The sequence below is a fragment of the Nuphar pumila genome, chromosome 2 (assembly GCF_984573655.1).
Source record: "Nuphar pumila chromosome 2, dmNupPumi1.hap1.1, whole genome shotgun sequence".
Lineage (NCBI taxonomy): Eukaryota > Viridiplantae > Streptophyta > Magnoliopsida > Nymphaeales > Nymphaeaceae > Nuphar > Nuphar pumila.
Genome location: NC_143250.1, coordinates 93,565,721 through 93,854,078, shown reverse-complemented (window position 1 = coordinate 93,854,078; position 288,358 = coordinate 93,565,721). Strand labels below are relative to the sequence as shown.

The window sequence follows — 288,358 nt, the reverse complement described above, 5'->3', positions numbered from 1 at the left end:
AGTACACTTTTTGATAGAAAACATTCCTTAATGGAGGGTGGAGGAGGAATGTTTCCTACCAAGAAAAAAATAATTTTTACACTCCCCACCACCCATCTCACTACTGTCACCACCACCCATCTCACCTCCAACAACATTTTTTCACATTTTTTCATTATTTTTCTCATGCTACACAAACAAGCGAAACCCTTTTTTTGGAAAACTTCTTATAGGCAAAACTTTCTTTTTGAGAGTTTTTCTTGCCTCCAAACGTGCTCTTTAAGTGTGTTGCTGCACCAGATCACCCACCATATGCTATTGGGCCCCATAACTGACAGGTTGTTCCCTAAAGATGGTGGGTGATAAGGTGCAATAGCACAAAAAGTGTGCAATGACATTGCACCTGATCCTCTAGGTGAGTTCGACATGGACGCTTACATATAGTGATGCATAACCAGTCGAATTGGCTCAGCTCGGTAAAGCTCAGTTCATGCTCGACTCATCTCATAAATGAGTCAAGCTTGAACTAAGCTTTGTGGCTTGGCCGAGCAAATAAGCCGAGCTTGATCGGCCTACCAAGCTCGATAAGGCTTGGTAGGCTCGATAAAGCTCGACTCATATTATATATATATATATATATTAAAAAATATTGCCCCTGCCTCAACCCCCCCCAGCTCAAGCCCCTTCCATCTCTCTCTCTCTCTCTCTCTCTCTCTCTCTCTCTCTCTCTCTCTCTCTCTCTCTCTCTCTCTCTCGCCCATCTTCCGTGGGTGGGGATTATCGCTCAAGCCATCTTTATGTCTCAGAGAGTAGATGCAGAAGTAGAAGAAGAAGATGTCATTGAAGGGGCTGAGCAGATAGTAGTGCGCATATCTGGCAAAGCTGGGAGAGCATGCAAAGTGCTACGAGAATATGGTGTTCATGGACAGCCTAGTAAAGTCTCTGGGGCTCGACAGTGAGCCCACAATGGAGGAGTGTAGCTTGTTGTTGATGGCATACAAGAACATGATCAGGGCATCATGGCGGATCGTGTTTTCGACCGAGCAGAAGGATGACCACAAGAATGAGGAGCAGGCTACCCCAGTCAGGAGCTATTGGGCCAAGGTGGAGTCAAAGTTGTCGGAGGTGTGCACCAACATCCTCAAGCTTCTTGATTGCCACCTTATACCCTTTGCCGCTTTCAGCGAGTCCAAGGTCTTCTTCCTCAAGATGAAGGGTGATTACTACGGATACCTCTTCAAATTCAAGGTTGGCAATGATCACAAATAGGCTGCCCAAGACACCATGCTTGCCTACAAAGCTGCTCGGGATATTGATATGGCAGGACCTTGCCCCCACTCATCCTATAAGGTTGGGGTTGGCCCTGAACTTCGCTATGTTCTACCCCTTTTGTTAAAAATTGAGCTCAGACGTTGTGCTCAAAAGTGTGAAACACTAAGTGACCTGGGCTTGGCTCGGGCTCAGCCTGGTTAAGGCTCAGCTCAGCTCGGTTCAAGCTCGAGCTGAGGGCGAGCTTGTACATCAGTTCATTTGGGCAACCCGAGCTTAAACATGTAAAGCTTGGCCGGTGTGCATCCCTACTTACACAGGACTCCAAGCGATTGTGACCCCACACAGATGCAACATATACATAAGATGGCAATGCGCCTATTTTTTATTGATACAGATCTCAGTTCTCTAAAACCATGTTTGATGGTGCATCTTGCACGTTGCATGGAGCATATCCATGAAACGGTGTTTCACCATTCCACCCCCTCACCATGTTACACTGAGAACAGAGACGAGAAACATTAAAAAAAAACATCACCCTATTTCTCCCCCTCTACACATCTCCCCATCCACTCCCTTCTCAGCGAGCCTCCCCCCCGACCCTTCTGGCATCCTTTGCCAGCCTCCCCCCATGCTATGAGCCTTCCTCAACACTGTGAACCTCCCTCTAGCGACCTTCGTAGGTCTCTCTCTCTTTTTGAGTATCATCTCCCTCTCTCTCTATGAAAATATCCTCCCTTTATGCATGTTTGAAACTTATATGGATTAACCCACTACTTAAACAATAAAATTTCTATATCACCCCTTGAGACAAGAAAGTCAAAACCCAGGACTCTTACAAAAATTAATAGAAGAGCATGAACAAAAAATAGGCCAATTATCAAATTGTTAGTTCTTAATAGAGCACTTTAAACACTAGACGGTGTGTCACAGGCCTACTTCTTCAATAGGCCACTGTGGCGCGATGATCCTTCCTTACTGTTGCAAACCTTCCAGTCACTCACTTGCAGTTGCAAAAACTTTGATAACTGAAAGTGCAAGAATGTGAAAGAATAGAGAGGGAGAGAAATCACAATCACTCGGAAGCAACCACAATGACAGTGAACAAAAGAAAGCTCTTCACATTTACATTCATTTACATTTTTGCCCCGAAGGCTCATTACAGTTCAGATCTACGGGCTAACTCTTCAGGGTATTCATCAACCTGAACCAAAGTACATGGGTGACTAAACACTTTACATCAAGACTCAACCAAAGAAAAACAGACTCTAGACACAACTATGCAAAGTAGGTCGCAGGGGAACAAACTCCCCCATTCAAGTCATGTGCGACCCTCGATGCCATCTGCTTTGTGGTAAGCCCTAACTTCGACCGGATAGCGGCTCTTTATTCGAAATGCTGGCTCCCACGTTGGCTCTGTTGTCTCCTCCCATTGCATTAGATACTTCTTTGCTTCACCAAAGTGATTGACCTTATGACAAAGGATCTTGTTGAGACGCTTCTCAGCCCATTGTGCTGTCAAAGCCCTCTGCAAAATAGAAACGCGTTATAGCACACTATGTTCTGGATCTCTCTCATCCGCATGGAATGGTTTCAGGTTGCACACGTAGAACACTGGGTGCACCTTGAAGTTTGGGGGTAGGTCCAGCTTGTACGCTAGGTTGCCCACTTTCTTGGTGATGATGAATGGTCTCTCGTACTTCCTAATTAGTCTGTGGTGCCGTCCACGGAAGATGCTTATATGATCCAAGTAGAGTTTCACCAACACTTAGTCCCCAACATGGAACCCAACAGGACGACAGTGCTTGTCCACCCACTTCTTTATCTTCGTGGTCGCTTTGTTAAAAAATGCATTCAGCAGCTCAGTCTGCTCGTACCAATCTTGAACAACTGATAGGCAAAGGATGGCCTTCCCTTCTCCTACGCGGCTAGAGTGTATGGGGTCAGCGGCTGCTATCTCGTGGCTATCTCAAACTGGTTGTGGCCTGAAGACTCACTATTCTGAAGATTATAGCAGAATTGAGCCACATCTAGGAGCTTTACCTAGTTGTTTTGATTGGCGCTAACAAAGTGCTTGAGGTATTACTCCAATAGTCCGTTGATGTGCTCCGTCTGCCCATCGGTCTGTGGGTAAAAATGTGTTAAAAATAACAGAGCAGAGCAGAGTAGCCAAAATACTTTGCGACAGAATTTTCCCGTGAAGTGAGCATCGCAATCACTCACAATGCTTCTTGATACACCATATAGTGTGTCATTTTTTTTCCTTCTTTGTTTAGAAAACGTAAAGCACAATATTCAGTTCCAGGCCATTGAACAGGCTTGTGTGATTCCTCATTCACGCAGGATAGTTTAATACAAAGATAACATACGGTTCAATGAGTTAGATCACGCATAAATTTTTCTGTGCCATACCTTCAAGTCAGTTCAAGCATAACATCCCTTGTGCTGGATAGTTGATCCAGTATCACATGTGAACCAGAATCGGATACAGTGTTCTACATAAATTCTTTTTTGACTGTTAGCGCTATTTTTTATCAGGCGTGAAGTTGACCAAACGCTATCAGTTACGGCTCCGCTCAGGTAACGTGAAGGCTTCCCTACCGCGGCATAAAGACGTGTCCCTCTTTAGTCACGATGAGGCCATCTCGTAGCCAGAATCGTCAAGTCTTTCCTGCTTGCGCCAGAGAGACAAGGTGTTGCATTATTATGTCTTGTTGCATAACTTCACGGATGAGGTCCAGTAATGCACCCTCCAAGCAAACATTAGAAGGCTCCACCCTCACAGCCACCAGTTCTACCTTGCGACTTAGCGCATCAGCAACAACGTTGGTCTTCTCCTTCTTATACTCCAAAGCGAATTCAAACTCAGCTAGAAATATATGCCATCGAGCTTGCTTCGGTGTAAGCTTCTTCTGTGTCTGAAAATATCTCATGGCGGCATTATTCGTCTTGGCGACAAACTAGGCACCCAAAAGATAGTGCCGCCAGGTCCTGAGGTAGTGCATTATGGTTGTCATTTCATGCTCGTGCACTATGTAGCGCTTCTCTGCATCCTTTAGCTTCTAGCTCTAATTGGCAATTGGATGGCCCTCCTGCATAATAACTCCATCTATGGCGAAGTCTGAGGCGTCTGTGTGAACTTCAAAGGGTCTAGGGTGGTCCGTCATCCGTAGCACTGGTTCCCTCACCAGGGCCTTCTTCAAGCCGTCGAAGGCATCTTGGCAGGCTCCTATCCAACGCTATACTAAATTTTTCTTTAGTAAATCCATGAGAGGTGCAACAATACGAGAGTAGCCTTCGATGAATCATCGATAATAGTTGGTCAAGCCAAAGAATGATCACAACTCTAGTACTTTAGTCAATGAACTTCATTCTCAGATGACTATTATCTTCTACTCATCCATGCGCAACAAACCACACCCTACGACATAGCCACATAATCTGATCTCCTCTTAGCTAAAGAGACACTTCTCTTGCTTGACATAGAGGCCATTTTCCTGTAACACCTGAAACACTATTCACAAGTGCCCGACATGTTCCTCCATGCTGCTTCTGTAAATCATGATATCGTCAAGATAAACTATCATGAACTTGTTTAAGTAAGGGTAGAAGATCTTGTTCATCAACGTCATGAATGTAGCCGGAGCATTAGTCAACCTGAATGGCATCACTAGGAATTCATAGTCATCATAGCGAGTGATATAGTTGGGCTCATCATTGTCAACAATCCTCACTTGCCAGTAACTCAATCACAAATCTAACTTTGAAAAGACATGGGCATTGCCTAGCTAGTCAAATAAGTCTGCTATCAGTGACAACAATACTTATTTTTTATTGTGACCTTGTCCAACACACGGTAGTCCACACATAACCATTTGGAGCCATCATGCTTCACCTGAAAGAGTACTAGGGTGCCAATGGGTGCTTTAAAAGGACAAATAATGTCTGCCCCCAACATCTCATTCATCTGCCTGCGCAACTCCTTCAATTCAGCCAGCCTCATGCAATAAGGGACCATGGCAGAGGGATTTGCTCCAGGGGTCAACTCTAACTTGTTGTCAACCTCGCGTCTTGATGGTAGATGCTTTGGCAGTACCGGGGGCATCACTCCTTGAAACTTAGCCAATAGTGGGGTAAGCATTGGTGACACTGTTGCTTCCACCTTTCTTTCTTTGGTGTGCACGGTGACTAAGAATGTCTGATCTTCACGCTTGATACCCTTTTTTAATTGCATAGCAGATAGCATTGAAGACTTACCTCCAAGAGGAAGGCACTCCATCGTATGTGAAAAGTTTAGCCTCATGATTATCAACCAGTTGAACTTTGGTAGTATAATCACATTTTGAATGTGAAGAAACTTCATGCCCAAAATCATTATGAAGTCCTCTAGGAACACCACTGAGAAGTTGGCTTTGTCGGCCCAACTCCCAACCATATCACTTGCTTCACCAAGGATTGGCTTGGCCTCAGAGTTCATCGTCTTGATGGTCCTCTACTTTGGCCTAGGCTTCAAGCCCAACCGCTCTGCCTCTTCCCGAGAGACGAAGTTATGCGTGGCCCCGAAGTCTACTATTGTTGTAGTAGACTTTTCATTCGCAATGACTTACAGATACATGAGCTCTTTACTAATCGGCATGGTTTTGGTTGCTCAACTTCTAACTACATTGATTATTTGCATGACTCCCATCCTTAATTGCACGACCTTGGCATTACTACTCTCCGTGTGCATTGCATTGGCCTGCTTGTCGTCCTTCACGAGGTGCTTTGGACATTGCCTGACAATATGTATCTTGTCATAGAACCGACAAGTCACAACTGATTATTTATTGTTGTGTTTTCTATAATTCTGCTTCTTGTCAGAATAGTGATGGGTCGATGACTCACCTTTATTGTTGTGTCGATCCTGCTTTTTGCCTCCGTGGTTTGGCTTCTTTTCAACCTTAGTCAATGTAGTGAAGAACTTGTGATGTATATCTACTAGTCGCTCGGTTAGCATATACACATTTTTCAAAGTCTGGGGATTTTTTTTTTTGGACTGTGCCCAAGGTTGTAATTCCGCAATAAATCAGTTGAGTTTGTCTTCATCTGACATATTGGGTATGTCTAGAATGAGCTTCTGGAATGTTCTGATGTAGTCTTACAAGGCTTCATTGTGCTTGAGTTCGGCAATTGTCTTTTCTTTGGTGCTTCGCACGTTATAATAGTACGCTACGATGTCTTGCTCATAAATCACGGCTTGTCAGCGCATCTCTTGACATAGACTCCTGAGTCTCTTCCCTAGCTCAAGAACGAGTTTTGATACCACTTGTCACAAGCCTACTTCTTTAATAGGCCAGCATGGCGCGACGGTCCATCCTTACCGCCATAAGCCTTTCGATCGCTCACTTACAACTGCAAGAAAGCAAGAGAAATCACAATCACTTGAAAGCAATCACAACGAGGGTAAACAAAAGAAAGCTCTTCGCATTTACATTCATTCATATTTTTGCCCGAAGGATCATTACAGTTCAGATATACGGGCTAACCCTTCAGGGTATTCATCAACCTGAACCAAAGTACATGTGTGGCCCGGAAAAAGTTACAAGTCAATCCATACTTTACATTAAGATTTAACCAAAGCAAAAAAACCTCTAGACACAACTGAACAAAGTAGGTAGCAAGGAAACACGGCGTACCTTTCAAGATTATTTTGCATGTAGAACGAATACAATTACAGGAAACTTTCAACTTGTAAATAACTAAACAAATGAAAATTCATTATTTCAACCAAAGCCCTAAAGGAATGCGTTCATTGGACCACCTTCTTCCTGTGAATTCTCTCTCTCTCTCTCCTTAAGCGAATGGCACAGTTGTTTTAGGCAACCAAATGTCCCCTTGAATAAAATTGGACACTGTGAAGCTGCTGGCATCTTCGGCAGTCATCACATGGAATCCAGGCCACTTAACCCTCCTGCTGGTGCCTGCACTCGGACCACGGTTACCATACTCGCCGTAGTATAACGTGCTCAATGCAAAGTTACCGGACCAAGGGTACCAGCCAGCAGGGTCAATCAAACTACCAAGATAGGATTTCATGACCACTGTTCTTGAGTATTGTCTCCATGGCCTCCCAAGGAATGTCCTAACATTGTCTGTCCTGGATAATTCAGGAGTGGCCAAGATGTTGCAGTTTATGATGGAGGTGCCGGTGTTCTGGTTCGGGTCTGTTCGGCCTTGAGCTGTGAGGGTATTGGTCTTACTCGAGGGCACCCGGGCGAAGATGTTGCAGTTCTGGAGGACGACCGCCGCGTTGCCGAATATGAAGTCGACGGTGCCGTAGATGTAGCACTCACGGTAAAACTGGCGGAGGGAGTGGGTGTAGAGGGTGTCTTGGTACCCTTCGAAGCTGCACCGGTAGAACGTGGAGAGGTCGGCGCCGCTCCTCAGCGCGACCGCTTGGCTCTTGGTTGGTCCTGCCGTGTTGCGCACCGTGACGCCGATCATCACGAAGCCTTCCCCAACTACAGCTGCACAGTGGCAAGAGAGAGGCATTATTAATTAAGATCATCTCTAGAATCAATGTCACAAAGGCAGATACGAACGGCCACTCTAAGAGCTCGAGACACGAGTTCACAATTTTTTTCAAAAATAGGACACGAGGACACCTAACTGATTAAAAATATTTTTTGATACTTTATCGTAAAATATGTTTGTTATTGAAAATATTATTCGGAATTATTAAAATATTGAAGGAGCTAGCCTACTTGAACCAACTCGAGCTTAATCGAGCTCTATGGAGTTGATCAGGCTTGACTCTTTTACCCAAATAAACATAGGCCGCTACTTGAGATCAGCTCCTTTACATAAACAAGCTTGGCCCTCTGCTCCGGCTTGTCTCATCTATGCACATGGACGAGCTTGAACGAGCCCAATTTAGCTCAGCTGAGAGAGAGAGAGAGAGAGAGAGAGAGAGAGAGAGAGAGAGAGAGAGAGAGAGATGATTTGAAACTGCTCTTTCATTATATAAAAAAAATGAACCAAATGGTACTTGAATATTGCATGGACTGAAATATTTCTTGTCAGGTATAAGAAGATCTGCAAGGACTTTTCAAGCAGAAGTGATGCATTGCATGAGTCTCTACATAAATGTATGAAAATGCCAAACTCACCAAGAGTTGCAGAGTTAAAGGTAGTCGACCCATCTCCCACGCTGCGCTTGCCAGTAATAACAGTGCTGCGTATCCCATCCCCAATCAACATTATATACTTCTTGTTCTTGTCTATGGACACATTCTCCTGATACACACCGCCCTTCACGCGTATCACAAAGTAACCCCCCAGACGGTCGAGGTTGGAAGGAGCCGCGTTAATGGCGTCGCTGATCCTTCTGTATTTTCCGCTACCGTCCTGCGCAACCACCACTGTTCCCACCGTTTGGAGGGCCATCCTTCTCCCGGACCTAACCCGGAAGATATCCTTGTTAACCCAGTTAGGCACACCATCCTTCCCCACCCGAAGGTCGTCGAGCAATTGCCGACCCGGATTAGCCTGCTTCTTCTTCTTGCTCTTAGGAGCCCATGAGTGGGTGAACATGGCTAAGGACACACTATAGAGCTTAGTCCCATTGACTAATGGGGCATAGAGCTTGTGACCCCTTTGCCAAAATGAGGCTTGAGTGAGCCCATCGTAGCACGTCTGGTGGTTCGTGACTATGGCACTCAGTAACGCCTGGACCTTGTCGCCTTGGTCGTCGGGCAGGTTGGTGGTGTCGTTGGAGTTGAGGGTTGTGAAGGAGGAGAGCAAGAAGTCGGTGGTGAGTTGGGAGAGGAGAAGGCAGTCGTTGAGTGCACCTGCTGCCTGTGGGGGTAAGGTCACATTTTCCCTTATGGTTCGGTCTACGAGCGAGGAAAACCTCTCCGACTGAGCCAGGGACTTCCTGACCAAGTAGCGGCCGTAGCCGTAGAGGTTGGAGCGCGTCTGAGGAGGAATGAGGGCCTTGCAGAAGGAAGGGTTCCTGGTGAAGTTGCAGGCTCGGTCTGGGGTCACTGGGGTGGTGTCGTTCTGTGAGAGAGAAGAGGAGATGAAGGTAAGGAAGAAGGAGATGAGGGTGATGAGGATCGTAGAGCGAATCATCTTCGTGGTTGAAGGGGTGGATCTCAATCTCTTGGAGTACGTTACCTTAGGTCATGCAGGTATTTATAGTGATAAAGTCGTCTCTATGTATTGTTAACGTTATTTCTGTTGTTTCAGACGCAACTACTCAGAAGAGAGAGTTGACTACGCAATATATATATATATAAACAGCCTCGCATGATTATGAGTAAGCCCTGTCACATTTACGGGTGCATACGTAAACGGCAAGGTCTGATGTGAGCATGTAATGCATGTGTATTTTCTCTCTCTCTCAAGCAATGAGAGTAGACTTCTTCAGCTCTTTTTTGGTACTTTGATTAGGAAGAAGATGACGGAGCACTCGAATCGGATGACGATGATAATCATTGATGACAGCTCTCAGCAATGAGGAATATAAACGGATCTGATTTGTGTTAAGTATCCAAATCCGGTTGGTTGGGCTTTTCTTATTATTTATAACTGGAAGAAACCGCACCTGGCATGAAGACCTGGTTGTGCTGGCTCAGCCTGTCATACCTAGGGTCATCGTGCCCACAGCGTAAAACTCTGAACCTAGGACCCCTGCCCTAGGGACCTATGCTACACTTTAGCTTGCACAGAGGGGCGACGCCCATGGGAATCAAACCTTGGTTGCCTGTCAAGCCTGCCCTACACCCTTTGGGGCTATTCTGTGATTTGTTTCAAATTATGTAGTTTTGCATCCAAATCTAAATCTAGTTAAGAAATTAAGGATGTCAATGGATTGGATTTTATGTAATACCCGACAGAATCTGACTCCATTTAGTCAGATTTGGTAAGCCAAGCCATATCTGATTATAATCAGATGTGGATACGGTTTTAATTTTTTGTGACCAAATCCGACAGATATCTGGATTTGCCAGATACCCAAATCCAATTACACGTAAACAATGGGATTTTGTCTGAGCTTTTCACCATCCCAGTCCAAATCTGAATCCATTTATCAATTTATAGGATAGCCGATTAGTCAGATCTAGTATTGGCCACATCTGACCCAAATCTGAACCATTTACATCCCTATACGAACCTGAGCTGAACCCGAAGTGTAATCTGGCTCAGTTACATGTAAAATATATTCAATTTGCTAATTGGATCTAGATTTGGTATTATGGCTCCAAATCCAAATCCTATTTGGTTAAAGCAGCTTATCTCGGATCCAGTAATGCCTAGATCAGAATCCAGTCCGGCACATTTTATGCCCCTATATATGTTCATTGTGATTGGATACTTATCTTTGTTCCTATAAATCAATTGAGCTTTGAACGTGGTGTTCTGACATGAATCAGATTCATGAATTCCAGATTCAAGCCCAATGAGGTACACCCGTATAGAATAATCATAAATCTCCTTCTCCGATCAGCGAGAAAAAGTCTTATTCAAAAATTTGGTTTTCTCTTGGAAATCTCAGAAAATATCTTGGTACACAACAATATATATATATATATATATATATATAGAGAGAGAGAGAGAGAGAGAGAGAGAACTAGAATAAACATATCAATTATAGAAAATAACAGAACAATTTTCATAAGTTAATATTGCACTAAATATGTGACATCTTTCATAATAGATGTTTTTTAAAATTACCATGTTTTTATTGCAAAACATTTATTGAAAATATAACTTTAAATTTGGTATATTTTCGGGATACGGCCAATATATGTTACTTTGCCATACACCTTACACAGTTTGAGCCAGGTTGAACCCTCCCATGATTGCCGGCCATAAACAAGGGGTGTCCCCCTGATTTAGACCAGCAAAGCTACGGTGTCCACACATGCAGCTACCATGTGCAGCCCATGGTCCATGCTGTCTTCTACGAACACCGCTGTACATTTGGCTTCTTTTATTTTCCCTTGCATTTAGGGCATATATATTGCTACTTTGGTTCCTTACTTTGGAGGTGACGTTGATAATCATTGATGACAGCTTATATATATATATATAGAGAGAGAGAGAGAGAGAGAGAGATAGGTATGTTTGATAGTTCGTTCTGTGGGTCGCACAAGACAAAATAGACGTTAAGAACATGTTTTTTAACAAACATTGGACGCGGCGGATGGGGGTTCTGTTCGTCCGCCGCATCCATTAACCCCTTGTTATTTTCATTCCACCCTCCCCCTTTTACAAAAGTAACAAGGACGAAGGGAACAAAGTTTTCTCGATGGGCGTGCCTCTCTCGCCCAACACACTCTCTCACTGTGACTCGCTGGACGAGATTTCCTCCTCTTTACTCTGAGCGATGACGATGGCGTTGCTTAACCCTAACACTGCGTGTGGTGGTCCAGCGACGGAGGTAGCGTGAAGAAGACGACTGGCAATGGCTTACGACATGATGGAGGCCTCCTCTCCTTGCCCACCGCCCTCTCCGACTCTCCCTGGAAACCCTTCATTATTGGTGAAAAAAAAAACTAGCTCTCCCCTCTCTTTATCTCTTTCTCTATGTGTTTCTTGTTCGTCGCCTCCTGGTCGTCCGACGGTGAGGATTTGGGATCTCTGGTGGATACATCTATTTGCATCACGAAATCGTGTGTGAGTGTGTGGGCTCATGTTGTTGTCTCCCCTCTCTCATCTCATCCCTCATATGGAAAATTCTTTCTCTCTCTCTCTCCTCCTATATATGTGACAGGGCTTCCACGGTGGTAAGAATGAGAATTCTCCTTTGGAATTGCTGCAATCTTCTCGAAATCTCTATCGTTTCTTGCTGTTTTCCAAAATACCGGTGTTGTTTTTGTGAGATTTGGCGATCTCGCTTTTCTCCACAAAAGAGGTATGGTGTATGTAGTCTTCTTGAACTAGGGTTACTCTATGCAGGATCTGCTTGGATCTAAGATACTATCTGTAGATTTTTCGCTTTCTGACGTTCGAATATGTGAATTGTGATGAATGGAGTTGAATCTCATGAACTGTGGAGTCTTTTTGGCGGTTTGTGGCTTGATTTGGGCAGATCTAGTTGAGGAGTTTTCTCTTTGAGTGTGGATTCATAAGTATTTGTGCTCAGTTTTATATTCACTATAAATGAAGATTTGGATGGCCATTTTTTCCCATATATGATTGAGTTTCAGTGTTTGTAATAAAAATATTTGCTTTTCATGTTAATTGGTGCTAGATATTTCTGGATCTTGGTGTGAATTTAGGTATGGTCATGTTTGTGCAGTTCTTAGCATATGATCCGTATGGGTTTTGATGGATTTAAAGTTTGGTTCTTGTGTTTCGTTGCTGATGATGTTAACACTTTGTCAATAAATTGATGGACATAGTCATTTTTTTTCCTTTTTAGTGGGCAATCTTGTTTGATTTGTAGTTTTAGTTGGCAGTCCTTTCTTTATGAAAAATCTTCGTGTTTCTCTAAACCATTATATCTAGTGGCATTTTCAAATTTTAATAGAAAATCTCATTGAATAATCATGCACTTTTCTCTCTTTGTCTCTCTCGTATAGAAAAGAAATTCAAACACTTGGAATCAAGGAAAATTTTATAATTTCAAGGAATATTGTTTGTCGTTCTCACATTTTTCTAAGATCTTACATCACACTTGTTTTTTTAGTTTGATTCATATTATGCTAGTGTTTATGGTGAAAAGTTTTCAACTTTATGATAATCTTTTCTTTTCTTTTTTCTCCTTTTGATTGTTTTTTATGGTCATATTTTCCTTTTTTTTCAGTAGGGGAGGCGACCCCTACATGGTTTTTTTTTTCTGGCAGAGGGTCGCCCCGTGCCTCATTTTTTTATTTGGGCAGGGGGTCGCCCCCATGCCTCTTTTTTTTCCGGCAGGGGGGCGACCCCTGCCTCGTTTGTTTTTTCTGGCAAGGGTCGCCCCCATGCCTCATTTTTTTATTCGGGCTGGGGGTCGCCCCCTGTCATTTTTTTATTCGGGCAGGGGGTCGCCCCCCTGCTTTTCCGACAAGGGGACGACCTTGCCTCATTTTTTTTTCGGCAGGGAGTGACTTTATTTTAACACAGTGTCTCTTGCAGATTTCTTAATGGAACCTGCTTGTGCTCTGTCACCCGTATTAAGTAAGTGACAAAAACAATGCAAATCAGGTAAATAGCCGTAGTGAGTAAGTGATGCAAGCGTATCACATGTTATTTAATTTATTGGATGCAACATTTTACTGTTCACACACTCACTTAGTTATTAATATCTAGGACTGCTTTGTTGAGTTTGGAGATCATGTTGAGCATGATTTTAATGTACGAGAATAGAAGTGTTTCATGCTAGGCATGGTAGTAGTTAGCGAGATATTGAACTGTGTTTGCTGTAGGTACATGTTTGACATTTTTTTTATATGAATGATTTCCATGTATTGCAATGTTTGATGTGATTGTATTCATGCTTGCATGTAGTTACTTTCAATTTAATTATGACTTTTATGTGAAATTGTATAATAAAAGTATGCTTCAAATTAATGTATTGTGTTATGAATAGTTTGCACATGAAAATATTAAGTTATTAATGCATGCATCATAATTCTTGTGATTGTATGACATCATATATTGCATGATAAATTTAATATTTTTTTCATCATAGCATTCTGATGGTTCTCTTTTAACTGGTTATGATACATTTTGTAACCTCATACGACAAAATGACTGCAAACTGTGAATGGATGTACCGTAGAATAGTTGACAATGAGTTATCGCATGAATATATGGATGGTGTTGAAAGTTTTATTGAATTTGAAATGGCAAGTGTCAGTACAGTGGATCCCACAGGTCGGATTAAGTGTTCCTGCAAGATTTGTAAGAATAATCGATTTATAGAACCTCATGGCGTTAAACACCACCTATACAGGAAGGGTTTTGTGAGTGATTATCAGAATTGGATGTTTCATGGAGAAGAAATTAGAAACAATTTTGATGCACGGGTGAATGTGGTGCACGATAATCCATATATGGATTTGATATTTGATGCCGCAGGAACAGAACTCGGTTCTGCTATGGGCCCTAGTGATGTAAGAACTGCAGTAGATGAAGAATCACCAAACGATGAAGAATCATCAAATTTGAAATATATATTTTTGACAGATGCATGTTTGACCTCAAAAAAAAGGTTTGTAATAAAGTAAGAGTAGAAGGCTCTATTTGTGAGGCGTACACTTTAGAAGAGATTTCAAAATTTTCATCTATGTACTTTGAAGTTCACATTCCAACACATTACACATGCCTACTTTGTAACGATGATGGAGAACAAGTAACTGTAGCTGACAAACTGTCAATATTTTAACCACTTGGACATGCATTTGGTAGTTGTTGATCAAGACTCTTGATAGATCGAGAGCAAGATGCAACACACATCTATATTCTTTTTAATTGCTCAGCGATCGAGTAAGTATATGTAGACACAACACAATTCTAAATCTTTTTAGGTGCTATACATGCATACATGGTTCGGTAATATAAGTATTTGTGGTTTGCAGACGATTTGATATAGAGTTGCAAAAAGAAGTTTCACATCTCACTGATGCAGAAGTACAAAAAGAACGTGAAACTAAGTTTGTGGAGTGGTTGAAAGAGTTGGTAAGGACGTTCACATAAATTATGTACTTGTAAACAACACTAAGTTACTTAATTGGTCGTGATCACAATCATTGTTTATGTTTGTGTGTAGGTCCGCCATGGTGATGTTAAAGATCAAGGAATATGTGATTTACAAAATGGTCCAACCAAAGTTGTGCAATGTTACAACGATATATCGTAAATAGTTATCGATTCCATACAAAAGACTACGGTATAAACAATTCAATGATGAATAGTGGCGTGTGTGTCAAGAGTAGCAGCTACAGTGAAAATGAACATGATTACTATGGTGTTATAGAGGAAATAATGGTGTTGACTTACTTAGGCATAAATATTAGGGTAACTTTATTCAAGTGTCATTGGTTTGATCCAACTACAACAAGAGTCGACAAAGCCTCAGGCATTGTGGAGTCCGACTATGTGAAACACTCAAAATTCTGTATTACATGCTTGAACAGATTACATAAAAAAAAAGAATGATAAGATCCTACCAAAAGAGATAAAAAGAACAAAAGGAATCTCAGTAAGAAGGGTTCAACAGTGCATGCAAACATAAAGGAACCCCTTCCCTATTAACCGGAATCCGAAAACAAAAGTCCTTTCATAATAAAAATCCGAAACCACGCCCTATTCATAACACAAAATTTGAAACCCCCCTTAACCCAAAACCAAAACCCTTTTTCTTTTTCTTTTTTATTCTTGGCAGTCAGAATCCCAAAATCGAGCGATTTGGGGTTTCCGACAACCCTCGCAATACTCCCCTACTGAACAGTAATCTGAAAAAAAACAAACAAACAAACCAAGACCTCCCTCCCCCCGTTATTTTTTTTTTCAATTTGGGGTTTCCTTCACAACAACCAAAATCCCCAAATCGATTGATTTGGGGTTTTTGGACAACCCACACCATAGGCTCAACCCATGACGTACCCAACAAGGAGAATACAGAAAATTCCAACCTCTTTTGACGCTTTTCCAGTGAAAGGAGACTGTTATCGCAAGAGGAGGGTCAACCAACGTCGATTGCTTCGCTGCTGAGCTCGGGTCGAGAAGGAGAGGAGAGGAGAGTGGGTGGAAGAGACTCGGGGACCCCCCTTTTGTAGGAGGGTGCCCAAAAAGGGAGGAGTCTCCTCCGGGCGGCTGTGCACGCACACACCCTTCCTGCATCGCTATCGACTCCTGCTAGGGTTCTGAAAGAACCCTAGCGGGTTTTATCGGGCAACCCTCTTATCAGGCTTCCCTTTGTTTTATTTTATTTTGATACATAACACGAGGCGCGACCCGAGTCTGAGACCCGTGAACCTGCCACAGTCTGGATCAGCGGATCCCTTGTGGTTCCTGGATCCGAAACACGAATCCCAGACCCAATTTAGAAAAAAAATACCTATTATTTTTAGATAAATTTAAGCAATTAAATAGAAAAATCGAGGTTATTACAGGCTTCACTCATAAAGAGCTTATTTGAACGTCTGCAATAGGCTTGGCAAGCCAAATATGAATAATAGGTGTCGAGCTTGGCTTCATATAGGTTTGTTAATAACGTAATAGCAATAAATATATTTTAGGGTACATCAAATAATGGAGTGTGCAACATGATTGAAGTATTTGGTTTCCAAGTGGTAGATTTAGAGAGAAAATCTGATTGCTTCCAGCTCTGAAAACTGTATTTTTTGTATAAATAATATATTTTTTCAGTAAAAAAACCAGCTTGATCTTGGATTGTTTAGCTTGGGCTCATTATGAGCTCAAACTCGGTTCAGCTTGGTTTGCCATAAAAATGCCAAGTTTGAATGCTTCAAGCCTGGAAGTTCATTTTAGAAACGAGCGGGGAAAGCACAGAATAATGGCAAGTTCTTAAATATGCATTGTATCATACATTCAAACAAATGATTGTCCAAACTCTCATTTTCCATGAATTCATAAACTAGAAGCCTTTGGTCATCCTTTATGCTATTCCCTATAAGGTTCACGATATTCGGATGGTAGAGCTTGCTCATATAGACAATCTCCTGTTGCCATTCAGAAAAACAGAAGCAAACAACATCTATTAGAGCAAGCAATAGAGAAATAGCATAGTCAAATTGTTTACATTGAATGTGGTATCAAAACAAACGTCTTCGAAACATCTAGTCTTGACTTTGCAACTTGGGCGAGATGCTCTGCTTCTCTTGCAGAAAATTTTTTAGCATAGGCAGTGAAGTTGGAGGTAAAGAGTTAGAGTATGTTGGCCCAACCCAGCACTCTGAACTTGGTGAAGAAGGGAAAAACTCAGTGTCACTGAGTGCAAGAGAAAGATTGACATTGTTATGCCTGCTTTTAAATTCAATTGTAATTAGACTACTGGACATTATGTTGTTCGCTATTCCATTCCTAGATGTTCCATCTCTTCCACGGGTTAGAGTACAGGTGTATGGTGCTTCTGTCTCACCATATCTGGCATGTTCTGCACCAAAAGTTCCATTACTGAAAGCAAATGGAGAAGGAAGTATGCATGTTGCATACTCAGAACTTCGAAAATTTATTAGATTTTGGTTCCTAGGCTCATGTTGACTGGCATATCTGAACCAAAAGAACAAGGGTCTTCATTAAAAAGGGAAAAGTATCAAGCTCCTTAAAAAATCCACAAAGATGCGAAGTTGAGCGAATGAATATACAAACTATAACATCTAAATTTTATATCATGATGTTCTCAAAGCAAATATATCACCGCAAGAAAAATGCCAATTAGCGACGAATTTTTTTCGGCGACACTTTGCGACGAATGTAGCGACGAAAACTTATTCGTCGCTAAGATTTGTAATATTGACGGATGTAGCGATGGAAAAACTTCCGTCGCTAAGTAGCGACGGATTAGCGACGACCCATTTTTGTCGCAACACATGCGACGATTAGCGACAGATAGTTTTTCGTTGCTACTTAGCGACGATGTTAGCGACGAAAATATTCCGTCACTAAGGGGTTATATAAATTTACGATAGAGTTGCGACAGACTTAAGACATCGCCAAATCTGTCGCTAATTTTCATGTAAATCCCTAATCAGAGCCCCTTTTCCTCTTTCCTGTTTTGTCTCTCATGCTCGGCCGACGCAACCCTCCATCGCTCGACGCTATCCTCCGTCGCCCGGCGCACTACCCGGCCTGTCGGCCGCCGCCCATCGCCCCCCGTTCCGCCCGGCCCGTCTACCCCCATTCTGCTGCCCGACGCACTACCCGGCACAACGGCCACCGCCCATCGCTCCCCGGTCTGCCGCCTGGCGCCCCCCGGTCCGCCGTCCGTCGTCCCCCGCCCACCGCAGGTAAATCCCAGTTTTTTTTTTATCTGAGGCAGGGGGCGCCTGCCCTGCGTTTTATTTTTTCTGGCAGGGGGTCAACCCCCTTGCCTAGTTTGTTTTTTCGGCTGGGGGGGCGACCCCCTGCCGCGTTTCATTTTTTCAGGCAGGGGGTCGACCCCCTTCCTCGTTTGTTTTTTCCGGCAGGGCGGGCGACCCCCTGCAACGTTTTGTTTTTTCCGACAGGGGGTCGACCCCCTGCCTCATTGTTTTATTCGGGCAAGGGGTCGCCCTCCTGCAACTCATTTTTTTCCCACCAAACTGTACTTGTATTTCTGAATGTTATGAGCCAATCTGATTCATGTGACTTTTAACTTGTCTGTTGAACAAGAAGTAAAATTTTATACAAAAACACCACACCACTATTTTGGAGAACTCAAAGGGAGTCTCGTACTCTTTAAGGAAAAAACTTATCAACTTGATATATATTCTTCATCAATATTCAATTAAACCCGAGTCACCCACCTTTCTAGGTTGATTCTACATCTTTAGATGAGACCGTTGACTGATTGTTTAAAATGAACCTTGTAGAGATGCTCCTTTTTCATTGTTATGTAATGATTGAAGACTGATGGTTAAAATCTACATCCACGGTAGATGAAAACCTCATAGACATGCTTATTTTCATCTCTAGGTGATGTTGTGGACTATTATTTGGATATATGCACTTAGAAAAAAAAACTATATACAGTCACAACATGATTAGATTAGTGGCTGGTTTGCAACAATAGTTTAATGTATTTCCTGGTTGGGAGCTCTTTGCCATATTCCACTTGTATTCAAGAGATCCATGTGAGATTCTGTGAAATTTGAGATCCATGGTGTCAGCATATAGCAACCCTCATGTTCCCATGGTCTGTGCATAGGTGTGTGTAGTGTATTTCACTTTCATTCTGAATATGTAGTTAGTACTTGTGTAATCAGCCTGTGCGAGAACATAGGTGTGGGTAGGGTATTTGCTTTCATCCTGAATATCCAATATGTCCTGTCAAACGCGAAATCAGTCTACATATGGTTAATTCATATTTAGTGTTCATGCTATGTTATACTGAACCTCAGGCATAGATGCCTGCATTTTATTACTTTCAGTTATGTGACTACGTGCTGATTTTCCATCTTGATGTAGAATGGAAATGGTCATTTTTATTCACCGTCTTACTTGATATCAAGAGGTGGAATGTATTCCATGAAATGTGCTTTATTCTTACTCATGGTTGTAAAATTTCAATCAGTTTTGAATCTGCATATGTCCATGTTGCTTAATACTAAAAGGTCTGTGACGAACATAATTGCAAAAAAAAAATGCTATGGTACCCTAGCATAGCATGTTAGCCATTGTATCCCCTCCAGCGAGTGGGTGGTTTGGGAAATCTTGCCAAATGGGCAACATGAGTTGGGTACCTGATGCGGGTACTTGGGTTGATGAGCTTGCACTCAATGTCAATAACACCAGTGAGAAACTTAAATTTAAATTTTATGAACCTGACTGATTTAAAGGTACCGGGGCATCCATGCTTGAATGGTTTAAAGGTACCGGAGCACTCTGAGTGGGTCTGTGTAATCAAATAGAACAAAATTGGTTTGTATACCCATGTAAGATCATAAAGGGTAGGATCTACTACTATGATAGTAAATTTTGGGGAAATGTCTCTATACATCGAGAAATTTAATTAAATGAAAAGATCAACCCACTCAATTTTTGAGCTTACCTTGGAGAGGGTAGGTGGTACAAAACTCCGGGGATATATGTTTATTGCTTTGAGCAACAATGGCTCGTTGGTCCTCAGTCTTCGGAGTTGGGAGACCTGAACTACCAATGTGTCCTAGGTAGTAGCTTTTTGTTCTTCTGCAGAAGTTAGGGATGCATCCTGTTTTAGTTTTTGGCCTTTGAAAGGTTCTCTCAGTCACTGACCGCTCTTTTAAGATTTACAGTTTCAGTTAGAATATTTGGGTTAATAAAACACCAATGAATAATAAACCCCCGAATATTCTCTTATGTTATGGTTTCCTTGGCCCGCATATACCCGCAGGATAATTAAAGATAAACATTTGAATTAGATCATCTTAGGTATCACATATGAGTAGATACTGACAGATTTATAATTGTACACAAACAATTACTTTTGACATGTGGGCATTTACTTTTAGCATGCAATGGAATATATAGTTATGAGATGTTTAAATTCTGCTAATGTTGTTACCTGTTAATTAGTATTCATAAACCGTTGTTGTCATAGTGTATATTCTTTATTTGTTCTTGTATATACTGAAAATCACACACGGCACTCACATCACATACTTGACATATGAATATTGGTGAATCAGTTTCTGATCCATATTTTCATTCGGGTTGTTTGGATTTTTTGTTTTGTATTGTGGTTGACTACAATACAAATTTGCGATGGATTAGCTAGAAAAAACTAGCCGTCACTAAAATTTGAATTAGCAACGGACAAATTCTGTCATAAAATTCGTTGCGAATTAGCGATGGATTCTCAATGAAAAAATTTTGTCTCAAGTTTTGTCACAACTTTGCGATGGATGAGAGGTAAAAAAAATTCGTCGCAAAGTTGGTCACTAATTAGCGATGAATTTTGTGACAAAATTTGTCCGTCACTAATTTTGTCGCTAAGTTTCAATTTAAACAAGGTCATCTTGGGCGCAAATTGTTTTCTCTTATTACTCCAAATCGGCTTCCCCGTCCGAACGTCGGCCTCCTCTCCCACGACCACAACTCCATGAGCACCAGGAGCACGTCCTTCTGCTGCTTTATCTCCTCGAGAGACCCCTTTAGCGCGTCGTAGATGCCCACCCTCTTCCACCCGTCGTCGAAGTGTTGCTTCAGGTGGTCGAACCACGATAAGCACGAGAAGAGAGGGCATCTCGTGAATCTGCAAATGCACCCCATACACAGAAGAGGGCATCTTGGTGGATCAAATCTCTCTCTCTCTCAATCTCTCAAATTCTATTAGGGTTTTATTTTCTCCATTTTCTTCTTTGAATTTGCCTTTGTTATTGTTTGATTAATCTAGTGTCTTTGATGTTGCAGAGGAATCTCATCAGTCCACTCCCACAAAAATAAGAAGAGGTTGAATGGATCGACAACCTCTTCATTCCGCATTTTGACCTTCATTGCTCCTTACCGTATTCCTCTTCAAAGAAAAGAAAGAGAACGAAAGGTGTTAATGGCGTGCTGGTGCAGAGGATGAGCAGGGAAACTTGTCAAGCTCACCCGATTCATTGGTAGGCATTGTGTCAAAGAAGAAGAAGAGAACAAAGAGTGGTAGTGAGAATGTCAACTATAGCCCGGTTTCACTAAGAATTAACATGAGTGCCACTGAGAAGAGTGGGGAGAAAAGCACAAAGAAAGTGAGATTTTCTATGAAGAATAAGTTGGTTTGGAAGCCACACAGTCCCTTGCCTATGCAAAGCTTGTGGTTGCCTCCATGAGTGACGCCGAGAGGCAGTGCCCTTAAGAAAGGGATACCTCCTAGACCAATTCGTGTAATAAAGGAGTCTCCCAAGTCTAAGAAAATGAAGTAGAGGATGAGTTCAGTCAAGAAGAGTAGGAAAGTGCCAAAGAGTGTTTCATCGACCGCCAAACGAATATGGAAATTATAGAGAAACTTCCATGATAATTGTTCTAAGTGATATAGCAGTTGAGAATTCTTTTTCGCCAAATGTATCTTGCTCCTGTTGAGGGTTTAGATGTTTAACTATTTTTTTCCTTCTTTTCCTTTATTTGCATTGCATGTGGTATGGGAATGGCTGATGTTGTTTCTATTGTTATTGTAGACTTGAAATGATGCTTGTGATGCAGATGAATTCCTTGTTGATTATTCTTTTAACATGTGCAATCATTTGGATTTCCCTTAATATTATCAATTTATAGTTTGTAGTTTTTGCTTTTAATTCACAGTATTATTCGTTGAGCCATTGGCTTCTGCTATTGAGTTCTATTTTTTTCTGATTTGGCGGGAGAACTCCCTATTATCATATGAAGTTGTGCCCCAATATTTTAGCTCATTATAGTTATGAAAAATCTGTTCTCAATTTTTTTCTTTAGATATGTTGTGCAATCTATTTAGGCTTTTGTTTCTGTTCTTTGATTGCAAAATCAAAGAAGCTTGGTTCAAGGAATTCAGACGTTTCTGAATCAAATATTAGTTGCAGTTTTATCAATGGAGCTTCAGAACATAGTTTAAAGAGCTACTTGTTAGGGTCCATTGCAACATCATGATATTTCTTGTTTATGTTCATTGTGCAGAAACTCTTTGGCAACAGAAGCTGCCATTTGGTATAAACATTACTATCTGATGTTTATGGGTGGTTGGTCTCATTCAAAATTTTGAAGCTGGTCACTGTACTAGTGGTTTGAAGAAAACAAATCTAGAGTTTTCAAAAATCAAAATTTTGAACAATGGCAGAAGTACCACAAAATATGACAGCCAAAGTTTTGTGTTGTTTTCCCTGTCGTGTTTATGTATACTATCTCCATGTGGCCCGTAGTCTTCAGACTATGGTGTCCCTTTTGCAAATTTGTCAAGAACGACTATCTCATTCAGAAGTGAAGAATCAGTATCTCAATTACAATTCAAACACAGGTTATGCAAGCGTTATGTAGCAAGTTTTGCTTAGTTCCATTAGTCTCTGGTTTAAGGAGACTTTCTGCTTGAAGACCATCCTTTTCAGAGCATAAGTACTTTTATGCATTATCTTGAACAAATCTAAACTTGATGACAATGTTAAAAGATAACAATGTTAAAAGATAATACTTAGTACTTTGTTTTATGTATTTGGAGTTTGGACATAAGTTTTTTTTCTTGTCAAATATATCAGATGATTAGATTCATGATTTGTCTGTTTATATTTTAAAAAATGGTAAGAGTTTTGGGTTTCTAATATGATATGTTCAAGCTCTCAACTATTGATTGCCTTATACCATACTTCTGCAAGAAGTCCTAGCTCCACCATACAAAAATGGTAAGAGTTTATTTGAACTTTGTGATACAAAAGGGATAAATTTCAAGGGATGACCCTCTTGCTTCGCTTGGTCACAGGTAGACCATTCTTTGTTGAAGGAAACACAATTACATGTTTTGAAATCCCTTTCTCATTTACTACTGGTTATATAGATGAATTTTAGAGTTGGAACTCTTGAGATTCCCTAGCACTGGTCCTTTGAGAACCACTGCAAGGTTGTCAGGGTGAGTTTTCTGGATCAACCATGCCTGATGATGAAACAGAGAAATCAAGCAAACATAGCCTATATCTTGCCATTAGTGTATACGCCTCAGCTTAAGGCGCACCTTGCCTCGAGGTGTGTGCCTCAAGGCATATGAGGCGCACACCTCAGGGCTCTTTTTTAAAATTTTTTTTTTTAAATTTTGTGATGGATTAGCGATGGATAATATTCTGTCGATAATTTCATCGCTATTTTAGCGACGGAATATAAACCATCGCAAACCCAAATCAATGCTTATTTAGCGATGGACTCGCGACGAATCATGTCTGTCACTAATCCATTGCAAATTAGCGACGAAAGTAGCGACATATCAGTTCTATCGCTAATTAGTGACCAAGATTATGCGACGGACATTATCCGTCGCTAAATCTGTTTAGCGATGAATTAGCAATGGATAGCATCCGTCGCTAATCTATGTTTTTCTTGTAGTGATACCTGCAAGAAAAATTATAGTATTTTCTACTTAGACTGATGTAGTCTAATTCTTATAAATTTATCATTTTTCAGGTGAAAAGTAGAGTTTATGAGCAGCTGCGGGATGAGGCTTTGATCGAGATTTTGGATTTACTGTTCTCGGGATAGTTTGAGTTCATTTTTATGTCATTAAGACTCTGATGTTATTATTCATTGATAGTGAAATGCAATAAACGTTTTGGCTTGCTCTCCACTGTAATGTTCTGGAATGCTTAACCTCATAGTATTAGTTGTTTTCGCTGTTGTAAAAAAAATATTCTCAAATTTTGAGTTCAAATTTTGGAGGCGTTACAGTGCCACAAGTGAATCGCCTCATCGTCAGCCATAATACCTTTTATAGCACATACTAGTAACAATAATGTGCAACCTCCACAAATAGTATTGTCCTATGTGAGTGCCTTGTTCAAGTAATTCTTGATTTACAAGCTCCACTAATGCTAGAGCATTGTCAGCCATTCTTGCCAACCATAAACATTTCAGAAACCTTAGCCAGATGACTCGCTTCCTTTACCTAAATGCTATCTGAAGGCCCAAGAGTAAGCACTCAACTATTCAGTTCAAGCGCCAAGTCTGTGAGCAGCACCTGGTGATGAAAATGATTTGAGTAATGCTTTTAGTTATTCAAAATTTTCTCCTTGACAGAGGTGCCAAGATCAAACTTACCATTTGTCTGTTTTGTTCTTTTTGTTCATTTTGTCCAACCCTAAACAAATGATCAAACATACCCTAAGGGGATGGTCATACCCTTTTTCGGTTAAGTCTGGTTAGGACCCTCTAAAAATTATATTTTCAAGTATTTTTTACTCTATTTGAACCGATATATGTGTTTATCATTACTTATTTAGTATGAAACAAACTTTTTTTCGAATTGATTTGATGTAAAAATATAAATATTTTATTATCAAATTTTAGTTTTTTTTACTTCTTTAAAATATAAATATGAGAATAAAAAATCTTAGTCTGTTAAGTAAACAATATTGACAAACACATTTAACCGTTCAGATCAGGCAAAAAATACTTGATAGTACAATTTTTTGAAGGTCCTAATGGGACCTAACAGAACAAAGGGCCCGAGAGATATGGTCAACATCGTGACTGCATAAAAATTCTGAGGATAAGACCCTTCTCCTTACGGCCTATTCTGAGTTTCGGCTTATGAAAGAGGATATGATGCCCGCAAGATTTGAACTTCAGTCCTCCTCCGAGCCTTGATCTAACCCCACTGCGCCAACCCTATGGAAGATCCGCATTTAGAGCGTAGTGTTGTTTACATGTGCTATGTTCTCGATCGTAAGAAATTGTTCATCCCGAAACTCAATTAGATGGCAAGTGCAACATGGGATATAAACGGTTCTGATTGAGGTCAGAGGGTCACCTAATACTCGGGAACCTAATGTGGGTTCTGTTAGGTCCAGACCCCACCCTAAACTGGGTGAGGCTTTTTCCATGTTTACTTCAAAAATGTGCTTGGTTAACTGAACTAACTCGCTAAGGGCACGTTTAGAAGAGAGAAAAACTCTCATAGGAAAAAAAAGTTTTGCCTATGTGAGTTTTTTATATGAAAAGTTTTTTAAAAGAAAGTTGTTTGCTTGTTTGTGTAGTATGAGAAAAACAGAGTTGAAAAATGTGAAAAAATGAGAGAGGGGAGGAGGAGGATGGTAGATGGTGGGCGGTGGTGGTGGTGGTGAGATGCGGTGAGATGGGTGTTGTGGAGTGTAAAAATAAACTTTTTCTTGGTAGGAAACATTCCAGGCCCAACCGACGTGTCTCTCCAAATTGGGTTTTGGCTTTATAGAACTGAAGGGGCTAGCGGCACCATTAGCCTGGGTAAGCGGTAAGGCTGACCAACCTACCAGGCCCAACCGACCTTGACTACTGCCAGGTGCAGTGTTTAGGTTGCAGATCAGATAGGACCTGATTTTTAAGCCCCTTGAATTACTAGAGACCCCTACAAATTCTATGTTTTGGTCTGAAGGCTGAGCAACCAATTTGGTCAAGTGGGCTTAATGGGGTCAGTTTTTTTTTACTAAATGACTAATGGGCCTAATGTGCTACTCGGGTCTCCCAAGTGGCAGAGGTCTTGGAGGGAAGGTGCTGACCGCTTCATCCTAAGTTCGGCTCTCACGGGCTGTGCTGGTGCCTTTAACCGGTGAGCTCTCTAAGGGCTTGGGTGTTGATAACATGTGAGTCTTACCTGGCAAGGGAGCTGGCCCATTAAGTGACCTTATTTTCAGAGGGTTTTTCGTCATCAAAAATAAAATAAAATAATGGACCTAATAGGGTCATTTTTTTCACTTTACCACATTAAAATGAAATCTCTGCACCGACTAGTAGACAAAGAAATACAATAATTTTAATTACCAATCTTCAACTTGAAATTTCTTAGTAAGAGAGACAATCTCTTACCACCGAGGTGGTATCCCATGTGGTAAGCGGGGTCCTGTGCCAAGCTAAAGGCCCAGGTTTGAAACCCTCTGTCATGGGGCTTAAGAGATATCTGGTAGGGGTCTGCCTAGCAGGCAGGTTATAGGAACATGTAGCTACAGTGCACTGTATGGCTCCCCGGTACACCCTATTGAGCGTCATGCGGCGTTCAGTGGGGACCCCGGAAAACGCATTGTAGCTACAGTGCGTGTTCCGGGGGTGCACACTCAACACCCTCTCGTCTGCCTAACCCCAGCTTGCCTGTCAAAAAAAAGAAATAAAGAGAGACAATCTCTTGTTTTCTTGTTTTGCATTAAAGTATAAGCTTAAATCTCGAAAAAATAACAGCAACTATTTTCCATTGTATGCCAATGCAAGTAGGACATAATTAACTGTCACTGGTCGCTTGCAAAAGAAGTAAATGCTAAAGTCAAACCCCATCTTCTCTCTAAATGAAAAAATTCCAGGAGACTTCCTTCTTCTCCCAACTGAAGTTGAATTGCATGCTCAAACAATTGGCTTGAAGCCAATAAGAAAGTACAATGTTCAAATAAGTACAAGTAGTCTGGTTTAGAAAATATCATAGAAGAACTAGTCGACAATAAAATACTAGCTGTTGGGGTTAAACTAGAAAGAAAAAGGAACATAGCTTTATTTTGTTTGACATTGTTATGCTCCATTGGTGCTCTTCCTGCTAGTTGGTAATTAAACAAAGTGACTATGACTAATCTCACTGACTTAGAAGAATGTGCTTTTATTGATCATCCCAACCTCCAATTTGTAATCAACCTTTCTTCTCACTCAATGCAGCCCCATTGAGAAGGGCACAGATGTGGCTGGCAACCACACATCCCCTTGCACAAAGTTGACCACAGTGAAGTTGGTGGTATCATTCAGAGTCATAATATGGTACCCAGGCCACTGAACCCTCTTGCTAGTGTCTGCACCGGGGCCACTATTGTCATACTCCCCGTAATACAGTGTGCTCAGAGCAAAATCACCTGACCAAACAGACCAGCCAGCAGGATTGATCAAGCTATCAATGAAGGAACGCATGTATACTGTTCTTGAGTAATCCTTCCATGGCCTACCAAGGTAAGACTGGACCCGATTGTTAGCGGCGAGGTCAGGGGTGGCCAAGATGTTGCTGTTTATTATAGAGGTGCCTGTGTTCTGATTCGGGTCTGTCCTGCCTTGAGCTGTGAGCATGTTGGCCTGGCCGCTTCTTGGTAGCCTAGCATAGATGTTGCAGTATTGGAAAACCACGGCTGCGTTGCCGAAGATGAAGTCGACGGTCCCGTAGATATCGCATTCTCTGTAGAACTGGCGCAGGGAGTGAGTGTAGAGTGTGTCTTGGTACCCGTCAAAGCTACACTGATAGAATGTGGAGAGGTCCGCACCGTTCCTTACTGCAACTGCTTGGCCCTTTGCAGGCCCAGCTGTGTTCCGAACTGTTATCCCAATTGCCACAAAGCCTTGTCCAACTACAACTGCACAACAAACAAGCAAATTAATTGTATCACTTCATCATAAAATGAATTGATCAGATTAGTACGTGAAAAGCTCATTTCTGTATTGTTCACATACCCTTCCCTACAATAACATGGTCTGGTATGTGATAACTAGGTTCAAATCCTGTTCTTTCAACCTTGGACGCAAGCCACCCAGACATCCGCATCAGGGACACCAGAGTTGGACACCAAGCTGGGGGCCATATAGTTGCTTGCGTTTCGCAAACGCAGGACAATCCAGTACCATGGAGGACCGCTTTGTACCCTAGTGGGTTTTGCCCCGCATTTCAAACACCCCTTAGCTCTTTATGAGTAAATAATCGGTATCATTTTAAAGTGTGCTCGGATGTATCCATGGCCTAGGACTTCTTGGAATGTGACAGAATTGTTACACTTTTTGTGACTTCAGGGTGTGTTTTGATTGCACGACTGCAGTGTCCACCATCCGTGCAATGCGTTGGGTCCGCACACTCACGCAAACATGGGACACACGGATGGGCACCACACCGTATCCCATGCATCCCTTTGGGACACGTTTTGTTGTCAGGGGGAGTTCCACATTCTCTCCTGGAACACACAGATGGACTGGACACATTTTGTCCAAGGCTGTCCACAGACAGGATAGAACATGGTGTCCTTGTCCATGGCTATCCGTGAATCAAACACCCCCACTCAAACACCTAGACAAAAGTGTGCTTGGACGCAAAGAGGTCAAGGACCTCTTGGGAAAGGTAGGAAATCTTACACATTCTCGGCCTTGAACGTCACTGGTGTGTTTGAACAGAGAGCAGATCAGGTCATATGTAACCGATTCTTGATATATTCAGTCCCCACCGCACATCATCTGATGGAGGATATATATGTATGGGCCTCACTCTCACAGTCAATTCCCAAGTGACGTTCAAATTAACATCCGCTCTTCGGACTATATTGGTGGGTCAAAAATCCATATTCTAGTACTTTTTATATTCAAAATGTTCATTTTTAGTGGGAGAAAAATCACAACGACGGATGTTGCATTAAATTTCTGATAAAAATATGCAAGTTTTTTTATTAGATTTCTATCTTAAGCATTTCTTGGTAAATTGGTGGTGATGTTATTCAGTAAGGGGCAAGGGTAGATTAGTTTTTTTCATGATTTTATGTGGTTTTACTTATATATTACACTAAATTTTGATGTTTAAGACATTCAAGTTTTTTTTTACTAGCCCAACTTTTGAGGACAAGGATGATTCCTGTTTCGCACTTGCGCATGTGTATGTGTGTGTTTATGCATGTAAAATAGAAGCTGATGGTGTAATCTCGGTTGTGTAAACCGTAGTTACCGGAAGCGCCCCTATAGAGGGGAAGCTGAACTGAGTTTATGCTTCGTTTGGATGCTAAAGATTGCTCCCTTGGGCAGATTCTCACTCCAAAAGCCCAGCTTATCAGGCCTAGGAAGGGCCTTGCCCTCTTCCCCATCTATTTCCCGAGCAATCCACATAGCAGCCATTTCCGGCCAGCAACTGGCCGGAAAATAGCTGCAACTCACGTTCTAGTGGTACTATGCCGGCCATTCGCAGGTCGAAAATGGCTGGAAATTTGTTTTTTAGAAGAAAAAAAAACCATATTTGGTCATTTCCAAGCCGATGGGAAAATGGCCAGGCGTTTATTTTATTTTTTAGTTTTATTTAACATCTCGCCGAAGGAGAGCATAAACTAAATGTAGCAGAATGTTTATTTTGCTGTTTTGTTGGTCCCGAAATGCGGTATTAGCAACTTGTCAAGAGAGAATTTGAATTGGTTACACAATATGAGGTTGGTAAACAAAAGGATCGGTCTTTTTAGAAAGGTACCAAGATCTATTTTTGTTAAGTAACGGATTCTAGTCAAGAAAGAATTTTAATTTCATTAGTAACGATGATTCCAAATATCACACATTGATCAATCAAACACTATAAATTCAAAGACTACAAGAAAATCGATTTTTTTGGATCTTCCTGACCTCCCTCAATTCACTTGGATGCTTATCTCTCAAGGGACGACGTTTTAATTAGCATGTGTTTGGAGCTCTCGGATATCATACGATGGGGGAACCCATTGAGATGGGGATATCGGGTCATTTTCAATACCACCAAAAATCAGTGATATTGAACCCTCTGCGCATGTGTCCACCGTGACGATCTTGCTAACAGTCAACGGGAAAAACCATTCACACTGTCGCCGTTAACTAGGACACGTGTGGGGTCATCATTCGATATCATGATTTTTCGTGATAACGTTGACCACAAAGTATCACCATAATTGGGAGTGGATAGAGTGATACTTTTTTCCTTTGACTGTTAACAAATCCTTCTCCTCCCTGTTCGGTGGTGTTGACGTATGTCATCAATTTTCAATATAACAATCTCTTGGAGATATTGTACCTGATCTGATTGCATCACTCATTCATGCGAGACTTGTATATAATATATAGAGCTTACTAAGAGTAGCAGAGTTGAAGGTGGTCCAGCCATCCCCCACGCTATGGTTTCCTGTGATGACGGTCTGGTTGATGCCGTCCCCCAGCATCAGTATGTTCTTCTTCTTCTTGTCTATCGAAACATACTCCTGGTAGACGCCGGCAGTCACGTAGATTAAGAAGTACCCATCGTTGGGGCTGGTGTTGTTCGGTGCAGAGGCGACAGCTTCGCCGATGGTGGCGAAGTCGCCGCTACCGTCCTGGTTGACGATCACCACGTCGTTCATGAGCACGGCGTCCCCCTCCAGCACCTTCCTCCGGCTCGACCCGAAGAGGTCCTGGTTCACCCAGTAGGGCATACCCTCCGGGCCTGCTCCAAGCTTGTCGAAGAGTTGCCGGCTCACCGGTTCGGTAGCATTGTCGGTCTTGTTTTGGGGGAACCAGGAGTGGGCGAACATGGCGAGGGAGACGCTATAAAGCTTGGTACCGTTGACGAGCGGGGTGTAAAGGATATTGTTGCGGCGCAAGAACTGGGCTTGTCTGAGCCCGTCGAAGCACGTCTGTTGGTTTGTGATTATGGCACTCAAAAGGGTATGGACTTTGTCTCCCTGGACGTCGGTGAGGTTGGTGGTGCCGTTAGAGTTGAGGGTGGTGAGGGACGAGAACAAGAAGTCGTTGTTGAGTTGGGAGAGGAACAAGCAGTCGTTGAGTGCACCCATGGCTTCCGGGGGCAGGGTGGCGTTGTCCCTTATGGTTTGGTCCATGAGGGAGGAGAAGGTAGCGGACTGAGCCAGGGACCTCTTGACGAGATATCGACCGTAGCCATAGAGGTTGGACTTGCCCTGGCGGGGGAGGACAGACTTGCAGAAGTCGGGATTAGTGGTGACATTGCAGGCCTTGGCTGGGGTGACGGGTTGGGTGGCGTTCAGAGAGAGGGTGGTGGGGATGAGGAGGAGGAAGAGGAGGGTGAAGGGGAGAGAGATGGTGGTGAGGACGGGGAGGAGCATGGTAAACCGACTGTCTCTCCCTCTGTATATGAGTGTGTGAGAGAGAGGGAGGTAAGGGAGTCGTTTATATACAAATCTGATGCACGTGAGTTTTGATGCTTTTTATGAGAGATAGGTTTTTATATATCTTCGAGGTATATCTCACTCATTAAAAGTCAATGGAAAAAGGCAATTCTTTGCGTAAGCCCCAAAGGTTGCCACTAGACGGGTGGTCAGGGTTCCATTCCCATAAGTGTAAAAAACCTATTTGCATTAACTAGAGCAAGAGATAAAAGTCAAGAAATAAGTCATTGCCATGTGACTCCCGGTGCCCCAAAAGTTTACACCGTCGGGAAAGTGATTGTAAGTATGGCAGGCTTAGTCAGGCGCGACTAGGTCTCTATCTTGAGGGTGGCTTCTCCGTCCATGAAAAAAAAAAAAAAAGGTTATTCTTTGTGTACGTTTTGAAACACTATTGATTAGTCCGGTGTTTAGGGAAGCCAACTTGACCTAAGTAGTTTTCTTTCAAAAAGTTTTGAACTGCGATTAAATAAAAGTGAGAAGGAAGAATCTAACTATTTTTACAACAAGAATGGAAAGTTGAGAATAAATATCAGTTTTTACACGAGATGACATGCATATTAAAGCCAGCAAAGTTTTCATGCCATCTTCTCCTAAAAATGGGGATGGATCAAAAATGTCTAAAAGCATCATGTTGGACTCAATATGACGCTTGAAAATAGTAAATTTATTATATGTGTGAAAATTTGAAACATGTGAAGCACAAATACGTGAACTTGACCAGTTCCAATGCTTTTGCAATTCTGACTTGGAAATGTGTTTGGCATGATTCATTTGCTAGGAATTGACACTTTAAAAGCTTAAATTACTAAATAAATTTGTAAACCTTTGAATTCTATGCTCTTAAAAAACATACACGTCATAATCAGACAATTTGAAAGCTAGGTCCTATAAAACAAAGTATGTAACACTCGCTTTTTCAGAGAAAAAAAAAGGGGTTTTAGATTCAGGTTGGATCCGGGTACATTAGCCCCCTCCATCCTATTTAAAACCCCTCGAGGGGGGTTTTCTTATACAAAAAATACAGCCCCCTCCATAACTCTGAGTCCCCCCAACATTTTTCCCCCTCTCTCCCTCTGACCTCCCGTCACTCTCCCTTCTACAGACACCCCTCGCCTAACTCCTTCTCTCTTCCCTTCTCCCCCTCGACACCCCTACCACTGACCTCCCTTTCTCTCGTCAGAAAACTCTTGACTGCTAGTCAGGATTCCTCCTTCTCTCTCCCTTGACTCGCCGGCAACCCCTCGTCGAAGATGCATGCCCTGAAGGTACTCTCTCTCTCTCTCTCTCTCTCTCTCTCTCTCTCTCTCTCTCTCTCTCTCTCTCTCTCTCTCCACATGGCCACCTGCATCGCCGAACCTCCCCTGCCGCTTGTCGGCCACCACCTCCCTTGCAGCCTACTGGCCACCCGTAGGCCACCACCTCCCTTGCAGCCTACTGGCCACCTGTAGGCCACCACCATCACCCCTGTTTGTCGGCCACCTCCCCCGGAGCTGAGCCCCCTGCAGTCGAAGTCCCCCTCTCTCAGTAGGGTTTCTTCTCCGGCCATCGGGTTTGTCTAAACACCATGTTCGACCACCACTACCCGTTGGACCACCGCCCTAATCCTCACCTCCTGTTGGCTCGTTCTAGCTGGCTGCCATTGTAGCCGGCCCCTTTCCCCCTTGTTTATGGCTGGTGGAAGAGCACCACCCGCTGGCAGCAGAACCCCCCCTTTGTCGATTGGGGTTCCCTGTCAGCATGTCGCCACCCTTTGGTGTTGGCTGTTAAATGGATCATAAGAAGGTAGCTGAAAAAATCTGCATCTTCTTTGATAGGCTATTCCCTTAAATACACAAATTACATCTTTGGTAATTTACAACAGTTACAATTTGAATAACATAAAACCTAAAGATAGGATGTCTTTCCAAATCCATGGCTCTTGCATATCCTCAGTATCTGTAACCGCACAGGATCAATCTTTATCTTCCAGCTTGTCAACACTCCCCCTCAAACAGGTGTATTGAGGTCAAATACACCTAGTTTGCAGATGGGATTAGTAAACTGCTCTTTCCCTAATGCTTTGGTGAACATATCTGCTATTTGATTTTGAGAAGAGATATGTTTAGTTTGAATTACTCTTTCTTGAATCTTTTCACGCACAAGATGACAATCTATGTCAATGTGTTTTGTTCTTTCGTGATAGACTGGATTTGTTGCAATTTGTATTGCAGCTTGGTTGTCACAGAACAGTGTCACAGGTCTGAAAATGTCTATACAAAGATCTTTGAGAAGTTTTCTTAACCATATAACTTCATAAACTGCATTTGCCATAGCTCGATATTTGGCTTCTGCTGAAGATCTTGAGACTATAGTCTGCTTTTTCATTTTCCATGAAATAGGAGAATTTTCAAGAAAAACACAATATATGGATATTGATCTTCGTGAATCTGGGCATCCAACCCAATCAGAGTCACAAAACATTTTCATCTTAAGACAGCTATTACTGCTTAATAAGATGCCTTGACCAGGTTTACCTTTTAAATAATGCACCACTCTTAGAGCTGCATTCATGTGAGGTATTCATGGTTCATGCATAAATCTGCTCAAGACATGTACTGCAAAGAGAATATCCGGTCTGGATATTGTCAAATATATTAATTTTCCTACCGATCGACGATACTTAGATGGATTCAAAATGAGCTCCCTCTGTGTGTTTGATAGAGATAGATTTTGTTTCATTGGAAATTCTACCGGTTTAGCCCCCAACAGGCCCATTTCGTTAAGAATCTCAACGGAAAATTTTCTTTGAGATATAAAAATTTCTTTTCTAGATCTTGATATCTCAAGACCTAGAAAATATTTCAAGGGGCCAAGATCCTTCATATGAAACTGGCAATTCAAATGTTGCTTAAGTGCAAGAATCATATTGTTGTCATTACCTGCTAAAATCAAGTCATCAACATATACGAGCACCACAGTGAGCTTGTTATTCTGAGATTTAGTAAACAAAGAGTGATTTGCTTGAGATTGAGTGAATCTAAACACCTTTAGGGCTTGCGAGAATTTTTCAAACCAATTCCTAGGTGCTTGCTTGAGTCCATATAAGGACTTATGTAATTTGCACACAAGATTCTCCCACTTTCGAGCAAACCCTTGCGGAAGAGTCATATATATATATATATATATATATCCTCATGTAAGTCCCCATGAAGAAATGCATTATGAACATCCATTTGGTGCAATGACCAGCCTTGGACTGCCGCAACTGCAAGAAGACAACGAACAGTAACCAGTTTTGCAACAGGAGCAAAGGTCTTGTGATAATCAAGTCCCTCATGTTGGGTGTAGCCTTTAGCTACAAGACGAGCTTTGTAATGTTCAACTGATCCATTCGAGTGATACTTGACTTTGTACACCCATTTACAACCGATAGGCTTAACACCTGCATGCAATGTAGTGGCAGTCCAAGTGTGATTATCCTCCAGAGCCTATATCTCAAACTCCATGGCCTGTCACCAATTCAAGTCCTTGATGGCTTCATGGAAAAATTGAGGCTCATAGATAGTGGAAATAGCCCGAGAGAAATTTTGGTAGGCAGAGGAGAAGTTAGCAAAAGACACAAAGTGAGAGATCGGATAACGAGTGCTATGAGGAAGCCTTACCGTAGACGTCGATGATGAAGTAGGTGAGCATTGAGCAGTGGAGCAATAAAATTCCCGCAGTCTGATAGAAGGTATTCGTGCTCGAGTAGAGCGTCGAGGTCCAAGCTCCGAATTGGGTTCGGTAATGGGAGATGAAGCGATGGTATGTTCAAGGACCAATTCTGGTGGGGAGGGTGGATCACTGGTGGATGCAGGAAAATAAGGTGATGGTTCAGGTGAACGGTTGGAAGGTGAATCTAGTTCATCAATGGTCAGAGGCAACACAGTTGAAGAGGGTTCCTCTACCGAGGACAAAAAAGGGAAACTTTTCTATTCAAAAACGACATCTCTACTAGTAAATGCTTTTTTAGTTTGAAGATAAAAAACAAGATAGCCTTTTTGACCAAAAGGATAACCTAAAAAAACACATTGTGTTGCCTTGGGATGAAATTTTGACTTAGGGTTTAAGTTTGTGGCATAACATAGGCAACCAAAAACTCGAAGATAAGAAAAGGTGGGTTTTTTATTATACAACTTTTCATAAGGTGTAAGCCCATGTAAGCGAGGAGTGGGAGTTCGGTTGATTAGATATACGGCTATTTCAACACATTCGCCTCAAAATTTTAATGGCAAATGAGCTTGAAAACGAAGAGCTCAGAAACTTGAAGAAGATGTTGATGCTTTCGCTCAACTACGCCATTTTGTTGAGGGGTGTCTGTACAGCTGTGTTGATGTAAAATGCCAAGTTAGGACAGGAAGGTTATCATATCATGGGAAAAAAATTCACCTTCATTATCTGAGCGAACAAATTTAACATGAGCACCAAATTGATTATAAACCATATATACGAACAAAATCTTGTAAAAGATATTTGGTTTCATGTTTGTGTCGCATTAAATAAACTCAAGTACATCTAGTGTAATCATCTACAATACTTAAAAAATATTGTGCCCCACTTAGAGAAGATTGAGGATATGGTCCCCAAATATCATAATGAATGAGTTTAAACGATGAAAGTGTAACAATAGCACTAGATGGAAAAGGTAACCAAGTTTGCTTAGAGCTTTGGCAGATTTCACACAAACAAGAATGAGTCATATTAATAGAATTATCATACTTAAAAAAAGACTATTCCTAGAGGAAGCCGGATGACCAAGTCATCAATGCCAGATATTGAACGTAGATGATGATTGTGAGGAGGTTGCATGCACAAGGCTTGGTTGATCAAAAAAATATAGACCAACTCTTTGCTCACCCATTCCAATCGTCGTCATCCTGGTTAGATCCTGCATAACACACTGATTAGAGGAGAAGATAACAGAACAGTTTGAATCATGGGTGAGTCTGCTGACCGATAGAAGATTACATTCAAAGGATGGCACAAAATAAACGTTTTGTAATGTAATCTTAGGTGAGATAGCACATGTGCCGATATGAGTGGCACAAAATAAACATTTTGTAATGCAAATGAACCATTAGAAAGACGAACTTGATTTGCAAAATCAAAGAATGAAGCATTATCTAACATATCAATGGATGACACCATATGATCACTAGCACCGGTGGCAATGATCCATGATTTATTAGGAGGAGATTGGAAAGAAAGACTCATACCAGACAGGTGGATGGAATTTATGGATGGCTTTTCATTGACTAGTGCCAAGAGTTTATGATACTCCTCCATTGTCAAAGTTGGAGCTATGCTTGAGGAATCACACTTGAGGATGTCACTAGAGTGCTCCTTAGATGCATGAGACATAGCGGTTGTGGGTCTTTGCTTTAGTGACTTATAACCTTGAGGAAATCTATGGAGGAAATAACACTTTTCTTTCATATGTCTTGTTTTGTGACAGTGTGAACAAACCATCTTTTGACGAAAGTTTGGCTTTCCTCGTCCTGATCGTCGATCAAACTTTGGAGTGTCTCCTTCTTGGACCATAAAGGCAGATCATCCCAAAGTAGGTGGAAATGTGCGGGCTTCCCTTTGTTTTTCTTCCTATAATACTAAAGAATATACCTTTGCAAGGGAGGGTAGCGGTTCCATTAATAGAATATGTCCTCGGACTGCTCCATATGAATCATTCAGTCCATTAAGGAACTGAATTACTTTTTCCTGTTGTTGATGCTCAATCATTGTCTTTATGCCTCCACAAGAGCAAGTAGGCGGCGGAAGGTAAGAGGAGAGCTCGTCCCAATAGCTTTTCAGTTTTGTGAAATAAGATGCAACCAAAAAACTATCTTGCATCAACCTGCAAATTGCACTTCGAATCTGATAGATTCGAGGTGCGCAACTCTGAGAAAAATGTTCTTTCAAATCATACCACACTTCTTGAGCATTCGATGCATATATGACACTCTCAATCAGTTCCTTGGATAAGGAGTTGATGATCCCTGAAAGGATCATATGATTGCATCTGACCCATGATCCATAATTTGGAGAGTTTGCTTCGGGTTGTAGGATTGAGTCGTCTACAAACCCGAGCTTGTTTTTGGCACTTAATGCCATTACCGTGGATCAACTCCATGTGACATAGTTATCTCCAACTAATGGTTGGGACACCAGCACAGTGTCTGGGTTATCTGAATGATGAAGAAAGTACGAGCTTCCTCCTTCTGGAGATGCGGAAGACTGGGTTTTTTGAGCAGCAACTTCTTCATTGTTGCTCATACTGTTTGATCCCATATGCAATATGATTTTCTTTAGCACTTGAGATGATGAGAACCAGTACTCAACATCCTTCTTTTACCATGAAGCTCTGATACCATGTTAAATAGATTGTAAGAAAGTAGCGGAAAAAACCGGCATCTTCTTTGATAGGCTATTCCCTTAAATACACAAATTACATCTTTGGTAATTTACAACAGTTACAATTTGAATAATAGAAAACATAAAGATAGGATAAGTCTTTCCAAATCCATGGCTCTTGCATATCCTCATTATCTGTAACCGCACAGGATCAATCTTTATCTTCCAGCCTGTCAACATTGGCCACCCTTTGTTGGCCAGAGGCCCCCTTGTCAAGAGCCTCCTCTATTTGTTGGGCATGACCACCCCCTACCGTTGGGTTACTATTCACCAGAAACCCCTTGTTGTTGAGGTTTCCTAACGCGGGTCACCACCTCTGCCTACAGGAAACCCCTTTCAGTTGAGGTACCCAGCCAGCCACTTCACTACTAGCCGACTGCCTACTAGATTGACCTCTGACACCGATAGCATATTGTTGCTATTGTCATCCTGTTGCCACTGTCGCAACCTCCTTAGGATATGTGCTTATTGCCTTAAGAAGTACACCACTTCTGTTTACAGGCTTGTTACCTTATAATTTGTGCTACACTAGCCTCACAGTCGCAATCAAGTGTGGGCCGAGCTTGTAGTGACTTCAGAAAAATCTTCAAAGCAAAGGACACAACTAAAGAGTACGACAAAATATTTTTAGCGTACCCTATCGGTGCAACTGACACGACATATGCAGTAAAGCATAAGCCTTTAAAAACCTATACTCAGAACTGTCAACGACTTTAATGGATGACAAATTTTAAAACTTGTGAATTATATATATATATATATATATAAACGCATTTAATTCAAAGACGTAGTTTTGCAATCCTTATTCTCTTTTTTTTATGTTATTTACTTTGTCGTCGCATGCACAAGCTTCTGCTTATGCATTTATTTATCTCGATATATGGTTTCACATATCGATCATTGCTTTATGATATTTACTTTGCCACCACGCTTTTATGTACACAGGCTTCTACTTATGCATTCATTTAGCTCGATATATGGTTTCAAATATCTATGGCCAAGATTTACTCTAAAGGACAAATAATACTAAATATCAAAAACCCAAATGAAAGCGCAAAAGAAAAATGGTCAAGATTTATTTTCTTTATATATATACTTTTTTTTAAAAATCAAAAATAAAAACCGAAAAATAAAAAGGGAGAGAAAAGAATGGACTTACACTTCAGATCTCACGTTATATATGTATTTTTCTTGTTGTGATTATGTTTTTGTTGCAGCACAACTGGAAACCGAGTTAACGAAGGGAGAGATCGATGTTGGAAGAAGGAGATCGGTCGGTTGTAGGAGGAGAGGTTCTCGATCGCCAATCGTGGTGGTAGATGGTGGTTTGTACCAAATTTGAGTTTACAAGCTTCCAACCATGTCTATCTTTAACAAATACGAAAAACAAATAAAGAAAAAGAAAGAGAGGATAGTGAAAAATAGGATGGTATAGAGAAACAAAATAGCATAAAGAAGAAAAGAGAAAGGAGGGAGAGACAAGAAGGCAGAAAGGGAAAAGGAAGATCTGGTAAAAGTGGCATGAAACTATAGGTGTAAGATATTTTTCTCAGTGCTGGACATTCCCCATATATAGAAAAAATATTTTGCAAAATTCTAAATCAAGGCCTTTTTAGAACTATTTATAATTTAGTACCTAAAACTTTCTAAAATTACTAAAAACCACTTGTGTCATTTCAAAGATGGGTTTTTCGATATTTATTCAAGTGTAGACCTTAAACTTTGGATCTGGAGGACGTGTGGACTAGATTTGATATCTATTTGGTATGATTTGGATCAGATCTAGATCCAGTTCGCATCGGTACAGATCTGATTTCTCAAAAAATGCTCTAATTTTCTCGTTTTAGCTTTGATTCTGATGAAATTTGAATCGTAGCTCCTCCACACCTAAAATAACACAAAAAAGGGTGTTTAACCTATAAAAGTTCATATAAATGCATGACCTTATGATAATATGATATGCATTTCATGCATTATAAATCCACATTCCTTTTTCACAGTGTTCATTGACATGAAACCACAAGTCTGCCTTGTATGCGAACAGGTACACTGAGCTTCGGTCTTGTGGCAAGGGATAAGCACCCTGACTTTGGAATTAGTGATGCCCTTCAACTTGACATTTCACGAGCTAGCCCCTTACCATATGCACAGAACCCTCTTAGACATGCAATGATATAGGATGAGAAACAAGTCCTCTCACCAGCTCCTTGCCGTTTGTACTGTTGTTTTTTCTTCTTAGGATTGTTCCATTTTTTTCCTCTAAATGCGACAATATCACTACTTCTAGGGATGCACAATGACCCGAGTTAGCTTGGGCTTGACCCATTTAAGGTCAACTCAAAATTGTAAGAAAAAATAAATGAGTTGAGCTTGAATAAGGATTAAGGCTAAGTACAGGTAAATGAACCGAGCTTGAGCAGGCAATCCAGCTCAGATAAGCTCGGTAAGATTGATTGAGCTCAATTCATATAATTATATAAAAAATAGGTTATATATATATATATATATATAATCTAGCTCGGTAAGCTGGATTAAGCTCGATTCATTTAGTTATAAAAAAAATAAAGAGGTCTTACCTTTGTGGATAAGTCATTTGTCATCTTTGAGAGTGTCATGGGTTCAAATCCTACCATTTTTCTCTCTTTCAAAAAGCATTTTACACAAATTTCAAACATTTTAAAAATTGTTTTGAATTAAAGGTATTCAGCTCGAGCCGATCCGAGTAGTGCTCGAGCTTAACTCGATCCAATCTAGAGCAAAGGTTGTTCAAGCTTAGCTCAAGCTTGAGCCAAGCTTGAACAACCAGGTTTTCTACTTAAGTCAAGCCGTTCCAAGCTAGCCCAAGCTCAGCCTAAGATCAGCTCATGTGTATCCCTAACTACTTCAGCACAACTTGCTATTGCTAGCAAACGAGATGAGCAACTCAGCTCGGCTAATGAGAAGCATGGCCACTCAGAAATTATGCTCAGCAAGATGAGCTATAAGCTAGCTCATTCAGGTAAATGAGACAAGCACAAACATGACAAACTTGGCTCGCATAGGATCGTTTTACATATTATATACTTATATATTATGTGTTTTATATATTTATTATTATCAAGCTCAAAAAATACTTAAAATAATTTTAAAAAAATGAGTCAGCTCATGATTGGCTCACCAAGCTCAACTTGTAACAAGCACGGATTCGTGTCAGCTCATGACTAGCTAACCAACCAAGCTCAAGCTGGGGTGTACCCTTAACGAGCCGAGCCCGAACAACCCAAGCTCGACTCGTTTACCAGCCCCATGTTGAGATAACGATAAGAAAGGCCATGTTTATCCTTTTGTTATCTTCAACTCTTCAACAACAACGTCTTCATTCAATGTATGTCTATACATTAGGAATGATCATTAATAACGCATCCTTAAAATCTGGAAATCTGTTTTTTAGTATTATTTCTTTCCATGTAATTTTGAATCCCACGCAATATGGGATCTATTTATACCTTCTGTATCTCATTGTATCTCATGAAGATATACGAGTGAAAAGTTTCTCTCTCTCTTTGTGAGTTCCTTCTTTCTGCTGATATGTTCTCTCATGGTATCAAAGCTAGAGGGTTTCGTCTATTCACGTTGTTAAATCTGATCAACTTCGTCATCATCTGGTTCATGTGTTGATTATCTTGGCTCAGCTATTTATTATCGTCAGTTATCTTGTTCTGTTGATCAACAGCAGACTGATCAGATTAATCAGTCTGCCTTTCCCATAAGCCCTTATCAAAGATAGTCATAGTTGTTGCCGAGTGTCTGATCTCTTGGTTTGGCTAGTAATACGTCTGCTCGTGGTTCTCATATATTATGGCCTGCTTCATCCTGATCAGATGTTCTCCCTCTGCTGTAGATTGCCATCTTGAGATACGATGTTATTGATCTCTCGTTCCTGCCCTAATCCAATGGTGGTATCTCTGCAGCTTTTGTGTCGTCAGCATTAATTCAATTGCCAACTGTGGTTCTTAAGATACAGATTTAGATAAGTATTTAGTTGACTCCTTTGGTTATTTTTTAATGGCTGAATCAGTTTTGACCTCTTTGAGTTCTTCGGATGAAGGCCCAAGTCCTTTTTTTTGCACCATTTTGGCAATCACAACTTTTGGGTGGTGACAATTATGCCACTTGGAGTTGGGCCATGATTATGGCCCTTATTGCTAAGAATAAAATCACATTTATTGATGGATAAGTCCGAAAACCCGTCATTGGGTTATTGGATTATCCAAAGTGAGTAAGATGTAACAACATGATCTTGTCATGGTTGTTAAATTCAATCTCTTGAGACTTAGCCAAAAGTGTCATTTATGCTACAATTGCTCATGAAGTATGGTCGGACTTGCATGAGCATTTTTTGCAAAGTGTTGCTCCTCAGATGTATCAAATCCAATGTGTCATTATCTGAATTCGTCAAGATACTATGTTTGTAGCTTCATACTTTTCTAAGCTTAAAGCTTTTTGGGATGAATTGTCATCATATAACCCTTTAGTCACATGCACTTGTGGTGCGGCCAAACTATTGAAGGAGCAACAAGAGCGCAAGAGGATTTTTCAATTTCTCATGGGCCTTAATGACTCATATGTTATGGTAAGGGGTCAGATCCTCCTTAATGATCCTCTGTCATCGGTTGAGAAGATATATGGTCTTGTAATTTAGGATGAACGAAGCAGAGAAGCCTGAGCCATACCAACGATGACTCCTAATAGATCAACTTTGTGTTTAAATTCAATTCATGATAATCAGCCAGACTCATCAGTGAATGTGGTTCGATTTGTTGCAAATAACCTAAATAAGTGCTTCAGGCGTGAACACCCTTCATGTTCTTATTGTGGCATAGTTGGACACACTAAAGAAAATTGTTTTAAACTTCACGGATACCCACCAGGACACCAGTTGCATAAAGGAGGATCAAGCAGTTCTACTCCATCGACCAATGCAACTTTATCTCAAAGAAGTGAGGCAAAACGAAGAGTAGATGAGTCTGTTGCGCTCACCTAGAGTGAGTACAACCAGCTTATGTCATTCATCAAAGACAAATCTTCAGCAGCCAACTTTGTAGGTTTGTCTTGTCATTGCCTTCTCATGCATCCTAAATCATTGACTCATGAGCTAGTGATCACATAGTTTTTTCATCTAATTTTTTTGAAAAATTTGAAAAATCTAGCATCCATGTCAAACTTCTAAATGGGTCATTCGTGTGTGCATCACATCAAGGTTTGGTATAAATTTTAGATAATATCTCCTTAAAAAATGCCTTATGTATTGCGCCATTTAAATTCAATCTCATATTTGTTAGTCAGTTGACTAAGTTCTTAAATTACTCAGTTATATTCTTTCCTAACTTCTACATTATTCAGGACCTTGCATCAAAGATGAAAATTAAAGCAGGTAAAGAAAAAGATGGATTGTACATGCTAGATGTCTCACAACCCATTGTTGCATCCCTAACTTTTCCTGTGGACCGTTCTAGTATATGGCACCAACGTCTTGGTCACCTTTCATCAAATTGTACAAAACTTTTTGTAAAGTATTGACTCTCAAATCATTGTTGAAAATTTATGTCATTGTGATGTGTGTCATTGATCTAAACAAACTAGGTTTTTGTTTGGTTCTAGTGAAATTTTTACTTCCAGTATTTTTTATTTAGTTCATGTTGATATTTGGGGACCTTATTCTCAAAGTTCCTTAAGCGAAGCCCATTACTTTCTCACTTTGGTAGATGAGTTTTCTCTGTGTGTTTGGGTTTATCTGATGCGACACAAAAGTGAAGTGAAATACCTTATTCAATTTTTTTGTCATATGGTCAAAAATCAGTTTCAACGACAAGTCAAGTCTATTAGATCTGACGATAGATCTGAATTTTTCTCTCATGAAGTATAAAGTTTTTTTAAAAATAATGGAGTGCATCATCAACAACACAGTTGTGTGTACACACCCCAAAAAAATGGTGTAGTTGAGCAAAAACTTTGACATATGTTGGAAGTGGCACGATCTCTAATGTTTCAAGTTAATCTACCTTTCAAATTTTGAGGAGATTGCCTGCTTGATAAATAGAACTCTTACTCTTCGACTTGAAGGAAAAACACCATATGAGATTCTATTCAATTAAAAACCAATATATGAACACCTTAAAGTTTTTGGATGTCTGTGTTATGCTACTAACACGGATCAAAGTAAATCTAAATTTGATCCAAGAGCTAAAAGATGCATTTTTATTGGTTATCTATTCGGGCAAACAACATATAAAGTTTATGATTTAAAAACTCATAGATGTTTTACAAGTCGTGATATCATTTTTCTTGAATCTATATTTTCTTGTCATGCAATAAATGATGGTGATAATGATATGGTGTTGCCAATCCCTTCAACCATGTATGATTCTTATTTTGAAGTTGAACCTATCCATCATGCAACCTCATCACCTACCCCTCTTGGAAAAAACATTGAGCCTTCTCTTCCTGAACCATCAATTATTGAAAATGATCTTATAAGATCTAGTCGAGAAAAAATGACCTTACGTTATGTTGAGAGATTTTTATTGTACATTCACTCAATCTGAACCCGCTCCACTCATCTCTTTCAGCAAGGGATCAAAAGGTACATAATTTTTGTTGGTTAATTGTGTCTCTTTCAATAAATTCTCTCCATCACATCAAAAATTCTTGTTAGCCATCTCTTCTATAGATGAACCTCAATCATTCCATCAGACTGTTCATGACACTTGATGATGTGATGCCATGAGTACGAAAATACAAGCTCTAGAGAAGAACAACACCTGGTCTATCACTCCTATTCCAGATGGAGTAAAACTTGTGGGATGTAAATTGATCTATAAAGTGAAATATAGATCTGATGGGTTTGTCAAGCAATACAAGGCCAGAATAGTAGCCAAAGGTTACTCTCAACAGGAGGGATTAGACTATTATGAAACTTTTAATCTAGTTGCCAAGTTGGTTTCAGTTAGATGTCGTCTTGTCATTGTTGTTGTGAAAAACTAGACCCTCCATCAAATAGATGTCCATAATGTTTTCTTTCATAGAGATTTGGATGAAGAAGTTTACATGGAAATACCTCTTGGGATTGGCACACAATGGAAGAATATGGTATACAATCTCAACAAGTTTCTCTATGATCTCAAACAGGCTCCCAAAAATTGGTTTTCAAAATTTTTGACCACATTGATTCAATATGATTTTATCCAATCTAAGGCAGACTACTCTTTATTCAAATAATTTAAGAATAATACGTTTATGGCCATTTTAGTATATATGGATAATCTGCTGATTGCTGAAAATGATGAAGCTACCATTGATGAGCTAAATGATTATTTGAGTAAGAATTTTCATATGAAAGACTTGGTTCCACTAAAATATTTTTTGGGTATAGAGGTCTCTAGATCCAAAACTAGGATATGTCTAACCCAAAGAGAGTATGCTCTGGACATTCTAAATGAAACAGGATTGTTAGGGGCCAAGCTAGCAGATCTTCCAATGAATCAGAAGTTGTCCTTGAATTCTTCTTATGGAGAGGAGCTTCAAGATTTGTCCTCATATCGTAGGTTAGTTGGCCGTCTAATATACTCAACCATTACTCGTTCGGATATCATGTATGCAATTCATATCTTTAGCAGATTTATGCAGTCACCAAGGAAACCTCATCTAGAAGATGCCCTACGAGTGATACGTTACTTGAAGAAAATCCTTGGTCAAGGTATTGTCCTTTTAGCTACATTTGAACTTCTTATTAATGTATATTGTGACTTAGACTGATCAAGGTGTTTGGAGTCTCGAAAGTCAATCACTAGTTATTGCATATTTTTTAGGTAAAAGTTCAATATCATGGAAGACTAAGAAGCAAAACACGATTTCAAGATCATCTACCGAAGCAGAATGGCGTGCTATGGCAAATGCAACTTGTGAGTTAACGTAGTTCAAATATCTTTTTAACGATCTTCATGTGAAAGTAAACTATTTAGCGAACCTAATATGTGATAATCAAGCAGCAATGTATATTGCAGCAAATTCGGTATTTCATGGAAGAACCAAACATATTGACATTGATTGTCACTTGGTCTGAGAAAAGCTCACAAATGGAATGATTAGAATTGTGTATGTTCAGTCAAAAGATCAAGTTGTAGATCTCTTCACAAAGGAATTAGGAAAAGAATAATTCACAGTGTTGGTAAGCAAGCTGGGAGTGTTGGATCTCCACTCTCTAGTTTGAGATGGAGTGTCAGATAACAATAAGAAAGAAGGTCGTGTTTATCCTTTTGTTATCTTCAACTCTTCAACCGCAACGTCTCCATTCAATGTATGTTTGTATATTAGGAAGGATCGTTAATAACACATCCTTAAAATCAAAAAATCAGTTTTTTAGTATTATTTCTTTCCTTGTAATCATGAATCCCACGCAATATGGGATCTATTTATACATGTATCTCATGAAGATATACGAGTAAAAAGTTTTTCTCTTTGTGTGAGTTTCTTCTTTATGCTGCTCTGTTCTCTCACCTGACAACTTGCAACTTGGAATTTGGCTTTTGGATTTTATCCCCTATAAAGGTCAAGGTAACACTAAATTATAGGGGAAGCATATCCAACTTGGCACACCCCCAAGTCTGCACCCGAATTGCTTGAGAGTCTAGACAGGGTGACGTACCCTTGCGGAACTTGCTAACTTCTGTCCTTAATTCATAGAATGTTGAGAAACTAGCTGCAACCCTTCTACATAATGAATTAATAAATGAGCCAACTTGGGGTTTGCAAAACCTTTTTCCAAAGCCATGACACAGAAACATCACAGTGTGACCAGCTTGAGCCTTGGTGAGTCTAGATTATGTGTGGCGTGCATATAACTGCATACACAAATCTGTAGGAACCGATTGTTTCATGTATTTTTCATATAAAATCGCTGAGATGGAATCTCCTTCGCTCCTTTTCCCATCATGAGTGAGAAAAACATCCAAGTTCCATGGTAGAAGAGTGTCATGCTGGTGCAAGCACGCTTTAGTTTTTTCCACCACCTTTCTCTTTTTATGTGAAATCCCCCTCGTACTTCCTCCCATTTATATAAAACTACATTCACGGGAAGGATATGCTTGTAAGAGTTTTTAAAAATCCATGTCTTTTCCCATGAAAGACCTTTTTCCTTCCATGAGAATGAAACAAACAAACTTCAAAGCAGGTTATATGTCCCCCCCCCCCCCGAACAGGGCAGTTAGCTACATCTCATGTTCGGGGGTCCCAAAGAGCACCACGTATGTAAGCATGTGCGTCTTGTATCCCCATGTTTGTCAACATTAATTAGCGTTGGAGTTTGATGTGATTGCAAAGACTTAAGTACCCTCTCCTCCATTGGTGTAAAAAAAATGATGATTCTTGAAAAGGAGTGGTTGTAAAGACTTAAGTGCCCCGAAGATGATTATTTAAGACCCAGTCTCTGCACTGCAGGATTATCCGAGAAAGAAATTTCCCCTGGAGAAGGCCATGAACATCAACCCTCTAACTCTCTCTCTCCCTTCTATTTCTGCTTCTGTGCACATCCATTAGAAGATCATACATTGCTCCATCAAGCACCGACTGACCTGCACATTGACTGTTATGGAGCCTGATTCAGAGTTTTTACCCTTACAGGAGGAGGGTTTGGGGGCTCATCCCAGCGTGGGTAGCATCATTCAACTAAATGAGTTGTAGATCTTGATTCAGAGTTTTTACCCTTACAGGAGAGGGGTCTGGGGGCTCCTCCCAGCGTGGGTAGCATCATTCAACTTGAAGAGTTGTGGAGTCTGATTTAGAGTTTTTACCCTTACAGAAAGGGGGGTCTGAGAGCTCCTCCCAGTGTGGGTAGCATCATTCAACTTGAAGAGTTATGGAGTCTGATTTGGAGTTTTTACCCTTAAAGAAGGGGGGTCTGAGGGCTCCTCCCAGCGTGTTCATGGAGTTTGATTCAGAGTTTTTACCCTTACAGAGTTTTTACCCTTCTATTTCTGTTTCTGTGCACATCTATCAGAAGATCCTACATTGCTCCATCAAGCACCGACTGACCTGCACATTGACTGTTGTGGGTCCTTACTGATGTGCTGCCTCTAAATTTATTCAACTCTGAGTCCTTACTGCACTTAAAGTTGAGTCGTATTTTTTGTTGTTCAGTGGGTGGTGAGGCCCTCCTCTACTCTCTCAAGACTCTTAGCTTGGGCAATCTTTCTTTTGATGATTATGGTTGTAATGTATCGTTGTAGTTAAAATGGGGAATGAAATGATAATAGAAAATGCTGAAAATTTACAGAAATAAACTAGACTCAATAACGAAGACACCACTTTTTACGGATTTATAATATGACCTCCGATTAGGGAGATATGGCCCTAACAAGTTGGTCTTAATTCGGGTAGCGATTTGCTTACTGAATAACACTACAAATCGCTATAGCGATTTGCGGAAGACACTACAAATCGCTATAGCGATTTGCGGAAGACACTACAAATCGCTATAGCGATTTGCGGAAGACACTACAAATCGCTATAGCGATTTGTGGAAGACACTACAAATTGCTATAGCGATTTACGGAAGACACTACAAATCGCTATAGCGATTTGGGATTTGTAGTGTCTTCCGTAAATCGTTATAGCGATTTGTAGTGTCTTCCGCAAATCACTATAGCGTTTCGTTGGAGACCCGAAAATACTACAAATTATTGTAGGAAAGCCCGATAATACTACAAATCATTGTTGGAAGGCCTCAAAAAAAATTTGGGATCCGCACCGGGGGGGAGCCCCCGGACCCCCCTCCTGTAAGGGCAAAAACTCTAAATCAGACACATAAGTAGAGAGAGAAGGGAGAGAGAGTGAGAGGGTTGGTGTTCATGGCCTTCTCCATGAGGAACTCTTTACCTCCATTGATTTCTTCTCTAGAGAGAGCGAGGGTTTTACAGTGTTTTACGAAGAATGAAGAAGAAGAAGATGGCGATGGAGCAATGTAGGATCGTCTGTTGGATGTGCACAAAAGTAGAGAGAGAGTGAGAGGGTTGGTGTTCATGGCCTTCTCCATGAGGAACTCTTTGTCTCCCTTGATTTCTTCTCTAGAGAGAGAGAGGGTTTTAAGTGTTTTACGAAGAAGGAAGAAGAAGAAGATGGCGATGGAGCAATGTAGGATCGTCTGTTGGATGTGCACAGAAGTAGAGAGAGAAAGAAGAGAGAGTGAGAGGGTTGATGTTCATGGCCTTCTCCAGGAAGAACTCTTTGCCTCCCTTGATTTCTTCTCTAGAGAGAGAGAGAGAGAGGGTTTTACAGTGTTTTACGGAGAAAGAAGAAGAAGACTTTGAAGAGTCAACATCATCCTCGACTTTCTGCATAAAGGACATGTTTGTCCTTTTTTTGAACAGAGAAAGAAGAAGACTTTGAAGAGTCAACATCATCCTCGACTTTCTGGATGGAGGACATGTTTGTCCTTTTTTTGAACTGTTTGTTTTTTCTTTTTTGAATGAAGGGCATTTTTGTTATTTTCTCATACCATCACTTTATGAGAAGAATAGCAAGAAAGGGTACTTAAGTCTTTGCAACAACACCAGAGTCCGATGCAAAGTTATGTCAACATACACGGGAATACGAGCCCCATGTGCTTGTATACGTGGTGCTCATTCAAAGCCCCGAACACAGATGTGGGATTCAGTGAATCATCGGGGGCGAACATACACCACCCTCTCAACAACTTAGGGTAAGAAAAAAAAACAAAAGGTTTTGTTGGATCGATTGCATATATAATTGACGGTAGCAAATATATTTAAGAAAAAATTAACTGATTGAGCATTTTTTGCCTCATTTTTTAGACAAAGCTTGGCCTAATTAGGCCTATCCTACCTGTCTTTTCCTTTCTAAAATGTAGCGAACCCTTGTGTCTTGGTTCAACTTGGTTGGGCCCTGCCCAGACCAGCCTGTTGACCCGTTAGGTTTGATCTTTTCCAGCACATTACATCAATGCGCCAATCCACCTATTCAGAAAAACTTGGGAACTAAAGGTTAATGAATTCATATTCTCATCTGAGTAATTGGGAATTTGAAATAAGAAAATATATGTTCAAAGCAAATTATGAAAACAAAGTTTCAGACTCATTCAAACATGGGAATCCACGTATGTGAGAAAAGAAAATTTTATTCTCCATAATTCCACTATATCCATTAGTTTCATTAATTAGCACCAGGAGATATCTAAAGTTCAGACACGAACATACCAAACTTGAAAACTTACCATCTTATTGATTTTATGAATAGGCAAAGCATATTCCACAAATATCTTGAGAAACACTTCAAACTTGGAGACTTACAATCTTATGGATTTTATAAATCGGTGAAGCATATTACTCGAATATCTTGCCAAGCAGCACTACTACTAAAGCTATGTTTGGAAAACTTGAATTGGAAGTTGTATAGTGATTTTCGCCATGCTCTCATACTCTCTTGCTATGTGGGAGCAGTGGCATTGCTTAAACAATGCGTTGGGACTGGTGTTAGCAGGCCCAAAACCACATTTCAACACCATGAGAGGATGTTTTTGGCAACTCCATCTCTCAACATCATTCATTGGCAAAATAATATTTGGGATACATTGGCAAAATAATATTTGGGAAACACACAAAAACTGTGTTTTCATCCCATTTCAGGGCTCCCAAATATATAGCCCATGTCAATTTCTTTTCATAGGTGGTTATTCAAACTTTCCATCTTTTTATTACCAATTGTTTGTACTATTTCATTCTACCAGAGCTCTACTCATCTGGTAGGGGCGACTTGTGAATGTCACCAAGTTGATAGGACATTATTTATTCGAAACATGTGAGAGGCATTCCTTGCCGCAAGGTTCAATCGGGGGATATTCCTTGGTGGGTAGAGGAGATCAACCTCAGGTTTTACGTGGCATTAAACGCCTTCACCAATCGAGCCCAAGTCACAGGACCATTGTAGAACTTGACCACCACTCTCTGCCTGTTCCTTCAGTCGGTACATTTCAAAATTGACCTAGCAGTCCTTTAAAACTTCGAGCACTCAAACGGCAGGCAACCACACACCTGCAAAAAGTTGGCCACTGTAAGGTTGGTGACGTTGGAGGAGTGTAGAGCTTATTTCCTACCTAGATATAAAATCCTAATTTTCTTCTTAAAAAGAAGTGAAGGGAAGGACATTTTTTTGTTTTTTGCTTGCTAAAATATCTTATCGCTGGTTATGAATCTCGTTCGGACCTTTTTGGACATCGATAACATGCGTGAGCCATTGAGAAGCGGTCAGGTTGCTCCACCTTGCTAAACGAGACCTGTGTGCTATTGTTCATGTGTCGTTGTAGCGGAATCAGTCATCCAGTGTGCGACGCCAGAGTTGTTGCCTCTTGTCTTGCTTGAACGAATTGACAGTTTGAGTTTTCAACCTCTTTCCAACTCAAGTGCTTGTTGTTTTGTTTGGGTTGCACGACTGCGTTATGGATTGATTAGTTAGGGCTGAACCAATTCATAAATGTTGCTTATTGATTAGTTAATGAATTTGGTTTGGGTTTATGTGAATGAAATTTGATTTATAATGTATTGTTTAGGACAGGTTCGTAAGTGGACTGTTTGTCTATCTTTTATCGATTCCCATGTGCTGATGATTAATTGAATGTTATTTTTACGAAATCTGAATTCCAATCGATAGAAGGTATTGTTAGGACATGGATTATAACGTTTCATGAATTTTTTATGTTGAATCTTTTGAGATAAAATTCTGTTTTCGTGTGGTGGAGAGACACTCACCAAGTGTTTGGTAAAACTCTGCAACCAACTTGTGTGGAGCTTTTGAATCAGATTTTGTTGTAGCATCTATAGATTAATTTAATAACATATTTGCATGCGTTTGTTGGTTATTTTATAATTGTTTGAGTGCCCAAACAAGGTTTCCCAAATCAGCCTTGGTTGTGTACAAAGGGCTAGTTTAGGCATAGTTTAGTGCATGTACATTAGTCATGTTCATTTGCGTATAGAAACGCTTTCATAAACCTGTCTCCTCGTAAGCACTATTAGTTTGATATCAGCTCGGCTTGTCGATTCTTCTAACTCGGCAAGGTCTGACAAAATGTGATGCCTAGTGAGAGGTAGGGGTGGCAAAATCTGACACGACCCGCCAACCCGCTTCTTAGCCGGGTTCGGGTTTGACTTAAACGGGTTTGTGTCGTAAACGGGTCGACCGGCCTAACCCGTTTATTAAACGGGTCAGGTTTGCGTTAGGGGTATGCCAACCCAGCTGACCCGTTTAATAAACGGGTTAGGCGGGCGGGTCAACCCGTTTACCCGAACCCGACCTGCCAACCCGTTTACCAGTTTAAGTATTGCATTTCTGTAAAACAATATCCATTAAAAATTAGGACAACTTTGCATCTAGACGGTTCGATTTCCAAATCTGATGGTCTGTACCTACTACTACCTTTGTCTTGCTCAAGCAGTGAGTAGCAGTAGCGTCGATTGCAATAAAAAAGGAGCTGTCAGTGCATGTCTCCCTGTGCTGGTATGTTGCAGGTTTAAAAGCCCAGTGGTGCGATTGAATAATAACTGTGGGTCTAAAAAAGGAGACAGAAGCACTCTGATCGGCATGCCAAATCAACCTTCATTCTTAAAAGAAGGGGGATTGATGGTCTGGATCACATCTTGATCGTTGGTTTGCTATCCGGACGACGTCAATCTCATTCCACATTACTGACATGACGTAGTGTTGTTCTTCGATTAGCGGCTGATACTGATTATCTATCTGGATTCTTCGACAACCAACGGTCACGATTGCACTATGCCCCCATAATATTGGACCTGCTGTTGGTAATTTGATTTCCTATAAAATAATATGCATTTTTTTTTCTTCAGTGCGCTTCATTCAGGCATCAATAGTGAATCTGAACCCGACCTGCCAACCCGCCCGCTAACCCGCCAACCCGTTTACCCGACCCTACCCGTTTATTAAATGGGTTAACCGTGTTGTGTCGGGTTACCCGTTTAATAAATGGGTCGGGTTCGTGTTTGCCACAGCTGACCCGTTTAATAAACGGGTCAGGTTCGTGTTGAGGTATGTTGACTCGCCAACCCGACCCAATTGCCACCCCTAGTGAGAGGTGTGGGTGTAATCTGCACAGGGAACACAAAGAAAGTGATATGCGTGCCATACGTGTGCAACATTGTGAGCTTCATAAATACATGGATCCTCTCGCACATCGATTGGTAACCTTGGAGGCATGCCAACTTGCCAAGAGTTGGTAGAAAACTCTCCATGAGAGCTCTTCTAGTAGGCCAACCACTACAAGAAAAATGTGTATTAGCGACGAACGTTGTCCGCCGCTAATCTATCGCTAATCCATCGCCAAACATCCTTAGCGAAGGATTAGCGGCGGACAGCGTCCGTCGCATAATCCTAGTCGCTAAATTGCATCGAATTTTATCTCTCGTCAATTCGTCACTGATTCGCGACAGCGTATATCCGTCGTTACTCCATCGCTAATTAGCGATGGCATAATCATGGCTGATATCCAGACATAATTCGTCGCTAACTTTTGGTCGGTAAGTTAGCGACAGATTAACGTCCATTGCAAACAATCGCCTGATTGAAATTGGCGACGAGTTAGCGACGGATAGTTCCGTCGCTAATATTAAAAAAAATAAAATAAAATTTAAATATGAAACTCGAGAAAAAATTCTCGTTATACAATTCATATAACCTGCTTATAAAAAATAAAATATACACAAAAATTTCACACAGGTGAAACAAAATTAACACAAATTCTAAGTTAAACAACCAAATAGAATCTCTACCAAGTTATAATTAGTTACGAATATGTCAAACAAATTAAATACATGAATCTAATCATCATCAAGATTCGGGGCATCATCCTCTTCATTTTCTCGATCTACCCCTCCCTCCATACCTCCATCATCTCCTCTACATTGATCATCTCAAGCATCCTACAAGAGAACCAAAATATTAGTAATTATAAATAAAATATAAACAAAATGCTCATATGTGTTCTAAAGCAATAAAAAAACTTCATATGTGATTCTATCATGCTCATATGTGTTCTAAGGCAGTAAAAAAACTTTATACATGATTCTATCATGCTCATATGTGTTATAAAGCAATAAAAAAACTTCAAATGTGTTCTAAGGCAGTAAAAAAACTTTATACATGATTCTATCATGCTCATATGTGTTCTAAGGCAATAAAAAAATTATACATGATTCTATCATGCTCGTATGTGTTATAAAGCAGCAAAAAAACTTTATATGTGATTCTATCATGCTCATATGTGTTCTAAGGCAGTAAAAAAACTTTATATGTAATTCTATAATGCTCATATGTGTTCTAAGGCCGTAAAAAAACTTTATATGTGATTCTATCATGCTCATATGTGTTATAAAGCAGTAAAAAAACTTTATATGTGATTTTATCATGCTCATATGTGTTCTAAGGCACTAAAAAAATAGTATACATGATTCTATCATGCTCATATGTGTTCTAAAGCAGTAAAAAAACTTTATATGTGATTCTATCATGCTCATATGTGTTCTAAAGCAGTAAAAAAACTTTATACGTGATTCTATCATGCTCATATGTGTTATAAAGTAGTAAAAAAACTTTATACGTGATTCTATCATGCTCATATGTGTTATAAAGCAGTAAAAAAACTTTATACGAGATTCTATCATGCCCATATGTGTTATAAAGCAGTAAAAAAACTTTATACGTGATTCTATCATGCTCATATGTGTTATAAAGCAGTAAAAAAACTTTATACATGATTCTATCATGCTCATATGTGTTCTAAGGCAGTAAAAAAACTTTATATGTGATTTTATCATGCTCATATGTGTTATAAAGCAGTAAAAAAACTTTATACGTGATTCTATCATGCTCATATGTGTTATAAAGTAGTAAAAAAACCTTATACGTGATTCTATCATGCTCATATGTGTTCTAAGACAATAAAAAAACTTCATACCAGATTCTATCATACTCATATGTGTTCTAAAGCAGTAAAAAAACTTTATACATGATTTTATCATGCTCATATGTGTTATAAAGAAGTAAAAAAACTTTATATGTGATTTTATCATGCTCATATGTGTTCTAAGGCAGTAAAAAAACTGTATATATGATTCTATCATGCTTATATATGTTATAAAGCAGTAAAAAAACTTTATACCTGACGGGCACCGGAGCTCATGTTGAATGCAGATGAAGTTTCTCTGTCCTGAAAAAAGTTGCATAACTCATTACGGACAATGTTGGGAATGACTTCATTTAAAAAGTACTACATTTTGTCCTCAAGACGCTGACAGACATCATCCCAAGACATAGCAGGGGCAATCGGACGTTGGGAGTTGATGCTAGCAGGAGAACTCTGAGAGCCATGGCTGCAGGAGGCAACAACTGGTGTGGTGTTTATGATACTCTCAAACCCGAACACACGACCCTTTTTGGGTTCACCGGTTGCAGTCACCCATGTTGTAGGATCAAAAGGCGGTTGTTGAGTGGAGTCATCGCCATATCGCTATATCATTTGTTGCTCGTATGACTCCTACAATGTAATGATTAGAATGTGAATTAAGAATTAAGAATTAAGAATTATAATGTTTATAATAATGTAATTCATAGTAACTTGTCTATTACAATGTTTATTAATACAATAAATACATATTCTTGTCGCTCTCGCCTTCTCTGATACAAACTCTCTGGTGGTCTTACGTCTATGTGTTTCAATAAACACATCTTTGTAAGGCACAAGGCCGCCTTTTTCTGCTTCCTATGAGGTTAAATGATAAAAAATAATTAAAAGTATGCAACAATACTTATAAATTTGACAACATATATATTGATGAGTTACCATTTTCTTTTGGTGGCTACCAAAAGTCTTAGATTCACCTGTGTGTAGATGGGCATCGGGCATCTTCGCTCGGTTTTGTGTAGCCTTTGCTGAGCGATTTCGAAATGCATTGCTCGCTCACTTGTCGCACATGCTCTCCCAGTAATCTCTCCTGACAGTAGAAGGCCCATGACCTTTCCACTGCAGTGGATCATCTATCTCACCAGCTATTTTTTTTGTTGCAGTCTTTATATTGTGCAGCATATCGGCAAATCTATTGGCAGTCACCTTCTGTCATACTACCATCATGTCTTTCTCCTCCTTCGTAGTCGCAAAGCGATCGAAAGCCTACAAATAATTTAAGAAAGTTAGCACACATGAGTATAACAAAAAATTAAATATGAATAACAGTAGTTATGATAAATGATTGCATACGATGAATGAAGACATTAAACTGTCCAGCACCTCCCTCGGGTACTCTTTCCATTGCACGGCTGATCCTGGAAGATGTTGCAGTAGTGACTTTCTAATATCTCGTATTACTTCTTGCTGCTCGAACCTCGCACTACACATGAATTGATACACATTAACAATCGACTGTCAATTAAATACTTACGGCCGACTGCATATAAGATAAGTATTGGACAAGTGACAATTAAATACTTACGGTCACCTATCGATATCCACTATTTGAATGAGTCATCGTGTGTCACACTGAGAAGACCCTGCATCCGAAGTTGTGTCGTGATCTGTATGAGTAGTTGGTATAGGTGAGTCATGTGTAGGCGAAATATCACCTACAGAACAATGAGTTAGAAATTCACACAATACACATTTAAACTAATCAAGTATACAATTATTTAAATGATATACCTATCGAAGCATTGCGTGAAGACGAAGGCTGAGACTGCCTCTCAATAAACTGAGATCCTATAAAGACGATTAACAACAATGTTTATATCAACATATAAGCAAAAACATAATAAATGTCTATATTTAAATATAACTCAAAAACATTTACCTAATGATATCCCACAACTTCCACTTGGTCCTCGACCACTATGACCTCCACGAACCATATTCTAACAAATAAAAAAGTTATAATTGCACATCAAACATTGCAAACTATTATAATTGCAGTGCTAGAAGGAAAAAAAAACATTTCTACCAAACAAATTGAAAATTTTAACTGACATGCCAATAACTCATGTGTGCATTAAAAAGAGAAAAAAAAACAAGTCTTAGTGTTAAAAAGGATTTGGAAATTGGAGTTGCTGGAAGATTTTGGGTTTTGGTGGGTACCCAAGCAACCCAAGCACGAACATGTGCAAAAAGACACTAAAGGTGATCTTGGGTCTCACTTTCTTGTCAAAGAAGCAAAAAAAAAATCAACATTTTATTGTATATATATATACGTGTAATAGAAACTTTTGCCACATTGTTTCCTCATCTTGTACTATGTAGCTATATATTTTACACAATGCACATGATGCATGAGCTTATAGTAGACATCTTGTGGATGCACACGTGGTCCTCACACCGGCTAACACATACACACATACGTGCGGAGAAACACAAAAAAACACACATGTATATGATGTGTTATACCACTAAAATATTTATGGATCTGGATGCATATGAAGGCAATGTATGTTGCATGTTTCACACAGCTATATATTATATTTTATAATGATGTGTACATTATAGAACGCATATGACAATTGTACGATGAATCATGGATTCACATGTGTGGAAATATATATATGGTTAGGCTCAAAGTTTTCGTTGCCTTTCAAAAAACACAGTTTTAAGTGTTTTATGATAGATTGAATCGTTAGACGTGTTTATCATTGTTTATTCAATAAAAAAACATGATTTTGATTAAGCATCTTGATGCTCAGACATGTATTTTAAAGTGGCAAAAAATGAATGGTTGCTATTGTACAAAATTTTGATGATAAAATATTCATATTACAGTAAATGTCCTCTGGATCATGAAACCTACGAATGGTGATGTAATTTTTTTTTTAAAGAACTAAAAAAAGGAAAGAAAAGATGGTAATTTCCATATAGGTGCCAGAAGCCCCATCCCATTTTCCATAATACTGCAGTCCCCTTCCTTTTCCCTCTCAGCCCCTCCCATTTTTCCCCTTCCGTACCATCGAAAAACCCACTAGCGGTAACAACCCTACCGTCTGACGAAATGAAAGAAAAAGATGAAGAGGAAGAAAACAGACGAAGGGGGTTCTTTACCTAAGGGGTCGTCAGACGCTGGTGCCGGAAAGCTCAGAGGAAGCTGAGGGTTTTACCTCAGGGGTTGCGACGGCGGTGGTGACGGACGACGGAAAGCGGGAGAGGGGCGGTCGCCGGTAGTCGGAGAGAAGGATGGGGCGGTCAACGGAGAGCGAGAAGGGGGCAGTCTTCGGTAGCCGGAGAGAGGGAGGCGTCGGTTGCCGGAGAGAGGACAGAAAGCGATGCGGGTGAGAGAGAGAGAGAGAGAGAGAGAGAGCGACGCGGGTGAGTAAAAAAAATTTGATTTCGTGCCCTAGGTCGTTTAAAATCGACATTTAACGACAGATGGGCGACGAAAATATTTTGTCGCTACTCTGTCGTTAAGTAGCGAGTGTTTTACATCGGTATTTAGCGACAGAATATTTTCGTCGCAATATCTGTCGCTAAGTAGCGACGAAAAACTTTTTGTCGCTATATCCGTCGCTAAGGTTGACTAGTTTTGCGACAAAACACTTCTGTCGCAAATCCGTTGCTAAGTAGCGACGGATTCGGCGACAGAAAGTTTTTCGTCGCTAATTTCGTAAATATTTCACATGTTAGCGACTGATGGCTCTCGCTAATCCGTCGCCACTTTGCGATTCGTTGCTAATTAGCATTTTTCTTGTAGTGAACCCTTGTGGCTAAGATCTTTATTCGTGCATCGCCTGCACAACCTACTTTGTCTGTCTCACCTCATTGACCTGCCCACGAGACTAGCCAGGGTAAGGTCCTAGTTCATCCCTACACCCTGACTTTGAATGTGGGTTATAGCAATTTCATGAAATACTATGCTTATGGCAAAATGGGAAACTGGGAATTTGAAAGCCAATCCAATGCCTTATTCGTAGAAGAGGTTCACGAGAAACCCTTGCGTAAAATTGAGGGTGAACCTATCTATATCGAGAAACTTGCCCAGATGCACTGTATCAGTTTTCCTTGGGTTAAAAGGCTTCGTCCTCGGAGCATGCGCCTTGTCAGTTACCTTAGTGCCTGAAAATAAGTTTAACATATAGTGCATCAGGTGTATAATCTGAAAAAAGGAGACTCAACCTGTAAGCATAGTCATTAACAATTACAAGAAGAACAAATAACGAGTATCTTGCATTTCTTGAGATAATATCTCTTTTGACAAAATAATCCAAATAAAATGATCAAGTTTGAAGATTGCCTAACTCCACCTTATTATACTTTCATAAAAATTTGAATTTACATGTTCTCACATTACAAGAGAATTTGTATGGTCCTAGATTGACTTATGTACTGATCCTGTCATTGGAACAAGTGCTATTTCAATTGAATGTAAGGGGTTAGTTCCATACAAAATTTCAAAAGAACTATTGCCTTCCTGACTAAGGATAACTCCTATACTCACATCCGACGCATCACAATATGATTCAAATACAAAATCCAAACTAGGCAAAGCTAAAATATAAGTTGAACATAATTTAGATGTCATCAACTCAAATAATTTATTTGTCAAAAATATAGATTTATCAGGATTAGCATCAAATTATTTTCTCTCAAAACAGATTGCAAATGAGACAAATTATTAGATACATTTTTGGATCCAGGTCAGGATGGACCCTTGGGCAGATTTGGATCCAACTAATGGTCTTCTAGCCGTTGGACCCAAATCACGCCCCATTAGACTCTGGGTGGTGATTTAGAAACCTAAGGGAGAGGCACATTGTCTCTCCTCCCCCATTTGCTGCTTTAAAAGAAGAAGACATGAAGAAGGGAAAAACATTTTTTTGTTTGCTGAAATCTTCCCCATTGCTGAACGTGAGTCCTGTTCAGACCTCTTTGGACATTGGCAACGTGCGTGCGCCATTGAGAAGCGGTCGGGCTGCTCCACCTTGCTAGACAAGACCTGTGTGTTGTTGGTCATGTGCTGTTGGAGCAAAATCAGTCAGCCAGTGTGTGACACCGGAGCCGTTGCCCCCTTTCCCATCGACCAGATCTCCTATCTTTCTTGAACCGATTGACGGTTTGAGTTTTCACCCTCTCTGCAACCCAAGTGCTTGTTGTTTTGTTTGGGTTGTGTGACTGCGTTATGGATTAATTAGTTAGGGTTGAACCAATTCATAAATATTGCTTAGTGATTAGTTAATGAATCTGGCTTTTGCATTTATGTGAATGAAATCTGATTTATAAGGTATAGTTTAGGCTAAGTTTGCAAGTGGATTGTTTGTGCAGCTTTTATTGATTCCCTTGTGTTCATGATTGATTGATGTTGTTTTTATAGAATTTGAATTTCAATCGATAGAAGGTATTGCTAGGACAGGTATTACAATGTTCCATGAATTTTCAGATTAATTTATTAACATATTTTCATGTGTTTGATGGTTATTTTGGAATCGTTAGGGTGCCCAAACTGGGTTACCAAATCAGCCTTGGTTGTGTGTGAAGCGCTAGTATAGGCGTAGTTTAGTTCATTTGTGTGTAGAATAGCTTCCATACACCTGTGTCTCCTCGTAGGCGTTGTCAAATTGAGAGCTCAATCATGACTTGATTTTAGTAATTATTTCATTTGTCATTTCCAAAGAGAGATGCCTGGTTCATCTTAAAATTGGTGTGGATCGATCCAATATTTTGACCCATAACCCATTCATCTACACTAACATTTTTTTCTCTTAAATTAACAAAGAATCAGATTTTTATTATTGCAAAAGAACACATTTTCTTTTAAAGAAAAAGGCAAGATTTATTATTGTAAGAACACAACTGTCACATGGTGGCGAAGACATCCTTAAATGATCACAAGCATCCACTAATAATTCATTCGAACACTCAGGTTCAAGGAACCTTGGACGGATCCAAGCAGGGGTGGATCAGGGGGGCGAGGAGGGGCTTGAGCCCCTCCTCAAGTTTTGAAAATTAATTTTCATTATTTTATTATAAAAATTTATATTGCTCCCCTTTATATTTTAGTTTTATATTTTATTTTATTATAAAAAATTGTTGCCCCCCTTTAAGCAAAATATAAAAATTTATATTGCCCTTGTATATTTTAATTTTATATTTTATTTTATTATACAAAATTGTTGCCCCCTTTTAAGCAAATATAAAAATTTATATTGCCTCTTTTATATTTTAGTTTTATATTTTATTTTATTATAAAAAAAAATTGCCCCCTTTTAAGCAAAATCCTGGATCCCCCACTGGATCCAAGGTTCCCTTGATGTCATTTATTGTCAAGATGAACGAGACCCAGGATTGGAACAAACCCTAACAATCCATTTTGAAACCATAGATGCTGTTCGTTCATAGAAAATGGAGGGCCTAGAAAAAAAATAAAGAACCCATCTATCTAGGTGGTTGGTTGTGAGGGGTCTCTTGGGTGCCGTCCATCCTACCATTGCAATAGATTCTGGACAATTCTGAACCTGATCCGCACTCTTCTTACACACAAGTAGAAGAGCAGCTTCCTTCTTGCCAATGTCCTAACTCACAAAGACAAAGCTATTTCAAAAGCAGAAAAAAAATCTGAGGTGGGCTTTGATCTAAAAGAGTGTTCCAAAAATAGAGAGCACTATTCCCACATATCCTACGCCCATCCCAATCGTCGATCCAACAGCTGGCATTAATCTGCATATTCACCCACAATGTAGACTAATCCCAACCGTACGTCTAAATACAAGACTTGGATACCTAGGATCGATATAGGAGGACCCTACAGCATCATATGTCGTAGGACAGGATCTTTTTTCTAAAATTAGCCACGAAAACACATCCACATGATCCTTACCAAACTCCCACGCCTAAGGCCCAACCGCTCTAAACTTCTTTCCTCACATATATGAATGGCTCCCCTACAGCCTAGGCCTTCTCCTCACTCTCCGTACCACAACCACTTAACCTCCTCCTCGTTTTGGCTATATCTAGCATTGTTCCATCATTATAAGTACGGTTCCCAGCCCCTCTCAAAGAGATCACCAAAGAAACAGAGGGAGAGAGAAGGAAACCAGCTCTTCTACCTCCCTCCATACCATCCACCCTTCCTCTCTCTCTCTCTCTTTCTCTCCCTCCCTTTCTTTCTTCCACTCTCAAGACCCTATCTCTTCTTGATACCTGAAAAAGAAAAAAAATAGAAACCACAAAAGGAAAAAAAAATGTCAGGGTATGACAGTATTTCTGGTGGGAATGGCCAGAAGAAGAAACGGATTGCCATCATATCCGTGGCCTCAGTTCTTCTGCTGGCCATGGTTGTAGCGGTGGCCGTGGGCGCGTCGAGAAACTCGAATTCCGGTGGCTCTGGAGATGGCAAATCTTCTGGCGAGGTTAGTGCCTCCTCCAAGGCCATCACTGCTATATGTCAACCCACAGACTACAAGGACGCATGCATCTCAAGCCTCTCTTCTGCAGCCAACACCAGTGACCCCAAAGACCTTGTGAAGCTCTCATTCAAGGTTGTCGTCGATCACATTAAAGATGCTTTCAGCAAATCTGCATTGCTGCAGGAGGCAGCAAAGGAGCCCAGAACAAAGGCAGCACTTGACAATTGTGGGGAGCTCATGCAGTATGCCATTGCTGACCTCAACAACTCCATTGAACATGTGGGTTCCATTAACTTAGCTGAGGTTGATGACATAGTGGACAACCTCAAGACCTGGCTCAGTGCGTCTCTTACCTATCAAGAGACCTGCCTGGACGGCTTCGAGAACACCACGGGAGACGTCGGCGAGAAGATGAGGGGTCTCTTGAACAGCGCCGGCCAGCTCACCAGCAACACCCTCGCCATTGTCGACGAGTTATCGACCATCCTGACCTCGCTCAACATCCCTGGGATGAACCGCCGCCGCCTCTTGTCGACGAGCACAGGAGAGGAGACACCAATGTGGGTGTCAGAAGGAAGGCGCAAGCTGCTGGCTGTTCCTACTGCAAACATTGTGCCTGACGTTGTGGTGGCCAAGGATGGGAGTGGGAAGTATAAAACCATTACTGATGCACTCAATGATGTGCCTAAGAATGGCGATAAACCGTTTGTGATCTATATCAAGGCTGGTGTGTATGAGGAGCAGGTCACCATCACAAGGAGCATGACCAATGTCATGTTTCTAGGAGATGGACCAACCAAGACCAAGATCACCGCCGACAAGAATTTCATTGATGGAACCCCCACCTTCAAGACTGCAACTGTTTGTAAGTGTATTACATGCATCTTCTTATCCTGGCTAGGCCTAATACCTTCCACAATCTAAATATGATGGGATCCCATTATTTGAAATATGATCGTACATTCAATCCTAGCCATCCAGCAGACCATTTAGCCATTGATTGGATGGCTAGGATTGAATGTATGATTATATTCAAATGAATGGATCCGTGTTCAATCTTTAGCATTGGTTTAGGCTATATTGAAGACATGGTGCTTCGCCCATGCCGGCTTACTCTCATAGCTTTCGAGACATCGAAAAATTTTGTTTTTATCAAAAACATATAGGTGTACGTGAAAATTGGTTTCACAAAGAAGTTTCTTTATTGCATTAAAATTGTGATAAAAAATGTGACATATATTTTCAAAATGGAAGATTTTTTAGAGCAAACTTTCTTCAAGATCATATCCCAGGGGGATATATCACAATAAAATCATGACATTTACTATATATTGCACGTGTATGCTACGTACATCAAAAGCAGTTCGCGTTTGGATGTGCATTAAGCACATTCAAGATCATAAACTGATCATACAGTTTGTGTTCTTTGCAGCTGCTGTTGGGAATGGATTCATTGCAAGGGACATTGGATTCGAGAACAGCGCAGGACCTGAGAAGCACCAAGCAGTGGCCATCCGAGTGCAATCAGACATGTCCATCTTCTACAACTGCCAATTCGACGGCTACCAGGACACGCTCTATGCGCACACCAGCCGCCAGTTCTACCGGGACTGCACCATCTCCGGCACCGTCGACTTCATCTTCGGCAACTCGTTGGTCGTCTTCCAGAACTGCCTGATTGTGGTGAGGAAGCCATTAGACAACCAGCAGAACCTCGTCACCGCTCAAGGAAGGAAGGACAGGCGTGAAAACACTGCTATCATCATCCACAACTGCACCGTTGTTGCAGATCCCGAGTACTACCCAGTGAGGTTCAAGCTCCCTACCTACCTTGGGAGGCCATGGAAGCCATACTCTAGGACATTCTACTTGCAGTCATGGTTGGATGATCTTATCCAGCCCGCCGGTTGGCAAGAATGGATGGGTACCTTGGGCCTAAACACACTCTTCTATGCTGAGTTTGACAACAGGGGTCCTGGTGCCAACACTAGTGGCAGGGTGAAGTGGAGGGGAATTAAGACCTTGACATCTGACCATGCAGCCAAGTTCACAGTTTCTACATTCCTTAGGGGAGACGCCTGGATTAATGCCAGTGGTGTGCCCTATATTGGTGGACTATTTCCACTTGGGTCCACAGACAAACCCATTGGAGCACATGCCTAGAAGTCCCCCTTCAAGAAAATAAATAAAGAAACAAAGAAAGAAAAATGTTAATGATTCAATTGGACTTCTAAATATTGGAAACAGAGCAAAACAAGTTCGTTCCCCTGCAGATGGACAAAATAAACAGGAAATGGCACTGACCATTGTTATATTTTTTTATTATATTTTTTTCTTCTTACATGTACCAGACACTCTCAAATATAAAAGCCTGAGTTTGCGTATTGGTTTTTCATATTTATCTACTGAAGTGTTCGTCTTGTTGTATCACCATGTTTGAGTTCCATCCCAAAATTGAAATTTCTCCAACCGAGGCAAATAATTCTTAATCCTTGTGCACGTTACAGAGATAGTTGGGCCATTTTGCTCTACCATGTAAAAGTTTCTGCCCATCCACATAAAAGCCTAAACTGTTGTGGGCATCTTGAATTTTGCACATTCCAATTCATGGCTTGATCCAAGAATTCGTTTGGAAATCGCTCAATGATAATTTTCAATGAGGTTTGTAGTGGTATCAGAGGGTTGAGCCTATTTTCATAATAATTCCATTTGTTTGCTTTAGCAGTTTTTTATAGAGAGCTGCCTCCTTTTGAGAGAGTGAGGGCCTTAAGGTATATTGGGGTTTTGAGGCTTTGAGAGTTCTTGCATCCCACTATTATATTACTCACACCATTAGTCGATTTTTACATCTCTTTCGCCCGTGAATGTAGGTCTTGAGTGTCAATCCACGTAAATCTTAGTGTCCTCTTCTTCTCTTTTTTTCCTTTATCTTTGGGGTTAGTGAAATTGAGAAGCTATAAGCATAGTCTCAAGTGTAAGGCTCAGCAAGGGCCAGTTCGAAAGATCCAGTCGATCTGAATCTCAAAACCAGTAATATCAGTAATCAGAGGTACGAGTTCTCGACCCAATGAATATGAAGCATGGGTCTGGAACCTTGAATAAAAACTTAGAAATGTAATCTTCCAGATGAAAGGAACTAAAGGAGAAAGGTGACCCTATCAAATCTAGGATTTTGTCATGAGCCAAGACACTAAACCTTTGGGTCTCATCTCTTGAAAGTTTGTAAGATCCAGTGAAATCAAAAGTCCTCGAACCCACATAATTCTATTCTTGGATGTCTGTTCTGACTGTCTCAACAATGATCAGGCATTGATCAGATGGTTCTCAAGAAGTCTCAAAGAAGAAGCATTGTCTTGCTTCTCAACTTTGGATGTCCATCATATTAGTTAATCCTAGACTTTGATGAAGAATTCAAATTCAAGGTGGACTCCTTGCCAACGATGAGTCTCATGCCATTACCCTCATCATGAACTACTTCAATCAACCTCTCAAGGGCTTCTTGACTACTCAAAGGTGGGAGACCTTCATGCATTTGATTAATGTTTCTACTTGTATGAAAGAAAACCTTAAAAGAAGTATGTATGATGGGATTCTGGTCAATATTGGGTTTAAGAAGGATATATTAAAAAATAGAATCACCTAAGAGTGAGGTTAATGTAGCTACTCCTCGAAGAGAAAAGAAAAAGTCAAAGTTTTTCAAGCAAAACTAAGGGAAAGCCCAAAATTATAGATGACATAATGACAAAGAGTTTATTGAAATCCAGTAGTCTTAATCTCAAGTTTTGGATATTTTGCTATAAAATGAGGAATTTAAATTTTTCAAAGCATCAAATCCTCCTCAGATAAAAGGAAATGACCTAACAAAATTTTGCAAATACCATCAAGATTTTGGCCATGACACAGAAGAATGCATTCCTGGAGGCATATAATCCCAGGCCATATTGATAAAGGTGAACTGATCTTGAATAATGAAAAAAGTTTAGGAGAAATCAAATTGCATTCAATATAAGGAAGTCTACATGATTAGCAAAGTTGAACCAGTATTGAAAATTTTTGTCATAATTCCCAAAGTCTATATTGACTTTGTTGATAAAAAAAGAACCTCACAATTGTGTAAATCACCACAGCCTGCTTGCCCTCTGTTCCACCAATGCAAGACTCAAGTCAAGGAGAAATATGGAAAGGCTTCTAGCCAAGTCTCAAAAAAAATAATTGTGCTTGAGTCATCCATTAAGATTGTCGTTATAAAGGAGAATAAGAAAGGTCTTGCATAACAATCCACAATCATGATTGACCTATCCTAAGCAATTATATTTCTAAATTAATGTGTCATGCCCTAAACAAATATGATCTAATGCATGCAAATAGCAAGACATACGCTAAACGAATGAGCTTTCGTGCAAGAATTTCAACACAAATGAAATCACAAAATTGAGAAAAAAATCTAGTTAAGGAATTACGACAAACATTTGTGTAGAATTAAAAAAAAAATCAGAAATTGAGTTCTATGAACGCAACCAGGAAACAAAACACACATACATATTTTTAACAAGGAATTAAATATTAAACAACCAAAAAATCTAAACAACAAGCACGTTGGGGCAAGAAAAAGTGAAAGAAACTCAAACTATCATTCGGTTCAAGCAAGAAGGGGGTCAAGTCGATGGCAAAGTGATGGCAACAACATCGGCGTTCACATGTTGGTTGACTGAGTTTGCTTCCAACAACACACGAATGTTGCACTCAGCTGAATTGTGGGTCACATAATCAACCATCATCCTGTGAGAGAGAGAGAGAGAGAAGAAAATGACGCTCCACATTGGCTCATTCCTTCATCTTCAAGGGGCAAGTCTTCTGAGCTTCGATCACAGCAAAAAATGAGAGAGATATTGTTTCCCTGCCCCTGCATTTTTTTGTTTAAGATCATGATAAACCTGAAAATCTTTTTGTTAAGCCTAAAAAATAACAAAGGATGAATCAACATGTCGACTCTCATGTTCTATGGTTTAAGACCATGATAATTCATTTAGAGAAAAAACTCTTCAAACTAAATGATGACAAAACTACTTTTTATTTTGTCCTCGCTTCTTATCCCCTCCTTTGGTGGATCATATGGACTTATTTATCTTATGTTGGTACCTTTTACTCATAAGTCTTGTTTTCAACATCCCTTAAAATGTCTAAGTTTCACCTCATTGTACAAAGTGTATTTTTTAAGTTTGTGAAGAAGAGCATTAAGAAAAAAAAGTTTTTACAAAAAAATGCCAAAATGCCAAAAAGTGAGAAAATGTCAAATGCAAAAAAAAAATATTGTTACAAAAGGAAAAGAGGCATTTTTGAAAGAAATAAGAACACTTCAAAGATTTTAGTGCTTTCATTGTATTCAAAGATCTCATACAAAGATATGCTCAAGATCCCTTACCCACTTACATTACAAGAAAAACCTTAATTAGTGACGAAAATTTGTGATAAATTATTTTCATCGCTAGCTAAAGAAAACTAGTCATTGCTAAAATTGGAATTAGTTGTGGAATTAGTGACAAAATAATTCTGTCTCAAAATTCATCGCTAATTAGCGATAAAAACTTTCCGCCGCAAATTTCATCGCAAATTAACAATGAAAAAATTATATCATTAATCTGTCGCTAATTTACAATGACAAAATATTTTTGTCACTAAGTCACCGCTACTTTTTTATTGAAACAGAGGTGCGAAATTCTCCCTCTCTCTTGACCCCTGTGCAGCGGCTGGGCTGCGAGGCCACTGGCGAGAAGCCGATAATGGCACCCTGATGTCTCTCCCTTTTAGTTGTGGTCCCCCAACGCCAGCCACCCCCATCCTTGTCGACAGCCTTCTCTCTCCGACCACCATCGTCGTCTGTCTCCCATCATTGGTCACCATTGTCACCAGTCCCAATACCTCCATATAGCCATGTTTCTCCCAAACCCTTAGCCGAGGTCCCCAAATGCTGGTCACCACCATCGTCGGCCCCCATCATTGGCCACCATTGTCGCCTGTCCCAACACCTCTATTTTGCTCTGTTTAGTTCTCTCTCTCTCTCTCCCAAACCCACAGTCGGTCCCCCATCGCCGATCATCAGTCCCAACACCTCCACCACTGACACCTCTTACAGGTGGAGTACATGTTGGAGGCCATCCGGAAGGGAAACACGGTGGTGGGCGTCCGCAGCACCGAAACCATAGTCCTCGGCATCTAGAAGAAGTCCATCGCCAAGCTCCAAGACTACCGAGTGAAAGGGGTTTCAGCCATCAGCGTCAAGGATTCCGACTACCACCGCCAATCTAACAGTGAGTGGTTTCTCTCTCTCTCTCTCTCTCTCTCTCTCTCTCTCTCTCTCTCTCTCTCTCTATATATATATATATATATATATATATATATATATATATATATATATATATATATATATATATCCCCCAGACCACTCTGTCCGCTTGCTTGGGCCATCGACGCCGATATGCCCGGTTTCGATGCCCTTCCACCCCCTCACCAGACTCCCTCTCGCTCTCACTCTCTCTGTGAGGAGTTTATCTTTGTGGTGTTGGGGCTGCCCTAATTTTTGTGGATTTTTTTCCTTTAATAGATGGGGCGAATTGCAATGCTCTTAATTGACTTCGGTTAAACTGCCTTTTTTTTATGTGGCAATTAGATTTTTAGTTGTGTTTCTTCTAAATCTTCAGATCAATTTGAGTATATTTGATTGTCTTAGGAGACAAACTTGGGATTATTTTTCTGACGGATTGTAACAGCAGCCAATAATCCAATCTTCTTTTTCTATTTTTTATTTTTGTAGTTATGAATTTTCATTCTACTGTCTCTGTTTTATAAAGTTTCTTATTCATTTTTTTTATTACTTCGGCCCATATTCCAGTGGCATTGTGTTTTCCCTTTAATAGAAAATAGTGCTTCTGCCATATCTTTACTTACTTGCTTATCTCATATGTGAGAGTTTGATTCTTATTTTGGTGATCTTTTAACAGGGGGCTGGAAGCTCTCATTATGAAGCATCATGGAGAAAGCATAACAATCAGTCAGTGGAGAAGACCAAATATACTTTTGCTGGTGCATGAACAATCTTGTTTTGTACTTTTTTCTGTTGAATTGTTGATTTTCATCACAAAATGTGCTTATACTTCGTTGCATCGTAATTTATTGACAATTTTTTTTTATATACACATGGTTGTTAAAATGTTCATTTTATAGAGTTGGTTGATTCTCCATGGGTGCCTTCCTGTTGGTCTAGCTATAACAAGCCTATGTTTATGTGGCATGAGCATGACGTCTATGTATTAGAAATTCCTATGTCCATGAACTTGATGTGTACATCCAAGTAGTTAAGACCATGTCTGAAGTTTCTTAAAGGAGGATCTTTGAAAACAAAATTCTTTCTTACATGGCACTGGTTAATGTAAAAGAATTCCTCTGCATTTGCAGTAGGGTGTGAATGCATATATGTATACTTTACTACAGGCATGGAGGCACCCATTTTTTATCTTTTTTTCTTGTTCCCTGCAAGGCACCACTTATTTGTTGGAGGCAAAGGCGTAGCTGGGGGGGGGGGGGTAGGACTGGGTTGTCGCCCAGTTCTGCCTCCCAAAATAGTTAAAAAAAAATTAAAAGCCCAATCCTAGCCCAGCCCTGATTCCATATGAAATATATTTTTATCCATTTTTGTAGCCTAGCCTAGCCCTGACTGCAACAAATAGTTTGATTCGTCCATATGAAATAGATTTTTATTAATAATTGTAGCGGTTTTTTATTTTATCTCAAAAAAAAAATAGGGGCACTGCCCCCGAACCCCCGACTATCACACAAATTGTTTTTTTTTGCTACACCCCTGTTTGCCCCCCCCCCCCCCCCCCCTCACATGAATCCTAGCTATGCCACTGGTTGGAGGTAAATGATTAGAAAATATCCATCTTTCCCCATTGGCTCTAGCTCTTCTTTCACTATGATACTAAATTCTCAATCTGGTTTCAAAGGGACGCTATCTGTATGTTTATACTTCTAATAGTTTAACCTTTTCAAGGATTGTATTTGAATGATTGTATATTCTGTTATAATATGTATTCTATGTTTGTTCATTTGTTCTCATATGCAGTAGAGCTCTTCTTTCTTAGCTCATCTTTGTACTATGGTGGTCAGGACATTTTTGTTCGTTCACTAACTTCGCGAGCATGTACCTTGAACACTATGAGTGTCGTGTACAAATATATGTTCTTTCTTAAAAGCCTTGAATCAAAGCATAAAGTGGGGGACATTGTTTCAGTTAGTGGCAAGGTACAATTTATGTTTATTCACTTTCTTAGAGCAACATGGAATCTTTGTTTTTTTTCCTCTGAAGGATAAGGTTGGGACGGAATCATTTTGTTGAAATTTGAGTGCTGTTGTTTTCATTTGAAATCTTGGTCATAGACTGCTATGAAGCTTCTTACCTGGAATTGGGATTAGCATTTGAAATGTGGTATTGACATTTCCGAGAATTGTGGGAGCCACCTCTTTTTTCCCTAAAATTTTTTTTGTATATTTGAATTGAGTTTTACCTGCCATATGAATTCATTATCACTGGGACCAACTCTTTCAGTTTTGAGCCTAAAATGTCAGATATTCTAATAGCATATATATATATATATATACATATATATATATATATATATATATACATATATATATATATATATATACTGCCAAATTCATAATGGGCTTCAAACCTAAGTTATCAAAAGATTGCAAGTCCGCAATGACAACCTTGCACCTTGAAGTGCAGTATGTGTACTTGCACAAGCAGATCTCTTCTCAAATAATATGCTATTAGTGTACAATAATGCCCCTACCATCACTTCTTATCACTTAGTCCTAATTTTGTGTGTCTATAGACAATATGATAAGTTGTTGAATGGATCTTCACTATAAAATTGTATTGATATAGATGGAAGGATGTGAATTGTGAACCCTCTGAAAATCAGTTGTCTGATTTTTGAAGTTCCAAGGGCTGGTGTATTGCAACAGATTTGACAGTTGTTACTAAACAATCATACCTCCATGAATATAGCTTCTGGGAGATTTTGTGAACAGCCTATACACATGAATTTTGTCTCAATAGTATATTTACTACAGCTGTTGTGAGATATGGCAAATATTTTTTCTTTTCTTTTACTAACTTATCTTTTCCCTTTGCTCTTTTTTTCCCTTGTCAATCAGATTACTGATTTACCGCCTGGCAGGCTGCCAGTAGAGACTTATGCTTTTGAAGGAAATCAGGTTGGGTTAGAAAAAATGTACCAGGTGATACTTTTTATTTCAGTATTGAACAATTCTCTTGCCTTATTTGAAGGTTTTTTTTAAGGTGGCATATGAATGTATATCCAAGTCTGATTACCTGGGTCTTATCAAGTTTTTTGTGGTAGACCTGGTAAGTTTCTAGCAGAGTATCAAACAAATTTGTCTTGTCCAAGTCTAATCACCGACTTTCTCGATATTTATATTTCAAACAAATTTTTTTAAATTTTATGATGAATTAGCGACGGATAATAATCGTCGCTAATATTTGGTTTTGCGATGGAATGTAATCCGTCGCTAAATTAGCGATGGATATGTATCTATCGCAAAACCAAATATGTGTTTATTTAGCGACGGATTATGTTTGTCGCTAATTTGTCGCGAATTAGCGACAGATCACTTTTGTCGCTAATTAGCGACTAGGAATATGTGACGGACGCTATCCATCGTGAATCCGTCGCTAAACATCATCAGTGACGGATTTGCGATGGATAGCGTCCATTGCTAATCCACATTTTTCTTGTAGTGTTATTTTTATTTGAGTCTCACATTCAAGGATGTCGTATCTAACTTCCTTTGTTAACCCTTTTGACCCTTGTAATACAAAAAGTTCAAACAAAAAAAACTATTTACCTCAAAAAAGATTACCATCTTGTACCATTGTTATTGTCATTTATCTTCATTATTCCAAGTTCAATAACTCCATGTCCTATTGTTTCTTTCAAAGTCTTTAGAAAATGGTTGATCGATTAGAAATATTCAATATCGATAAGTTTGATGCAAACTTTGGAGTGATCAGATTAAAGTGTCTCAAGTTGCATTAAAACCAAAATTTTACTTTTTTACCCTTAATTTGGCAATCTCTCTCTCTCTCTCTCTCTCTCTCTCTCTCTCTCTCTCTCTCTCTCTCAACTTATTCTCCATCATGATAACTCCATCGGCAATGCCCAAGCCTTCTTTCTAGTGATGATCCAGCCTTGGAACACTAGAAAAAAATATGATCACCACCTTAGGCTTCCATACGGTTTTTACTTTTACCCATAATGGTATGGTTATTAGATGTAAGAGGAGGGAGGTTTTCTCTCTTGGGCAAGGGACATTCTGATGGTGGTTGGGGTGGTTGGAGGGTTAAATGTTAAATATGATACATTTAACCGAAATATTCAGAGAAGTTAACTTTGGACTTTTTTAATTAACCATACAAATGTAGATGTATTATTAAAAATTTCAAAAACTTAGTTATGTTTTTGTTGAGGTGCGCATTTGAAAATTTCCCTTGATAAAAGGCCTGCAAACATAATAAATAAACCACGTTGAACACTTCTATACAGTTATACAGTTAGATTGTCAGATCCACGCAACCAAGAATGTGCACCACCGTATATTTTCCCCATTCATAAGCAAGACTTGGTTAACTTGCGTTTTATGGCTCCCCTGAACCCCAGGCTTTCCGTATCACAAGCAACAGAAACCTTCTCTTTTTTAGCACCATTCACATCCATTATAACTGCACAAGGAAGACCCCAGCTCTCTCACTCTCTATATATATTCTTTTTTGACATATGAAAAAAACTACATACAAAAGAAAAAAAAGAAAAAGAAAAGATGCAGTCGATTAGTAGAGGGTATGGTCCAGCAGGAGGAGATGGGCAGAAGAAAGGCAACACTGCTATCATGCCGGTCGCTCCACTTCTTCTCCTGGCTATGTTTGCAGCCGTACCGGCCGAGGGCCAGTCCACCACAGCTTCACTCACTGGTATCCTTGAAGACGCTGCGAATCCACTCACGGGAATTGTTGTAGGCAGCAGTCCTGCTGGTGACATTATTGCCACATCCCAAATCATCTCCGCCTTATGCGGACCCGCAGACTACAAGCAAGCATGCATCTCCAGCCTCTATGGTGCTGCTGGACATGGAACCACAGCCACCGACCCCAAAGAGCTCTTCAAGCTCTCCTTCAACGCTGACATCGACATCATTCGCAGCGCTGCCAACCAATCTGCAGTGTTGCAAGAGGCAGAGAAGGATCCCAGAGCAAAGGCTGCACTTGAGAGCTGTGGGGAGCTCATGGACTCTGCCATCTTTTCTCTCGAGAAGTCCATTGATCATGTGGGTGCCACTGAACTAACCAAGATTGAAGGCATAATACACAACCTCAAGACCTGGGTCAGTGCCTCCCTTACCTATCTGGAGACTTGCCTGGACGGCTTTGAGGGCACCAAAGGCAATGCTGGTGAGGTGATGAGGAACCGCTTGAAGGGTGCCGAAGAGCTCGCGATCAACAACCTCGCCATCATCCAAGAGATATCGTCGATCCTAACCGTGCTGAACCTTCCCCGAGTCAACCCGGCCAGCTTCGTGGCGGCGAGCGGCGGCGACGAGGCCTACGGATTCCCGTCCTGGGTGTCCACCGGAAGCCGTAGGCTGCTTCAAGTTCCTACAACAAACATGGAGCCTGGTGTTGTGGTGGCCAAGGATGGGAGTGGGAACTTCCAAACCATTAACGATGCACTTGGTGCTGTGCCTAAGTATGGCGATAAAACGTTTGTGATCTATATCAAGGCTGGTGTGTATGAGGAGCAGGTCACCATCAACAGAAGCATGACCCATGTCATGCTTGTAGGAGATGGACCAACCAAGACCAAGATCACCGGGAACAAGAATTTCATTGATGGAACCCCCACCTTCAAAACTGCAACTGTTGGTAAGCGCACTACATGCATTTCCTTATCCTGGCTGGGCCTATCTTCCATAATCTTTAGCATATGATTTAGGCTATATTGAAAAGCATGGTGCTTAGCCTATGCAGCCTTAATCTCATAGCTTTCTGTGATATATAAAGAGATTGTTTTTTTGAAGGAAGACATATAAAGAGAAATTAGTTTATATAAATATATATAGGTGTACGTGAAATTTGATTTCATTAAGAAGTTATTTTATTTGGTTGATATTGTGATAAAATTTGTTATAGTTTTAAAGTGGATGATATTTGAAAACAAAGTTTCTCCAAGATTATATTGACCACGATATATTACCTTAAAATGGTATAATGTTTTTTTACTCCATAATGAAAAACTGAATTTTTTTTTTTTTTTGCACACCTGACCCTTCAGGTGTAGGGGGTGACAATGAGTATGACCAGACCCATACCAAACCCTATAGGGTCAGGGTTTGTTGATAAACCAGGAGGTCCAATTAGAATTTGGGTTAGAACCAAAGGGTCTGATTAATATGTGGAGATGGGTATGGTTTGTGAAATTTCATACCAGACTGGCCCCAATCCATAATTTTTCAATGTAAAAAAAATGAAAGAAACATTAATTTTTTATCGGGTATGGACTGGGTTTGGTTCATGTAATAGGATAAGGGTATGGTTTCTCTTATGGTGAACCTAGGTCCAGCATCTCAAATCAGATCTGGGTTTAGTCCCACCTGGGTCTAAACCAAACCCAACACATTGACCCCTATTCAAATGTGATCTAAAATTTGGTTTGCTAGAAACGGCCCTTGGACGGTTGGACCATGTTTTCCGATATGCATGTCAGATTTTTCAATGGTTGAAAAATCAACGGCCTACAATGTACCAAATTTTCAACCCTCAAAAAAATAGTTTTTACATTGAAAAATAGAATCCAATGGTTGATTCCTATTATTTTTACCATGCTGAACTCTTTCATGGGGTTAGATTTGGGCAAAACAACCTCTCCCTATGAATTTCAACTGGGGGTTCCTTACCCACCAGGGTAACTAGCCAATATTTTCCCCAGTAAAATCATGACACTTACTAGACGTGTTTGTTACATGGGTCAAAAGTAGGTTGCCTATGGGTGTGCATTATACACATCCAAAATCATGAACTGATCATGCACTTTTGTGTTTTCCTAGCTGTTATTGGAGATGGATTTATTGCAAGGGACATTGGATTCGAGAACAGCGCAGGACCTGAGAAACATCAAGCAGTGGCCCTGCGAGTGCAATCAGACATGTCCATCTTCTACAATTGCCAGATGGACGGCTACCAAGACACGGTCTATGCGCACACCAACCGCCAGTTCTACCGGGACTGCACCATCTCCGGCACCGTCGACTTCATCTTCGGCAACTCACTGGTCATCTTCCAGAACTGCCTGATTGTTGTGAGGAAGCCATTGGACAACCAGCAGAACCTCATCACCGCGCAAGGCAGGAAGGACCGTCGTGAGCCTACTGCTATCATACTCCACAACTGCACCATAGTTGCAGATCCTGAGTACTACCTAGTGAGGTCGAAGCTCCCTACTTACCTTGGGAGGCCATGGAAGGAATACTCTAGGACATTCATCATGCAGTCATGGATAGATGATCTTGTACATCCTGCTGGTTGGGAAGCATGGAATGGAGATTTTGCCCTAAACACACTCTTCTATTCTGAGTTTGACAACAGGGGTCCTGGTGCCAACACTAATGGCAGGGTGAAATGGGAGGGAATTAAATCCTTGACACCTAAAGATGCATCCAAGTTCACAGTGTCTGCATTCTTCCAGGGAGACCAGTGGCTTAAGGCCAGTGGTATCCCCTTTGTTTCTAACCTATTGCCTCTTGGCTACACTGCCACACCAGCTGCAGCAAATACTAAAGCCACCGGTGCCTAGAAGTTGCCCTCAGGGAAAGAGAAACATTAATGATTCTTTTTGGACTACTTAATTATTGGAAGCAAAAAGCAAACTATGCTCTTTTGCTTAGAGACAAAATAAACGGGAAGTAACTCTGCCCATTGTTTCATTAATGGGTTTTTGTGTTTTCCTTCAATTTTGTTTAGTGCATGTAAGAAACTCAGTCAAGTAGATAAGCCATGAAGCTGAATGAATAAAATCTTTGTTTTTTGTTTTAATGAAAGTAGAGAGACCATGAATTAGTTTTTTTTAATAAAAAATATTTGATTAAAAGATTGGAAGAATTACATCAGGCCTGATTCGGAGTGATGAGAGGTCACGCGAAACAGGGTAAGAGAGGAACGAATGAAATTAAACAATGTTGAGGGCCAGTCTGGGCCACTTAAAATGCAATCTAATATGCAATTCCCGGCTGGCGGAATTGGCAAGAAAAGAATGAGAACAAAGCAGTGTCAAGCAAAGACACATTTTTGTCTCCTTTTTAGAAATGAGAGGCGATTAGCACCAACAGAAGATCTTTCATGTTGTTCCAATGCGGGTTTTCTCTCTGCCATACTGATCTGAAGCATTTCCTTGTGAATTCGCACTCCCAAAACAAGTGTATAGTCGTTTCTTCCTTTTGATGACAAAGGACACCTGCTTGGTATGTGAAAACCCCGCCTCTTGAGTACTTCATCTGTCAATAACCTGTCTTTGAGGATTAGCCAGCCCATTATCACTACAAGAAAAATGTTATTTAGAAACAAAAATTTGTGACGAAACTAATTCATCACAAAGTTCCGATGGATTAGCGAGAGAAAACTATTTGTCCCTAAAATTGGAATTAGTTGCGGAATTTGTGACGAAAAAATTCTATCGCAAAGGCCGTCACAAATTTGCGACGAAAGAATTTCGTCTCACACTCCGTCGCTACTTCACGACGGCGGAGCCAGGGGTGGGCATGGGTGGGCGGTCGCCCACCCCAAAATTAGAAACCCCAAAAAAAAAATTTGAACAAGTGTCAGGTATAATATCAGTAATAGTTTTTTGCACATTATCCAATAATTTTGTTACTTTACCTTATATTTTTACATACATTAGCTTAAAAGAGTCTTTGTTTAGCCCATAAATGAATTGATTCGGACCTAAATTCACACGGGTCTGGACTGTAGTCCGACCTGTATGCAGCCTTAGACTCTCTCTTTCCTCTCTCTATATGTCTCTCTCCCTCTGCCGCCAAGGACGAAATAGAACAGGAGAAGACGACCATCTCTCTCTCTCTGAAACCGATGGCCTGCACCATCAATTTTTGGCGTTTAGATGAAGGGCTGGGAAACCAGAACAAGTGGAAGAGATCGGCTCCCGACGACGGTGCTCAGCCCCTCGCCATGGAGATCGATGACCACCCATCTTCGAAGAGGGCAGCTTTCTCTTCCGCCGAGGACCCAAACAAACCCACCTTCGGCAAGCCCACCTACGATGGAGTCATCGCCGGGAACTTCTGGCATTGTCCCTAAGACCCGAAGTCTGCCCACCCAACAAAAAACTTCTGGCTCCGCCACTGGATGAGTGACACTGTTTTTTCGTCGCTACTCCATCGCAAATTTGCGACAGCATTTGCGATGAAATTTGGCCATCGCTAATCCGTTGCTAAATTTTCCGTAAAACACTAATGTGAGTCCCCCCTTTCTTTTTTTTTCTGTTTCATTCATCCCTTTCTCTAGCCTTGTTGCTCACCCTCCTTTCTCCCCCTTTCGGCGACCGCCTTCCTCTCCGGCAACCTCCTCCCTTCCCTTCTCCCCCTTCCGGCGACTGCCTCCCTCTCCGGCCATACTGACCGACGCCCATCCCCTCCTAGGTACACTCTTTCCCCTCTTCTCTTCTCTTCTTCTTCTTCTGTTGCCGGAAGGCCGACAGGATGTTGTTGGCCCCTTGTCGCGCCTCTCCCTTCTCCTCCTCTCTCCCATCTTTTGGTTCTTCTCCTCTTCCCTCTCTCTATTGTCTCGATGAGAGGCCGTCAGGAGGTCGATGGCTCCTGGCAGTGCCCTCCCTCTTCCCCCCTTTTTTTGTTGGCTCGTCGGGAGGCCGACAGGAGGCCCACGACCCCTGTCGCACCCTCCCTCACTCCCCTATCTCTTTGGGCTTGTCAGGAGGTCGGCAGGAAGTCGACGGCCTCCTATCATGCCCTGCCTCTCCCTCTGTTATGTCGTTGGGAGGTCGGCAAGAGGCCGAAGACCCCCTACCACACCCTCTCTCTCCCTCTGTTATGTTGTTGGGAGGACGACAGCCCCTGTCGTGCCCTCTCGCTCCCTTTGTGTTTGTCGGAGGGTCGACATGTGCCCCCCCCCCCCTCTCTATTGTGGTTTGTCGGATAGCCGGCAGGGGGCGGTGGCCTCTGCGGCACCCTCCCCCTTCTGTTGGTTATCGGAGGGCCGATGGGAGGTCGACAATCCCCCTATTGTGCCTTCCTCCTTCTCTCTGTGTGCAGGAAGGGTCTGGTAGGTGGCTCTGTGTCGCCCCTCCCCCTCTCCTTTGAGCCCTCCCTGCTCCCCGTTCTCTCTCTCTGTTTCGATGGGGTCGGGGTCGACCAGGTAGCCGAGCCCACCTCCCTCTCAGTCGAGGTTGGGGTCAGGCTCGGCCTGACAACTGACCCACGTCGGTGACCTTGTCGTCCTCCTGTTTCAATAGCCTCGCTCCGCAATCGACCCGCGATCATATATAAATGTGCTTTGCAGGTGCGTAGTTGAGCTAATTGCGCGATGCTTAGTGCTAAGCATCACATGCGACTAAAAATGTAATGCAAAAAGAAATAAGAAAAAAATGCAAAGGCAATAGCATACAAATCGGGTAAATACCCGTGGTGAGTAAGTGATGCAAGCGCCTCACAGGTTATTTATTTTCTTGGATGCAACATTTTTTTGTTCATACACTCACTTAGTTGTAGATATCTAGAACTGCTTTGATGAAGTTCAGAGATCATGATGAGCAAGATTTTAATGTATGAAAATAAAAGTGTTCTTATTTTTGGAGTTTGAATTTCATACTAGTCATGGTAGTAGTTAGTGGGATATTGGAGTGTGTTTACTGCAGGTACATGTTTGACACTATTTTGATATGAATGATTTGAATGTATTGCAATGTTTGATGTGACTGTATCCATGCTTGCATGAAGTTATTTCAATTTGATTATACCTTTCATGTAAAATTCTATCATGAAAATATGCTTCAAATGAATGTATCGTGTTATGAATGAGTTTACACACGAAAATGAATGATAAGTTATCAATGCTTCAAACATGCTGTAAATGAATGGTTTTGCACATAAAAATATTAAGTTATCAATGCATGCATCATAGTTCTTGTAATTGAATGGCATCATATATATATATATATATATATATATATGTGTGTGTGTGTGTGTGTGTGTGTATGTGTGTGTGTGTGTGATATATATCAAATCATTACATTCACCATGAATGCATGATAAATTAGATATTTTTTTCATCATAACATTCTTATTATTCTCTTTTAACTGGTTAGAATAGTATATGTAACATCTGTCACCCAAAATGGCTGCAAACTGTGAATGGATGTATCGTAGGATAGTTGACAATGAGGTATTGCTTGAATATATGGATGGTATTGACAGTTTTATTGAATTTGCAATGGCAAGTGTCAGTACAGCGAATCTCACAGGTCGAATCAGGTGCCCATGCATGATATATAACAACAATTGATTTGTAGAACCTCATGGCATTAAACATCACCTATACAGGAAGGGTTTTGTGAGTGATTATCAGAATTGGATGCTTCATAATGAAGAATTTTGAAATAATTTTGATGCACGGGTGGACGTGGTGCACAATAATCTATATATAGATTTGATATTTGATATCGCAAGACCAAAACTAGGTTCTACTATGGGTCCTAGTGATGTACCAACTAGGGTAGAGGAAGAAACAGCAAATGATGTAGCTAGTATATTTTATAATTTACTTAGAAATGTTGATGAGCCACTTTGGAATGGTTGCGAGAGTCACACTATCTTGTTTGCAGTTCTTCAACTAATGAATTTGAAGTTCGAGTATAATTTAAGTCAATCATGTTTTGATTGTCTGTACTCTATTGTGAAAAGTATGTTGCTCAAAGATGAGAAATTATCATAAAATTTCTATCGTGCAAAGGTTATGGTCAACGCTTTAGGTATGAGGTATCAAAAGATAGATGCTTGTCCAAATCATTGCATGTTGTATTTCAAAGATCAAGAAAATAGCAGATCATGTTCGTCTTGTGGGCATCCTCGGTTCAAGCCAAAGATAAAAGGCAATGGCAGCACGAGGTCAAAAGAAATGTCATACAAGTCGCTCCGCTACTTCCCTCTCACCCCTAGATTGCAACGATTGTATATGTCTTCGATGACAGTTAAACACATGAGATGGCATGCAAATAAAGTTTGACATAATAAAGACAAGATCACGCATCATGTTGACGCGGAAGCTTGGAAGCACTTTGATTGTACTCATCAGACCTTCGCAATGGAAGTGAGAAATGTTAGGCTAGGTTTATGTACAGATGGATTTAATCCATTTGAGGGTAGATCAACTTTATACTCGTGTTGGCCAGTATTTGTCACCCCATATAACCTTCCTTCAAGCTTGTGTATGAAGCATCAAAATCTTTTCTTGTCTCTATTGATCTTTGGTCTGACCTCTCTGGGCCAAAATCTTGATGTATATTTAAGGTCATTGATTGATGAGCTGAAAATATTATGGGATGACGGTGTTCTCACGTACAATGCCCACAAAAAATAAAACTTCAATATGAAGGTTGTTCTATGGACAATCAGTGACTTCCCTGTATATGGTATGTTATCTGGTTGGAGCACACATGAGAGGTTAGCATGTCTGTATTGCATGGAGGATATAAAATCTTTTAGATTGACGTATGAAAGGAAGTCATGCTGGTTTGATTGTCACCGTCGATTTCTACCCAGCGACCATCCATTCCGACGACAAAAGAATGTGTTCTGAGCAGGCACAACTGAAATGAAAGGTCCACCTATAAAGTTGTCTGGCATAGAGATTTTAAGTCAATTGCGATACTTTTTATATAGACTGACAAATGTCTATAGTTCAATGCCCTTCCTTGGATTTGTAAAGGATCACAATTGGACAAAGAAATCTATTTTTTGGAAACTACCATATTGGATGACCTTATTGATACAATATAATTTTGATGTGATGCATGTGAAGAAAAATATGTTTGATAACGTGTTCAATACAGTAATGAATGTCAAAGGGAAAATGAAGGATAATCCGAAGGCCCATAAGGATTTAAAAGTAATATGTAAAAGATCATAATTGGAACTCAAAGAGTACAATGTCAAAGTACTAAAACCAAAGGCAAGGTACGTGCTTAGACCAAATTAATTAAAGCAGGTATGCCAATGGTTGAGACAGTTGAGATTTCTAGATGGATACGTTTCTAACATTGCTCGGGTTGTGAAAATAGATGAGAGATAATTATATGGGTTAAAAAGCCATAATTGTCATGTCATTATGCAACCGTTGATTCCCCTAGCATTCCATGATATGTTAGACAAACCTATATGGGAGGTATTATCCGAGTTGAGTAGATTTTTTAGAACATTATGCGCATCGAAAGTTATAGTAATTGAGGTAAAGAATCTCGAGGATTTTGTCGTCACTACTATTTATCAGCTAGAGAAGATATTTCCGCCAGTATTTTTCGATGTTATGTAACATGTGATCATACATTTGCCATATGAACTTAGGGTTGGTAGTTCTGTGCAATATCGATGGATGTGCCCATTTAAAAGGTATATTTTTTATATATATATTTTTCTCTTCAATGCTATTAAAAAATTATTATATTACAAGATGTATATTGTTGACAGATGCATGTTTGACCTCAAAAAAAAAGGTTTGAAATAAAGCAAGAGTTGAGGGTTCTATTTGTGAGAAGTAAACTTTAGAAGAGATTTTAAATTTCTCATCTATGTATTTTGAACCTCACGTTATACTTGCCCACCTTGTAATGATGATGGAGAACAATTTATTGTAGCTGACAAACTGTCAATATTTCAACCACTTGGGCATGCCTTTGGTAGTTGTCAGTCAAGACTCTTGAAAGATCGAGAGCAAGACGTTGCACAAATCTATACATTTTTTAATTGCTTAGTGATCGACCCCAACATCGAGTAAGTATATTTAATATGTAACACTAAGTTCTATATATGCATACATGGTTCGGTAATATAAATATTTGTTATGTGCAGACAATTTGATCTTGAGTTGTGAAGAGAACTTTCACATCTCACTAATTCAGAAGTACAGAAAGAACGTAAAATTAAGTTTGTGGCATGGTTGAAAGAGTTGGTAAGGACGATGACATACATTCTTTCTGTGTAAACAACAATAAGTTACTTAATTGGTCGTGATCACAGTCATTGTTTATGCTTGTAGGTCCGCCATGGTGATGTTAATGACCAAGGAATATGTGATTTACAAAATGGTTCAACCAAAGTTATGCAATGTTACAACGGATACATCGTAGATGGTTATCTATTCCATACAAAAGACTATGGTATAAATAAGTCAACGATGAATAGTGGTGCATGTGTCAAGGGTAGCAGCTACGATAAAAATGAATATGACTATTGTGGTGTTATAAAAGAAATAATAGAGTTGACTTAGGCATAAATAATAGGGTAACTTTATTCAAGTGTCATTGGTTTGATCCCATGGCAATAAGAGTCGACAAAGCCTCAGGCATTGTAGAGGTGAATCATAAATCAAGGTTTGGAACATATGAATCATTCATATTAGCCTTGCAAGCTCAACAAGTTTACTATACTTCATAGCCGAATACAAGAAAGTCAGATAGAAATGAATGGTGAGCAGTTTGTAAGGTGAAGTCTAAACTATACCCCGAGTATGATCAGTTACAGGAAGCCAAGATTGCTGAAGAGGGTGATTACCATCAATCAAATGATATGTATGACTTCTCTTATGGTCACGATGTCGCACATAGTATCATATCATATCTCCATTGTACGATGACACACGTATGAAAGAATGTGATCCAAATGATATACCAAGTGGATGAGCGCCCAATGAAGAAGAAGAGAACGAAGAGGAGGAGGAAGAAGAAGAAGAATATGAAAGTCAAACAAGTGATGAGGAAGCATACTCGAGCTAGTGAAATACATCTTACAATACATACCTTATGTTTGAATGTATTGTAATCTTTTAGAGTTGTGTAACTGATCCAATTGTATTGCAAGTTAAGGATAAGTTATTCATGATTAGCAAGTGATGTCATATCTTATGTTTTAATGTATTGCAATATTTGATATAAACATTTTGAATGTATTGCAATGATTTGAATGTATTAAAATCTTTGAATGTATTGCATGAAGTTATTTTCGATTTGATTATGTATCCATGAAGATATAGAGTTGTGTAACTGATCCAAATAAATTTTTTATTTGTTAGAATATGGTTTGTGGAGGTCACAGTAATCGAGCACCCAGTGGTAGCTAGTCTCAGCCTTCATCTTCACGGGCTGCTTTGATAGGTATATTATTTAACTAATTGTATATTTGATTAATTTAAATACGCATTATGTGAATTTCTAACTCAGTTTTCTATAGATGATGTTTTGCTTGCACATGACCCACCTACACCAGCTATTCATACACGTCACGAGACAATACTAGATGCAGGGTCTTCTTAGTCTGACACGCGATGACTCATTCAAATAGTGTATATCGATAATCGACCGTAAGTATTTTATTTTTACTTATCCAATACTTATCTTATAAATACTGTATATTGATAGTTAATGTGTACCAATTCATGTGCAGCGTGAGGTTCAAGCCACAAGAAGTAATACGAGAGATTAGGCAGTCACTAGTTCAACATCTACCAAGATCGGTCGTTCAATGAAAAGAGTACCCGAAGGAGGTGTTTGACAGATTGTGGTCTTTATTCATGGTGTACAATTGTTTATCATAGGTAATGTGTTTCATATTTAATGTTTTGTTATAGTCATGTCTACTAACTTTTTGAAATTATTTGTACGCTTCGAATCGCTTCGCGACTGCGATGGAGGAGCAGGATGCGAGGCGGGTGTGGCAAAAGGTGGTTGTCAATCGATTTGCAGAAATACTACACAATATAAAAACTACAGCAATAAAAGCATCTGGTGAGATAGATGATCTACTACAGTGGAAGGGCTATGGCCCTCATACTATCAGGTCAAATTTTTGGGATGCAATATGTGATAAGTGGGTGGGGCATGAATTTCAAAATCGCTCAGCAAAGGCTGCACAAAATCGAGCGAAGATGCCCGATGTTCATCTACACACAGGTAGATTTAGGACTTTTGAGAGGCACCTGAAGAAAATGATAACTCATCAATATATATATTGTCAAATTTACAAGTATTATTGCATACTACTTAAATTATTTTTTTATCATTTAACCTCACAGGAAGCAGAAAAAGGAGGCATTGTGCCTTACAAGAATGTCTTTGTTGAAACACATAAACGTAAGAGCATGGGAGAGTTCGTATCAGAGAATATGAGAATGACAACGGTATGTATTTATTATATTAATAAATATTATAATATACAACTTATCATGAATATTGTAATTCTTAATTATTAATTCATACTGTAATCATTACTTTGTAGGAGTCATACGAGCAGTAGATGGTAGAGCGATATGGCGATGACTCCACTCAGCATCCGTCTTTTGATCATGCAGCATAGGTGACTTCAATCAGTGAACCCAAAAAGGGTCGTGTGTTCGAGTTTGAGAGTAATATGAACACAATGCAAGTGCTATAGGATTGAGCCAACGAGCACTAGAGGGGGGTGAATAGTGCTTTTATATATCGTCTTTGAAATTATGACAAATTTTGAAATTCGCAAAGCAATTACACAAAGAACACAAGAATTTATCCTAGTTCGGTCTTTCCCGACCTACATTCAGTCCCCGAGCAAAACCAACTTAGATTTTCACTATCAACCTTGTGTAACCACAAGAACATACAAACCAAATTCGGTCCCACTTTCAGTAACAAACCTACTGAAAGCAAACAATTCCTTTAAACCAATGAGTCATTTCCTTTTATAGAAAAATGAAATAATCAACTTACAATCAACCTACGAGTCCTTCTTATGAATGCAATTGGCTTTTGAGGTTGTTGAAATACTCAACTCACAAATTCAATGTCTCTCAAAGGAATTTGAGTGAAAAACTAGAGTGAAAATATCAAGTGAGTGAGAAAATAAATATGAGTGAAAAACAAAGAATAATTCAATGTAATTCGATTGGATTTGATTTCAATTCGATGTTTTTGAGTGTGGATTGCACTTATATTTATAGTTGAATCATTTCATACATTGAGTGTATGAAAGGGTGTCAAAACAGTCCATTTTGAATGATCAAAATGTTTGAAAAATGAAAAGACACGCCTTTTAAAAGTTACAGAAAAATGACAAAATTAGTCGACTGGAACAATAGTTAGTTGACTGAAATTAAATATTAGCAGACTAACAGTTATCGTCGGTCGACTAATGTGTTTATCATAGCCGTTTGAAAATCTGAGGTTTTGAAACTTAGTCGACTAAAGAAAAAGTTAGTCGACTGATAATATCATCAGTAGACTGAAAAATCTTTCAGTCGACTGCTGCTAAATTTTCTGAAAATACATATTTTGTCCGGTAGACTGATTAAACCTTCAGTCGACTGCTACTAAACTTTTCAGAAAACACATGGTCTGTCTGGTCGACTGATAAAACTTTCAGTAGACTAATTTGACAAAAATGACATTCTTGCTTAGAAAATTTGGCGCGAAAAGATTGGTCGACTGTGAGTCTATTAGTCGACTAATAAACATGAAAAATTAAGTAAAGAGTTTTCTAAAATGATTTTCATGAAGGGTTTTTTAGAAAAGTTTTTTAAAGACTTTTTAGGTGAAATGCAATCGAAATATGCACTCTAAGTAAGGCTCTTACAAGAATATAAGACTTTCAATGAATTTTATATTTGCACACCAGTCTTCAAAGATTCTTCATCGAATTCTTCAATTCTTGTCATCTTTTTTCATTGCCTTAGCTGAAATGCAGTTGATTCACTTGTTCATTATCAAAACCTTGTACTTGAAGTATTGTGTACGACTTTATTGTCGTAACACACCACACCAGTCGTTGCCTCCTCCAGCCAGGGCTCTTAGAGTTCTCTCGCCAGCATCAACTCCAAGCGTCCGATTGACCCAGCTAATTCTTGGGATGGTGTCTGCCAACTTGTTAATGACACAATGTGTGACTATTCACATGAAGTCATTTTTTATGTTGTTTGTAATGAGTTGTGCAGCTTTTTTGGGACAGGAAAACTTCGTCTGCAACTGCCTGTCAGGTATGAAAGTTTCATGTCATTTGTTTCATGTTGTTAGATTTCAAGCTAGTATATGCATGATTTCATCACATATGAGCAAGATTTTATCACTATGAAAGTTTTTGACTGCCTTATAACACATATATGCATGATTGAATCACTATGAAAGTTTTTTGACAACATTAGAACACATATATAAGCATGATTTCATCACTATGAAATTGTTTGACTGCCTTAGAACACATATATCCATGATTGAATCACTATGAGAGTTTTTTGACAATATTAGAACACATATAAGCATGATTTTATCACTATAAAAGTTTTTGACAACCATAAAACACAAATATGCATGCTTGAAGCATTATGAGTTTTTTGATAACATTAGAACACATATAAGCATGATTTCATCGCTATGAAAGTTTTTGATTGTCTTATAACACATATATGCATGCTTGAAACATTGTGAGAGTTTTTTTACAATATTAGAACACATATAAGCATAATTTCATCACTCTGAAAGTTTTTGACAACCTTAGAACACAAATACGCATGCTTGAAGTACTATGAAAGCTTTTTTACAATATTAGAACACATATAAGCATGATTTCATTACTATGAAAGTTTTTGACAACCATAGAACACAAATATGCATTCTTAAAGCACTATGAGAGTTTTTTAACAACATTAGAACACATATAAGCATGATTTCATCACTATGAAAATTTTTTATTGCCTTATAGCACATATATGCATGATTGAATCACTATAAAAGTTTTTTTACAGCATTAGAACACATATATGCATGATTGAATCACTATGAAAGTTTTTTGACAACCTTTGAACACATATATGCATGATTGAATCACTATGAGAGTTTTTTTACAACATTAGAAGACATATAAGCATGATTTCATCACTATGAAAGTTTTTGACAACCTTAAAACACAAATATGCATGCTTGAAGCACTATGAGAGTTTTTTGACAACATTAGAACACATATAAGCTTGATTTCATCACTATGAAAGTTTTTTACTGCCTTATAACACATATATGCATAATTGAATCACTATGAAAGTTTTTTCACAACATTAGAACACATATAAGCATGATTCCATCACTATGAAAGTTTTTTTACTGCCTTATAACACATATATGCATGATTTCATCACTATGAAAGTTTTTGACAACCTTTGAACACATATATGCATGCTTGAAGCACTATAAGAGTTTTTTTACAACACTAGAACATATATAAGCATGATTTTATCACTAAAGTTTTTGACAACCTTAGAACACAAATATGCATGCTTGAAGCACTATGAGAGTTTTTTGACAACATTAGAAAACATGTAAGCATAATTTCATCACTATAAAAGTTTTTGACAACCATAGAACACAAATATGCATGCTTAAAGCACTATGAGAGATTTTTGACAACATTAGAACTCATATAAGCATGATTTCATCACTATGAAAGTTTTTGACTGCCTTATAACACATATATGCATGATTGAATCACTATGCAAGTTTTTTTATAACATTACAACACATATATGCATGATTAAATCACTATAAAAGTTTTTTGACAACCTTTGAACATATATGCATGATCGAATCACTATGAGAGTTTTTTGACAACACTAGAACACATTTAAGCATGATTTTATCACTATAAAAGTTTTTGACAACCTAAGAACACAAATATGCATGCTTGAAGCGCTATGAGAGTTTTTTGATAACATTAGAACACATATAAGCATGATTTCATCACTATAAAAGTTTTTTACTACCTTATAACACATATATGCATGATTGAATAACTATGAAAGTTTTTTCACAACATTAGAACACATATAAGCATGATCCCATCACTATAAAAGTTTTTTGACAGCCTTATAACACATATATGCACGATTTCATCACTATGAAAGTTTTTGACAACCTTTGAACACATATATGCATGCTTGAAGCACTATGTGAGTTTTTTTACAACATTAGAACATATATGTGCATGATTTCATCACTATGAAAGTTTTTGACAACCTTAGAACACAAATATGCATGCTTGAAGCACTATGAGAGTTTTTTAACAACATTACAACACATATAAGCATGATTTCATCACTATGAAAGTTTTTGACTGCCTTATAACACATATATGCATGATTGAATCACTATGAAAGTTTTTTTACAACATTAGAACACATATAATCATGATTCTGATACTATAAAAGTTTTTTTCCTGCCTTATAACACATATATAAGCATGATTTCATCACTATAAAATTGTTTGACTGCCTTAGAACACATATATGCATGCTTGAATCACTACGAAAGTTTTTTGACAACCTTATAACAGATATATGCATAATTGAATCACTATGAGAGTTTTTTGACAATATTAGAATGCATATAAGCATGATTGTGATGCAAAAGATATTTATTTGATAACCTTATGACACATATATGCATGCTTGAATCACTATGATATTTTTTTGACAACCTTACAACACATATCTGCATGATTGAATCACTATAAATTTTTTTGTCAGCCTTAGAACACATATCTAAATTTTGTTAATGTCCTTCACTTTATTGCTAGCTAGTCTATGTGTAATTCATTCATGTTACTTTGATTGTCTTAGATTAGTTGCATTGCATATAAATTATTTCATTATATTTTGTTTATCAATACTAACTTTTCGTTTCTCTTGTAGGATGCTGGAGATAATCAACGTAGAGGAGTTGATGGAGGCATGGATGAAGAGGCAGATTGAGACAATAAAGAAGATGATGCTTAGAATCTTGGTGATGATTAGATTCATGTGTTGAATTTGTTGTACCTTGTTGTTTTAAAAGAAACTCTTTGTAAATGTTCACTTGTAAATAATTAAAACTTGATGAGGATTATAATGGATCGATAAATTATTTCAGTTGCTTTGTATATGTTGTGTACTTTATTTTTTATACACAGGATATATAAATTGTATAACTAAAAAAGTTTTCTCGATATTTATATTTCAAACAAATTTTTTTTATTTTTTTTATTTTTTGTGATGGATAATATCCGTCGCTAATTAGTATTGGCCTCCAATTTAGCGACGGATTAGGGATGGATATTTATCCATCACAAAACTCAATCGATCGATGTTTTGCGTTGGTTTGTAATTCATCACAAATCTGTCACTACAATAGCGACAGAATTAGCGACGGATGTGTATCTATCGCAAAACTAAATATCTGTGGATTAGCGACGACCTCATGACAGATCATGGCATTCGCTAATTTGTCACAAATTAGCGATGGAAGTAGTGACAGATATGTTTCGTCGCTAATTAATTAGCGACTAGGAAATTGGGATGAAAGTTATCAGTTGCTAAACTTTTTAGCGATAGATTTGTGATGTATCAGCGATGGATTACGCCCGTCGCTAATCCACAGATTTCTTGTAGTGTTGTTTCGAAACATTAATATGCTTTAATAATCGGGCAGATCTTTGCACTCTTGTTGCCTCATTGTGCATGAAACCTTGCATTCGATAGATAAGAGAGGAAGAAGTTGTTCCTATTAAATGTGAATTTAGAAAAGACATTTAATTCAGTGAGTGGGGAGTATGGATTTGAGTTTATGCAGAAAATGAATTTGGGAGACCGAATGATTGGATGGATAAAATCTTTGCTATCAAATGGCCTAACATGATTAGTTTAAATTGGAGGAGGGGTAGACTTTTCAAACCAAAGTATGGTCTGAGGCAAGTCTACCCACTCTCGCCTTTGCTTTTTGACATTGCAATGCAAGGGCTTTCTACTATTTTGGATAGCGCACATCGGTGGGTCTTATTACAGGTGTGCAGCTCCCAGGTATGCAGACGCTCACTCACCTTTTTTATGTTGACTTATATTTGAGGATGGCTCTCTCTGTAATATGTGGGCCGTTTGGTACTCTCTCCAAAAAATTTCGGCCGTTTTGGGGCTTAAAATTAATGAACAGAAAAGCCAAGTCTTTGTCTTGAATGGAGATCATTCCCTTGAAGTAGCAGTGAGCACTCTTTTCAGGTGCCGAATTGGGACCTTGCCACTCTGGTGCCTAGGTTTGCCTTCGCACCTAGGGCCTCGTGCCTAAGGCCATAGGAAAAAGACAAAAAGGAATTTTTTAAAGGTTCTTTGGAATGGAGGTACTAAGGGGAAGAGTAAAAGTCTTGTCAAATGGGCGGTCTTGGCACGACCTCCGGGACGGGTCTTTGTATTCCTAATATAGTCAGCAGTGTGAAAGTCACAGTGGGCAACGGTCAGAAAACACTTTTCTGGAAAGACTGTTGGTTGAAAGATCAGTCTTTTATGAACAAATTCCCAGTGCAATACAGTGTTTCTAGGCACAAGGAAGATCTCATTATAAATTCCAAGCCTTCTAATGAACCCACCTTATGGGTTATCAGCTCATTAGGAGCACCAGTTGTACAAGCATGCCTCAATGTCTTATAGACAGTAATACACATGTCACATAAGCCTTTATAACTATCTAAGGCTTCACATTGGTTCCATCGAGCTATATGCTCCATTATGAGCAATCAAGTATATGTGTTTCCCATGACTCATAACACCATATGATACCATGCTTATTATGGACAACCTTTCATAACATAATAGTACATCGTATGTCACTTTGCACTTATAACACTTATAGCATGATAACATAGCATTTTAACATGCATAGTATATTAGGTAACATTATTACATAATTTTTCTGTCAAACTTGCATACCATAACCAACATTTTGTAATACCTCATGACATACATGCAAGTTTGCTAACTTGTGCGTCTTGACAAGAACTGGGTCCCATTTGGACCCTTGAGCACTTAGCAGTTCCTTGCAAAGCATAATCATAGCATAAACAGGTCCTCTAACTTTTCCTCGTGTTGATTCACTTGAATATCGAGCTTGGCTGTCATTACCCGGGCCAAAAACATCAAGAAACTACCCTCAGATGCCCAAGAGTCAACTCTACTGGAAGCAGATATCGCTTCAGGTGTCAAAGATAACACATACAAGAGGGTCGACTCTCTGTGTGCAGAGGATTTGAAATGTTCAGAAGGGTCGACTCTCCAAATCTCAAGAGTCGACTTTTCTGATTGTAGAATCCCAAAGGAACCAGCAAGGGTCGACTTCTTAAACAGAGAGTCAACTCTTCGGTCTGCAGAAGCACATAGGGGTCAAAAAGGGTCGACTCTTTCTGTCTCCAGGGGTTTTCAACCCATTGAGGGTCAAGTTTTTCTAACTAAGAGTTGACTCTCAGGATCTACACAATGAGAGAGGGTTGAGTCTCTATCAGTCTCAGGGTTCTAGGCTTATAACGGGTTGACTCCCATTTACATGGGTTGACTCTTGGGCCTTCTCTATGGCTTGAGTTAGCAATGGTCGGCTCCTGCAGAGCAGGAGTCGACTCTTATCACTTTAGAAAGTTGAAAAGTTGTGTTTCAACAGCACTTCCTTGCTCAAAACATGTTATTTCCATAGCGTACTTTGATAGACAACAATTTAAGCATATTATATATAAAACTATGAAAGAACTATGCATGAAATAATGTAATCAACGTGTATGGGTTATTCACATTAATCCTGCCTTAAAACTATTGGGGTTATGTAGGAAATGATGGAATTATAGAAAAACAAAAGCTACAAGTTGGTTGGTGCAACGGCTCTTTGGCGACCTTCCAAACTGAGTGAAACAGAGGCTGGGAGGGTTACCTCCCACCACCGGTTCCTAATGGAGAATAAGGTCAAGAAGAAGAGAGAGAGATTGAGCAAAAGTGAGTGAGAGACTGATGGTTGAGTGAGAGGGGTTGGGCCTCTATTTATAGGCTACGAAAGAGGGAAGGAGAGTGTAAATGCAAACCCAGTTCACGTGAGAGAGGGAGGGCATCAAACATAGGTAAGGGACTGATGGGAATGGATGATGATTTATAAACCATCAAAACCCAAAACATGAGGAGGCGGTTTCACCCTGTGTTACTTGGGTCAAACCCCAACCGACTCTCGTGGGTCAACTCTTCAAAGGGATGGTTGACTCTTGGGTTGTTAGATAGACCACTTTTTAAAACAACATGCAAGGGTCGACCCTTCAAAATAGGGGTCCATCCCTTGTGGATTTTTTTCTACACAGGGGTCGACTCTCAATTCAGAGGGCCGGCCCTTGGGTCCCTTCTCTTAAAACAGGGATTGACTCCCTCTACATAGGGTCAACCCTTTTTTGTCAAAGGTCCCCCAAAATTGTTAGTTGTATTTCGAACTCGTTTCAACTTCATTTTTAACAAAACAAAGACCGTTCTCTTTGAAATTTCGATACTAACACAACCATATACTCGAAAGTTATAAAATATGCTTTAAAAATTCCATTATCTCTAAAAATTCATGAACATTACACAAAAAAAAAAATTGACAAAGCATGTTGAAGGTGATGATTCTTAGTAAATTATGATCATACTAAGCACATCAACAGAGTCTTTGTGAAGTGCCACAAATTTCCAGCTTGCATGGTTAGTTCACCTAGCACATTTTTATTTTTTTAACTGATATTATGATTTGTTTGGTGCATATAATTTAATTTATTGTAGTATTGGTAAGGGATATAAAGAATTATCACAGAGGATTGATGCTCATCGATTATGAGATATCACCAGCATTACAAGATGGATAAAATAATTAAACAAAACCTATTCTACACTGTCTGATCCAATGAAGATCATGATCAGGCCATTTGAGACTGGCTCTCTGCCTGAGTTCCACAATGCAATTCTCTGCTTCGTGGCTAGGGCATCCAATTTCGTGACTCTGAAGATCCTATTATTTTGCTCCAGCCATTTGAATTTCCATGCAATGAAGAACCAACATTGCCATACCAAACTTAGTTGTTGGTCATGCTATCAGAAGATCTCTAATTCTGATAGCACGACCAACTGCTAAGTTTTGTCACAAATGGGTCTTCCTTTAGCAATGCTAGATCCTTCGTGCTATCAGAAGATCTCTAATTTGAGCATTTCCTTCCCATTGAAGGTTTTTATTCCCCGCCCCCGCCCCCACCCCCCTGGAATCTGATATAGTTTTTATAAAAGGACAAAGCTAGAAAAAGTGAACTATCGTCTCCTTCTGTGTTCCACGAAAAGAGCATTGACTTGGAGTTTGGAACCCAAACCTTTTTTAGATTATCATTTGTTTGTAGACGGTCGAGTATGGGCAAGCCATCAAAAGACCCTCATATTGGGAAACCAAAAGTGCATAGAGAGTTGTTTGGGAGCCATTGAACACTCAAAGTGCATAAGGTGATCATGTAACAAAGGACTTCCAATATAACATGCCAGCCTCCTCCCTTAAGACAACTTGCTGAAGTATGCTCATAATACACATCCACTGTTGAAAAACTTGCAAGTTAGTATTCCTCTCAAGGTAATTATGGAAAAATCACATACACATTTAAAACAAAGGATTGTCATTACAGGCAAGATGCTCGATCAATTTGAATAAACCAGAGTGTGTTGAATGGGTTAAGTGAATACACTGAACCTTTGGAACCTACCCAAGGAGGTGGTTTGATGCTTAGTTACGGCATAAGATATAAATGGTACAACCCCTTAATAAAGAGGACTCATTAACCCATTCACGTTTATTGGCTACTTGGAGAGGTGGTAGATGGTACAAGTTTTGATGGCATTATTGTTACATAAACATGCTCTTTGAGTGACAATAACTCGACATCTTCAGCCATCGAAGTTAAGAGAAAGAGCTACCAATAATTATCCTAGGCGGTAGACCTCACTACTTTTGTAGAAGGTTAGGTTGCATCCTTGTAAGGCCCATCTTCGAGTGTCATCCTGTGGGGAGTTCTCTCTAGGTTGTTGCATTGTTCCCTTTAAAGCAGATCAACTAGTCATTTAGGGTACTAAAATATATGACATAATAAACTCTTGGATTATCTCAGTCTGATCTATGTATCATCTTGTGCATACCCGCAAGTGAAATTAATATTGAAACAAAGTCACTTACTTTAAATAGAAATGCATGTTTATTTATACAAATCATTGGATTGTATAGTTGCTAGTTAGCATAACTTATCAATACCTACAATCAGTCACTGGTAATATCATGGTTCGACAAGGTAGACATTTCTAGCAGGCACTTATGAAACCCTTTAGACTTACTAAATACATATTTTATTTTACAAATGTACACATGTTATATTACTTATTGACATGTATGATATAATGCCTACAACTGTTTGAGGTATTCGTATCTATCAGACTGTGAGTCTGACATATTATATTCTAACATGTTTTGGTGATAAATGATGTTGAACGCGATGAGCGGAAAGGACAGGGACTTGATCTAGTTTCTCCTTTTTACTTTCCTAAAATTTTTATAATTTGTCTATACAAACTATCGTACTATGCCTTTTTGTAAATGGATTAAAAATCCTTTAAAGGTTTACAATCAATTACTTTGTTTAGAAAAGAAAGAATGTTTTAGGAATGTTGTGACATTTTTATAAAGGCGGTTATCGAAACTTTTGAAATGTGACTTGTTCGAGATTTGAACTGGAGTTAGAAAGGTTTCCACTGTCAAGTTTTAAAAGGAAAGAAAAGTTTTAATCTTTCACGTATTTTCCAAAGGTTAGAAATCACGTGCTGTTACATTTTAAATCTTTAATCTTTTCAAACCCTATAAAAACCTATCCACCTGATGAAATTGGACAAACCCATTGTTAATCCCCATAAAATCAAGCATGTAGATCACATCTATATGATTCAGAATTAGAAAAATTATTTTTTTTTAAAACTCGAAAATCTTTTTCACATGATTGGTTCACATATTTCAGTTTGCATATTCTCATTGTGTATGTGTATGTGTATGTGCAATACCTTTAATTAGAAACTAAATATGGACCTCCTCTCAAAAAAAAATTAAGAACATAAAATTAGCCTATTTGGTTAAGTTTCATTTACATAAATATACAATTAAGTAAATAGCAACAAATTTTTTCTTTTATGATTGCCTTAATTTTGGTACGTGATTATCTTTTATTTGCACTCATTTTCATACGTGTATGTGTGCAGGTACGGTGGCAAAGTGTAGGTGCAAACGGTTATAAATTCTATTTTTTAAATTTTTTAAATCCAAACTTATAGATGATATCTACATTTTTTATTTACTAGGATCGATTATGACACATGAGCAGGTTATTGAACGACTTCAAAATTTGATAATTTACAAAGTATTAGATTTTCAGGACTCAAAAAACCATGTTTTTTTATTAAACAAATATGATTTAAAATGTAGTTCCTAACAAATGGACCTTGATAAATGTATTTGCGGGATCTTATTTGAGCCTGCTGCACTATGTAAATGTACATACCTACACCCTACCTAATATATATATATATAAGGGCAATACATTTGTGCTAAATGAAATATGCTAAATGGGACTTTAGGCTTTTTTGGTGTATTTTTTACGGTTCCAGACCCATAAATGTGTTGGGCATGGTGAATCATGTTTTTTTAATGAAAAAAATGATATTTGGAGCCTAAACCTTATAAAATCCCACCCATGTGTCGGAATAGAGCGCTCCAAGAGCTGATCCATGTAAAATCAAGTACATAGATCACATACTGTCAGAATTTAAAAATAAAACAAAAAAAAAGCTAGCACGGTTGTATTACCCTATATATATATATATATTGCTGACACACTTGATTTACACACGCATCTAATCTCCAATCAGCAAAAAACTAATCTTTCAATCATATTTAACACGTTATATTTATTATTTTTCATGTTCTAACATGATATTTTGTACCATCTTTAAACCATCCATATATTCATGAATTCTGAGCCATGAATTTTTCACCATCACAAAAATTGAATCTTGTGGTGTCCTAGACACGCTACAACCTGCAGACAAAGTAGATCCATGCATGCAAACAAGAGTGTATACCACCGTATCGGTGTATCATATGGTTGTGAACAGCCAGATATTTTCTCATTCAGGGGCAAGATTTCGTAAAACCAATTCATGAAAACAGCACCACCCTTCACGCCCATCTGTGAATGGCTCTCCTAAACCGTAGGGCTTCCATACCACAACTACTCAACCCCTTGCCGTTTCTTCGCTATAAGGAGCACCATTCCCATCCATTATAACCATGAACTCCCAAGCCATCAGCCAAGAAACCCAAAAGAGGTGAGAGAAGGTCCCCATCTCTTCTATCTTTCTCTAAACCACCTTCTCTTTCTGTCTCTCTGAAGACACGAGTTCTTTCTGACAGCTTTGGGGAAAAAAATAGAGAAAAGATGTCTTCTGGTGAGGATGGGCAGAAGAAGAAACGTGTTGCTATCATATCTGTGGCCTCAGTTGTTCTGCTGGCTATGGTTGTAGCAGTTGCCGTGGGCGTATCCAAAAAACCAAGCTCTGGTGGCTCTGGAGGTAGCGATTCTTCCGGTAATGTTGCTGCCTCGTCCAAGGCGATCGCTGCTATATGCCAACCCACAGACTACAAGGACGCATGCATCTCTAGCCTCTCCGCTGCAGCTGGCTCGAACACCAGCGACCCCAAGGACCTTGTCAAGCTATCATTCAAGGTAGCCATTGATCATATCCGCAAGGCTTTGAGCCAATCGACATTACTGCAGGAAGCACAAAAGGATCCCAGAACAAAGGCAGCACTTGACAGTTGTGGGGAGCTCATGGACTACTCCATTGATGATCTCAACAAGTCTATTGATCATGTGGCTTCCTTTAGCTTGGCTGACATTGACAGCATTATAGACAACACCAAGACCTGGCTCAGCGCTTCTCTCACATATCAGGAGACTTGCTTGGATGGCTTTGAGAACACCACGGGTGATGTTGGAGAGAAGATGAGGGGCATCTTGAAGAGTGCCAACGAGCTCACCAGCAATGCCCTCGCCATCATTGACCATGTATCGGCGATCCTGGGCTCGCTCGACATCTCCATGTTGAACCCGCACCGCCGCCTCTTGTCGATGCACGCCACCGCCGGCAATGATGGTGAATTCCCGACGTGGGTGCAGGGTGGAAAGCGCAGGCTGCTCGAAGTTCCTGCAACAAGCATTGTGCCTAATCTTGTGGTGGCAAAGGATGGGAGTGGGAAGTTCACCTCCATTAATGATGCACTTGGTGCTGTGCCTAAGAATAGCACTACCACGTTTGTCATCTACATCAAGGCTGGTGTGTATGAGGAGCAGGTCTCAGTCGGAAAGAGCTTGACCCATGTCATGTTTGTAGGAGATGGGCCAACCAAGACCAAGATCACTGGGAACAAGAATTTCATTGATGGAACCCCCACCTTCAAGACTGCAACACTTGGTAAGCGTATTACATGTAGGCCTATCTTCATAATCATAGCATATGGTTTAGTATATATAGAGAATAAAATGCTTACCCTTTTAGGTTCAGCTTATAATTCTTTGCGAATTATTCAAAATTTTTGTTTTTATCAGAAAAATATAGGTCTACGTGAAAATTCAAACCACAAAGCAGCTGTTTTATTGAGTTAATATTGTGATTATGAAAAGGTGATACTTTAAAAAAGATGATATTTGAAAACATTACTTTCTTGAAAGCGGTTGCGGTCAAATTGAACACAACCATTCATTGGTTATATTCAAGCCCCACCGTAAATTTCACTTGGGAACCTTTAGATGTGAGAGAATGGACCACAAACATGGTCCCAAAATGGCAACGGGTTTGGGGGAAGGTGCTGACCCTTTCGTTACAGGTCTAACTCTCACCGGGTGTGCGAGTGTTATTAACTGGTGGGCTCCGTAAAGGGCTTGGGTGCTGGTGGAGCAGGGATCCAGAGAGCAGCCAAGTGCCATGGCTATTTGACACAGCCAATCACATGACAGCATTTCATGTGGGGCCTGTACTATATAGATGTAGGCCCCATGCAGTGCTGTCACGTGATTGGCTATTGTCACATAGCCATGGCACTTGGCTACTCCTATGATCTTAACTAGTGTGTAGTGTGGGTGACAACTCTGGGGGTTTGCCTATTAAGTAACCTGGTCCTCAGTCATCAAAAAACTGTTCTGCAACAAGAGTACATCTCTCATGGGAAAAAAATGTGAATAAAATCATGATATTTAGATAGTCCGGTAGTTACCTTTTTAGAGAAGGGTAAATTAGTTGTCTTAGGCCTAGTAGATTGGCCACAGCAGTTAGCAGCTCATAGTCTTTCCTAGTTTAATTCATGCTTCGCCAGCCCGCTAGAGAAGTGCAGGAAGGACGAAAGGAGTCGACTGGGGCCGCTCTTGTAGATGTGCATTAAGCGCATTCAAAATCATGACCTGACCATGCACTTTGTGGCTTTTTCTAGCTGTTATTGGAGATGGATTTATTGCAAGGGACATTGGGGTCGAGAACAGCGCGGGAGCTGCGAAGCACCAAGCAGTGGCCATCCGAGTGCAATCAGACATGTCCATCTTCTACAACTGCCAATTCGACGGATACCAAGACACGCTCTACGCGCACACCAACCGCCAGTTCTACCGGGAATGTACCATCTCCGGCACCGTCGACTTCATCTTCGGCAACTCGCGGACCGTCTTCCAGAACTGCCAGATTGTGGCGAGGAAGCCATTGGACAACCAGCAGAACCTCATCACCGCGCAAGGAAGGAAGGACCCCCGCGAGCCCACCGCCATCACCATCCATAACTGCACCATCGTTGCGGACCCGGAGTACTACCCAGTGAGGTTCAAGCTTCCTACTTTCCTTGGGAGGCCATGGAAGGAATACTCAAGGACATTCTACCTCCAATCATGGATGGATGATCTTGTGCAGCCCGCCGGTTGGCACGAGTGGATGGGAGATTTGGGACTCAGTACGCTGGTCTATGGTGAGTTTGACAACAGGGGTCCTGGTGCCAACATTAGTGCCAGGGTGAAATGGGCCGGGATCAAAACCTTGACAGCTGACGAGGCAAATGAGTTCACGGTATCTATACTCCTTAAGGGAGATGAGTGGCTGAAGGACAGTGGTGTGCCCTATGTTTCTGGTCTGTTGCCTCTTGGCTCTGGCTCCTCAGCCACAGAAGCTGCACCTTCAACCACAATCGCTGCACCTGCGCCCACTGGTGCCTAAAGAAAAAAAAAACGTTTGATGAATTCTTTTGGACTTCCAATTATTGGAAGCAAAGCACAATAAGTTTGCTTGCCTAGCGAGGGGACAAAATAAACAGGAAATGACATTGTTCGTTGTTTTATTAAATATTTTTTCTCTCTTTTTTCTTTCATTGTATTCTTTTTGTTACATGTACAGACAGTCTCAAATTGAGAACCTCCCATGTATTTGGTGATGAGTTTGCTTACGTTTATGGCTTTGCATAATTGTCTATTGAAGTGCTTGTCTTCTCTTCTTGTTTGAGTTTCATTCTAGAATTGAAATTTAATACAGCTAAAGTTGTCAGAAATGGAAGATCGAAGTCTCAAAATATACCTGGACACGTTGGTCCTCCGTCTCTTGAATCTGGCTTCGTAGACTAAGGTGATGAAACTCCTGGGTCTACTCAGCAACCTGAGTTAACTGGACCCTTGTCGAAAATGGAGACACTGCCTATACATCGATTGAGCATAGTTAAAGGAACAAATTTTGCATGCATTTTTCATCTCTGTCCAAGTTTGCACTCAACCCACTCCTTGGTTCTCACAAGCCACTTGCAACTCAGTCCACCATACTAAGGCTAATATGGGTAGATAGGAGACAACCAAGAGAACTCTTTTGTGCCCGAGAATCTGATGTACAGTGAAGAAGCTCTCACTGACTAACCACTCAAAAAATGTTTGTCCAATCGCCTTGTGATTTCAAGCAACTCAATCTTGACGCCATGTGTCTCTACCAGCTCATGTAAGGGTGGGCAACGGGCTAGGCAGTCTGATGGGCCAAGCAAACCCGGACCATCATGGCCCGGGTTTGGGTCAAACTTTTAGGCCCTGATACGTTAGATACCAAGCCGAAAGCTGGCCCGTCATATGCATGGCCCCAGCCCAACTCAATCCAAGGGCTACTGGGCTGAATTGATGGGCCTTAGCCACCTAATTAATTTCTTAGTAGTTGGCTCCATAGTAACTTGGTAACTATTACTATTTACCTAATTGGTTGCATTAATTTTATGAAAACTAAAAACATAATTAGTTATATACATAGAAATTAAGTTGTTAATTATTACTATTTACCGAATTAGTGCATTGATTTTATAAGATATAGAAAGATGATTAGTTTGGTGCATTAATATTTTATGTAATTCATTGCTTTTAGTATTTTAGAAATTAATTTATGAATTTCATTTGAAAATAACCTACAAATGGGTTTGGGCCAAACTGGACCGACCCAGTCATGGGATGCTCTTGAAACCCGAGCCTCTTAAGAATTGAATGAAACCTGGCCCATTAATAAATGGGTTAGGTCATCTCTAGTTCGGACTACATTTAAAATCCGAATGGGTCAAGCTCTAAATGGACCTGGGCAGAGTCATGCTAGACCCCAATGCCCACCCTTACGCTCAAGTACACTCACTGGATAACAATCAATCTTACCTTCAGGGTGCTCATGCCAAAACTCATCATCAAAACCAAGAGGGTTTGTGTCTCCGCCTCGAACCACAAGTTGCAATGGTTGTCTCTCTGGTGTACAATATGGAACAATCTCTTTCTAGAAAGGTACACATGCTTCTACATGTAAAAACTGGTCCCCACGATGTTCAAAATGTGGATATGCTTGTACTAGTGGACCCTGGATTTGAGAATCTTCAGCCATGCTAAGGAGTTGTTCCTTTATGGTATGTTTGATGGCTTGTCCAGGGTTGGACGAAAAGAAAAAAAAAATAAAAACGAAACATTTGTTTTTTTTTATTCCATAACAATTGTTCCAAGTCCAATGTTTGTTTGGACCGTACTTAGATGCTATGTTTCAAATGTCCGTTATTTGATGATGATGTGAGGACAACAATGAATAATGGGTTGAATTACTTTGACAACCCGGGCGAACATCCCGACAGTGAAAGCCATGGCGAGAATCCACACCAGCGGCCCGACCGTCTTCTTCTCCTGGTGCATGGCCAAAGGAGGATGCTACTGCACAGGCCCAGATTCCCAGCGAATGACGACGGGTGGAAGGACGCCGATGCCATTTCCGGCAAGAAGAGGATGAACGCCGCGACAACCCAATCTAGTTTGCTTGCTTCAAATAGAATAGAATGTATCCATAATCTGTGTTGCTAGAGTACTCCTGAGCCAACCCCGACAATGCCTTTACAGCCGACTCTATCTATCATCTCCATGTTTTCGACATCAAGGAAAAGCCAATGGAAAGACAACTCTTTATGATAGTTTTTTGTATCGGCCAAGATGCTTGATGTATTTGAAGCATTTCAAATGGATGACAAGGATGTGAGAGGGCTTCTTTATCTTCATCCTCCCATGTGTTTCCTCCAAGCTGCATCAAGGAGCTCTGATTAAAAAAAAGACAAGATAAAAAAATTACACAAGGCAAAAAGATCGCTGGTCAATAAAAGATTTGATTTAGGTAGTGTATCATATGTTTTTCAACCCTATGCTCACCAGCATTGTGCTTGTTTTGTAAGATTCCCATATTAAGAAACTGAATACAATTTCCAAGCAACAAGATTATCAGGAAGAACTTACCAAGCAATAAGGAAAAGCCAAAAGATGTAAACAAATGGAATCTGATCAGGTCATGCTGAAAATGAGCGTTTTTGCTCATGCGGACATCGTGGCCGTCTGTTTGCATTTTGGGTGAATGCCACGTGGTTTTGTTGACTTTTGAGCTTTTTAAAATGCAAATCGGATGGCCACGATGTCAGCATGAGCAAAAACGCTCATTTTCAGCATCACCTGATCTGATTCTTAAACAAATGGAAGCAGGTTTGACAAAGGGCTCAAAGACATACGAAACAACTTTAAATCGGCTATAGTTTACAGCAAATGACAAAAATTTTGAGCTACCAACAAATAAGAAAATTGAGTTACACAAGCCTCCCACCAACTAAAGATCATGCAATACAATTACATTTGTTTATTGAGAGGAAAGATCAAGCTAAGGATGTAAACACTAAACTTGCAACGTTTATCACAGAAGAATTTATCCTCAGCATTCAATGTCTCAGTAAACCGAAATTTTTGAGACAACTGGTGATAGAACTCTTCTATTCTATGTCAAGGCTCAAATCTAAAAATGTTTCATCCCTTGTTGTTACTGTTTCATACCGCAAGCACCTTGTTTCATTGGAGAGGATACCTCAAAAAAAAAAAGCAAAGTTGGGTTACCTTCCAGAAGGGATGAACAAAAAGTATGAAATGTCCTTGGTGGAATACATCACAAAGTTTCATAGCTTAAAACATTATTGCCCAAATGTGTACACGACCGACGAGAATAGGGTGATGAAATTTGCCCGAGGACTAAAGGCAAGACTGAGGAATCGCCTATACAATAGAAGGCCGAAAACTCTCGACGATGCCATCCAGGTAATAAAGGCCTACATTCTTGAACCTATTAGTTTAAAAAAATAAAATAAAATTATATTATTTGAAGAGTGGTAGAAAAATCTAACCCTCGAGTCTAATATTGTTTGAGCAGGTTGCTACCCTGCTAGAGGATGATTGGAAGGAAGAACAGAGGTCCCAGAAGAATCAGACTGGGGTACAACAACCCGAGTTCAACAAGAGATTCGAAGAAAAGAAATTCACCCTGTCGGCCAAGAAACAAAAGCACAATAGAAGAAACAAGCAAAGACAGGTACAAAACCAGAGGTGCCGAAAATGTAATCATTTCCACCTTGGGTAGCAGTGTCCTCGTGAGACTGGTGCTTGTCTATATTATAGAAAGATGGGACACTACATCAAGAAGTGTCACAAGAAGCAAGCAGATGAAGTGAGATGCGTAATCAGGGGACCGCATCTACAGCAGCAACAACAACCGCAAGTGATTCAAAAGAAGGTGGCGGGTAGAGTCTACGCTACCTCGATGAAACAACTGCATAAGGGAGATTTGATGCAAGGTACAATGTTTATATCTAGTCAAGCCGCCCTTGTACTATTTGATTGTGGTGCTACACACTCTATCATAGTTGTGAATTTTGTTAAACAACTTAGGCTACCCACTGAATCATTGAATCAAGAACTGATAGTGTATAATTTCCTAGGATTCAATGTGATATATGTAAATTACATGTCAGACATAGAAGTCATACTAGGAGAACAGAATTTGCTTGCAAACCTAATCCTACTCGACATGACAGAATATGATGTCATATTGGGTATGGATTGGATTTTTGAACACTATGCTAGTGTCCTTTGCAGAGAACGAAAGTTAATCCTATCTTGATCCGGTATACTAGAGGTCGAATTTCAACTTTTGAGACCTGTGATAACGAAAAGGGTAATCGCTGCTCTTAAGGCTCAAAATATCTACAAAGAGGAATATAGCTTTCCTGGTCAGTGTGATAGGAGTGAAAGCCAAGCACATATCGATCGAGAAACTAGAGCTCATTCATGATTTTTCTGATGTATTCTCAAAGGAACTTTTAGGATTACCTATACAACGAAAAGTGAAATTCGGGATCGAGTTGGTGCCTGGTACAAAGCCAATTTTGAGAACACTCTATTGAATGACACCAAAGGAACAGAAGGAGCTAAAGAAGCAACTGCAAGAGTTTATGGAGCGCGGGTTTGTTTGACCAAGCATATCTCCTTGGGGAGCATCGGTCTTGTTCGTGAAAAAGAAAGACGGGTCCATGAGGTTATGCATTGATTACAAAATGCTTAACCAGGAGATGGTGAAGAACAAGTATCCATTGCCACGCATAAAAGATTTGTTCGACCAGCTGAAAACGGCAAAAGTATTTTCAAAGATTGACTTAAGGTATGGTTACCATTAGTTGAGAATAAAAGATGAAGACATTCCAAAGTCGACGTTTCAAACAAGATATGGACATTACAAACCCAATTGCATTCATGGATTTAATGAATCGGGTATTCAGGACATACCTCGATACCTTCATCATCATTTTCATCGATGATATATTGGTATATTTCGATAATGCAGAGGAACATTAAGAACATCTGAGGATCGTCCTGGAAACCCTCCGAGCACACCAATTATACGCCAAATTTTTGAAATGTGAATTTTGGCTCGACAAAGTCATGTTCTTAGGACATGTGATATCAAAGAATGGAGTCTCGGTGGATCCAGCAAAGGTGATTGTTTAACTCTACTGAAAAATTTCATAATCTACTTGAACCATTCTTTTTATTGAAAATTTAAAATTTTGAATATTTTTAAATAGGTCGAGGTAGTAATAAATTGGGCACAGCTGAAGAATGTCAGTGAGATCTAGAGCTTTATCAAACTAGCAGGGTATTACAGGCGATTTATACAAGATTTTTCAAGGATCGCTATGCCTATTGTAACACCTGCAATTTTGCTTTAGTTTAACTTTTAAATTTAGTTTAAAATAAGGTTAAATTCAGGCAAAATTCAAGAGTTTAAGTAGAACTAGGATTCTAGTTAGATCTGTTATGAGTTATAGATCTCGTAGAAGATCCGATTTGTGATTTTAGATTTTGGTTGGTTCAAAAAATGCAATTTCTTAGTTTTCTTAAAATTCTTGAATTTCTTGATTTTCTTGATTTTGAATTATTATAAAATTAAGTTTCAAGTTATGAAGAAAATTGCAAGAATAATTATAAATTTTAAAATATGTGGAATAAACAAGAAATTAAATTATCTATATATTTTTAGATTATATAGATTTGAACCTTAAATTAGGTAGTGGATTTAACTAATAGTATTTGGATTCAACCCAATTAGGTTGAATATAATCCATGACATTTTGATCTAATTAGGAATGAATTGGATTAGATATAACTCATGATTATTTGATCTAATTATATTGAATTGGACCCATAGTGTCGGATGCTTTGAACAACATCATTATTGTTTCAATAAAAATTTCAGTCGATCAGCAACTTACCTATTATATCGAAGTTGACATTAACGTTTCTCATTTTAAGGACATCAAAATTGACTATCTACACGCCCAAATTGGTGTTGATTTGAGTGTTTTATCATCAACCAAAGATTATGCCTAATTGTAGGTCAAAATTAACATTTTTCAACATTAACTAAATTTTATTGTTATTCCGTGTGTGCACGATTAAATCTAAGATCACCATGATGATTTACGTTTTGAGTGCTATTGAATTGATTATTTAAATGCCGAATTCTGATGAGTCTTTGGGTCTGTAGGCCTCTTGAAATGTTACTATGTTACTAAAACCTAAGTGAGGGTAACAAGTCTTCACGTTTCTACTCTTGCTTAATTAATTCTGAAATTTAATAAATTAAGACCTATAATTTATTTTATTATTTAATTAATAAAAAATAATAAATATTAACATTTTATTATTAGAGATGGGACTCTTGGCTAAGCCCATCTATAAATATAGGCTCTCAAGTGGAGGATTAAAAATGTTAGTTCTTTTTTTCTCTTATGTTTTTATTAGAATTCTCTATATTCTTCTTTTTCCATCTTTTTATTCTTCCTTAGAGCTTTTCTTAGCAGTCATTGAAGCTGCTCCAAGGTGCCACGACGGAAGACAATGGTGTTGGTGGTTCTGAAAACACATTTCAGGTAGGATTCATCCTACGCGTAGCATAGATAGAATGCAAACACATAAACCGTGTGTCTTTCTGATTCTATGGGTTGATCCATAGTGGAGCAGGTCTAGAATATGTTTGAAAAAGGTTTTGAAAGTGCTTTTAATTCAATATCATGCATTAAAATAGATCTACAAAATCGTGATTGTATGGATTTTTACCTTAAATCTTGTTCTTACTCCTTTGATTTTGCATGAGATTAAATCTTGGTTATTCTGTTCTCATTTTTTTATCCTGACCTATTTTAAAAAAAATGATATCTCTATGAAAATGAAGTCGATAAATAAAACTAAAAATAGTGAAGTGTTCTACACATCCAGGGCTTGAATTTAGAATCTTGTTTTGTTTCATTTGGATCTAGTTTCAGGCCAAAATGTCCATTGCAACAAAGCACATGTTTTCTGCCCTGTCTACAGAAAAAATATATATTAAGTGAGAAAAAATTACCCTACACGCCCAAGGGTCTTATCGACCCTATTGAGTTCAAAATTTTCAAAAATTATTTTTGAGAATTTTGAATTAACCCTTAAGGGATAATTAAAATAAATAATTTAGAACAAGGTCTTGGTGGTTTGATAACTTCAACAGTGTGTAAGGAGGTTCTAACCTGTGTCACATGGATACGAATGTGGAAGGGGACAGAATGCGGATACGTAAGGTACAATACGCTAAATTTTAAAAATTTGGACAAGGGAACACGATTGTACACAGATAGATGTATGTATATGTGTGTATAAAACAATAATTCTAAATCTCTATAATTAGGAACATCAGATAATGAAACCAAGTTGAAATTGACATGTAATGTAATTGATGAGAAAATTTAAAAGAAAAATAACTTAAGTGAATATAAAATAAGTAAATAGATCATAAAAGGAAATAGATAAAGTTAATGACACAATGCTGATTGTGTGAGAAATTGGTTTGACTATGTCCGTGAAGTATTTTGTCATGTAACTCATGTCCATGAAGTGTCTGAGTGTCGCGTTGGTACGGAATGCACATGCTAGGTGAAGTGTCCATGTGACATAGGTTCTAAGTTTTAACCTAAGTCATTAACCTAACTATTGATATTGGTCTTTGGAGAAAGTTTCACAATTCATAAAGTTTCACAAGCCAGCTTAATAGAGAAGAATTGATACATAGTAAGGAGGAGAAATCCATCCTGGAGTAGCTGACAAAGATTAAGAATATTTATGATCAATGATGGCGATAACATACATTAGTTTTATGTGGACTTGGATTCAAAATCTTTGTAACAAGTGTCACAACAAAGCCTCTATATTCACAATTTGTTAAATTTTGCCCCATATTAATACATTATGAGTCTTTATTTCCAAGTAAGAAGAAGTCCATCATTTTGATCTTTAATAAAAATTCAATAGGTGGTATTTAACCATTAATAGTGTCCAAGTCTCATATATCCTATTTAGGGAATTGTTGTGCCTTTTCTAAATGAAAGAAAATGCTACAGTAATTCACACTTTGGGAAATGCCAAAATTATTTGAATAAAAAGAGGATGATAGGTACATTAGGGCACAAGAGGGTTGAAAAAAGAATGGTCACACAAATAAAGTAGAATGAGTTATGAGTCTTATGACTAGTCCGATGCATAGGATGATATGGATAATATGCTGACATTGGTTATGATGGCAGTTTGGTGTCAATGATGACATTAAAAACAAAGTGTAAAAAGAAACAAAATTGAAGGAGATGACTAGGATAGAAAAAGAAAAGAACAATATAGTGAAAATGATTTAGAAAGAAAACAATGATAATAAAGGTGAACATAGAGTACTGAAAGGGAAGATGCAAAAAAGAATCTGATGGTAGTGTTAGATTTGATGAAGGAGAAAATTATAGATCATACTAAAGAATGAAAAGAGATTGAGTAAGAGTAAAGAACAAAGTATGGCTTCAAAGAATATTGAACAATACTGAAGAAAGATAACAGATCAAAGATTTAATAATACTCGAACTTGAAACCTCGATAGAACTTTCGAAACCATCTGAAAATACCTAGCAAATAACAAAAGAAGGTTAAGAGGTGATAAGGAGAAGACTTGGTTGTGAGTCATGTGACCCCTGGTGTTTTTCACAATAGAGAGGAGTTGCTTTGTTTTATTTTTTTTATATGAAACAGGTCTGAATCAAAGTATAGGGAGATCCATTATATTCTCTGTCACATAGGTGCGGGTACGGGTGCGAATGTCGTGATGCAGCACTTTAAAAAAACTTCGGTGCGGGGAGGATATATATATATATATATAAATGGACTTGATTAGGGTTAACCGAATCTACTTTTGGATAAAATGGACCTCAATGTAGTGGACTTCACCTAACACAACGAAAGTTGTATCCAAGTGATGCACCCGCCTGGGTGCGCATGTGACGCGAGTGCGGTGCCCTGTTTGAAGAGTCTGTGTGACAGATTATATTATGATAATCAGAATGCTTTTATGATCACACTTAACCCTGTACAACATGAGAAGGCAACACATATTGACATAGAATCAATATTCATAATGTGGAAAAATAGAAGATAAGGAGATAGAAGCACAATTTGTTGGAACTAAAAGCCAGATAGCTAACATGTTCAGCAAATTGTTCACCAAGACTTGGTATTAGTCCCTCAAAGGCAAGCTGTCCATGACGAGAAAGCATGCACAACTTGAGGGTGGCTGATATGAAGTGATATAAAGTGAAACTTTGTAATTTTCATATGTTTGTTATATATTGCAAAAGCAAACTGTAAGTTGTATATTGCAAAAACAAACTATAAGTAAGGTTATTTGCAGTTTTTCATGTAACCCTACATACAAATGTTTAATACAGTGGACCATCTGGCTCATCCCACACTAAAGGAATTAGTGAGCTACTCTTCTTTTCTTTAAGTGTTTTCCTTCTCTTGCAGCCTTGCCTCTTCTCTTACATTCTTATAATTTGGTGCTTGTGTTGGTAGGATGTTTCCTTTTTTATAATTATAAAAATGCATGGCATATATGACATATTGAGTTACTCTGTTGAGTTCCTTGATCATTTCTGTCACTTAGGTGGGGTAAGGGTTGTCGATGATCATGATTTGTTGAAAGACACAGAATGATGTTCTCGTACTAAAAAATTTCATTAATCTTACCCTTTTACATTTTAACTTTTGGTTACTGTTTTCACTTTGTCATGCCATGTTCGCATGTTGATTTTAGAACACATATTGTATGGGTTACTACTTCAATAAAGGTATAACATCATAGTTGGTTTTAGCAGTTATTTATATTTTATACTACACCTTTGCTACAATGCATCTTCCCTAAAGGACACTCCCACTCAAATATGCATGCATCTAAGACTACTGCAATAGTTAGAGATCTATCACATAGGATACATGGATAGCCCTGACCTCAAAAACCTATGAGTGAATGGTGACCATTGAGATGCCTTGCTCTAAAAAATATATCAAAATCACTTGAGGCTTGTGCCACCTACCATATCCAAGGTAGGCCCGCTCTGAATGAGTATAAGGGTTGTCTTTTTAACAGAATTAATCATTTCATGTGTCTTAAAACAATAGGCAGATATCAGGGTCCAGTAACCCAAGTATCCATTCAGGGTAACCACTAGATTTTGTTTCACTCGTATGTACCTAACTCATTCGCTAATGTTTTGGCACCTTTAGTCCATTCGAGCAACTTGCTTGTGAAGGTGAATAACCACTTATTTATTGTGTGTATGTACTTTTTATATCCTGGTGCACGTTCGCATCTCATGGGTTTTCATTAAACCCTAACTCATTGTACAATCATGTCTCGGTGATTTACAATACAATATCAGTCATTCATATGCCAGACACATAAATGGGCCCAATGGCACCATCAAGGTTCCTTAAACCCCCAGACTCCTACATGAGCCATACCAATTCATGCATGCAAATTATGAGATTTCAACATGCTACATAGTCAGTAGGGTGTCATGTCCCATCACTCTATTGAGCAAAATCATTCATTGTATATATCAATTATATGATGCAACATTTTAACAGAAAAGCAGAATTATCATATAATTCAAAAAATATGTATTTCATAATGTGAAGCATCTAAACCTTGAGCATACGTAATTCCTATGCATTTGAAGTAATTCATGCATATATTATTAGAAAGCTCATAAGCATACATAAAAGCTTGTATACACTAATAAAAGCTTGTAATACAGGTTGAATGTCCATAATACAGGTTGAAAGCCTATAATATAGGTTAAAAACTCATAATATAGGTTGAAAGTTCATAATACAAGTTAAAAACTTGTAATATATGTTAAAAGCCCATAATACAAGTTAAAAGCTCATAATATAAGTTAAAAGTCATAATACAATTTGAATGCCCATAATATAAGATAAAAGTATAATACAAGTTAAAAGCTCATAATACGGGTTAAAATCCTATAATATAAGTTGAAAGCCTATAATATAGGTTGAAAGCTCATAATACAGGTTGAAAACCCATAATACATCTTGAAAGCTCATAATATAGGTTAAAAACTTATAATATAAGTTGAAAGCTCATAATACAGGTTGAACACTTATAATATAGGTTAAAAGCTCATAATATAGGTTAAAAGCTCATAATAAGGTTGAAAGTTTATAATACAGGATGAAAACTCATAATATAGGTTAAAAGCCTATAATATAGGTTGAAAGCTTGTAATACAGGTTAAAAACCCATAATACAGGTTGAAACTCATAATACAGGTTGAAAGCATATAATATAGATTAAAAGTTCATAATATAGATTGAAAGCTTGTAATACATGTTAAAAGCCGATAAAACTTATTGAAAGCTTGTAATATAGGTTGAAAGCTCATAATATAGATTGAAAGACCATAATACATGTTCAAAGCTCATAATATATGGTTAAAGCTCAAAATACTGGTTGAAAGCTCGCAATACAAGTTAAAAGCCCGTAATACAGGTTGAATATAATATTGGTTTATGTGTAATGAAAATACATGCAAGATTATCGAAACATAACTAATCGTACATGAGCACATACACAATAAAAATATATCTTTAACATTGAAAATTATGAGCATTTTGTATAGAGACCTGCCCTGTAGAGCATATCGACAAGAGACACAAAAATTCCAAAATATTTTGAGAGAATTTTCCTCCAAATGCAAATTCCTGGTGATCCTTACGTATGCGTAAGTACATCAATGAAAGTGGAGTCGATTTACGCAAACCAAGTGACAAGGAACCGATAGAAAAAGATAACTAATTTAAAGAAAACTGGGTCACTAGGGAATAAAACTGAACCACTAGGAAAACTTGGTTGTAAGCTCAGCCAGCCAGGTAGCTAGGGGTGAGCGGGGTCGGTTAGGGACGAGTCGAGCTAGCTAGGGTTAAAGGGGACTCAAACCGGGTCAAAAGGTGGCTGGTGGCTGAAGTGGTGGAGAACCACCACTTTGGTGGTTGGAAAGTGCGAGGGAGGGAGAGAGAGGGGGTGCCCTTCCCTTTTATAGGGGGAGGGAGGGGCAAAAGGTTCATAAGAGGGTAACCCCTTGGCTACCCTCCCATTACATGTGTTTAACACTTGTAAAATCCATCACAAACTATGGGCTATAACCATGTGTGCTGCAGGGTTCTTATAGTGGGTTTGGATCTGGGTCAAATCTATATCTACTTCTACTAATCCAAGATCAGTCTTGTTTGGTTAGAAGTTAACCAATAGTTTAGGTTTAGTTAGGTTCTAATAAATTCCTAACTAACCCTATAGTCTTTTTCAATTTGCTATTTACGTCAAATGAAAGCTTTTAAGTTAAAAAGAAGGTTTTTCAAAAGTAGATTTGTCAAAAACAATTTTATAAAGTTGACCAAGCTTGGTCAATAGGGATGTGAACAATCTTGACCCTTGGGTTGCTGAAAAACCATTGAAATTACTTTTATACCTCTAAGATTGTTGGGTATAGTATGGGCTCATACGAACTTGGATTTCAACCAATTCACTTTTGTTCTTTTTGAATTTTTGATGTGAACACAATCGTGCATTCGAAAATCATAGAATAAGTAATCAAAATATCTTTTAAGATATTATAACTTATCAAAAATACCAAAAGTTGTTGGGTGTTACAGGTGGGTTGCAACGCTGCCTCATGAAACAGATGGTGAAGTCCCGCCACTTTTGACTACATCCAGCACCTCTGCCTCACCAGCTCTGCACTCTCCCACTTCTTGGCCGACGATACCCTTGTCATCTATGAGGGAACCCCTCTTGTCTTCCTCCATATCTCTCTCTCTCTCTCTCTCTCTCTCTCTCTCTCTAACCCCAATGCGATTTTGATTTGTGTGATTTCAAATAACACCCGTACTCATGAGATTCAAAATCCCCAACTTAACGTAATTTCAAATCACATATGATTTGAAATCACGTGAGCCCAAATCCCATGTTTGGTTGAGCATGAGATTTGGGCCCAAGTGAGAGTCACTCTCTCGTTTGAATGAGTGATTGAGCAAAAATTGCTCGTTGATTGATTTATGGCATTCCTTGTCATTTCTCCATTTGGGATGTTCCTTAGCCTCGCCTTCCTCCTTGATGCTTGGACATCCAATTTATGAATGACTGTCTATTCCTATGTCCCAAGAATCAGTCTAACTCAGCCATCCCACTTTTCATATTTTGAACCTTTACTCTGGCATAACAGAAAAAGATGTCATGCCCCTTTGATTTGAGATTACATGACATGCAACCAAACATAGTTTTCTGTCTAAAGTCCTTGCACCCAAACCTCTCTCGCGCCATTGAATCCTTTTTTTTTTCAAGCTTGGCTCTTCTAACTCGGGCTCACTTAGCTCACCACAAGCGCAATTCTGAGCTCGAGCCAGGGCTTGGTGCAATAACTCAAATTGGTCCCAGCAGTTTGGACCCACGGTTACAGGTTTGGGCACCGTAAATGGGTCAGACTCAGTCTGACATAATCCAATGTAGTACTGTGATCAGATTCTGTGATTGTTGGTACGGATTATGTCCGTGACATAATCGAATGTAGCGTGATCAGTTTCTGCGGTATAGTCCCATCTTGAAAATGAACGATACCCATCAATCTGCAGATAATAAGGGCCATTCTGAGCCCTTAGTTTTAAATAATTCAGATACCGTTCATCTTGATATTGAACGACACCCATGAATCAGAGAATAAGGCTCATTGTGAGCCGTTCATTTTAAATCATTCAGATGCCGTCCATCCGAAACACAAACAACATTGGAAAAAAGCTGGGGCCCGTTTGGATGCTGTTCATCTTTTTTTTTTTTTAAGGTAAGTTGGGGTTAGGGGACCGCTATCAGAACAACAGCTGCCCCATGTGGCAGAGGGATTCGATCATGAGCCTTCAGCTTGACACATGACCCCACTTACCACATGGGATACCACCTCGGTGGTGGATGTTGTTCATTTTGAGACCAATGACATCTGCATGAGCTACGACGGTACTACCAGCAGAGCAGATTCTGACCTGATCTCATCTCTTTTTTTTCAGTGCATTAGGCCTGATGCAGTTGGCTGTCATTCATCCATGCGATGAACGGCAGCCAGACCACCGCATTGTTACGTTTTATATCAGCTGTTTATTTTTAGGGGTGTAGTTGTTGTTCATTTAAAACATAAATGGCTCTCAAACAATTTGTGAGACCCATCCAAGTAGGGGTAGGCATCGGCCCAGCTCATTACTATTGGGTCAGGTTTTGCTCCGGTTCTTAACGGGCTCGGTTTGAATGTCTCATGGCTGGCCAATGTAATAAGACAATTCCTGTACAAGTGATTTAGTGCAATTAATTATCTTTCTCCTAAAATTAGTACAATTAATTAGATAAGTAAAAGTAATTAACAAGTTCTCATGTTCCCAAGTTACTATGTGATTTATAGTTTTCATAAAAAAATAATTTTGCTTTTTATTTTTATTTTTTAATTTTATAGCTCAGGCTTATCGGGTTGGCCCGGGTTCAGCCTGCTAATAGATCGGGCCAGGTTTAGGCCCGATTCCTAACGGGCTCAGGTCTAAAATCCTGGCTCAAACCTGGCCCATAGTAGGCTGGGTCGCCTAGGCCCACCGAGCCGCCCAACACGTTGCCCACCCCTAAATCCAAGTAACGATCTATCCTATGGTGTTTTGGCTGCCATTTATTGCTCAAAATAGCTTTGACGGTTGTCAGAGCTGCATCTGACCTGATTTTGTTTTAAAGAAGTAAAGGAATTCATTAGGGAATTTAATTAGGTACATATTGGATCTAGATTATATATATATATATATATATATATATAGAGAGAGAGAGAGAGAGAGAGAGAGAGAGTTGGGTAGGTGCAAAATTGATACATGCTCAATGAGGTTTTCAGCCTTTTTCGTGTTTTTTTTTTGCAGTTTCGACCCCATAAATGTGTTGGGCATGATTTACAAAGAATCATGTGTTTTTATGAAAAAAATGATATTTAGAGCCCACAAATTTTACAAAGATTTTAGACCGTTGATTTTTTAACCTTATAAAAACCCACCCATGTGTTTGAATGGAACACTTCAAGAGCTGATCGCTCTAAAATCAACTACATAGAGCATATATGTATGGTCAGAATTTAAAAATAAAACAAAAAAACCTTAAAAACTCATTTAGCACCTATCATATCGCACCTCTCTCTCTCTCTCTTTTATATATATATATATATATATATATATATATATATATATATATATATATATATATATATATATATATATATATATATATATATATATATATATATACACACACACGAGACAAATGGGTTTGGTATGGATATGAGATAACAAGCAATAGTTACCGCTCCTACTGTTTTAATCTACATAACTTTTGCTGAACAATAAGTAGCATGGGTTTGGTATGGATATTTGATCAACCCGAACCGATTTACTCAAATTTGGTAAGCTCCATCCCATTAAATAAATGGTTGGACTGAAGACCTGATAAAAATGTGAAACTATCTGAATCCAAGAAAATTCCAACCTGGATTAAATTATTTTGCAGGCAGATTTTTTATCAAACAATAGCAATTAACTGATCAAAATTGAATCTTGTAACCAGTCCAATAATCCATTTAGGGACCAAACTACAACAGATCCGGTTAATATTATCTTAGAACAAATCTAACGCATTTAGGGACATATAAATCAAGTTGCGTCGGGTTAATCATTGGATTTGAATCCAATACGCAATTATACATCCAAATCCAAATCCAAATCCGAGTTGGACGGATAATCGGAACCGATTGATTACGAATAAAATATATCCAATTAGCTAATCCGATTCAGATTCGGTTTTACGTTTTTCCCTTCCGAGTTGGAATCCGATTAGGTCGGATTCGGTAATGCATAAATCGAACCGAGTCTGACCCGTTTACCTTAACGAGAGGCCTAGGAGGCTAGGACCAGACCAGGGGGCAGGGGCCCATCGTACCGAATCGGACCCGAGCAGAACCGGATCATCGATCGAACCGAATTCTCCCGCGTTCTTGAGGGTATAAATACCTCTCCCGCTAAGTTGGTAACCATCTCCCTCGAATTTGCGTGTCTTCGTCGTCGTTGTGCTGGACGTGGCACGAGAGAGAGAAAACTAACAAAAAAGAATTCCCCTTCGAACCAAGCAATTCTCACCCCCTCCATCCTCTCTCTGTCCCTGCTTCTGGACTCGAAATTCCTATAAATTTTGCGTCTCCGAAACCCTAGATTCATCGATTCCCAGCGGACGGACGAGATAGGACGGCGTCGCCGGAATCTGACGGGTTACAGACGGAATCCCGCCGGAGCGTGCCGCGATGTCGAGGGATTCGTCGGACAATTTCATCTCCGGCAGCGGCTCCCACCAGTATTTTCAGATGCAGTCGGAGCCTCCCCTGGCCGCCGCCTCCTCTTACTCCTTCCGCCAAGGGGGCGAATTGTCATTAATCTTCGACGAGCTGCCCAAGGCGACGATCGTCTCCGTCTCGAGGCCGGATGCGAGCGATATTAGCCCGGCGTTGCTCTCGTACACCATCGAATTCCAATATAGACAGGTACGGTCCTTAGATTTTGTCATTTGTTTGTTAATTTCATTATTCCTTCTGTTATTCATCATGTATGAAACCCAATTGTTTCATGCACTACGTTTTCCCTTTCTTTTTTTTTTTCGTTTTCGGGATCGATTGTTCATGTATCGGTTGCCATTGAAAGCGTGAGAGGATCACGAGACATAAGAACGAGTTATTATGTCTAACTTTACTCGTTGGTTCTAGCTAATTTCAGATGACTCAATGTTTTGCAAAGAACATTGCCTATGTATTTTTGGTTGGCGGTGTCTGTGAAGTTAAGTCATCGGTCTTCTATTATGTATTTTTGATATCTGAAGCTCAGATAGAGAATAACTATAACTTTCTGAGATGAGCAAAAATTTGGTTACGAGTGAATATAAATGTCTGAGAATTAGGAAAAAGACAAAAAGATGGGGTAATGTGAAGAGAAAGAAGGTGCGTGGTCTGGATTGGGGAGATAACTTAAGTCGGCCAGTCACCTTTGTTTGCTAATTTGTTGCCTATCTGCATTCTCCAAATTCTAGATTAACTGCACATAGGATTAATTGTCGTTGTTGGCATCTGTACTATTTGTCGCTTCAAAGCTTTGTGAAGTTCAAAAGAGGCTACGAACGAGTTATTTCTTTATAGGTGAGTCCCATGGATCAGTTGATAAAACGCTGCTTTAAGTGATGATATCTACTTTTAGTATTGTTAGCTGTTTAATATTGCTTAAGTATTGTTAGCCGTTTAGTATAGCTTTAAGTAATGCAATCTGCAAATCTGCTATAAATAAGATCAAAAGGAAGAAAGCCTATAATGATCAGGTTAAGGCAGCATTTGGTTATTCATTGAAGAAAAAAGCAGCATCTCCAGTAATTAATTAGCTACCAGCCACATAACTTGAGTACAAGAAAAGTTCACATTAAATTGTATTTGTGGGCTGTTTTGACTGCTTATTTTCAGCTACTGTTGACCAGGTACAAAATTGTGAAGTTATGATCCTATGTTGGAATAGTGGTGATGATGGAAATGGTTCTGATAATTTCAGAGATGAAGGTGGTGATGTTCTGGATATGGTGGTGGTGGAGGCCAAGCTGGATGATGAGGTGGAGGTGGTGTGCTTGGTACATGTTGCTTTTGTGATTGTAGACTTGGTGATGGCTGTAGATGTAATAGTCGAAGTGATGATGGAGTTAGCTCAGTAGAAGGCAGAGATGATGGTGATTTTTATGGCTATTGTAGTTAGACTTGGCAGTGATGTTGGAGTGGCTTAGTGAAAGGCGGATATAATGGTGATCTTGGTAGTTGTTGTGGTTAGACATGGCAGAAGTGGATAACTTCCGTTTATTTATAATCCAGTTTTGCGTTGAATCTAAAATATGCTTTCTAACCAATATTTTGTTTAGTGAGGAAACTGTTCTGGTCATACAGGTCTAATAGAAGGATATTTTCTTTTTCCGAGGGGAGGAAAGCCTTTGTCTTAGAGTAGTTCTCTTAGGACCTATGACATGTTCTGATGCTAAGAGGAGCTCCTTATTGTGATCCTTGAAGGTGTAAAGGCTTTTCGAAGAGGTAATTGAACTTGAAGAATATATTTGAAATTCTTAGAATGAAGCCTCAGTAAGATGCTAACTATGTCACATGGGTGCGGGTGCGGGTGCGGGTGCGGGTGCGACGCGGGTGCGACACGGGTGCGGCGCAATTTTAAAAATTTTGGACACGGGGACTCGGCTATATATATATATATATTTAAATATATATATATATATATATATCCAGTGTGTGCATATGTCTATATAAATTTTGGACTCGGCTCGTGACTCTTCCAAGTTGTCTCAGATCCTGAACTAACTGAGTTAAAATAGTAGTATAACTGGGTTAGAACCAAACTAGGCTGAGTTTATCATTGACTCAGCCGAGTCTTAGCTACCATGGGAATAAAACATCATCAAGGTATTAATTAAAAGCATTAACTAAAAGCATGTTCTGGTAAATGCATTAAATATCTTTTGCTAAAATTCATAACATTAATTAAAAGCATTAAAAGCTTTTAATTTTTCAAAGCTAGATTTGAAAAAGAGAGAGAGAGAGAGAGATCTCGGTGGATGAGAAAGTGTTGCTACTCGTGGATGAGAATTTATTAGCTTTTATAAGAGAGAGAACTTGGTGGATGAAAAGTGTTGGTACTCGTGGATGAGAATTTATTAGCTTTTAAGATTGAGAGAGAGAATTAAATGATAATATTTAAGAATAGTTTTTTTTTCTGGGCCTAATGTTTAAGACTCATGCTATATATATATATTTTTAAAAAATATATAAAAAGATCTTTTTATTTTTATTTTTTTTTGTACTAAAAATGGACATTTTTGGACTCGGTCAACGTTGACCGAGTCCAAAATTAAGACGGACTCGGCCTGGACTCGTTGACCGAGTCCGACTCGGCGTTGACCGAGTCCAGGCCGTGTCCGAGGCCGCACCCGTGTCCGCACCCGTGTCAGGGCGTGTCGACTCGGGTGCGGCACCTCCCTAGCCGAGTCCGTGTGACATAGGATGCTAATTACATGGGTGTCGTGGTTCTTTTAGGATGCATATAAGAATGTCTGGGAGAAAACTTATCTCCATATTTGCCTATTCACGTAGAAAAAATACCTTTTCTAAGTGACATTGATTGTCTGTATTCTATTTGGACTTTGGAGAAAGCAAAGGTCAAAATGTAGGTATAGCGGTCCTGCCCCACCCATTAGCATCGGCCATGTACTGTTAGCGAGGGATTACAGATTTTAGTTTTGAGTCTTGGAACTTGACTCAGACCATGAAAGGATCCTAAGTCTGGGTTTTAAAACTATGTTGTCTTCGAGCAAATTGTTGTCTAACAAATAGGTGGCTTGTCTTCCAATCTGGAAGCTTGATGCTTCATTTTCCTTCTCTCTTACTTCTTTGAGAAATTGTGATTCTGCATCATCTAGTCAGGGAAAAATTGGTGCATATTCGAACTAAAGCTTTCTTTTGCTGTTCCAGTTCAAGTGGCAGTTGCTGAAGAAAGCCGCTCAAGTTTTCTATCTGCATTTTGCTTTGAAAAAACGTGCAATCATTGAGGAATTCCATGAAAAGCAAGAACAGGTAGCTGTCTGTTATTTTCACAATGGACACATCTTTTGAAAAATGATATATGTACTATTTACCGTATGCTTAGTAAATGAAGGATGGCATACTTTTTGAGTAATGTATTTGTGAGCTATATTAATGCATTTTTGTGTATATTTCCATGCAAGGCGAAAGAATGGCTTCAAAACTTGGGTATAGGAGATCACACGGCAGTTGTACAAGATGAAGATGAAGTTGATGATGATGCAGTCCTACAACATGAAGAAAACTATGCATCTAAAAACAGGTGGTGCCTGAAACTATCCCACAGATTCAAAATGGGATGATTGTGCAATCATTTTCATCAACTGCAAGAAAGGAACTGTGTTGTTTAGTACAAGTTATAACATGAGTACATGGAAGAATCTCATATAGACTGTCAGATATGTTGCGTGCTTTTTCTACAATTTATTTTTCTTGTTCTGGTCACTGTAAGATATACATATCTTGTTGCATAAGCTTCTATTCTGATTGCATGCAGTTTTTTTTTTCTTCCAAGCTCTTGAAAATTTAAAAATTTTCCTTAGGAGAGCTCCCCAGCATTCTCTGCTACCTTATGTCCTCATCTCATGTTCTGTAATACTTCTGTATAATTCTTCCTGTGATACTCTCTCTCTCTCTCTCTCTCTGTCTCTCTGATGCACACAAACACACATGTGCAGAACCTACAAACTGACAGTCTTTATTTCACCATGTTTTTTTATGTTACTGGTCTATGTATGTGAACCACTTAAAATTTGAAAACTTTTCCAGTAGTGAACAATTTTGAAGTAATGTTTTTTTTTGGAACAGGAATGTTCCGTCTAGTGCAGCTTTACCAATGATCAAGCCAGCATTAGGACGACAACAATCTGTTTCAGATAGAGCAAAGGTTGCGATGCAGGGTTATCTAAACCACTTCATGGGGAACATGGACATAGTGAACTCTAGGGAGGTATGCTTGATTTTTACTGGTGGCCATTCTTTTGATATTGTACACCATGTTTTGTTAAATGCTGTGCTGATCTCATATACTGAGCTAAGTGCATTGATGGGATCACTTGAATTTTGGATTCTTTTACCCATTGATTAAAATTTTTGAAGATAGTTTATCATTTTGGTTTTGTCGTGTTTATTTGTTAAGACTTTGCAAAACCATGTTGAAGGAACATTTACTTCTACTATTCATTTATGTGCCATAGTTATTGAAGTTTTCCATGCATCCATAGGATAGATTATTTGAAAATTTGACTTGAGAATGAGTTGGTTAGTTATGTTGTAGATTTATATATACATATAAGTATTTGTTGAAAGGAAATGCCTGAATGCAAGATTCTTTCATGAAATTGCTGGTGCTTGTATGAATCTAGCATAATTGTATGCTTGCAAGGCTGTAAACAAACTGAGCAGCTCACTGCTCAGCTCATTTGAACCCGTCAAATGAGTTCAGTGAGCCGAGCTATGGGAGGCTCGTCTAGTCTAAGTGAGCTGAGTACGAACAATGGGTGTTTGTCTTGGCTCATTTAGATAGTTTATATTAAGTCTATGTATCTCATATGTCAAAAAACATAAGGCTGGTCAAGTGATTATATAGGTATGCATGTAACAATGAGGTCACAGGTCGGATTATCACTGTGGTCTCATGTAAAAAAGTGATTATTTTTGCTTAATGAGCCAGATCAGGTTCAGGTCATCTGGTTTGAGCTTGTACAAGCTCGTGCTTGGATCAGCTCTCATGAGCTAGTCAAAAACGAACTGAACCTGAACAAGGCTTGTTATGTTTGTTCGGCACATTTACCAGCCTATATGCTTGATATAAATGAATCTGCTTGCATGAAAATGATCCAATCTTGTTATTTGCAGCTAAATTTGGCAAGATTGAGTAGAGAACTAGAGATGCTAGAATCTTGAAAGATGATGTTTTCCCTGTATTTGCAAGAACAGGAAATTCTCACTAGGACTGACTTCTTCTCACCCCTGTACTGGTGCTGCCAGAAAAGCAAATATGCAGGGCAACTAAAACCATTAATGGAGACCTTGTGGCTAGTGCACATGTTTCTATAAAACTTTTGGGGTGTTTGATGATGATAAATTACTTCTTATGTTTCATCAGTTTCATTGGAAGTAATCCATCTGTAGAGAACTTAAGATGCCATTTTTGGTGTCCATCTCTAAGAAAACATTGTGGGAATTGATTATATTTCTTCCTTTTCTTTCTTTCTTCTTTTCCCCTTTTGTGTCTGCCTGCATCTGTGGGTATGTGTGTGAGATTATTTGGAATGGCTTTGCTATGAGAATGTGTACCATGTTAAATATTAAATAATGTATCATAACTAGGCTAACTAGGAATTTTTACTTTTTCCTTTTAGTTTAGTTTGTGTAGGATTTTCCCTTTTTTTTGTTCTGTTTTTGTTTGTATTTGACTAGTCAACATTTGACTAAATCAAATACAAAGACTCCCAACGGCCCAACGACTCTCTCCTCTAACTCCTCTATTGTGTATAAATATGGGGCATTGCCCCGTCTTTGTATGGATTTTTGGTGTGGATTACAATCAATAATATCATTATTTTTCCTCTTATTGTTGAATACCCATTTTTGGGTATTTGTGTATGAACCTTTCTTGGTTCTTGTGAGTGTTCATTTCGGTAGTTTTGTTGGAACTCTTTGAGTATCCATTCTTGGTGATCTAGCAAACATTCTTGAAGGAGCTCATCTTCTTACATACCAGAACTTCTCGAGTGTTCTTGTTCAACTGTGTGCATGGGACTTTTCAAGAGAAGGGCATCATTATCACCTTTGTCCAATGAAAAATGTGAGATTATCTATACTTTGTAGCAGTTAGTGTTCATCTCCAATTGAAGCCTGTTAAGTCATTCTCACTCAGTTAACAGCCATATACTATTTTTACAAGGTCGGTGACTGAACTACTTTCTCATTTGTATGTAGCCATAGGTTATTTGTATGACATTATTATGTTCCATATAAGTTTTGTTTCAAGTTTCAATATTCATCTTTTTGTCTCTATGTTTCTCCACATAGTGTGGGTTTTGGTATGATTTGCAGATGATTTTGAATTCATAAATGTGATTTTTCATAATATCCTTTTGCGTTAGCTCCTTATCAGGTGATCTGATCTCTATTATGCTGTGTCTTGGGAGTAACCATAAAATATGAATTATAGGTTTGCAAGTTTCTGGAGGTCTCAAAGTTGTCTTTCGTGCCTGAGTATGGGCCTAAGCTAAAAGAGGACTATGTAATGGTGAGGCATCTACCTATGATTCAGAAGGATGATGGCGAAAGATGTTGCTCATGCCATTTCTTCGATTGTTGCAATAATAATTGGCAGAAGGTAATGCAACATGTCAGTTCTCTCTCTCTCTCTCTGCTCATTGATTTGATATTTCCGTGAAAATGAGTAGTAGGAACATCAACATTATTTATCTGTTTGTCGTATACATGGTTGTAAATATGTTGTAACTTGTAAGTCATAATTGTGGGCTGTTTTCGTTATTTTTCTTTTGCTTTTCATTGTAGTGCTAATAAGGGGCATGTGTGTACTCCTTTTACACAATAAATGAATATGCTACAGTGCAGCCTGATAGACCATATTTTAGCCAGCAAGGGTATTTCACCCTTTCAAGTTAGAACAGTGGCGTCGATGTAATATATGTATATTTGTGTAATTAAAGGAGTTATCCATACCAGAGTTCCCGGAAGCGCCTAGGTAAGTGGGGAAGCGCACTTCCCCGAAGCGCGCTTCGGAAGCGCTTCCCCCATTTTTTCAAATTTTTTTTTTTGTATTTTTTTTCGCTTCCCCTTCGCTTCCTCCGGTTTGCTTCCTAGGTCGCTTCCGAGATGATTCTTGATTCGTTCCTAAGTGGTCCCACGCTTCCCGCTTCCTAAAATTTTGAAAGTGCCTCGCTTTCCACTCCCGCTTCCTCAACTGGCAACCATGGTCCATACTGTGGCCTTAGGTGTAATGTAAGGGTTAAATGTACCGTAATATTATAAATGGCTAATTAGGTTTGTTACTGGAATGATCATAAATGGAACCCATCAGTGGATGCCCCCTAGGGCTTCTCATTTGATCCCAAGGCTGCCCGTCTCACTCTACTTTTCCCTCCTCCTTGTTGATTATATCACCAAGTATTGTGTTGCAGGCTGATACATGGATATCCAAATAAAGGAGCATGTTTACATGTGTATGAAATATAAGCACTTATAAAATGGTAATAAATAGCATTCTGCATGTATGGGGGAGGGGGGCACTGTGGGTGGATGCAAAAAATTTTCAAGTAGAGTAGACTGTTGATGGACTTCTACATTTAGCATGGAACCTACTTCAGATTGACAAATTGAAATGTTAAAATGGCCTTTTAAACAATTATAGAAATAGATGGCCCAAATTGCATTAACATGCAGCTGCCAAGACAGAGAATCTTAACTTTCAGGTTGCTTGATGTAAAGAATAATTGTCTAATGAATGAAACATGACATGCATGGTATATGGCTTTATCTGCATAAAAATGCATGAGTGGATAAGGTTTTACTCGTGCATCCCAAATTTATTGTATGCACATCTGCACAAATGTATACATACACATATGGGCATGAATGCACACATATACATAAAAATAGCATACGTACAGTGTGTTAAAATATAGCTTGCGTATGGATCTGGATCCAGATCCATACGCATGGTATGTTAATGAAACACATGTTGTATTTCTCTCATTAATGGCATCCTTGTAATATCTCTGATATTACAAGGATAATTGTATAGCTGCTTCATATATAAAATGGTTAGGGCTTGGAGGTCGAGCTATCGTAAGCCGCCCCAGCCATTGTGTTTTCTCTCTCTCTCTCTCTCTCTTGCCCTGTTTCTTGTAGATGCTGTACTAGATATAAAATCTGATATGGTATCAGAGCAAGGGCCATCCTGTGCGTGAAGAAGCTCTGAAGCAGATCGTGAACTGCGTGAACAACGTGTTCCTCCTTTCGCAGATCGTGAACAGCGTGTTCTTCCTTTCAACGTGTTCATCGAGATGGGGACAACGTGTTCATCGAGAACAGCGTGAGCAGCAGATCGTGAACAGCAGCATTGCGTGAACATCCTGTGCGTGAAGAAATTCTGAAACAGTAGATCGAGAACAACAGCCTTTAAAATCTCATCCTCTGAAATCTCCCCTTCTGGAAGTTGGTACTTTTCTTTTCCTTTCAGCGTGAACAACGTGTTCATCGACTGTGTTCATCGAGAACGCAGATCGTGAACAGCAGCTCATCGACTGTGTTCATCCCAAGTTCTCTCTTTTTTGTTACTCTATCGTCTGTGTTGGTTCTCAATTTTTTTTTAAAACATCACCGACTGCTGTCCCTTTTTATTTCAAACCAGTTTTGATTCCACAAGTTTCCTTTCCTTCATTGTTGTTTTAGTGTTCTTTGTGGAGTACTTTTGGTCGTACAGGTATATGCCTTATTACAGTTTTACTGATTGATAAGTGATCTCAAATCTGTTTATTTCTTTTCATTCATCTTGTTTTCTTATTCATTGTTCCACTGATATGGATTACTCTTCGTCTTCATCATCCGGTCCCTCTGCCAATTTCTTGAGTCAGCTTGTTACAGAAAAACTTACTCATTCTAATTTTTTGACCTGGAAAAGGCAAATCCTTCCTTTTATACGGAGTCAGGATCTCGATGAACATTTGGATGGTTTAGTTCCTATACCACCACGGCTTATTTTGCAGGAAACCAAGGATGAGAAAGGTGACACAATTACCATTTCCATTAAGAATCTAGAGTATACAGTTTGGAGGAAGCGGGATCAGTCTTTGGTTGCTTATATTACTTCAACACTCTCTCAAGAAGTGTTGGTTACTCTTTCAGATGATTGCACTGCGGCGGATCTGTGGAGTAAGCTGTCACAGACTTACTCTCAGATATCAGAATCCCGAGTTATGTTCTTAAAAAATGAATTTCAAAGTTTGAAGAAAGGCTCCATGACAGTCATGGAATACATAGGCCGCTTGAAGAGTATTACTGATCAATTGGCTGTTGTTGGAAGTGCTATTGCAGATAAAAATAAAGTTCAACAACTTATCAATGGATTGGGTCCTGACTTTGACATGTTTACCACAGCTTTATCATGCCTTCCTCACTTGCCCACTTTTGACGACCTCCAAGCGAAACTTCTCTAGCATGAGATGATTATGAAGCAAAGGGCAGAAGGAAATGAATCAACTCGTCCTCATTCAGTTTTGGCCATGGACACTTCTGTAGGTTTTGGACGATGGAATGGAGGGCATCAAGGAGGCAGAGGCCGCGGACGTTTTGGGCAGGGAGGACGTGGTATCTTGCCTACACCTAATATTTCAGGGGGTTTTAATACAGGGAATCAGAGGAGAGTGCCCACTTGTTTCTTATGCAACAAAAGAGGACATGTGAAAGCTGATTGTTGGTTCAATCTACAGAATAGAGGAAAAATAAACAAAATTGAAAATAAATCCGCTACTGCTGTGGACACAAAAGGGCCATCCACAGATGTGCAACAACTTTTGTTATCAGCATCGTCACAGATGACGATCAAGCAAAATGAACAAGGCGAATGGTATGTTGATTCAGGTGCCGCCACACATGTTACGGGTAATGCGGGTAAGTTATCTCACTTATTGCCTTACTTTGAAAAAAGTAGTATAGTTACGAGAGATGAAACTAATCACTCCATTAGTCATACTGGCAATGCACATATCCCTATGTCAAAGTCCTCACTTCAATTGTCAAATGTCCTTCTTGCTCCTAATATTAAAAAGAACATTGTTTCTGTAGCTAAACTTGTTGACGATATGAATTCTTCCGTCGAATTTACTCCCTCTTCTGTTTATGTTAAGGATCTACGAACGAATGAGACGTTCACTAAGGGGGAGCGACAAGGAAACATGTACGTCTTCAAGGAGATTCCTTCAGTGTCTTCGTCTTCAGTCCCAGTCCTCTAGTTGAAGTCGTCCAAGCATTCTTCAGTGTTTTCGCCTTCAGAGTCTTTGTTTTTTCCTTCATTGGAAGTTTTTAATTCATCTCATTGTAATAAGCCAGATATTTGGCATAGTCGTTTGGGACATTGTAGTCGAGGTTTCGTTGAAAATCTTGTATCTGATGGTCTCCTTCCAGAGTCTAGTTTATGTTCATTTTCTGATAATAATAATAAATGTTCTTCATGCGAACTCTGCAAAAGTCACGTTCTTCCTTTTCATATTATAAATAAAAGAGCTTCAAAGCCATTTGAGATTATTTGTTCTGATGTTTGGGGACCCGCACCTATTCCTTCTCTTTCTGGCAGTCGTTACTATGTTATCCTTATTGATTCCTATTCCCGTTATACTTGGATATATTTCTTAAAACACAAGCATGATGTTTTTCAAATATTTCGGGAATTCCATTCGATGGTCAAAACAAAGTTTGCTTGTGATATTGTGCATTTACAATGTGATGGTGGAGGAGAGTATTCATCGAACGAGTTTATTGCCTTTCTTCGGGATAAAGGAATAAGTCAACAGGTTTCTTGCCCTCATACTCCTCAACAAAATGGGGTTGCAGAGAGAAAACACAGGCATATTGTTGAGAGCGCGATGAACATGTTACATGATAGCAATGTGCCCGTTAGTCTCTGGACAGAAGTTTTTCACACATCTGTTCATATCATAAATCGTCTTCCTATGGTACTTTTGGATCGGAAATCTCCCTATTATACTTTATTCGGGTATCATCCCTCTTACGATGAGCTGCGTGTTTTTGGTTGTGTATGTTATGTACATGTTGATTCATCTCTGCGAAATAAGTTTCAGGACAAGGCTGTCAAGTGCAGATTTGTTGGGTATGCAGATGAATACAAAGGTTATCGATGCTATGATCCTACTACAAAACGTATTAGGACCTCCAAAAATGTTGTTTTTGACGAACAAAATTTTCAGGTCAATGACTCTGCAGCGTTGCCATCTCGAGAATTAGAAGTATATGATCCATGGATGAACGCAAATCTTTTTGCTAATACAGGAGAAACTTGTCAGACAAATTGTCCTTCCTTCGGCTTGAGTAGAGAGTTGAATGACTCACAAATACATGTTGAATCATCTCCAGTTGAGTCTCCAGTTGAGCCACCCCCAGTAGAACACTTCTCTGGGCAGATATACACTAGACGGGACAAAAATACAGAGTCGAGAAATGTGGAAAGCATCGCCAATGATCCGGCTCAAAGGCCGTCACGCATTAAGCATCCTATTCAACGATGGGTGAGTTATGAGACCTTCTCCCTTGATTTCCAGCTGTTTATGTCTCATCTCACAAAACAGGTTGAACCCACTTGTTTTAATCAAGCTCTTCAATCCCGTCATTGGACTGAAGCTATGAATGAAGAAATGGAAGCTCTTCATGAATGCCAAACTTGGGAAATAGTCCCTCGGCCAGAAGGAAAGAATGTAGTTGGCTCAAAATGGGTTTATAAAACAAAGTATAAGCCTGAAGGAAGCATTGACAGATATAAGGCACGACTTGTTGCTCGAGGATTCACACAACAATATGGTGAAGACTACGATGAAACTTTTAGTTCGGTAGTCAAAATGGGTACTATTCGTGTCATCATATCCCTAGCAGTCGATCGAGGTTGGAGCCTTAGCCAGATGGATGTTAAAAATGTATTTTTGCATGGAACTTTAAAGGAAGAAGTGTATATGGAGCAACCTTCTGGTTATGCCGAGAAGGATCCTACTGCCTGGGTGTGCAAACTAAGGAAATCTTTGTATGGGTTGAAACAGGTGTCTCGTTCCTGGTTTGAAAGTTTCTCTATGCAAATTCAAAGTTATGGTTTTAGAAGATGCTCTCTGAATCACTCACTCTTTATTTTTCAAAAGGCAGACATTGTTATACTTCTTATATATGTTGATGACATTGTGATCACTGGGAGTTCAGATAATCATGTGCAAGACGTGAAGCAGTTTTTAATGAAAACTTTCAAAATGAAAGATTTAGGGGAGTTGAGGTACTTTCTTGGTGTGGAAGTTGACAGGCAACAAGACACATTGACACTCATGCAACAAAAATACACTCTTGACCTTCTGGAAAGAGCCGGGATGACGAATTGCAAACCAGTTAGTACTCCTAATGTATTACATCAAAGGCTGAGCTCTGAAGATGGTCATCTTTGTGTCAACCCTACAATGTATAGAAGTCTCGTGGGAATGTTACAGTACTTGACCTTTACCAGACCTGATATACTTTATGCTGTCAATCAGGTATCCCAATTTATGCATGCTCCAACGGAGGGTCATATGGAAGCTGTGAAGCGCATTCTATGCTATTTAAAAGGAACTATAGGAGACGGACTTGTTTATCGCAAGAACGATAATTTGCATAGAGGACATGAACTCATCACTTATACAGACGCAGATTGGGCAGAGGATCCAGATGAGAGACGATCTGTCTCTGGATATTGTGTATATATTGGACACAATTTAGTGTCCTGGAGCAGCAGAAAACAAAAGGCAGTGGCACGATAGAGTACAGAGACTGAATACAGATCGATGGCTACAGGCACGGCAGAAGCCACATGGATTAGACACTTATTGAGTGATCTTGGGGAGACAATTATTCGATTTTTTCTTCTATGTGACAATCAAAGCGCAATAAACATTGATGTAATCCCATCCAGCATAGCAGAACGAAGCATATTGAGATTGATCAACATTTCATACGGCAGAAAGTCGAGATGAAGGAGATAGAACTACGTCATGTTCGAACAGAAGATCAAGTGGCAGACTTGTTTACCAAGGGGTTAACAGGACGTCAATTTTGGCTATTGAAGAGCAAGTTGTACATGATCCAAAATCACGTACAACTTGAGGGAGGGTGTTAAAATATAGCTTGCGTATGGATCTAGATCCAGATCCATACACATGGTATGTTAATGAAACACATGTTGTATTGCTCTCATTAATGGCATCCTTGTAATATCTCTGATATTACAAGGATAGTTGTATAGCTGCTTCATATATAAAATGGTTAGGGCTTGGAGGTCGAGCTATCGTGAGCCGCCCCAGCCATTGTGTTTTTTCTCTCTCTCGCCCTGTTTCCTGTAGATGCTGTACCAGATATAAAATCTGATACAGTGTACATATACATGATGCATACACACACATGTGGAGAGAGAGAGAGAGAGAGAGAGAGAGAGAGAGAGAGAGAGTCACTATGTGGTTCCTCATTTTTTACCCTTCTCTTCCCCTCTTTTGCTTCTGCCATCTATCAAACTCCTATTTTTACTGCTTGAATATATTATGGATATAGTAAATGGATGAATAGATAAATAAATAGAGAAACAAATAAATGGAGACTTGCAGGGATAGATTGCATTTCAGAATTGTGTGCAAGGATGCGATGAGTGTTGATATTGCAAATGTAGGCTACAAGTTGTGTGCAAGGGTCTGGCTCATGGCAAATGTAGGCTCTCTTAAAAGCCAATTCTGTAACGACCCTAACTAATCCTCCTAAAAAATAGTGATTTTTTTAAACCATAACTAAAACAAACCCAAGGATCTGGGGTCTCACAGATTTAATATACACCAAACCACAACAGGCTATACATTGAATCAGAAGGAGAATAATCAACTTTATTAATCAATAAATAAATGTCAAATAAGCTGAAACAGTAAAATTTTCTAAGACATAATGAGCCAATATGTCAGGGAACCTCAAACTAGTCACATAAGGCTCGTAGTCTCCGGCTAGCAAGTCAACCCATCACTGAACACCATGACGTGTAAAACAAATTTTTTAAAACAGGTAAGAACCAAAGTCTTTTGTATGAATTCTTTTAAAAATTCAAACATTAAGAAAATAATATAAACCAAATCCATGCATAATTTCAGAGAAAAATCACAACAATTTACCATAACCAATTTACCATTCAAGCATTTAACAATTATCATGTAATAATAATTATCATGCAGAACAGAATAAGCATGCATGAATTAATGTTGAACAATAAAGATGCATGATTCAATGCACATGCATGAATAACTTATTAAGTTATTTGTCAGAGTTACTTTTGCATGCATGTCCCTATTAAATGCACACAAATTTATTTAACACACAATTTGTATTTTATTACTGGGTTCCACACTTGTTCCTCGACCGATATCAAGAATCAACACCATTCATCGGAAGATTAGAAATCAATATCTAATGTTGAGACATCAGAGAAAACAACATCCACTGACTTCACTTTCTTGGTATACCAATAACTACAGTTGAGTCAACAATATCAATCTCAGACAAAGTGGTTGAATCTCCCTAAAACTGTAGCCGGGAGGTGAACCACCATATCGGGTTCAGGGGCACAATTACATACGAAGTTTTAGTATCCTCACGGTTTCCCCAAAACTGCCATCTAAGATTCTCACATTATAAAAGAGACATTAATGAAGAGATTAATTACACAGTTTGATATCTTTTACTTTTTAAAAATATTTTTATGTAATTTACACACGAACCGTTTTGCAAATCAATATGCAAAACCAATTTCAGGCCGTGACCCGCATAACTTAACAGTGCAATTAATTTTGGAAAACCAATAATTTACAAAAATAAATTTTGCAATGCATAAATAAAATCAACAGAAGTAGAGCAACACATGCTCCTGGCCTACACGTCCCGATGTGGTTCACATCTGACAACAAAAGCATCTCAAAAGTGCTTTATACATTTTTTGCAAATTTAGTGAACATGCAAGACACACTTTGTTTCAAAACATGTTCACAATGCACATTCAAACACTTAACTTAAATGCATATAAAGCAAACTGCATACGCATGCGAACAAATGCTTGCAACACACATTATCATGATCAATTTCATGCATAAACACCCAAACATGCACATGATCATATTTATACAAACATAAAGAAAAACTCTTCAGATTTATGCGTATGATATGTATATTTGTAACATGGTATTCAAATGCATAAGCATACATAATCAATTCAAAATAACATACAAGCAGATCTACAACCAACACTAAACAACATATATACAAGTCTGATCGAGGCATCAAAATAACATGTCGAGTTTTGATAACAGTCAACAAAATGGCATACAGTTAAATCTGATAGCAGTCATCCGATTATCATATATAAAATCTGACAACAGTTAACCTAATAGCATAAACTCATATTTGATGACAGTCAACAATATAACATAAGATCAGATTTGACAACAATTATCAAATTAACATATAGTCAAACCCGATAGCTGTTATCAAAATAATCACATAGTTAATCTGATAATAGTCATCAAGATTAACATACATAGTTAAATCTGATCAACATAAAAAATGTGTAATCAAGTATGGTCAGCATAAAAAAAAATGTGTAATCAAGTCTGATAACAACCATCATAAAAATTCATATGGTCAAATCTGATGTCAATAGACATAAAATCAGATTTGATAACATAAAATCAAATCTGATAACAGTCAACATAATGATCGAAAATTAGGTTTAATAACAATCCACAAACTAACATATATAAGTCTGTTAACCGTCATCAAATACAACATATTATTCAAATCTGATAAGCATCAAGAATAACCTATATGGGTAGGTCTAAAACATCATAAAAGAATTACCTGTAGTAGGTCTGATCAACCTACACTCACACGACATGTAAGCCAGTCTAATCAGACTGCATCCACACCCATAGTGCCGATTTGATCAGATTGCTCATGCTCATATGCATCAGCAATTTGATTAGATTGCACAGCAAAATTGGACATCATTCTAATCAGATTGCCCATATAACACATCGACAATTTGATCAGATGCTGTCAGCATCAAGAATATATACATGCAAGACTGATTCAGACATCAAAATAACATATATGCATATCGGGCAGTTTGATCAGACTGCCCATAAAAGCATATAGGCAGATCCGATCAGACTGCTCATATGATGAAATCGGCAAACCTGAATTGGATCAAAACTGATCCCAAAAAATATATATCTATATTCTTTTGAACATGAACAAAAAATAAGCATATGCCAAAATCGACAAGGTCATATATATATATATATATATATATATATATATATATATATAAAGGGCTATGTAAAGAAATCAACATGTATTTCTTATGATTCGCATACCCAAAAATCGATAAAAGTTGAACACATGCTTAAACAGGAAAAATTGATGACATGCTCATGTCAAATCTAGAAAATCAACATAGACATAAGTATTTCAAGATTTAACACACTAGGGAAATCAAAGTCTCAAGAAAATATATGTATACATACATATTTTTTAATCAGATTTCTCTTTCCCATCTAAACTTACACATGAACCAGATTTAAAACTATTTATTCCCGTCTGAATCTAGAGAGGAACCCGTACCTTGAATCGAAACGTAGAAAAGCTAAAAAAAATGACGGACGTACGGTGAGAACACAGATTTTTCCTCTCCTTTCTTTCTTTCTTCTCTTCCCTTTCTTTCTTTCTCTTTCCTTTTTTTCCCTTCTCTCTCCCCCCTACGAGTTTGGGCTCTCAACTCTCTTTCTAAAAACATGGGTTTCTAGAGAGAGGGAAAAACCACCCCCTTTTATACTATGTTATCCTCTTATTTTTTTATTTCCTTCATTTAAGGCTTATCTAAAGGGTGACATCCCCTCTAAAGAACCCAATTAGGTAGAGTTCTACTTCATGTATAACTCCACCTTATCTATTAGATAAATCTAAAATTTTAATTATTTTATTATTTTATTAAGTAAAATATTCTATGGAATATCCCAGGGGGTGTCGCCTCCTTCTGGAAGCCTTCCTATGGCAGAGTTCTATTCTAGGTAGAACTCTATCTACCCAATTTAACTTTTAAATTGATTTTATAGTTTTAGATTGGTCATATATGGATTTCATATCCAAATTTGGATCCAAGATCTAAATCCATATCCCAAATTTATATGGATCCTACCTGGACCAGATCTTAGTTAATATGGGTCCTGGACTGGGTCCAGATCCTTATCAACTTGGATCAAATGGAGCTTATCCAGTCCGATCCAATCTAGGAAAAGGTAAAAATAGAGGCGGGTCATTTTTGAAAAATACGATTTTCAGGCCAACGTAACCCGATTTCAGAAAAACAGGGCACCATCGTGCTTAGAATTACGAGACACATCTAATGGTATACATACCTGATTTTCGCCTTTGAATTTTGCCTGAATTTAACCTGAATTTCGCTCGATTTTCGCTCTGAAGGTTTAAAAACAAAAAATTTCACAAACTTTAATTGGCTCATTTAGGTCTTGTCAGTGGGCTTTGGGCCACACCCAGATCCAACTGATGTCACCTATATGTAAAGATATTTTCCCACAATTTTATCATTTTCATTAAATGCTTAGTTAAAAATTCATAATTTTCGAAATTAAAAATCATGGAAAAACACACGATATTGCAAATTCTATAAGTAGGAATGATCTTCATGGATAGTTGCTCATGGCATTCAAAGCTTGGAATGGAAGAGATGGAATTATTTTTGTTGATCTCTTTGAATGAACCATATATATCATTTATCACTATTTTCTTTTGATGTTCAGATCTGGCAAAAGAACAAGAAAATAATTAAAGGAAAGGGAAAAGAAAAGGAATAATGGCTTGACTTGAAACCCGGAGTAGACCCACTAAAACCTGGCTCCCATTTTATCGTTTGTGATCTTAAAATTGCTACTGCTAATCATTAATGAGCTCTGATTCTATGTGGAAACCGGATAGCTATATCACACCCAAACCTTTGTTGCAGCAACAAATACAATGGACAATGAATATGTAAGTACAGGAAACTTGATCTTTTTCATCGGAGAGGTTATGGTTATAGATCCTTCCCTTGCCTTCATCTGCATTCGGGTTGTGCTTGTTAGAGAAATGGGAAAAAAGGAAAAGGAAAATATTAAAAAAAAGTGCCAAAAGTTGATTGTTTGATGTCTATGCTCAGTGACACAATTACTCCTTCCTCTTTCTGGCAGAGTAGTGAAAAATGTGACTAGGTCTTGCCTGGTTGACCTAGAACCTAGGAAACTTATTGCGTGTGTTTGTGTGTGCATATCTTTTTTTCTTCTGTATTTTTTGTATTGTGGTTCTGTGTTCATCGCAAAATTTTTCCTCTCGAAATGTTCTCTCTCTTCCTTCTCTTTTCCTTTCCAACCTCTTATTTTCCTCCTTTTTGAAGGGAGAAAAGATAAAAGAACGAAAAGAAAGAGAGAAGAGAAAAGAAAGAAGAGAAGAGAAGACAAGAGGAACTCTTTTGCGGGTCTCACTTGACCTTAATTTTAAAAATATTTGAAATAACTCGCCTCCGTTTTTGAAATATTTGCGGGAAAACTGGGAGACGGGATCCGCTCGTCGGTACGAGGTTCGACCGTTCCTGGCGCCTTTACCAGGGGTAATCGAACCAAGGGTCGAATTAATGCCTTTTGCTTTGCTAAGAAATTATCTAAGTATTTATCCCAAGTCTAAAATGCACAATGAATCATGCTTGTGCAAGTGCAAAGATGTATGCTCCTTTTGAAAATATTTTGAAGAATTTCCAAGTGAATCAGATAAAGTGAAGAAATGTTTTCTAACTTAGAACTTAAGATTTGAAGTTCTAAGTTTTTAGAATAATCAGAGCTTAGGAAAATGAATTTGGATCTTTGAGAGAAATGATCTTGAAACTGAAAGAAAGAATTTTCAAAGTCATAAATGGACTTTGAATAAGAATAGAAATGAAACTGGAATTGAATCAGAAGGAAAGATAGAATTGGGAAATTTTGAACAAAATTGAGAAATGGAATTGATTTAAAGTTGGGTTTTCAAGATGAAATCCGAATCCAATATCTAGATTCTGAATAGAGTTCAAAGTTGAATTTTGAATTTAGGATCTGAAAATGGAAACTTGATTTGAAATCTAGAATGAAATGGAATTGGTTTTAAGGATTGAAATTAAAGTGGAATTTGGGATTTTGAATTTTGGATGGAACTGGATTCAAGATTTGGAATCCAAGATGATATTCGGATCCGAAATCTGAGATCCAAGATAGGGCTGGACTTTGGATCCTAAGATGGAAGTGGATCTGAAGTCTGAGATCCAAAGTAAAATTGGATTCTGGATCCTAAAACGGATTCAGATCTAAAGTCTAAGATCCAAAGTGAATGGGGTTCTGGATCCTAGAATGGATTTGGATCTGAAGTCTGAGATCCAAAGTTGAATTGGATTCTGGATCCTAAGAATTGGAATTTGGATCTGAATCTGAGATCCAATGTAGAATGGGGATTTAGATCCTTTAGAATTTGGATCTGTAACTGGAGATTCAAAATGGAATGAGGATTTGGATCCTAAATGGAATTCGGGTCTGTAATTGGAGATCCAAAGTGGAATGGAGTCTTATACTTGGAAATCTGGATCCAAGTTGAGACTAGGATTTGATTTTGGATTTGGGTTTTGAGAAGTCAAAATAGGTCCTTTAAAGATGGATCTGGGTTTTTTAGAAACCCAAATTTAAACTTGAGATTCAAATCCAAACCTTGATTGAAGATAAGGGGATGAACTTGGTTTTGAAATCAGAAGATAACTTCAAAGTTAAAGTTGAAATTTGAATTTTGAATTTTTGATTTGAGTTGGAAATTTGAAGTTTTGAATATGAAATGATTTTGAAATTTCAAAGTCAAATTGGTCTTTGAAATTGAATTCTTGAATCTTGAAGTGAGATAGAATTGGATTTGAATAAGATCTGATGAAGAAGAAGAAACACTTGGAATTTTAAAAAGGAAGTTTTGAAAATATGATGCAGTTCTACCCTAAATGATGAATGAATTTAAATTTTGAAATTAGATTTTGAAAATTGTATTTCATTCTTTACATGAATTGAAATAAGATTGAAGATATAATACATCCTTGACTATGGTCATTGAATGTATCATATAATAATCTATATTTAAACTCAGGTGAAGAATGAAACATATTTTGTGCTTTTATAGAGTTTAAAATGGAATTAACTCTCAATATACCCTGACTATGGCCATTGGTATATATTTTGAGTTAATCCTAAGTTAAATTCTGATAAAAGAAGAAAAATATTTTGAGAAAATATGATGGATTTTGAAAATGGATCCAGTGTGGATCCAATGTTATTTCGTAAAAGATAAGAATTCTAAGTTTTGTTCACACCCCGACTATGGCCGTTGATGTAAATCGTCAACTTAGAATTAACTTACCTCTTACGAAATGATGCACGTGCCATACGTGTTTCACCATTGTGGGGATTTTGAGAAGTAAAGGAAAATGCATGAAATAAACCATTCATGGTATTCTATAATGCTCATTCATTCTACCTAAAGCAAGAAATGTAAATTCTTATTCCAACCTAACTATTACAATGGATAAAATCAAATATACAATTTCAAATGATAACCTTTTCCATATATTCCCTGCAAAATAACTGGGTTAATAAAAAATAAAAAAAATGGATATGTCACACAGATTCCAGAAGATGCCAATGATGAGAAGATGCTCACATATCAAGATATACTTATACATGTTCATAGGGGCCTGCAGGTATACATATACATCTATCAACAGCCTATGAGAGGTGTAACATGATGGATTTGACTTGTCCATCGATTTCTACATATGAATTCCGAGGGTGATTATCACCATAAATATTGATATGTCGAAATATGCAGGAAAGCAACCCACTGGTGCTGTAATATTGCCGCTGGGCTAAAAGTAAGCAGTTGCCATGGATGATAGGAAGCGGCTAATGAGAGAATGGCGAGGCTGGGTTGTAGGTGGTTCACAGCAATAATGGTGGTATGCAACAATGGTAAGTGGGATGAAACATTTACAGAAAATATACTTGTTGTATGGTAAAACAGAGGATGTACCTACCGCAGGAAGGGTGCTATGTGGTAAGCCATGGGGTGCAGCCAAATGCAAGATTTATTGCTGTAGTAGCAGCAGATAGGCAAAATACAGCAAAAAGATACTAACTGAATCCTAACAGTTGAAATTCCACAAAAAAAAAAAAGAATTGGATTTATATATAGGTCCCAGTTACTATTGTTCAAGTCAACCATTAAGTGTCTGAAAAGTTCAGTCTCCTGTATAGCCAGATAATAAAGGGAAATATGGAGAGATTGTGGATAATGGGTAGCAGTTGGTGCTACTGAGACGGTTATGTAGATATGGCTGAAGATAAATGAAATCATAATAGCATACAACTAGGTGTATTGCTATGAAGATTAACAGTGAGCTGGGAGTTCATGAGCATTTAACAAGAAGACATAGCAGGAAGAATGAAAGTTATAGCTGATAACTGGAACTTTGTTGGGTAGCAGGAAACCAATGGTGGCAGGGCTTTTGAAAGCTAATACAGAGACTATTGCTGATCCAAAACCATGGTAAAAGAGAACAATAATAGTAGCAATGTTGCTAAATGACAAACAAAAATATCAGATCTTGGCGTCATTTTCAGTTTTTGAGCTAAATAAAACTTAATGATTTACATTTGCAATATAAACCACTGAGGCTAATGACTTTACAGGAAAGGGGATGATATAATACAATGAAGTAATCAAATAAAAGACATGAGTGGGAAACATAAGGAAAGCAAATAATAAATAAAGAAGAAAAAAAAAATATATATATATATATATATATATATATATATATATAAGTATATAGGAAGCATGCAAGAGATATGAGATAGACATAAGGGAACTGAAACTCCCGTCAGGTTTTGAAAGCAGTGAATATCGTGCTTCTGGAGTTTTTATGAAATGCTTTTGGAGTTTATATGAAGTGTACTTCCCATCCACCCAAGAAGCTTTCCGGTAGCTCTGGTCATGCCCTTTCTTATAACCAGTAATTTTAAGCTTTTTATTTTCTGCACAACTTTTAGTAGCCATTAGTGCATTTTATCCAGAGACTCTGCTGAAAGGTGAAAATAAGCATTTGAGAGGAAAATTTTCATGACTCTTGTTAGGAAACATTTCAGAATGATACCGGACCTTTCTCTTCTTCTTTTTTTTTAGAATGGAACAAAACATTTTCTTTCATGTTCTAAGGGGATTTGAACAAAATATAAAATGACCAAATATATCCAGGAAAGGAACCATGAAGAATATTGCATTCCTTCTCAGACAATTAACCAAAAAAAAAAAAGGTTTGCGCCCTGCTTGGAACTGAGAAATGAAAATGTGCGAATGTTCAACTGTCCATAAAGGCAAGCACAACATTGGGCGTCTGAAACTGGTCTCCATTTTGAACCATGATCCATGAAACATAACCCAGAATAACCCAATATACCGAGCTCTTTATTGCTCAAAATTTTACAGCCTAGCACAGCAGGGATTTGGGCACCCGGATTTCCATAATGAGCCGTGAACTATGTTGGGAGCAACTATCCAATTTATGGCAATACCTGCCATCTTCTGAGATGGCAAATTTCAGTATCATATCGGATTATTCCAAGATCAATACTATCTGCACTGTTTAAGTTCTCATGCAAAGAATACTTTGTTCAATTTTGAGATTTTAAATCAGATCCTTGTTTCATATTCTAATTAGTGAGAAGCAAAAGAAAAAGAAGTCTCATAAAGATCAGCAGCATATATAGTAATAATGCTTCAATACAGAACATATGAAAGAGAAATCGTGAGAAAAAGATATAAGGGCTAATAACGACCACATTAACGCCCAAGATCATTAAGAAGACCTGGCTCACCTAGATTTCCAGATGTTTCCCATGTGGGCAATGCAGGCAGTGACATTTCCGATTATTGTAGCAAGAGATGGATCAACCCTGCTATATGCAGGTTGATCACATCTATAATGCCTTATACCGATAATAAAAAAAAAATGCTGTGAAGGAAATTTCTTCAGAAAAATAGAAAGGGGGCAGAGGAAATGTATACAATCAGAAAACGTGCGATAATGCAGTAACAAGAGGGGAGATCTCCTATGAAAAACCAAACGGGAAAAGGATTGTAGCTTACTTGCAGTTATGAGCAAAAAGAAAGATGCTCTTCTGTATCTCTTGCTGAACTGGAGGTCCCTTCGCCAACCCGATGAGGATGTAGACAATGTTATGGATCGGTTGGTCTGGAGTTGACGTTGTGGGAATGGCTTCCTCCCTCGACCAGAAAGAGAATTAGAGATAGTAAAAAAAAAAGAACAAGGGGTATGATAGCTGGGGGATAATCACCGATCCTAGGGACGATAGGGGTGAAGGAAGAAAGATGGATGGTCGGCTAGAAAGGAAAAAAAAAAGAATGGGTAGCGGCTAGGAGTTTGCAGAGAGACTTGGCGATTGGTCGGCATTCACTAGGGGAAAAGGGATGCCTCGCAAAGAAGACCAAGGTCTCTTTTTAAGGAGAGCGTGGAAGGCTCCAGAATGGGGTTTCGTTCAAGATTGAGGGCGGAGGGGATATGCAGGCTGTTGAAGATTGAGGGCGGAGATGAGAGGGATTTGTTGAGGATGGAAGGTGGAGAGAGGAGGTGAAAACACGCGGGAGGATTCCGTTGTAACTTTTCCCTATTTCAAAAAGGTGGTTCCCCTTTTAAGAAATTTTAAAAAAAAATGGTTTAAGGAATGAGGTTTTCGGCAAAAATGGTTTTAAAAGCTTGGAAATCGTCTGTTTTCTTTGTAGCTTTTCTCAATTTTTTGGTTTTTTTTTTATGTTATTTTTCTATTTTTTTGTATTTTTAGAATAAAATCCTAGAGCTTTACGAGAAATCAAAGATTTAAAACTAATTTTTTTGTGTTTTTGTAGAATATTTACAAAAGGGAATTTTTCTGAGCTATTTTGAGAAAATTTCTTCAAAAAATGGGTTTATGTCCGAATTTTTGAGACATATTCGAGGTTTACAACCTCGAACTGAGAAATATAGGGTCGAGGATCCAATAGAGTGCCGAATGAGCCACCCGAGCCTTTCAAAATCATTTTTTTGGTATTTTTGTGCTTTTATTTTGGAAAATCGGACAACGGGGCTCAGATTTGGATTTAAAATACTGGGTTCAGACCCGGAGTTGAATTTGAATATGTCAATGTGGAATCTAATCCAGAAATCTGAAGAAATAACTTGATTTTCTCAGAAAACGAGGTTAGGGGCAAAAAGGTCATTTTCACAAGACTTTGAAAAATTTGGGGTGTTCACAGGTTCCAAGTAACACCTAGGCACCGGTAGGCAAACTAGGTGTCTAGGCAAGGTACAGACCTATATGTTTCCTAAGGTTTTAAGTTTTGACTACATAGATTGGTGGTGGAGCAAAAAGTTACTTCATGGTCATCACATAATAAACTCATATTTTAGGATTGATCCTGGTGGGTTACTCATCATGAAAAAACAAAAGTTCATATTTAAGCTAGGGAGGGTATATCTGATTCTTAAGTGATAGTGAATCAAAATAATAATATTAATAATAATAATAATAATAATAATAATAATAATATGATTATTGTTATTGTTGGTTGTTTTTTGGGATAGGCAAGATGGGGAAAATGCCTGTGGTATTTGAACCTGAGTCCCCTCAGTTATAATAGTGTAACCTAACCATCTTTCTGTCAGAATCGACCCAGTTCAAAATAATCTAGTATCAGTCTGCTTAATAAAGTTGTCCTTTTGCCTGCTGAATAAATTATAGAAGATCTGTCAATTTTTGTAAAATATTCCTATAGTAGCTGCTTCATGGGTGTGTGGAAGACTTCTGATAGTATGTGAACTGAGTGGAAACATGAACTCATTTTCTAGATCTATTTTGCCCGAGAAGCATCAGTTGTCTCCCTCAGGATTTGCTTTTCTTTTATGTGTTTGTATACATGCCATAACCCATACATGTATGCATGTGCATATGTACGTGTGTAAGCTGCCTATTTTTCTTTACTATGTTTATAGTTCATCATGCACTGATGTGTTGCTTCTTTTAGGTGTGGGCAGTTTTGAAACCAGGTTTCTTGGCTCTATTGGAAGATCCTTTTGACACGAAGCTTTTGGATATAATTGTATTTGATGTACTTTCACCTTCTGATGGTAATGGTGAAGGCCGAGTTTATCTTGCAAAAGAGATAAAGGAGCGAAATCCTTTGCGTTCTGGGTTCACTGTGAGTTTTTCTTGCAGTTGAAACAAAAAATAGTATTTATAATAATTTTTTAGTGATCAGAAAGGTTCAAAATTATATATTGCATTGATTTCCTCAGTCTGCTATTATCATTTTTCTTTCATCGAGTATATATGATGAGAGTATAACCACTTTACAGAGCCTAAAATCCATATTACATGGGATATAACCTGCTTCCACTTCAATCTCCATTAAAGCATTAAAGGAGGTAGATACTAATAGTTCCCTTATGTAGTGTATGTATGTAGTTACAGTGATCACATATTTTAAATTTATTGTATTGCTGAATATTTTTTTAAAAACTAAATGCAAAATGTCATGGCAAAATCGAAAAATCTTCTAAACAATAACATCTTGTCGATATTGTGATAAGGTTATGGATATTATCATGATATTTTTTGAATTGTTTATTTTTAAAAATTTCATTATTTTAATTTAAATTTTCTTCATAAGAATCTTAGATTTTCTTGAAAAAGATCACCTAGATATTCTTGACATGTATTTTATATATGTATATACATATACATATGCATTGTGTATCTGTGTCTATATGCGTAAATGTACTTACATGCATACGTATGATGAATTTAGGCATGAAAATGACAATGCTGTATTGCAAGCATCACCGGTATCTACAGACGATGGGGAACCTAAGCTAGGAAATATAGCATGCTCTAGGTGGAGCAACATATATTTTTCTTTTTTTTTCCAGTGCCAACTTAATAGGGACATTGCTATATTTTCCAATGGGCATGCTTTTGCGATAATTTGGCTTGTTAAGCAGTGAAACTGTGTTCTGTTTATCCTCTGCATTATGAAAGCATTCTATTCTTCATGATCTCCAAAGATTCCAAACTAGATTAAAAGGTTTTTCTAGCTAACTGGTGAAAAAGCATCTTGCAGTTGGTAGGCTATTATTCTAAACATGCATGATGTATCTAACCACAATAAACTCTCCATTTCATTGTAAAGTATTGTTTTTCTATGTTGAGATGGTATGATATGTGCATGTGAATTGAGGTGGATTGGTACTGATAAATCTGGTCATGAGCATTTCTTTATCAAGGAGAGACTTTTTTTTTCTTCATCTTAAGGAACATAGTTATTTTTAAGATGGTATCTCTTTTTCTTAATGATGGGTGTAACATGTTTTGTTTTTGGGTGGGGGTTCATCTGTTAGAATAGGCATACTTGTAATTATATATATATATATATATCTATATATATATGCAGTAGACACAATCATGTAATAGGTAATGCCCATCAGGGTTTTTTACATTTGTAATTAGGACTGTCCATTAGAGACAGTTTAGTCATCTTTTTTTATTTTTTATATATTTGTCTTTTTTATATTCCATAGGGGCTCTATGGTCAATAGACCATAGAGTCGTTGGGAGCAATCCCAATGGCTATAATTATAGCCATTGGGAGCTTCCAACGACTCTATGGGAGCTCCCAGTGGCCTTGGGCCTTGTGATATTTTGTGTATATATAGGGACTACTTGTCCCCATTTTTTTTATGCTTTGCTTAAGCATTCTATCAATAAAAGTTTATATTTTTACCTTTGTGCTCTCTTGTATTAGCGCTTGTTGGCTCTTTGTATTGTCCCATAGTAAACTTGTGCTTGTACATTTTGTATTTGTATGTCCTTAGTGTCTCTTGTTCTTGTACTTGTACTTCCGCTTACTTCATTACATGGTATTAGAGCTAGGGACCTTGGAACAAATTGCTCGTGGTGATCAAGGGACCGTGTGCTTGTGAAGATATTGGTGAAAATGATTCTAGTCACTTTCTTTTCTCTCTTTTTATCTTTTTTTACCTTTTGTTCTTCAACTTGGAGCAAGATGCTAAGCTAGATCTCTCCTTCAAGCTTAATGAAAGCAATTACATAATGTGGGTTGCGGCAATGGAGAACCACCTCAAAAGAAGGAAGCTTTGGGGATATGTGATGTACACCATTCCTGAGTTTCAATTAAAGCTCACCAAACTTGAAGGAGATCAAGAAAATGCCCTTGAAGGAGAATCTCGAACAAAAGTCCTGAGTGAGTACCAAACTAAAGTTGAAGATTGGGACAGTAACCATGCAAAGATTTTTGCATGGTTTATGAACAATGTAGAAATTAAAATATGTGCCAATATAGCCAAATTTAGAAAGGCTAATGAGGCATGGTTGTTCATGAAAGGCTATGTCATAGGGATTCGACCATCTGGGTGCGGGTGCAGGTGTGGCACCCAGTGCAGTCAAACCGACCCTGGGTGTGTTCAGTGCACCCAGGGTCTTAAGTGTTTAATTTTTGGACTTAAAAAAAAATTGCCTGATGAAATGGGCTAGGAGGGGGATTAGGGAAAAAAACATTTTGCCCCCTCCTCCCGACCCCAACGCCTCCTCTTCTTCATCTCCAACCCAGTAGCGGCAAGGCGACCAGTCCGACATGGCGATTCCGGCACAACGAGGAGGTATGTCTCCATTCTCTCTCCCTCTCTCTCTCTCAATCTCTATCCCCTCGTCTCTCTCGCTCTTCTCGGCTAAACCCCCGCCTCCTCTCTTTGTGTACCTCTCTCTCTCAATCTTTTTCCCCTTGTCTCTCTCGCTCTTCTCGGCTAAACCCTCACCCCCTTCTGTCTGTGTACCTCTCTCTCTCTCTCTCAATCTCTCTCCCCTCACACACTTTTTTTATCATGTGGTTATTTCTTGTTACGAATTTACGATGTTATATACCACAGTCACCCCCTCATTTTACTAAATTTGTCCATTGCATGATCTAATTTGGATGATAAATTTTTTTATTGTATAAAAAGCTACAAAGGCCTCTATTTTGTGAACTCATCCATTTTGTATGATTTATGTAGATTTTCGAGAGAGAGAGAGAGAGAGAGAGAGAGAGAGAGAGAGAGAGAGAGAGAGAGAGAGAGAGAGAGAGAGAGGAGAAGTCGATGTTTTCATTTAGGGCTAATCTCTTGTTTAAATAGAGATTAACCAAAAAAGGAATAATTATATTTAGGTCCCTTAATATTACTAAAATATCAGAAGCACCCTTAAGCATGGATAAAACATTAATTAGTCGACTTATCTCAACACTCCCCCTCAAGCTGGAGCATGGATATCAATCATGCTCAGCTTGCCGCAACATTTTGAGAAACTGGGTTTGGCAAGAGGCTTTGTAAAAATATCTGCAACTTGATCCTCAGGGATTACATGCTTAGTAGAGATATGTCCAGCTTGAACCATATCTCGTATGTAGTGACAGTCAACTTCAATATGTTTTGTCCTCTCATGAAATACCGAATTATTAGCTATATATGTAGCTGCTTTGTTATCACACATCATTACCATAGGAGATAAAACCTTCACTTGAAGATCAGTCAGTACTGTTCAAACCTACATTAATTCAGCTGTGGTTTGGGCCATAGCTCTATATTCTGATTCCGCACTTGACCTAGCAACAACAATTTACTTCTTGCTTCTCCAAGAGATTAAGTTACCTCCCACTAATACATAGAATCCTGAGGTAGATTTCCTATCCTCTACAGAACCAACATAATCAGCATCAGAATAAGCAACTACCTCCAGAGTGTCTCTTTTCTTGAATAACAGCTCCTTTTCAGGAGAGGATTTTAAGTACCTGAGTATCATCATTATAGCGTTCCAGTGTACCTCAGTCGGTTTGTCCATGAATTGGCTAACCTTACTTACAGCCAGAGCAATATCAGGTCTAGTCACTGTCACATATAGTAACTTTCCTACCAATGAGCGGTAGCGTTTGCTATCAACAGGTTTTGACCCCTTATCAAACAAATGAACTTTGTTGTCCATGAGAATATTTGCGGGTTTGGCTCCCAATATTCCTGTCTCTTTAAGTAAATCAAGAACATACTTCCGTTGTGACAAAACCATACCCTCACTGCCTCTGGCTACTTCTATTCCTAGAAAATATCTGAGGGAACCAAGGTCTTTTGTGACAAAATATTTTTGAAGATGAGCCTTTGTAGCTGCAATATCATTCATGTTATCTCCTGTGAGAATGATGTCATCCACATATACTACCATAACAATTATACCTGAGTTGGTTTTCTTAATGAATAATGTGTGATCTGACGCTGATATATGAAAACCAAACTTTGACATCACCTTAAACAACTTTTGAAACCATGCCCGAGGACTTTGCTTTAGACCATATATCGCCTTTCTTAATCTACACACCTTCTGACACTCCCCCTCAACCTTGAACGCAGGAGGTTGCTGCATGTAGACTGTCTCAGACAGATCTCTATATAAAAATGCATTTTTCACATCTAGCTGACACAAACGCCATCCACGGTGAACAACTACAGAAAGAATAAGACGAATGGTGCTTATTCGTGCTACAGGAGAAAATGTCTCGAATAAATCAACACCATATGTCTGAGTATAGCCTTTTGCCACTAACCTGGCCTTATACCTTTCAATTGAGCCATCTGAGTTATACTTGATGGTATATACCCATTTACATCCAACAATGTCCACATCCTCTGGAGGGTCAACGAGGTCCCATGTCTGTTGAGACAGTAAAGCATCCATTTCCTCTTGCATAGCCTGCTTCCATCGGCTCTTGAGAACTGCCTTTTGATGACTCATAGAAATAGTTTCAGTAGTTAAGGCTAAAATAAAAGCTTTCATCTGATTTTCGAGTCTAGCTTCAGACACAAACTTAGATATATGGTATAATGTACACTGTCATGTCCCCTTTCGCAGAGCGATTGGCCTGTCATCATCAACATGAATGTCATTGCTCTCAGGAGAAGAAGTGGATGGAGGCACCAGAGGAGTTGGAGCTCTACGCACATACACCAATGGAGGATTGTGGAACCGTGAGATAGGAGTTGGATTCGATACTAAAGGCACCGATTCCAAAGGAAAAGGAGGAATAGGAAGTGGAAAAGAGCCATCTTGATCAGTTTGCAGCCGAGTACCAGTACTAGAATAGTATGGAAGGGACTCCAAAAAAGATACATCCGCACTGACATACTCCCGACGAGAGATTGGATCATAACATCGATACCCCTTTTGGTTTTTTGGATAGCCTATAAATATACACTTGCTGGCTTGAGATTCTAACTTATTACGGTCAGGACCAAGTCTGTGCACAAAGCAACTGCATCCAAATACCTTGGGTGAAAGAGGGAAAAGAGGTGCACTCGGATACAAGATTTGTAAAGGAATTTGGTCTTCCACAGATGATGAAGGCATGCGGTTGATCAAATAGCAGGCAGTGATAACTGCATCACCCCAATATGAAGCAGGAACATTAGATTAAATTATAAGGGTGCGGGCTACGTCAAGGAGATGCCTGTGTTTTTGTTCAGCCACCCCATTTTGTTAAGAAGTATAAGCACAGGAGATTTGAGGTTGAATTCCATGATCCTGATAAAATTGCAATAGTGTAGTTGTTTTAAACTCAAGAGCATTATCCGTGCGAATAATCTTGACAGCTGACTCAAACTGGGTTTTTATTTCAGTGACCAAAGATTTTAGAATATTAGGAACTTCAAATCTTTCTTTTATTAAAAATACCCAAGACAACTTAGAAAAATCATCGACAATAACAAGATAATAACGACATTGGGTCTTGGTAGGAATCTTACTAGGACCCCATACATCTGCATGAAGAAGTTCAAAGACCTTATGACTGGACTGACTCTGACTAGAAGAAAACAAACTCCGATGATGCTTGCCCAACTGACATGCTTCACACTGGAATGATGTAGTAGACAGAATTTGAGAAATGACACGACGAAGCTTTGACAATGAAGGATGGCTGAGACGACGATGCCACTGAATAGGACTTGAGGAAGAATCAACTGCAACATAAACGTTCTCCATAGGATGATGTAGATAGTAGACTCTATTTTCTTCATAGCCTTCACCAATCTTCTTCCCCGTCAGCAAATCCTGAAAATGACAACACACAAGATCAAATATCACCCTACAATTTAGATCTTTTGTAAGGCAACTCACTGAGAGTAAACTTTGAGGAAATGAAAGAGCATGAAGAACATTTTTCAATTGCAAGAAAGAAGTTATAGAGACATTTCCCTGACCGATAACCGGGGAGGAACTCTCATAAGCTAAAGAGACTTCTCGATGTGCAGTAATAGCCTTTAAATCTGAAAAGTCTTGAGAGTTTCCATATAGATGTCTAGAAGCACCAGAGTCAACAATCCACTTACTATCATGGGAAGAAAGATGGTCTCCGATAGAGTAGGCCACATCGTCTACAGGAGAAGACGAACTTGAAGGACGATGAGAGATCAACTCCTCATATTCTACATGGCTAAGACTGATAGGCTCACTAGGGGAATTAGATTCATGCTCCACCTCTAGTTTTATAGTATTAGCTTTTGGAACGTTTGACTTCAATGGAGGAAATGCAGGTCGTCCATGTTTATCCCAACAACGATCTTCTAAATGTCCAGATTTTCCACAATAGGTACATTGCAGTTTACCTCTACCTCCCATAACTCTTCCACAACCTCTGCCTCTGACATTAGAAGTATTTCCTCGTCCATAACTCGATGGGACAGCTAAAGCAGATGACTGAGATGCAGGTTGAGAGATGGCCAGTCTGCTTAATCGATTATATGCATCAACAAGAGTAGGAACATCAGACCCGGTCAACATTTGGACTTTAGCAACAGTGAACTCTGATGATAGGCCTGTGAGGAACCGAGTAACCATAGTCTGCTCTTGATGATCCTTTTGTTTTGAGCAACACAAAGGTTTGTGAGCATTAAGTCTCTCAAAGGCAGCCTTAACAAAAGCATAATACTGGCCCAAGGTTTGATCACCCTGCTGAAGGTTATATATCTCCTGTTCAACTTGGAGAATGAGGCTCACATTCGTCTCTTGAGAATATGTATCTCGAAGATTATCCCACATCTGTTTAGCTGTGTTATAATAAATAAGGCTATCTGCAATGTGAGGTTCAATGCTATTCATGATCCATGACATAACAATGTCATTATCTTCTTCCCAAGTATTATATTTTTCAGTTTTGTCAGTTGGCTCAGATTCCAATAGAATATGCTTCCTACGATGTCCAGACACCGACATCATAAACATCCTGGACCACCTTTCATAGTTTGTTTAATTCAATTTAACGGAAGAACCATACGAGAAAGGATTGGCAAAGGCTTTGTATTCTCCAATAGCCTCATTTTTGTAATCATATTTTGAAGCGTCACCCATAGTAAAAAAAACTTTAACAACTGTTACCAAACAAAAGAAACTCAACAACTATTACTGCAGCACAATAAGCAAATCAATGACAGTAATCTGTCTCCACCACGACGTCCAAAAAAAACTTTAACTGTTACCAAACAAAAGAAACTCAACAGCTATTACTGCAACACAATAAGCAAATCGATGACAGTAATCTGTCTCCACCACGACGTCAAAAAAAACTCCACACTATGCAGGTCCACACCAAAAAAAACATCTACTTCATGCTGCCAATCAACAAAAAAAATTATGATACCAGTGTCTGCTCCACGCAGTAATTCCACCAAAGCATAAACCCAGATAACAACGTCTGTTTCACGCTGCCAACGAAAAACTTACGATCAGTTTGCTCCACGCTGTCATTCCACCAAAGCATAAACACAGATAACAACGTCTGTTTCACGCTGCCAATAAACTTTGAGATCTGTATCAGATCTAACAAAAAAAAATATTTGCTTCACGCTGCCAACGAAACCCTTAAGTTCAGCTTTTGCTTCACGACATTTGCGCAACATCCATACCACTCACCAGATCGGGAACCCATGTAGTCACCACGACTTGTAGATCTGAGTCATGACACTTGTCATGCTACAAATCTGTTATCAGATCTGTACCAAAAGGAAAAGACTTACCCGATCTTCTGCAGACGATCTGCCTTCGCGTGAAAAAAGGATCAGGCAATCACCTTCACGCCTGATCTTCTACACGCGATCAGCCTTCACGGTTCTGCCTTCACGCAATCACACGATCCACCTTCACACGTTCCCAAGAACGTAATGCTCTGATACCATGTAGATTTTCGAGAAAGAGAGAGAGAGAGATGTCAATGTTTTCATTTAGGGCTAATCTCTTGTTTAAATAGAGATTAACCAAAAAAGGAATAATTATATTTAGGTCCCTTAATATTACTAAAATATCAGAAGCACCCTTAAGCATGGATAAAACATTAATTAGTTGGCTTATCTCAACAATTTATAAATAATGTGTCGCCATATAATTTGTGTGTATTCTGCCTCCCAACCACCTAGTGCTGGGTCTTTTCTTGACTAGTACTTGGTCCATATACGTGCGATTCAAAAGCCCATTAATTGATGAAAATTCTGTAAACTTTCTTTATCTTTGTCATGTGATTTATGTGGTTCATCTATATTTGACAATTACATGATTTTGTTAATGCTTAAATCATAGTCAATTTATAGCTGTATTAAACTTTTCTGGATTTGAAATATCAAAAGTTGGTGAGAAATGACAACTTTTTCGGAGATAAGAATAAACTAATTTATGCTGACTATAGAGCACCAAATACTGTCTCAAACTTTTGGCGACTAAAAGAGTTCTTGGTTAAACCTGACTGGGTTCTCATGTTTATAACGTGAACCACTGTTTCTTAGTGGTCTTTTTCTCTTGTGCTTGGTGTTACCTTGCAAATCCTAAGATTTTGTCCTTTTGGTTCAATATGCTGACCTTTCTTTTAAGTGCGAAATTAGATCATATAGTGGCCACATTTACGATGTTATATCCCTTGCCCTTATTAATGCAAGGGGTTTGTCATATTTTTATTATTGCTAAAACACAATTTTATGTACTAGTACTATATTTTTTAGAAGGTCAGACAAGCTTTGCAAGTGTGTTACTGTGAATACATCAAAATGTATAACTTATTGTTATGGATCTTGCACTCAATATTATCAATCTTGATTGTGTGCATAATTGATTTTAATATAATACTTTTTTGTTTTTAGGACAAAAATGACGGATAAAGGGAGATGACTTGTGTCATCCTTATCCCCACATGTAAGTTATGCTATTAGCGTTGCTGGTAGTGGTAGTGTTAATTCAAGTTTGTTAGCTGCAACATGTGATGATGGGGGGCCACTATGGGCACATGTGGATAAGCTTTAAAAAACTGGAGGTGGTGAAAAAAAGAGATTTTGATGCAAGCTTTGTGAAAGAGATTTTATTGGATCTTATACACGAGTTAAGGGTCATTTGTTGAAGATACTAGAACATGGCATTTCAGGATACAAAAGAGTTAATAAGGCAATGCAAAGACAATACAAGAAAATACAAGATGAATATAAGAAAAGGAAGACAATGAGTGATTATTGTACAATTAGTGTACCATTTTTAAGCCACTAAGAAGATGCTAAAAAAAAAGAAAAGTGGATGTAAGAGGTAGAGGAAGAGGAACAATACAAGCATAATTCAATACATATGGAAGGGAAGAGATGGATAGAAAAGTAGGGAGGTATTTTTATTCTAGTGTACTTCCATTTAATGCAACTAGAAATCCTTATTGGAAGGATTTAGTTACTTTACTAACAAATTGTAACTTAAGTGGCTATGTACTTCCAAGCTCAGAAAAACTTTGAATGACAATTCTTGCAAAAGAGAGGGCAAATGTTGAGAGATTGCTAGAGATTAATAAATATTCATTGGAACAAAATGGAGTTTCCATTGTTTCTGATGGGTGGACAAATATTCAAAGACGTCCACTAATTAATTTCATTGCTTCTTCGCTTAGTCGCACAATATTCTTAAAAGCAATTGATGCATTTGGGTAATATAAAAATGTTGAGTATTTGAAGGGGTTGTTTATAGAAGTAATAAAAGAAGTGAGTGATTAGAAAGTAGTTCAAATCATCACAGACAACACTCCAGTTTGTAAAAATACAACATTAAGTTTGGAGAGTGAGTATCCTCATATTTTTTGGACTCCCTGTATAGCACACAGCTTGAATCTGGCCCTCAAGAGCATCTGCAACCCCAAAGAGAAAATTCACCGGCATATGCTTTATGTTCATGAATTGAGGAATTAATAAAAAATGTCAAAAGCATTAGGAATTTTATTGTCAACCATCATCATGCTAATTCTATATTTAATAGGTATTCTGATATGAAATTGTTGAAGGTTGCTGAAACACGTTTTGCTTCCATCATTATGATAGTGAAAAGAATTAAGGAAGTGAAAAATGCTTTGGTTAACATGGTGACTGATGAAAATTGGACATTCTATCATGCTGATGATGTTGTCAAGGCTCAAGAGATTAAAAATCTCATTGTTGATGATGAGTTTTGAGATAGAGTCGTATACTTCCTTCAGTTTACACGACCTATTCGGGAAGTGTTGAGAGAAGTTGATAAGGATGAGCCAATGCTTCACAAAGTTTATGAAATGTGGGATGATATGATAGAAAAAATAAAAGTTTAGTTTTCAAGCATGAGGGAAAAAATCTTGCATTCGATGATTCAAATTTTTTTAATCATATTCATTCAATTTTAGTCAGAAGATGGGATAAGGGGAACACTCCTTTGCATTGCATGATACATTCTCTCAATCCAAAATATTATGCAAAAAAGTGGCAGGAAGGTGGTATTGGTCGTGTCCTTCCAAATTTAGACCCAGAGCTATCAAGGCATAGAAATATGTGTTTGGCAAGACTATCGAGAATTACATATTCTAAATCAAGTTACACAAGAGTTTGAAAAATTTTCATCTTCGAAATTATATGGACAAACATTACTAGCGAGAGGAGGAGAATATAGATCCTATCACATGGTGGTCAATATTTGGATCAGAAACACCTCTTCTCCAACGTCTTGCATTGAAATTGCTATCTCAGTCTGTTAGTTCATCCTATTGTGAAAGAAATTGGAACACATATTCTCAAATCCACAACATGAAGAGAAACAAACTCACCAACAAGCGTGCAGATGATTTAGTATATGTTTATTCTAATATTCGACTACTTTCGTGAACCAATGATGAATACAAGTACTAATTGTTCTCTTAGTTATTTGACTATTTCTTAATTTTTTCATTTAAATATACTTGTATTTAACATTTTCAAATTGGGTTTGTAATGCAGACAAGCATCATCCAAATTTTGGGATGTAAACCCAGAAGAGTGTGACTTAGAGGGAGAGCATGATTTCAACATTACAAACATGGACTTATCTGAGCCCAGTCTTCCTTCTTATGATGCATTTGATGATGAAACAAAAAATTATTAGGATCCATTACCTCATCGTCATATACATTGTGTAGGATATACTTTTGATATGAAATTATGCATTGTTTGCTTCTTTTATTAGTATACTGTATAATTTACTTTTTCTGCATTACTTATTTGATTGTTTCTATAATATATTTAGGTTGATTTAATTGTGGTGTTAGTTTTTATGATGAAGAATATAATTGTAGATTGTTAATTTGATTTATTGCATGCATGATGAAGAATTGATTTGATGATATTATGATAATTGTTTTTTATTTCATTAGTATTATTGTTAACTGTTAAAAATTATATATATAGATATATAGATATATACCCTCACGCACCCTCGCATCCAAGTTTTTTTAAAGTGCCGCATTGTCGCACCCGCACCTATATGACATAGATGAAAAGCATGTATCAAGACTAGAGTTACCGGAAGCGCCTAAGTAGTAGGGGAAGCGCGTTTCCTCGATACGTGTTTCGGAAGCGCAAAACGTCGCGCTTCCGAAATGCATGGGGAAGCATGCTTCCCTTTGATGGGAAGCGCGCTTCCCCCACACTTCCTCCTTGCTTCCCTCTTTTTTTATTTTTTTATTTTTTCTTCTTTTTTTGCTTCTGGTTCGCTTCCTAGACGGTTCGTGATTCGCTTCTAAGTCGTCCCACGCTTCCTAAAATTTTGAAAGTGCCTCGCTTTCCGCTCCCGCTTCATCGACTGACAACCATGATCAAGACTATTTTTTGCAAGAAAAGATTTGAACGACAAAGCAAGGGGACATGCATGTCTAGGAATATTTGAGTGCCTTATCCCCTTTATAGGATGAGCTAACACTTCTTGAGCCCAAGTGGGTAGTCGTAGAAGATGTGAAACTTAGCCCTGAGTAAATGAAAAAAGAACACTTTTTTCAATTGCATGGTTTACTCTCGGAATATGAACAAATGAGATCGTCTCTCCTCCATAGAACTTTTTTATTACCATTAGAAGAAGCTCTTACCAAAATTTGCCAAGAAGAGACTCGTCTTGGCATGACTAAAGTGAGAGATGAAATCTTTAGATTTACTTACTTATACTGATACAGATTAGGAAATCTCAATGATAGAGTCTCAACCACTGATTTGTGTCTTTTTAGGAGATTCGTTGATTTCTTAGAGATGCAAGAAGCAACAAAAGGTCTGACTGTCATCTATTGAAGCTGAGTATAAATCTATAGCTTTGACAACCATGAAACTTGTATGACTAAGGAATTTTCTCAGAGATATGAGAGTAGTCATCTCAAACACTTCGAAGATGTGTTGCGATAACAAAAGTTCAATTTATATTGCTAGCAACTATACCTTGTTAAAATATATGTATCTCTCTATATATATTTGTCTCTCTCTCTCTCTATATATATATGTATATAATACCCGATAGGGGTATTATTGTCTTTTCACATAGTTGTTTTAGCAAACAACTATTTCTTTTTCAATTTTCTTGTCTCAAAATCCAACCCCAAAGGGGCCCCACATAGAGTCATTGGGGCCCCCAACGACTCTATGGGAGCCCCCTTTGGCTCTCCTTTTGAGACCGCTTTTGGGGTGTATAAATAGGTGTGAACCCCTTTGTATTATTCATTCTAGAGAGCTCTCTCTCTTTCAATAAAGAGTATTTATTTTAGTTTGTGCCTTTCTCAAGGCTTGTTTATGTTGTCTCATAGTGGACTTGGTTATTATCTCTCTTGTGTATTGGACCATTGTTGGTCATTGTGAATGCTTTTTAACATTCTTTATCTTTTCGCGTACTTCATTACATGGTATCAGAGCCATTCGGTTCTTAGAGGAAGAAGCATGATATTCTTTTTCACATATATTCTTTGGTGACATCATGGAATCCAAAATCGACCTATCCTTCAAGCTCAATGGAAAGAACTACATGATGTGGGCATCGGCAATGGAGAACAACCTCAAAGGTAAGAAACTTTGGGATTATGTTATGAGTTCTATTCTGAAACCCCAATTGGAGCTCACCAAGATGGAAGGAGGTCATAAAAAAAGCTCTTGAGGGAGATGCTCGCCTCAAAGCCATTGAAGATCACCAAAAGAAAATTGAAGATTGGGAAAGCAACTACGCCAAAATCCTTGCTTGGTTCATGAACAATGTCGAACTTAAGGTATGTGCTAATATAGTTAAATTTCGCCGAGCTAATGAGGCTTGGTTCTTTATGAAGGGTATGTATACCCAAAAAGACCTTGCAAGAACATATTTCTTGCAAGAAAAAATTAGAACCACCAAACAAGGTGATTCAAGTATACAAGATTACTATAGTGCTTTAAATCCACTATGGGATGAGTTGACTCTTTTAGAGCCAAAATTGGTAGCTATGGAGGATATTGAACTAAGGCAAAAACAAATGGAACAAGACCGATTGTTCTAATTTTTGTTTCGGCTACATCTCGAATTTGAGCAAGTGAGGTCATCACTCCTCCATAGATCTACTTTTCCACCAATAGAAGACGCCATTGCTGAAATCACATAAGAGAAAACTAGGCTTGGCATGAGTAAGAACATTGATTAAGTGCTTGCCGTATCCAAACCTGGCAATAATGTTAAAACCTATAAACCACCCCATTGTGAAAAACATGGAAACAATAGTGGAGGAAAAAATATGATTATATGCCATCATTGCTATGAGCCAGGTCACATTAAACCCGCTTGCCCAAAGCTAAATGGAACATTCAAGCCTAAGGTGGCGTCCCTTGAAGAATCCTCTACCACCAAAGAAGATGAGGGCAAGAGTGGAGACCTCAAAGAAACACTTGGACAAATATCTTTGACTCTACAACAAATTCTCAAAGCTACTTCCTCCACATCGGGTGCAACCATTGCGTCTACATCATCACCCGGTACGTATTCTTGGATTTTAGACTCCGAAGCATCCTTTCATATGACCCCACATGAAAATGCATTGACTGATTTATGCACCAATTCAAAAAGCTCATGTGTTTCTACGATTGATAGAACCTTTTTAAAAATCACAAGTATTGGAACACTTAATTCTAAAAATTCTCAAAACTTTTTTATTCCAAAGTAAGAGTTGTTCCACAGTTAAATTTGAATCTTTTTTCGGTTTTCCAAATTGCCGACCATGGATGTGAAATATCTTTCTCATCCAATGGTTGCTTTTTGTAGGATCTCCAGTCCGGGAAGCGGATTGGGCAAGGCTATAGGAAGGGGGACCTCTATTATATGGATAATCTAAACCTTCCTACAAACTCTTTTTGTACTTATGTCCAAGATAAAAGCATGAAAACTTGGCATAAAAGACTTGGACATCCAAGTTATTAAAAAATGTATCTGTTTTCATTTGGAAACAAATTTTGTAAAGAAAAAGACATTAATTGCAAAGATTGCATTTTTTGAAAAATGAAGTATATTCCATTTCCAACTAGAACATTTCTTTCCACAAGACCTTTTGAATTGGTGCACTCGGATGTTTGGGGCCCATTTCCGGTCATGTCTAAAGGTGGTTACTCATACTATGTCACTTTTATTGATGACTTTACTCGTTATGTTTGGATTTATTTCCTCAATCATAAATCGAAAGTATTTTCTTTTTTTAAAGACTTTTATATGAAAATTCAAAATCAATTTCAAAGTAATATATCCATTCTTAGATCCGATTCCGGTGGAGAATACTTGCCTAATGAATTTCAAAATTATTTAAAACAAAATGGAATTTGTCATCAAAGATCATGCCCTAAACCTCCACAACAAAATTGACTAGCGGAAAGAAAACAAACATATTATAGAAACTGCTAGTATATTACTTATTTCTAAAAATATTTCAAAAAAAAAATTGGGTCGAAGCTATCTTAACTTCAACATACTTAATCAATCAAATGTCTTCTTCTAAATTAAAGAATGTTTCTCCTTATGAAAAGCTTTTTAAATTTTTCCCCGACTTCAATCACCTTCGCATCTTTGGTTGTAAATGCTTTGTTCTCTCACATAAGAGAGATAAGTTGTCTGCAAAGGCAATTGAATGTGTTTTTCTGGGTTATGGGGAAAATAAAAAAGGCTATAGGTGTTTTGATTTCAAGAATAACAAACTATAAGTTTCAAAAGACGTGACTTTTTTGAAAAATAAAAATGGATTTGAAAAGCTAGATAAACCAAATGAAATTGACTATATGTTCTTACATGATCTTATAGATGATATATGTGATGATTCTATGAATCATCTTAAAAGTATAGATGATACTTGTGAAGTATCCAATATTGAGATATCATCACATAATGATGATACTAATAATGAAAATATTCATGTTTATACTCGAAGAGAACAAGAACGGCCTATTAGTGCCTTAGAGAATTTTTCTCAACTTACCGAATCTTTAGAAGAAACCCCCGTTAGGCGATCTTCTAGAGAATCCGTTCCACCCAATAGGTTTGTGTCATATGAGTCTCTTGCGCCAAATTATCGGGCATGCCTAATAGCCTTACACTCATATTATGAACCCACTCATTATAATCAAGCCAAAACTCTACCCCACTGGATTGAAGCAATGAAGGTAGAATTGTATGCTCTAAAAAAGGCTAATACTTGGAAAATAGTCAAGCTTTCTCCACATAAAAAACCTATTGGATGTTGCTGGGTCTTTAAGGTTAAAACAAAAAACAATGGATCCTTAGAAAGATATAAAGCCAGATTAGTAGCTAAGGGATATTCGCAATAATATGAAATTGACTACGAGGAAACATTTGCTCCTGTAGCTAGAATGACAAGTGTTAGAACCTTAATAGTTGTCGCATCAATAAAAAAATGGCCAATATATGAACTCGATGTGAAAAATGCATTCCTAAATGGAAATCTAAATAAAGTATACATGGACCCACCACTCGGAGTTAATATTGGACAAGGTCAAACTTTTAAAAGCCTTATATGGTCTTAAACAAACTCCCAAGGCTTGGTATGATCATTTTAGTGACATCATGATTAAATTAGGATTTCGTTCATGTTATACTGATACTGCTTTGTTTGTCAAAAATGCATGTGATAATATTGTTATCTTATTACTTTATGTTGATGACATGATTATCACAGAAAATGATCAAATTAGTATTATTAATGTTAAAAATATGTTAAAAGATTGCTTTGACATGTCTGATTTAGGTTTCCTTAGATATTTTCTCAGCATTGAAGTTGCATATTCTCCCCGAGGATATATACTATCACAGATGAAGCTTGTTGTAGATATATGTAATAAATCTAGAATTTCAGATGATAAAAAAGGTGGAGACTCCAGAAGTAATTAACACAAAATTAAGGTTGGAGGATGGGGTTCTTCTAGAAGATCCTACACCTTACAAACAACTCATTGGATTTCTCACATATCTAACTATCACCAGACCAGACATCGCTCATGTTCACTCTGCTAGCCAATTTCAGTATGCTCCTACAACTGTTCCCATGAGTCCTGTGCTCCGGGTTGTTTGATACATCAAAAACACCATAACTAAAGGACTATTTCTATCATCGTCTTCTTCTTTGGATTTATTTGCTTATATTGATGCAGATTGGAGAGGCAACTCTAATGATAAAATCTCAACTACTGGCTTCTGTGTTTTTCTAGGAGTTTCCTTAATTGCTTGGAGATGCAAGAAGCAACAAAAAGTCTCGTTATTCTCTACTGAAGTTAAATACCAGGCTATGACAACTACTACAATGGAACTTATTTGGCTTCGAAGTCTTCTCAAAGATATGAGAGTTGACATTATAGAGGCTTCAAAGCTATGTTGTGACAACAAAAGTGCCATTTACATTGTCAGTAATCACACCTTCCATGAGTGCACCAAATATATAGAGATGGACTGCCACTATGTTCGTGATGAGTACCTACGAGGAACAATTACTATGCCATATGTCACATCAGAGTATCAGTTAGCGGATTTTTTCACTAAAGTTCTTCCTGCTCCCCGCTTCACGTTTCTACTTGGCAAACTTTCGGTCATCTCCCCGTAAAGTTTGAGAGGGGGGGGGGGGTTGTTAAAATATATGTATCTATATATATATATATATTTCTCTCTCTCTCTCTATATATATATAATACCTTATAGGGGTATTATCATCTTTTCACAAAGTTGTAGCAAACAACTATTTCTTTTTCTTTTTCAATTTTCTTTTCTTTTTTCTTTTTTCTTTTTCTTTTTATTTTCTTGTCTCAAAGTCCAACCCAAAAGGGGCCCCACAGAGTCGTTGGGGGCTCCCAACGACTCTATGGGAGCCCCCTTTGGCTCTCCTTTTGAGACCCCTTTTGGGGTGTATAAATAAGGGTGAACCCCTTTGTATTATTCATTGTAGAGAGCTCTCTCTCTTTCAATAAAGAGTGTTTATTTTAGTTTGTGCCTTTCTCAAGGCTTGTTTATGTTGTCCCATAGTGGACTTGGTTATTATCTCTCTTGTGTATTGGACCATTGTTGGTCATTGTGAATGCTTTTTAGCATTCATCTTTCCGCATACTTCATTACACACATTCGCACTAAACACATTGAAATGAACTGCCATTATGTTCGTGATAAATTCTTGAGATGAACTATTGAGTTGTCAAATGTTTTCTTAGAATATCAGCTTGCATATTATTTTACTAAATCTCTTCCTGCACCTCATTTTTTTTCTTCTCAACAAACTTTTGATGATCACACCGTAAGTTTGAGGGGGCTGTTAAAATAGAATATATATATATATATGAAGTAGATACAGTCATGTAATAGGTAATGCTCATCAAGGGCATTTTTTGTCTTTTTACATTTGTAATTAGGACTGTCCATTAGGAACAGTTTAGTCATCTTTTTTTTTCAATATATTTTTATCTTTTTGGTATGCCATAGGGGCTCTATGGTCAATAGACCATAGAGTCGTTGGGAGCTCCCAATGGCCTTGTGCTATTTTGTGTATATATAGGGACTGCTTGTCACCATTTTTGTTTATGCTTTGCTTAAGCATTCTATCAATAAAAGTTTATATTTTTACATTTGTGCTCTCTTGTATTAGCCTTTGTTGGCTCTTTGTATTGTCCCATAGTGGACTTGTGCTTGTGCACTTTGTATTTGTGCTATTGTATGCCCTTAGTGACTCTTGTTGTTGTACTTCCACTTAATTCATTACATCATTGAGGGAATCTGTGTCTATTGCCCCTCTTGCCTGTAGAGCCCTCAGGGTCAAGCCTCCTTCATGCTGCCAACCCCACCCTACCTTGGTGTTCAAACATGAGTGTTCCGGAAGTCTCAGACAATCACATTTACCCCCTAGCTAGTTGCGCAACGTAAGAATTTGCATTTCTGTTATATGTTTTGAATGAGAAACATTTGTTTAGCTACAACATTTTTATGCACTTTGGTCAAAATTTGCCTCTGTTGGCACTTGTCTGTGTAAGAAGGGGGAGGGAGTATAGTTTGGTTATGCATTAAAATGATTGATGGAAGATGATTTTATGGATGCATGTATTCCTTTGATGTAAGAATATCTGACCAACATTGCAATCTCTCAAAAGGTGTCTTGCGGGAACAGGACTATAAAGTTGAGGACAAAAAGTAAAGCTAAAGTCCGTGACTGGGTGGCTTCAATTAATGATGCTGGATTACGACCTCCTGAGGGCTGGTGTTATCCTCACAGGTTTGGTGCTTTTGCTCCTCCAAGGGGTTTGACTGAAGATGGTAGTCAAGCTCAGTGGTTTATTGATGGGCAAGCAGCATTTGAAGCAATTGCATCATCAATTGAAGTAGCAAAATCAGAGGTCTGTTTTTACTTTATGAAATTTAGCACTGATCTGTTCATATTTAGATATATTGTTTACTGATGACCCTAAAAGGTCTCTGCAGATTTTTATTACTGATTGGTGGCTGTGCCCAGAACTATACTTACGCCGTCCTTTTAATGTTCACTGCTCCTCTCGGCTTGATGTTTTGCTGGAAGCAAAGGCTAAGCAAGGGGTTCAGGTAAGTGTCATGATTCTTGTTGATTCTATGTACATGTATAGGACAATGAAGCAGATCATGTATAAGACCGTATAGCATTTCTCATCAGTGATACCCTCTAGGTCTGTGTCCATGAGGGCTCACAATGAGCATCTTGACTGTGTTTACTTTTGAATCTTTCAGATGTTGTTTTATGATGTCAACCAGGACTAATCTTGTAAAACTGTTTGGACCAACCGACTTTGATTATTCACATCCTATTAGTTGATATTTAAAAATTGGGTTCGCAAGAAAGTCAATAACTTGATCAAATTGTGATGACCATCTTTTCATTTTTTCCTAAAGATTAAGTATACCTAAATGTATACTTGTAAGGTTAGAATAGGTATTTTCTAATTTGTATTTGTATGTTTATTTTTTAGCCATTATTTAATGAATAATATTTTTTGTAATTTTTATTTTTGGTCAAACTGTTTTGGCCAAGCTAGTCGTTAGGACAATGCTTAACGGCTAATCCTTTTCTTTTCTCTCTCTCTCTCACTCATATAAAGGGTGTGTATGTGTGTGTTTAAGTGAGAGGATGGATGTATATTAAGTGTGTGTGCATGAGTATTGCAGTGGGGTTTTTCTTGTATATTTTTTGTGTTTATGTCACATCAATAAAATATTTAGCTTCGTATATCTTGTTTCTTCTCTTGTATTTGCATGGCTTATTGTATCTAGCCAAAATACATCTTTATAAAGCATTTGGATTTTATCTATGTTATGTTTAGTTGTGTTTTGGGTTTCGTACCATTTCATGACAGTTGATATGCTGTGAATGCTGAGGTGGTTACAATGTTCAAAGTCACCATATTTGATAACCAGTATACTACTGCTGTTTGGATAATCGTGAACTATGTCCTGACCTCATCTGCATGGATTGCAATGTACAGATCTATATACTTTTATACAAAGAAGTTGCACTTGCTTTGAAGATTAACAGTGTATACAGTAAGCGCCGACTACTTGACATCCATGAGAATGTGAAAGTCCTGCGTTACCCTGATCATTTTTCAACTGGTGTTTATCTGTGGTATGATTTGATATTTTTAACATTTATTTCTTTAATTTTCAAATGAGACATTGTTAGCAATTTTGCAGGTTTTATCAATTCCACTCTTCTGCTTCACGAGCTTGTATAACGCTCTTCTTTGACAGGTCTCATCATGAAAAAATTGTGATTGTGGACAATGAAGTCTGCTATATAGGTGGTTTGGACCTGTGTTTTGGTCGTTATGATAATCCTGAACATAATGTAGGTGATTTTCCTTCTCTAATATGGCCTGGAAAAGACTACTACAATCCCAGGTAACATCATTATATTCTGAAAAACACTTGCTAATGTATTTCCATAGCAATAAGTTCTTTGATGGATGCCCATTAACAATAAATTTTTTACTTACTGCATTTATTTTCTTTTGTTATATCATCTATCTACCCTGAATATAGAGAGTCTGAGCCAAACTCTTGGGAAGATACAATGAAAGATGAATTGGACCGTGGAAAATATCCTCGAATGCCATGGCATGATGTTCACTGTGCTCTCTGGGGCCCCCCTTGTCGTGATGTGGCAAGGCATTTTGTTCAGCGTTGGAACTATGCTAAGGTTTTCATTTTTTCTCCTGAATTGGTTAAATTTATAGATAGATTTGAATATATCTCTTATGTTGGACATGATTTACGTTCTTATAGAGAAATAAAGCACCAAATGAGCAAGCAATTCCTCTACTTATGCCACAGCATCACATGGTTATTCCACATTACATGGGTAAAAGCAATTCAATAGATATTAAAAGCAAACAAGATGGGAATCCTGAATTTAAACGTCAGGATTCCTTTACCTCCCGATCTTCATCGCAGGACATCCCATTGCTTTTACCACAGGAGGCTGATGGAAAAGAAGTCCCCAGCATACACATAAAAGCAAATGAATTAGACATGAATCACAATCTCACTGACAACAAAAAGGAATCAAGTTGGAACCATGCCTTCTCGCACAAGAGGTTAAAGTTCGAGCATCCTGTTCCAGATATGCAGATGGAAGCTTTTGTTGATGATCATGAGACAAAGCATTTTCATGGGCCAATCTACATGGATACATCAACACAACAAAATGATGAGTGGTGGGAAACCCAGGAAAGGGGTGAGCTGGATATTTCTGTAAACGAAGCTGGACAAGTTGGTCCCTGCGCCTCTTGTCGCTGTCAGGTTAGTTTTTTATTGGGGTTTGATTAATTATGTTTTTTGACACAGTTTCCCAGGACATGAAATAGTGCACTTTTTAGTTCATTTATTCATCTTCTGTTGAATTACTTTATTGTCCTATTGGGCTTTGATGAGCCTGTTAGAAATGTTGAAACTGGATATCAAAGTCTTTATCTCAAAATTAGCAGTACATGATTATTCAATATATTCTTTTGCATTCTTTTAAGTCACTTCATCATAATAGATTTCTTCAACTTTCTCACCTTGTAGTCATGCTGCACTGGTTTCCCATATTTCTCTTTTTTCTTTCCTTCTTTGTTCTTGTGCTTGGCCTTGTCAATCACATTTTTCCTTCCTTTCGTTCAAATAAGATTTTGATATCAAGGTCTGTATCTCTTTCAAAGATTATCTGTCCATGATTATTCAAGATATTCGTTAGCTTTATTTTTTTCATTTCAACTTTCTCACCTTACAGTCATGTTGCACTGGTTTCTCACATTTCCTTTTTTTCTTTTCTCCTTTCTGCTTGTGCTTGGTCTTGTCAATCACTTTTTTCCATACTTTTTTTTAAGGAACATTCTTGTATGTCATATTTGGGGAGTGGGATTCTCATTCACAGGTCAGACTGAATTACACATGGAAGTGAATCATATCATCTGGAATCCCATGAATCATTTTCTTATGTTTGTTTTGTACCAAGGTAGAGTGGATGTGATCTGATACTCATCAGTTTCTCAGCATGTAAAATGATCAGGTTACATGTTCATTACATGATTGCCCTAATAGCAACTTAGTTCAACATCAGTTTATATATGAATCCAGAGTTCCAGACAATCATGTTTATTGACATGCATATTTCAGATAATGGACTTGTTCTTTGCTCATTTAATCTGGATTTGATAGCATTATGCATTTTCTAGAAGCATATTTAGGTTGGCTGTGTGAAATGTCTCTGATCAGGCATGTTTTGGTTTAAGTCCTCTTTATTGAGATGTGACCTTGGTTCTTGATCTTTATTTATCCGAATTAGATTGTGCTTCTTTATGTAATTGTTATTTATTCCTGCTTTGCTCTTTTGTGTAATGCTTAATGTATAATTAGCTTGAGGGTATTTTTGTAATTTGTTTGTGTTTGTAACTGATTCTCTCTCTCTCTCTCACACACACACACACACACACACACACACACACACACACACATATATATATATAGAGATGGCTCTCACGTTTTTCCCATATTGGGAATCGTGAAATTTAGAGGAACCCCTTGCTTGACTTCTCATCTTCTCCTCTTGTTTGGGTATACTGAAAATCATCGATACCAAAGTCTAATACGCTTGACCAATTCTGAATCAGGTTTGGTTCAGGTTTTGGTCTAAAATATGTGTTGGAGGGCAACAGAATAATCAGGATAGGGTCCATGTTAGGTGGGGCATCTACTGCCTACTTTGAAACGGAATGTGTTATTTCTAGAATAAGGTAGCTGGGAATGGGCCATTTGAATTCATGGTCTATTACTTCTACCTCACATGGCCTGCAGGTTGATTGGATGGGGTTGGGATGGTTCTGTTAAAATATGATGTATACATATATATCTATATATTTAGATTATGACATATACACATATATATCATCATATATATGTCTATATGTCTATCTACATATATAAATATATATATTTATTTTGTAATACCCGATAGGGGTAATTCTATCATTTCACCTGTACACGCATATCCTAGATATGCTTCTTTTTCTTTTTATTCTTTTTCCTTTTTTGTTTTTTTACTTTTTTACTTTTTTATTGTTTGAGAGGGGTCCACATAGAGACGTTGGACCCCTCCAACGGTCATAAATATGACCGTTGGAGGGGCTCCAACGTCCCTATGGGAGCCCCTGCTTGGGTCCCTTGCTGTGTATAAATAAAGGGCATGGCCCCATGTATTCTTCAAGCTTCTTATGAAGCATTTTATGAGTGAAATATATATTTTTACCTCTGTGTGTTTGACCACTTTTTGTGGCCTCTTGTGTATGTGCGTGCTTCCGTGCTTACTCTTGGAGATTTCACCTCTCTCGTTTCACACTTCATTACATGGTATCAGAGCATTGGTTGTGAAGGCTTCATTGGATCTTCTCTTGACAAGTAATATCTCTCTTCTCTCTTGTCTCAAAATTCTTTTTCTTGAAATGGCTAACAAAGATGTAAAAATTGATCTCTCATTCAAATTGGATGGGACCAATTACCGCATGTGGGCGTCCGCTATGGAAAATAATCTCAAAGGTAAAAAACTTTGGGGTTATGTATGTGGAACCATTCCGGAACCACAATTGAAGTTAATTAAGTTTGAAGGAGATGAGGAAAAAGCATTGAATGAAGAAGAAAAAGAGAAGGCTATTCTTGATTACTCTTCTAAAATAGAAGATTGGGAAAGTGAGCATGCTAAAATTCTAGCATGGTTCATGAATAATGTCGAATTAAAGATTTGTGCAAATCTTGCAAAATTCAAGAAGGCTAATGAAGCTTGGTCTTTTATGAAAGGCATGTACACTCAAAGAGACCTTGCTAGGCATTTTTTTCTACAAGAAAAGGTAAGAGCTACTAAGCAAGGTGATATGAGTATTAGGGATTACTATAGTGCTCTATCCTCTTTATGGGATGAGCTTGTCCTTCTCGAACCGCAATAGGAAGGAAGTGCTATTGCCATGAGATAAGAGCAAATGAAAAAAAAGGTTCTTTCAATTTATTCATGGGCTTCGTCCCGAATTTGAGCAACTTAGAGGATCCCTTCTTCATAGGGCCTCTACTCCTCTAAGTGATATTTTGGCTGACTTATGTCAAGAAGAAACTCGTTTGGCCTTGAAAAGAGATGTTGATGAAGTACATGCCGTGTCTAGACCCGACAACAATGTTAGATCATATAAACCACCACATTTTTGGAAGAATAATGTGGGTGGAGGAAGAAAAATCATTTGTCATAATTGTAATGAACCGGTCCATATTCGTCCGGATTGTCCTAAATTCAAAAAGAAGGTGGCTTCCGTGGGTGAAACTCCTTCAATCATCAATGAAGACTCAAAGAAGGATGGAGACATAAAGGAGTCCATCGCTCATCTAACCGAAACCCTTCAACAATTTATAAAGATGAACTCCTCTACATCATCCTCTTCACCTTTCACTTTCGGTGCCGCCATCTCCTCCTTTCCAGGTATGACTTCTTGGATTCTTGACTCGGGTGCCTCCTTCCATATGACTCCAAATGCATCACTTTTGTCAAAACCAAGTCTCAATAAATTTAAATCATATGTATCCACCTCCGATGGAACATCCTTGAATGTTAAGGCATTGGAAATCTTGAGAAAATTTATGACCAAAACAAAGAATTTTTTGTTCCCAAAATCCGAATTATTCCAAAACTTAATCTAAATCTTTTTCCCGTTTCTCAAATTACCGATTTTGAGTGGAATGTCTCTTTTTCACCAACCCATTGTTATGTGCAGGATCTCCGGTGCGGGAAGCGGATTGGGCAAGGCCATAGAAGAGGGGACCTTTATTATATGGATTTTTTGTCTTTGCCATCCAAATCATTTTATAATAATGTTCAATCTAAAGATATTGAGACTTGGCATAAGAGGCTTGGACACCCTAGTATTTCCAAGTTGTACCTCTTTCCATTTTTGGAAAAATTTTGTAATACAAATACATTTACATGCAATGATTGTATTCTTGGCAAAATTCATTCTCTTCCATATTCACATAGTAATTTCGTGTCAAAAAGGCCTTTTGAACTTGTGCATTCCGATGTATGGGGACCGAGACCCGTTATGTCTAAATGGGGCTATTCTTACTATGTTTCTTTTATCGATGACTTTACTAGATATACTTGGGTTTACATTATTAAGAATAAATCCGATGTCTTCACTAATTTTAAAGAATTTCACGTTCTTATTCAAAATCAATTTCAAAACAATATAGTCATATTTAGATCTGACTCTGGAGGTGAGTACATGTCTAAAGATTTTCAAAATTATTTTAAAACAAATGAAATTTTGCACCAACGATCTTGTCCTAAAACTCCGCAAAAAAAATGGTCTTGCAGAAAGGAAACATAGACATTTAATCGAAACCACAAGAACTCTTCTTGTGTCTAAAAATGTTCCTAAAATTTTTTGGGCCGAAGCTCTTCTTACCGCAACATATCTTATAAATCGTATGCCCTCTTCTTCTTTAAAAAATGTTTCACCTTTTGAAAAATTATTTAAAATTATTCCTGATTTTAATAGACTAAGAATCTTTGGATGCAAATGCTTTGTACTTAGTCAAGGACAAGAAAAATTGTCACCTAAAGCTCTTGAATGTGTGTTCATTGGCTATGGTGAGAATAAAAAAGGCTATAAATGCTATGATGTTCGAAACAATAAACTGTATGTGTCAAGAAATATAAACTTTCTTGAAGACCAAAATGGTTTCGATATCCACACATCCAAGGAAGACATCGATTATTCTTTTCTATTTGATTTAGCTCCTAGAATTGAGTCCCTCGAGGCAATTAGTTGTGATACTACTTGTGATGGCATCTTACATTATAATGATATACCACAACATGATAATGTTTCTCAAAATGAAAACCTTAATGATATAAATGTTTACACCCGGCGGTTAGGAAATGAACATCAACCTACTATTGACAGATACTCTCAAGACTTCTCTTTAGAAGAATCTATTGATAACAACCCACCTAGGAGATCTTCTCGTACTAGTAGGCCACCACAAAAATTTGTGTCTTATGAATCATTTTCTCCAAATTATAGGACTTGTCTCATGTTAATACATTCGTATCATGAGCCTACCTCATTCAAGGAAGCTAAAGATCATCCACATTGGATTGAAGCTATGAAAGTCGAATTAGAGGCTCTTAACAAAGCCCAAACTTGGAGCATTATTCCTCAACCATTAGGAAAAAAGGCAATTGGGTGTAGATGGGTATATAAAGTCAAAACCAAATGTGATGGGTCTCTAGAAAGATACAAAGCTCGCTTGGTTGCAAAAGGCTACGCCCAAGAATATGAGATTGATTATGAAGAAACCTTTGCTCCTGTAGTCAGAATGACTAGTGTACGAACCTTAATTGCTTTAGCCTCCATCAAGCAATGACCGATATATCAACTTGATGTTAAAAATGTGTTCCGAAATGGAACTCTGTGCGAAGAAGTTCTTATGGACCCTCCGCCCGGTCTTGAAATTGGGAAAGAAAATATTCTAAAGTTGAACAAAGCTCTCTATAGTCTTAAATAAGCACAAAAAACTTGGTATGATCTTTTTAGCAAAGTAGTTCTTGATAATGGTTTTTCCTCATGGTACACAGATACTGCTTTGTTTGTTAAATCTTCTGATGAATACATAACAATTTTGTTACTATATGTTGATGATATGATTATCACATGTAATGATAAGAAAGGTATTGACCTTATTAAAAATATTCTTAAGAAAAATTTTGATATGTCTGACCTGGGTTTTCTGAGGTATTTCTTAGGAATTGAAGTTGCATACTCCCCCAAGGGGTATGTCCTATCTCAGATGAAGCTTGCCTCTGACATTATTGCCCGGTCTGGGCTGGCAGATGACAAAAGGGTGAAGACTCCAAAAGTGATCAATGCCAAGATGAGAGCTAGTGATGGCACTCCTTTAGCAGACCCCACGCCTTATCGTCAATTGATTGGATCACTAACATATTTGTCTATCACCAGACCCGACATTTCACATGCAGTTCATAGTGCAAGTCAATTTCAGACTGCTCCTACTGTTCACATGGCAGCAGTAATAAGGATTATCAGATACTTGAAAAATTCCATAACTAAGGGAGTATTCTTATCCTCTTCTTCACCTTTTACTTTACTTGCATATACTGACTCCGATTGGGGGGGGGGGTAACCCCGATGATCGTATTTCTACTACAGGTTATTGTGTGTTTCTTGGTGAGTCACTTATCTCATGGAGTTGTAAGAAGCAGCATAAAGTCTCTCTCTCGTCTACCGAAGCAGAATATCGTGCGATGGCCACTACCACTGTAATACCTGTGAATTTTATCAAACAAATAAACTTGAGATTTAAATCGTTAAGCTGTTTCGAGGTTATTTTTTTATTGTTTTAATTGTTTATTCGAAATGGGATCTTGGATAACCTGTTTGGATCTTCAATGTAGGATTATGATAGCTTTTCTTGTTGAGTATCGCATGAATCCGAGTGGGTTGTAGGGGTTTTGCATGAAAAGAATGTAGGTTTTATTGTGATTTTGCATATTTGCTAAGTTTCAAGCAGGCTTTGGACGTGCTGTAATTCCCAACTTGAAAAAAAATTGGGGGTTTGGGGTTCTGCCGTGAATTCCCAAATAAAAAGTTTTGGGGATTTAGGGTATAGATCCGTGTTGTTGGGTATAAGTCAATCTTTATCCTCTTTGTCATTTCTTTTCTTTCTAATTATGTTGTTTACCTATGGTTTTGTTGTCCTCTATCGTGTTTTGCACCTTTGTCTTGGCCACATTATGATTAATTCCTTTCTGATATCAGGAGCTGCAATATAGGTAGGTCACAACAACCGAATCGAGTTTTCAAAAAAAATTTGGGGATGCCAAATGTATCTACGTATAGAGAAAGACCCAAATCTGTTGGATCGTTAGTACCCTCAATCTTGGATTTTCGTCACCTTTCAAATTTCCCTGTCCAAGTTGGTGTTTAGAATGAATACATTAGGATGGGCAAAATCAATATCTATTAATTCAATAGGAAGCCTGGCACCCACCCTGATCTATAATTGTTTTGCCGTAGACGTCTCTTATACTGCTTCCTAGATTTATCTTTGTTATTTTCCTCATCAGTAGAGTTAACACAGTAGTGAAAATTCGTGAAATATGAATTCTGCAATCAGACTTTGTAATGTGTGCTACTTTATTTCATATTCTCTTCTTACTACTATTTTGATCAGTTATTCAATTTAGTCGTGAAAATCTGGTAGCAAGTGTGTGACAGTGGCTGGAACTCGAATGAGCGTTTGAATCCCCTGTAGTAGACTTTATTTTATTTTTGTTCGTAACCACTCAACTAGTGACATATTTTACTGAATATGCCACTGCACTGGAGCCTACATGTTCGGGTGTTTTGTGTGTCCTGATTTTTCTCAGGCATAGATAACTGTATATTCTAAAATTGTTATGCCCAGACTACTGCGTGGGTTAGAATAGAAGCATGCACATACTGATTGATTGATAGATTATTTTTTTAGCTTTGGTAGAACAATAACCTGTACACACCTGCCAACCTGTTGTACAAGTATATGCCTATCCATATGCAGGACAATATCTACATGTATATCTGGGTAGTTATAATAGAGATTGCCCTATGTATTTCCTTGCTAATTGTTGTATAACCTGAACGGCATATGTGTTATAAATTGTGAGTACATTGAGCCTTGGCTATAACTTTATGTACACAAACAAATGGACATGCACTTTGTGTTTAAATTTTATGCGCATTTTCATAGTACTCACACACTCATTACACGACATTACTCTTACTGCACATATTGGGGCGCGTACACAGAAGTATATTGGTATTATACAGGAAAGAACCCACATACTTTCCGAAATGTTTTCATATAGGGTCATTAATAAATCTCTGAAACTGCACGTCTGATTTATGCAATGCATATTCTCTAAGTAAATCAACTACTATTATGTGCTAGTTACTTTGAAAAAAAAAAAGGGAGAACAAAGTGTGTTTTAATCTTTATTGCCATTATGCACATGTATATGACATCCTGATTGTTTGGGTTGATTGTAATTTTTACTGTTCATATCATTTAAAACTCTGATGATTTTCATTGATAAATGGAATGAAATAAATGTGTTGGGTTTTCTCTCCATCGTAATGTCTTGAAATGCTTAACCATATATTATTTCATGTTTCCGCTGTTATAAAAAAAAAATCTTCAAATTTTGGGTTAAAATTTCGGGGCATTACAACCACAACTGAGATTATATGGTTAAGAAGCTTGCTTAAAGATATGGGTGTCTCATTCTCAACTCCTTCAAAGCTGTGTTGTGACAACAAGAGCTCTATCTATATTGCTAGCAATCACACCTTTCATGAACGAACAAAGCACATTGAGATGGACTGTCATTATGTTCATGATGAGTTCTTACGGGGCACCATTCAACTCCCATATGTTCCTACCGAATATCAGTTGGCGGACTTCTTCAGCAAAGCCTTGCCATCGCCTCACTTCTTCTTTCTCCTTAGCAAACTCTCGGTGATTTCACCGTGTGTTTGAGGGGGGGTGTTAAAATATGATGTATACATATATATATATATATATATATATATATATATATTTAGATTATGACATATACACATATATATCATCATATATATGTCTATATGTCTATCTACATATATAAATATATATATTTATTTTGTAATACCCGATAGGGGTAATTCTGTCATTTCACCTGTACACGCATATCCTAGATATGCTTCTTTTTCTTTTTTCTTTTTATTCTTTTTCCTTTTTTGTTTTTTTACTTTTTTACTTTTTTATTGTTTGAGAGGGGTCCACATAGAGACGTTGGACCCCTCCAACAGTCATAAATATGATCGTTGGAGGGGCTCCAACGTCCCTATGGGAGCCCCTCCTTGGGTCCCTTGCTGTGTATAAATAAGGGGCATGGCCCCATGTATTCTTCAAGCTTCTTATGAAGCATTTTATGAGTGAAATATATTTTTTTACCTCTTTGTGTGTTTGACCACTTTTTGTGGTTTATTTTGCCCATTTGTGGCCTCTTGTGTATGTGCGTGCTTCCGTGCTTACTCTTGGAGATTTCGCCTCTCTCGTTTCACACTTCATTACAGGTTCTTGGGTCAGGCTAGGTCTGCCAACCCATTTATGCGTCTAGTGACTAAGTTATGCAGATTCAGTTTTAGAACTAAAGCCAGATTCACAACATTGAGTGAGTCTATGCAAACCCAACCAACCAATGCGCTCCATTGTAATTTAAAATTGTCAATGTCATTTATTCTTGTTAAATACTCCACTAATAGTTTATGTTTGTCATGTTTCAATATTCATGTGGGAAAGTGAATCATGGAATTCAAAGTCACATGCGGAGAACTGTAACTTCATATCCCATGAAAGCCCCTTTGGTTGGGATTTGTTCTATTGACTTGTAAATTTGGATCCCCCATTTAATTTAGGGCACGTTTGATGAACTGAGAAAATTAGTCGGGAGACTATTTCTCTCTACGGAAAAGATAGGTAAAAATAGTCCCCCACCTCACAAAAAGCATGGAGAATAAATTTTGAGTTTGATTAAGGCAGGTGGCCCAACAAAAAAGGAGTAAATGGTCCTCGGAGACTATTTTTTTGGTGCATCAAATGCACCCTTAGGGTCTAGTGTTTATGCAAGACAATTTACTTTCACATGAAAATGAATCACTTTCTTGCATTCCAAATGTGTCAACGGCTCAAGTAAAATGTGTTGCAAATCATGCAATTTGTACCAATGTTATAAGTATCGTACTGTATTGTTTGATCCATATCGTAACTTTATGGGGAATTTAAATGAAACAAGAGTGAAAAATACAATGCCAACAAAGGGCTTATACAAACACACTAATCGTGGTCTCTAATGGACCAATTACAATCTCAAAAGAGATGAAATACAAAATAACAAGAAAGATATAAAAGCCTATAGAAATGAAGAGAGCTTTATAAAATATCACCAAAATACTTCTAAGAGCATTATGTTAAAGAGAGGAGTGAGCCTCTATTCAAGGAATGGGAGGCGGTCCAACAAACATTGGACTGCCTTCCAATGGTCATATTTATTACCGTTGGGAGGTTGGACTGCCTCCCAATAGTAAAAAAAAATGACAGTAAACAAATAAAAATAGAAAAAATAAAAGGAAAATAAAAGTTTACATTTTAATCCCTAGTAGATTGTTCTAAATACAAAAAGACTAAAATACCCTTATCGGGTATTCGAATACATGTAATTTTAACACTCCCCCTCAAACTTACAATGAAACCACTGAAAGTTTGCTATGAAGATAAAAAAATCTGGGCAGCAGAAGAGCTTTGGTGAAGAAGTCTGCAACCTGAAATTCAGACTGAACATATGGCAACGTAATAGTTCCTTTTAAATATTCTTCGTGAACATAGTGACAATCCATCTCAATGTGTTTTGTTCGCTCATGAAATGTATGATTGCTGGCTATATATATGGCGTTTTTGTTATCACAATATAGTTTTGAAGATTCGGAGACATCAACACCCATATCGGAAAGTAGCGCTCTCATCCACACGATCTCAATGGTTGTTGTAGTCATTGCCCTGTATTTGGCTTTCGTAGAGGATAAAGACACATTTTGTTGTTTTTTGCAGCGCCAAGAGATGAGGGAATCACTTAAAAACACATAAAAGCCTGTAGTTGAGTAACGATTATAGGGATCTTTCCCCGGTTAGAATTAGTATAAGCAATAAAATTTAAGGAAGTGGATTAGAATAACCCTTTAGATATGGTTTTCTTAATTTTTCAAACTATTCTTAATACTGCACTCATGTGGACCGTCGTGGGCGCATGTTGAAATTGACTGACAGTGTGTACAACATGCGCAATATCTGATTTTGTAATGGACAGGTACTTTAATGATTCAATAAGTTGTCTATAAGGAGTTGGATAATCTAATGACACTCCATCTTCAGCTATCATTTTGACATTTATCACTTCAGGAGTATCAGCAAATTTTGTGTCAGTGATTCCCGAACGCTCAACAATATCAGTTGCAAACTTGATTTGAGATAAAATGTATCATCTGGGCAAATAGGTTACTTCAATTCCTAAAAAATATCTCAAAAAATCAAGGTCATCATATCATCAACGTACAAGAAAAGAATAATCAATGCGGTACCTGTAGATCTAACAAAAAGAGTAGTGTCAGTGAAACAAGATTTAAATCCAAGTTTTAACATAGTACCACTTGTAATGAAATGGTGGTCTTCAACAAATGCACAAATAACTCACAAACAAGTGTCTATTGGAGACACTACAGGCATGACCCTTGAAAGGGTATAAAAGGAAGAACACTTGAAAAATAAATAATACTTTATTCATGAACAAAATGCTTAAGAAGCATGGTTATTTACATTGAAGGGGTTCACCCCTATATATACAAAAAGTGGAAGAGAGAGGAGAGCTCATTTTGAGCTCTCCAAAAGAGACGTTGGATTCCAACGTCTCTTAATATAGCTGTTGGACTACAGTCCAACAACATTTATTATTATAGCTGTTGGACTATAGTCCAACAACATTTATTATAGCTGTTGGACTACAGTCCAACAGCTATTTGCACAGTCAAGTTCCAACAAGAACTTGACTGGATCAAATATTTAGTTTCTATTGAACTAGATGCTAAAAAAAAATAAAGAAAAATAGAAAAAGAAAATAATAAAAGAAAATATAATAATATTAAATAATATATATATATATATATATATATATATATATATATATATATATATATATATATATATATATATATATATATATATATTACAGTTTACATTTTAACACTCCCCCTCAACTTACGGTACAATGAGCGAAAGTTTGTCTAAGAGGAAGTGAAATCTGGGAGCAGCGAGAGGCTTGGTGAAGAAGTCTGCTAATTGATATTCTGATGTAACATATGGCAGATCAATGGTTCCATGTAAGTATTCCTCTCTGACATAGTGACAGTCCATCTCAATGTGTTTAGTGCGCTCATGGAATGTCTGGTTGCTTGCAATGTAGATCGCACTTTTGTTGTCACAGCACATCTTTGAAGCTTGCGTTGCTTTAGCTCCCATATCCGCTAGCAATCGTCTGAGCCAAACAACCTCCATAGTGGTGGTTGCCATGGCTCTGTATTCAGCTTCAGTGGAGGAAAGAGAGACTTTATGCTGCTTCTTGCACCTCCACGAAATTAAGGTTTCACCTAAGAACACACAAAAACCAGTAGTTGAGTGTCTATTATTGGGATCACCTCCCCAGACAGCATCAGTATATACAATTAAATTTAATGAAGATGAAGTAGACAAGAAGAGTCCTCGTGAAAGAGAGGATTTTAAGTATCTAATAATACGCAAAATCGCTCCCATGTGCACGGAGGTGGGAGCATGCTGAAACTGACTGACTGTATGAACCACATGAGTTATATCTGGCCTAGTAATGAAAAGATAAGAAAGAGCTCCAACAAGCTGTCTATAAGGAGTAGGATCATCAAGAAGTTCTCCATCATCAATTTTCATTTTAACATTGACAACTTCTGGAGTGTCTACTTTCTTATCATCTGTAATTCTAGACCTGGAAACGATATCAAGAGCAAATTTAGATTGAGATATCAAATACCCCCGAGGGGAATAAGCAACTTCAATGCCTAAAAAATATCTTAATAAACCTAAGTCAGTCATTTCAAAGTGAGTTTTAAGAAGAGATTTGATATTTGCAACTCCCTGTTTGTCGCCTCCGGTGATGATCATATCGTCCACATAGAGAAGAAGAATAATGATGTCTGCATCAGATTTCTTAACAAACAAAACAGTGTCAGTTAAACAAGGTTGAAAACCAATATCATGCATAACATGACTAAATCGGTCATACCAGGCTTTTGGAGCCTGTTTAAGACCATAAAGAGCTTTTTCTAGACGAAGAGCTTTACCCTTAGGGATACTAATACCAGGTGGGACTTTCATGTATACTTCTTCAACGAAATTCCCATTCAGGAAAGCATTTTTGACATCTAATTGAAAGATAGGGCATGTTCTAATGGAGGCCAAGGCTATTAAAGTTCTAACAGTGGTCATACGGGCCACATGAGCAAATGTTTCTTCATAATCGATGTCATACTCTTGGGCATATCCTTTTGCTACTAAACGAGCCTTATATCTTTCCAGGGTCCCATCACTTTTGGTTTTGACTTTGTATACCCACCTACAACCTATAGGTTTCTTACCCGAAGGGATATCTTGTATCGTCCAAGTATTGGCCTTTTCTAGTGCATCCAATTCTATTTTCATGGCTTCTATCCATTCTATATGATTTTTTGCTTGAGAATAGGATGATGGTTCAACATATGATTGTATTAATGTAATGGCGGCCCTATACGTGGGTGAAAAAGATTCATAAGACACAAATTTTTCTGGAGGTTTAGAGATTCTAGACGTTCTTCTAGGTGAGACTTCAGAGTATTTTTATAATGCACATGGAAGATTTTGCTCTCTACGTCTTGAATATTGTAGACTAACATCCCTATGGATTTGCTCTTCATTATCATCATTTTCAACAACAATAGGACTTTGATCATTGTCTAGGTCACATCCAACATCACATTCATTGGATTTTGAAGTTGGATCAATTAAAAACGAGTATTCAGTGACATCCTTGGATTTTTCAAATTCAAAGAAGCTTTCTTTTTCCAAAAAAGATACATTTCTTGACACATATAATTTGTCATTTTGAAAATCGAAACACCTGTAGCCTTTTTGATTATCAGCATATCCTAAAAAGGCACATGGGATTGCACGAGGAGGGAGTTTGTCATTTCTGTTGGTGAAAACAAAACATTTGCATCCAAAGACTCTTAATCTAGAATAATCTGGAGTTAAATTAACAAGCTTTTCTATTGGAGTTGTATTCTTTAATGAGGAAGATGGCATCCTATTAATGAGGTAGGTGGCAGTTAGGACCGTTTCAGCCCAAAAACTTTTTGGAACTTGATTTGCAATTAGCAATGTCCTAGTAGTTTCCATAATGTGCCGATGTTTGCGTTCGGCTAGGCCATTCTGTTGTGGAGTGTGTGGACATGATCTTTGATGTGTAATACCATGTAAATTGAGATAGTCTTTGAATTCGTTGGACATAAATTCTCCCCCTGAATCAGTGCGAAAAACAGAAATATCATTTTGAAACTTATTTTTAACCATTTTATGAAATATTTGGAAGTTAGCAAAGACATCAGATTTATGTTTAAGAAAATAAATCCAAGTATGTCTAGAAAAGTCATCAACAAAAATGACATAATATGTATAACCACCTTTGGAAATAACTGGTGTGGGGCCCCAAACATCCGAATGTATTAACTCAAGTGGTCGTGAGGAAACAAAAGTTCTACTAAGAAATGGTAACCTTTTCATTTTGCCAAGAATGCAGTCTTTACAAGAAAAATTTTCAGAATTACAAAATTTTTCCAAACTTGGAAAATATTGAATTTTAGACATATGAGGATGGCCAAGCCTTTTGTGCCATAAATTCAATTCTAATTTCTGAATATTATAACAAAATGCATTCTTGGGTAATTCCAAAAAGTCCATGTAATAAAGTCCTCCTTCTCTATGGCCTTCCCCAATCAGCTTCCCTGACTGACGATCCTGTACCCAACAACCATGAGAAGAGAAGGAGTTATTACATCCATAATCAGATATTTGCGAGACAGATAAGAGATTCAAATTAAGTTTAGGGATATATCTAACTTCTGGGATAAAAAATCTTTTTGATTTTTGAAGATTTTTAAAACATCATATTCCTTTTACTTCAAGAGATGTGCCATCGGCTGTAAAAACCTTTGACACACTTGAGTTATTTTTAAGACATTCGGATAGACTATTAACATTTGGGGTCATATGAAAAGAAACACCAGAATCTAAAAGCCAAGGAAAGTTACCTGGACCGGAGAAAGATGCAACTGCCGCTCCAGTTGAGGCTTCGGTTGAGGAGGATACCCCTTTGAGAAGAGGTTGAAGGATTTCCATCAGTTGAGCCATATACACAGGTGCATCTTGATCTTTTGACTCAGATTTAACAGATGCAACTCTTTTTTCTTCTCTTCTTTTTAACTTTGGACATTGATACCATGTAATGAAATGGTGGTCTTCAACAAATGCACAAATAACTCACAAACAAGTGTCTATTGGAGACACTACAAGCATGACCCTTGAAAGGGTATAAAAGGAAGAACACTTGAAAAATAAATAATACTTTATTCATGAACAAAATGCTTAAGAAGCATGGTTATTTACATTGAAGGGGTTCACCCCTATATATACAAAAAGTGGAAGAGAGAGGAGAGCTCATTTTGAGCTCTCCAAAAGAGACGTTGGATTCCAACGTCTCTTAATATAGTTGTTGGACTACAGTCCAACAACATTTATTATTATAGCTGTTGGACTATAGTCCAACAGCATTTATTATAGCTGTTGGACTACAGTCCAACAGCTATTTGCACAGTCAAGTTCCAACAAGAACTTGATTGGATCAAATATCTAGTTTCTATTGAACTAGATGCTAAAAAAGAAAATAAAGAAAAATAGAAAAAGAAAATAATAATAGAAAATATAATAATATTAAATAATATATATATATATATATATATTACAATTTACATTTTAACACCACTAAATCGATCATACCATGCTTTGGGGGCTTGTTTAAGCCCATATAGAGCCTTTTGAAGGCGAAAGACCATGCCATTTTCAATAGTCTGACCAGGGGAGATCCATGTATACTTCTTCGTTTAAGTTTCCATTTAAGAATGCATTCTTAACATCTAGCTGATATATAGGTCATTTTCTGATGAATGCTACTGCAACTAGAGCCCTAACTGTAGTCATACGAGCAACTGGGGCAAAGGCCTCTTCGTAATCTATACCATATTCTTGAGAGTATCCTTTTGCAACTAGCCTTGTTTTATATCTTTCGAGAGACCCATCATTTTTTTTTTTAATTTTAAAAACCCATCTACACCCTATTGTCTTCTTTCCTAGAGGCGGGGATTGAATTGCCAAAGTATGAGCCTTGTTTAAGGCATCTAATTCTAATTTCATAGCTTCAACCCATTCTTTTATGTTTTTAGCTTAATTGTAGTTGGAAGGTTCATGATAGGAATGAATGGCTAAAAGACAAGCCCTATAGTTTGGGAAGAAGGATTCGTATGAGACAAACCTATTTGGAGGCCTATGAGTTCTTTTCGATCTTCTAACACTGGTTTCTTCAGTATTTGTTAGTTGATTATATCTTTCAAGAGCACATGGATGTTCCCCATTATCCCTTCTGGAGCATTGAAGAAGATTTTGGGTTGGATCCCTACTTGAGTCATTAATAGACTCAAGATTTTCAATATCAACAATTTCATTATATGATTTGGGTAGCAAATCAAATAAGAAAGCATACCCGGATTCTTCCTTAGGAATTTCATAATAAAATCCATTGTTATTTTCCAAAAAAGTAATGTTTCTAGAAACGTAAAGTTTATCATTTGTTTGATCATAACAACAATATCCTTTTTTATTATCGGTATATCCAAGAAAGACACATTTTATGGCTTTGGGAGAGTTTGTTATATTTCTCAAGAATCACAAAGCATTTACAACCAAATACCTTTAGTCTTTTTAAATAAGGAGGAATTTTAAAGAGTTTTTCAATAGGAGATTTGTTTTCCAATGTTTGAGAAGGCATTCTATTTATTAGATATATTGCGGTTAGGGCGGCTTTGGCCCAAAATTGTTTTGAAATTTCTTTTGAAATAAGCAGAGTTCTAGTAGTTTCAATGATATACGATGTTTTTTTTTTTCAGAAATCCCATTTTATTGGGGGGTTCTAGGACATGATTTTCGATGAAAAATTTCATGATTTTTTAGATATAGTTGAAATTCATTTAAAAGAAACTCTCCCCCAGACTCGGAGTAGAAGACTTTAATGTTTGTTTTAAATTGATTTTTAACAAGATTATAAAAGTTTTTAAAACATGCGAAAACTTCGAATTTGAGTTTTAGAAAATAAATCCAAGTGTGTCTACTAAAATCATCTATAAATATAACATAATAGGAATAACCACCTTTTGACATAACTGGAGCGAGACCCCATACATTTGAATGCACTAATTCAAAAATTTCGTGTAACAGAGAGGTTCTAGAACCAAAAGGTATCATTTGCATTTTTTCAAGTATACAATCTTAACATACAAAATTTTTATCTTTACAAAATTTTTCTAAAAATGGAAAAAGAGATAATTTGGATATACTTGGATGTCCTAATCTTTTATGCCAAAGATCCAGATTAATGTCTTTGACATGATTACAAAATGAGTTTTTGGGCAAACATAGGAAATCCATGTAGTAAAGGTCTCCTTTTCTATGACCTTGCCCAATCATCTTCCCTGACTGGAGATCCTGCACCCAACAAGCCTTTAGATGAGAAGAATACTTTCCAACCGTAGTCAGAAATTTGAGAGACTGAAAAAATGTTTAAATCCAATTTGGGAATAACTCACTTTTGGGACAAATTGTTTTTTTGAAATATTGTCAAGGTTTTCTATGTAAAAACCGAAAAATGTTGCTACTAAATTTTTTGTTTATCTTACAAAATATTTCAAAAAAATAAAATAGGCAATTTGGGCCTAGATCCACATTTCGGATCTAGGACCCATAAAGGGGCAAGCAGTTATAAATAGTGTCAACAAAAAAGGAAATAAAAATAATAAAATAAAATTTTTTTTATAAGGTTAATCTGGGGATCCCCAGTTGGATCCATTTGGATCCAACTGTGGATCCATATCATTGGGATTTGACTTGCGGGTCTCGGGTCCGGACCCGAGCCGAGCCCTGTGTAACAGGGCTTATAAGAGTAAGGGGCAACCCGATAAGGGTTGCCCGATATATCTGAACAAAAAAAAAAAGGAAGGGGGTTAGGGTTCTGAGAGAGAACCCTAACCGAAATCGCAGGAAGGAAAGGGCGGAGGCTGGAAACGCAGCCGCTGGAGGGAAGGGGGCTCCGATTTTGCCGGGCCTTCCTCTTCAAAAGGAGGTCCCAAACGAGTCTTTTCCCCCGTTTGGTTCATCTCTCTCTCTCTCTCTCTCTCTCTCTCTCTCTCTTTCGCTGTGTGTGCGCACGCCGGAGGAAGGAGCCCAGTACCGGCCATCCGCAGGCGTCAAGGGCCCCTCGAGCATCTCCTTTCACGGCAGTTGGAAGGAGTGTCACCAGTCTACACCCCTCTGCGACGTTTGTCTCAGGCCACCGGAAACCACCATAAGAGGTACGGGTCCCCTCTCATGGAAATAAATGAGCAATCGAACCCCGGTTCGATTTTTGTGCTCTTTTTCTTTGGATGGAAACAGAAAAAAAGGGTTCGGTGGCTTATTAAACCCAGGGGAGTAGGGTCGATTGTACTGTTGAGTGGACTAAGTCTGTGCAGAACCTTGGTTCGGTGGGGTTACTGGTTATCGTAAAGAGGGCTTTTCTTTTGCATATATTGGATTTTTGAACCCCAATTCCTTTATCCTTTGCTCACCCCATTGGAGAGTGCTGGACAATATGTTATGGATGAGCCAAAATCCTTGTTGGTTCGACTACATTCAGTTTTTTTTTATAGACCAGTTCAATTGGTATGAGTTTGTGATTCGTAGTTCTGTACTGCCAGTTCTAAGAAGGGGCGTGTTATTTTATCATCCTGCGTAGTTGTATATATATATATACGGTAATGATCTAAGTTGGCTGACTGGTATGCATAATATAGATTACTTGATCTGTGTTTTGATCTTGCATATTCTATTGTTTTGAGAAGGCTGTAGTTTTATGCTTTGTTGTCAACGGCTGTCAGGGAAGAGATGGATAATAATGATTTATGATTTTTATGCGTACAAACTGAAAACCGGATTTGGTATGAAATTTGCTCACTCTAAATTTTGCTCGCTGAGTCTGGAAGATTAGATTGATCTATATTTTTTATCTGCTAGATTTGGACCATGTAACATGGATATTTTCGTTCCACCAAGCTAGTTAAAATACTATATGTTATGTTAATCCCTGTAAGTAGGAGCATTGAACCCTTCTGTTTTACTTGGAAAAGGGCATGTGAGAGGTCCATTATGTGGAAGCAAGATTCACATGTCTAGTGCAGGGTTGGGATAAAATCAGACCCTATGGCTTTCTTTTTGTAACGCCCCAAAATTTCGACTTGTGATTTCGAAAACCTTATCGAAAAACCTTTCAAAGATTTAAAGTTTAATATTTAAAAACAACAGCGGAAGACATTTAGAAAGGAACACAAGTCAACAATCCTGGGTACGTTAGCTGAAAAACCATCATTCACACGTACAACATCTTAAAGAAATTTAAGAAATAAGGCAATCGATTAAAATCTGCAGTTTATTACAAAATGAGCCTTTTATTCCAAAGTTCAATAAATCTAAGAAAAACTCCAAAAAGTCCCAGAGCCAAGCCGCCAGCAGAAAGAAAATGAATCTTGATCCACGTTGCACCACGCCATCGGCCGCCAGTGAAGTCCTACTCCTTACCTGCCCATGAAATGGGTCAGCTTCATAACAAACCAGTAGGTGCACGAACAGATAAGTAGAATGAAAATAAAACAGGACATTCATGAGATAAGCAGTTATGATATTTAAGCAATTAAAGCAGTTGTAGTCTATTCTAGCAAATGTAATAAGTGCAAAGAGAAGCAGTGTAAGCCTCAGTCATCTATATCTATTCCTGAATATATTCTTTAAGTTCTGATATTAACTGGCCTGTGGGTACGCACAGACGCGAAACGTAGAAACAGCCGAGACCGATCCGGGGGTTTATTATGTCAGGTGTTTTCATTAACCCGGATGGCTGACTGAGTCCGCTCCTAAGGGGACGGTCAGTGACCAAGAGAATAAATCCCCAAATGCATTCGTGGCCCATGGATGCATCCAACTTCTGCAGAAGTGCCTGGGAGTTACCACCTAGGATAATTTATGGAAATCCCAATTCCCCTAACTCCGATGACTGGGGAAAACCGAGTCTTTTGCTCGTGGGGTGGTTGTTAACAACCTGTCCATCGGAGTCTTTGTACCATCCATCCTCTCCCTTGATGAACCGTGAAGATCGGATGGGTACGACGGGGGTTTCTTAACCGCCGTCCCATCCTACATGCTTGAGGAATTCAAGCCAACGCCGTTGTCTCATATTCAATTCCTTCTGTGAAAATAGGTACTTAAGGCTCTTATGATCGGTGAATGCTTCAAACTGCTCCCCATACAAGTAATGTCGCCATATCTTCAGTGCGAACACCACCGCAGCTAACTCTAAATCGTGAGTTGGGTAGTTCTTCTCATGAATTTTAAGTTGTCGAGAAGCGTAAGCGATCACCTTCCCATTCTGCATCAGCACGGCCCCTAGGCCTGACCCAGAGGCATCGGTATAAATCACGAACCCGCCCTTACCAGAAGGTAAGGTCAAAATAGGAGCACTAGTAAGTCGCTTCTTCATTGATTGAAAACTCGCCTCGCACTTCTCGTCCCATAAGAATTTAGCCTCTTTCTTTAGTAACCTTGTCAGGGGTAACACAATTTTAGAAAAATCCTGAATGTATCTTCTGTAGTAACCCGCTAGTCCAAGGAAACTTTTGATATCACGCGCGTTCTTTGGTTGCTGCCAACCAAGTACAGCCTCCACCTTTGCAGGGTCCACGGACACTCCCTCCTTAGAAATAACGTGTCCCAAAAACATGACTTCCTCGAGCCAGAATTCACATTTAGAGAACTTGGCATACAACCGTTTCTTTCGCAAGGTTTCTAACACAACGGTTAGGTGCTCTCGATGTTGCTCTCGACTTTCTGAGTACACCAAGATGTCGTCGATGAACACGATCACGAAGGTGTCCAAAAATGGCTTGAACACCCTATTCATCAAGTCCATGAAAGCTACGGGGGCATTGGTCAGTCCGAACGGCATGACTGTGAACTCGTAATGTCCGTATCTCGTCCGAAAGGCCGTCTTAGGAATATCCTCATTCCTAATTCTGAGCTGATGATATCCAGACCTAAGATCGATTTTCGAGAAAACCTTGGCCTTCTGCAACTGATCGAACAAGTCTTCGATACGCGACAATGGGTACTTGTTTTTTATTGTGGCCTGGTTGAGCATTCGATAGTCGATACACAACCACAAGGTCCCGTCCTTCTTCTTCACGAAGAGCACAGGAGCTCCCCAAGGAGAAACGCTGGGGCGAATGAATCCCTGATCCAACAACTCCTGCAACTGCTTCTTCAGCTCCTCAAGCTCAGCTGGCGCCATCCTGTAGGGTGCTTTGGAGATTGGTGTCGTACCTGGTAGCAATTCAATATTGAATTCCACCTCACGAGACGGGGGAAGTCCCGACAGCTCTAGGAAAAACGTCGGGATAATCGCGAACAACATCCAACTCACCGATGGGAATAGGCATTGGATCTGACTGGATAACACTAACCAAAAAGGCGGTGCATCCCTTCCGCAAAAAGTTCTGCGCCTTAAGCGCCGAGATCATCCGGCTTGCTCGAACAGGTCTGGGAATTCTGAATTCTACTCTCGAAGAGCCTGGAGGTGATAAAACGATCTTGCCATCACGGCAAAAGATCTTGGCATGATACTTGTGCAACCAATCCATGCCTAGGATAACGTCAAATTCAGTCATCTCCAGCAGGATAGCACAAGCAGGCAAGTGCCGCTCTGCCACAACTACGTCCAATTCAGGTATGAAAGTGGTGCAAACCGTGTTCTTCCCAACGGGGTTATACACGTCTAATGCATTATCAAGCGTTTTTACTGTTATATGCAATTGTTTTACGAATTTTTCTGAAACAAACGAATGTGTGGCACCACAATCAAAGAGTGCAAAAGCTGCTTGATCAGCAACAAGAATGGTACCTTGAACGAGATCCCCTTTGGTCAATTGATCGACCGTGGCTGCATAAACTCGACCCGGCTCTCTGCCGCTGCTTGGTTGTGCTCGCTGTTGCTGCTGATGAGGTGGTCGAGGAGGCTGAGCTACGTTGCCGGTTCGCTTGAGGTCATCTGCTGCTTTCTTCCGGCAGTCGTGTATGAAATGACCCATCTTGCCACAGTACAGGCATCCGCCAGTGTCCCGCGGACAAGATTGTCCCACATGAGGCCTCTTGCACCTGGGGCAGTTATCACTCGACGGTTGCCTGGGCGGTGGAGGGCCCTGTTGTCGCTGGCGTTTTGCTGGAGGAAACTGTTTCTTCCCTGCTTCAGTCTTCACTGGAAAAGGTGGTCGCTGCCCTGGGCCGCCGAAAAAGGTCTTCTTCTGCTCACCACCTGACGCGGTTGACTTCTTGGCTTGCACACTTTTTGAACGCTCCCAATCCTCGTTCAGTAGGGTGGCTGCTGCTACTGCCGCCGAAAAAGTCGCGGGCATGCTGGTGAGAACCCTATGCCTGAGTCCTTCCTTCAGTCCGCGAATAAACTTCCCGGCCCGCTCATGATCATCCTCGAATAGGTGAGGACAATAGCGCTCCAACCGTTGAAATTTGGCGATATATTCGTTCAAACTTAAGCTGCCTTGGCACAGCTCCAGAAATTCCACCTTCTTCTTTTTCCTCGCATGAGGAGGGAAATAGTTTCCGAGAAAAACCCTTCGGAAGGCCTCCCACGGAATCACCTCAGCACCCGGAAACTGCACCTCCCGCGTAGTGTCCCACCATTCGCGAGCATCGTCCTTCAAACGAAAGGACCCGAACATCGTCTTCTTATCATCAGGAACGGACAACACTTGGAACACCCGTTCCACCTCTTTAACCCAACTCTCCGCCAAGTCAGGATCAACCTTGCCAGAGAAAGTAGGAGGGTCCAGCTTCAGAAATTTTTCATATGTGGCGGTTGATGCATTCCCAGCAAGGGAACCCGGATCCTGATGGGGGCGACCCTGGTTACGAATCGCCTCAGCTAAGGAGTTGAGGGTATCCATCATGAATCCCCTCTGTTCACGCAACTCATCGGCCATGCTGTGGCTTGAGTTTCCCGCCATCCTTAAAAAGCAACCAAGATTAAAGTCAAAATACAAGTAGGCATAAGTATAGAAGCAAAGGCAAAAACATAAATCTTTATTACGACAGTCAAATATTTAGAATCCAGCTATGCTGGTACATAAGCAAAAGTTATATTCCGCAGTTATAAATGAGTTCACAGACTCCAACAAAACTGGGTGCGTGCTACCTCCCCTTAGGGACGACTAGAATACTTCCTAAGATATTCCCTTCTATTGCCTGTGCGCCGGAATCTGCGCTTAGGGGTGAAGGGAAGTGGCTCATCGTAGGAGGGCTCCTGCCCGTAAAGGGGCGTCGCCGGAGTATATTCCGGTGAGCCAAGACTATAATCTGAAGAATCCATCGCAGGTGTATATGTGGGTGATACACCGCCCACTGGGTCTGCCGGAGGTGGCGGTTGCTCGCCGGCAGTCGAAATTGCGATCTTGTCGTCATGCTTGACCTTGTGGAGGCAAGCATCCACGGTGTGCCCAATTTCTCCGCAGAAACCGCACTCCTCTGCTAACTCAGGGGAACAAAATCTCCCGATGACTCCTGTGGTGTCTGATGGTGCACCCGAATGTGTGAAGGCGCGAAACCACCTTCTCGAGCATGCACTTCAGCCCACGCTGCTGCCAAGGGTATCTGGTAGGCGATCGGTAGTGCGAAGCCTTGCTCATCCGTAAAAATGGGTAGAGGAGGGCGGTTAGCCCAGTAACCAGCCCCGAACATCTCACGTCCGCCCCTCCCCCTTACGGAACGGCCACGTACACTACGCGTGCTCCTACCGCTACTACCATTAGAACCAGTAACCGGATCCATATATCCAACGGTACTACGAATAAAACAAGAATATAATTTAGTCTAAACATGCTATGAAATATCAAAGACTTACTTACAGCGCGATGGGATGCTCAATAGTCAAGATTCACTTCTTTCTGATCTGGCTCTGATACCAAGTTGTAACGCCCCAAAATTTTGACTTGTGATTTCGAAAACCTTATCGAAAAACCTTTCAAAGATTTAAAGTTTAATATTTAAAAACAACAGCGGAAGACATTTAGAAAGGAACACAAGTCAACAATCCTGGGTACGTTAGCTGAAAAACCATCATTCACACGTACAACATCTTAAAGAAATTTAAGAAATAAGGCAATCGATTAAAATCTGCAGTTTATTACAAAATGAGCCTTTTATTCCAAAGTTCAATAAATCTAAGAAAAACTCCAAAAAGTCCCAGAGCCAAGCCGCCAGCAGAAAGAAAATGAATCTTGATCCACGTTGCACCACGCCATCGGCCGCCGGTGAAGTCCTACTCCTTACCTGCCCATGAAATGGGTCAGCTTCATAACAAACCAGTAGGTGCACGAACAGATAAGTAGAATGAAAATAAAACAGGACATTCATGAGATAAGCAGTTATGATATTTAAGCAATTAAAGCAGTTGTAGTCTATTCTAGCAAATGTAATAAGTGCAAAGAGAAGCAGTGTAAGCCTCAGTCATCTATATCTATTCCTGAATATATTCTTTAAGTTCTGATATTAACTGGCCTGTGGGTACGCACAGACGCGAAACGTAGAAACAGCCGAGACCGATCCGGGGGTTTATTATGTCAGGTGTTTTCATTAACCCGGATGGCTGACTGAGTCCGCTCCTAAGGGGACGGTCAGTGACCAAGAGAGTAAATCCCCAAAGGCATTCGTAGCCCATGGATGCATCCAACTTCTGCAGAAGTGCCTGGGAGTTACCACCTAGGATAATTTATGGAAATCCCAATTCCCCTAACTCCGATGACTGGGGAAAACCGAGTCTTTTGCTCGTGGGGTGGTTGTTAACAACCTGTCCATCGGAGTCTTTGTACCATCCATCCTCTCCCTTGATGAACCGTGAAGATCGGATGGGTACGACGGGGGTTTCTTAACCGCCGTCCCATCCTACATGCTTTGGTCCATTAGACCCACTCGAGCATCTTGCCTGTGAAGGCGAAATGGTCACCATTTTATGTGATCTCAGCATTTTGCTAATAGCATTCATCGAGGTTGCCACAACCTCATCATCCCACCATCGTAACCCACATGGGACGTACTTGTCCAAAAGTACGATCGTACCTTCCTAGAGGTACAACTACGATGAGAGGGCAACATAAAGGTTTATGATTCTTTTGTTTCCTACATGACATGTTTTGCTTTTCTGAGCAATTGGCTTGTGGAGGCCGATATTATTAAATTCGGTAAAGTATAGATTTCACCCTTCAATACCCTCCATGATCTTACATAAAATTCATATTGTACCTGCCTTAAGGTTCGGTTATAATGGCAATTGCAGTGGTTTTGAATCTCTTCACAAGGTCTATCTCATGTATGCAGTTTCAAAGGAATAAGCATGCATAATAGACAATTATGATTTAAGCACTCGTACACGTAAACAGGCATGACAAGTAAACTACTTGATTCTTTCTAGAATGAGTCTACCTAGAGGATTTATATTATGAAATAAAAGAATCACAAAGAGTAAAACATGGATCAACAAATATTTCTTCAGAGTCGCAAATATGCAAAATAATTATTCTATCTCAGAAGTCTTATTTTATTTTGTTCATACATACTATTCGTGCGACTTTCCCCTACCTCGGGATGTCGTGCAGCTGTGTGCGTCTACGCGTGTACATGATACGAGGCTCGGGCCGCGGAGCCAGAGCGGGGGTCCGATGCGAGGTCTGCAACAGTGCTATGTTAATAATAATGCGGAGCAAAAGAAAGACAAACCTGCCTATAGGAAAAAGAGAGGCAGCAGAGGTGTGCCCCTGCTGGCCGAAAACAGACGAGCGGCAGGGGAACAAGCCCCTGCCTCCGACAATAGCGGGGCGACAGGGGATGAGCCCCAGCCAAAACATAGTGTGGCGGCAGGGGGCCAACCCCTGCCGACAGCCACCAAGTGGCAGGGGCTGAGCCCCTGCCAACAACATGAAATGGCAGGGGCTAAGCCCCTGCCTACCGCACACAGTGGCAGGGGGCCAACCCCTGCCAAAAGCACAGGTCGGCAGGGGCCAACCCCTGCCGACAGCAAGAAGATGGCAGGGGGGCAACCCCTGCCAAAAGCACACAGTGGCAGGGGCTGAGCCCCTGCCGACAGCAAGAAGATGGCAGGGGCCAGCCCCTGCCAAAAGCACAGGTCGGCAGGGGCCAACCCCTGCCGACAGCAAGAAGATGGCAGGGGGGGCCAACCCCTGCCGACAGCAAGAAGATGGCAGGGGCCAGCCCCTGCCACACGCCCAGGTCGGCAGGGGCCAACCCCTGCCGACAGCAAAAAGATGGTAGGGGGCCAGCCCCTGCCAAAGCACAGGTCGGCAGGGGCCAACCCCTGCCGACAGCAAGAAGATGGCAGGGGGGCCAGCCCCTGCCAAAGCACAGGTCGGCAGGGGCCAATCCCCTGCCGACAGCAAGAAGGTGGCAGCAAAGGAAAACAAAAAAAAGGGGGGGGGGGGGTCGCAGGGGCCTCAGGTCCCCTGCCGGCACTCCGGCGATCCCCAGCGAGAGAAGGGGACGACAGGGGCTGCGTAAGCCACCTATCGGGGCCCCGATGGCAGTGGGAGGCCTGCGGCAGCGGCTGGGAGCCTGCCGGCCTCCGGGCGAGGTGACAGGGAGGGGGTTGAGGAAGAGAAGAGGGAGGAGAAGAGAAGAGAACGGCGTACCTGGGAGTGGTGGCCGGCGTCGGCGGCGTGCGCAGCAAGGAGAAGATCGTCGTGGAGGGGGAGGGACGAGGGTTGCCGCTTCTTTGCGATTGGCAGGGGCTGACCCCCCTGCCGCCTCTGTAGTTGTCGACCGGGGCTCATTCCCTGTCGCCCCGTTGCTGTCTGCAGGCAAGGGCCCGCCCCTTGTCGTTTTTCGGTTTTCGGCCAGTAGGGGCACACCCCGGCTGCCTCTCTTTTTCCTATAGGCAGGTTTGTCCTTCTTTTGCTCCGCATTATTATTAACATAGCACTGTTGCAGACCTCGCATCGGACCCTCGCTCTGGCTCCGCGGCCCGAGCCTCGTATCATCTACACGCGTAGACGCACGCAGCTGCAAGACATCCCGAGGTAGGGGAAAGTCGCACGAATAGTATGTATGAACAAAATCAAATAAGACTTCTGAGATAGAATAGTTATTTTGCATACTTGTGTATCTGAAGAAATATTGACTGGTCAAAGTTTACTCTTTGTGATTCTTTTGAAATTGCATAATGTAAATTCTTTGGGTAGACTCATCAAGTAGTGTAATTGGCATGTCTGTTTACGTGTAGGATTACTTAACTGATAATTGTCTATTTTGCATGATTACTCCTTTGAGACTGCATACTTAAGGTAGACTTTGTGAATAGACTCAGAATGCACTGCAATTGCTATTGTAATCGAACCTTAAGGCAGGTACGATATGAATTTTATGTAAGATCATGGAGTGTATTGAAGTATGAAATTTACACTTTATTGGTTTTGATGTGGTAATATCGGCCTCCACAGGCCAATTGCTCAGAAAAGCAAAACATGTCATATAGGAACCAAAAGAATCATATACCATTATGTTGCCCTTTCATCGTAGTTGTACCTCTAGGAAGGTACGATCGTACTTTTGGACAAGTACGTCCCCTGTGGATTACGATGGTGGGATAATGAGGTTGTGACAACCTCGATGAATGCTATTAGCAAAATGCTGAGATCACATAAAATGGTGACCATTTCGCCTTCACAGGCAAGATGCTCGAGTGGGTCTAATGGACCAGAGCATGTAGGATGGGACGACGGTTAAGAAACCCCCGTCGTACCCATCCGATCTTCACGGTTCATCAAGGGAGAGGATGGATGGTACAAAGACTCCGATGGACAGGTTGTTAACAACCACCCCACGAGCAAAAGACTCGGTTTTCCCCAGTCATCGGAGTTAGGGGAATTGGGATTACCATAAATTATCCTAGGTGGTAACTCCCAGGCACTTCTGCAGAAGTTGGATGCATCCATGGGCCACGAATGCCTTTGGGGATTTACTCTCTTGGTCACTGACCGTCCCCTTAGGAGCGGACTCAGTCAGCCATCCGGGTTAATGAAAACACCTGACATAATAAACCCCCGAATTGGTCTCGGCTGTTTCTACGTTTCGCGTCTGTGCGTACCCACAGGCCAGTTAATATCAGAACTTAAATAAGATATTCATGAATAGATATAGATGACTGAGACTTACACTGCTTCTCTTTGCACTTATTACATTTGCTAGAATAGACTACAACTGCTTTAATTGCTTAAATATCATAATTGCTTATCTCATGAATGTCCTGTTTTATTTTCATTCTACTTATCTGTTCGTGCACCTACTAGTTTGTTATGAAACTGACCCATTTCATGGGCAGGTGAGGAGTAGGACTTCACTGGCGGCCGATGGCGTGGTGCAACGTGGATCAAGATTCATTTTCTTTCTGCTGGCGGCTTGACTCTGGGACTTTTTGGAGTTTTTCTTAGATTTATTGAACTTTGGAATAAAAGACCCATTTTGTAATAAACTGCAGATTTTAATCGATTGCCTTATTTCTTAAATTCCTTTAAGATGTTGTACATGTGAATGATGGTTTTTCAGCTAACGTACCCAGGATTGTTGACTTGTGTCCCTTTCTAAATGTCTTCCGCTGTTGTTTTTAAATATTAAACTTTAAATCTTTGAAAGGTTTTTCGATAAGGTTTTCGAAATCACAAGTCGAAATTTTGGGGCGTTACACTAGGGGCCGTGCTGATGCAGAATGGGAAGGTGATCGCTTACGCTTCTCGACAACTTAAAATCCACGAGAAGAACTACCCAACTCACGATTTAGAGTTAGCTGCGGTGGTGTTCGCACTGAAGATATTGCGACATTACTTGTATGGGGAGCAGTTTGAAGCATTCACCGATCATAAGAGCCTTAAGTACCTATTTTCACAGAAGGAATTGAATATGAGACAACGGCGTTGGCTTGAATTCCTCAAGGATTACGACTTCACCCTCTCCTACCACCCAGGAAAGGCGAACGTCGTGGCTGACGCTCTCAGCCTCAAAGCACCGGAAGTTTCGATTAATGCCTTATTCGCTGGATGGAGGTTGGTCGAAGACCTAGCCTCTTGGGAACCCTTCGCAATCACTCAAGGTTCAATCGGTTTATCCCACCTTGTTGCTCAACCTGAGCTACTAGCGAGAATTATCAATGGGCAGAAGACTGATGCGCGCTACGAGAAGTTGAAGGCTCAAGCGGTATTGGCAGATACACCTTTTCGTCTGATGGAGGATGGAAGTATATGGTTGAGGGAGCGCCTTTGGGTTCCTGATGACCCGGTTTTTCGAGATGAAGTTCTTGCGGAAGCCCACAAGTCTAGGTACACAATTCACCCGGGTAGCACGAAGATGTTCAAGGACCTGCAACGCAGTTATTGGTGGAACGGTATGAAGCAAGACGTGGCTGAGTATGTCTCGAAGTGTTTAACGTGTCAGCAAATCAAGATCGAGCACCAGAGACCCGGTGGGGTCATGCAGCAGATAGAGATCCCTCTATGGAAGTGGGAAGATGTTACCATGGACTTTATAGTCGGTCTTCCGAGGACGCGGAGAAAGCATGACGCGATTTGGGTGATCGTCGATAGACTCACCAAGTCGGCTCACTTTCTACCTATCCGTCTCAACCAATCGTTAGATAGTCTCGCTGATCTCTATGTTAGAGAGATTGTGAGATTGCACGGTGTTCCAGTCTCGATTATCTCCGATCGTGATCCTAGATTCACTTCAAGGTTTTGGGGACAACTTCAGTTGGCGTTGGGCACAAAGTTAAAGTTTAGTACTGCGTTTCACCCTCAGACGGACGGGCAGTCGGAGCGTACGATTCAAACCTTGGAAGACATGCTTCGAGCCTGTATGATGGACTGGAAGGGAGAGTGGGATTCCCACATCAGTTTGGCGGAGTTCGCGTATAACAACAGCTATCATGCGAGCATCGGGATGGCCCCATACGAAGCTTTTTATGGGAGGCCATGTCGATCACCTGTTTACTGGGACGAGGTTGGCGAGCGAAAATTGGAGGCACCTATAGTCTTGCAACACTATACTCAACAAGTGCAGATGATTCGGGAACGACTCCGTACCGCTCAGAGTCGGCAGAAGAGCTATGCAGATAGACGCCGACGAGAGCTTACCTTCGATATTGGTGAGATGGTTTTTGTTAAGGTATCTCCGACGAAGAGCGTATTTCGGTTCGGGAAGAAGGGAAAGCTGAGTCCTAGATACGTCGGACCGTTCGAAATCCTGGAGCGAATTGGAGAAGCAGCTTATCGCGTGGCGTTACCTCCGCAGTATGCTCAGATCCATAATGTTTTTCACGTATCCATGTTGCGGAAGTATGTTCACGATCCATCGCACATCATTCATTATGATGATGTGGACATTAGAAGGGACTTGACATTCGAAGAAAGACCAGTGGAGATCGTCGACCGTCGTGACCAAGTGCTTAGATCAAAGACCATTTCCTTTGTAAAGGTTCGGTGGCAACATCATGGAATTGACGAATGTACTTGGGAACCTGAGAACGATATTAGGGAAAAATATCCTGACCTGTATTTTGATTCTTCAAGGTAATAGATATTTCGCGGACGAAATTCTTTTAAGAGGGGTAGGATGTAAAACCCCAATTAAAAAAAAAAAAAATCTGTTTGGACCCGGGCCGGGTCCGGACCCAACCCGGGCCCCTTTTTATTTAGGGTTTTAAAAAAACCCGAGCAGTCGGGCGCTGCAACCCCCCTTCTCCCCCCTGCGTTTTCGGGCTGGATAGGGAAACCCATCGAGGGTTTCCCCATTCAGGTGCCCCCCTGCGCCTTTAAGAGAGAGGTTCTAGGGCGAGGGGAGTCTCGCCTCCCTCTCGCAGCCCTCGTCCCTCCCCCTCCACGCCGGTCTTCTCCTTGCTGCGCACGCCGCCGACGCCGGGAACCCCCCCCCCCCAGGTACGCCGTTCTTCTCTTCTCCTCCCTCTTCTCCTCCTCACCCCCTCCCTGTCACCTCGTCGGGAGGCCGGCAGGTGGCTCACAGCCACTGCCGCGGCCTCCCACCGCCTCTCTGTGTCGCCAGGGCCCCGACAGGTGGCCTACGCGGCCCCTGTCGTCCCCGTGTCCCTCTGCGATTCGCCGGAGTGCCGGCAGGGGACCGGTGGCCCCTGCGGCACCCCTTTTTGCTGCCACCTCGTGGCTTTCGGCAGGGGCTGGCCCCCTGTCGTCTGGTGCTGTCGGCAGGGGTGGCCCTTGCCGACCTGTGTTGTCGGCAGGGGCTCAGCCCCTGCCACATCGTGCTGTCGGCAGGGGTTGGCCCCTGCCGACCTGTGCTTTCGGCAGGGGCTGGGCCCCCTGCCGTCTGGTGCTGTCGGCAGGGGTGGCCCTTGCCGACCTGTGTTGTCGGCAGGGGCTCAGCCCCTGCCACTTCGTGCTGGCGGCAGGGGTTGGCCCCTGCCGACCTGTGCTTTCGGCAGGGGCTGGCCCCCTGCCATCCATGTGCTTCTGGCAGGGGTTGGCCCCCTACCATCCTTATGCTTCCGGCAGGGGCTGGCCCCCTGCCATCCATTGCTTCCGGCAGGGGCTGGCCCCCTGCCATCCATTGCTGTCGGCAGGCGCTCAGCCCCTGCCACTGTGTGCCGTTGGCAGGGGCTCAACCCCTGCCACTTGGTGGCTGTCGGCAGGGGTTGGCCCCCTGCCGCTACGCTATGTTTAGGCAGGGGCTTGTTCCCCCGCCGCTTGTCTGTTTTCGGCCAGCAGGGGCACACCTCTGCTGCCTCTCTTTTCCTATAGGCAGGTTTGTCTTTCTTTTTGCTCCGCATGATAATTAACATAGCACTGTTGCAGACCTCGCATCGGACCCCTCGCTCTGGCTCCGCGGCCCGAGCCTCGTATCATCTACACGCGTAGACGCACGCAGCTGCACGACATCCCGAGGTAGGGGAAAGTCGCACGAATAGTGTGTATGAACAAAATGAAATAAGACTTCTGAGATAGAATAATTATTTTGCATATTTGCGACTCTGAAGAAATATTTGTTGATCCATGTTTTACTCTTTGTGATTCTTATATTTCATAATATAAATCCTCTAGGTAGACTCATTCTAGAAAGAATCAAGTAGTTTACTTGTCATGCCTGTTTACGTGTACGAGTGCTTAACTCATAATTGTCTATTATGCATGCTTATTCCTTTGAAACTGCATACTTGAGATAGACTTTGTGAAGAGATTCAAAACCACTTCAATTGTCATTATAACCGAACCTTAAGGCAGGTACAATATGAATTTTATGTAAGATCATGGAGGGTATTTAAGGGTGAAATCTATATTTTACCGAATTTAATAATATCGGCCTCCACAAGCCAATTGCTCAGAAAAGCAAAACATGTCATGTAGGAAACAAAAGAATCATAAACCATTATGCTGCCCTCTCATCGTAGTTGTACCTCTGGGAAGGTACGATCGTACTTTTGGACAAGTACATCCCATGTGGGTTACGATGGTGGGATGATGAGGTTGTGGCAACCTCGATGAATGCTATTAGCAAAAAGCTGAGATCACATAAAATGGTGACCATTTCGCCTTCACAGGCAAGATGCTCGAGTGGGTCTAATGGACCAGAGCATGTAGGATGGGACGGCGGTTAAGAAACCCCCATCGTACCCATCCGATCTTCACGGTTCATCAAGGGAGAGGATGGATGGTACAAAGACTTCGATGGACAGGTTGTTAACAACCACCCCACGAGCAAAAGACTCGGTTTTCCCCAGTCATCAGAGTTAGGGGAATGGGGATTACCATAAATAATCCTAGGTGGTAATTCCCAGGCACTTCTGCAGAAGTTGAATGCATCCATGGGCCACGAATGCCTTTGGCGATTTACTCTCTTGGTCACTGACCGTCCCCTTAGGAGCGGACTCAGTCAGCCATCCGGGTTAATGAAAACACCTGACATAATAAACCCCCAGATCGGTCTCGGTTGTTTCTACGTTTCGCGTCTGTGCGTACCCACAGGCCAGTTAATATCAGAACTTAAAGAATATATTCAGGAATAGATATAGATGACTGAGGCTTACACTGCTTCTCTTTGCACTTATTACATTTGCTAGAATAGACTACAACTGCTTTAATTGCTTACATATCATAACTGCTTATCTCATGAATGTCCTGTTTTATTTTCATTCTACTTATCTGTTCGTGCACCTACTGGTTTGTTATTAAGCTGACCCATTTCATGGGCAGGTGAGGAGTAGGACTTCACTGGCGGCCGATGGCGTGGTGCAACGTGGATCAAGATTCATTTTCTTTCTGCTGGCGGCTTGGCTCTGGGACTTTTGGGAGTTTTTCTTAGATTTATTGAACTTTGGAATAAAAGGCTCATTTTGTAATAAACTGCAGATTTTAATCGATTGCCTTATTTCTTAAATTTCTTTAAGATGTTGTACATGTGAATGATGGTTTTTCAGCTAACGTACCCAGGATTGTTGACTTGTGTTCCTTTCTAAATGCCTTCCGCTGTTGTTTTTAAATATTAAACTTTAAATCTTTGAAAGGTTTTTCGATAAGGTTTTCGAAATCATAAGTCGAAATTTTGGGGAGTTACAATAATGCTCATCACATAACCCCAAAGCTTTTTCCCTTTGAGATTGTTTTCTATGGTGGAAGCCCACATCATGTAATTTTTATCATTGAGTTTGAAAGAGAGATCAATCTTGGTTTTTATGGCATGTGCAAAAGAGGGAGAAAGTGAAAAAGAAAGGATGATGTCACAAGTACAATCCTATGTCACACGGACTCGGCTAAGGAGGTGCCGCACCCGAGTCGACACGCCCCGACACGGGTGCGGACTCGGGTGCGGCTTCGGACTCGGCCCGGACTCGGTCAACGCCGAGTCAGACTCGGTCAACGAGTCCAGGCCGAGTCCGTCCACATTTTGGACTCGGTCAACTTTGACCGAGTCCAAAAATGTCCCTAAAAAACTATTTTTTTATATTTTTTATTTAAAAAAATATATATAAAAAAGGCACTGTGACTGTGCAGTCTTTGCAGTGTGCACAGTCTGTGACTGTGCACAGTGCTGTGCCTGTGCACAGTCACAGTCACAGTCTGTGACTGCACAGACACCTGTGGCATTTTAAAAATAAAATAAAATTATATATATATATATATATATATATATATATATATATATATATATATATATATATATATATATATATATATATATATATATATATATATTTTTTTTTTTTTTGCCGAGTCCCCGTGTCCAAAAATTTTAAAATTGTGCCGCACCCGTGTCACACCCGCACCCGCACCCGCACCCATGTGACATAGGTACAATCACTTGACGGCAACCTTTCTCGTCCAAGAACACTATGGCTCTGATACCATGTAAAGAAGTATGTGGAAGCACAAAAGCACTAACCACTTAAAGGCTTACAAGATTACAATCATACAAGTGCACATGCAAGTGCTCTATGGGACAATACCTATGTCACATGGGTGCAGGCGCGGGTGCGGGGATTCGGCACTTCCAAAAAACCCGGGTGCAGGGGTGCGGCAGGGGCAAAAATGTAAAATATATATATCATGTATAGTGTATATGTATGAATGTATGGTAGGCTGGTAGTTGTTAAGGTCCATGACATTTATGCATGTTAGCACGTTCACCACAATTTTATGCCCCTAACAAATTTAAAAATTGATATGGTGATTAGGTGTATTAATTGTCACAATTATGGACATTTTAGTAATTTTTATTAGGAAAACATATTAATAATTGTGCATTTTGAATGCACAGCTAATAAGTGTGTAACTTATTTTTACACAAAATTGCAAAAATAGCTACTGGTGTCCATTAATGCATGGAACCGCCAAGTCATTTTTAAACTTCAAGGGTGTATTTTATGGTCATTGTTTTTACCCTTGCAGGAAGGGGGTTCGGGGGCTCCCCCCGGCGTGGGTCACGCACCCGGTGCCGCACCCGCTGTTAAGATTTTTTTTTAAATTCCGCAGCCCATTTCATGGGGCAAAATTTTAAAAAAAAAAATCCAAAAAAAAATGGACAAAAATGACCCTGGGTGCGGTCAATGCACCCAGGGTCAGGTTGACCGCACCCGGTGCCGCACCCGCGTAGAGTCGCGTCGACGCGGGTGCGGCACCCTGCTAGCCGAATCCCTGTGACATAGGACAATACAAAGATCAATAAGGCAAAGATACACAAAAAAGTAAAAAATTATAAACCTTTATTGATCAAGTGCTTAATACAAGCATAATGAAAAAGAGGGGAACATACCCCATATATATACAAAAAAGAGAGGAGAGGGGGGCCATTAGGAGCTCCCAATAGAGTCGTTGGGAGCTCCCAACGGTCATATTTCTGATCGTTGGGAGCCCCAACGACTCTATGGTCATTTTGACCATAGAGCCCCCAATGGCTCTCTAATATTACATATTAAGGATAAATAAATAAATAAAAGAACTGTTTAATGAACAATTTTATTACATGTGTGAAATGACAAAAATGCCCCTATAAAGCATTTACCTATATAACTATATATATACTATCTTAACAATTTTATGCTTGTATTTATCATTGTTTCTTTCGTTATGATTTTTTTTATAGAATTTCCTATTTTTTTTAAAATTTGGGTTTTCTAATTAAAAATATGATTTTTTATGATACAATATGTATCTTATTTTGCTCCTGGCTGATAGGGGTTATGATATGCTTTTTACAACCTTGATTTGCAGTATAGTATTAAGTTGTATCAGACAAGAAGTGAAGGATTTTGTCCCTCTTTATGTGATATACAGATCTTAAGCATGTATGCTGGTTTTTGCTTTGTTATTACTACTATTTGTTCTAAAGGAGCCAGGCATTGCCTGCACAAGGCTGTAGCGATTGTTTAAGCACACTTGGCAATTTGTTTGGGCTCACTGCACAGTGCACACCTTTTCACCACTTGTACTTTTTGGGACCCTGGCATTTTTCTCCCTTCATTTAATAAGCCTGTGTCAACATTAAATCATTTCTGGATGCAGCGAAGTATTTTAAAGTGTAAAATGAAGACAAAGGTTGAAGGTGTTTAAATCATCTTACACCAAGTGAAAGGCTTAGGTTTTGAAAGCAAAGAATTGCTGTAGAAATCTTCAGAACATCTAATGGGATATGGGCTGAGGATTTGTGACAGTTTCATTTGATGCTTTTATGCTTTATGTCAAAATAAGATCTGTGGATGCACTTCTTGCTGGAAAAAGATAAAGAGTAGGGTGGCACTTCTTGTGGCCTAATTCTTCCCTATTTCTGGTAAAAATTGCTAGTGACTGTACAAGATTTAATATGAAATTTGCACATTATGTTCCAGTTTTTGCTTTTATTGTTGAAGAAGTCCATCTGAGGTTGCTTCCACAAATTTTGCTAGCTCTGGAACTTGGTTTATTGAATATAATTCCTGTCTGGGCTAACATCCCCAGTCATCGTGACCAGCTTTTGCATTTTCTTTCTAATGGCTTATTAGTGATTGTTGATACTCTTCTAATTGCTTTTTGAATAAACTGATTTACTTATTAGTATTCAAACCGCGAAAAGTATAAAAGAATAATGGATTCACTTACATGAGCTTTCTGGTGCTAGATTATTAGGAGTGTTGGCCAATGGTCTGCCGGAACAAGTCAAACTGAAGAAAGTATTCATAGTGCTTACTGCTCTCTTATAGAGAAAGCTGAACACTTCATATACATCGAGGTAATTATTTTCTAAAACCAGATAGGAATTAAATTGTTGGACTGTATATGATTGTTTGATTGTATGCAATTGTTTCTTGGGTACATAGACCTGTTTCTGCTTGCACTGCTTATTCAATAGTCTATGCTTATTTGTGTCAATTTGGCATGAGTACTTGTGGAAGTTATTTTTGCAGTCAGTTAGCTTAATAACTAATGATATAATAATTAGATCATTATTGTTATTTCGATAATGTTTGTCCAGAGACTTTTGTAGAGTTATCGAAAAGATTAGCACCCTAAACAATAAAAATGAATTGACATAACATACTAATATTAATGTGCCTTGTCAGAGGAAGACGATTGTTGTTCAAACCAGCTTTCTACATCTTGAATATCTGTAGGAGAGTTGCTACCCCTATGGAGGCAAATGTCATGTTTAGAGCTACAGATAGTGAGAAACTTGAAGATCATCTTTCAACAACTAGATTTTGTGTTTTTCTTGGTAGTTCCTTGATATCTTAGAAGAGCAAGAAGCAACAACGTGTTGCCTTGTTCGCAACCGAGACAGAGTACAGAGCCATGACACAGGTTACTGCAAAAATCATTTGGGTAAGATGGCTTCTTAAGGATCTTAGTGTGGAAATTTGTGGAAGAACTTTCTTGTATTGTGACAATATGAGTGTTATACATATTGCTAAAAGTCCTGAATTCATGAGGACAAAGTATATTGAAATTGATTGTCACTTTGCGAGGAAGACATATGAAGATGAAATCATCTCGTTAGAGCATGTGAACTCAAAGGAGCAAGTTGCCAAGGTGTTTTCTAAGAGTTTAGCTCCTTCATAATTTCATCCCTTTCTCTCCAAATTTGGAATGATTCATTTAGCGTCATCTCAAGTTTGAGGGGGAGTGTTGAAAAGTGTAATATACCTTTGTATCATATGTAAAGTTACTTTTGTGCTACCCTCTTTTCTTGTATGCATAGACTATTTAATGAGGTTTCAGTATTTTAGCAGGTAGGTAGGGAGTTAACAGTTTTTTCATGTAGTGTAACCAAAAAGGGGGCCGACCATTTAGGATGTATGCTTGTTTTTTGCCTTAACAATGAAGTTCTTATTTGAAAGACTTCCCATCTTCTTCCTCAAGTTTCCTCTTTCTTCTTTAATAATGGACTGGTCAAACCTGGACAACAGGACATTGGACAAAAGTGACCTTCTCGACAATTATACCTTGTTTATTTAGCTCTCTTGGGTATTAGTTTTACTTGTGAATATCATAAAAGGTACTGCAGTTAAGAAACAACCACAAAAAGATTACTTAAAAAACTAAGAAAATTATATATATATATATATGTATGTATATATATATATATATATAGAGAGAGAGAGAGAGAGAAGTGGTAGCTGTTAAATGCCAGCTAACCGGACTTTTGAAGGGTTTTTTCCATGTTTTCCTTGAGTCTGGCAATGCTGTTCTGGATGCTTAATTGTATAGGATTCAACCCTTGGATCATCTTATTCCAATTATAAGGTTTAAAAATCGATGATCTAAGATTTTCATAAATAATCAACTCTTACATGGAGAAAACCTATCACTTGGGTACAGGTGTGGGTACTGGTATGGGTACAGAGGGTACTGTTAAAATGTATGCATTTACGTATTCCTGTATGCTATTATATACATATATATTTTGATATATATATGTATATAGTTGTATATTAACATAACCCTTAGGGGTATTTTTGTAGGGACTTTTCTCCTTTTTATTTTTTTACTTTTTCTATTTTGACTTTTTGACCATGGACTAAATTGTCCACATTATAGGACTGTTGGGACTCTCCCTAACGGTTACAACCGTTGGGGAGCTCCCAACAGCTCTATTGAGCTCCCCTTTGTGTATAAATAAGGGACCTTGTCCCCTCTCGTATGTATGGCTCTTTAGAGCTTTTTATCAATAAAATGCATTATTTTTTATATTCTTTTGTGCTCTTTTGTGCTATTGTGTCTAGACACCTTGTGACTTTATGTATTTTGCCCATTAGTGGCTTGTTATTGCGTGTTTAGGAATATTCCTTGTGATCCTTCATTTCATTACATGGTATCAGAGTCCATTGGGTTCTCTTGATCTTGGAGGTTGCTTCTGGTGATTGAAGATCGTGACAAAGGTGTGTTGCCCTTTCTTCCTCTTTACCTATCTATTTTTCGTCATGGAGTATGAATCTATTGTTAAAGCTCACCAAAGTCGAAGAAGGTGTTGAAAAAGCTCTTGTTGGAGATTATCATGTTAAAGCCATCAATGAAAAGGTAGAGGATTGGGAAAGCAACTATGCAAATTTTTTGGCATGGTTTATGAACTATGTTGACATAAAAATATGTGCTAGCATTGTTAAATTTAGAAGAGCCAATGAAGTTTGGTTCTTTTTTAAGGGTATGTATACCCAAAAAGATCTTGCTAGACATTATTTTTGTCAAGACAAGATTAGATCCACTAAGCAAGGGGACGTGTGTCCGGGATTATTTTAGTATTTTGTCTCCTTTTTGGAATAAATTAGCACTTCTTGAACCTAAATGGGTGGCTGCCGAAGATGTTGAGAAAAAATTGATAAGAAACACTTTTTTCAATTCTTTCATGGTCTAAGACCGGAATTTGAACAAGCGAGGTCCTCTCTCCTTCATAAAACTAAAACTATGCCTCTTGAAGATGCTCTTGCCGAAGTATGTCAAGAAGTCAACTACATTGAGGTCCATTTTTATCCAAAAGTAGATTCAGTTAACCCTAATCAAGTTTATTTTTATCTATATTATATATATAAAAATACATAAATGCACACAAATACACGTAGTGCTAACTTAAAACTATTAATATATATATATACTCTTCGCACCTTCACACCCAAGTTTTTTTAAAGTGCCACATTGCTGCATCCGCACCCACACCTATGTGACTTGCGACTATTGTAATCTATGTCACACAAACTCTTCTAACAGGGCACCACACCCGCGTCACACCGGCACCCAGGCGGGTGCGACACTTGGACAGAGCTCCCTTTGTGTTAGGTGAAGTCAGCCACACTAAGGTCCATTTCTATCCAAAAGTAGATTCAGTTAACCGTCATATATATCCTCCCCGCACCCCCGCACCTAAGTTTTTCTAAAGTGCTGCATCCACATCCACACCTGTACCCGCACCCGCACCTATGTGACATAGATTGTAATTAACCGAGACACATTAGACCGGTATGCCCAAAGCTTAAAGGCAAAATCGCTTCCATTGGAGAAATCACACCCAAGAAGGAAGAAACAAGCAAAAATGGAAGAGATATTATAGACACACTTAGCCAAATATTAGAGGCACTTCAACAACTTCTCAAATCATCTTCTACTTCGGGTGTCGCCATTCAATCTTCTTCATTTTCTCCAGTTATGTTGATTCTTGATTTGGGTGCTTCCTTCCATATGACACCTCGTAAAAATGTTTTCTCCAAAGTTTGCACTAATTCTACTTCATCCTATGTTTCAATGGCTGATGAAACTTCTTTAAAAATAAATAGTATTGGAACACTTGACTCAAAAAATTCTAAAAAATTTCTTGTTCCAAGAATGAAGGTAGTTCCAAAATTAAATTTAAATTTTTTTCCGTCTCTCAAATTTTCGATCATGGTTGTAAAATTTCTTTCTCATCTAAAGGTTGCACCGTGCAGGATCTCCAGTTAGGGAAGCTGATTGGGCAAGGCTATAGGCGAGGCGATCTTTAATTTATGGATTTTTTATCCCTTCCACCCAAGTTATTTTGTAATTACGTATAAGACAAAAGTATTGATACTTGGCATAAGAGCTATGTCACATGGGTGCGGGTGTGACACGGGTGCGGCGCAATTTTAAAAATTTTGGTCACGGGGACTCGGCTATATATATATATATATATTTATTTATTTTAAAAAAAAATCGTGACTGTGCATACAGCACAGTCACTGTGACAGTGCACAGACTGTGCATTGTGCACAGCAGTCTATATATATATTTAAAAATATATATATAAAAAATCGTTTCTTTTAGTTTTTTCACCCTAAAATAGACGAATATAGACTCGATCAACATTGACCGAGTCCAAAACGAGGACGGACTCGGCCTCGATTCGTTGACCGAGTTCGACTCCTCGTTGACCGAGTCTGGGCCGTGTCCTAAGCCGCACCCATGTCGGGGCGTGTCGACTCGGGTGCGGCGCCTCCCTAGCCGAGTCCGTGTGACATAGCATAAGAGACTTGGGCATCCTAGTTTTTCGAAGATGTATCTTTTTCTTTTTTTGGAAAATATATGTAATGAAAAAGATATATCTTGTAAAGATTGTATTTTTGAAAAAATGAAAGTCATTCCCTTTCCTCATATAACCTTTATTTTTATTCGCCCTTTTGAATTAGTGCATTCGGATGTATGAGATCCTTCACCAGTCATATCAAAAGGAGGTTACTCTTATTATGTTATTTTTGTTGATGATTTTACTGGATACACATGGATTTATTTTTTAAATCATGAATCTGATGTGTTCTCTTTTTTTAAGAAATTTCATATAATGGTTAAAAATCAATTTTTTAGCAACTTATCTATTCTTCGATCGGATTCGGGAGGGGAGTACATGTCAAATAATTTTCAAAGCTACTTGAAACAAAATGAAATTTGTCATCAAAGATCTTGTCTTAGAACTCCACAACAAAATGGGTTAGTGGAAAGAAAGAATAGACATATAATAGAAACCACTAGGACTCTTTTCATTTCAAGGGACATTCCAAAAAGTTTTTGGGCCGAAGCCTTTTTAACCTCAACTTACTTAATAAATAGAACTCCTTCGTCTTCGTTACAAAATGTTTTTCCATTTAAAAAACTTTTTAAAATGACTCATGATTTTAAAAGACTAAGAATCTTTGGTTGTAAGTGTTATGTACTTACTCATAAAAATGATAAATTATCTTTAAAAGCCATTGAATGTGTTTTCTTGGGTTATGGTGAAAAATTCAAAAGGCAACCGATGTTTTGATTCAATAAATAACAAGCTCTATGTTTCAAAAGATGTCATTTTCTTGAAAATGAAAATGGGTTTGATAGCAAATGACCTAAAAAAGAAATTGATTACTCATTTCTATTTAATCTATTACCAAGACATGACGAGTCTAACTCTATTGAGGTGTTTGATTCTTTTGACAATAACTCTAGTATTGATCATCCGATTATTGATGAAGTTAGTCATCAACATGAAAGTTTAAATTAAAATGTATCAAATGATAATGTGTATACTAGACGGGGGAAAGGTAATCACCTATGTGGCCTTGACAAGTTCTCTCAAAACATACTTTTAGAAGAGTCTCAACTTAGGAGATCAATCGAATCTCTAGTGCTCCAAGTAGATTTATATCATATGACTAATTTTCTCCAAGCTTTAAACATGTTTAATAACTCTCCATTCTTATTATGAACCATCTCATTATAATGATACCAAACAATACCCTCATTGGAACAAAGCAATGAAAATAGAACTTAATGCTCTTAGAAAAGTCAACACATGGGAAATAGTTGATCCTCCTTTAGGCAAGAAACCTATAGGATGTAGATGGGTGTTTAAAGTCAAAACCAAAAGTGACGGATTATTGAAAAGATATAAAGTAAGGTTAGTCGCCAAAGGGTATGCCCAAGAATATGGAATAGATTATGAGGAAACCTTTGCTCTTGTCACAAGAATCACTAGTGTTCGAACTCTCATTGCCATTGCCTCTATTAAAAAATGGCCTATTTTTCAACTAGATATTAAAAATGTCTTTTTAAATGGAGAACTTGGTGAGGAAGTTTACATGGAACGCCCTACAACAAACAATAACAACAACTACGCCTTCATCCGAAAACAATTGGGGTCGGTGATATGAACCAACAAAGAAAATCATTCTGGGTCTTCCACATGAATCCTTCTCTTCCAATCATTTCTATCCAATGCCATGTCCTCGGTGTGGTTCAAAGCATTCATATCCTTTCCTATCATCTTCATCCAAGTCTTCCTAGGCCTACCCCGACCTCTTTTAACTAATATAATTTCCCATTTCTCCATCCTTCTAACTGGAGCATCATTAGACCTTCGTCGAATATGTCCAAACCACCGTAAACGATTCTCTCTCATCTTATTTTCAATGGGTGCAACGCCTACCTTCTTACGTATCTCCTCGTTTCGAATCTTATCTTTTATTGTATTTCCACACATCCATCTAAGCATACGCATCTCAGCTACACTCATTTTTTGAATATGATGTCTCTTGGCAGCCCAACATTCCGTACCATATAGTAAAGCGGGCCTAATAGTCGTCCTATAAAACTTTCCCTTCAACCGCAATGGCATTCTACGATCACACAACACTCCAGTTGCACTTTTTCATTTCATCCACCCAATCTTTATTCTATGATTTACATCTCGATCAATTTCTCCATACTTTTGAATGATAGATCCCAAATATTTGAAACAATCATCCACTGGTATTTCTTGCTCACTAAGCTTCACTACACTCCCATCACTACTTTGTTGCTTACTAAACCGACATTCCATATATTCTATCTTACTCTTACTCAACTTAAAACCTCTTGCTTCCAATGTCTGTCTCCATAATTCTAACTTAGCATTAACCCAGCTCTAGACTCATCAATCAAAACAATATCATCAGCAAACAACATACACCACGGCACATTTTCTTGAATTGATCTCGTAAGCTCATCCATCACTATAGAAAATAGGAAAGGGCTTAAAGCAGATCCTTGATGTAACCCAACCGTTATAGGAAAATTGGTTGTCACCCCTCCACAAGTGCGGACATTGGTTACTAATTCATACATATCCTTAATTATACTAATGTACTTGAGAGAAACACCTTTCTTCATCATTGTCCACCAGAGAATGTCCCTAGGTACTCTATTGTATGCCTTCTCCAAATCAATAAAAACCATATGCAAATCTTTGTTCCTCTTTCTATTTCTCTCAATAAGTTGTCTAAGAAGATGTATAGCTTCCATAGTTGATCTTCCAGGCATAAAACCAAATTGATTCTCCGATATCATGACAACCTTCCTCAACTTAGACTCAATCACCCTCTCCCAAAGTTTCATAGTATGACTTATGAGTTTTATACCACGATAGTTTGTGCAATCTTGTATATCACCCTTATTCTTATATACAGGCACCAAAGTACTCTTCCTCCACTCATTAGGCATCTTATTTGTCCACCAAATCTTGTAAAAAAGATTTGTCAACCATTCTAAACCTTTTTCTCCCAAGCCTCGATAGGTATACCATCTGGGCCAACTGCCCTTCTTGATTTCATTTTCTTCAATGCCTCTGCAATTTTTTTCTTTTGAATCTTGCGCATGAAGTCAGAATTCATCTCATGAAAAGGAATGGAGAAGTCTCTAAGATTCTGAGCATGACTTCCATTAAATAGCTTATCAAAATAATCTTTTCATCTCTCCTTAATCTCCTCATCTTTGACTAAAACCCTTTGTGTTTCATCTTTGATACATCTAACCATACCCAGATCCCTCGATTTCCTATCTCTTATCTTTTTAAGCCTATAAATATCCTTCTCGCCCTCTTTGGTATCCAACTTGTTATAAACCTTCTTATATACCTTATTCCTCGCGTTTTGAACTACTTTTTTAGCTTCCTTCTTTGTTATCATATACTTCTCTAAATTCTCATTATCATGACTCTTACTTAGATTTCTATAACACTCTCTTTTAACCTTAATAGCTAATTTGACATCCTCGTTCCACCATGATGTATCCTCTCTCATCTTTACATGGAACGCCCTCCAGGAGTTAATTTAAATAAAAAAAATTTAAAACTTAAAAAGACCTTGTATAGTCTTAAACAAGCTCTTAAGGCTTGGTATGATAAATTTAGTAATTTTTTATTAATTTAGGATTTATCTCTTGTTATACTGACACTGTTCTCTTTGTCAAGAAAGCAGGTACCACAATTGTGATTCTTTTTCTATATGTTAATGATATGATCTTCACAGAAAATAACAAAGAAGGTGTTATTAAAATTAAATCAATTTTAAAGAAAACTTTTGATATATCTGACTTGGGATATTTGAGATACTTTTTAGGAATTGAGGTTGCCTACTTTCCCAAAGGATATAGTCTCTCTCAAATGTAACTAACTGCTTACATATGTGTCGGGTCAGGACTTTTAGATGAAAATGTGGAGACCCCAGAAGTCATAAATGCAAAATTAAGACTTAAAGATAGTGTATTGCTTGAAAATCCTACTCCATATCGTCAATTGATTGGATCTCTCACTTACCTCTCCATCACCCGACCTGATATCGCTCATGTAGTTCATGCAACAAGTGAGTTTCAACATGCCCCTACCACAGTGCACATGGAGGCAGTTATGAGGATTGTGCGATAAATTAAAAAAACCATTTCAAAAGGTTTTTTTTTATTCTCTTCATTATCTTTAGATTTAACTGCTTATACTGATGTTGACTGGGGTGGTAACCCAAATGATAGAATCTCAACTACTAGTTTTTGTATTTTTTTAAGGGATTAGTTGATCTCTTGGAGGTGTAAGAAACAACAGAAGGTCTTGTTATCTTCAACTGAAGCAGAATATCGTGTATTGACAACGACAATAATAAAGCTTGTTTGGCTTAGGTCTCCTCTTCAAGACATTGGAGTTTTCATCTCCAAATCCTCAAAGATGTGTTGTGATAACAAAAGTGCAATCTACATAGCAAGCAATCACACCTTCCATGAAAGAACCAAACACATTGAGATGGACTGCCACTATCAGTGTTGTTAAAAATGTGCCTCAAGGAGCAAAAAGTGTGCCTCGCCTTGAGGCGAGGCCTTAAGGCGTCCATATAAAGCATAAAGTTATTTAGGCTCACGCCTCGTAAGCTATGAGGCACACACCTCATGGCAAGGCACACCTCATTTTTTATAAGTGAAATGGGGGGTTAAAGCCCCCATTTAACAAAAAAAGGGGGAGGCCCTGACTGATTAGGGCCTCTCCCTCTCTCTCGTTTCTCTCTCTCTCTCTCTCTCTCTCTCTCTCTCTCTCTCTCTCTCGATCGATCGAAAAGAAGAAGGTGGTGTCACCCGCTCTTTCTCAGTATGTCTCCCTCCCTCCCTTTGTCTCTCCCTCTCTCCCTATCTCTCCCTCTCTCTTTGTGTCTCCCTCCTTCCCTCCCTCTCTCTCTCTCTTTCTCTCTCTCCATCTCTCACTCTCTCGTTGTCTCCCTTTTGACTAGTTTGAATAGTCGTTGAAGCATTTATACAATGAGAGGGGAGTTACTCCTATTTATATACATGAGAGAGAGGGAGAGAGGAGCTTTTAGAAGGCTTTAAAAGAGTTATTGGAGCTAGTCCAACGACTCTATTTATAGCCATTGGACTAGCTCCAACGGCTATTCAAACTAGACAAAACTTTGACTAGTTTGAGTCTAGTTCAATATGAACTAGACAACCTAAAATACAAAAAAATTTGTAAGAAGATGAGTTCTTGGATCACCACCAATCAAAACTTCAAATAGCTCTAACAAAAAGTGTCAAGAAAGAACACTCACAAGAACTACAAAGGTTCATACAAAATACCCCACCTAAAAATACACAGAAACCCGTAGTTGAGTGTCGATTATTATGATCGCCTCCCCAATCTACATCAGTATAAGTAATTAAATCTAAGGAGGAAGAAGCAAACAAGAAAAGTCCTCGAAAAATAAAAGTTTTAATATATCTAATAATACGTAAAACAACTCCCATATTAACAGTGGTGGGAGCATGCTGAAATTGGCTTGTTGTGTGAACGACATGCGCAATGTCAATAGTTCTCCGACAAGTTGTCTATAAGGTGTTGGATTTTCAAGTGGTTCTTTATCATCAATCTTTATTTTGATATTCACAATTTTGGGAGTGTCGGCCTGTTTTTCATCTGAGATACCAGACTTGTCAATAATATCTAGAGCAAATTTAGATTGAGTTAGTAAATATCCTCTAGAGGAATAAGCAACTTTTATACCAAGAAAGAATTTTAAAAAACCTAAATCACTTATTTCAAAGTGTATTTTGAGAATTTTTTTAATGTTGTCAACTCTCTGTTTATCACTTTCAATGATGATCATGTCGTCTACATAGAGGAGAAGGACAATAATACCTGCATCAGAATTCTTAACAAACAAAGGTGTGTCAGGAAGACAAAATTGAAAACCAAAATCAAGCATAACTTGACTAAATTTGTCATACAAAGCTTTTGGAGCTTGTTTAAGACTATACAAAGTCTTATTTAAACGAAAAAACTTTTCTTTTAGGAATATTAATGTCAGGTGGTGATTCCATATACACTTCTTCGGCTAAGCTTTCATTGAGAAATGCATTCTTGACATCCATTTGATATATATGCTATTTCTTTGCAGATGCAAGAACTACTAAGGTCTTAACTGAGGTCTTAACTGTGGTCATTCTAGCGACTGGAGCAAAGGTCTCTTCATAGTCTATTCCATACTCTTGGAATAACCTTTGCCAACTAATCAGGCCTTAAACCTTTCAAGAGTGTTGTCACTCTTGGTTTTAACTTTATACACCCATCGACAACCTATAGAATTTTTGCCTGGTGGAATATCTTGAATAGTTCAAGTATTTTGCATTTTTAAGGCATTTAATTTCGTTGTCATTGCTTTGACCCAGTGTTATTAAAAACATGCCTCAAGGCACAAAAAGCCGCCTCGCCTAAAGGCAAGGGGCTTTATGCCTTGAGGCGTATGGGTAAAGCGTAAAAGCCCCGAGGCATGCGCCTCATACGCCTTGAGACACACACCTCGAGGTGAGGCGTGCCTCAGGATGAGGCACATATGCCTCAATAATTTTGGTCAAATGAGGGTCAAAACCCTCATTTGACCAAAAAATAGGGCTTAAACATAAAGGGGTCGGGGGCCTTTATGTTTAAGCCCCTTGTTTTTTTCTCACCCCTCTCTCTCTCTCTTCACAACAACTCTCACAACAGTCTCTCTCTCGGCTCTCACAACATTTTCTCGCTCTCTTGTGGTGGAACCCCGAAACAGGTACGCTCTCTCTCTCATTTCTAGTTTTTTCTCTTTCTCTCTCGTTCTCCTCTTCTTCTTATCTCTTCTCATTCTTAGCCCATTTACACGTCTTCCTCAAGGTAGCTTGTGCACGTAAGTCGCATGCTACCTTTATCACTCATTTCCAAATACTCATCTAGCTCTGAGTTGCTGTTATATCCTACTAGAGTCCTTACCAAAAAAAATTCTTTTCGTCCAGTCAATTGGCTATGTCAAATCTTAAGACTTTGTTGACAGTGCGCGTTTCTGTATATGATGTTTTGGTCAACATAAAAACCATGTTCAATGCACCATATTTTGTTTATATATATATGAAGAATTATCACATTCTATTATATGTTTTTCCTTGACATACTGATGCTCTTCACGTCTCTTTTCCAGTTTGTCTGTATAGGAGGGCAACTTGTTGAGCATCATCCATCCTTGTGATGACATTGACATGGGTGGGGTCATTCTTTTTTTTTGTTAAAACAAAATCGAATCAGCATAATTTTAGTTAAATCGACACTTCACTGATTTGTTGAAAATCGGCCTGAATCGGTTTTTTTTTTAATATTTTGTGATAATTATGATATATGTTTGTTATTATAAATTTTAAGTATTAAATGCACATTTTAGAATTTGATTGATCCTCTAAGAGTCATCATTCACTTCATTTCTTTAGAAGGAAAAGAAAGAATTTATACAAGGCAAGGGCGACAGCCCTAAACCTAAACAAGTTGGTTCTGATCCATAAGAAACCGGGTCTCAAACATAACCCCAAGAAAACTAATAAGTCAAAACTAATCATTTGTAGGCTTGATGTGTCATTCACCTATACGCTTTCAAACTTTACTTTGCAAAACTGTATATTTGGAAAGCTGAATTCACCAAAAAGAAATCCTTTTCTTAAGAGTTTAAGCGCCCACGCGCAAACCCGCATCTTTCGAAAAAGCGCATAACTAGAATACGTTGTAACCAAATATCTTATTTTGACATGATTTATCCTTCAAATCGTGGGTACATCATTGTGCAACTCGCACGAAATGAGATTGCCACGGATCTCTCATCTGTCTATCGCAGTATCTGTATGTTGCGCATATCCCATGATGCTGGTTTCGATAAACGGGGTAAGGGTTTCTCAACAGAACTACACCCAAACACATGCTCGTGCCCCTAATCAGGGTTATCCGAGTTGTATTGGATACGCAAACCGAAGTAGTAAAAACACTTCTCCCAAATACGTCGATTTGGGAGACTTGGTTGCGATCTCGCAACAGGAAGGACTTTCAATATTCTGCTTTGCAAAACTATGCATTTGAAAAACAGGTTCGCACTAGGAATCCCTTTTTAGAGAACTGAAGTGCATAAGTGCGACTCACATCTTTTAAAACAACGAGTGAAACGAGATATGCTCAAGGTTGCACTTATGTAAGTGCTAGTCAGCAAAAATGCGAGCTTGAGTACAATACAGTGCGACTGCAAGACGCAAGCATTCCTCATTATGTGAAACTACACATTGAGCGCGAAAATGCGTAAGTAGTGCACGACGTACAAAACTGTACCTCAGCTAAATAAATGCGTAAGCAGGTAAATGCATAAAGCAAATAGCTTGTGCACTAAAGCGCGACGGCAAAGTAAATGACAGAAAGCAGTAAATGCAAAAGTAGTAGCTTGTGCACTAAAGCGCGACGACGAAGTAAATACAAAAAGCAGTAGCCTGTGCACTAAAGCACGGTGGTAAAGTAAATGACATAATGGAAAGGACAAGGATCGCAAAACTGCATCCTTGAGTTAAAATGCGTATATATATATATATTTATTTTCATTTAAATGTTAAATGCTTAATTTAGTTTGTCTATTGTCCTTTGCGCAACTTTCCCTTACCTTGAGGGTTTCGGGGTTGCGCTTGCTTTCGTGAGTAAGTAAAAAAGGGCTCAGACCGCGGGGCGCGAGCGAAATCCGTCGTACGAGCTGCGAAAGACAAAAAGTGATTATTCTAAAATAGAAAGAAACGTCAACCCGCGTTAGGGATCGACCCAAGGAAATAAAAGAAAGGGGGGCGGGGGCGCAGCCCCTGCCCACCGGCCTATCCTGAAAAAGGAAAGGGGCAGGGGCGCTTGTCTACCAGAAAAGGAAGAGAGAAGCGAAGGGGGGGCTGCGCCCCTTCCCGCTTCTAACGGTCAACAAGGAAGGGGCACAACCCCTTCCCCGATAGCTGAAAGCAGAGGGAGCAGGGAGGCGGAGGCAGGGGCTTCACCCCTGCCTGTCGGAAATACACAGGCGGTAGGGCAAGGGTGGGCTTGGCTGTGAGCCCGACCCCGGCCGGACATAGAAGAATGAGGAGGGAGGCAGGGGCTTTGCCCCTGCCAGCCAGAAAAGCAAAGAGGCAGGGGCGAAGCCCCTGCCTGACATTAGCGAAGAGGGAGGCAAGGGGCTTCGCCCCTGCTTGCCGAAAAAATGCAGAGGTAGGGGCAAAGACCCTGCCTGACATCAACGAAGAGGGAGGCAGGGGGCTTCGCCTCTGCCTGATGGAAGTAAAAGAGGCGGCAGGGGCATCGCCCCTGCCGAAAAAAGAAGGGCAGGGGCAAAAGCTCTTGCCTATCGGAACTCAGAGGTGGTGCGCTCCTGTCGGAAACATACAGGTGGCAGGGCGTCGCCCTTGTCGGCCTGTCGAAAAATGAGAGGCAGGGACTAAAGCCCCTGCTGATCGACTAAACACAGGAGGCAAGGGGCGTTGCCCCTGTCGACCGACTAAACGCAGGCCTCCGGGGGCTTCGCCCTTGCCAACCTACCGGAAAAAGAGAAGAAGAAGACGAGGATGAAGAAGACACAGAGGGAAGGAGGGAGTAGGGGTGTACGTGGAGTTCACCGGTGCATGCAGGGGGGCCCTAGCTCCGGTGAAGGTTCCGTCGAGAGAGAGAGAGAGAGAGAGAGAGAGAGAGAGAGAGAGAGAGAGAGAGAGAGAGAGAGAGAGAGAGAGAGAGAGAGATGTCGAGGGGGGGGGAGCTCGCCGGAGCTGGAGGGTCGTACGAGGGTGAGAGGGGAGGCGCAGTCGGGGAGAGAGAAGAGGCAGGGGAGGGTTTCTGTGAATGAGGAAACCCTCCCTATTTAAAGGCACACAAGGGTGAAAACGACCCGGGTTTGGAGCTGGATTTTTTTCTTCTTTTTTTACATGGGTTTTTACAGAGGAGCCTTTAGAAGGCTCCAAAAGAGTCGTTGGAGCTCCAACGACTATTAAAACTACTCAAAACTTTGACTAGTTTGAGGCTACTTCAATATGAACTAGATAGCCTAAAATACAAAAAAATAAATAAAGAAAAAGAAAATTATAAATTATATTATATATAATTATATTTATATGTATATATACTTTTTAACAATCCCTCATTTCATTACAGGTACGGCACAACAATTCCAAAAAATGTGGGTACGGAGACACGGCTATATATATATATAGAGAGAGATAGATAGATAGAGAAAGAGAGAGAGAGAGAGCAATGGTAACATACCTGGCCCATCCTTGCCCGACCTTACGGATGTGTTCCACATGATTGATTCACTAGAAATTGACTCTTGGATCATGCATTTTGGATGAAAAAAATGGTTTTTGGAGCCTCGAAAGTTTTAAAAAATTATAGACCGTTGATTTTGGAACCTTATAAAAACCTATCCGTGCATCGGAATCAAATGATCCAAGACCCGATTCCTATGAAAACAAGCACCTGGAACACATCTGTAAGGTTTGAATTTAAAAAAAACACCAATTTTTTCGAAAAAAACATGGATGGGGTCAGGTAGATTCTCATATATATATATATATATATTAAATATCACATAAATACATAATAAATTCAAAATAAACTGAATATAATCTAAATATATGCTATATCTAAAATATATATTATATACTGAAAATATAAAGTTATAAACAGAAAATATAATTATAAATTATAAATTAAATACAAACTTGTTTGTACAGAGGGTAAAGTGGTGTGTTCGGGTGTCGAGGCATGTCGACATGGGTACGGAAGGCAAAATGGAGTGTCTGGATTCCATAGGAAAAACCTCTTCAAAAACCCAGTTTGTTGGCGGTTAGCTAGAAAAGTGGTTAGCAGCTACCACCTTCTCTCTCTCTCTCTCTCTCTCTCTCTCTCTATATATATATATATATATATATATATATATATATATATATATATATATGGGTTAATGTTTGCTACTCTCGTGGGTCCAATCCCTATTAAAAAAACAGCCATATTTTAACGTTTCTTGCAATTTTGACACTTCAGATGTGATCTACATGTTTGGGTTAGTAGAAATTGGTACTTGGTTCATGTTTTTTCTTGGATAATCCAATGGAACCTCTCCCCCCCACCCCCCACATCACTGAATGCACATTGGCTGACCTCCAGTTGGTAAAACCCTTGAGGTCTCCCCTGCCCACCGGGGAGTACACCCAGCTTCGACTTTGCGGCAAGGGACTCCACCCATGGGTTTTGAACTTGTGACGTCCTGTCAACTTAGTGACATTCACAGGTTGCTCCTACCAGATGAGTGGAACCCTTGCCGGTGCTTGGTTCATGTTATTTTAACGTGCATGTAAGATTTTTCAGGGGTTGAAAAATCAATGGCCTACAAGTACCAAAATTTTTACCCTCATAAAATTGTATTTTTACGTCGAGAAAATATGATCTAAGAGTCGACTTCTACTATTTTGACCATGTTGAACACATCCATGGGGTTAGATTTGGTCAAAACAACCTCCCATTATGAGTTCCAACCTATGTCACAGGGATTCGGCCAACCAGGTGTCGCACCCGCGTCAACGCGACGCGATGCGGGTGCGGCACCCGGTATGGTCAACCCGACCCTGGGTGCAATCAATGCACCCAGGTTCATTTATGTCCAACTTTTGGACTTGAAAAAAAAAGAGGTCCGCTGAAATGGGCATGACAGACAGAAAACCTAGGAACTGGTTTGTCAACGTGGCGAGTTTCGAGACACAACTCTTCAACTTTCTTTACTACAAGCACATGCTGTAACCAACTACCAAGGAGTCTCTTCTCCGAATTGTTTCTCTGGGTCAAGCGCAGGCTAAACCTGCGAAGGTGCTTGGTTCAACAAGAATCGATTGACAACAATGAAGAGATCGATTCCTTCTAGATGCAAGTGTGACTCGTCGAGCTTCTTCTGTCTCTTGAGTTGCTTCGTGGTCGAAGGGAAATGATCCTCATCGAATTCTGTGGAGAGGATTGCAGTCGGGAGATACCTCCATCTCTTGGACAGGATGTTGGTCCTCACCGCAATTTTGATGGGGAGTGAATAAGGCAATGCATTGATACTGCACCTGGTGGATTTCTTCATCATTCTCACCTTTTACTGAAGATCTGACACCTCTCGTAGTTGATGAGAGCTTAACTTTTCATGAAAATCTGGATGGTCTTAGAGAACAACCATACTGTACCCTGAAAATTGAAGAGAGAACAATCATTCTGTTAAAATAGAGGGTTCAGGAAGGCGAAAGAGTAATGTTGCCATGTTGGCCCATATAGATTGCAGTCCACTATACCTGCCTGCAAATATTAAATCAGATTTTGATTTCCTTCCGAGATATGCACTGGGCTGGAGGTTACGTACTAGAAAAATTAATACAAAATATCTAAAGTCAATGAGCTACCAAATTTTGGGGCAGGATGTAATGATCATGGACAATACAGCCTTTCTTCAGGGATGACCAGCTTGGTTACCATTCAAAAGTAGCTCAGTTACTTAACTAGGAGAGAAAAGAGTCGGATGGGAAACCAAGCATATATGTCCTGGCCAGGGGGAAAATGGGGTCTCGCCCCGTTTGGACCGATGTTCGTACCTTATTTGGTTCTTTTACATGTAATCAGATATCCATCAAATCCTGATATTTGTGTGATTCAATAGCAAAAAATTAAAACCATATATGCATCTAGCGGTTCTCGATTAAACTATTAAACTCGGCTCAGACCAGTAGAGCTTAATGAAGCTTTGAAACTCGATTAAGCTTGGTTAATGCAGTCTTATAATGATGAATTTTAGCATATATATAATTTTTGTTTTTTAAAATGTACTCACGATAATTGTTTTTATTTCATTAGTGTTACTGTTGTTAACTGTTAAAACTTCAAAAAATTTTATATTTTCGCCCTCCCGCACCCCCGCACCCCCGCACCCAAGTTTTTTTAAAATGCCGCATCCCCACACCCGCACCCGCACCCGTACCCATGTGACATAGGTTCCAACCAGGGAGTTCCTTACCCACGAGGGTACCAAATACTTTCCATTATATATATATATATGTATGTATGTATGTATAAAGTTAGTTTTAGTTGTAAAAAATGAGATCAGAATTGTTATGCATGCATATGTGTGTTTGTACATGTACGTATGTGTCTATGTCATAGTCACAAATATAGGCGATATTTTAAAATATAGCTTCAAATTCATAAGACGATATTAAAGACAAAATATCACAATATTTTCATAATATCAGAAATTTATGCATGTCACGATATTATGAGTTACCTTTTACTTTTTTTACTTCTTTTCTATATCTTAACTACGTTTTCACTTCTTGCTTTTATGTTTTTTACTTATTTCTTTTATTGTGTGTATATTATTATATAAACATGTTTTTTTTCTTACTTATTTCTACTATTTTTATATTTTTAAACTTTTTAAGCTCTAAGTTTTCCTGAGATTTATCAACTAAACCTGTATTATTGCGAGAAATAGTCATGCCGAGATATAGCCGAGACTGATATTTGTGACTATGGTCTATGCATGTATGAGATTATGAGGTTCTACTAAAAAGTGTTCCAAATGGAGTTTTGTGAATTATCTTCACTTGGTTGTTGAATTGCAGGTAGCCTTTGGATGCTTTTTAAAAGGTGTAGCTTATCTAGCTTGCTTTTCTCTGTTTTGGTTCTGGAAAGTTTGCATTAGCTTGCTTTATCGCTTTTAAGGAGAAATATGCCTTAAGACTCATATGTTGTTCTGTGGTTGGAGGAGTGCTAAACCAAGTTATATTAATATAATATTAACGTGATGAATAATTTTGTACGTATCAGACTATTATTATGCTCTATGCACAATCCAGTACTGTGCTTTGAAAGTAGCATGAAAAATTTCTCTGTATGCATATTATTAGGATTTCTTGGACATTGTCAGTTTGGAGCTAGGATGTTTACTTGTAGACACCATAGTACTTTGATTTCTGACAATTTGCTCATCATCAATTTCGTCTACAACTTTTTTTCAGAACCAGTTTTTTATAACAGGCCTTTTGGGAGATGATATAATCCGGAACCGTGTTTTGGAAGCACTGTACCGCCGAATTTTGCGAGCAGACAATGAAAAGAAATGTTTCAGAGCAATTATAGTTATACCTCTCTTGCCTGGATTCCAGGTATTGTGGTGAATGGATGACTATATTATTCCATGTTATGAACAATTCTATTGATTCTCTGATTCTTCAGGGGGGGCTAGATGATGGAGGTGCTGCATCTATAAGAGCTATACTGCACTGGCAGTACCGCACCATTTGCAGAGGACAGAGCTCTATACTGAAAAACCTATATGATGCAATTGGTCCTAAAGCTCATGATTATATTACATTTTATGGCCTCAGATCTTATGGAAGATTGCGTGATGGTGGCATTCTTGCCACTAGTCAGGTAAAACCTCCAACTATTCTGTCTCACCTCCTTACACATTTCTTCTGGTGATTGTGGCATGTTTTTGCTTCAGTTCTATTTTGCATGTGATATGTGATTATTCGTGACAATTTTATATTCTTATTATCGATGAAGTCAATGAGTTATCATAGTACATAAGTCAAATGTAAAAGTTGCATGTCAGGTCTACGTCCACAGCAAAGTGATGATCGTCGATGACCGTGCTGTTTTGGTTGGATCTGCTAATATAAATGACAGAAGCTTGCTAGGGTGCAGAGATTCTGAGGTATGCATGCATATATCAACAGTAGTCATTTCATTTTCAACGCTTGATTGCACCAAGTAAAGCCACAACTTGTGGAACTGGAAGGGTTCTTCTTATCCATCAAATGCTATGCTGCTTGGTTGTTTCTCGTACTCCTTTTTCTATTAGAAAGTAGTTTCATACTATTAAAATTGTATCAAAGGCGACCTGATTCTGTAGTTCGAGCCAATAATTTTATAAACTATCATGTTCTAAGTTTCATTAGCATGGACTGATCCATTCTCTTGTAGAGTTGAAAACTAGGGTTCACTTTCCTTCACTCACTCAAGTAGGAAAATTAAATTATTGTTTATTTTGTTTTTCACTCGCTGAAATAGGCATATTTTTTACAGAAGCTCTTTTTCAATCAAAGGAAACGGAAAATCTTATGGTGTCTCTTCAATAGAAAATAGCGAATGAGCTGATTCCATGAGCCATCTATCTCAAACATGATGGTTCCTTATACTAAGATTGTCAATCTAGTGGTTGCGACCACCTTTATATTGGCATAGACATCTCCCGTGTTGAGCACCATGCCGCTGTCCATGGTTTCCGATCATTGTCTGATCTTATAATCCTCTAAAAGATGATAATCATAAAATAAATTGCTAAATCTGTTTGGAAGATCGGGTAGCGTATATCATTTCTCACTAACATGTCAACTTGGGTGTTCTGTATGTCATTTACTTTACTATTAGGGTATTGAAACTGCACCTCAAAGTTACAGGACATGGATAAGTGTATGATTACACAGTAGGATTATGCACATGCACAAAGATGCTCTCTCTCTCTCTCTCTCTTTGAATTGAGAGCCTCATCACAATATGAAGAAAAGAATATAAATATATCTGTATTTGCAAGTGGAAAATGAAAACAGTACCATACACACAGAGGCACATGTATGTATTGGAAGTACCCATGATACCTGAAAGGAGCTCCCACTGGTACCCCCATGTTAGACATTCTCAAGGTAAGCATCAAGGCAGGAATATCGTGTCACTAACTCTAGAATGACGTATGAATCTATCTGGCTCTTCATTTCTTAGATGTTTTATCTTACATCCATCAATTTCTTAGTATTCCACACAAATTTGATATTGTTTTCCAAATTATTCCACATATTGCTTCTTAAACAATTCTCCAAACTGTTTCCTACTTTCTTCCTACTTCCTGGAACCTCTGAAAATTTGAAATTGTTGCTTCTTACTTTTGGTTCTCAGCCTGCTTCCTGCTGTGGCAACTATTCACCTAGCAATCAACTTATTAAGATGTGAGAGCTGCATAATTGAACTACTGTAGGTTTGTAACTTTGTGTTGTTAACAAGTTGTTCCTTGTGTTCTGGTGCTAGATTTTGTCCAACTTCTTCTACATTATCAAGCTGTTCATATAATTTGGTCAGTGAGACTAGTCATGCTTGTGGGAAAACCACACCCAGGTGACGACTGGCCTAGGTCTCATACTTGAGACTAGGCTTGGTTTAAATTGCACTCAGATCTGACAACAAGCTTGCTTGTGATGTGCCCATTAAAAAGATTTTCTCCCTAGCCATGAATCTGGAACTTGGCCTGATCATAGATGGGGGCCAGTGGAACTCAAGCCCCGATAAACAGCATTGTTGGTCTGCACTGACCTGGTTCCCACAGACCAACACAGACTGTCAAGATCTGACATAGACTAATGAAATCCTCATCTACTTGAGTCTGGACTTGCATATTTTTTGCTTGCTTAGTTACTGCTACACATGAACCATCCTTTGAACTGAAAAAAGGCTGCATTCATTTAGTTAGATTTACTATCAATTTTGGGATATGATTAGTTAATTGAACCATTTCATGTCTTTGCATCTACATATACATCCAACTCTACTAATACAAAATTTAGATAAAGGAAAATAGCTACAGATGTTGATGCATTGGATTCGGGTCAGATGTATACATAGATTCATGAGCCAATCGCGCACACACACACACACAAAAGAAAAGCAAAGGGATAAATCTTTTTATACATCAGGTGAAATAGCTTGAGTGCAGTTTCTGTTTCCTGGAATATTGACCTTGACCTGTGAAACTTCACAATATAGTTTGTTTCTGATAAAACATTTTGATGCTACAAATTTAGCTATGTTCATTGTCAATATGGATTCCTTTGATGCATATGGAATTGTAGGCTTAGGCCCTTTTTATGGTTGTTCTTTGATAAATTGTGAAATTCTTTTACTTTCCAGATTGGTGCACTTATTGAAGATAAAGAGTTTGTTAGATCACATATGGACGGAAGCCCATGGAAAGCTGGAAAGTTTGCTTATAGTCTTCGCACATCATTGTGGTGTGAACATCTTGGTTTGCATCCTTCAGAGGTTAGTCTAATATAATTTTAGTTTTATTTTTCTTTTCTTTGCTGTTATATATTTTACAATAACTATTGATTCTTTTGTTGTATATCCCTAATAAATAGGAGTAGTCTCTTGTGTCATACAGTGAGCACATTGAATAGTACTTTGAGATTTTCTCCTCCAGTGTTCTATGCATGGTTTAGTTCCTACAATTCAGATTTCTTTTTCTTTGGGAGGTTGCACTGGAATAAAAAAAGTGGAAATAGTGAGAGAAGAATGGAATTTGATTTTCTTTAGGAGGTTGTACCAGAATATAAAACTTTAAAGAAAAAAAATAGTCATAGAAAAGGCTTCCCATCTATCCGTATGGCTTTGTACCTTTTTCTTTAGAGAAAAAAGCTAGAAGATTGCTTGAACACATCCATCTTTGCATTGAAAGATTGAGTCTTAGTAGTGTGAAAAATCCTTTTAGACCCGCATTTGAAAAAGGGAGAGGGGAAGCCGGTGGTCCTAGGAGAGGCAGAGAAAATACACGTTTAGGAGGTGTTTGTGTAACGCCCCAAAATTTCGACTTGTGATTTCGAAAACCTTACCGAAAAACCTTTCAAAGATTTAAAGTTTAATATTTAAAAACAACAGCGGAAGACATTTAGAAAGGGACACAAGTCAACAATCCTGGGTACGTTAGCTGAAAAACCATTATTCACATGTACAACATCTTAAGGCAATCGATTAAAATCTGCAGTTTATTACAAAATGGGTCTTTTATTCCAAAGTTCAATAAATCTAAGAAAAACTCCAAAAAGTCCCAGAGTCAAGCCGCCAGCAGAAAGAAAATGAATCTTGATCCACGTTGCACCACGCCATCGGCCGCCAGTGAAGTCCTACTCCTCACCTGCCCATGAAATGGGTCAGTTTCATAACAAACTAGTAGGTGCACGAACAGATAAGTAGAATGAAAATAAAACAGGACATTCATGAGATAAGCAATTATGATATTTAAGCAATTAAAGCAGTTGTAGTCTATTCTAGCAAATGTGATAAGTGCAAAGAGAAGCAGTGTAAGTCTCAGTCATCTATATCTATTCATGAATATCTTATTTAAGTTCTCATATTAACTGGCCTGTGGGTACGCACAGACGCGAAACGTAGAAACAGCCGAGACCAATCCGGGGGTTTATTATGTCAGGTGTTTTCATTAACCCGGATGGCTGACTGAGTCCGCTCCTAAGGGGACGGTCAGTGACCAAGAGAGTAAATCCCCAAAGGCATTCGTGGCCCATGGATGCATCCAACTTCTGCAGAAGTGCCTGGGAATTACCACCTAGGATTATTTATGGTAATCCCCATTCCCCTAACTCCGATGACTGGGGAAAACCGAGTCTTTTGCCCGTGGGGTGGTTGTTAACAACCTGTCCATCGGAGTCTTTGTACCATCTATCCTCTCCCTTGATGAACCGTGAAGATCGAATGGGTACGACGGGGGTTTCTTAACCGCCGCCCCATCCTACATGCTCTGGTCCCTTAGACCCACTCGAGCATCTTGCCTGTGAAGGCGAAAATGGTCATCATTTATGTGATCTCAGCAATGTGCTAATTGCACTCATTGAGGTTGCTACAACCTCCTTAACCTACCATCGTAACCCACATGGGACGTACTTGTCCAAAAGTACGATCATACCTTCCTAGAGGTACAACTACGATAAGGTTTTATGATTTCTTTGGTTCCTACATGACATGTTTTGCTTTTCTGAGCAATTGGCCCGTGGAGGCCGATATTATTACATCCAAAACAATAAAGTGTAAATTTCACACTTCAATACACTCCATGATCTTACATAAAATTCATACCGTACTTGCCTTAAGGTTCGATTACAATAGCAATTGCAGTGCATTCGGAATCTATTCACAAAGTCTACCTTTAAGTATGCAGTTCCAGAGGAGTAATCATGCAAGATAGACAATCATCAGTTAAGTAATCTTGCACGTAAACAGGCATGCCAATTAAACTACTTGATGAGTCTACTAAAAGAATTTACATTATGCAATTTCAAATGAATCACAAAGAGTAAACTTTGACCAGTCAATATTTCTTCAGATACACAAGTATGCAAATTAACTATTCTACCTCAGAAGTCTTATTTTATTTTGTTCATACATACTATTTGTGCGACTTTCCCCTACCTCGGGATGTCTTGCAGCTGCGTGTGCCTACGCGTGTAGATGATACGAGGCTCGGGCCGCGGAGCCAGAACGAGGGTCCGATGCGAGGTCTGCAACAGTGCTATGTTAATAATAATGCGGAGCAAAAGAAAGACAAACCTGCCTATAGGAAAAAGAGAGGCAGCCGGGGTGTGCCCCTACTGGCCGAAAACCGAAAAATGACAAGGGGCGGGCCCTTGCCTGCAGACAGCAACGGGGCGACGGGGAATGAGCCCCTGTCGACAACTACAGAGGCGGCAGGGGGTCAGCCCCTGCCAATCGCAAAGAAGCGGCAGGAGCTGAGCCCCTGCCGGCAAAATAAATGTGGCAGGGGCTGAGCCCCTGACAGAAACAAACAAGTGACAGGGGCTGAGCCCCTGCCAGCAACAGCCAAGTGGCAGGGGCTGAGCCCCTGCCTGCGAAAATGAAAGTGGCAGGGGCTCAGCCCCTGCCAGCAACAATGAAAGTGGCAGGGGCTCAGCCTCTGCCATCAACAATGAAAGTGGCAGGGGCTGAGCCCCTGCCAGAATCGATTAGGTGGCAGGGGCTGAGCCCCTGCCTGCGAAAATGAAAGTGGCAGGGGCTCAGCCCCTGCCAGCAACAATGAAAGTGGCAGGGGTTGAGCCCCTGCCGGAATCATCGAATCGGCAGGGGCTGAGCCTATGCCGACTGACACAAGACGGCAGACAAAGAGGTGCCGCAGGGGGTGACTGGACCCCCGCCGGCCCTTCGACAGCCCTACAAGAAAAAAAAAAGGTGAAGAAAGGTGACAGGGGCCTGAGGGCACCCTGTCGACCCTCCGAAGGGCACAGGGGACGTGGGAGGGCACGGCAGGGGCCATGCGCCGCCTGTCGGCCTCCCGGCGAGGAGACAGAGGGGGGGGGGGGAAAGGAGGGAAAAGGGAGGAGAAGAGAAGAGGGAGGAGCGTACCTGGGAGCGGTGGCCGGCGTCGACGACAGGGCGCAGCGAGGGAGGTGACCGGCGCGGAGGGGGGAAAGCTCGAGAGGGCTGCGAGAGGGGGGCGAGACTCCCCTCGCCCTCCAACCTCTCTCTTAAAGGCGAAGGGGGGCACCGGAAGGGGAAACCCCTGGTGGGTTTCCCAAATCTTCCCGCAAGAGAAGGGGGAGAAGGGGGGTGGGTAGCGGCGCCTGAATGCTCGGGTTTTTCTTAAAACCCTAACATAAAAAGGGGCCCGGGTCGGGTCCGGACCCGACCCGGCCCGGGTCCAAACAGATTTTTTTTTTTATGGGATTTTACATCCTACCCCTCTTAAAAGAATTTCGTCCGCGAAATATCTATTATCTTGAAGAATCAAAATACAGGTCAGGATATTTTTCCCTGATATCGTTCTCAGGTTCCCAAGTACATTCGTCAATCCCATGATGTTGCCACCGAACCTTTACAAATGAAATGGTCTTTGATCTAAGCACTTGGTCACGACGGTCGATGATCTCCACTGGTCTTTCTTCGAAAGTCAAGTCCCCTCTAATGTCCACATCATCATAATGAATGATATGCGATGGATCGTGAACATACTTCCTCAACATGGATACGTGAAAAACATTATGGATCTGAGCATACTGCGGAGGTAACGCCACGCGATAAGCTGCTTCTCCAATTCGCTCCAGGATTTCGAACGGTCCGACGTATCTAGGACTCAGCTTTCCCTTCTTCCCGAACCGAAATACGCTCTTCGTCGGAGATACCTTAACAAAAACCATCTCACCAATATCGAAGGTAAGCTCTCGTCGGCGTCTATCTGCATAGCTCTTCTGCCGACTCTGAGCGGTACGGAGTCGTTCCCGAATCATCTGTACTTGTTGAGTATAGTGTTGCAAGACTATAGGTGCCTCCAATTTTCGCTCGCCAACCTCGTCCCAGTAAACAGGGGATCGACATGGCCTCCCATACAAAGCTTCGTATGGGGCCATCCCGATGCTCGCATGGTAGCTGTTGTTATACGCGAACTCCGCCAAACTGATGTGGGAATCCCACTCTCCCTTCTAGTCCATCATACAGGCTCGAAGCATGTCTTCCAAGGTTTGAATCGTACGCTCCGACTGCCCGTCCGTCTGAGGGTGAAATGCAGTACTAAACTTTAACTTTGTGCCCAACGCCAACTGAAGTTGTCCCCAAAACCTTGAAGTGAATCTAGGATCACGATCGGAGATAATCGAGACTGGAACACCGTGCAATCTCACAATCTCTCTAACATAGAGATCAGCGAGACCATCTAACGATTGATTGAGACGGATAGGTAGAAAGTGAGCCGACTTGGTGAGTCTATCGACGATCACCCAAATCGCGTCATGCTTTCTCCGCGTCCTCGGAAGACCGACTATAAAGTCCATGGTAACATCTTCCCACTTCCATAGAGGGATCTCTATCTACTGCATGACCCCACCGGGTCTCTGGTGCTCGATCTTGATTTGCTGACACGTTAAACACTTCGAGACATACTCAGCCACGTCTCGCTTCATACCGCTCCACCAATAACTGCGTTGCAGGTCCTTGAACATCTTCGTGCTACCCGGGTGAATTGTGTACCTAGACTTGTGGGCTTCCGCAAGAACTTCATCTCGAAGAACCGGGTCATCAGGAACCCAAAGGCGCTCCCTCAACCATATACTTCCATCCTCCTTCAGACAAAAAGGTGTATCTGCCAATATCGCTTGAGCCTTCAACTTTTCGTAGCGTGCATCAGTCTTCTGCCCATTGATGATTCTCGCTAGTAGCTCAGGTTGAGCAACAAGGTGGGATAAACCGATTGAACCTTGAGTGATTGCGAAAGGTTCCCATGAGGCTAGGTCTTCGACCAACCTCCATCCAGCAAATAAAGCATTAATCGAAACTTCCGGTGCTTTGCGGCTGAGGGCGTCAGCCACGACGTTCGCCTTTCCTGGGTGGTAGGAGAGGGTGAAGTCGTAATCCTTGAGGAATTCAAGCCAACGCCGTTGTCTCATATTCAATTCCTTCTGTGAAAATAGGTATTTAAGGCTCTTATGATCGGTGAACGCCTCAAATTGCTCTCCATACAGGTAATGCCTCCATATCTTCAGTGCGAACACCACCGCAGCTAACTCTAAATCGTGAGTTGGGTAGTTCTTCTCGTGAATTTTAAGTTGTCGAGAAGCGTAAGCGATCACCTTCCCATTCTGCATCAGCACGGCCCCTAGGCCTGACCCAGAGGCATCAGTATAAATCACGAATCCGCCCTTACCAGAAGGTAAGGTCAAAATAGGAGCACTGGTAAGTCGCTCCTTCAACAACTGGAAACTCGCCTCGCACTTCTCGTCCCATAAGAATTTAGCCTCTTTCTTCAGTAACTTTGTCAGGGGTAACGCAATTTTAGAAAAATCCTGAATGAATCTTCGGTAGTAACCTGCTAGTCCAAGGAAACTCCTGATATCACGCGCGTTCTTTGGTTGTTGCCAACCAAGCACAGCCTCCACCTTTGCAGGGTCCACGGACACTCCGTCTTTAGAAATAACGTGTCCCAGAAACATGACTTCCTCGAGCCAGAATTCACATTTAGAGAACTTGGCATACAACCGTTCCTTTCGCAAGGTCTCCAACACAACTGTTAGGTGCTCTCGATGTTGCTCTCGACTTTCTGAGTACACCAAGATGTCGTCGATGAACACGATCACGAAGGTATCCAAAAATGACTTGAACACCCTATTCATCAAGTCCATGAAAGCTGCGGGGGCATTGGTCAGTCCGAACGGCATGACTGTGAACTCGTAATGTCCGTATCTCGTCCGAAAGGCCGTCTTAGGAATATCCTCATTCCTAATTCTGAGCTGATGATATCCAAACCTAAGATCGATTTTCGAGAAAACCTTAGCCTTCTGCAACTGATCGAACAAGTCTTCGATACGCGGCAATGGGTACTTGTTTTTTATTGTGGCCTGGTTGAGCATTCGATAGTCGATACACAACCGCAAGGTCCCGTCCTTCTTCTTCACGAAGAGCACAGGAGCTCCCCAAGGAGAAACGCTGGGGCGAATGAATCCCTGATCCAACAACTCCTGCAACTGCTTCTTCAGCTCCTCAAGCTCAGCTGGCGCCATCCTGTAGGGTGCTTTGGAGATTGGTGTCGTACCTGGTAGCAATTCAATATTGAATTCTACCTCACGAGACGGTGGAAGTCCCGACAGCTCTTTAGGAAAAACGTTGGGGTAATCGCGAACAACATCTAGCTCACTGATGGGAATGGGCATTGGATCTGACTGGATAACACTAACCAAAAAGGCAGTGCATCCCTTCCGCAAGAAGTTCTGTGCCTTAAGTGCCGAGATCATCCGGCTTGCTCGAACAGGTCTGGGAATTCTGAATTCTACTCTCGAAGAGCCTGGAGGTGATAAAACGATCTTGCCATCACGACAAAAGATCTTGGCATGGTACTTGTGCAACCAATCCATGCCTAGGATGACGTCAAATTCAGTCATCTCCAGCAGGATAGCACAAGCAGGCAAATGCCGCTCTGCCACAACTACGTCCTATTCAGGTATGAAAGTGGTGCAAACCGTGTTCTTCCCAACGGGGTTATACACGTCTAATGCATTATCAAGCGTTTTTACCGTTATATGCAATTTTTTTACGATTTTTTCTGAAACAAACGAATGTGTGGCACCACAATCAAAGAGTGCAAAAGCTGCTTGATCAGCAACAAGAATGGTACCTTGAACGAGATCCCCTTTGGTCAATTGATCGACCGTGGCTGCATAAACTCGACCCGGCTCTCTGCCACTGCTTGGTTGTGCTCGCTGTTGTTGCTGATGAGGTGGTCGAGGAGGCTGAGATACGTTGCCGGTTCGCTTGAGGTCATCTGCTGCTTTCTTCCGGCAGTCGCGTATGAAATGGCCCATCTTGCCACAGTATAGGCATCCGCCAGTGTCCCGCGGACAAGATTGTCCCACATGAGGCCTCTTGCACCTGGGGCAGTTATCACTCGACGGTTGCCTGGGTGGTGGAGGGCCCTGTTGTCGCTGGCGTTTTGCTGGAGGAAACTGTTTCTTCCCTGCTTCAGTCTTCACTGGAAAAGGTGGTCGTTGCCCTGGGCCGCCGGAAAATGTCTTCTTCTGCTCACCACCTGACGCGGTTGACTTCTTGGCTTGCACACTTTTTGAACGCTCCCAATCCTCGTTCAGTAGGGTGGCTGCTGCTACTGCCGCCGAAAAAGTTGCGGGCATGCTGGTGAGAACCCTATGCCTGAGTCCTTCCTTCAGTCCGCGAATAAACTTCCTGGCCCGCTCATGATCATCCTCGAATAGGTGAGGACAATAGCGCTCCAACCGTTGAAATTTGGCGATATAATCGTTCAAACTTAAGCTGCCCTGGCACAGCTCCAGAAATTCCACCTTCTTCTTTTCCCTCGCATGAGGAGGGAAATAGTTTCCGAGAAAAACCCTTCGGAAGGCCTCCCACGGAATCACCTCAGCACCCGGAAACTGCACCTCCCGCGTAGTGTCCCACCATTCGCGAGCATCGTCCTTCAAACGAAAGGACCCGAACATCGTCTTCTTATCATCAGGAACGGACAACACTTGGAACACCCGTTCCACCTCTTTAACCCAACTCTCCGCCAAGTCAGGATCAACCTTGCCAGAGAAAGTAGGAGGGTCCAGCTTCAGAAATTTTTCATATGTAGCGGTTGGTGCATTCCCAGCAAGGGAACCCGGATCCTGATGGGGGCGACCCTGGTTACGAATCGCCTCAGCTAAGGAGTTGAGGGTATCCATCATGAATCCCCTCTGTTCACGCAACTCATCGGCCATGCTGTGGCTTGAGTTTCCCGCCATCCTTAAAAGCAACCAAGATAAAAATCAAAAATACTGAAGACGTACCAGTAGGCATAAGTATAGAAACAAAGGCAATAACATAAATCTTTATTCCGAGAGTCAAATATTTAGAATCCAGCTGTGCTGGTACATAAGCAAAAGTTATATTCCGCAGTTATAAATGAGTTCACAGACTCCAACAAAACTAGGTGCGTGCTACCTCCCCTTAGGGACGACTAGAATACTTCTTAAGATATTCCCTTCTATTGCCTGTGCGCCTGAATCTGCGCTTAGGGGTGAAGGGAAGTGGCTCATCGTAGGAGGGCTCCTGCCCGTAAAGGGGCGTCGCCGGAGTATATTCCTGTTAGCCAAGGCTATAATCTGAAGAATCCGTCGCAGGTGTATATGTGGGTGATACACCGCCCACTGGGTCTGCCGGAGGTGGCGGTTGCTCGCCGGCAGTCGAAATTGCGATCTTGTCGTCATGCTCAGCCTTGTGGAAGCAAGCATCCATGGTGTGGCCTGTTTCTCCGCAGAAACCACACTCCTCTGCTAACTCAGGGGGAACAAAATCTCCCGATGACTCCTGTGGTGTCTGATGGTGCATCCGAATGTGTGAAGGCACGAAACCACCTTCTCGAGCATGCACTTCAGCCCATGTTGCTGCCAAGGGTATCTGGTAGGCGATCGGTAGTGAGAAGCCTTGCTCATCCGTAAAAATGGGTAGAGGAGGGCGGTTAGCCCAGTAACCAGCCCCGAACATCTCACGTCCGCCCCTCCCCCTTACGGAACGACCACGTACACTACGCGTGCTCCTACCGCGAATACCATTAAAACCAGTAACTGGATCCATATATCCAACGGTACTACGAATAAGACAAGAATATCATTTAGTCTAAACATGCTATGAAATATCAAAGGTTTACTTACAACGCGATGGGATGCTCAATAGTCAAGATTCACTTCTTTCTAACCTGGCTCTGATACCAAGTTGTAACGCCCCAAAATTTCGACTTGTGATTTCGAAAACCTTACCGAAAAACCTTTCAAAGATTTAAAGTTTAATATTTAAAAACAACAGCGGAAGACATTTAGAAAGGGACACAAGTCAACAATTCTGGGTACGTTAGCTGAAAAACCATTATTCACATGTACAACATCTTAAAGGAATTTAAGAAATAAGGCAATCGATTAAAATCTGCAGTTTATTACAAAATGGGTCTTTTATTCCAAAGTTCAATAAATCTAAGAAAAACTCCAAAAAGTCCCAGAGTCAAGCCGCCAGCAGAAAGAAAATGAATCTTGATCTACGTTGCACCACGCCATCGGCCGCCAGTGAAGTCCTACTCCTCACCTGCCCATGAAATGGGTCAGTTTCATAACAAACTAGTAGGTGCACGAACAGATAAGTAGAATGAAAATAAAACAGGACATTCATGAGATAAGCAATTATGATATTTAAGCAATTAAAGCAGTTGTAGTCTATTCTAGCAAATGTGATAAGTGCAAAGAGAAGCAGTGTAAGTCTCAGTCATCTATATCTATTCATGAATATCTTATTTAAGTTCTGATATTAACTGGCCTGTGGGTACGCACAGACGCGAAACGTAGAAACAGCCAAGACCAATCCGGGGGTTTATTATGTCAGGTGTTTTCATTAACCCGGATGGCTGACTGAGTCCGCTCCTAAGGGGACGGTCAGTGACCAAGAGAGTAAATCCCCAAAGGCATTCGTGGCCCATGGATGCATCCAACTTCTGCAGAAGTGCCTGGGAGTTACCACCTAGGATAATTTATGGTAATCCTAATTCCCCTAACTCCGATGACTGGGGAAAACCGAGTCTTTTGCCCGTGGGGTGGTTGTTAACAACCTGTCCATCGGAGTCTTTGTACCATCCATCCTCTCCCTTGATGAACCGTGAAGATCGAATGGGTACGACGGGGGTTTCTTAACCGCCGCCCCATCCTACATGCTCTGGTCCCTTAGACCCACTCGAGCATCTTGCCTGTGAAGGCGAAAATGGTCATCATTTATGTGATCTCAGCAATGTGCTAATTGCACTCATTGAGGTTGCTACAACCTCCTTAACCTACCATCGTAACCCACATGGGACGTACTTGTCCAAAAGTACGATCATACCTTCCTAGAGGTACAACTACGATAAGGTTTTATGATTTCTTTGGTTCCTACATGACATGTTTTGCTTTTCTGAGCAATTGGCCCGTGGAGGCCGATATTATTACATCCAAAACAATAAAGTGTAAATTTCACACTTCAATACACTCCATGATCTTACATAAAATTCATACCGTACTTGCCTTAAGGTTCGATTACAATAGCAATTGCAGTGCATTCGGAATCTATTCACAAAGTCTACCTTTAAGTATGCAGTTCCAGAGGAGTAATCATGCAAGATAGACAATCATCAGTTAAGTAATCTTGCACGTAAACAGGCATGCCAATTAAACTACTTGATGAGTCTACTAAAAGAATTTACATTATGCAATTTCAAATGAATCACAAAGAGTAAACTTTGACCAGTCAATATTTCTTCAGATACACAAGTATGCAAATTAACTATTCTACCTCAGAAGTCTTATTTTATTTTGTTCATACATACTATTTGTGCGACTTTCCCCTACCTCGGGATGTCTTGCAGCTGCGTGTGCCTACGCGTGTAGATGATACGAGGCTCGGGCCGCGGAGCCAGAACGAGGGTCCGATGCGAGGTCTGCAACAGTGCTATGTTAATAATAATGCGGAGCAAAAGAAAGACAAACCTGCCTATAGGAAAAAGAGAGGCAGTCGGGGTGTGCCCCTACTGGCCGAAAACCGAAAAACGACAAGGGGCGGGCCCTTGCCTGCAGACAGCAACGGGGCGACGGGGAATGAGCCCCTGTCGACAACTACAGAGGCGGCAGGGGGTCAGCCCCTGCCAATCGCAAAGAAGCGGCAGGAGCTGAGCCCCTACCGGCAAAATAAATGTGGCAGGGGCTGAGCCCCTGCCAGAAACAAACAAGTGACAGGGGCTGAGCCCCTGCCAGCAATAGCCAAGTGGCAGGGGCTGAGCCCCTGCCTGAAATAATGAAAGTGGCAGGGGCTGAGCCCCTGCCTGCGAAAATGAAAGTGGCAGGGGCTCAGCCCCTGCCAGCAACAATGAAAGTGGCAGGGGCTCAGCCCCTGCCATCAACAATGAAAGTGGCAGGGGCTGAGCCCCTGCCAGAATCGATTAGGTGGCAGGGGCTGAGCCCCTGCCTGCGAAAATGAAAGTGGCAGGGGCTCAGCCCCTGCCAGCAACAATGAAAGTGGCAGGGGCTGAGCCCCTGCCGACTGACACGAGACGGCAGACAAAGAGGTGCCGCAGGGGGTGACTGGACCCCCGCCGTCCCTTCGACAGCCCTACAAGAAAAAAAAAAGGTGAAGAAAGGTGACAGGGGCCTGAGGGCACCCTGTCGACCCTCCGAAGGGCACAGGGGACGTGGGAGGGCACGGCAGGGGCCATGCGCCGCCTGTCGGCCTCCCGGCGAGGAGACAGAGGGGGGGGGCGGGAAAGGATGGAAAAGGGAGGAGAAGAGAAGAGGGAGGAGCGTACCTGGGAGCGGTGGCCGGCGTCGGCGACAGGGCGCAGCGAGGGAGGTGACCGGCGCGGAGGGGGGAAAGCTCGAGAGGGCTGCGAGAGGGGGGCGAGACTCCCCTCGCCCTCCAACCTCTCTCTTAAAGGCGAAGGGGGGCACCGGAAGGGGAAACCCCTGGTGGGTTTCCCAAATCTTCCCGCAAGAGAAGGGGGAGAAGGGGGGTGGGTAGCGGCGCCCGAATGCTCGGGTTTTTCTTAAAACCCTAACATAAAAAGGGGCCCGGGTCGGGTCCGGACCCGACCTGGCCCGGGTCCAAACAGATTTTTTTTTTTTTATGGGATTTTACAGTTTGTTTCTCCCTAATTCATATAAGGAGGTCCTTTATCTCTCGAGGTGTGAAGCAAATGTCCTGTGGGAAAGAACCAGCAGCCCCCAACATTTTTCATACAAAACCGTTGTTTTTATATGAAAATGTTGTTGGACATGCGTTTTGCATGAAAGAGGGATCCCAGCCTCTCATGTGTAACAACACACCCTTAGTGATGATAAAGAAAACTCGTGTTCCATTGTGGAAAAACTCGACACACCAATGGACAATATTAAATACTTGTAAGCCTAAGTTTAGGGAAAGAAGGATATCCACTCTTCTTTTTCTCGTTTTTCTTTTTTTTTTCCAAGAGGAATGGAGAAACCATTCCCATAGAAAGAGATCTAGTTGTGTTGGACTATGCCTGCCATACCTACAGTTGCTTCTCCATCAGTGTAAAATCATGGCATACCCCTCGACCCCCAGGGAGACACTTTCCTTCGCCTTAATACTGGAAGGGGGTGCCCACACAAGGACTCCAACTTGGGATAGGGGGATATCTCCCTATCCATGAGACCGGAGACCATGTTGACAACCCCTTAGGGTCTAGGATTTCCACTCTTTCATGAATGAGAACTCCCAAAAAAGGAACAGGAAACCATTATTATTGTGGGCTTGGGTCTATCTTCAACAACATTGTATATGGAAGTTGAAAATAATTGGTTTGTTTTTATTCAGGATGTATTCACACAGCGGCAGGTGGTTTTTATGTTTTTGCATGAGATGTTCAAAGAGCCATGTTGGTTGTAATGATCATTGTTAGTTCTAGATTACTTTCTGTTAAGTATTTGCTTAAATTAATTTATTCTGAAATCGGCAGTATCTATGTTTTGCTACTGTAAGTGCCCATGGTCTTAAATATTTTGTCATAATGAATCAGTATACATGTATACATGGAATTCTAACTACTTGTCACTTATATATGTAGCATCTTCTAGGGCTTGATTCCCCTGTTTAATGTTCATGTATTTGCTGGTGATTTGGTAATTTGGCAAATGTTGTATCGTATCTTGAAACTTGTTGTCATAGGTTCATTATCATGTCTTATTTTGAAACTTATCTGCCATAGGTTCTCTTATGGTTGACTTTAGTAAGTACATTGAGCTATTGGAAACATATATTTACTGCAACTAGCCTTGCTCTTAATTCTTCTCTCAGATTGCTAGAATCAGGGACCCCGTGATTGACACAACATACAGAGATATCTGGATGGCAACTGCAAGGGTGAGATTTACTTATGGTTCTTGAAATATGGTCTGCATCCAATAATTTTACCTTTTTCAGATTTTCCTTGAAATTGTTCTGGTTTACTTTCCTCATCTTGTCATTCTTGATAGGCTTAGAGGATTTTGATAATGGCATGACTGAATATGCATGTATAGAGGTTTATCCATAGAGATCGTTGTTTGTGTGCTTGTACCCTTTCTTGAGACTGTTATCCTGCAAGTCTCTTTGAAGTTTACAGGAAATGGCTAATGGTTTTTCCTGATCAAGGTGAGATGTTAGAGTCAGTCTGCCACTGGTGGGGAAAAACAAAGGAAGAAGAAGAGGAAGAAGACAGAGTGTTGAAAGTTGCATTGCTTGTAGGGATGTCAAGGGTATGGGTTTGGGTCGGATACCCGACCAACCCGAACCTGTTTGATCGGGTTTGATATGAAAATCTTGACCCGATTATAGATTCAGGTCGGGTTCGGTTTTATATATTACCCGATCGAGTTTTTATGGGTTAAATGGGTATACGTTGGAAAATGCATGGTAAGTTCTGAAAGGCATTTAATGAGGCAGGATAACGTGTTTCAAAGTTGGAGGATAACATGTTTGACTTGTTATGTAAAGTGTACCCTTGCCAGTGTGAAACTGCATGTAAAATAACAGCATTACCCTCATGCATTGGATACATTCTCCATGATAATAATGCCAATGTAGAATTTTTTTTTTAACAATATAGTCCATTCAGCAATTTGCTCTTTTTTTCTCCAATGCCACGTCATCTATTAACAGTTCCTCTTGAATGTTGCAATTCAAACTATCGAGAATTAATTATATTAATCGGATTTGTATCGGGTTTCTGAATTCATTATATTAGTCGGATTCAGATTTGATTGCAGTAATTTTACTGTTAAGATGTGTATATAATATATATATATTATATATATATATATATATATGATTGTTTTCTAAATGTAATAGGTGAAAATAATTCAAAATATCAGATATTTGATAGCCAGCGCAATGACAATTCAACAAGAAATAGAGAAAAGGAGAAAGTGAGAGAAGGAGGTGCACAAAAAACGGCAGCCACACACAAATGTGTGTGACCTAATCTCTTTTATATGATTTGATATACATTAGACATAAACCTTTAAAATACAAATAAATTACAACATGCCATTACACAATGTAAAACATGATTATAATATCAAACACATGGATCTGGATTGGATCTAGATCCAATCACGCCTAATCACGTCTTATCACCCTCTCTCAAGTTGTGCATGGTCATGTACCATGGACAACTTGTTCTTTAAAAACCAAAACTGATGTTTTGTTAGGCCTTTAGTAAACAAGTCGGCAACTTGACTTTCTGTTCGAATATGATGAGGCTCAATCTCTTTATCTTCAACCTTCTATCTAATGAAGTGTTGATCTATCTCAATATGTTTTGTGCAACCATAATGTATTGAGTTATAAGCAATGTTAATAGCACTCTGATTATCACACAACAAAAGAGATTGAGAAACTCCTTCCCCTAGATCAGCAAGACGATGTCTGACCCATGTGGCTTCAGTCATCCCTGCTGCCGTAGACCTGTGCTCAGCTTCAATAGCTCTTTGTTTCCTGCTACTCCATGACACTAATTTTTTTTCAATAAATATACAATACCCAGAAATAGATCTCCTTTCATCTGGATCCCCTGCCCAATCCGCATCTGTATAAGTGATGATTTTGTGCCCCTTGTTGTCAGGCCAATTCCTTTGATAAAGGAGACCATCTCCAATGGTTCTCTTCAAAAATCTTAAATTTCTTTTCACAACTTCAACATGACTAGTTTTTGGTTCGTGCATAAATTGGGATACCTGATTAATAGAATAAACAATGTCTGGCCTGGTGAAGGTAAGGTACTGAAGCATCCCAACAATGCTCTAATATCTAGTTGGATCACTATATAAGTCTCCATCATTAGAGCTCAGCCTTTGATGCAAAACACTAGGCGTGTTTAGGTGTTTACAATCTGTCATTTTTGTCTTGCTTAAAAGATCTAGGGTGTATTTATGCTGTGTAAGAGTTAAAACATCACATTTTCTATCAACCTCAACCCCAAGAAAATATCTTAAATCACCAAGATCTTTCATCTTGAAATTTTGCATCAACAATCTCTTTACTGTCTGAATTGCTTGTAAGAATTATGTCATCAACATATATAAGTAATAAGGTAGTAACATCTTTATTCTTGAAAATAAACAGGGAATGATCAAGGGAGCATCTTCGAAAACCATAATTTTGAATTTTGAGAGAAAAACTCTCAAACCAAGATCGATAGGTTTGCTTCAATCCATAAAGTTCTCTTTTCAGTTTGCACACATAGCCCTTGGGATGTCTTTCAGCATATCCAAGGGATTGTTCCATGTAAACTTCTTCATTCAGGTCTCCATGTAAAAATGCATTTTTTACATCTAATTGACTCAACTGCCATCCATAATCGATTGCCAAAGATATAATGATCCATATTGTTCTCATCTTAACCACGGGACTGAAGGTCTCATCATAATCTTGTCCATATTCTTGTATAAAATCTCGTGCCACAAGTCTTTCTTTATATCTCTCAATACATCCATCAGGTTTGTATTTAATCTTATAAACCCACTTGCACCCCACAACGTTTTTCTCCTCGGGTCTAGGAACAATTTTCCAGGTTTGGCATTCATGTAGAGCCTTCATCTCTTCATTCATAGCTTCTATCCATTTATGAGATTTAATGGCCTGATAGAAGTTGATAGGTTCATCATGTTTTTCAACTTGTGACATAAACAACTAAAAATCCATGGAAAAATTATCGTAGCTAACCCACCTTTGAATGGGATGACATATCCTTTCTGATCTTCTTAATGGAGGTTGGCTCATATTCTGCTCTGCATTATCTGAGACAGGATTTCTTTCTCTTCGAACATAGACTTGACCAGAGAATCGTTGAATTTCTTCAGGTTTTTCATTTTTTGAAGTACGTGGAGGTTCGAGAGTCTCTTCATTTGAGCTTAATTCTTCACAAAATGGTTGACAAGTTCCCCCTTCACTTGCAAACAATTCTTCACTCATGCAGGGATCATAAACTTCAACATTTCTAGGTGAATTTTGTTCTTGAGACAATGACGTGCTCTCAAAATTCTGTTCATCAAACAAATATAACATTCCTGGAAATCTTGATGCGTGTAGTTGCAAGGTCATAACATCTATATCCTTTATACTCATTCGCATATCCAACAAACCTGCACTTTACGGCTTTATCCTGAAACTTATTTCTCAGAGACTTGTCAACATGAACATAACAAACACAACAAAAAATACACAAGTCATTATAATCAGGATGTTGGCCAAAAAGAGTAAAATAAGGAGACTTGTCTTCTAGAATGCCCATGGGCAAACCATTAATCACATGAATTGCGATGTGAAAGGCTTCTGTCCAAAGATTAATAGGAACATTACTATCATGAAGCATGCTCATAGCACTCTCAACAATATGGCGGTGTTTTCGTTCAGTCACTCTATTTTGTTGAGGCGTATGTAGACAAGACACTCGTCTATTTATCCCATTACTTCGAAGAAAGTCATTTGAAGAATATTCACCTCCACCATCACATTGGAAATGTATAATATTAAAAGAAAAACAGGTTTTTACAAGTGCACAAAAGTCTTGGAATAATCTAAATACTTCAAACTTGTGTTTCATGAAATACATCCAAATGAAGCGAGAATAACTATCTATAAATAAAACATGATATTGACTCCCAGATAATGAATAAATAGCAGCTGGTCTTCATACATCAAAATACACAATTTCAAAAGCTCTTGAGGCTCTTTCATTAACAAGATTAAAAGGAAGTGCATGATTCTTGCATAATTGACAACTTGAGCACTTTTTAAGATCCAAAACAGGGTACAGACAGGACTCTGGAATCAAATTTTTTGACTCAAGTTTCTTAATAAAACCACGACTATAATGACCCAAACGACTGTGCCACAAATCTGGCTTATTATATTGAAAAAGACTGTAGACATCTAAATGACAAGACTTAAGACTCTGTGATGCTGGTTCCAAGCAAGAAGACTTCAAGGCAGAAGGTGAATGAGTAGAGGGATCCTCGAAGATGTACATGTTTCCTTGTCGCTCCTCTTTAGCGAACGTTTCCGTTCGAAGATCCTTGACATGCACAGAAGAGAGAGTGAATTCGACAGAAGAATTTGTATCATAACAAGTTTTGATACAGAGACAATATTTTTTTTAATGTTAGGAGCAAGAAGAACATTGGATAAACTAAGAGAACTAAACAAAGGAATTTGTGCACTTCCAATATGAGTGATGGGATGATCTGTGCTATCTCCTGTGACTATGCCACTTTTTTTGAAATAAGGGGGTAAGTTCGAGAGCTTACCAATATTACCTGTAACATGAGTGGCTGCTCTGAAATCCACATACGATTCTCCTTGCTCGTTCTGCTTGATAGTCATTTGAGATAATGCTACTAGCAAAAGCTGCTGCATGTCTCCAGTGGGCTTTTGTCCTTCAAATTCTTTTTTGTTTCCTGCTTTGTTGTTCTTCCCTTTGTTTTGGAGATTAAACCAGCAGTAAGCTTTCACATGTCCTTTTTTATTGCACAAAAAGCATGTAGGCACTCTCCTCTGACTCCCTGCATTAAAATATCCTAGTGAGTTTGCAGTAGGAAGGATGCCACGACCTCCCTGTCCAAAACGGCCACGTCCTCTACCGCCTTGAAAACTGTTACCCCCACGCCCAACACCTTGAGACATGTCTGAGGCCAGAACACTATGGGTATCTGTATGTTCACCACCTTCTGTCATGTTCTTTATGCTCATCTCATACTGAAGAAGTTTGGTTTGAAGATCTTCAAAACTAGGCAATACAGGTAGGAACCGACAAGGATGTAGAGAGAACATGGTATTCTGGACCTAGTCCATTAAGAGTTTGTTATACCTTTTCCTTGTCAGAAACTGCACTTCCAACAATAGCAAGTTGATTTGTAACTGACTTTACCTTGTTTAAATACTTCATGACCGACATTGAGCCTTTCCTAACTGTCTGAAATTTCCTTTTTAAAAATAAAACTCTTGCCTCTGAAATCTGAGAGTATGTCTGTGCAAAGCCTGTTTCATAGTTTGTGCAATCGTACAATCATTTGGTATTGATATCAACACTTCCTGTGATAGCGTGAAAGTAATATATGCAACCGAAGCAACACCTTTATCATCCTTCATTTCTTGTGAAATAAACTGTAGTGAGACTGTAATCAATCCATCCAGATGCCCAAACAGATCTTGGCTCCTTATGAAAGGCCCAAACAGATCTTGGCTCCTTATGAAAGGAACAACTTGCCTCTTCCAAGTCAGAAAATTAGTGTGGTTAAGCTTTTCGGAGACAAGATGACTCAGAAAATTTGAAGAGAGTCCAGCGTAGGTAGAAGAGTCCATTGATTAAAAAGAAGAAGTGAAATAAGATAAAACAAGGGGAAGAACTGATTCAGTCAAGTACTAACGTGCAACAATCAAAATCAGATTCAGCCAAAAGACAGGGAAGAAGGAAAAATTTATGCAAATTGTGCCCTTTTTTATTAAATAGGCACTTCTCCTTACACATTCTGATCCCTGTTATCAGGCCTAGCTAACACAGAAAAGCCGCTGCTAATATATAAACTGACTGAATATACGAGAAGTCGAAATGAAAGAATAATAATACTCCAACGATAAAAAGATGTCAATACAAAAGGTAATATTTCAGAATGATCGACGGATGAAATAAAATAAAATCTGGTTTAATACCAGAAAAGACGAGAATTGCAGTTTAAGATTTTCGCAAAACACGAAACACAGATTTGACGTCAAATAAATTTGAGTTTTAGATTGAATATTTGACGTGAAAGGGAAATATATGCTGTTTTGAAGAGAGAAACCCACAAGAGAACATAATGACTCATTTGACGTCAAAATATTTTGAGTTTCAGATCGAATACTTGACGTCAAAAAGGATTATATGCTATTTTGAAGGAAAGAATTCAAAAGAGAACGGAACGACGAGAAAAGAAGAAAAGAGGGTTTAGATTCTGATAAGAAGATCAAATTTCAGATTTCTATGGGCATACCATGGTTGCCAGTTGAGGAAGCGGGAGCGGGAAGCGATATGGGAAGCCGGAAGCGAGGCACTTTCAAATTTTTAGGAAGCGGGAATCGTGGGACCACTTAGGAGCGAGTCGGGAATCGTCTCGGAAGTGAACCGAAAGCGACCTAGGAAGCGAAAAAAAGAAAAATAAAAAATTAAAAATACAAAAAATTTGAAAAAATGGGGAAGCGTGATGGGAAGCGCACTTCCCATTAAAGGAAAGCATGTTTCCCATTAAAGGGAAGCACACTTCCCATTTAAAAGTGGCGCTTCCCTGTACGCTTCAGAAGCGCGACGTTTTGCGCTTCCGAAGCGTGCTTCCCCTTTTACCTAGGCGCTTCCGGTAACTCTGGGGCATACCTTTTGGAAGAAATCCACCACACACAAATGTGTGTGCCCTAATCTATTTTATATATGATTTGATATACATTAGACATAAACCTTTAAAATACAAATAAATTAGAACATGCCATTACATAATGTAAAACATGATTATAATATCAGACGCATCGATCTGGATTGGATCTAGATCCAATCACGCCTAATCACTGTTAAAATATAAAGTCCATATATATATATATGTATATATATATATATAGATACATACACACACACACACACACACACACACATATATATATATATATATATATATATATATATATATATATATATATATATATATATCCTATATAGTTGTATATTTTTTTGTAATACTCGATAAGGGTAAATAGGTCATTTTTAGTTTTTACGCATATTCACTTTAAGAATATGATTGTAATTTATTTATTTTTTCTTTATTTTTCCTTTTTTTCTTTTTGCTTTTTTCATTCTTTTTAACCATTGGGGGGCCCACACAATAAATGTTGGGCCCCTCCAACGGTCACAATTGTGACCGTTGGAGGGGCGCCAACGTCTATATGTGGAGCCCCTCCAGGGTCTCCATGTATTATAAATAGGGGTTGAACCTCATTGTATTTCTTAAGCTTTGAGCCAAAGCTCTCTCACTTCTTCAATAAAGATTTATATTTTTATGCCTTTGTGTATTTGGGTTCTCTTGAATGTGTTGTGCCTTTGTGCACATTTGTTCCAAGTATTATTATTGTGCCTTTGTGCACGTGTTTCTCACTAAGAACTTAGTGTTCTTATGTTCATTGTCTCTTTGAAGACATTTTCACATGGTATCAAAGCTTGGTTTTTAGAAGAAAAGCTTTGGTATTGCATCATCTTGGTGGTTTCCTCAAAGAACGTGCCTATTCTTCTCTATCATTCTTTTGGCACAAGAAGCTCTTGCAAATCATTTCAAGTAAAGCGCAATACATCGAGTAAGCTCAAAGAAGACCCGTTGTGGTAAGATTTCAACTCTTGAAGACTCTTTCATTCTCATTAAAGGCACTTCCATGGGGGAAAAGGATTCTCACTTTTCCTTAGGATTTAAACTCAATGGGTCCAACTATCATGTTTGGGCCGGCAATATGGAAGCCCATATTAAGGGAAAAGGTTTTTGGGGCTACGCCAAAGGCACAATTCCTGAACCCGAACCAAAAATCACCATTATTGAAAAAGGTGAAATTAAGGTTCTTGATGGGGAAGAAAGAGAAAAAGCCTTTGAAGAATACAATAAGAAGCATGAAGAGTGAGAAATGAAGAACTATAAAATCCTTTTATGTATTTTTTTTCCACGGTGGAAACAAGAATAAATGTCAATATTTTGAAATTTAAAAAGGCATTTCAAGTTTGGGATTATCTTGAGAGGATATATACTTCAAGGGATTTATCTCATAAATACTATCTTCAAAAAAAGACATTGACTCTCCAAAAAGGGGAAATGTTCGTTAGAGAGTATTTTTTGCCGAATTATCATCTATTTGGGATGAACTTGCTCTTCAAGAACTCAAATGGAGTGGAGAAGCTATTGAACTAAGGCATATGCAATTGGAAGAAGATCACTTTTTCAATTTTTTGAATGGGCTTAGACCCGAATTTGAACAAACTAGATCCTCGCTCTTATCTTTCTTTACATCTCCACCTTTAGAAGATGTTCTTACTAAATTGAGTGGAGAAGAGACTAGATTAGGAATGAATAAAATCAATCAAAGTGTATTGCCCGCTCCTTCACAATATGAAAATGAAGGAGCTTATGCTGTTTCTATACCGAGGAATAATGTGAAAGCATATAAACTCCCTCATTTTAACAAGTTTCAAAATCAAAATCAAAATCAAGGAACAAGAGAGAATGGTGGTCAAAATGGAAGAAGAGACTATAGTAAAATTATATGTCATTTTTGCAAAGGACCGGGACATATTAAATTGGTGTGTCCTAAGTGGAAGAAGATGGTGGCTATGTTGACTATCTTTCAACCACACAAAGAGGAGGGTCTATCTACTTCAAACAATGGAGCATTGTCTCTAAGCCAAATCATGGAAGCTCTCCAACCTCTTCTCAAGGGGTCCGTCTCCGGGGCCTCCATGTCAACCTTCTCTCCTCCTGATTAGATTCTTTGTCTTTTAGATTCAGGTGCCTCATTTCATATGACTCCAAATATTTTTGCTCTTTCCGAATACACAAAAAGATTATCTCCCTCTTTTGTCTCAACCGCAGATGGTGCTTCTCTTGAAATTAAAGGAATTGAAAATTTTGAAAAACAAGGTTTTTTTATTCCTAAAGTTAGATTTATTCCTAAATTAAATTTAAATTTACTTTCGGTTTCTCAACTATTGGATCATAGGTATGATACCAAATTCTCATCAAATAAATGTTGGATACAGGATCGCCGGTCCGGGAAGTTGATTGGTGAAAGCTCTAGGAAAGAAGATCTATACTACATGAAATTTCTCCAAATTTGAAAATACACTTTTTGTAACATGGCCCAACATAAAGATATAAATGTTTGGCATAAGCACTTTGGTCATCCCAATATCATCAAGCTTTCTTATTTACATTGTGTTAAAAATCTATGTAAAGACAACTTCACTTGTAATGATTGCATTCTTGGAAAAATGAGAAGCTTGCCTTTTGGACAAAGAACCATGTTTATAACTAAACCTTTTGAAATTGTGCATTTAGACGTATGGGGACCGGCACCCGTTATATCTAAAGGAGGATTTTCTTACTGTCACTTTTGTGGATGATTATTCTAGATTTTATTGGATATACTTTCTCAAGCATAAACATGAGGTCTTTTTGACATTCAAGACATATCACATGAGGATAAGAAATTAATTTAATGGTAAGTTAAAAATTTTTAGGATCGATTCTGGAGGAGAATATCTCTCAAATGATTTTAAGAATTATCTTGAAACTAATGGAATTATTCATCAAAAATCATGTCCCAAAACACCTCAACAAAATGGTTTAGTCAAGAGAAAACATAGACATATAGTTGAGACCACTAGGATTTTACTTATCTCTCAAAAGATCCATAAAAGATTTTGGACCGAAGCGGCTCTTGCATCTGTTTATCTTATAAATCGTCTTCCTTCAAAAAATTTGAATAAAATATCACCTTTTAAAATTTTATATCAAAAGGAACCCGATTATAATAGACTAAGAATTTTTGGATGCAAATGTTTTGTTCATACCTATAAAATTGATGAACTTTTACCCAAAGCCATCCCTTGTGCATTTCTTGGTTATTCGGAAACTCAAAAGGGATTTAGGTGTTATGATGTCAACAATGACAAACTATATGTTTCTAGAAATGTTACTTTCTTAGAAAACTCAAGTGGTTTTGAAGAATACAAACCTAATGAAGATAATGTCGATTATTCCTTGTTTGAATTATTATCTGGAAATGAGGATATTTCTAGTGATGATGAAATGATATATGATACCCCTAATAGTGATTTTCAAGAAAGTGAGAGTTCTCCACTTCTTGAGCAAACTATCGAAGAAGGAATATCTAATGAACCAATCACGTATTCACATAGAGATAGAAACACTTTTAGAAGTTCAATTGAAAAATATAGTGAATCCAATGAATCTTCTTCAATAAACAATGCTCGTAGAACCGAGAGAACTAGGAGAAACCTGTCTAGATTTATATCTTATGAATCCTTCTCACCTAAACATAGAGCATGTTTTAGCGCCATTTATTCTTATGTGGAACCTAAGAATTTTGAAAAAGCTAAGAAAATGATAGAATGGACGAATGCAATGGATAATGAACTTAAGCTTTTAGGAGAGCTAAAACTTGGGAATTCCAAAATTTACCTAAAGGTAAGAAAACGATAGGATGTAGATGGGTCTTTAAGGTAAAAACCAAGAGTGATGGATCATTTGAAAGATATAAGGCTCGTCTTGTTACCAAGCTAGGTCACATGGGTGCGGGTGCGGTACCCAGTTGGCCGAGTCCCTGTGACATAGTTGCCAAGGGATATAGTAAAGTGTATAATATAGATTACGCTGAAACATTTGCTCCTGTTGCAAGAATGGTTACTGTTAGGTGTTTAATTACCATTGCCTCTATTAAAAAATAGAACATATATCAAATGGATGTCAAAAATGCATTTTTGAATGAAGACTTAAACAAAGAAGTTTATATGGATGATCCTCCGGGTATGGATGTGCCCAAGGGTAAAGTTCTTTGTCTTCGAAAAGCTCTCTATGGTTTGAAACAAGTTCTCAAGGCTTGGTATGATCGATTTAACAACTTAATGATAGAAAATGGTTTTATTTCATGTTATACTGACATTGCTCTGTTTGTTAAGAAATCAGATGTAGGAATTGTAATTTTGTTGTTATTATGTTGATGACATGTTGATTACAGGTAATGATACCAAAGGAATCAAGGCTATCAAGTCTGTATTAACAAAAAAATTGAAATGTCAAACTTAGGTTTTCTGACATATTTTTTAGGCATTGAAGTTGTCTATTCTCACAGGGGTTATTTTTTGTCTCAAACTAAACTTGCTTGTGAAGTCATTGACAAGTCAGACATTACAGATGAAGTAGTAGGAACATGAATGAAGATTGATGATGGGATTCCTCTGGAAGATGCTACTCCTTACAGGCAACTCATTGGATCTTTGATGTATCTTAGCATTACGAGGCTAGATATCTCTTATGCAATCCATGTTGCAAGTCAATTTCAGCATGGCCCTACATTAGTCCATATGAGTGTCATTCTTCGAATTATCAGATACATAAAGGGGACCATAAATAAGAGAGTATTTTTATCTTCTTCTTTTGATTTAAATTTAATTGCATATACTGACTCTGATTGGGGAGGTGACCCAAATAATCGTCACTCCACCACTGGATTTTGTATCTTTTTAGTTGAATCGTTGGTTTCTTGGAGATGCAAGAAACAACAGAAGGTGTCTCTGTCTTCTACTGAGGTTGAGTACCGAGCCATGGCAACTACAACCATGAAAATTGTTTGACTGCGGTGGTTGCTGAAAGATATGGGAGTTTGTGTTCAAGGGCTTACAAAGTTGTGCTGTGACAACAAAAGTACAATATATATTGCCAGGAATCATGCATTTTATGAATGAACAAAGCATATCGAAATGGACTACCATTATATTAGAGAAGAATATCTGAAGAAAGTCATTGATTTCCCCTATGTAACATCAGAATATCAACTGACTGACTTCTTTACTAAGGCACTCTATTCTCCTAGATTCAATTTTCTTCTTGGCAAACTTTCGGTCATCACACTGTAAGTTTGAGAGGGGATGTTAAAATATAAAGTCCATATATATAGATATATAGATATATAGATATATTTTTTTTTGTAATACCCGATAAGGGTAAATAGATCATTTCCAGTTTTTACTCATATTCACTTTAAGAATATGATTGTAATTTATTTTTTTCCTTTTCTTTTTTTTCCTTTTTGCTTTTTTCATTCTTTTTAACCATTGGGGGGCCCACACAATGAACGTTGGACCCCTCTAACGTCTATATGTGGAGCCCCTCCAAGGTCTCCATGTATTATAAATAGGGGTTGAACCCCATTGTATTTCTTAAACTTTGAGTCAAAGCTCTCTCACTTCTTCAATAAAGATTTATATTTTTATGCCTTTGTTTATTTGGGTTCTCTTGAATGTGTTGTGCCTTTGTACACATTTGTTCCAAGTATTATTATTGTGCCTTTGTGCACGTGTTTCTCACTAAGAACTTAGTGTTCTTATGTTCATTGTCTCTTTGAAGACATTTTCACAATCATGTCTTATCAATAGGCTATGCCAATTGGGGGCATTTTTGTCATTTTCTAAATGTGTAAGGTAGTGCCCATTGGGGGCACTTTTAGTTTTATTATTATTATTTTTTTTTGCCCCCCTTTGTTGGTTGTTTGCACTATTTAAAGGGGCTCTCTCCCTTGTAATTATGCTTTCTCAAGCATATTTGTGTGAATAAAGACTTATTTTTTACTTCTTGTGCTTAATTGTGCTTGCCCATTGGTGGCTTTTGTGTGTATTTTGAACCTTTGTATTTGCATTAAGTGTCTTGTGTATTGTCCCTTGGTGGACTAGTGCTTGTGCAGATTTCTTTGGTTCTTATGCCCTTAGTGGCCTTTTCTTTGTATCTCTTTGTTTCATTACATTTACATCTGACTTCGAATATGAATCCGATTAGAAGAAACCTGATTATTTGGATTCAGTAATGCTTAAATCTGACCCGAATGCAACCTGTTTACATCCTTAATTGGTTGATGCATTTATCCTGTACAGCTGTCTCATAAGCAAAAGTTTTGAAATTTGAAAGGTGATACCATGGGGTTGGCCCATACACAGAAAGGAGATGAGAACCCATCATTAGGGCATCATGAATTACTTGGAGCATTAGATGGATGTATCTTGGTTTTAGACATATTCACACATTTTTCTCAGGAGAATCTTAGGAAGGAAGATAAATTCAATATTTTTATTTTTTGAGAAAATTCAGGAAAATGTCGATAGATATATAAAATGCATAGAAATACATATTATATAAACTTGTGAATACAATATTAAGATATTTGCTTTGTTGTGCTAGTATCAGGATAAAACCATGATATTTTCAAAATAGGCAATATTTTGAAAGAATCTCCTGTCTCCCGACAGACTCCCCTCCCCTTACCCTCCTTGCAATTTTCCCCAAACGTAAAAGGAAAGGGTTTTGTAAGTTTGCTACCCAGCTCCGGCCACCACCGACGCACGCCACCCAGCACCGGCCACCATCGTCGCACGCCACCCAGCATCGGCCACCATCGTCGCTGGTCTCTCTCTCTCTCTCTCTCTCTCTCTCTCTCTCTCTCAAACCCTTAGCCCCACCCCCATTATCGGCCACCACTGTCGCACGCCACCCAGCACCGGCCACCACCGACGACCACGAGCCCTCGCCTTCTCTCAGCCTCTAGCGAGTGTTGCCAGCGACCCAGCCTCTGCAAGGAGCTTTGGTGCCGCCGGCGACCTAGTCTTTCCCTCAACGACACTTCACAATAGGGCCCCTGACACCGACCACCAGGTGGAAGCAAGCCTCCTATAGCACGGCCAGATCGAACGAAAGAACTTCAGTGAGGGTTTATTTTCCGTCTATACTGGGGCCTGGCAGATCAGAAAGAGGCCTCTTCCTTCACGATTGGGGCTTTTCCTGCACGGTGGTTTCTGGCCTCTTCCCTCACGATTGGAGCTTTTCCTGCACGGTGGTTTCCGGTCTCTTCCCTCACGATTGGGGCTTTTCCTGCACGGTGGTTTCCAGCATCTTCCCTCACGATTGGGGCATTTTCCTGCACGGTGGTTTCTTTCTATGTTTTTTTTCAGGAAACACCGACGACTGTTCGTCGGAGAACCCTACACGATCTTCGATTTCCAAGCACTGTTGAGGCCCCCAGGTATGCTTTCCTCACACAAATAGGATCTATCTGATTTGATCACTGTTTTTTATTGTGTTGCATTTCGGTTTTGGTTATGATTCATCACCAAGGGTTTTTTTTTTGTGTAAATCTTTTTTTTCTCTTTATGTTCGGTCCCAATCCCTAATAAAGGAGGAGGGTTGCGGTAGGCCAGTGACAGCCAGCATAAAAACTTAGTCACACCCTTTTTGAATATGAACCAATATGAGAATTTTGTTAGGGTGTTCCCTACTGAGTGACGCGTTGTACTCTATAGGCCCGGAGGCAGTGATAAATGGCCAAGGGTTGCTAGGTGATGGCCTAGGAGCGACGGGTCACATCGGCGCCCGAGTGTGGTGTCAAATAGGCCACGGTTCCCTGACTTTGTTGGACGGGTGAAGGTAAAGACGATAGTTCAAGACCAGAAATTTAGGTTAGCCACTTGGAACATAGGGTCTTTAATTGGTAAGTTGGTAGAGTTAGTAGATGTTATGTGTAGGAGAAAGATTGATATTTTATGTTTACAAGAGACCAAATGGATAGGTGAGAAGGCAAAAGTGATAGACCCTTGGGGATATAAGATTTGGTATACAGGAATAAATAGGAATAGGAATGTTGTAGAGATTGTTATTAGTCGTGAATTTATAGATAATGTAGTTGAGGTCCGTAGGAAGGGTGATAGGATTTTACTTATTAAATTGGTATTAGGTACGGATATTATTAATATTATTAGTGTTTATGCACCTCAAGTAGGTTTAGATGTTTCCATCAAGCGTCAATTTTGGGAAGATTTAGACGGAGTAGTACAAGGGATATCTCATGGAGAAAAGATTTTCATCGGCAGTGACCTTAATGGGCATGTAGGCATTAATAGGGATGAATTTGAGAGTATCCATGGAGGCTATGGTATAGGAGAAAGAAACGAAAGTGGAGAAAGGATTTTAGATTTTTGTTTGTCCTATGATATGATCTTAGCCAACACTTGGTTTAGGAAGAGGGAGTCTCACCTAGTAACATTTAAAAGTGTGGTTAATACGAGTCAGATAGATTTTTTCCTACTTAAAAAGAGAGATAAGGGTTGTTGCATCGATTGTAAGGTTATACCGGGAGAAAGTGTAGCTACACAACATAGAGTCTTAATTTTAGATCTTAGAATTAGAAAATGCCGCAAAAGGGATAGACATAAGATAGATCCTAGAATTAAGTGGTGGGCACTGAAAGGAGCTAAACAAGGAATGTTTGTAGAACAAGTAGTTAAGGAAGCTGATTGGTGTCTCGGGGAGGATTCATAATCAATGTGGAATATGATAGCGGGTTGCATGAGAAAGGTGGCTAAGGAGGTATTGGGTGAGTCTAAAGGCAGTGCGCCGCTACGTAAGGATACATCATGATGGAACGAGGATGTAAAATTAGCTATTAAGGTTAAAAGAGAGTGTTATAGAAATCTAAGTAAAAGTCGTGATAATGAGAATTTGGAAAAGTATATGATAGCAAAGAAAGAAGCTAAGAAAGTAGTTCGAAACGCGAGGGATAAGGTATATAAGGAAGTTTATGACAAGTTGGATACCAAAGAGGGCGAGAAGGATATTTATAGGCTTGCAAAGATGAGAGATAGGAAATCGAGGGATCTGGGTATCATTAGATGCATCAAAGATGAAACTCAAAGGGTTTTAGTCAAAGATGAGGAGATTAAGGAGAGATGGAAAGATTATTTTGATAAGCTTTTTAATGGAAGTCATGCTCAGGATCTTGGAGACTTGTCCATTCCTTTTCATGAGATGAATCGTGACTTCATGCGCAAGATTCAAAAGAAAGAAATTGCAGAGGCTTTAAAGAAAATAAAATCAAGAAAGGCAATTGGACCAGATGGTATACCTATCGAGGCTTGGAAATGCTTGGGTGAGAGTGGTTTAGAATGGTTGACAAATCTTTTTAATAAGATTTGACGGACAAATAAGATGCCTAACGAGTGGAGGAAGAGTACTTTGGTGTCTCTATATAAGAATAAGGGTGACATACAAGATTGCACAAACTATCGTGGTATAAAACTCATGAGTCATACTATGAAACTTTGGGAGAGGGTGATTGAGCATAGGTTGAGGAAGGTTGTCATGATATCAGAAAATCAATTTGGTTTTATGCCTGGAAGATCAACTATGGAAGCTATACATTTTTTTAGACAAATTACTGAGAGATATAGAAAAATGAACAAAGATTTGCATATGGTTTTTATTGATTTAGAGAAGGCATGCGATAGAGTACCTAGAGATGTTCTCTGGTGGACAATGATGAAGAAAGGTGTTTCTCTCAAGTACATTAGTATAATTAAAGATATGTACGAAGGAGTAGTAACCAATGTTTCCACTTGTGGAGGGGTGACAAACAATTTTCCTATAACAGTTGAGTTACAGTAAGGATCTACATTAAGCCCTTTCCTATTTGCTGTAGTGATGGATGAGCTTACGAAAACAATTCAAGAAAATGTGCCTTGGTGTATGTTGTTTGCTGATGATATTGTTTTGATTGATGAGTCTAGAGTTGGGGTTAATGCTAAGTTAGAATTATGGAGACAGACATTGGAAGCAAGAGGTTTTACGTTGAGTAAGAGTAAGACAAAATATATGGAATGTCGATTTAGTAAGCAACGCAGTAGTGATGAGAGTGTAGTGAAGCTTGGCGAGCAAGAAATATCGGTGGATGACTATTTCAAATATTTGGGATCTATCATTCAAAAGGATGGAGAAATTGATGGAGATGTAAACCATAGGATAAAGGTTGGGTGGATGAAATGGAAAAGTGTAACTGGAGTGTTGTGCGATCGTAGAATGTCATTGCGGTTGAAGGGAAAGTTTTATAGGACGACAATTAGACCCGCTTTACTATATGGTATGGAATGCTGGGCTGCAAAGAGACATCATATTCGAAAAATGAGTATAGCTGAGATGTGTATGCTTCGATGGATGTGTGGAAATACAATAAAAGATAAGATTCGAAACGAGGAGATACATAAGACGGTAGGTGTTGCATCCATTGAAAATAAGATGAGAGGAAATCGTTTACGGTGGTTTGGGCATATTCGGCGAAGGCCTAATGATGCTCCAGTTAGAAGGATGGAGAAATGGCAAAATATATTAGTTAAAAGAAGTCAGGGTAGGCCTAAGAAGACTTGGATGGAGATGATAGGAAAGGATATGAATGCTTTGAACCTCACCGAGTCACCGAGGACATGGCATTGGATAGAAATGATTGGAGGAGAAGGATTCATGTGGAGGACCCAGAATGATTTTCTTTTTTGGTTCATATCGCCGACCCCAATTGTTTTGGGATGAAGGCGTAGTTGTTGTTGTAGGCAATATTTTGAAAATGTCAGTTATTTTTTTGAAATATCTGAAAATATCATCCTTTCGAAATATTTTCAATATTTTTGTGACAGATTTTGTGGATTTCAGTTTTTCTTTTCAGGTATATGTCATTGATTGTTTGGAAATTATTGTATCTTTATATTCTTGTATGTACTGCATGCAGGCTTGCATCTGGTTTAACATCAAGTCCAGTTGATAACAAGTTGGCAACATAGAACTATTCATAATGATCATGTGTGTGTTAGCTAAAGTATGTGGATGTCTAAATGTCTGTATCCTGTAACGCAAACTCATACAATTTAAACATGCGTACTAACAAGTAGAGCATGTTTGCAACACCCTGTGAAAGTTGGATTTTCACAAGCTCCTGTGGTAGCAAACCACAATAACTGTACTTTCTCAAGTTCGGTAAAACATGAGAAAGTGCAAGTTGTGATTGTGATTGTCGCTTTAAAATGCTCCTTTCTTGAAACTTAAGAAAGTTGGTCACAAGACTGACCCTGAGGCCAACAATCACAGATTAAACGTTCTCAAGTGTGATGGCTCATCCCACATGTCACCAAAGCAAACTTGCCCTTACCATTCCTAAAATCCATCAACTTTAGTGGTTTCTGAGTGTATTCTATATTAGAAATCTGATATGGGTTGAGCCTCAAACACGTTAACCAAGAAAAGAAGAGGAGAGAAGAAGAATTAGGGTTGTAGTTTTCCCACGTTGAATCTCTTTTCTTAACATGGGTTCCATTGGTTACAAATACTTGTAGTACAACCATTTTTACATTACGACAATAATACCCTTAAACAAATAAAACATACAAGAGAGTGGAAAAGGGTAATACGGTCCTGTACACATAGAAAGGAAATACAAATATTGGACCAGATCTGGTCCAGAATCATCACGTTCCAACGGCCTCCCTCAAGTTGTACATGTCTATCACCATGGACAATTTGGATTTGAGTAACCAAAGCCTGTGCTTTGACCGCCCTTTTGTAAATAAATCTGCAATCTGAAACTCAGTGTTAACTAACTTTGCTTCTAGTTTTCTATCCTCAATTTTGCTTCTGATGAAATTTTTATCAACCTCAATATGTTTTGTGCGACCATGATGGATAGGATTTAAAGATATCTTTATTGCACTTCGATTGTCGCAAAATATAGTGAACTTGAGAATCCTTTCTCCCATATCATTAAGCAAATATCTGATCCAAGCCAATTCTGACGCAGCTGCTGCCATGGATCTATATTATGCTTCTGTGCTTGATCTAGCCACAACCTTTTGTATCTTACTGGACCAAGAAACAAGATTACCATTAATGTATGTACAATAATAAAAAACCGACCTGTGGTCATCTAGATCTCCTGCCCAATCAACATCAGAAAAGGCCTTAACAACTAGCATACCTTTATTCTCACGTTTTCGGTATTTTAAACCATCACCCAAGGTTCCTTTAAGATATCTCAGAATTCTCTTTACAGCTTGCATATGGACATTTTTAGGCTCATGCATGAATTGTGATACTTGATTCACAGCATAAACAACATTTGGTCTAGTGAAAGTCAAATATTGTAAACTGCCAACAATGCTTTTGAATTCAACAGGATTCTGGTATGGCTCACCATCAAACATGCTAAGTTTTTGTTGAATTGGACAAGGAGTTAGCAATGGTTTACACTCGTCCATATCTGTTTTCTTCACCAGATCAATAGTGTACTTATGCTGAGTCATAATTAATTCATTCTACTTTCTGTCGACTTCAACACCAAGAAAATATTTCAGCACCCCTAAATCTTTCATTTTGAACCTTTTGTTTAGGAGGTCTTTCACCGATTGGATATGTGAATCTGAATTACCTGTGACAATTATGTCATCCACATATATGAGAAGAATAGTAATGAAGTCCTTACCTTTGTAAATGAACAAAAAATGATCCAAATGTGAACGACAGAACCATGTTTTTTAATCTCAAAAAAAAAACTTTCAAATAAAAATGAGATGCTTGTTTGAACCCATAAATTGCTCTCTTCAACTTGCATACATATTTTTTAGCATCATTTTCAGCATACCCTAACGGTTGCTTGATATATACTTCTTTCGTGAGCTCCCCATGTAGAAAGGCATTCTTGACATCGAGTTGACTTAGGGACCATCCATGATTTACAGCTAGGGATAAAATTATCCGAATTGTCCTCATTTTAACAACCAGGTTGAATGTTTCTTGATAATCAAGACCACGTTCTTGTGTAAAATCTTTTGTCACTAAGCGAGCCTTGTATCTGTCAATGCTGCCATCTGGTTTATATTTAATTTTGTAGACCCATTTAGATCCAACAACATTCTTTCCAAGTGGACATTTCACTATATCCCAAGTCCCACATTCATGTAATGCATTCATTTCTTCATTCATTGCCTCTATCCATCGCTTATTTTGATAAGCTTCAATGAATGATCTAGGTTCAGCTTGCTTTTGAATTTCTGTCAAGAAAATCAGGTAATCTATACTGAAGTTTTCATAACTTACCCACCTTTGAATTGGATTTCGAACCCTGACAGACTTTCTGATATCGTCTCATGGAGAGTTGTGACAACTTTGATTTTCATAAGGTTGTTCAGTTTCTATTTGATTTAATCTTGACCTTCTTTGGTATACCATACCATCGTTATATCTAACTGGATGTGCCTCCGCATTCCCATGATTTGTACTTTGAGGTGACACCATCAATATTGATTGGATTATCACTAACATCTCTTGTACTGTGTTGAGTTGAATCAGGTGATATAAAGTCTTCAAGTATTTGATCACCATTGACAAAAAGATCATTGCAAGAACTGTAGTATTCTTTCTCTTGAATATCACTTTCAAGATTTCTAACAATAGGCTAAAATGATAATTCATCAAAAATAACATTTCTGGAAACACGAATACACTTTTTGTTGATATCAAAACACATGTCCAATAAATTTACAAATGTTAGCCTTTGTGTAATAACCCTGATTTTTATCAACTAAATAAATGTAGACTTTAAGTCATTAAGGTAATACACGAATATTTTATGGTTTTAATTCTTTATTCGTAATTGGATCTTAGATAACCTATTTGGATCCTTAAAGTAAATCGGATTTTTATGAGACAATTTCTATAACACTTTAGTGAGAATTGAGGCGATGTTCGGATCCATAATATTGCATTTGGATCTTCGATATCAGAACTTCAAATATTAATCTGGATCCTTGAATTGAAATCATAGAGATCAATGTACATTTAGCTGGATCCATAATAATTCATTTGGATCCGTAGTTCTAAATCAGAGTATGATCAAAACTTCAGATTTCTGGATCCGAATTTATTAAAAGGATTGACGAAGCACAGTGGATCTTGGATCCATATTAATTTATGTTAATTTTTGGATAACGTAAATGGATCTATATTAACCTATGAAAGACCCACAAGATCGTATTGAAGAATAAACCAAATGTATTAAGAATATAATACTTTACCGCCTAAGAAAGAGATCCAGATCCACGAACGGATCCGGATAAGTCGAATAAGGATCCATAAAGGAACCATATATAGGTATAATAGTATATATATGTATATATATATATATATAAATAAACATATCGCGTGGATCCATAGTTGGATCTATTTGGATCCGACCTTCGGATCCACTCCGTAAAGTTGTCACGGATCCACATCGCTTGAGGGACACGGATCCAACACGTGGTTGGATCTCGGGTCTCGGATTTGGACCCCGGCCCGCACCCTGCATAATGGAAAAAAAAAGAAGAAGAAAAAGGCAACCCGATATGGGTTGCCCGATAAAACACAAAACAAAGAGAAAAAGGAAAGTTAGGGTTCAGTGTGAACCCTAACTCATATCGCATGGGAGGGGGTGGGCCGGAGAGCAGCTGCCGGGGGCGAGGGTAACGGCCTCCTCCATTTTCGGGAGGCCACCCTTCTACTAAAGAGGGATCTGGGACTCCTCTTCCTCCCGTTTCCTGCTCTCATCTCCCTCTCTGTTTCACACCGCCCCGCGCAACAGCAAGCCATCGGCGCCGGCGATCTGGTTCTTGCGACAACGGCCACCTCCTGTGGTTTCTTACGCCGGTCAAGGTAGGACCTCTGTGCTTTTCTCTTGGGTATTGAGAGTGTGGAGCATGTTGAAGTGGGTTACAGGGAAGCCCTAACTCGAGCGACTGGGGTCCCTCTGATTTTCGGTCGCCATGGAACCCTGGCCCATGGCTGACGGAAACCCCGAAGTCGGAGTTGGGGGTTTCGACAACTGCGAAACCCGATAGTTGGAAATTAGGGAATCCGAAATCCCAAACCCCTGATTTGGGAAATTTTGGATTTGTCCCACCATTAAAAGGTAATTGGCTTGTGTATTCTGCCAAGTATGGAAGGGGTTTTTCCCTAGATGAGTTCAATTTCTGAAGAGAGTAGATGACTTGAAGTCATGGAAACCGAGATTTTTCCGGTCTCCCTGAGTGGTGGTCTTCGGAGATAGTTTTGTTCGATAGGCCGAAGGGTAGACGAGCTACCTGGTGATTGCTGCGTGTGCTTTAATTTTTCCATGCATATTGTATCTCAACAAGCCGTTATTAGTGTCCTTGCCTCTAAGATTTATCTGTGATGGATAGCATGCTTCGGGAAATCCCAGTTAAAGTAGGACTCAGTATTTTTTTCATGGTTCAGTTGAGGCAGTTTTACCACGTTATCATTAGTAGTCTGTCAGGTTTCCTTTTTGTTCTCTCCTGTCATGGTGCTGAAATGAATTGTCTTTTACTTAAGGTACACTGATAAATAGGTTATTAGTAGGAATTGAATTGTTGTATGGATCCATGGCAAAATTGTGTTTCTAAGTTAAGTTCGGGGCCCAAGCTGTACGCCACACACTGTTCCGATTCCGGTCATTCGCTGTGATTTTCTGTACGTAGGGTAACAGGAATAACATGTATGTATAAGGTAGGTTAGGATTATGCGATGAACTTGGAAAAAAATGCGTATGCTTGGGTAAAGTGATGCATGGTTAAGTGCACTACAGATTCCTATACATGCTGAATTATTAGATGGAATCACTTGTGTTTTAATTAATTGTTAAATTGCTGCAAATGTACTAATGAAATACATATAAACACACACACACACACCCATATATATATATATATATATATATATATATATATATATATATATATATATATATGTATATTTTTATGTTATCATAATGACAAGAATGTGGGTTTGCAGTTGGATCAGAACATGTGCATATTCCTTTTGATTTTCACATGAGTAATCAATGACAACTTAACTGCTTATTATAATGATTTTCGATTTCACATAAAGCTGCCTGTACTCCATAATTCCAAAGGTCATGTTAACTGCCTGTTATTATGATATTTTGTTTTATATGAAATTTCATATTTAATCTGATGTTACTGTCTAGTTAGCTGCCTATTATGATGAGATTCTGTATCATAGGAAGCTGCATATTTAATTGATGCCTGTGTAACTGTACACTAAGCAAGGGCTCAACCTCTCCTATTAGGTTGCATGTCAAGCTGATCCTTAATGTTCTTTTTTATGCATAATGAGGGGCTATTCGAGTTACTACTTAGCTGTATAGTGAAAGTCTGGATCTTATTGGAACAACCATGGGAGTGGTTGATATAGGTGTTTATTAGGTGGAATCAACCTTTTTAGTTACCATATGGGGATTTGTGATTTTCTGTTCAGGATATTAAGCTGCATGCAAATTTGGTGTTCAACTGCATAAGTAACTTGTATATTCAGTTGATATTTAGTTGCATATTAAGTTACACAATTTATGATGTTAAATTGCATATTTCTTAAAAAGTTCCAATGCCCATTACATGTATATCATCTAGAAGGTGCAATTGGCTGGTAAGATGCTTATTCTCCAATGTCCATATGCATGTTAAACTGTATATTTTTCTGAAGTACTATTGCCTAACACTACATACTTGTTGAAAGTATCAAATGCCAACTAAGTTGTATATCTTGTGGAATGTTCAAATGAGAATGTGTGGAGAAAAGTGTTTAGTTATATTACCAAATCTCTAGGATTACACTGCATGCTCAATAAAGGACACCAACAATGTTTTTGCTTGTTGGCAGAGTTTTTAATACATGCCACCCTGTGTTGGGATGTCACAAGTCAAAACCTAATGGTACGTTGTGGCAATTTGCAATTGAAGAATAAATAAATAAATAATAATGATGAGGAATGATGATCTGGTAACCGAACCTATGGGTCGGTTTGTGGTGGGCATATGAATGTCAAGCCAGTGTATTGAGGGTCATGCATAGACCATCGAAGTTATGATGTGAATCCACATGAAAATGAAAATATAATATTGTTGTCCGACTGGTTTAAAGGCACCGGGGCATTCGTGCTTGACTGGTTTAAAGACACCGGAGCACTTTGAGTGGGTTATGCAATCAATATGATAAAGGATTGGGACGGTTTTATACGCCTTGGTAAAATGACTAAGGTTGGGAATTCTACTGCTATGATAGTAGAAGGAAGTTGGGGAAATGCCCTATACTTCGGGAAAATAATTAAATGAAAAGATAAACCCACTCAGATTCGGGCTTACCTTGGAGAGGGTAGGTGGTACAAAACTCCGGGGACGTGTTTAACTGTTTCGAGCTAAAGTGACTCGTTGGTCCCCAGTCCTCGGAGTTACGGGACCCAGACTACCAATATGTCCTAGGTGGTAGCTCTTTGTTCTTCTGCAGAAGTTAGGGATGCATCCTGTGTTTTGGTTTTGGCCTTTGGGAGGTTCTCTCGGTCACTGGCCGCTCCCTTGGGATTTCACTCTCAATTAGAATGTTCGGGTTAATAAAATACCCTTGAATAATATACCCCCGAACGTTTTCTTCTGAGATGGTTGCCTTGGCCCGTGTGTACCCGCGGGATAAGAAAAGATAAACATCAATTAAAACAGTTAGGTAACACTGTGATGGAGTCATTAAAGAGACATTTGCATATTTTTCAGCATGCTTTATATTCAGTGCTTGTGATGAAACGACATTCTAAAATGGGCAGATACGAGATACTTGAATACATATTGGGGATATTGTAATGAAAAGAGGCGGAAGCACCAATAGAGCAATTGTCACTCTTAAAGAGTGACCACTAAAGCCAAGAACGCAAACACCAAATGTGCACACACAAAAACTCTCAAATATGGAAATGACTTAAAGTCATAAGTTGGATATTATTGAAGAAGAGAAGAGAGAGGGGTATAAACCCATACATTTAAGAGGGGAAGACCTCCTCTATTTATAGAGGAGGGAAGCACTAAAGGAACCACAAGGGGGGGGCTCCCTTGTAGTCGTTGGGAGCCCCAACGGTCAGAAATCTGACCGTTGGGGCCCCAACGACTACAAGTGTGGGGCCCCCTTGTGGTCATTTCAAAAAAGGAAAAATAAAGGAAAAAAGAAAAGGAAAAAAGGGAAAAAGAGAAAAAATAAAAAAGAGAAAAATACATAAGAGGTTTTACAAGAATACCCCTATCGGGTATTTATCTAAATGAGAAATAATATATATATATACATATATGTATATACATATACTTATATATATATACGGATGTATATATATATAAGTATATATATATATATATTTTAACACGCCCCCTTAAACTTTACGGGGAGAAGACCGAAAGTTTGCTAAGGAGGAACATAAATCGTGGAGTTGAAAGCGCTTTGGTGAAGAAGTCAGCCAGCTGATATTCTGAAGTAACATATGGTAACGAAATAGTCCCTCTGAGATATTCGTCTCGAACATAATGGCAATTCATCTCGATATGCTTTGTCCGTTCATGAAAGGTGTGATTGCTGGCAATGTATATCGCACTTTTGTTGTCACAGCAGAGCTTGGTAGGAGTGGAAATGAGAACGCCCATGTCGGCAAGGAGACTTCTGAGCCATACGATTTCCATAGTTGTCATCGTCATAGCCTGATACTCTGCTTCAGTAGATGATAAGGAGACTTTCTGTTGCTTCTTACATCTCCACGAGATGAGAGATTCTCCTAAAAAAATACAAAGACCCGTAATTGAGATACGATCATTGGGATTGCCTCCCCAGTCAGCATCAGTAAAAGCAGTCAATTCAAGAGATGAGGAAGAGGATAAGAAGAGTCCCTTTGAGATGGTATTTTTTATATATCGCACAATTCTCATTACGGCCGCCATATGAACTGTGGTAGGTGCGTGCTGAAACTGGCTTGCTGCATGAACCGCATGAGCTATGTCAGGACGGGTGATGGATAGATAAGTGAGGGATCCAATTAATTGACGGTAGGGAGTTGGATCTTCAAGAAGAACCCCATCTTCAAGTCTAAGTTTTGCATTGATAACTTCTGGAGTCTCAACTTTCTTTTCGTCAGATATTCCTGATTTGGTACAAATTTCAGCAGCTAACTTCATCTGAGATAAGATGTATCCACGTTCGGAATAAGCCACTTCAATACCTAAGAAATATCGTAAATAACCAAGGTCAGACATATCAAAGGTATCTTTTAGCATAGACTTAACATCATTTACTCCCTTTTTGTCATTCCCAGTGATGATCATATCATCAACATACAACAGAAGCATAATAATGGAGTCACCTGTTCTCTTCACAAAAAGAGCAGTGTCAGTATAAGAAGAAGAAAAGCCTAAATTTATTAATACGTTACTAAACCTATCATACCAAGCTTTAGGTGCTTGCTTAAGACCATATAAAGCCTTTTTTAATTTCAAAATTTTTCCATTTAAATCCATACCTGGAGGTGGTTCCATATACACTTCTTCATTTAAATTACCATTCAAAAAGGCATTTTTAACATCAAGTTGAAAAATTGGCCATTTTTTAACTGCGGCTATAGCAATAAGAGCTCGAACACTAGTCATTCGAGCAACGGGGGCAAAGGTTTCATCATAATCTACCCCATACTCTTGGGCATATCCTTTGGCTACCAACCTAGCCTTATATCTTTCCAATGAACCATCACTCTTAGTTTTCACTTTAAAAACCCATCTACATCCAATGGGTTTCTTGCCATTGGGAGGATCAATGATTTCCCAAGTTTGTGCCTTTTTGAGGGCATTAAGTTCAAGTTGCATAGCATCATTCCAATGAGCATATTGCTTAGCATCATTGTAATGAGATGGTTCATGAAAAGAGTGAAGAGCAAGAAGACATGCTCGAAAATTAGGCGAAAAAGAATCATAAGAAACAAACCTATTTGGTATTTTAGAAATTCGATTTGACCTTCTTTGAGAAGTCTCTTCGATGGACTCATTTTGGGAAAATCTTTCAAGGGCACAAGGAGGATTCCTTTCATTCCTTCTAGAGTAGACTTGTATTTGTCTTGAACCATTTTCTTCTAAGTTTTGATCATCGCTTGGATGTTCAACAAGATCTTCACCAAGGAATTCATTAGGATCAATATGATCATCTTTAGGCAATAAGTCAAATAAGAATGAATAATCGATATTTTCATTTGGTTGGGGCGAAAAACCACTTTCCTCTTCAAGGAATGTGACATCTTTAGAAATATAAAGCTTGTTTTTAAGTATGTCAAAACATCGATATCCTTTTTGTTTTTCGCCATATCCCAAAAAAATGCATTCAATAGCCCTAGGGGAGAGTTTATCATTCTTGTGGGTTAAAACAAAGCATTTGCATCCAAAAATTCTTAGTCTTTTATAATCGGGAGACATGTTGTAAAGTTTTTCAAAAGGAGAAAGATTTTTCAAGGAGGACGAAGGAGTTCTATTGATAAGATACGCAGAGGTTAGAACCGCCTCGGCCCAGAAAGATTTTGGAATGTTTCTTGAGATCAATAACGTTCTTGTAGTCTCTATTATGTGCCTATGCTTTCTTTCCGCAAGGCCATTTTGTTGTGGAGTGTTGGGGCAAGAACGTTGGTGAAGAATTCCATTTTCTTTCAAATAGGTTTGAAAATCATTGGACATATATTCGCCTCCCGAATCGGATCTAAGAATAGATAGATTTCCCAAAAATTGGTTTTTGACCATTGCATGAAATTCTTTAAAGAAGGAAAAAACTTCGGATTTACGACTTAGGAAGTAAATCCATGTGAATCGAGTAAAATCATCAATAAATACCACGTAATACGAAAAACCACCTTTAGACAAAATAGGGGAAGGTCCCCACACATCGGAATGAATAAGTTCAAATGGCCGAGTGGTAAAGTAACTTTGAGGAAATGGAATAGCTTTAGATTTCCCAAAAATGCAATCTTTACAAGTCATGTGATTGTCTTTACAAGTATTGTTCAAAAACGGAAAAAGAGACATTTTTACAAAATTTGGATGGCCAAGTCTCTCATGCCATATTCCAATACTTTTGTCCTTTACAAGATTACATGATGGCTTAGATGGAAGAGTCAAAAAATCCATAAAATAGAGGTCACCCCTTCTATGGCCTTGCCCAATCAGCTTCCCTGACTGGAGATCCTGCACGGTGCAATCCTTGGGTGAGAAAGAGACTTGGCATCCATGATCGGTAATTTGAGATACGGAAAAAAGGTTTAAATTTATTTTAGGAACGATTCTTACTTTAGGAACAAAAAAGTTTTTAAAATTAAGAGATCCAATACTTTCAATTTTTAATGATGTACCATCGGCGGTTGAAACACAAGAAGATATAGGTTCGGAAAAAACGTTTGAAAGAGAATTTTTATGAGATGTCATATGAAAAGAAGCACCGGAATCTAGAATCCACATACCTGGAGGAGATGAAGAGTAGGCAATGGCGGCCCCGGATGTTGAAGGAGAAGCCTTGAGTAGATGTTGGAGAGCTTCGGAGATGTGAGTTAGAGTTTCTTTGATATCTCCTTCTTTTGTGCAATCTTCCTTCTTTGGAGAATCTTCTCCAACGGTGACAACTTTTCCTTTAAGCTTTGGGCAAACCGGTCTTATGTGCCCCGGTTCATTACAATAATGGCATATAATCCCCTTTCTAGGTCCATAGTTATTTTTGTTAAAGTGGGGAGGTCTATATGCTTTAACATTAGATTCGGGCCTAGTAACGGCCAAAACATCATCACTCTTAATGCTCAAACCAAGCCGAGTTTCTTCTTGACATATCTCGGCAAGGGCGTCTTCAATAGGTAGGGCTTTGCTTCTATGAAGAAGAGATGCCCTTACTTGTTCAAATTCCGGGCGAAGACCATGAAGGAATTGAAAAAAGTGCTCCTTTTCAATTTGTTCCCTTCTTAGCTCAATATCTTGAGGAGCAACCCACTTAGGCTCAAGAAGAGCAAGCTCATCCCAAAGGGGGGTTAGAGAGCTAAAATAGTCCCGGACACTCATGTCCATTTGTTTGGTAGAACGGATTTTCTCTTGACAAAAAAATTGCCGAGCAAGATCCTTTTGGGTATACATACCCTTAAGGAAAAACCAAGCCTCATTGGCCCTTCTAAATTTGGCAATATTAGCACAATTTTTAAGATCTACATTGTTCATGAACCATGCCAAAATTTTGGCATGGTTACTTTCCCAATCCTCAATTTTGGATTGATGTTCATTAATGGCTTTGATGCGCTCATCGCCATCTAAAGCCTTCTCAATCTCGTTTTCCATTTTGGTGAGAACAAGAGAGGGTTCGGGAGTAGTTCCCATAACAAAACCCCAAAGTTTCTTACCTCTTAGGTGATTTTCCATCGCGGAGGCCCACATGAGGTAGTTGGACCCATTTAGCTTAAAAGAAAGCTCCACTTTAGAGTCACGTTCCATCGGCACCAACTATTCTTCTCTTCTTCAAAAAACTTTGAGAGGCACACGTTCCAAGATGATAAAAGAGAAGCCCAATCACCAACCGTGCTCTGATACCATGTAATGAAAAGAGGCGGAAGCACCAATAGAGCAAATGTCACTCTTAAAGAGTGACCACTAAAGCCAAGAACACAAACACCAAATGTGCACACACAAAAGCTCTCAAATATGAAAATGACTTAAAGTCATAAGTTGGATATTATTGAAGAAGAGAAGAGAGAGGGGTATAAACCCATACATTTAAGAGGGGAAGACCTCCTCTATTTATAGAGGAGGGAAGCACTAAAGGAACCACAAGGGGGGGGGCTCCCTTGTAGTCGTTGGGAGCCCCAACGGTCAGAAATCTGACCGTTGGGGCCCCAACGACTACAAGTGTGGGGCCCCCTTGTGGTCATTTCAAAAAAGGAAAAATAAAGGAAAAAAGAAAAGGAAAAAAGGGAAAAAGAGAAAAAATAAAAAAGAGAAAAATACATAAGAGGTTTTACAAGAATACCCCTATCGGGTATTTATCTAAATGAGAAATAATATATATATACATATATGTATATACATATACTTATATATATATACGGATGTATATATATATAAGTATATATATATATATATATATATATTTTAACAGATATTACATAGATGTTATGCATGTTCCTGATAGTGCTGTTACAGAATATGCTTTAATTGCTTAATACTTGACTTGCTTAACTGTTGTAGTTGCATAACATGCTTTTCTTGGTTATTTATAATTGTTGCATAACCCACTTCTCTACTTAGTTATATGTCTGTTATTGCTATTGCATCGCCTTCTATATGTGCTTTTGTATTGGCTGAAAATCACCACGACACCCACATCACCTACTTGACACATGATATACCTGCAAGAAAAATTACAGTTTTTCCTACTTAGACGTGGTAGTCTAATTCCAATCAATTTACTATTTTTCAGGTGAAGAATAGGGTTTATGAGCGGCTGCGGGATGAGGCATCAGATCGAGATTTTTGGATTTATTGTTCCAGGGATAGTTTGCGTTCTTCTTATAATTTTAACTTTGATGATTTTCATTGATAAATGGAATGAAATAAATGTGTTGGGTTTTCTCTCCACCGTAATGTCTCGAAATACTTAACCCTATATTATTTCTTGTTTCCGCTGGTTAAAAAAAAAAAATCTCTTAAATTTGGGTTAAAATTTTGGGGCGTTACAAATGGTATCAAAGCTTGGGAACAATAAATCAAAGATCACGGTCGTGCCACACCCTGCAAACGCTCTGTGAGTATGAGTTATTTTGTTTTGTTATTTATCATAATACCTGTCCTTTTATTGTGATTCTCATATTAGTATATAGGTGAATTCACGCCTACAATTGATTAATTTTGACTTATTAGGGAATGATACACCACGTCTACAAATGATTAACTTTTAGTTTGTTGACTTATCACACATGCAAATCATTAGTATCGACCTACTAGGTAAATGATGTATCACACCTACATAGTTTCTCTGTAGATGATTGTATTATGACTGTCTGAATGGATTTATCATGATTGATGTGTGTATTATGGAGGTTTGACTAAATTTCTTAGTAGATATGTGCGTGTGTTTCACGTTAAAATAATCGAATGTGATATGATGTAAGAATTATAAATGCACGTAAAATGATCTGAATGTCTCAGATACATATATGATTGAAATCCTATCTGCATAACTCGAACTACGTAGAAGTTAAGTATCTTGAGGTTTAGTTGATTCTCGATATATAGATGAGCACATGGTATAGAACTCATGCTTCGAGGCTAGATTTGGAAAATAAAATGCTCTGAGTGGAAATGATATGGGGTATAGGATAATATGCTTTTATATCATATAATTGAAAGGCCACGTGATCTGAAATTTTGAAATCATGCGATATATGCTTTAGTTCAATAGTGAACTATGATTCATGGAACCATAATGGTGAAAGGTGTAATTTTATGATTTATGTGCCAAATGAAGTAATGATGCATATTGAGGATATATATATGCTTGTGGCCATATTGGTGGCTACCGACTTTGAGAGCAGTAATTTGTAGTATCACTATTTTGTCACCGATTGAGGACCTTTTCCATTAAGGATTCACTGTGAGGGTATGTTTGACCAATATCAGGTAATCCGTCTAGAGCGGTAGATCTCCGTGAGGTAGCACATTGTCCAAGACCGGGCAACTGCAAAGACGGAAAATTCCTGTGAGGAAGTGTATTGTCCAAGACCGGGTATACCATCTAGGACGGAAATTCCTTGTGAGGTCGTGCATTCTCCAGACCGGGTGATCCAACGTGGATCTTGTTAATCTTTAATTAATAAAGAGTCATGTAAAATTAGGAGAATCTGCTGAGATTAATTGATATAGCCTATTAGAGATCAATAGATTTGGCTTTAGTTATAGCAGAACTAGATCAATATTGATTTTAAATCTTGATATAATGACATGTTTGCGTCTTGTGTGAATAGAAGGGCCACTCTTTGAGAGATTCTAGACCTTGATTTGAGGATATGTTTGGGTGTTCTGTGAAAAGATGATACCATTTTGAGAATAACATCTTGAGCAAGGTTATGACAGGTGACAACTGGCCACGCAAAACCTTGAGAATTAGGAATAAGTGAAGGTTATTCAGGACAAAAGGTTTGTTAGAAATAGCGAGGACAACAAACAACGTTGTGATTTTGATAAAATAAAGAAAACTCCACCCAATAATCAAGAACACGCTAAGGGAATAGCACGTCGTGTCTATCAGTTGTGACTAAACAAGTATGAAGTAGTGAACATACACTATAATGGTCTTAGGTTAAGACTTTCCTGTTATTTAGTACGTTTTCGCCATCAAAAGAATCATGTATGATTTTTTTTTTTTTTTGACGAAACCGACTTTTAGCCCCAAACGTCTCTTAGAAACTCATTGTGCGTTGTCATGCTCCTTATATGTTGGGAGCTTGCACATATACGTGCATCCTTGTCGATACCAACTCCCTCAGACTACGATATCCACGGGAATACTGCAATGAAATTTCGAGGACGAAATTCTTTTTAGGGGGAAAGGATGTAATAACCCTGATTTTTATCAACTAAATAAATGTAGACTTTAAGTCATTAAGGTAATACACGAATATTTTATGGTTTTAATTCTTTATTCGTAATTGGATCTTAGAAAACCTATTTGGATCCTTAAAGTAAATCGGATTTTTATGAGACAATTTCTATAACACTTTAGTGAGAATTGAGGCGATGTTCGGATCCATAATATTGCATTTGGATCTTCGATATCAGAACTTCAAATATTAATCTGGATCCTTGAATTGAAATCATAGAGATCAATGTACATTTAGCTGGATCCATAATAATTCATTTGGATCCGTAGTTCTAAATCAGAGTATGATCAAAACTTCAGATTTCTGGATCCGAATTTATTAAAAGGATTGACGAAGCACAGTGGATCTTGGATCCATATTAATTTATGTTAATTTTTGGATAACGTAAATGGATCTATATTAACCTATGAAAGACCCACAAGATCGTATTGAAGAATAAACCAAATGTATTAAGAATATAATACTTTACCGCCTAAGAAAGAGATCCAGATCCACGAACGGATCCGGATAAGTCGAATAAGGATCCATAAAGGAACCATATATAGGTATAATAGTATATATATGTATATATATATATATAAATAAACATATCGCGTGGATCCATAGTTGGATCTATTTGGATCCGACCTTCGGATCCACTCCGTAAAGTTGTCACGGATCCACATCGCTTGAGGGACACGGATCCAACACGTGGTTGGATCTCTGGTCTCGGATTTGGACCCCGGCCCGCACCCTGCATAATGGAAAAAAAAAAGAAGAAAAAGGCAACCCGATATGGGTTTTCCGATAAAACACAAAACAAAGAGAAAAAGGAAAGTTAGGGTTCAGTGTGAACCCTAACTGATATCGCATGGGAGGGGGTGGGCCGGAGAGCAGCCGCCGGGGGCGAGGGTAACGGCCTCCTCCATTTTCGGGAGGCCACCCTTCTACTAAAGAGGGATATGGGACTCCTCTTCCTCCCGTTTCCTGCTCTCATCTCCCTCTCTGTTTCACACCGCCCCGCGCAACAGCAAGCCATCGGCGCCGGCGATCCGGTTCTTGCGACAACGGTCACCTCCTGTGGTTTCTTACGCCGGTCAAGGTAGGACCTCTGTGCTTTTCTCTTGGGTATTGAGAGTGTGGAGCATGTTGAAGTGGGTTACAGGGAAGCCCTAACTCGAGCGACTGGGGTCCCTCTGATTTTCGGTCGCCATGGAACCCTGGCCCATGGCTGACGGAAACCCCGAAGTCGGAGTTGGGGGTTTCGACAACTGCGAAACCCGATAGTTGGAAATTAGGGAATCCGAAATCCCAAACCCCTGATTTGGGAAATTTTGGATTTGTCCCACCATTAAAAGGTAATTGGCTTGTGTATTCTGCCAAGTATGGAAGGGGTTTTTCCCTGGATGAGTTCAATTTCTGAAGAGAGTAGATGACTTGAAGTCATGGAAACCGAGATTTTTCCGGTCTCCCTGAGTGGTGGTCTTCGAAGATAGTTTTGTTCGATAGGCCGAAGGGTAGACGAGCTACCTGGTGATTGCTGCGTGTGCTTTAATTTTTCCATGCACATTGTATCTCAACAAGCCGTTATTAGTGTCCTTGCCTCTAAGATTTATCTGTGATGGATAGCATGCTTCGGGAAATCCCAGTTAAAGTAGGACTCAGTATTTTTTTCATGGTTCAGTTGAGGCAGTTTTACCACGTTATCATTAGTAGTCTGTCAGGTTTCCTTTTTGTTCTCTCCTGTCATGGTGCTGAAATGAATTGTCTTTTACTTAAGGTACACTGATAAATAGGTTATTAGTAGGAATTGAATTGTTGTATGGATCCATGGCAAAATTGTGTTTCTAAGTTAAGTTCGGGGCCCAAGCTGTACGCCACACACTGTTCCGATTCCGGTCATTCGCTGTGATTTTCTGTACGTAGGGTAACAGGAATAACATGTATGTATAAGGTAGGTTAGGATTATGCGATGAACTTGGAAAAAAATGCGTATGCTTGGGTAAAGTGATGCATGGTTAAGTGCACTACAGATTCCTATACATGCTGAATTATTAGATGGAATCACTTGTGTTTTAATTAATTGTTAAATTGCTGCAAATGTACTAATGAAATACATATAAACACACACACACACACCCATATATATATATATATATATATATATATATATATATGTATATTTTTATGTTATCATAATGACAAGAATGTGGGTTTGCAGTTGGATCAGAACATGTGCATATTCCTTTTGATTTTCACATGAGTAATCAATGACAACTTAACTGCTTATTATAATGATTTTCGATTTCACATAAAGCTGCCTGTACTCCATAATTCCAAAGGTCATGTTAACTGCCTATTATTATGATATTTTGTTTTATATGAAATTTCATATTTAATCTGATGTTACTGTCTAGTTAGCTGCCTATTATGATGAGATTCTGTATCATAGGAAGCTGCATATTTAATTGATGCCTGTGTAACTGTACACTAAGCAAGGGCTCAACCTCTCCTCTTAGGTTGCATGTCAAGCTGATCCTTAATGTTCTTTTTTATGCATAATGAGGGGCTATTCGAGTTACTACTTAGCTGTATAGTGAAAGTCTGGATCTTATTGGAACAACCATGGGAGTGGTTGATATAGGTGTTTATTAGGTGGAATCAACCTTTTTAGTTACCATATGGGGATTTGTGATTTTCTGTTCAGGATATTAAGCTGCATGCAAATTTGGTGTTCAACTGCATAAGTAACTTGTATATTCAGTTGATATTTAGTTGCATATTAAGTTACACAATTTATGATGTTAAATTGCATATTTCTTAAAAAGTTCCAATGCCCATTACATGTATATCATCTAGAAGGTGCAATTGGCTGGTAAGATGCTTATTCTCCAATGTCCATATGCATGTTAAACTGTATATTTTTCTGAAGTACTATTGCCTAACACTACATACTTGTTGAAAGTATCAAATGCCAACTAAGTTGTATATCTTGTGGAATGTTCAAATGAGAATGTGTGGAGAAAAGTGTTTAGTTATATTACCAAATCTCTAGGATTACACTGCATGCTCAATAAAGGACACCAACAATGTTTTTGCTTGTTGGCAGAGTTTTTAATACATGCCACCCTGTGTTGGGATGTCACAAGTCAAAACCTAATGGTACGTTGTGGCAATTTGCAATTGAAGAATAAATAAATAAATAATAATGATGAGGAATGATGATCTGGTAACCGAACCTATGGGTCGGTTTGTGGTGGGCATATGAATGTCAAGCCAGTGTATTGAGGGTCATGCATAGACCATCGAAGTTATGATGTGAATCCACATGAAAATGAAAATATAATATTGTTGTCCGACTGGTTTAAAGGCACCGGGGCATTCGTGCTTGACTGGTTTAAAGACACCGGAGCACTTTGAGTGGGTTATGCAATCAATATGATAAAGGATTGGGACGGTTTTATACGCCTTGGTAAAATGACTAAGGTTGGGAATTCTACTGCTATGATAGTAGAAGGAAGTTGGGGAAATGCCCTATACTTCGGGAAAATAATTAAATGAAAAGATAAACCCACTCAGATTCGGGCTTACCTTGGAGAGGGTAGGTGGTACAAAACTCCGGGGACGTGTTTAACTGTTTCGAGCTAAAGTGACTCGTTGGTCCCCAGTCCTCGGAGTTACGGGACCCAGACTACCAATATGTCCTAGGTGGTAGCTCTTTGTTCTTCTGCAGAAGTTAGGGATGCATCCTGTGTTTTGGTTTTGGCCTTTGGGAGGTTCTCTCGGTCACTGGCCGCTCCCTTGGGATTTCACTCTCAATTAGAATGTTCGGGTTAATAAAATACCCTTGAATAATATACCCCCGAACGTTTTCTTCTGAGATGGTTGCCTTGGCCCGTGTGTACCCGCGGGATAAGAAAAGATAAACATCAATTAAAACAGTTAGGTAACACTGTGATGGAGTCATTAAAGAGACATTTGCATATTTTTCAGCATGCTTTATATTCAGTGCTTGTGATGAAACGACATTCTAAAATGGGCAGATACGAGATACTTGAATACATATTGGGGATATTACATAGATGTTATGCATGTTCCTGATAGTGCTGTTACAGAATATGCTTTAATTGCTTAATACTTGACTTGCTTAACTGTTGTAGTTGCATAACATGCTTTTCTTGGTTATTTATAATTGTTGCATAACCCACTTCTCTACTTAGTTATATGTTTGTTATTGCTATTGCATCGCCTTCTATATGTGCTTTTGTATTGGCTGAAAATCACCACGACACCCACATCACCTACTTGACACATGATATACCTGCAAGAAAAATTACAGTTTTTCCTACTTAGACGTGGTAGTCTAATTCCAATCAATTTACTATTTTTCAGGTGAAGAATAGGGTTTATGAGCGGCTGCGGGATGAGGCATCAGATCGAGATTTTTGGATTTATTGTTCCAGGGATAGTTTGCGTTCTTCTTATAATTTTAACTTTGATGATTTTCATTGATAAATGGAATGAAATAAATGTGTTGGGTTTTCTCTCCACCGTAATGTCTCGAAATACTTAACCCTATATTATTTCTTGTTTCCGCTGGTTAAAAAAAAAAAATTCTCTTAAATTTGGGTTAAAATTTTGGGGCGTTACACTTTGGGTCAAATTTGTTTATGAGACTATCATCAATATGAACATAACAAGTGCAACCATAAGCTCGAAAATAGTTATAATCAGGATGCTTTCTATATAAGACATCGAATGGAGATTTGAAGTCAAGTAGTTTCATGAGAAGACAATTTATAACATATATTGTTGAATGAAAGGCCTTTATCCATAACCAAAGGAGAACTTTTCCTTCGTGCACTATTGCCAAAGCACTCTCAAGTATATAACGATGTTTTCTCTCAACGATCTCGTGTAATTCTGTTATGCTAGAGATAGTCTACAAATTCCTTTGATGAATACTCGCCACCTCCATCACTTTGGAAGTTAACAATAGAAGCAGAAAATTGATTTTTGACCATGATATGGAACTTACAAAATATTTGGAATACTTCAGGTTTACGTTTCATGAAATAGATCCACGTAAACCTAGAGTAACTGTTAATGAAGGTAACATAATATCGGCTGCCAGAAAAATAACTAACAGGAGCAGGCCCCCAAACATAATGTTGAGATTAAGAGGTTTTAAGTTTAAGTTTTCTTAAACTAGAGGTTATTTGATATTTAGTGCTTAACAGGAGCAGGCCTCTCTCTCTATTTAACATAGAGATTAGCTCTAATTAGATTAACGAGTTTTCTCATTTTCATTGTCGTCTCTCTCTCTCTCTCTCTCTCTCTCTCTCTCTCTCTCTCTCTCTCTCTCTCTCTCTCTCTCTCTCTCTCTCTCTCTCTCTCTCTCTCGGCTTCTGTGGTAGATTTCGAAACTTCTACATGGTATCAAAGCGGTAGATCTCGGGAGTATGATCGATCGTGATCGATCTACACCAACAAAAGGCGAAAAAAAAAAAAAACAAAAAGGGTTGGAAACAGGTGTGCACATTTAATTTTTCTTTGCATAGATATGATAATAGATCTGGTGTCTGACTAAGGTCACGACACAGATCTGTCATCAGATCTAAGGGACACGATGACTGTGTGTCATCAGGATCGGGATATGGCAGTTTTTTGAATGGTGCGCAGAAGAAACAAAAGTTTTTTGGCAGTGTTGGATCTGAATGTGAAAGTTTTTTTTTGGCTGTCGTGATTTATGTGTCTGGGAGCAGCTGCCGTGATTTCTATTTTTTTTTGTGCTCATATTATCCTTGGTCGTGAATCTGGGTGCCGAGTTCGACGTGCCGTAACATGTGTGCCGTGAAAGCAGCATGTTAATATTATTTTTTTTTGTCGTGGAAGCAGTAGGCGTGATTCCTTGCTTTGTGGAAAGTTTTTTTTGTTTGTGGGAAGCTTTTATCTACTATCGTGGGATTTATGTGTTAAGTACAGGTGCCTGGTCGTGGTATTGGCTGATGCGTGATTGTGAAACACGCTACTTTCTGTGTCAATTGTAGCCTGTCGTGAATTTATTTCTGGTGTGGCAAAATTTGTGTAGTCGTGGACTTGACTGACGTCTGATTATAAAACACGTTGTTCAAGTGAGTGAATCTGACTTTTTGTGGCAGTTGCAATAGCATCAAATATTCAGTATGGGTGAAACTTCGAAATGTGACTTCAAAATTGAACATATTGGGGAGTATAAGGCTTTTGCAAATCCCTTCTCGTGTGGTTCTTCTGTAAAGTTGAATGAAACTAACTATGCCAGGTGGTCCAGAACTTTTATGATGTCGGTATTTGGACATCGTAGAAAACATATTTTGTTGGAAGATGAACCCAATGAAAAGGTGGGAAAATACGTTACTTGGGACGAAGATAATGACATAGTTATGTCATGGATCATGAATAGTGTCGAACCCCATATTGCAGATGGTTTAATTTACTATAATACAGCCAAACAGATGTGGGACAATCTTCGAGATACGTACTCACAAGAGACTAATGTGAGTCGTATCCTGCAAGTCGAACAAGAGATATATAATTTGCAGCAGGGAGATTAGACCTTGGCCCAGTACTATGCCTCCGTCAAAGCTGCATTTGAAAGACTCAATGCTCACAGGCCTCTTTGTTGTTCGAAGCAAAAGGATCATCAAGAACAGACTATGGTTGCTCGGTTTCTTACAGGTTTATCTTCAGAATTCTTTGTTGCAAAAGTCCAAATTTTGACTGGATCAGATGTACCTACTCTTGCTGATGCATACAATCGTCTGAGTAGACTTGTGATCTCTCTTCCACAATCTCATCTTGTGTTCCAGTCATATGCTCTAGTTGTCTCATCTGGTTATGGGCGTGGAAATATTCAGAATATCAGAGGACGAGGTCGTGGGAGAGGTATAGGAGGCAGAGGAAAACTTCAATGTACATTCTGTGGAAAATCTGGACATTTAGAAGATCGTTGTTGGGATAAGCATGGTCGGCCAACCTCTTCTTCATCAAAGTCATATGCTCCAAAAGCAAATGTTACTACACTAGAGGCAACAAATGTACATGATAATACCTCTGCAAGTGACAATATCACCCTCAGTCGAGCAGAATATGATGAGTTGATAGCTCTTCGCCCTTTGAGTTCCACCCCTCCTGTAGCCGGTGTTGCCTACTCAACAGGGAATCATCTTCATCTGAATGATAGTAAGTGGATTATTGACTCTGGAATTCGCTTGTCTTTTCAGATCTAAAGGATATTATTATTCATCGAGGAGTCTCATTATCCGATGGGAGTTCCTCACCAGTTGTTGGTCAGGAAAATATTTCTATATCCTCCACCTTACAGTTGAAAAATGTTCTTCATGCTCTCAACTTTCTTTAAAGTTTACTCTCTGTTAGCTGCCTTACAAAAGAACTAAACTGTAGAGTGATATTTGATCTGATGGGTTGTCATTTTTAGGATTTGCTGACGGGGAAGAAGATTGGTGGAGGCTATGAAGAAAATGGAGTCTACTACCTACATCATCCAGTGGGTAATGTTTATGCTGCAGTGGAACACTCATCCAGTCCTGTTCAGTGGCATCGTCGTCTTGGTCATCCTTCATTGTCAGAGCTTCGTTATGTCTTTCCTCAAATTCCTTCTACTACATCATTTCAGTGTGAAGCATGTCAATTGGGCAAGCATCATCGAAGTTCGTTCCCTTCAAGTCAGAGTCAGTCTAGTCATAAAGTTTTCGAACTTCTTCATGCAGATGTATGGGGTCCTGTTATTGTTGATGATTTTTCTAAGTTGTCATGGGTGTTTTTAATAAAAGAACGATCTGAAGTTCCAAGTATTATCAAATCCTTAATTCTTGAAATAAAAACTCAGTTTGAATCTGTTGTCAAGATTGTTCGCACTGATAATGCTCTTGAGTTTAAATCAAAAGTTCTGTTACAATTTTACCAAGATCATGGCATTCAACCCCAAACTACCTGTGCCTATTCATCTCAACAAAATGGGGTGGCTGAGCGAAAACATCAGCACCTGCTTGATGTTGCCCGAACCCTTATGATTCAATCCAATGTTCCTACGTTATATTGGGGTGATGCGATTATCACTGCTTGTTATCTGATCAACCGCATGCCTTCATCTTCTGTGGGTGATCAAATTTCATTACATATCCTAAAACCTAATGCCCCACTCTTCTCTTTCTCACCAAGAATATTTGGATGTGTTTGTTTTGTACACAAACTTGGCCCTGATCGTGATAAATTAGTTGCTCAAGCTACAAAATGCATATTTATAGGTTATCCAAAAAATCAAAAGGGATATCGATGTTATGATCCTATTTCTCGCTGAGAGTATGTCAGTGTAGATGTATCTTTCTTGGAATCCACTCCATATTACTCTAGTACCGGTTCCCCGCTGCAGGTTGATCCAGCTGAGTCTTTTCCATTACCTATACCTCCTTTTCCTTTGGAATTTGTGCCCTCATTACCGAACCAAACTTCATCCTCTTCACAATTTAATAATCCTCCATTGGTATATGTGTGTAGAGCTCCACCTCCGCAAGTGCCTTCATCATCTTCTTCTCCTGAGGTAAGTACTACTGACAATAGTGATCTTCATGATGATGATAACGGGCCTATCGTTTTACGAAAGGGGACACGACAATGTACCTTATATCCCATATCTCATTTTGTCTCCGATGTCAGAATTGGAAATCAGATGAAAACTTTTATTTCAGCCTTATCTGCTGAAACTATTCCTCTGAACTATCAACAAGCAGAGCTAGATAACCGGTGGAAGCTGGCTATGCAAGAAGAAATGGATGCTTTATTGTCTCAGTATACATGGGATCTAGTTGATTCCCCAGTTGATGCCAACATTGTTGGGTGCAAATGGGTATATACAATAAAGTACAAATCGGATGGTTCTATTGAAAGGTACAAGGCCAGATTAGTAGCAAAAGGGTATACTCAGACTTATGGTATTGATTTCTTTGAAACCTTTTCTCCTGTTGCACGGATGGGCACCATTCGTCTTGTTCTCTCAGTAGTTGTTCATCATGGTTGGAGCTTGTGTCAATTAGATGTGAAAAATGCATTTATATATGGGGATCTATTTGAGACAGTTTACATGCAACAACCTTCAAGATTCGAGGTTGCGGGGGAGTGTCAGAAGGTGTGTAGATTGAGAAAGGCGATTTATGGCTTGAAACAAAGTCCGAGTGCATGGTTTCAAAAGTTGTTTGAAGTGATGTCACGCTTTGGCTTTAATAGGTCAGCGGCAGATCATACACTATTTATCAAGAAAACTAACTCACGCATAGTTGTTATGGTGGTATTGAAATGAAATGGGGATCTTCGAAACACGAGCTTAGATTAACAAGGGCAAGTGTCAAGAATGACACTAAAGCATAACCCTTAAAAAAGGGTATAACTGGAAACAAAATAAAAATAAAAATGTATTCTTTATTGATATGAAAAACCAATTGCTTAAGAAGCATTGGAGTCAAATACAAGAGGGGCTGCACCCCTTTATATACACAGCTGAAAGAGGACTCAATAGAGCTGTTGGGCACAGTCCAACAGCTCTATTAAGAGCTGTTGGAATGTGTCAGTCCAACAGCTCTATTGCTAGGACTTGACTAGCAACAGTCATTCTAGTTCAAACTGAACTAGATGACATAAAGACAAAAAATAAAAATAAAGGAAAAAAATTACAGAAAAGAAAGAAATGAAAAATGTATTTATATATATATAATAATATAATATTATTATATATACATATATGTACAGTTTTACATTTTAACACTCCCCCTCAAACTTACGGTACAATGAGCGAAAGTTTGTCTAAGAGAAAGTGAAATCGGGGAGCAGCGAGAGGCTTTGTAAAGAAGTCTGCTAACTGATATTCTGAAGTGACATATGGCAGATCAATTATCCCGTGTAGATATTCCTCTCTGACGTAGTGACAATCCATTTCGATGTGTTTGGTGCGTTCGTGGAATGTTCTGTTACTGGCAATGTAGATCGCACTTTTGTTGTCACAACACATTTGTGAAGCCTTTGTTGCTTCAGCTCCCATGTCAGCAAGCAGTCGTCGGAGCCAAACTACTTCCATGGTCGTGGTTGCCATGGCTCTGTATTCAGCTTCGGTGGATGAGAGAGATACCTTCTGCTGCTTTTTACACCTCCACGAGATTAATGATTCTCCTAAAAAGACACAAAAGCCAGTGGTTGAGTGTCTGTTATTCGGATCACCTCCCCAATCAGCATCAGTATATGCAATTAAATCAAGAGAAGAGGAGGAAGATAAGAAAAGTCCTCGTGAAAGAGAGGACTTGATGTATCTGATAATACGCATGACTGCTCCTATATGAACAGAAGTAGGAGCATGTTGAAATTGACTTGCTGTATGAACAGCATGTGCTATATCTGGTCTGGTAATGGATAGATAGGAAAGTGCCCCGACAAGCTGTCTGTAATGAGTAGGCTCTGCAAGAAGTTCTCCATCATCAATCTTCATTTTAACATTAACAACTTCTGGAGTGTCAACTTTCTTATTATCAGTAATACCAGACCTGAAAACAATATCAAAAGCAAATTTAGTCTGAGATAATAAATATCCTCTAGGAGAATAAGCAACTTCAATGCCTAAAAAATATCTCAACAAGCCCAAATCAGTCATTTCAAAATGAGATTTAAGAAGTGTTTTGATTGTTTCAACTCCCTGTTTATCGCTTCCGGTGATGATCATATCATCCACATAGAGAAGAAGCACAATGATCCCTGCATCAGAATTCTTAATAAACAAAGCAGTGTCAGTTAAACAGAATTGAAAACCAATATCAATCATAACACGACTAAACCTATCATACCAAGCTTTTGGTGTTTGTTTAAGTCCATAAAGAGCTTTTTCTAAGCGAAGGACTTTACCCTTAGGAATACTTAGACCAGGAGGGGGTTCCATATATACTTCTTCAACTAGCTTTCCATTTAAAAAAGCATTTTTGACATCCATTTGAAAAATAGACCATTTTTTTATAGAAGCTAAGGCAATTAAGGTTCGGACAGTAGTCATACGAGCCACCGGAGCAAAGGTTTCTTCATAATCAATCCCATATTCTTGGGCATAACTTTTGGCTACTAAACGGGCTTTATATCTTTCAAGAGTACCATCACTCTTGGTTTTAATTTTATAAACCCATCGACATCCTATAGTTTTCTTCCCTGGAGGAAGATCTTGAATATTCCATGTAGAAGCCTTTTCAAGTGCATCTAATTCAGCTTTCATGGCTTCTATCCATTTGATATCATTTTTTGCTTGAAAATATGTGGATGGTTCTTCATATGAGTGAATTAATGCAATAACTGCCCTATATGTGGGTGAGAAAGACTCGTATGATACAAACTTTCCTGGAGGCCTCGAGATTCGGGATGATTGTCTAGTTGGAATGTTAGAATATTTCTCAAGTGCACATGGAGGATTAGACTCTTGTCGCCTGGAATATTGAATACTAGTATCTCTATGAACTTCTTCATTTTCAACATTAAGATCAATAATTCTTTGATCATCATCAAAGTTACAGTCAAGGTCATATTCATCAGATGTTGATGTTAGATCTAGCAAAAAGGAGTACTTCGTGACGTCTTTTAATTTTCTAAAATCAAAGAAGCTCTCCTTTTCAAGAAAGGAAACATTTCTAGACACATATAGTTTATTATTTTTGAAGTCAAAACATCTATAACCTTTCTGGTTTTCAGCATATCCTAAAAAGGCACAGGGAATCGCACGAGGGGAAAGTTTATAATTTTTGTCAGTAAATATGAAACATTTGCACCCAAATATTCTTAGTCTAGAGTAGTCTGGAGAAATGTTCATAAGTTTTTCAATGGGAGTGATATTTTGTAACGAAGAAGATGGCATCCTATTAATGAGATAGGTGGCAGTTAAGGCAGCTTCTGCCCAAAAGTCTTTCGGGACTTGATTTGCTATTAATAAAGTCCTAGTGGTTTCTATAATATGGCGATGTTTTCGTTTTGCCAGTCCATTTTGTTGAGGTGTATAAGGACAAGATCTTTGATGTGTGATGCCATGCAATTTAAGATAATTTTGAAAATCTGTGGATAAAAACTCTCCCCCTGAATTTGTGCGAAAAATAGTAATATCATTTTGAAACTTGTTTTTAACCATATTATGAAAAGTTTGAAAGTATGAAAATACTTCAGACTTATGTTTGAGAAAGTACATCCACGTATGTCGGGAGAAATCATCGACAAAAATAACATAGTAAACAAATCCTCCTTTAGAAATTACTGGTGCAGGACCCCAAACATCCGAGTGTATTAATTCAAGTGGTCTTGAAGAGAAAAAGGTTCTGTTCTGAAATGGTAATCTTTTCATTTTGCCGAGAATACAATCTTTACAATCAAATGATTCAGAGTTACAAAATTTCCCTAGATTTGGAAAATGTTGGATTTTGGCTATATGTGGGTGACCAAGTCTCTTATGCCACAATTCCAACTCTATTTTTTGAATATTATAACAAAAAGCTTTCTTCGGCATTTCCAAAAAATCCATGTAATAGAGTCCTCCTTCTCTATGGCCTTCCTCAATCAGCTTGCTTGACTGGCGATCCTGTACCCAACAACCATGAGAAGAAAAAGAAATATTACACCCATAATCAGAAATTTGAGATACAGATAAAAGATTGAAATTTAATTTGGGAACATGTCTAATTTCTGGAATAAAAAAAAAATTGTTTTATAAATTTTTTCAAAATTTCCTATTCCTTCTATTTCAAGAGAAGTCCCATCAGCAGTAAAGACCTTTGACACACTTGTTTTATTTTTAACACATTTGGATAGACTTTGATTATTTGGGGTCATATGAAAAGATGCACCAGAGTCAAGAAGCCAAGAAATTTTACCTAGATCAGAAAAAGATGATGCTGCTGCGCCGGTTGAAGCTTCAGATGAGGAAGAGACACCTTTGATGAGAGGCTGAAGAATCTCCATTAGTTGGGCCAGGGAAACTGGTGCATCCTGATCTTTAGGCTCCGATCCAGCAATTGCAGCTCTTTTTTCTCTCATCTCCTTAAGTTTGGGACATTGTGGCCTGTAGTGTCCCGGTTCATGACAGTGATGACAAATAACTTTCTTCTTATCATAGTCACCATTTTGTCGGGTAAAGTGAGGAGGCCTATATGATTGAACATGATTCTCTGGTCTAGACACGGCTAAAACGGAATCATCTTCAATTTTTAAAGAATCTTTCCGGAGACGATTTTCTTCCATTGTTAACTCTTCAATAGTTTCAACAATAGAAGGAATTTTTCCCCGGTGAAGTAGGGCCGATTTAGTGGTTTCAAATTCCGGCCTTAATTCAGTGATAAACTGGTAAAAATGTTCAGCATCGAGTTGTTTCTGACGAAGCTCGATGTCTTCGGCACAATGCCACTTTGGTTCTAAAAGGGAAAGTTCTTCCCAAAGTTCGGACAACCCATTGTAATATTCACGAATAGTTTTGTCTTTTTGTGTCATCATTCGAACTTTTTCTTGGAGGTTGCACACGTGTGCAATATCTTTAAGGGAATACATATTCTTAAAGTATTCCCATGCCTTATCGGCATGATCAAATTTGGCAAGACTTGAGCATTTTTTAATGTCAACGCTATTGATAAGCCATGACATTATCTTCGCATGAGATATTCTCCATTCTTTCCATTTCTTCTCGTATGAGGCAATAGCCTTGATTTTCTCTTCTTCCGATAGAGGGACCTCTTTATCTCCCTCCTTTTTAATAAGAGATAGCTTAGGTTCCGAATCGAAACCATCCACAATCCCCCATAAGCCTTTTCCCCATATATGGTGCTTCATGATTGAAGCCCATGTTACATAGTTCGTATCGCTTAGTTTCATAGGCATGATGGTGACTTTATCATATCGATTACAAGGAGAGAAAGAATAGGGATAGAAGAGAAACAAGAAGGAAAATGAAAAAGAAAGAAAAAAAAAACAATACAACAAGATGTGAAATCTTCTCCAATGAAGTGATAAAACACTTCTCTTCAAGTGGCGAACACTTTTGCAAACGGGCACGAAAACCGAGGCAGCTTTTCCTCAAGATTTAGTACTTCCGCGGCTCTGATACCATGAAATGAAATGGGGATCTTCGAAACACGAGCTTAGATTAACAAGGGCAAGTGTCAAGAATGACACTAAAGCATAACCCTTAAAAAATGGTATAACTGGAAACAAAATAAAAATAAAAATGTATTCTTTATTGATATGAAAAACCAATTGCTTAAGAAGCATTGGAGTCAAATACAAGAGGGGCTGCACCCCTTTATATACACAGCTGAAAGAGGACTCAATAGAGCTGTTGGGCACAGTCCAACAGCTCTATTTAGAGCTGTTGGAATGTGTCAGTCCAACAGCTCTATTAAGAGTTGTTTGACTGTGTCAGTCCAACAGCTCTATTGCTAGGACTTGACTAGCAACAGTCATTCTAGTTCAAACTGAACTAGATGACATAAAGACAAAAAATAAAAATAAAGGAAAAAAATTACAGAAAAGAAAGAAATGAAAAATGTATTTATATATATATATATATATATAATAATATAATATTATTATATATACATATATGTACAGTTTTACATTTTAACAGGTATATGTGGATGATATCATTCTTACAGGAGATGATGTGAAAGATATTGAAGCCACAAAGGCTCATCTTCAAAAACACTTTGTTACAAAAGACCTTGGTTAAATTAGATATTTTCTGGGTATAGAAGTTGCCAGGAGTCGTGAAGGGATGGTTTTGTCTCAACGGAAGTATGTTCTTGACTTATTAAAGGAAATTGGAATGTTGGGAGCTAAACCAACAAATATTCTCATGGATCATAAAGTTCAGTTGTTTGAAGAAGGGTCAAAACCGGTTGATAGCAAAAGCTATCGCTCACTAGTAGGGAAGTTACTTTATGTAACTGTGACCAGGCTGGATATTGCTTTAGCAGTAAGCAAAGTTAGCCAATTTATGGACAAACCAACTGAGGTACACTGGAATGCAACTATAATGATTCTCAGGTATTTAAAATCTTCTCCTGGAAAAGGGTTATTATTCAGGAAAGGTGGAACTCTGGAGATAGTGGCTTATTCTGATGCTGACTATGCAGGATCTGTAGTGGATAGAAAATCTACCACATGATTCTGTTATTTTTTGGGAGACAACTTAATTTCATGGAGAAGTAAGAAGCAAAATGTGGTTTCTAGGTCGAGTGCAGAATCAGAATAAAGAGCTATGGCCCAAACAGCTGTTGAATTAATGTGGGTTCGTACTGTTCTTCATGATCTTCAGGTGAAGGTTGCCTCTCCTATGACCATGATGTGTGATAACAAGGTTGCCACATATATAGTGAACAATCCTGTCTTTCATGAGAGAACAAAGCATATTGAGGTTGATTGTCACTATGTAAGAGATATGGTTCAAGCTGGTCATATCACTACCAAATATCTAAAGTCGGAGGACCAAGTTGCAGATATGTTTACAAAGCCTCTTGCTAGACCAAATTTCTCAAAATGTTGTGACAAGCTGAGCATGATTGATATCTATGCTCCAGCTTGAGGGGGAGTGTTGAGATTAAGAGGTTTTAAGTTTAAGTTTTCTTAAACTAGAGGTTATTTGATATTTAGTGTTTAATGAGGGACTTGTGTGTAATTTTTTACTTTGGCCTCTCTCTATTTAACATAGAGATTAGCCCTAATAAGATTAACGAGTTTTCTCATTTTCACTATCGTCTCTCTCTCTCTCTCTCTCTCTCTCTCTCTCTCTCTCTCTCTCTCTCTCTCTCTCTCTCTCTCTCTCTCTCTCTCTCGGCTTCTGTGGTAGATTTTGGAACTTCTACACATAAGAATAAACAATCTCAAACAATCTTCATTGCAGGGGCAGTCAATACTTGAGAAGGTCGTTCTCTGAAGATGTACATGTTACCAACACGGTCTCCCTTAGCGAACATCTTCTTCAGTGAATGTCTTCTTCATGTGAAGATCCTTGACATATACAGGGGTAAAAATAACACAAAGATTAGAATCATCGACAAGTTTGAAAACAGAAACAAGGTTCTTTGTAATATTGGGAACTAATAAAACATTAGATAAATTAAGAGTATTAGAATGGGAAAGTGGTATGGAAGAATTTTCAATATGTGATATTGGATGGCGAGTACCATCTCCTGTAATTATACTAGACTTTCCAGAATAAAGAACCAATATAGAAAGCTTACCCTCATCTCCTGTGATATGGCTAGCAGCTTCAAAATCAATATACCAAACTCTTTGATCATTCTGCATCAAATTCAACCCAGAAAATGTTGTCTGAAGTAAATTCAGATCAGGTTTTGATTGTGAGGACTGACCTTCCAGTTCTTGACTCACTCATTGTCCTTTATTGTTTTGAATTCCTTTTGGACTAGGAAACTGATTATTTTGATTATTGTACCAGCAGTGAGCTTTAATATGTCCGGGCCTTTTACAGAGGAAACAGTTGGGTGGACCACATCCCTGGGGTCCTGCAAAAGATGGTACGTTAGGAAGAGGTAACAAATCGCGACCTCCATTGCCTCTCTGATTCCCTGCACGACCACAACCTCTATTTCCTTTCCATCCTCCCCGTCCTCTTCCAGGGTTGATATTAGTAGAGAGGACTTCATAAGATTCTGTATTACCATTCTCATTCATCATCATCTTCAGGGTATTCTCATATCCAAGAAGCTTGGCTTTCGTAACATCCAACTTGGGTAACTCATCATGCCCTTGCAGAGTAGTGGAGATGATATAATATTCTGGTCCAAAGCCAATAAGAAGTTCCACAATCTCTTTTTCAGGTATGTCTGCACCCACTAACACAAGCTACACAAGCTGGTCTCTAATATGTTTCATCTTGTTGAAGTATTCCATAATGCTCATTGTTCCTTTCTTCAGGCCAGTCTTTTAAGATTCATGATGCGTGCCTCGGAAATTTGAGAATACGTATGGTCAAGGTGTGCCCATAACTGTTCAGCACTGCAGTCATATGGAATTATCAAAAGTACCTTCTGCGGCAATGTTGATGTAATGTATGCGACAAGGGCTTGATCCCTTTTCATTTCATCCACAGAATATATTCTATATTCTGAATAGTAGTGGTAGACACCACAGCCCCTTTCTCATCTTGTTGTTTCTGGATCACGTTTTGAGGTGGGATCAAAATTGATCCATCAAGGTGACCTAAAAGATCATGACTTCGAATGAAAGGAATTATTTAGCGTTTGCAAGTGAGAAAATTAGAAATTGTTAACTTTTCAAACACAAGTTGCCCAAAGAAATTGGCAGATAAAAGATTAGAAGTAGAATCCATGAGTGAAGGATATAGGGAAATAAAACAAGATCAAAGAATGCAACAGGAATTTCAATATGTTGACGTCAGATCTGATAAAAAATAAGGAACGATTCCTGAATCTAATTCAGATCTGATTGTCGACAGTTCTGAATCAGTTTTCTTCAACAAAAAATCATAATTTTTAATTCAAATCAGATTGACGTCAGATATGATCAACACCAAATACTGATCTTAAATCTTGAATCAGATCTGATCAACCACAAATGTCGACCTTTGAAGAAAGAGGAGGAAGAAGAAACCAAGAAAAGAAGGAAGAAATAAGATCTGAGAAGAAATAAGAAGGAAGAGGAACCGATAAGAAGGAATAAAATAAGAGGGAGATACAAAGAGATCAAATGATCGATTTAGTCACCTTTGATGAAGCAATAGCGATCCTGATCAAGTATACTCTGATACCATATTAGAAATCAGATCTGGGTTGAGCCTCAAACACGTTAACCAAGAAAAGAAGATGAGAGAAGAAGAATTAGGGCTGCAGCTTTCCCACATTGAATCTTTTTTCTTAACTAGGCTTCCATTGGTTATAAATGCTTATAGTACAGCCAAATTTACATTAGGGCAATAATACCCTTAAACAAATAAAACATACAAGAGAGTGAAAAAGGGTAATACGGTCCAGCACACAGAAAGGAAAATACAAATATCGGACCAAATCTGGTCCAGAATCATCACGTTCCAACATTCTGAAATCTACAATAAAATTGTAATTATTGAAAAAATAACCGAACACTTCAGAATCCTATTTTGCTAACCCCATATTGAAACAGATTGGGCATCCACCAATGAGCCATTTGGCTGGGCCTTTGATGGTAATTAATGTCCGTGTGAGACATAAGCCCCTCAGTTCTATACATGTATTGCATGCAAACTTCAATGAAATTAACGAATTCCTTATTGCTTTATTTGGGGATTTCTTAAGCTGAAAAGAAAGAGCACTCAAGGAAAGAAATTTGTCTTTATCGATGAAAAAACAATTTGAATGACCATCACATAAATGTGTCAAAACACTATTGCAGGCATGAACTGCATTAGCAAGGTGCAGCATAATCATAACCACCACCCTTGCTATTGGATTAATCTGGTGGCATTAGAGCCAGTTCCCTTCTGGAATAATTATGGTACTTTTCATCTGTGCCCCCTAAAGGAGGTTGTAAAGCAAAAGACTAAAGGGTGACTTGGTGAATGTAATATCAAATACTAGCATGGGAGGATGCAGGTGGTAAATAATATCTGTATGTTTATAGAACTTGAATAATGGGACCTGCAGTGGCTTATGAGTTTCTGGGCCACTTGTTGACTGAAATTGTCTGTATGAATGTTTAAGCTTATCCTTGCCTAAAGGATGCTCAAAAATCTTTCCCAACTTTTTCCCCTGAACTTGCTTCTCTTGTGCAAATCGCACAGATTATTTCGAGTAATCCGATTAATTGAGATTGCCCAACTGGGTGGGTATTTGCATCTTCCAGCTGTTCTGAAAGGTTTACTGTTACAAGAAACTTGACCAACTCAAGAATCTGGATGGAGTTGGCTTCAGATTCACACTTGGTTGATTTAGAATTTTGATCAGTCGATCACAATTTTCATGGATCCAACTTAGTGATTAATAGCCTGGTGACATGGACTTACTGTCAAGTTACAAGTTGAGTAAGCAGACACGAGAAATGATTCTACTTGGCGATTGTTCTTGTTCCTAGTTGAGTTGAACTTTGGTGAAGACCAGACATATAATCTCTTTAGAGTGATTGAATGAATTTATATTTACATCTAATGATGGTGCAAGGTTTTATATTTTCTTTTATGTTTTAATGCTACATATTTGCCTAAAAGTATCTATTTTCTTGTTCGCAGACAAATACCATGATCTATCAAGATGTGTTTGCATGCATTCCCAATGACCTTATAAACTCCAGGTGAAACTGAAATGGCGGAAGTAATCTCTCTATCCCTGATTTCTTTTCCCCTTGAGATCCTCATGTGAGCTGCCTGATTGATGTTTTTGCAGAACTGCATTGCGGCAAGCCATGGCTTATTGGAAGGAGAAAATTGGGCATACAACCATCGACTTGGGAATAGCTCCAGAGAGGCTGGAGTCTTACCAGAATGGAGATGTCAGAGCAACGGACCCGATGGAGAGGCTACAATCAGTGAAAGGGTTCCTTGTTTCTTATCCCTTGGATTTCATGTCTCTAGAAGATCTGAGACCAGTATTCAATGAGAGTGAGTTTTATGCATCTCCTCAGGTGTTCCATTGAGCTTATTACGGCCACCTGTCCAGCTATGTACAACAGTTCTGTCTCTTCTGGTAAAATTTTGAATAGAAACAATCCTGCTGCATGATGTATATATTCAAAGCAGAATCAAGCAGGAGTTTTGAGTTCATTAATTGGTTGACCGGTGAAAATAGAGGTGAAATATCTTCCTTCCCTTCTCAGGAAGGTGATACAAGACACATTTTAGATCTTCCTACACCTAGTTCCATTAATTCATCAAGGCATACAATGGATTGGTTTTCATTGACATCACCCAATGTAATTGTATCCCCCACAATTAAAGGTCATTCAACCGTGTAATATTTTCCCTTTTTTTCTTCCTCTTCAAAATGCGATCTATTGTAATTCTATTCAATATTTCCTCATTATTATAAAGTAAAGCTAATTCAATATTCACTTGTACAAAGGCTCAGCTTGGTCATTTTTTCCGTAATTTATTCTTTTTATCATTTTCCTTTTGAGGGAACCCTATAACTTCGGGCTTTTTTTCAACATTTTGGACAACCAAAGGGTTATGTTGCCCTGTACAAGCTTTTTGGAGACCAAGCAACCATAGGTTTACTTCTGGGATCTTGCCATCAACTTCGTGGTGGAGCCCACGCGGGCTTCAACACCTGGCTAGTTTAGTCAGTTTAAGGCGTTCAAGATCAAGGACGTCAAGGGTTCAATACCCAAGGTAAATGTTTTTGCATAATGACCAAACAGACTCCCTGCTATGCAAATCTAGGAGGCAGAGGTTTTTTTGAGCGCTTGGCGATGGGTTATATGGCAGGTCGTCATTCTCTCTGGGGCCTCACCACATGAACCGGGGTTTCTCCTTGTTAAATATCAAAGAGAAAAAAACGGGGGCTGGAGCTCCCTAGGACGAGCCTCTTTGGGTATAGGTGACCTTGTCTGAGTTTCCGACAAAGGATAGCTGGATGCATCTTAAAATCCTGTGACTGGGTTCTGTCTTGGATTTCTGCAACTCGACCGCCCTCAGCTTGGTTGGTTTTGTCCCCTTACTATTAGAACAGCTCGAATTATGGACCAGAATTCGGATTAGTTTGTGTCGAGTTTTTATCATGGTCACAGATGTGTTAGGTATTTTCAATTTCTCAATGGGTTCACAAAATGTGAAAACATTACTGCCTACTATTGTGATTTTAGTGTGATGTAGTCCGAGCTTTTATGTATGATCCATATTTTTATGTTTTTAAGACCAATATTTTGAATCAATACATTACAATATACATACATTAAGGTGGATTATACCGAATAACATCATTCCTCTTTTGTTAATTAGCCTTTCTTTTATTCATCTTTATTCATGTTTGTTTCTTGATGACCAAACAATTGGATTTTTTAGATTAGGACCATTCTTGTTTTCTCCGACTATTTGGGACCTCGACATTCAGAACCACCCCTGCGGTTATTCTTTGTAAATGAGATGGGTCAAGTTTGGCATCTATGCCCCCCTGCCCTCCAAACAGTATGTGATTTTATAAGGTTAAGCTTGATGAAATTCACGTTATGAATTATTCCATGCTTCTCAAGCCAACCTCCCGAGAATCAAGCTTCCAAGGTTTTTAAGAAACTTCGGGCATGTTGATTCAAGGAATTCAATAGAATTGGAATCTTGAGCTGCTTAATTTCTGTTTGTGGCCAGAAGGGTTTAGTAGGATCATATTACAATTCCACTAAATTCCCTAAACCCAAACATGTATCCATGCCTGTTCAAAATGTGAATCATAGAATTCATTCTCATGGAAATTCGAATGAAAAGCAAGAGATATTTTTCTCGAAGGGAGCATTCTTTATGCAGCAATGCTGACAGCCACCCTTCTCAACATTTCTCGAGATGAAGACCACACCCATCTCGAGAAATGTCAAGATGGGTGGCTGTGCGGGCGATGCATGATGCAGCGCTGCTGCATATTATGTAAACACTTCTCTAAATAGGGATGAATGGAATCTAGAACTGCTTAATTTCTGTTTGTGGCCAAAAGGGTTTAGTAGGATTACCATC

At 39.1% G+C, this 288,358-nt stretch overlaps 1 protein-coding gene and 6 pseudogenes across 4 annotated transcripts; 5 read left to right on the top strand and 2 right to left on the bottom strand.

Annotated features, from left to right (window-relative positions):
- The first annotated feature begins 813 nt into the window (after positions 1-813).
- Positions 814-1,375, top strand: LOC149846173 (14-3-3-like protein D pseudogene; annotated as a pseudogene).
- A 5,705-nt stretch (positions 1,376-7,080) lies between these two features.
- Positions 7,081-9,360, bottom strand: LOC149846172 (pectinesterase pseudogene; annotated as a pseudogene).
- A 17,808-nt stretch (positions 9,361-27,168) lies between these two features.
- LOC149846171 (pectinesterase pseudogene) lies at positions 27,169-31,325 on the bottom strand (annotated as a pseudogene).
- A 30,753-nt stretch (positions 31,326-62,078) lies between these two features.
- On the top strand, positions 62,079-64,406 carry LOC149846170 (putative pectinesterase/pectinesterase inhibitor 28 pseudogene; annotated as a pseudogene).
- Positions 64,407-73,145: 8,739 nt separating this feature from the next.
- Positions 73,146-76,171, top strand: LOC149846169 (putative pectinesterase/pectinesterase inhibitor 28 pseudogene; annotated as a pseudogene).
- Positions 76,172-96,941: 20,770 nt separating this feature from the next.
- Positions 96,942-99,756, top strand: LOC149846168 (putative pectinesterase/pectinesterase inhibitor 21 pseudogene; annotated as a pseudogene).
- Positions 99,757-115,910: 16,154 nt separating this feature from the next.
- Positions 115,911-286,740, top strand: LOC149846167 (phospholipase D zeta 1-like). Of its 4 annotated transcripts, none has more exons than XM_089996220.1 (20): positions 115,911-116,410; positions 119,426-119,527; positions 119,680-119,798; positions 120,344-120,485; positions 122,715-122,882; positions 141,527-141,700; positions 160,503-160,745; positions 160,831-160,947; positions 161,862-162,001; positions 162,127-162,276; positions 162,418-162,574; positions 162,661-163,176; positions 199,693-199,803; positions 218,166-218,312; positions 218,383-218,580; positions 218,765-218,866; positions 221,110-221,241; positions 234,304-234,369; positions 285,929-285,990; positions 286,083-286,740. In XM_089996220.1, exons 1-20 carry the CDS (start codon positions 116,174-116,176, stop codon positions 286,330-286,332), a joined length of 3,333 nt encoding a protein of 1,110 aa, XP_089852346.1. In that variant the 5' UTR covers positions 115,911-116,173; the 3' UTR covers positions 286,333-286,740. The 4 variants fall into 4 exon arrangements, 3 of the variants coding, with proteins under 3 accessions (XP_089852346.1, XP_089852345.1, XP_089852344.1); XM_089996219.1 differs by having other exon boundaries at positions 122,715-122,894; XM_089996218.1 differs by having other exon boundaries at positions 122,715-122,894; positions 162,070-162,276.
- Positions 286,741-288,358: the final 1,618 nt, after the last annotated feature.

Bases quoted from the DNA above. Each gene is read 5' to 3' on its own strand.
- LOC149846167 (XM_089996218.1), top strand. From the start codon at position 116,174: ATGTCGAGGGATTCGTCGGACAATTTCATCTCCGGCAGCGGCTCCCAC. The intron at 119,528-119,679 runs GTAGCTGTCTGT...TTTCCATGCAAG, and splicing joins TCCATGAAAAGCAAGAACAG to GCGAAAGAATGGCTTCAAAA. The intron at 122,895-141,526 runs GTCAGTTCTCTC...TGCTTCTTTTAG, and splicing joins GGCAGAAGGTAATGCAACAT to GTGTGGGCAGTTTTGAAACC.